The 215,117-nt window shown below is 34.3% G+C and overlaps 24 protein-coding genes, 4 non-coding genes and 1 pseudogene across 34 annotated transcripts; 12 read left to right on the top strand and 17 right to left on the bottom strand.

The window, feature by feature from the left end:
- The first annotated feature begins 18,809 nt into the window (after window positions 1-18,809).
- On the top strand, window positions 18,810-21,526 carry LOC145595428 (wall-associated receptor kinase-like 20; annotated as a pseudogene). Its single transcript, XR_014102947.1, has 3 exons — window positions 18,810-19,598; window positions 19,709-19,768; window positions 20,456-21,526. The product of XR_014102947.1 is annotated as a wall-associated receptor kinase-like 20 (transcript).
- A 3,045-nt stretch (window positions 21,527-24,571) lies between these two features.
- On the top strand, window positions 24,572-28,353 carry LOC145595105 (mannose-1-phosphate guanylyltransferase 1). Its single transcript, XM_081651465.1, has 5 exons — window positions 24,572-24,725; window positions 26,398-26,556; window positions 26,845-26,907; window positions 26,996-27,235; window positions 27,342-28,353. Exons 2-5 carry the CDS (start codon window positions 26,446-26,448, stop codon window positions 28,011-28,013), a joined length of 1,086 nt encoding a protein of 361 aa, XP_081507591.1. The 5' UTR covers window positions 24,572-24,725; window positions 26,398-26,445; the 3' UTR covers window positions 28,014-28,353.
- A 1,614-nt stretch (window positions 28,354-29,967) lies between these two features.
- LOC145595036 (uncharacterized protein At2g39795, mitochondrial-like) lies at window positions 29,968-31,741 on the top strand. The gene is made up of 3 exons (XM_081651391.1): window positions 29,968-30,318; window positions 30,986-31,332; window positions 31,425-31,741. The coding sequence occupies exons 1-3, from the start codon at window positions 30,043-30,045 to the stop codon at window positions 31,582-31,584; spliced, it is 783 nt and encodes a 260-aa protein (XP_081507517.1). The 5' UTR covers window positions 29,968-30,042; the 3' UTR covers window positions 31,585-31,741.
- Window positions 31,742-32,353: 612 nt separating this feature from the next.
- LOC145595104 (delta-1-pyrroline-5-carboxylate synthase-like) lies at window positions 32,354-43,483 on the bottom strand. 2 transcript variants are annotated; one of them, XM_081651464.1, is made up of 21 exons: window positions 43,329-43,483; window positions 41,661-41,735; window positions 41,447-41,550; window positions 41,030-41,132; window positions 40,789-40,923; window positions 40,683-40,700; window positions 40,092-40,369; window positions 39,229-39,379; window positions 38,959-39,123; window positions 38,735-38,812; window positions 38,058-38,147; window positions 34,761-34,847; window positions 34,516-34,602; window positions 34,336-34,432; window positions 34,121-34,224; window positions 33,946-34,021; window positions 33,718-33,874; window positions 33,549-33,617; window positions 33,265-33,331; window positions 33,106-33,176; window positions 32,354-32,686 (listed from the first exon to the last, which is right to left on the bottom strand). In XM_081651464.1, the coding sequence occupies exons 1-21, from the start codon at window positions 43,377-43,379 to the stop codon at window positions 32,605-32,607; spliced, it is 2,145 nt and encodes a 714-aa protein (XP_081507590.1). In that variant the 5' UTR covers window positions 43,380-43,483; the 3' UTR covers window positions 32,354-32,604. The 2 variants fall into 2 exon arrangements, with proteins under 2 accessions (XP_081507590.1, XP_081507589.1); XM_081651463.1 differs by lacking the exon at window positions 40,683-40,700 and having other exon boundaries at window positions 40,762-40,923.
- A 6,055-nt stretch (window positions 43,484-49,538) lies between these two features.
- Window positions 49,539-57,009, bottom strand: LOC145594856 (uncharacterized). Its single transcript, XM_081651201.1, has 6 exons — window positions 56,796-57,009; window positions 56,297-56,336; window positions 56,129-56,212; window positions 53,570-53,735; window positions 51,158-51,416; window positions 49,539-50,119 (listed from the first exon to the last, which is right to left on the bottom strand). The coding sequence occupies exons 1-6, from the start codon at window positions 56,847-56,849 to the stop codon at window positions 49,928-49,930; spliced, it is 795 nt and encodes a 264-aa protein (XP_081507327.1). The 5' UTR covers window positions 56,850-57,009; the 3' UTR covers window positions 49,539-49,927.
- Window positions 57,010-59,255: 2,246 nt separating this feature from the next.
- On the bottom strand, window positions 59,256-59,329 carry TRNAV-CAC (transfer RNA valine (anticodon CAC)). Its single transcript has one exon. It is a non-coding gene; the product is annotated as a tRNA-Val (tRNA).
- Window positions 59,330-60,208: 879 nt separating this feature from the next.
- On the top strand, window positions 60,209-61,322 carry LOC145595781 (putative glycosyltransferase At5g20260). The gene has a single exon (XM_081652203.1). The coding sequence runs from the start codon at window positions 60,337-60,339 to the stop codon at window positions 61,264-61,266; it is 930 nt and encodes a 309-aa protein (XP_081508329.1). The 5' UTR covers window positions 60,209-60,336; the 3' UTR covers window positions 61,267-61,322.
- Window positions 61,323-62,935: 1,613 nt separating this feature from the next.
- LOC145595097 (folylpolyglutamate synthase-like) lies at window positions 62,936-72,616 on the top strand. Its single transcript, XM_081651456.1, has 16 exons — window positions 62,936-62,993; window positions 63,212-63,354; window positions 63,527-63,592; window positions 64,002-64,111; window positions 66,378-66,438; window positions 67,572-67,655; window positions 67,776-67,832; window positions 67,919-67,979; window positions 69,013-69,059; window positions 69,424-69,501; window positions 69,978-70,142; window positions 70,233-70,529; window positions 70,936-71,014; window positions 71,457-71,606; window positions 71,808-71,968; window positions 72,052-72,616. Exons 1-16 carry the CDS (start codon window positions 62,984-62,986, stop codon window positions 72,109-72,111), a joined length of 1,629 nt encoding a protein of 542 aa, XP_081507582.1. The 5' UTR covers window positions 62,936-62,983; the 3' UTR covers window positions 72,112-72,616.
- Window positions 72,617-73,625: 1,009 nt separating this feature from the next.
- On the bottom strand, window positions 73,626-78,123 carry LOC145595099 (serine/threonine-protein phosphatase PP1). Its single transcript, XM_081651459.1, has 4 exons — window positions 77,754-78,123; window positions 75,997-76,556; window positions 75,658-75,888; window positions 73,626-73,990 (listed from the first exon to the last, which is right to left on the bottom strand). Exons 1-3 carry the CDS (start codon window positions 77,965-77,967, stop codon window positions 75,700-75,702), a joined length of 963 nt encoding a protein of 320 aa, XP_081507585.1. The 5' UTR covers window positions 77,968-78,123; the 3' UTR covers window positions 73,626-73,990; window positions 75,658-75,699.
- A 6,928-nt stretch (window positions 78,124-85,051) lies between these two features.
- Window positions 85,052-91,353, top strand: LOC145595098 (protein DA1-related 2-like). Of its 2 annotated transcripts, none has more exons than XM_081651457.1 (12): window positions 85,052-85,514; window positions 85,755-85,942; window positions 88,070-88,157; window positions 88,304-88,448; window positions 88,905-89,025; window positions 89,224-89,307; window positions 89,485-89,604; window positions 89,754-89,966; window positions 90,048-90,110; window positions 90,197-90,312; window positions 90,449-90,507; window positions 90,668-91,353. In XM_081651457.1, exons 1-12 carry the CDS (start codon window positions 85,466-85,468, stop codon window positions 90,991-90,993), a joined length of 1,572 nt encoding a protein of 523 aa, XP_081507583.1. In that variant the 5' UTR covers window positions 85,052-85,465; the 3' UTR covers window positions 90,994-91,353. The 2 variants fall into 2 exon arrangements, with proteins under 2 accessions (XP_081507583.1, XP_081507584.1); XM_081651458.1 differs by having other exon boundaries at window positions 85,053-85,514; window positions 85,758-85,942.
- A 668-nt stretch (window positions 91,354-92,021) lies between these two features.
- Window positions 92,022-97,147, bottom strand: LOC145595096 (uncharacterized). 3 transcript variants are annotated; one of them, XR_014102912.1, is made up of 8 exons: window positions 96,539-97,144; window positions 95,311-95,487; window positions 95,058-95,207; window positions 93,855-93,956; window positions 93,694-93,764; window positions 93,528-93,595; window positions 92,821-93,130; window positions 92,357-92,494 (listed from the first exon to the last, which is right to left on the bottom strand). XR_014102912.1 is itself a non-coding variant. In XM_081651454.1 (7 exons), exons 1-7 carry the CDS (start codon window positions 96,731-96,733, stop codon window positions 92,253-92,255), a joined length of 1,005 nt encoding a protein of 334 aa, XP_081507580.1. In that variant the 5' UTR covers window positions 96,734-97,147; the 3' UTR covers window positions 92,022-92,252. The 3 variants fall into 3 exon arrangements, 1 of the variants encoding a protein (XP_081507580.1); XM_081651454.1 differs by lacking the exon at window positions 92,821-93,130 and having other exon boundaries at window positions 92,022-92,494; window positions 96,539-97,147; XR_014102913.1 differs by having other exon boundaries at window positions 92,821-93,595; window positions 96,539-97,142.
- A 1,728-nt stretch (window positions 97,148-98,875) lies between these two features.
- Window positions 98,876-104,015, bottom strand: LOC145594804 (BEL1-like homeodomain protein 9). The gene is made up of 4 exons (XM_081651136.1): window positions 103,475-104,015; window positions 100,000-100,346; window positions 99,815-99,875; window positions 98,876-99,641 (listed from the first exon to the last, which is right to left on the bottom strand). The coding sequence occupies exons 1-4, from the start codon at window positions 103,955-103,957 to the stop codon at window positions 99,201-99,203; spliced, it is 1,332 nt and encodes a 443-aa protein (XP_081507262.1). The 5' UTR covers window positions 103,958-104,015; the 3' UTR covers window positions 98,876-99,200.
- TRNAK-CUU (transfer RNA lysine (anticodon CUU)) lies at window positions 100,770-100,842 on the top strand. The gene has a single exon. It is a non-coding gene; the product is annotated as a tRNA-Lys (tRNA).
- On the top strand, window positions 100,961-101,033 carry TRNAK-CUU (transfer RNA lysine (anticodon CUU)). The gene has a single exon. It is a non-coding gene; the product is annotated as a tRNA-Lys (tRNA).
- A 2,147-nt stretch (window positions 104,016-106,162) lies between the features above and the next one.
- Window positions 106,163-106,235, top strand: TRNAK-CUU (transfer RNA lysine (anticodon CUU)). Its single transcript has one exon. It is a non-coding gene; the product is annotated as a tRNA-Lys (tRNA).
- Window positions 106,236-106,468: 233 nt separating this feature from the next.
- LOC145596148 (uncharacterized) lies at window positions 106,469-129,135 on the bottom strand. The gene is made up of 9 exons (XM_081652572.1): window positions 128,952-129,135; window positions 128,459-128,676; window positions 127,630-128,183; window positions 126,656-127,413; window positions 112,410-112,424; window positions 111,047-111,130; window positions 110,725-110,942; window positions 107,482-108,032; window positions 106,469-107,324 (listed from the first exon to the last, which is right to left on the bottom strand). Exons 1-9 carry the CDS (start codon window positions 129,133-129,135, stop codon window positions 106,469-106,471), a joined length of 3,438 nt encoding a protein of 1,145 aa, XP_081508698.1.
- LOC145594620 (allene oxide cyclase, chloroplastic-like) lies at window positions 116,222-118,596 on the bottom strand. Its single transcript, XM_081650947.1, has 3 exons — window positions 117,505-118,596; window positions 117,289-117,416; window positions 116,222-116,860 (listed from the first exon to the last, which is right to left on the bottom strand). Exons 1-3 carry the CDS (start codon window positions 117,716-117,718, stop codon window positions 116,456-116,458), a joined length of 747 nt encoding a protein of 248 aa, XP_081507073.1. The 5' UTR covers window positions 117,719-118,596; the 3' UTR covers window positions 116,222-116,455.
- Window positions 123,948-125,981, bottom strand: LOC145595581 (UDP-glycosyltransferase 76F1-like). The gene is made up of 2 exons (XM_081651993.1): window positions 125,480-125,981; window positions 123,948-124,804 (listed from the first exon to the last, which is right to left on the bottom strand). The coding sequence occupies exons 1-2, from the start codon at window positions 125,979-125,981 to the stop codon at window positions 123,948-123,950; spliced, it is 1,359 nt and encodes a 452-aa protein (XP_081508119.1).
- Window positions 129,136-130,775: 1,640 nt separating the features above from the next.
- LOC145594553 (uncharacterized) lies at window positions 130,776-140,315 on the bottom strand. The gene is made up of 8 exons (XM_081650869.1): window positions 139,868-140,315; window positions 139,420-139,637; window positions 137,272-137,822; window positions 136,408-137,163; window positions 133,207-133,313; window positions 132,793-133,010; window positions 131,980-132,530; window positions 130,776-131,631 (listed from the first exon to the last, which is right to left on the bottom strand). The coding sequence occupies exons 1-8, from the start codon at window positions 140,052-140,054 to the stop codon at window positions 130,776-130,778; spliced, it is 3,444 nt and encodes a 1,147-aa protein (XP_081506995.1). The 5' UTR covers window positions 140,055-140,315.
- A 3,327-nt stretch (window positions 140,316-143,642) lies between these two features.
- Window positions 143,643-146,947, bottom strand: LOC145596147 (uncharacterized). Its single transcript, XM_081652571.1, has 2 exons — window positions 144,164-146,947; window positions 143,643-143,939 (listed from the first exon to the last, which is right to left on the bottom strand). The coding sequence occupies exons 1-2, from the start codon at window positions 146,945-146,947 to the stop codon at window positions 143,643-143,645; spliced, it is 3,081 nt and encodes a 1,026-aa protein (XP_081508697.1).
- A 155-nt stretch (window positions 146,948-147,102) lies between these two features.
- Window positions 147,103-147,720, bottom strand: LOC145596146 (uncharacterized). The gene has a single exon (XM_081652570.1). It carries the CDS (start codon window positions 147,718-147,720, stop codon window positions 147,103-147,105), a length of 618 nt encoding a protein of 205 aa, XP_081508696.1.
- Window positions 147,721-150,268: 2,548 nt separating this feature from the next.
- On the bottom strand, window positions 150,269-151,317 carry LOC145594498 (ras-related protein Rab2BV-like). The gene is made up of 2 exons (XM_081650807.1): window positions 151,153-151,317; window positions 150,269-150,745 (listed from the first exon to the last, which is right to left on the bottom strand). Exons 1-2 carry the CDS (start codon window positions 151,315-151,317, stop codon window positions 150,269-150,271), a joined length of 642 nt encoding a protein of 213 aa, XP_081506933.1.
- A 668-nt stretch (window positions 151,318-151,985) lies between these two features.
- Window positions 151,986-157,724, bottom strand: LOC145594892 (protein N-terminal asparagine amidohydrolase-like). Of its 2 annotated transcripts, XM_081651237.1 has the most exons (11): window positions 157,417-157,724; window positions 156,899-157,038; window positions 156,124-156,306; window positions 155,616-155,680; window positions 155,428-155,527; window positions 155,313-155,351; window positions 155,038-155,220; window positions 154,016-154,194; window positions 153,683-153,802; window positions 153,319-153,428; window positions 151,986-152,345 (listed from the first exon to the last, which is right to left on the bottom strand). In XM_081651237.1, exons 2-11 carry the CDS (start codon window positions 156,944-156,946, stop codon window positions 152,326-152,328), a joined length of 1,047 nt encoding a protein of 348 aa, XP_081507363.1. In that variant the 5' UTR covers window positions 156,947-157,038; window positions 157,417-157,724; the 3' UTR covers window positions 151,986-152,325. The 2 variants fall into 2 exon arrangements, with proteins under 2 accessions (XP_081507363.1, XP_081507362.1); XM_081651236.1 differs by lacking the exon at window positions 151,986-152,345 and having other exon boundaries at window positions 153,293-153,428.
- A 1,902-nt stretch (window positions 157,725-159,626) lies between these two features.
- LOC145595765 (uncharacterized) lies at window positions 159,627-165,027 on the top strand. Its single transcript, XM_081652187.1, has 5 exons — window positions 159,627-159,919; window positions 160,052-160,118; window positions 162,966-163,014; window positions 164,310-164,354; window positions 164,707-165,027. The coding sequence occupies exons 1-5, from the start codon at window positions 159,719-159,721 to the stop codon at window positions 164,771-164,773; spliced, it is 429 nt and encodes a 142-aa protein (XP_081508313.1). The 5' UTR covers window positions 159,627-159,718; the 3' UTR covers window positions 164,774-165,027.
- A 13,352-nt stretch (window positions 165,028-178,379) lies between these two features.
- Window positions 178,380-182,247, top strand: LOC145595090 (uncharacterized). The gene is made up of 6 exons (XM_081651449.1): window positions 178,380-179,007; window positions 180,579-180,633; window positions 180,853-181,004; window positions 181,119-181,179; window positions 181,398-181,454; window positions 181,887-182,247. The coding sequence occupies exons 1-5, from the start codon at window positions 178,834-178,836 to the stop codon at window positions 181,412-181,414; spliced, it is 459 nt and encodes a 152-aa protein (XP_081507575.1). The 5' UTR covers window positions 178,380-178,833; the 3' UTR covers window positions 181,415-181,454; window positions 181,887-182,247.
- A 490-nt stretch (window positions 182,248-182,737) lies between these two features.
- LOC145595091 (uncharacterized) lies at window positions 182,738-183,687 on the bottom strand. The gene is made up of 2 exons (XM_081651450.1): window positions 183,009-183,687; window positions 182,738-182,874 (listed from the first exon to the last, which is right to left on the bottom strand). The coding sequence occupies exons 1-2, from the start codon at window positions 183,334-183,336 to the stop codon at window positions 182,858-182,860; spliced, it is 345 nt and encodes a 114-aa protein (XP_081507576.1). The 5' UTR covers window positions 183,337-183,687; the 3' UTR covers window positions 182,738-182,857.
- Window positions 183,688-184,061: 374 nt separating this feature from the next.
- Window positions 184,062-184,972, bottom strand: LOC145595412 (uncharacterized). The gene has a single exon (XM_081651822.1). It carries the CDS (start codon window positions 184,849-184,851, stop codon window positions 184,324-184,326), a length of 528 nt encoding a protein of 175 aa, XP_081507948.1. The 5' UTR covers window positions 184,852-184,972; the 3' UTR covers window positions 184,062-184,323.
- Window positions 184,973-186,085: 1,113 nt separating this feature from the next.
- LOC145595089 (rop guanine nucleotide exchange factor 7-like) lies at window positions 186,086-189,265 on the bottom strand. The gene is made up of 7 exons (XM_081651448.1): window positions 188,565-189,265; window positions 188,350-188,466; window positions 188,101-188,255; window positions 187,732-187,806; window positions 187,345-187,635; window positions 186,885-187,244; window positions 186,086-186,797 (listed from the first exon to the last, which is right to left on the bottom strand). The coding sequence occupies exons 1-7, from the start codon at window positions 188,851-188,853 to the stop codon at window positions 186,273-186,275; spliced, it is 1,812 nt and encodes a 603-aa protein (XP_081507574.1). The 5' UTR covers window positions 188,854-189,265; the 3' UTR covers window positions 186,086-186,272.
- Window positions 189,266-192,732: 3,467 nt separating this feature from the next.
- LOC145594565 (guanylyl cyclase 1-like) lies at window positions 192,733-202,029 on the top strand. The gene is made up of 10 exons (XM_081650882.1): window positions 192,733-192,923; window positions 193,881-194,134; window positions 194,292-194,416; window positions 196,832-196,943; window positions 198,962-199,036; window positions 199,141-199,229; window positions 199,743-199,810; window positions 201,113-201,185; window positions 201,538-201,613; window positions 201,721-202,029. The coding sequence occupies exons 2-10, from the start codon at window positions 193,979-193,981 to the stop codon at window positions 201,790-201,792; spliced, it is 846 nt and encodes a 281-aa protein (XP_081507008.1). The 5' UTR covers window positions 192,733-192,923; window positions 193,881-193,978; the 3' UTR covers window positions 201,793-202,029.
- Window positions 202,030-215,117: the final 13,088 nt, after the last annotated feature.

The following is a 215,117-nucleotide window of genomic DNA, read 5'->3' as shown; positions in this document are numbered from 1 at the left end:
AGAGAAAGACAGACGTTGTCCTTATTGATGATTTAAGGCAGGTATTGAAATTACCTTAATTGACAGCTCGACTCTTTATTCCCTAATATTTTATTTTTATTATAATTGTAAATTGAAGTGTCAGAGTTATCGTGTACGGAGTAATTTATAAAATTGATTCAACCATGATGAAACCAATTAATTATACGGAGTATGAGTGTAGTAACCATGATCAAGAAGATTGATTTTTGTTGATGGCTTTGGATTTTGGGATATAAGTTCATCGGATTTCAAGGGAAATATATATATATATATATATATATATATATATATATATATATATATAGCCTCGTGAGAATTTAAAGCCAATACAAGAGGCGTGTATGAAAACGAGTAAAATGACCGTTTAAGAGCATATTGGATGGATCCACCCAACTACTTGGACTCCCAGATGGTATTAGGCAACATAGTAAACATCTCGCCAATTTTTATTTCTGGGTGAAAAATTAACAAAATTGAAGGCTATAATCCACGCTTTTTGAGGAAATTTTGAGGTTTCGGGGCCCAATGGCGAAAAGTTTTGAGAACCTATGGGATACATCTCAAGGTCATATAATGCCGTTTGAAATCATATATGATCATCGCATATTGTCATAAATGTTGGTGGTAGGCTTGAGTTTACGAAATCACTGCAAGTTGCGAACGGGTAAAATGACCATTTAAGGGCATATTGGATGGTTCCATCGACCCAACTGGACTCCCAGAGGGTGTTAGGGACATCGGCAATTTTTATTTCCGAGAGAAAAAAGGTCAAAAATTTACAAAATTAAAGGCTATAATCCACGCTTTTTGAAGAAATTTTGAGGTTTCAGGGCCCGGTGGCGAAAAGTCTTAAGAACCTAGGGATACATCTCAGGGTCATATAATGCCGTTTGAAACCATATATGATCATCGTATATTGTCATAAACATCTGTGGTAGGCATGAGTTTACGAAATAAGTATGAGTTGCGAACGGGTAAAATGACCGTTTAAGGGCATATTGGATGGTTCCATCGACCCAATTGGACTCCCGGAGGGTATTAGGGACCATAGTAAAAATCTCGACATTTTTTATTTCCGGGCAAAAAAGGTCAAAAATTAACAAAATTGAAGGCTATAATACACGCTTTTTGAGGAAATTTTGAGGTTTCGGGCCCAGTGGCGAAAAGTCTTGAGAACCTAAGGGATACATCTCGGGGTCATCTAAGGCCGTTTGAAACCATATATGATCGTCGTATACTGTCATAAATGTCTGTGGTAGGCTTGAGTTTACGAAATCACTACAAGTTGCGACCGGATAAAATGACCGTTTAAGAGCATATTGAATGGTTCCATTGACCCAATTGGATTCTCAGAGGGTATTAGGGACCATAGTAAACATCTCGACAATTTTTATTTGCGGGCGAAAAAGGTCAGATTTTTACAAAATTAAAGGCTATAATCCACGCTTTTTGAGGTAATTTTGAGGTTTCGGGGCTTTGTAGCGAAAATTCTTGAGAACCTAGGGGATACATCTCGAGGTCATACAATGTCATTTGAAACCATATATGATCATCGTATATTGTCATAAATGTCAGTGGCACTTGAGTTCACGAAACCACTGCAAGTTGCGAACGGGTAAAATGACTGTTTAAGGGCATATTGGATGGTTCCATCGACCCAATTGGACTCTCGGAGGGTATTAGGGACCACAATACACATCTCGCCAATTTTTATTTCCGGGCGAAAAAAGGTCAAAAATTTACAAAATTGAAGACTATAATCCACGCTTTTTGAGGAAATTTTAAGGTTTCGGGGCCTGGTGGCGAAAAGTCTTGAGATCCTAAGGGATACATCTCGAGGTCATATAATGCCGTTTGAAACTATATATGATCATTGTATATTATATTGTCACAAACATCCGTGGTAGGTTTGAGTTTACGAAATTACTACGAGCTGCAAACGGGTAAAATGACCATTAAAGGTTAAATTGGATAGTTCCATCGACCCAATTGGACTCCCAAAAGGTATTAGGGACCGTAGTAAACATCTCGGAAATTTTTATTTCCGGGCAAAAAAAGGTCAAAAATTCACAAAACTGAAGGCTATAATCCACGCTTTTTGAGGAAATTTTGAGGTTTCGGGTCCCGGTGGCGAAAAGTCTTCAGAACCTAGGGGATACATCTCAGGGTCATACAATGCCACATTTGAAACCATATATGATCATCATATATTGTCATAAACATCCGTGGTAGGCTTGAGTTTACGAAATCACTACGAGTTGCGAACGGGTAAATGACCGTTTAAGTGAAGGAATTGTGTCTTCGATAAGTGCAATTACTAGATATATCAAGGATCACTATTATGGAGATAATAAGTTCATTCTATTGGGGCGTCATCCTCTGTTGCTAGACTATGAGAGATGATCTTTGGCTAGTCAAATGGTCCAAAGCCCTTTAGAATGGATCCTATATTGGTCACACACAAGGGTATTGGGTTAAGCAAGTAAGAGGCCCATTAATGGGCCTCATGAGCAATTAACTAATCATGAATTGGATTGGGCTAGCATAGTTGGATTGGAATTAGGTTTTGGGCTTTTGACATGGGCTCTTATTTAGAGATGAGATCTATAAATAAGATCCATGCCTAGGGTTTGTAAGAAGCAGTCATAATTCACACACTGTGAATTTTGACATCAATGCAACCAATCCCAAAACCCTAATCCTCTCTCCAACTCACGGCCCTCATCCTCCCCTCACGTCCGTACGGCCGGCCACCCCTTGGTGGCGCGTGTGGTGGTTATCGTGGTGGTTCTTGGTTAGTATGTCTCTCCTCTCCGTTGAAGGTTGATTGAAGCGTTCAGTCACGACTAACTAGCATTAGTGGAGGTCTTAATCTGTGCCCGTGGACCAAGTAGAGGAATCACGCTTGGGGTTCTTTATCTTCCTTTGTTCTTGCTCGATCGCACGTGGAATCACGCTTCAAAGGTACAATTATTTGTTCTTTATGTGTTATGCATTAGATCCTTGGATTAGGTACTGTATGAATATGATTCATGTTATTTCCGCTGCGTAGTACCTATAAAACCCTACAGTGGTATCAGTTAGCCTATTGCATTTGCGCATATTGCCAATAATTCTTTGATAATCCACAATTTTAATTCAATTAGGAGGGAGAATATTTAATTATGGTTCGATTATTATATTTAATGTGATTAAACTTTTGGAATAGATTAAATGCGATTTAATTATGCTCAAATAGCCATGAAAAGGACCGAACTAAGCCCTAATATGTTCGAAAATTTCGAGCCCTAGAACCCTAATTTCGAATATTTTCGAAAATCCTAGCCCTAAAATATGATTTTTGTGCTTGATTTTGATTTAATTCGATTTGTTTTATGTTTCATAATTTTAATTGGGTTGATTTATGCATAAAAATGTTTTATGTATGATCATAGATTTAATTTTAAATGTTAGAATTAAATTGGAATTAATTTTATGATGAACCCTAATTTTTAAAATTGAATGTGATTTAATTTTAATCTTATGGACTAATTTAATTTAATTATGATAAATGTTGTTTTAATTAAATTAAAAACACAAAAAAAAAAATTTATTTAAGGTCGGCAACCGCGGCTGGGTGGCGCAGCCACGGCGGCTGCCGACCAGGTGGTGGTCCAAGAGGGAGGGTTAGGGAGGGCGGCGGTCCATGGTGGCTGTGGGCAGCAGCGTGCAACCGTTGCACGGCTGCTGCCGCGGCTGCCACCGCTAGTGCTGCTGCTGCCTTGCGCGGCAGTGGCTAGCCTTGGCTGGCCACGCACGGTGGCCTGCAGCCCAGCAGAAGCAGCTGCCACGCTGCTGCCCTTGCGGCAGTGGCTGCTGTCATGGCAGCCAGCCACCGTGGCTAGCTTCGGCTAGCCAACCACGGTGGCCGGCGTTGGTGGCTCACGGTTTTCAAAAAAAAAAAAATTATTTCAAGATAATTATGAATTATTTTGAGATAAAATCGGTTTTATTTTGGATAAGTTAAAATATTTTGAAAATATGATCTTTTATTTTAAAAGATAAAATTGGTTTTATTTGGATAAAATCTTTTATTTTAGGATAAAATCAAATATTCAAAAGTTGTTATATTTGATATTATCCATATTTAAGTTGTTAAATTGGTAATTATCCTAAATTAAAGTGGTTAATTTTGGATAAGATTTTTTAGGATATTCTGAGCATATTCCAAAAGGATAATAATTGATTTAAATAATGTGATTATCCCATAATTATTTTTGGATATAATTGATTTAAAATATTGTGATTGGCTAGTAATTAGGATAGAATTTCCTAACTTTGTTAGGATAATCTTTGAGGATAAATATGATTTATCTTTTAAAGATTAAAATCAGATTTGATTCTATCTCATGACTAATTTAGAATATATGATATTTTATTGATGATCATGAATAATATATGATATTATCTAATTACATTAATTAAAATATGAGATATTTAGATGCCATGTTTCCTTAATTGTGAACATTCGATGTTGTAGTTTAGGAAAGCATGATGAGTGATTTATTATGTGGCAATTTTATAATATATGATGTTGTTTATTGCTATATAATGACTAGTATGGCCCAGTAGATTGCTAAATACGATCTGCGCATCGTGATGTATTTTTGTAATCTTAGTACGGTCTACGTACCGATAAAGTATTTTGTAATTTTATTTTATTTTATTTAAGTAGTAGATAGAATAGAGTAGAATTACAGGTTGCAGTTAATCCAAGAAGCCCATGAAGTGAAGGCCCAAAGGAGCAAGGTGGATGCGATCCATGATGATTCAAGTGGGAGCATTTACTTTATTAGTTTTCTTAGGATTAGGGGCCATGCTATGTCTTATTTATGCATTCAGTATTTTATGCATGTTAGATTTTATTGATGTTTTGTGATGATGCGCTAGAGTTCACTATTTAATCACAACATAATAAATCTAGATCCCAGTAATATTGATGCAGCTTTTCCAATTAAAAACCCGACGAAAACCTTGATCGTTTATGATGGGTCGGCCCTCAGCAGAGCATCATAATATATCTTGGGGAAGTGGGGGTAGGACCGCATATCTACACTTTTAATTGGTTATATTCAACAAGGTTACCTAAAGCGTTTAGAACCTTGAAGCTAAGAGTAATAATTAAACATGCGATGGTTAATTATTCAACCAAGAATTACAAGAGTTGTAATCAGTAAAGAGTTTACTCACCTTGAAATTGTAATGGTTGATTGCAGAGCCTCACTCTGGTTAATTATTGCACAAATAAAGGATCTTGGAATCACTTAATTCAAGTTGGGATCACTTAAATTGAATAGAGTGTTTTAAAGTTACCAATTTAATTCGCTTATGGTACTTTAAATTTTAATAAACATAATTGAATTTTGCGTTTACTTGTAAGTAACATATCGTTCTAATTTTATTTTTATATATAATCTCCTCGATTGAAAATAAAGTTGAGAAACGTTCTCAAAAAAGTTTAAAAGATAATCCATAAACCTATATTCTAATTTTGCTAAGATTGTTCTAAAAGGCAAGTTTTAGAAATCCATGTTACATGTCTAAGGTTGGTTTTATTCAAAATGTTTGAGTAAAATGCCAGCACATCTTCATTTTGAAAAGTATTTCAAGGGATATAATGAGATGAGAGGTACAAACCCTCCAAAAGACAAGTATAAAAGTCCAATAAAATCTCTTATCTTCAATATGATTGAATATAAGAAAGTGATTGGAAATCTCAATGATCAAAAGTTGATCAAATGACAGTATTCTTCATCTACTTTATATAGAGTTTAATGCTTGATTAAACTCAAATATAAATAATGATAGAATAGACTTAGCAGAATCATGAAAAGTGCTTAAAGTAGTTTAGCAAGGTATCATTTTGAACCTAAGAGAAATGTTCTAGGTAGGAAAGGTTTAGGAATATATGAGGATTGCATTAAGAAGTTATAGGCCAAGAAATGCAAACAAGTTGCTACTTCTCAAACCTAGAACTACTTACATGCTAAAAGTTGTTATGAACAACAAATGTTTCAAATTAAATGGACCAATTCCAATTGATTAGAAACTACCTCATATAGTTGGAAGGTAAAAGAATGGAAATGTTCCAATTTAAGAATTATATTATAGAAATTGATTTAGCATATTGCTACTTCTTGGACATATGATGTCTTGTTTAGATCATTCATTGCACAATTTGGTTGAACTAAAGGAAGAAATTAGCTAAAGGAGGAATAAATCTACAAGTTTAGAAGCAAATGTTGCTACTTCACAAGTAGAATCTACAAGTTTGGAAGCAAAAGTTGCAACTTTACAAGTAGAACTAGTATTTCACCACTAATAATTGGCTAGAATTAAATAAATGTTATTCATTCTTGCCATTATCAAAACACCATTCAATGTTAGTAATGACTAAGCATCGAAGATTCAAAAACGTGGAATAAATGTTATTCTATGCTTCTTTGAGTCATAATGTGTTTTGAATTGCTAAATAGGTTTAAAATTCTATATGATATACATAATTAAACAATTTCTATATATATAAATTGTCTCTAAAATGTCAATTAATTCGAATAAAAATGAAAATTGCATGCGGAAGATCCAAAGGGATGGACTTTCAATATCATTGAATTATGAATCCATTGATATATGTAATTATCATTCTAATTTGAAACTTTGACAAAGTCACCATTTAGAAAAATGATGATGCGAACTCAAGGTCGAATACATATCGATGTAAGAAAACAAAGGTTCAAAGGCTAGAGACAAACAATGAAACTTCATTTGTGATACGATCACTATTTATGCTTAGTTGAAGCATGGAAGTGAAAATTTTGAAAAGTTCAAAATGTTCAGTATGAAGTTCAGTATCAACTTGACAAGATAATGATTACACTACAATATGATTGTAATTGTGAAAATTTAAGTCGAGACATGTGCTTGGCAACACATTCAAAGTATTGAGATATGATCGTAATAATGAGAATTTAAGCCAAGACCTTGATAAACATCCAAGAGTTGTGAAAACGTTTTACAACAAATTCCAAAAGCAAACCTTGTGAAGTGTTTATGGAAGAAGCTATCAATCTATATGAGATATATTTTGATAATGGATGTAAATTACCTATCTTCCAACCATTGTTCAAGGGATATACTTTTAAGATAAGCTACAAAACTAAACAAAAATTACATAAGTCAAATCAGAATGTAGCAAAGGCTTCATATGTGATATGGATAAGAAAAGTTCTTATATAGTCTTTCTACAAAGTAAGGAATAAAAGTTGTATTAAAACGTTTAATGCACACTCGATTCCTATATACAGCAAGGGGTACTACTACACAAACCATACTTAGCACAACATGTTTGTTGCTCAAGTAGGTGCCCTTATGGAAATTGTTCCAAAAGGTCAAGTGGGAGTAGTGTAAATCTCAAAAGAGTTCGAGAAAAGCAACAAACAAACATGGTTCAAAACCTTGGTTGGTTCACCCTATGCTAAATATGCCTCCTCAAAAGGCAAGTGGGAGTATAAGAATCTCGAAAGGTTCGAGAGCCTTGAAAGAGTTCAAGAAAAGTGATTTCGAAAATCTCGAAGAAATTTGAGAAGTTATCGAATAAAAGCAACAATATGAGCATGATTCACCTCATGTTACAAATGACAACGCGTGGTCTCATTATGTGTAATGGGATTAATAACCATGTGTCGAAGGTAGTACATTCCAAGTGCACATCCTCTATTGTCGTTTCTCATTGAAAACTAAACAAAGTTGTTGTATGAGTTTCAATTGTTGCATCAAACCCACAATGATGACTAGCATATGTAAAACTTAGTCAAAGAAATATGATTTCATATTGACTAAGAGTTCTAAAATATTTATTTTGGAACATGATGATTATGCAAGTAATAAAGATGATTTGACAAGTTATGACTCCAAGTGGTTTTAAAACCATGAAATCTAAAATAGATTCTAAGTCTGTAAGCAAGTGTATGACACTTGAATAATTTGCCTAAATTGGGTGAAACCCATTGTAAGCAAAGCAGACAAGAAAGAAAAATGTTTTCTAACTAAAGCAAAGACTTGTTAAAGGATTCAACTAATTCATAGTATGACTATGATTACGATGAAGCCTTTACATGTTGCAAAGATCTATTAAAGATATTTAGTGATTTCTACCTTATAAGATTTGGTAGATGGATTTCAAAACACTTTCTTGAAATTGTTCATGAAATAAGATTTGTATATGATACAATCAAAAGTTTGGAGATCCAATAATCCTAGGGATGCATAAAAGATCCATAATGGATTGAAGTTAGCATCAGGGAGTTAATGTTCTTAATTTTGTGAGTTAATCAAATCGTTTGATGTTCTCGTAAAATGAAGAAAAGATCTTGTATGTACAAGGTGTTTAGTGGGAGCTATGAAGTCTTCTTGGTCTAGTACAGAATGCAATTATTGAAGGATCAAGTAATGGCTAATGCTTTTTATATGAAAACCTTGAAGAAGAAGATGAGCACATTTGGGATTCAAGATCTATAGAGATAAGTCTCGAACGATGTTTGTTTTTGGTTAAGAAGCTTATATTGATAAGATTCTTATAAGGTTCAACATTATATTGAAAAGAGTTTCAATCTCATGTGACATGGCACATTGCTTAATGATTCAATACCTTGAGAAAGGTTGATGAAATTAAGACTTTGAGTGATGATCCTTATGCAATTCGCAAAGGATGCATCATGCACATGCCATGGACTATATACTCGTCTATTTGATTCGCGTGTTTTAAAGAACAAGTGATGATAGATTTCAATCGAAATCCAATGTAACATTGGAATACAAATTAGAAATTCCTAAGTTCATTCCTTGCGAAAGGGGGAAGGAAAATTCTTAGTGTATGGAGATGAAAATGATTATAAGATTTAGAAATTGCAAGTTCGTGTCTATGAGAATGTCTCATGAACTCTACTTACTGAACCCCTTCCATGACCAAGGTATGAGAGTCATATTAAGGTTTTTTGGATTGAAGCAAGTTATGTAATTTTAGTTGTGTATGTTTTGAGAAAGCATATTACAAAAGTAAATACATTAGCTTGCAGAATTATGTTTATCAATTGAAACAAAGTTTCAATCTTATTTAATCGTGGTTTCAAGATTAAATAAAATGTCCAAAATAATTATGAATTGATGGGCTCACTAGGTTGATGACCTTTTGAATAAAACCCCACAGGTGAACTAAATTCATATATTATTTAAGTTTCTAGTTCGGAATCATTAAACTGGACATAAATGATTTCCAATAATGGACTAGCATGTTAAGATTGATTGGATAGCGCAGTTTCATGGGCTATAGGAGCGTAGTGATGCTCGGTCAATCACATGGATATGCATGAATGATGCATGATCGAACTATAGACCTACTTTGAAGTTCAAGTATAGAGCTTCCGGATATATTAGTGGATTCCTTTGACATGAGTGGAACACTGATTCCATTCAATGATTGATTTAACTGTGGTACATTCAAACGTCTAGCCGTAACTGAGATTATAAAGGATGTTTCCCGGTTACTTCATGAGTTGAGTGGGAGCTTTGGTTGCCATAAGATTGGATTGAGTCTACCTATTTAATTAGGAATGTGTCTTGGCCCCTTGAAGAGGGAGAATTCAGAAAATGCATGGCCGTGCTCAAATGGATTACATAGTAATCATTTGTTTTGTAATTCTAACTCAGATTTCAAGAAAGATTTGTAGATTAATATGATCACGACATAAAATGCAATCATATTATCAAATCGACACACATTGACTTAAGGAATTTGAATATTGCGCACTTGTCTCAGACAAGTGGGAGATTGAAGGAATTGTGTCTTCGATAAGTGCAATTACTAGATATATCAAGGATCACTATTATGGAGATAATAAGTTCATTCTATTGGGGCGTCATCCTCTGTTGCTAGACTATGAGAGATGATCTTTGGGCTAGTCAAATGGTCCAAAGCCCTTTAGAATGGATCCTATATTGGTCACACACAAGGGTATTGGGTTAAGCAAGTAAGAGGCCCATTAATGGGCCTCATGAGCAATTAACTAATCATGAATTGGATTGGGTTAGCATAGTTGGATTGGAATTAGGTTTTGGGCTTTTGACATGGGCTCTTATTTAGAGATGAGATCTATAAATAAGATCCATGCCTAGGGTTTGTAAGAAGCAGTCATAATTCACACACTGTGAATTTTGACATCAATGCAACCAATCCCAAAACCCTAATCCTCTCTCCAACTCACGGCCCTCATCCTCCCCTCACGTCCGTACGGCCGGCCACCCCTTGGTGGCGCGTGTGGTGGTTATCGTGGTGGTTCTTGGTTAGTATGTCTCTCCTCTCCGTTGAAGGTTGATTGAAGCGTTCAGTCACGACTAACTAGCATTAGTGGAGGTCTTAATCTGTGCCCGTGGACCAAGTAGAGGAATCACGTTTGGGGTTCTTTATCTCCCTTTGTTCTTGCTCGATCGCACGTGGAATCACGCTTCAAAGGTACAATTATTTGTTCTTTATGTGTTATGCATTAGATCCTTGGATTAGGTACTGTATGAATATGATTCATGTTATTTCCGCTGCGTAGTACCTATAAAACCCTACATTAAGGGCATTTTGGATGGTTCCATCGACCCAATTGGACTCTCGGAGGCTATTAGGGACCATAGTAAACATCTCGGCAATTTTTATTTCTGGGCGAAAAAAGGTCCGAAATTTACAAAATTGAAGGCTAGCTATAATCCACGCCTTTTGAGGTAATTTTGAGGTTTCGGGTCCCGGTGGCGAAAAGTCTTGAGAACCTAAGGGATACATTGTAACACCCCCAAATTACTCTCTAAAATTAATAGTAATAATCTAACTTAGGGAGTAACATGGGAGTATTACCGCCACGTGATTACGTAAGGCTTAACAGAGTTTTTGCAGCGGAAATAGTACTTAACGTTCATTAATGATAATAATAGTAGTAATAATAGTTTGATACACTTTCAAAGTTACTACACCATTAATACTATGTTAACTAAGTTAAACTAGGTGATCACCGCCCATGGTTCCCAATGCAGCACATAGTTCACGTTGTCCGATCGCCATCACCTATCTACTCATCAAAATGATAAGTAGGGCCAAGCCAAAACAAAACAAATACGCATTAGCCAAAATGCTAAGTACATACAAATGCTAGACATGTAAAATCAATTTATTTAATTAAACATGCTTTCGAATAGATTCAACTTTAATAAATCATACTTTATCCAAACCATTGATGAATAGAAATTCATATATAAAAACTTGTCAAAAGAACCAATTTCCGAAACAACCAACTTTCCAAAGATAATTCCGAATAGGATGGATCAATCCTCATTTTTGTAAATCATTTTACCACCTAAGTGTGCACACCCCCCAAGCTAGTAACTCCTTTACATAGTGCTATCAAGGGGAAAGACTAGGTCATACAAAGCCCATAGTCTTCAACTTGCTCCGCGTAGTGGGAGTTAAAATCCAAAGATCCAAGGAATAAATCCTGATAAATAAACTTTCCAATATCCCATACTCGGGATGATAAAACTTCCTTTTAAAACATCTTGAATATCAATACAAGTCAACAATATAAAACATTTAAACATTTGAGATTAAACAATTAAAACATGCTTCACCAAAACATATTTCACAATCATTTAAACATGGTTCGAAATCACTTAACATGTAAATCACGTTGTATATAAAGCCACTTTATAAAAGATCTAGCCACGTGTACGTACCTTGATCCTTGCAAGCACGAAGTTCCTAATTACGAACTCGAAATTCCTCCTATAACAAACCAATAATCCTAATCAAATACTTTTCATCCCATAGATACGATGACTTAAAATACCGACTTTGACTAGTTGTGCATGACCAATTTATTAACACTTGTATTTTATAAAATAATCTTTAACTATCCGTAATAATAATAATAATAATAATAATAATAATAATAATAATAATAATAATAATAATAATAATAATAATAATAATAATAATAATAATAATAATAATAATAATAATAATAATAAGGTAGTAGTACTACTTTCGTAAGTAGTAGTGAGTAGTAGTAGTCTAGTAGTATAAAGTAGGAGTACTAGCTTAGTCATGCTTATAATAATAATAATAATAATAATAATAATAATAATAATAAGGTAGTACGTAGGTAGTAGTAAGAGTAGCAAAATATCAACAACAACAACTACAATACTTACAGCAACAACAATGATAATAATAATAGTAGTAATAAGAAGAAGAAGAAGAAGTAGTAGTACTAGAGAAAGAAGTTATGGCTTACGGTGCATTACAAGGAAGGAGGGGGCTGCTCTTGTGGTGGTCGGTGGGTCGCCGACTGGTGGTGCACGGCTATGGGAGGGTGGTGTAGAGGGGAGAAGCTAGTTGGAAGAGGAAGTATGAAGAGGATTTTAGAGAAGAAGATAGAGTGAAGTAGTGCTTTGGTTCATGGCTATTTTCATGGCTATTTATAGCAATAGCTTGGTGCTATTTCATCCTTCACCATTAATGAAGGAGGCAAGTGGGTGGTAATTCCCTCCTTGCCGACATCAATCTCTTTTTTTTTTTTTTTTTTTTTTTTTTTTTTTTTTTTTTTTAATTTTATTATTATTATATATATATATATATTGAAGTAGATATTTTTGTGTAGTACTAGTGTACTATACATATAAATTGAGCTCGTATATAAATAGCGAATTTTGTACTTGTCGTCTGAATCGGGTACAATTTATTAACGGTTGAAAATCTGATTTCGATACGACAAGTTTCAAATTGACTTGTATAATTAAAATCATCATCAAATATGGGTATAAAATTATCATATTATCATTTTGTATAAAATATATCGTAAAATCTATATTTAATAATTATTAAACGACTTAAAAATACGGGGTATTACATACATCTCGGGTCATATAATGTCGTTTGAAACCTTATATGATCATTGTATATTGTCATAAATGTCTGTGGTAAGCTTGAGTTTACGAAATCACTGCAAATTGCGACCGGATAAAATGACCGTTTAAGGGCATATTGGATGGTTCCATCGACCCAATTGGACTCTCATAGGGTATTAGAGACCATAATAAACATCTCGATAATTTTTATGTCCGGGCGAAAAAAAGGTCAAAAATTTACAAAATTGAATGCTAATCCACGCTTTTTGAAGAAATTTTGAGGTTTCAGGGCCCGGTGGCGAAAAGTCTTTAGAACCTAGGAGATACATCTCGGGGTCATATAATGCCGTTTGAAACCATATATGATCATCGTATATTGTCATAAACATTCGTGGTAGGCTTGAGTTTATGAAATCACTACAAGTTGCGAACATGTAAAATGACCGTTAAAGGGCATATTAGATGGTTTCATCGACCCAATTGGACTCCCAGAGGGTATTAGGGACCATAATAAACATATCGACAATTTTTATTTCCGAGCGAAAAAATGTGAAAAATTTACAAAATTGAAGGCTATAATCCACGCTTTTTGAGGAAATTTTGAGGTTTCGGGGCCCGGTGGCGAAAAGTCTTGAGAACCTAGGGGATACATCTCGGGGTCATATAATGCCGTTTGAAACCATATATGATCATTATATGTTGTTATAAACGTCCGTAGTAGGCTTGTGTTAACAAAATCGGTGCAAGTTGCGAACGGGTAATTTGACTGTTTAAGGGCATATTGGATAGTTCCATCAACCCAATTGGACTCTCGGAAGGTATTAGGGACCATAGAAAACATCTTGACAATTTTTATTTCCGGGCGAAAAAAGGTCAAAAATTTATAAAATTGAAGGCTATAATCCACGTTTTTTGAGGAAATTTTGAGGTTTCGGGTCCCGGTGGCGAAAAGTCTTCAGAACCTAGGGGATATATCTCAGGGTCATACAATGCCATTTGAAACCATATATGATCATCGTATATTGTCATAAACATCCGTGGTAGGCTTGAGTTTACGAAATCACTACGAGTTGCGAACAGGTAAATGACCGTTTAAGGGCATTTTGGATGGTTCCATTGATTCAATTGGACTCTCGGAGGGTATTAGGGACTATAGTAAAGATCTCGACAATTTTTATTTCCGGGCGAAAAAAGGTCAGAAATTTACAAAATTGAAGGCTATAATCCACGCTTTTTGAGGTAATTTTGAGGTTTCGGGTCCCGGTGGAGAAAAGTCTTGAGAACCTTTGGGATACATCTCGAGGTCATATAATGCCATTTGAAACCATATATGATCATTGTATATTGTCATAAATGTCTGTGGTACTTGAGTTTACGAAATCACTGCAAGTTGCGACCGGGTAAAATGACCGTTTAAGGGCATATTGGATGGTTCCATCGACCCAATTGGACTCTCATAGGGTATTAGGGACCATAATAAACATCTCGACAATTTTTATTTACGGGCGAAAAAAGGTAAAAAAATTTACAAAATTGAAGGCTATAATCCACACTTTTTGAAGAAATTTTGAGGTTTCGGGGCCCGGTGGCGAAAAGTCTTTAGAACCTAGGGGATACATCTCGAGGTCATATAATGCCGTTTGAAACCATATATGATCATCGTATATTGTCATAATTATTCGTGGTAGGCTTGAGTTTACGAAATCGCTACAAGTTGCGAACAGGTAAAATGACCGTTAAAGGGCATATTAGATGGTTTCACTGACCCAATTGAACTCCCGGAGGGTATTAGGGACCATAATAAAAATCTCGACAATTTTTATTTCCGGGCGAAAAAAGGTCAAAAATTTACAAAATTGAAGGCTATAATCCACGCTTTTTGAGGAAATTTTGAGGTTTTTAGGCCCGGTGGCGAAAAGTCTTGAAAACCTAGGGGATACATCTGGGGGTTATATAATGCCGTTTTAAACCATATATGATCATTATATGTTGTTATAAACGTCCGTAGTAGGCTTGAGTTAACAAAATCGGTGCAAGTTGCGAACGGGTAAATTGACTGTTTAAGGGCATATTGGATGGTTTCGCCCATCCAAATAGACTCCCGAGGTGTATTAGGGTCCATGGTAAGCATCTCGACAATTTTTATTTCCAAGTCAAAATAAGTGAGAAATTGTCCAAAATTGAAGCTATACATAATACACGATTTCGGGTAACTTTTTTTCAAATAATTAACTAAGGCTCTGTTCTTTAGAGCTGCTTTGCTCTATTCTGCTCTGTTGAGCCCTGCTCTGCTCAAATCAAATCTGCTCTACTCAAAAGAATATTACTCGGCTCTGCTCTGCTCTATTTTTAAATAATAATTAATAATAATAATAACAATAATAATTTATATTCAATAATAATAATTAATATTGTATTGATGATAATAATTTATTATTTTGAATAATTAATATTAAAAATAACTTTAATAATAATTAATATTAATAATAACTAATATTTATTAATCATAATAATAATTACTCCCTCCGTCCCTAAATTACATTCCTCCTTTCTATTTTTAGTATTCCAAAATTACATTCCTCCTTTCTATTTTTGGTAAGTTTTTTTTTAATAAATCAACTCTCTTTTTCTGTTTTATATTTAATGCTTTCTCACTCATGCTTACCTAATCTCACTCATAATCCTTTGTGCCAAATTACAATGAATATGATTGGTTAAAAATTTTCAATTAGGAGCATGTGATTTGTCCTTTTTTTTGCAAAGGATTGATGACATGTCATGAATAATAACTAATCTATCTTTGTACTTCACATTGTATTATCTAATTATTGTTATTTGTCTTATTCTTCTCTTCTTAATTCCCGTGTAAATTTCCAAAGAGGAATGTAATTTAGGGACGGAGGGAGTATTAATAATAATTATCAATAATAATATTTAAAAATTCAAACTATTAAGAATTAATATTTAGTAATATTATTAATTAATTTCTAATAATTATAAAAATTCTTTCAAATAAATAAATAATTTTAATAATAATAATAATAACAATTTCTTTTATAAAGATTTGATATTAGAATCACAATTTGTAGAAACATTTTATGTGGAACTTATTGTTAGTTCATTGAGTTGAATTATTTTTCAAATCTTTCCATAGATTTTAAGAATTAAAATAAAAAGAGGTTGTTTTCAAGTAGTACTTTGTATATTATTATTACTTAGGGTTTAAAATATATGATTAAGAGTTTAAGACAATGTAGCTAGCATTTGATTAGTTTGTAGTTCGCTTGGCTGTTATGTTGTCAATATACATTAATTACTCAAATTCATTCACATACAAAGTATAGTACATAATTTATGCCGGTTTATTGGCTTAGTACATAGCTTAATATAGGTCTTATGAGTCTGAGTGCATATTTTTTGCTTTCTTATCGTGCTCTAATGATATTTTTCCATGTCCTTAGTACCCTTTTAATTTCCTACCTTGCTAATTTTGGATACAATAATAATTATGTAAACGAGATTCGATTTGTGTGGTTAGGTTATTTTACTTATTTACACGCTACTCGACTAAAACATTACCATCCAAGGTAGTCAACAATTACTTTTGCTATATTTAATTTACATTGGAAACAATTAAATTATTCATTATTAAGTCTTGGGAATAAAGAAAGATACAAGTAGTCTATGGTCAATTTTCATTGTTCAACATTGCTCCATTTCAAAAATGGTTGATGATGCAATAAGCCAATAATGCAATATGACGCTACTAAAGGTAGTAGAATGAAAATATAATAACTTATGCATCAAGTCACATATTATGGATTGATTAAAGTCAATTTAAATTGCATGATATAACTGCTTCGTTGATAATACTATCAATTCTCTCACATATACGAAGTATTTTTCATGTGAATTGAGTACGTGTATCCTCCATTCGTCACTTGAATATGAAAATGATGAAATGGGACAAAAGTGGTTAAAACTTAACTTTCAAAAGTCAGAATTCAGAGATATATCATTCTATAAATTATCACCCATACTTAGGGCCTGTTCTCTTACGTTGAAATTCAGTTCAGTTCAGTTCAGTTCAGTTCAGTTCAGCTCAATTCAGTTCAGTTCAGTTCAGTTCAGCTCCTAATTTCCTTCTCTTATAAAATATTCAGTTCAGTTCAGTTCAGTTCAGTTCAGTTCAGTTCAGCTGAGTTCAGTCAATGAGAGCAGGCCCTTAATTAATCAACTTTCAACAATATTAGTCAATTCTCTTTGGATGAAATTAAAAATTAGATTAAGATATAATAATAGTCAACTTGAAGTAAGGTTTTTTATACTGAGTAATACTCTCTTAATTAGTTGGTACGGTGATAAATTTGTGGAAGACAGAATAGAACTTGGAATTTATATTGGAAAGTGGGATGCAAGTTTTACTACTCGTACAAACTTAAACAGTTCATAAGCCTTCATGGTTGAACAAGCGTGTGTTTGTTTATTTGACAAATGAGTATTTGACTTTTGAGGTTATTGAAGTACATTATTAGTCAATAACCAAATATGTGTCGTGCTCATCCAATAAATTAAACACAAACCACGGTACAAAACCTTGCTTCATTTATGATAACAACATTTTTTTTTTTTTTTTTTTGATTAGAGATAATAACAACATGAGTACACTGTACACTAACAATGGCTCGTTTATTAGGTACAGTAGTAGAAAAATATTGTGTAATGTAATCACAATGAATTTGCTTATAACTATACAAAAAAATTTCTCATCATGAATATAACACTTATAAATTATTGTTGTATACTGAAATCTTTAATTATAGTGAAGCTCTATGATAGTGATCAACTACATTTTTTTTTAGTCAAATACATTTGAATTCTGGGGAATGAAACCTAACCACCCATAACTGATTCCCGAATCCTGATTAGTTCAAAGGATGAAGCGGGTGAAACATCATAAAAAAAAAAAAAATACATTTGATACTCCGTATAAGTTGTCAAATGAGTCATTGAAAATATATTGTATGTAAAATCAATTCCATTACAACACTATCTTGATTATTTACACAAAAACACAATAGTCATTGATGTAAATATTTCGTCACAAACTTTCATTTTCACATCCAATGCTTTACCAATTAATTATGCTGAGATATACATACCCCTAATTTAGAAAATGTATTGAGTATATGAAAATTTTAAATGCTCTTTTTTACGCAAATTTGCAAAATCAGATCCCACTAACTTTTGTAGATCATATATAGAACTATAAACTCAATTAGCAGGGTAAAAGGAGATACACTCCGATACTCCACCACTAAATATGCACCTAAAATAAATATTTGCATACACTGTCACCGACCAATTGTACATATTTATTAAGTAACCCGAAACGTCCCTAAATGCATTCCTAAAAGTAACAAAAAATCCACATTAGAAAAAATAATAAACATCTTGTTTTATTATCTCATTCCAATTTAGCTTACTTCCATTCTTTATTCATCTCAATTTGATGATATAAAACCATTTTTATAATCCGCATGCGCCCACCAATAATTTGGATTTAGACAAAATAAATCTTAAACTATCCTATATTAAATCTCAAGCATCAAAATATTTTGAACCAATGACAATAACTCTAGAAGACTAGAACCTTAAATATGACAAAAATCTGACTGGTCACCAACTTTCAAAAGTCAAACTTCATAGAAAAAAATACTCTAATTCTATAATCTGTACTCGTATAAATCTACATGCAACCCATTTCATTTTATTAGTGCCACCAACTCACAACATTTCCATCCCCTAAATTTCTCTCCCCTTCAAAATGCTCCACCTCCTCCTCACGGTGGCGCTCCTCCTCTCCACCGCAACAACCACCACATCATCCCGCGAATGCCCCCCGTGTGGCACAACCCGTGTTCCATACCCACTTAGCACGGCCCCCTCGTGCGGTGAGCAAGACTACAAAATCCAATGCAATAAAAACTCAACACTATTATTCCCAACCTCCAACAACACTTACTCAATCACATCAATCAATCCAACCAATCAACGCCTCATTATTGCGCCCTCACCTTTCCTCCCCAACACCTGCATCACATCAGATATTTCCACCCAAGGTGTCCAACTCAACCAAACGGCACCGTTTAACGTCACGGGTGACAACACCATCATGTTCCTTAACTGCTCCCAATCTCTCTTGGGGTCCCCACTTAACTGCTCCTCTAACAGTCTTTGTCACGTGTATGTTAACTCCACACGTGAGGCTTCCGCGTGTGAGAGTTCGCCTATTTGTTGTACTTTTCGTGCTGGGGGTGGAACGACGTCGTACTCTATTCGGGTCAGGGAAGCGGGTTGTCGGGCTTACAGGAGTTTCGTGGACTTGAACCCGAATAAGCCCGTGAGCCAGTGGGGTGAGCCCGGGTTGATGATCCAGTGGATGCTACCACAGGAACCAGTTTGTAGGACTCAGGCAGATTGTGCCGTTGATGGTGGGAATTCCACGTGTAGGGCTGATATTAACTCAGTGGGGACCAGTAGGTGTTATTGTAATTCTGGGCTTCATTGGGATGGTGTTAATGGAATTTGCAGTCAAAGTAAGTTAATTAATTTTTTTGGTAATTAATAATAATGTAAAAGTAGTAATCCTAGGATTAGTTGTTGATTATGTTAATTGTGATATTAATGATGGGTTTGAAAATTGCAGATTATGTTTGTGAGAAACAAGGAGGGTGTGATGATTCAAATAAGGCTGCCTTAATTGCAGGTACAACTTCTTTGACTACTTGACTGTTGTTCAATTGTTATGTGCAATGCAAATTGGAAACGCAAGTACTCTGTATAAAACTTATCTTGCTTGCATGAACTTAAATTATTTGAACTTACATTACGAGTAATATTCCGTATGTGGTTATTGTCCTTTACGTGGCTAGCTATCTATATGTTTAAAAATAACATTACTAATCTAATAATGTTCTTGCACTTAGTGAGTAAAAGAAGTTGAATTTTTAGAATTTGAGGATTTTAGTGTAACTTTTTACTGTTACATATTGTACTATGTAATATGACAACTACTATTCATCAATGTTTCTGAATAATACTACGAGTAACTGTTACATAAAGCAATTTACATGTGTTACAATTACATACCAACACATATATTGTAACAACCTTACAACTTACTAATCATGAAATTAGGAAAAACACATAACAAAATTTAAAGATTTAATTACTACTGTACTAATTAGGTAGCCTCCAACATGAATATAAGCAAGAACGCGCACTAAAGTAATTTGGAAATTAACCATTGATCTAAGCTAAATTGAGGATAAATACACCTTAAACCTTCATAAACAAATTCTAATGGCCAATTGCCTCAAAAAAAAGTAAATTCTAATGGCCATTTCTGCTGGAATATATGTTTGACATAAAAGTTTTTTATTTTATTTGGTAGGCTTAATATCAGGAATAGGAGGTGCATTCATTCTTGCAACCATAGTTGCAATGTATTACAAACGTCAGCGCAGGATAAAAGAAGCACAAGATCGCCTGAAGAAGGAACGAGAAGAGGTTCTGAACTCGGGAGGAGGAAGAACTGCCAAGATCTTTAGTGGTAGGGAGATCAAGAAAGCCACCAACCACTTCTCTAGAGACCGCCTTTTAGGCTCTGGAGGTTATGGCGACGTTTACAAAGGTACTCTTTATGATGGCACACTTACTGCTGTCAAGTGTGCAAAGGTTGGGAATGCGAAAGGAACTGATCAAATCCTGAATGAAGTCCGAATCCTCTGCCAAGTTAATCACAAGAGTCTTGTTCGATTACTTGGTTGTTGTGTTGAGCTTGAGCAACCTATTATGGTTTACGAGTATATTTCTAATGGTACACTATGATCACTTGCACGGGCATAAACCTGGAGGGTATAGTCGTCTTACATGGTCTCATCGATTGAGAGTTGCTTATCATACTGCTGAGGCCCTTGCATACCTCCACTTCTCAGCAAATCCTAATATTTATCATAGAGATGTTAAGTCGTCCAACATTTTGCTAGACGAGAAATTGAATGCTAAGGTCTCGGATTTTGGGTTATCAAGGTTGGCTGAGACGGATATGAGTCACATCTCGACCTGTGCACAAGGGACTCTTGGATATCTTGATCCTGAGTACTATAGGAACTATCAGTTGACGGATAAGAGTGATGTTTACAGTTTTGGAGTCGTATTGTTAGAGCTTTTGACATCACAGAAGGCGATAGACTTTAATCGAGAGGCTGATGATGTAAACTTGGCTATGTATGTTAAGAGGTTGGTAGATGAGGAACGGATGCTGGATGCTGTAGATCCTCTGTTGAAAGAGGGAGCTAGCACCACGGAGATAGACACTATGAAGGCGTTAGGATTTCTTGCCATTGGGTGCTTGGAGGAGCGCAGGCAAAACCGGCCTTCCATGAAAGAAATAGCAGAAGAAATTGAGTATATAATCAGCATTGCTACTGCTAAGAAATTGTAGACTAGCTGCAAAACTTTCCTGGAGGATTATTTATGTTTAGTTTCAGATATTGATTTAAATTAAAATTTCGCGTGTTTGTTACTTTGCTTAGAGTTATGTTAGTTGTTATATGATGTATTGGCTTCTTGGAATGGAATGCATTTATGCACAGCTTCCTTACTGATTCTGAAATCTGATACTCAGAAGGCTTCAACTTCAGTTGTTTACAATATACTTTGATCAACTCATGTGTGCTATAGAACACACTTAAAATTGACAAATCTAAAACCTCTGCTCATACTAGCTGTCTGTTCAATAACAGCATAGGCATGACTAACTGCACCCTAAAGACGGAAGAGCTCGAGCAAGTCAGATTCCTGAAATCCTGAATATCCACAGGAAAGGTTGTTCACTTGTTCTGATCAAATGATCTAGCTGGTCTCTCTGCCCAAGCTCTCGTGTTCGGGGCACAAGCTCCATAGCTAGCAAAAGAATGTACTAAGATAGTTAATTGCAGCAAACCTGGAACATTGGTTGAGAAACTAGTGGCTAGATGAGTAAACAAATTTAGTTTTAATTAGCTCAAACTAGTCTTACCAATTTACCATCTATCAGTATGGTATTATATATTATTTTATAATTGGTTCACACAGATAACTTGGGCCTTTTCCTGGGCTTTACCATCATTGTTGAAACTTTGCCTTATCAATATATTCATCCATAAAGTATCACACCTTGGGCTCATGGCGTGGTTATGGCGAGACTAATTGCCCGTGAGTGTTGATCACGTTGTTTGCTCATAAAATACACAAAATACTCCTCTGTAAGCAATTATTAGTCACGTTCACGTATTCTATTTTACTTTTTTTTTTTTTTTTTTTTTTTTGTGAAAAACTCCTTATTAATTGTATGAGTTCTATATTTATGTAGTCAAACGTCAGCTAAAAAAATCTTTTATCATATTGAGAATAATAATTATACATCACTATTATAATCATCTAATAGGATACATCACTATTATACATCCATATGCTCAATGCAAGTTAAAAAAGAGATCAAGTATTTAAATGCTTGAATGCATCTCTAATGATTGTATACATTATAATACATTTATATGTTGATGGTGCACGAATTATGATACGTGTAATGAGTAATGAAACATGAAAGGTCCACCAAATGCACATTGATTTCATGTGAGGCAAGAAAACCGCCCACGGTATGCATTAAGACTTAAGAGTGTTCTAGCTAGCTTAATTGTTGAATTTGCGTATGTACGTAGAATATACCAAGTGACAATAACTTGGAATGTTGTCAAAGGAGTTTTGGTAAAGATCAACCATTCTTGCTAGGTTCCAAATTAAAGGTGATACTTTAGTATGGAGTAATAGTTTGTTTTATATAGACGGTTACAGTAAATCATCAAATGACAATGATTTTTTTTTTTTTTTTTTTTGAGAGCAAATGACAATGATTTTACACACGGAGAGTAATTTTTTTAAGAAAAATTTACAATCATATTCGTACTTGTAAAAATAACAAATTTCTCTTTTTATATATAAAAAATCAAGCTTACCCGCTATTACTTTCAAATTTATAACAAAGATTTTAATTTTGTAAATTTGGAATAGGCTTTACTATTATTAAAGTTATTGCCTTCATTGAAAATAATTGCACTTGCACCTATATTTTGTTGTTATAACACAATTTAATCTTTCTACCATATGAAATTGTTCTGTAATATGAAGGAGGGACTAGGAATTTAGGTTTGGTCCAAATTCACAAATTAATTTATGATGTATGGTTGGTGGTCAAACACTAAAAGGTTAGTAATTGGGAGGATTGAGATTTGGCACCCTTCCTTCACATCAAGGAAATTCCATTTGAGCTATCTCAAGAAAGAGAGATAAGTATATCTACACTCGTAAAATGGGCAATTTGTTAATCTAGTCAAAGTACATACTCTATAATACTTGACTTTCAATTGATTGTATGGTGATTGAAATTATGTACTATATGTAGTATTCGAGTACTTGATTTTTGTGGTTGTAAATACTAAATAAATAAATGAGTAATTTTCCTAAATGATAATTTGTTAAATGCAAAATAATACGTTATATATACATAAATCTTATCCTCTTGATAAAATTTTGATGAATATATTGGTATTTTGTGTCTCCAAATGAAACGTTTACAAAGCAAAAACATCAACAAACACAAGTTCAACATCTAAATGTTTACACCACCTAACTCAACTCCCTCATTTAGAAAAAGAAAAAGGAAAAGGGAAAAGAAAAAAAAAAGAGTGGTAGGAAATGGCAAGTGCGCGAAAACCCGATAGAAAGCCTAGCGTGGTGGGCTATCTCCCTCAAACTTATACGGAGTTAAAGGGATAAAGTATTTGGGAGATTTCTTTAATACTCCATACTTATTTATTTGGAAAAATCTTGAAAGGGAAAACATAATAAAGTACGAGTATAATTTAAACTCCCTACATTCTCTTTTGATTATAATGTTACGAAGATAATAGAAAGTTACGGAGTTTATTTTAAATTAATTAAGATGAATTTAACAAGATTATATCTGATTAGATTTGCAAAAAATGATAACTACGGAGTAAGTTACATTTTGATCACTTATTTTGGATCACTTAACAAAGAATATATAATGTGTTGAACCATTTTTTTTTTTTTTTTTTAAGGTAAGTAAAAAGACTCTAACCAAACATCAATACTCACGATTTTCTTGATCCAATATTTGTGAACCAAGCTACGGTAAGAGTATATGTAAACAAAATTGCATGTATTATACATTATATGTGTTTTTTATTTTTTTTTTCTTTTTGAAGAAGAATTTATATGTATCATAAAGTACAAATTATATACAGAGTACAAGTATTGACTATGTTTGTTTATTAAATTAATTTATTTTATTTTATTTATTTTGTTGGGTGACCAACTAGTCAAATGGGAAGAGTAGATTTTAATCCATACAACTATACAAGTCATAATAGAATTATACATACACCAAAGAAAAAACTTGTAAGCGAGTTAAAGGTAAAATTAAGCAGATTCGCATATTAATATTCAACTACTGGTATATATAAATACAGTTCCTTCAAATTACATTTATTCATTATCTCCCCATTATTTCATCACCATTCAACAACTCATCGACCGACACCTTCTTCCTCCAGGAGAGAGAAAGAGGGATATCAGATTCACCCAATTGCTTCTCTCAGGTCTTCTAATCTCATCTTTTTTATATATTTATTGTTTGTTTACCCTTTTAAATAATTAAGCAATTTTATATTGTTGTTCTTAATCATGTTGCTGGATCTCTGGGTTTCTTCTTAATTTTGCTAAATTTTTGTGGGTTTTAGACCCTTGAAACGAAATGGGCAATGCTGGGATTTGTGATTTAGTTTGTGGGGTTTTGTCTGTAATCAATTTTTTATGATTTCTGTAAGTTTGGTGTGTTTGATCTTGTGGGTTGTTACAGGAACTGTTTTTTTTTAGCTTGAATTGGCTAATATCGGTAGATTAACTATAGACGGAATTCGATCTCAGGTCTTGGGTATCAGTCCTCATGTCTTTGGTGTTATTGGGAGTGGCTGAGTGGGTCTATAACCTCAATTTGGCATTGATTTTGATCCTAAGAGATATAAATTGGTTAGGGGAATTGGTCAAAGCAAGTCAAAATCTTTAGATTGCTTTTTTTTTTTTCTTTTTTTTTATCTCATCCAAATTCCGAAGATTTGCTCTTTTTTTTTCAGTATTAAATTTATATGGATTGCTGTTGTTAATTTGATTAGTCTACATTGTACTTTTGTTTGAAAATGTGCTTTAGGAATATATAATTGCAGACTTGTGTTATTATGTCTTGGATTTTTTGTTGCATTTTATACAATTAGAAAACAGATTAGAACAAATCATGTTTACGCGATTTATTTTATAAGGTATGCATGCTGCCTCAGCTATCTGGTTAATGTTTAGGAAACTGTGCTTGAGTAAGCTTTAAACATATTTGCAGTTTGTGTTTAGTCTGAGTGAGCAAATAGAGATTGCCGGACTCGTTGGATGGGAAGAATCAAACAAAGGCAGATTTAGGCAGAAGAGTATGTTGTTATATACTTTTATATCTGAGGAGATATGTTACGAGTACTTTTTTGGGGTGAACTAGGGGGTAGAAGTGGTGGAATTTTCTATTGGAGGAAGGGAGAATGCTGAGTGGATAATTGGATTAAATAGGTCAGCTCAAGTGAGAATGGATATTAGAAATTAAGGACCATGAAGGAAGGCTTATGATTAAAAGAGCTAGGAATTGTATTAGTCTATAAGGATTCTGACATTTTACCATGACGTATGACTAGTGTAGGCTGCCTGTAGAGTGTGTTTGGGATACGATGGAACTGGCATTGATAGGAAAGTATGAAATCCAATCTGGCCAACTTTTAGGATGCACATATAAAACTTTGCCACCATAATAAGTTGATAACCATATCTTACTAATACTCTTGTGCCACTTACAACTATCAGTTTCAGTCAGGAAAGAAAGTATCAAATTTAAGCTGCCTGTTTCCCTACTCCTTCTTCAGAAAGGCCTGTACTATCTGTCACTTCACCTCCAGTCAGGAAAGGAGATATCAAAATTTGTGGAAAACTTGTTGTGAAGTTTTGACTTAATTCTGTAGGATTTTAGAATGCAATACTTAATTCATAGGGAGTCTCATAGTTCTTTTAATGTGCTCAAATATATTCTTCTGGTTTTGTACATTGGCACATAGATTTATTTTTGATACTTGATGCTTATATTGCTTAATGTATGGAGCTCATCCCTGACGTTGTCTTTGTTCATAAAAGTGTTAAATTTTATGCCCTGCTTCATTGTTTCTTATGTTTATATATGATTAGGTTTTGATTTCAAATCATACAAGAAGGAAAGCAATTTAGTGATTCAAGATGAAGGCTTTGATTCTTGTTGGAGGTTTTGGAACTAGGCTGAGGCCATTGACACTCAGTGTCCCTAAGCCTCTTGTCGATTTCGCTAACAAGCCAATGATCATGCATCAGGTTTGTAATCTGCTCTATAATGAATTTTTGTTGTCGGGATTTGATGTGTCTCTACGATTTTTAATGATTGCCTGCATTATGCCATTTGTGACCCCTTGAAGAATATGTTGATTCTTATGTCATGTCACAATTTAGACTTCAGAATTGTAATGCCAAACTGCCCAAATATCATGAATATGGAACATGGTGTTATTTGATCTATGTGCAAGTAAGAATTGTAAAAGCATTATTGCTGTGAAAGACTAGTTTTTTTTCTTACTCATATATACTTTCTGCAATTATGTTCAGATTGAAGCTCTGAAGGCTGTTGGAGTTACCGAAGTGGTTTTGGCTATCAATTACCAACCTGAGGTGAATTTCCTGTGCTGTAAACTTAGTTGCACACATGCTGCTATAGTTCAAGTATTAACACAAACATTTTATTCTGTGCCTTTGACAGGTGATGTTAAACTTCTTGAAAGACTTTGAGGCTAAGCTTGGTATCACAATTACCTGCTCCCAAGAGACTGAACCTCTGGGTACTGCTGGTCCTTTGGCTTTGGCTAGGGACAAACTGGTTGATGAATCGGGTGAGCCATTTTTTGTTCTTAACAGCGATGTTATAAGTGAATACCCGTTAAAAGCAATGATTGAGTTTCACAAAAGTCATGGAGGAGAGGCTTCGATTATGGTAACAAAGGTACTTAAATTAGACTGCCTCTCTCTTCATTTTCCGATAAGGGCGATAACCATTATTGTGTGATCTTTTTGTCAAATTTTTAATGTTCTTGTTTGTAATCTGACAGGTTGATGAACCATCAAAGTATGGGGTTGTAGTAATGGAGGAATCCACTGGGAAGGTAGAGAAGTTTGTTGAAAAACCCAAAATCTTTGTGGGTAACAAGATTAATGCTGGAATTTACCTATTGAACCCATCCGTCCTTGACAAGATTGAACTAAGACCCACTTCAATTGAAAAAGAGGTCTTCCCTAAAATTGCATCTGAGAATAAGCTCTTTGCTATGGTTCTACCTGGTTTTTGGATGGACATTGGACAACCAAGAGATTATATTACTGGCTTGAGGCTCTACCTTGACTCGCTGAGAAAGAATTCATCACCGAAACTTGCCAGTGGCTCTCATATCGTTGGCAATGTCTTGGTTGATGAGAGCGCGAAAATTGGAGAGGGGTGTCTCATTGGGCCAGATGTAGCAATTGGACCTGGATGTGTGATAGAATCGGGTGTGAGACTTTCTCGCTGCACAATTATGCGAGGGGTTCGGGTCAAGAAACATGCTTGCATCTCCAGCAGCATCATCGGATGGCACTCAACAGTTGGGCAGTGGGCTCGAGTAGAGAATATGACAGTTCTTGGAGAAGATGTTCATGTCTGTGATGAGATTTACAGTAATGGCGGAGTTGTTTTGCCCCACAAGGAGATCAAAACTAGCATTTTGAAGCCGGAGATAGTAATGTGATTCAGATAGCTCTCGACAAGGTAGATTATTCTCAGGAAGCTGTAATTTAATTCTATTCATATGTTCTCTGTTGCATAATTGCATTTTGTTAAGAGTGAGTTTTGGCAAATTTTCCAATGAGCATCCGTATGTGAAGTGTTGTATGTTTGTTGTTAATCATTTATCTCACTAGCCCTGTGCCCTTGCTCCCAAGCTGTGTACATAGGAAAATAATTGTATTTCTTTGGATTTTTCTGTGGTTCATCTCATTGATTTTTTTGTTGTAATCTTTCAATAATACATTCTTGATTTCAAGCCTTTAGAACATTTTCAATATTAGGATCTTTCCTATTTTGTTGTATCGATTTTGAGTACAGGCTTAAATTTAATTAAATTTATCTTCCTAGTCTTGCTCACTTCAAACAATTTTTGTTTGCTTCCTAAAAAAAAAAAAGTTTTAATCAGTAAAAAAAAAAGGAGAATGTCAAAATCTCGACGCTATGATCATGAAACCTTTATAAGCAGGAGTTTCATTGAGTAGGATATGATTTGGTACTACCAAAAGCATGGGGCAATACATTTGGTAGTAATGCACAAATCTTTTGAGGATAGGCTGCTAAAAGTGGAAAATAAAAATCGTGATTAGAACTCTAATTAAAGGCCATTCTTCATTTTTCATGTGTGACCAAATTTGTGCTGTGAAACTGTCCTACCATGTGAAATGGCAATCACCTTATATTATCATATTATTATTGTGATTGGTTGATCCCTAAGTTAAGGTTTGTTTTTTTTTTTTTTTAATGCATCTCAACGTAAAGTCGTGAACATGTCAGACCAAAAAACAATAAGTACTCCGTAAAATTTTAATTACGGGAATAAACCATTGATTGATTTTAGTTTTTTTTTTTTTTTTTTTTTTTTTTTTTTTTTTTTTTTTGAAAGACGATTGATTTTAGATTTTAATAATACGTAGTTAGTCAAATTTAGATACGAATACTATAATTTACTTCCAACGACAAATCTAAGAAATCTTACTTGAGATCTATTTGGTCAACAGTTATGTAGATCATTGTTGACATATGGACTTTTTGAGTTTTGATTTTTTGACACACTTTTGGAGCAGTTGTATAGTTGTATGTACTACATTAGTTATGTTTGGAAGATTTGGCCAATTGGTTCCTTCCAAAAGCCACTTAAACAATTTGTAGAATACTCGTTGATGCAAACAACGAGATTATTTACTAATGGCTAGCAAACAACGAGATTTGGCCAATGTTGTGTTCTTTTATAAATTAGTGATGTTCTTTACAATGTAAGGTATGTTCTTTCTGCTTTGATCAGGTGTACCATGCTCATGGTACACCCGGGTGCACAAACCAACGATTGGGAAAAAATGATAAACTCAGTCTCATAATAAGTTTGAAGGTGCAATTTCTCGAATATTTTCTTAGGTGAACACAATTGTAGACGCTTCTTTTTAAATTTTCATTTTTTTTTTTCGAATAAATAAGGTATTTCAAAACAAAAATTGTGATTTTCTTCTCTGATTTGTCCCACGAGCCCAGATTCGAAAAATTCATAATTATTTTTTTTATTTTCGCATACATATAAATGATTATGTGAAGGAGAGAGAGTGGTATGACTATCCACCACATCACCACCAACACACACCCCTCCACCACCACTATTATATTCGTACTCCACCTGAAACCCCACCACCAGCACCACAAACGGAAACTCCACCACCAGGAACTCCAAAATCCCGACCATGACCTAAAACTCCACCAACGAAATCCCGAAACCCCGACCACTACTAGAAACTTGAGCAAATCCACCACCACCGGAAACTCAACCAGCGAAACCAATGCATTTATTTTTTTAATAGAATGAGCATTAAAAATTATGAAATGACAATTTCACCCTCTATCCACCGAGTAGCTCACTCGCAGCTTCTTAAACCCTAAACCTCCCATTCCTATTTCCTTTCATCCCCATCATTTCCCTAAACCCCTTAAACCCTAAATCCTCTCTCTTTCTCCAAAGTTCAACAATGGCGTTCTCTGCAATTCTTCGAAGATCTGCAAACAAGGCGGCTCCTCTTGCTTCTCGTCTCATCGGAGCTCAGAGGAACTTCCAATCTTCCGCCGTCGTCTCCGCCGTCAAGTGCGCTTCTCTCTCTCCTCAGTTCCTTCGCTCTGCTGCTTGCTACCCCACCCGCCATTTCTCTTCAAGCGTCGCCACCAATTCTTCGTCGTCTAATAGCAAGCTTCTTGATGTCCTTCAAAGTGAAATCAGTGTTGTTGAGGAGTCTGAGGAACACGATAAGGTCCTTTCATTTTCTCTTATTACTTCTCTCTCTATGATTTGATTTAGTAAAATTCCTGAAATTTTGCGTTTGTGATTTTCGATTTTTCTCGGATACTTTCGATTTTTGTGAATTGGGTTTATTCTTGATTGTTCTGGGTACTTAGGAAATTAGCTAAATTAACTTGGGTTTTCCTTAGTTCATCTTTTGATTGCCAATTAATTGGGTTGATTTGTCCAGATTTACATTATTCGAACTTGTTATGCTATTTAATGTTACTGGATTTTAATTTTGTGTGAATTTCTGCCATATATATGCCGTGAGATTATATTGATGCTGACCAAGTGACAACAGAACACTTGCACTTCCTACAGTATGTGCATCATACGATTATTAACTATATGATTTCGCATTGAAATGTTAAATTGTATGATTGTAAACTGTAAGTTGAAGCAGGAGGAAGTTTATTCAGAATACATTGAACTTTGGACAATGTATTATATTGCTTTTACAATACATTACTGTGTATATAGATTTATATTGGAAAATGTTCAACATCCTCGACCACGAGAAGTCAAATATAGCTTATATATAGGGGTGAAGCCGTGAAGGTAGCATGTGTTGTAATTCTTGTGCAGTATCCTCGATTTGATCCTGATGCTGTATTTTACAATTCGTACATTTGCAGACTGTAGAGGTTCCCAAAGGCTTCCCTTTTGAAATTGAGGACAATGTTGGAGAGCAGACTGTGACCCTAACAAGACAATATGATGGTGAGACCATTTCAGTTGAAGTATCCATGCCCAGCCTTGTAACTGGTGAGGAAGATGAGGACGAGGACCAAGATGATGAGGATGAAAAAGATGAAACAAGCACACAGTCCAGTGTTCCCCTTCTTGTAACTGTCACTAAGAAGGATGGTTCGTCTTTGGAATTTGATTGCATTGCGTATCCAGATGAAATTTCAATCAACAGTCTCTCGCTTAAAAATCCTGAGACTGAAGATCAACTTGCATATGAGGGTCCTGATTTCCTGTAAGTTGTTATTCATGCTCTACAACCTGAGTTCTAATATTTTGAGCATTATATATGATTCTAACTTGTGCATTTACTCAACTTTTCCTTAGTGATTTGGATGAAAATCTGCAAAAGGCCTTCCACAAATATTTGGAGATCAGGGGTATCAAGCCAAGCACCACAAACTTTTTGCATGAGTACATGATCGAGAAGGATAACAAGGAGTATCTTAGGTGGCTCAAGGACGTGAAGAAATTTGTTGAGGCATAGGCTTGGTTACTGGGCTTCTATGGCAGGAAATTGACCTGAAAACTGTTCCATAAACAAGATTTTGATGCTATTTACAAAATTGTTCTTGCTGCTCATAGTTTTAATACGCATAATGTCAGAAACAAACAAGCTTATTGAACCTATATTTTTGAGACAATTTGCTCCATTTCATTAGTTTAAGCCAAACTTATAGGATGTTGTATGGCCTTACTTCCTCAGTCCTTAGTTGCTTTTTTTGTTCTACTGGTGGAATTAGTTTCCAGTATTCACGGCTTCAGGAAGTTTGTGGTGTGTATATCCAACAAATCAACAATAAGTGATTCATAAATTTGGTTCCTCTACTGGTTTTACTACCATATATTTTCTGAGTCCTAAAACTCACTTTCATATGCGTATGGTTATGGGGAAATAAACTTTCATATTGGCAGGATCTATTTCTAAGAGCATTAAAAACCATGTTTGTGAGTTGAAGTATATGTGAATGTGTCATACTCTATTTTATCAGCTGAACTTTTGATACATTCTTCACAAACTCTCATTGTATCGGTAGTTCTCTTAATAGACTGGAATCTGCTTGCCATCAAGCGACAGATTATCCTGCTTGGTGTATGAACAAATATTACCCTTTCCTTTTGAGACAGCAGTTGCATCAATGTGATATTGCAAGTTTGCAACATCAATATACCATATTGCCTTTATAGTGCCAATGCATAAAATAATAAACTTCGTAGGTAAATAATAATTGGATGTATCAAACGATAAATTTGCGTGTAAATAACTGAAAACCTTCTTCAACTAAATAATGTTTATTTTGATAAGGACACAAATAAATAGCCTCTACAATAGTCTCAACTACATGGAGATGGGTCAGAAGTAGAAACTACGAAATACATAGACTACCCAAAAGGCAGCGGGAGAGAGGACAAGAAAAATGCAGATCCTTTTCCCCCACACAAACTGCACTACTATGGGGGGTCTCTACGGAACAATAATAAGGTGTTAAATAAAATTTTAAAGAGTTTATGACACAATTGGAAGATCCTTGTGGGTATATACCACGCCTTTGTCACCGTCAACGATTTGCCCACTTCCTTTGAGAATCCTGCATAAGGGACAATGAACTCCAGTCAGTAGTGATAACATTTCAATTTACATAACAGCAGGAAGTGCAAAAATGGAGGTCTGTTCGTTAAGTATAGAACATAGGAATATAGAATCAGCAGTATTAATGCCATTTTCATGTGTACATTACTGTTCAACTTCGACAGACACAATGCCATTGGATAATAATGTACATCAGTAGGACAATTAAGTTTTGATATCCTAGACCAATCACCACCATTTCTCATAGCATAACATTAATAACATGAACACCAATAGCAAAGCAAATTAGATGCTATAACCTAATCGATGATGTGAATAAGACATGCAATACCATCAAAGCCATGTTAATCTTAAGAATTACTTCTGAATCTTAAATAGTATTGTACTAAGCTATTGGGAATTGTGGCATGAACATACCATCTTGTGGTCAATAGCCCCTCCACTCCAACTGGACCTCGAGCATGAATCCTACTTGTACTAATCCCAACCTGTTGGAGATTAAAATATTGTGATATGAGATACTATTGAAGTGCAATAATATTTTTTACTAATTCAAAGAGTGTTTTGAGAATGTACCTCGGCACCTAGTCCAAAACGAGCCCCATCACAGAATCTCGTACTTGCATTGTGAAATACAGCGGCACTGAAAGTTCACAAGAAAAGCAATGATGAAAAATAAATTATAACAACCAATCGTTCAAGCATGTCCTTATGTGTTCTTACGGGAGAAGTATCAAAATGCTCCAATTTTGTTAGATATAAATCTAGGGCTGCTATGATAATTAAGATGAAATGCTAGAAATTAAGCAATAAGTAATTGGCATATAATTCTCAGCTTTGAACAAACATGATGTCCTTACCTATCTACTTTCTGCAAAAAAGCTTCCGCAACTTTCTGATCTTCTGCTACAATGCAATCGGTATGTGCACTGAAAACCCACAATGCAAAAGAGATTAGAGTTCAGATTCAGAATCACCTGCCATACTTAGAAGATTGAAATGAGATTAAAAACATGGTTGAGAAACTACCTTCCATGTTGATTAATATGTTCAATGGCACAATGGACATTATCCACTAGTTCCACTGTACAAGCAGGAGTGTTGTACTCCTTATGGAATGTTTGAGTAGCCGGAATATTCAGCTCCTGCAAGGCACTGATTCTTGGTCCACCAAACAAATCAACACCTGCAACACCAGTGTGTAAGTTCTGACTCATGTAAAAAGTCAAAGTAATTAGAATGACTGACGATGCATACCTTCGGATCTAAGATCACGAACAAGCTCGTTCAAGCCTCCAATCTGTAGCAGATCCTTGTGTACAAGCAGCGTTTCCTAGAAGGTGATAACAAAGCATGCCAAAAAGAATCATTAAGTGAAAGCTGAGATTCATCGCAACAAGATGCAGAGAAACTCATAGTATGGGAAATTTACCATTGCATTGCATGCAGCTGGGTAGTCCATCTTTGCATCCAAAACAACCCGCTTTGCCATATCCATATTAGCAGATTTGTCAACATAGACATGACAAATTCCATCTAAGAATATGACCATGAAGATTGATCAGTAATAACATCTGGCATCCTTCTAAGTAATAGGTCCTAGTAAATACCAAGGTTTACATGATTCTAAGTTAAGAATTAACTTACCAGCATGCCCAAGCACAGGAATTTTCGTTGACTCTTTAATCTGAGAAACAAGTTTATTGCTGCCTCTAGGAATGACAAGATCAATGACGTCATCAAGCTGCAGCAGCAGTAAATGTTTTTCAGTACTTATCATCACAGCTACCCCAACATAATTTTGGAAGCATATATATGGTTATTTACCTTGAGCAAATCAGGAATCTCCTCTCTTGTGGTGACTAGACCAATTAGTTTCTCACCAACATTGCCTGGTAGAGCACCAGTAATAACCTGAAATCGAAAAAAAAAGTTCTGTCATATCTGAGATATTTGCCAGTTGTGCATACATTTTGTTTCCTTAACACTTTTAACAACTGAAAAAACAATTTTAGCTTGAAAGCAAAAATAAAGAGACATCAAAAGAGGAGAAAGGAGGGAGGGGTATAAACCTTGTGTAAGATAGCATTTGATCTCTTTGCCTCCTTTCCACCCTTCAAAAGAAGCCCATTTCCACTCCGCACGGCTAATGAAGCTATCTGCAATATAGGGTTGAAAAAGAGAAGGGATGGTTAGTGAATAACAAGGAACTATCATGCCACGTAAAACCAGATCACCATCTAAGCTATTATATTACAGTCTAATAAATAAAAGATCCAACAGATTTCCATGTTTAATCTTGTGTGTTTTTAAGAGAAACAATCTACAATATCGTGTATAAAAAAATGTAGCAGAGTTTTTAAATTGTAAAAAAAAGGGCAGCTAGAGATAATTAAGAGTTGCATGTTTCTGAACATGTCATTACATCAGATTCAATTAGTAACAACCAAAATTAAGTATGCGAATTTTGCTGTGGTGACAATGTCTTGGGAGTTGAGAGTTTCCATTAACAATCAAAGATTGTAGGCATTATATTAGTATTAGAAAGGGAAAATTCATATTCTAAAATATAGCCAAGTTCATCTAATGATCATAATTCAAAGCCCAAAAGCACCAAATCAAAATCCACTTTATCTAAACAAGATGGTCAGAAAATTTTGGTACATAATCTACCTTCAAATAATGTTATCCACCATTGCTTGGCTAAGAACACACAAACTCAAAGGCAGCAACACTTACTGCTTATTGGTCACATATTCTGACAATAACAGAATATATACCCTTAGGACAACACCCTTTTTCTGCCATCAACTATACTAATTTATCCTCCTTAGTAATGCACTGCACTCCAAGCCTTATGGATATTGCCATGAGATTCTAGGTCCACAATAAAGTTCAAGTCTACAATTACAGCTTCATCGAGAATAATTAAAATCAGCTATTGACATTAACAGAAACAGCAAGGCATGTTCATGATACAACAAGAACATTAACTCTCCTTTCAATTGGCGACACAATTCTAAAGTAGCTTACTAGCTTCTGGACATTGGAATGTGGTTGGACCAGTAGAAACTTGTCAACTCCCCTTTCAGGATATCATCTTTAAAAGCCACTGAAATACATAAATGAACTTTCTACTCAAAAGTCTCGAAAATGATAATTTAATTCATATTGATATTCTTTATAAACATGAAGTACAGCTCAACAGTAATGTCAACAATCAGCCACTACATTGCACCAACTCCGTGAAGTGGATACCCTATTTATCCACTCAAATTATCAACGAGAACGAGGAATTCTACTCATTTAACTCTCAATTGATAGCAGAGAATACAACTTTCCCGCGTGCCCTGAAAATCAAACCATTATCCTCGTGGTAGTGCCACCAATTTTCTACTCTTGAATATAACAGTTAATATTTCCCTCTTCTAACTTGGACATTTCCCTTCTCATGCCGTGAAAATCATACAGCAGGACACTTCTATGTTCCAGAAATTTGTCACATTACCTATGTTAATCAATTAAATTCATCTCAGCCATCTATCACAATTTGGACACTGCAGCAAGTGCTGACACTTCAACTTGCATAATACGCAGATTTTTGAGCTTTCTCAAACAAGACAAACATCCAATTGGCTACAGCAGTCATATACCATTAATCTAGAGATTTTCACATCAGGTAGGTCTGTCATTTATACGGCAAATTGGATGGTTCCACCCACCCAAATGGACTCCCGAAGGGGATTAGGGTCCATGGTAATCATCTCAGCAAATTTTTTTTCCGAGCCAAAAAAAGTCGAAAATTGTCAAAATTGAAGGCTATTATCCACGTTTTTTGAGCAATTTTGGAGGTTTCGGAACCCGGTGTCGGAAAGTCTTGAGATGCTAGGGCATACATCTCGGGGTCATATAATGATGTTTGGAACCATATATGGCCATTATATGTTGTCATAAATGTCCGTGGTATAGGCTTGATTAATGAAATCGGTGCAAGTTGGAAACGGGTAAATTGACTGTTTAAAGGCATATTGGATGGTTTTACCCACCCAAATGGGCTCCCGGGGTGTATTAGGGTCCATGGTAAGCATTTCGGCAATTTTTATTTCCGGGTCAAAAAAAGTGAAAATTTGTCCAAAAATGAAGGCTATAATACACGATTTTGGGTCAATATTTGTCATTTTGTATAAAATAAACTGAATGCATGGGGTGACTCCTGGGGGTCATATAAGGTGGTTTGAAACCATAAGACACCGATAAAGATGTTTATAAAGTACCAAGAATGAGTTTTGACTCTATTTTGAAATTCATGAAATATAGTGATGTCATATAAGTGTAATAATGTGATGTGACTTGACTATAATGATGTCATATAAGTATATTGAAGTGATGTGACTTGACTATAATGATGTCATTTGAATATAGTGATGTCATATTATGTAATTATATATATAATGATATGATGTCATAATATGATGTTACTTGACCATAAAAGTAAACTAATGTTATATAAGTGATGTGGTGTGATGTCTATAGGTAAAATGATTTCATATAAACATGATAGTGATGTGATTTGACAATAGTAATGGAAAAGAACACATGATATGATGTGATGATTGATTTGACAATATGGATAATCATGTTACTATTTACATGTGTGTCGATCGCTATGTTATAATGTGTTATGTTTATTGATATATTTGAACAAATTATTCATGTTTGTAATGTAAGTATCATATATATAACACATCACAATCTAAGTAAATGTGTTTTGTGGCACAACTGCACAAGACCTTGCTAGCATATGTCAAGAGTCGTGGCTATCATTCCCCAAATTGAGAAAACACCTTATCTAGTTAGGGAAAAGTCAAATAACCTTTTGTTAATTCAAGAGGATCTTGAAAGTACTAAACAAATGATGAGACTAATACATGGGTCAAAAGTTCTCTAATAGGAAACTTAAAGACACAAGGAGATGTGATCATTTTAGCAATGGATTGTGATGTCTAATGAAGCTATGCAATCACTATACATAATTTTGCGGTACGACTTTAAAATATGCTACATAATGATTTATCACACATAAGAAAGTTGGAAATTCTCTATGCACTGGCTCATAAATGGCCTTTGTTATTTCATTCCATGCAACAAACTGGACTCTTCACGCACCAACTGCTATTGTTATCGCTTTCTCATTATAGTATGCCAAGCCCCAAGCTAAACAAGAATTAGAAACCAAAAGACTATTTTTATAATGACTGACAGGAAAGGGGGGGAAGAGGGGGGGAAACAACAGTGTCAGTGCAAAGCTAATATAAGCATTGTAATTTGCAAGGCATTATACTAAGAACACCAATCAAAATGATACAAACCTGAACTAAAGCATCAGGACGAGACTCGAAAACAATCAGGAGAACACCCAATGGACATGATGTCTTCTCCAAGACAAGCCCGTCTGCAATCTGAAAAAAAGTCATGAGAAAGCAAATACATCAGTATATTTTGCTGTAATAAAATTGATTTTTTATCCTAAAGAGTACAAACTTCAGGTTACTATAGATGTATCTTTAATACTAACAATCTAACACTACAAAAACAAGCACTTCCTGTGTAAATACAGCCTGTGCACATAAAACAACATTCGATGCTCAATGTAGATGAATAAAGACGCACAACATTTCGAGCATATATGCAAAATTGAAAATTGATCCAATCATCATTTTGAGCATTTCGTCATACCTTCATTAATTTGATGCAAGTATTGTCAAAAAAAAAAAATTACAAGTAGATATAACATGAGGAAGCACTAGGCTAAGGGGTTAAGCAGGAGAAGCAGTCATATATATATGGCTTTGATATGTAAAACAACATTATAAGATCAAAACAAAAACTCTGAAATTACTTTGTTTTGAAGTGGACGAATATTTCCCTAGAAAAATACACACTAGACAACCAAATACTTGATATCAGATTGTCCACAAATATGTTCTCTGTCCTATGAGCATTATACAAAATATAGAAAAAAGGTATGTATCAAAACCTCGCATACCTCAGTTTTCTTTAAAATTCGACCAATAGGCTCCTCCATATCAGCAAGGACACGAATTGATTTGGCAAGACTAGAAATCTGCATATGCAAAAAGCACATGATGAAAAAACTACCAGAAGAGAATTGTGTGCAGAAACTCAGATGAATTGAGGACAGACAGTGATATAAAAGACATGACAAGCCCAAACAGGCCAATCAGATCAATATATAAAGCAGTATCTTGCCTTGCCAGGCTTCAAAGCTAACCGATCCACCAACGATCTATCATACCCAGCTTGTTGAGCAGCAGCAATGTCAGCATCATTTTCAGTCTTGATCAGTTCTTCATTGTCTTCCAGGGCTTCAGCTATGTCAAGAAGAATCATTTTCCGTTCATGTGTAGACAGTGCCTGTAATTGAAATATTAATTTCACTTGAAAATAAATTACTTCCCAAAGTTGGGACAAATCCTAACCTATGTCCTGAAATTAACAGCAGTTGATGAGACAAAATACCTGAAGCCTCCTTGAACACTCTCTAGCAGAAACTGCCATCTCGCGTGCACCAGTATCCTTAGCTGGAGCCCATAAATGAGCATCCTTGTGAAATAGAGTGCCAACACATTGGCCTTTGATTACTTTGAGAATGTTGTCTGTTGCCTTGCCACTTTCAAAGAAATTACAGAAAACAATCAGGTCAAGGGAACTTAATAAGAAATCAAGAATATATTTCATTTTTGGTGTGGAATCCTTAATGACATACAAACTATGTTCTTATGAGATAATATATAACAGCCACTCTGTAATTAATCAATATTTTACACATGTAAATTCATCCCTTCCCATTATCTGACTACATGGGAAAACAATTTCTTACAGACGTCACCATTATAAAACATTATTATTTTTCATCTCCAACAATGACCATAGTATTATAAAACATAAAACTGTACAGAAGTGGACTAATTCAAATGTCACAGTGACTGCATTTTTTTCTTTTTTTTTTTTTTATTATTAAAAAAAAAAATATCATATAGCAGGTTTAGGCAGTGTATTTCTGAGTAGGTCTTCAATGTCCTTAGCCATCATAAACAGAACTACAAAAGCTGGGTGAGGAGCACTTATCTTGCACTATTGCAAGTAAATGCACTTCACCACATAAAGGTTATATGTACGGAACATGAGCACAATTCAGATTCCAAAGTACTGTACCATGAATTAACAATCAGAACATCAATTATACCATGAATATAAGAAACAAGCTTTTCTCTAAAGAAAGCACCTAAACTAGTAAATGAGTCAACAATGACACATTAATAATAAAAGCCAGAGATCAGGGGGCCATCAGACATTCAAAGTAAAATCACATAGAGCCATACCTAGCAATAATTACGGGAATTCCAGCAATGGCAGCATGAACAGCAGCTTTTACTTTGGCTGTCATACCCCCTCTGCCCAATCTAGACTTATCTCCAAAAGTGATTTCATTCTGATGCTTCTCTTTAATATAAGTGTGGATAAGCTTCGATTGTGGATCACTTGGTGGACCACTATAAAGACCATCCACATCACTCAACAGAATGAGGAGATCTGCCTTTAGTTCCAAAGCAAGCAAAGCTGCTAAACTATCATTGTCCCAGAATATACCAGATGAATCCTGCTCAAATTGCTTACAATTAGAATAATGAAAGGCTGCAGAACAAACCATTAGTTTAATTTAAATAAACAAATAAATATTCCTTCTAGTAATTTCTGGATACTGCTCAAACTACACTACATACTCAAATTAAAGAAATTTAAAGTGTAGGAAAATATTGACTATCAGGTCTGCGGTATGTCTTAGGAGTTTCAGCAATGACCCAGAGATATGGCAAAACAATTTTCTCAAAGTAAATCCCAATTAGCTTTAAAGTGAGTATTCAAAATGATATTACTTGTTTTGAGCTATCCTGGTCACGCGATACTTTTACCTTGTTTATTATACAACCCTGGTTAAAAGAAGAGAAAAAAAAACCATCAATGAAAATTAAGTAATTAAACAGTACATACCTCATAAGGAGCTTTCCTGGTACTTACTGCATCATTTTCATTCAATACGGGTATAACTTTTGAATCCAATAACTGATTTACAGTTTCTGAAAGTTGTGATCTAAAATTTGGATCCCTAAAGTCATTATCCGTAACAAGTAGTTGGGCAGAAGTCAGATCCAACTGCAAAAGACATTCTCTTTGCAATCAGCATATGATAACAAATGCCAACTAAAGAAGGCAGCTAATTCCACAAACATGGCAGATATATAGTTACACAAATTTTGACCTGGCTAAATAATGCGTCATAGAGAGCCATGAGACCATTCTGCCCAACAGCAGCACATGCTTTCCCGTCAAGTTCAGCTTGCGGTTTTTGGAGATCAGCAAAACTGCAATATTGACAAATACCTTCAGATTACCAAGTGATAATCAACTTCCGTGGATTAATATTAACAAAAAGAAAGAAAAACAAAAGTTTTATTAAACATACTTTCAGTTTCTACAATGCAATGCTAACATCAAGCATAGGAAATAATGCAGGAGTATTCACACCCACAAAGACTAGCTTGACCAAAAACTCTACTAAACATTTATTATTATTTTTTTAACATAACAATACAAACACTTAATGTAAAACTGTAAAACATTTTGATACACAACTTCTAGGCAATGACAAACTTTACAGAGAAAGAAATTCACAAACCTGCTGTTTACCAACTTCCTGAACCGAAGTCTCTGACGACCAGCACTGACGGCACCTGAACTCACCAAAATGACTTCATATCCATCAAGGTTTAACTCCTTGATCTGCATCATAAAAATGTTTTGATTAAGCTCCACGCCTCCACCAGATAAAGAAAGGTAAAAGAACTTATGGATACAGGGTAAAATTTGAAAAGGGATAGCAGTTCCTTCACCTGCTCACAAAGTGCACCTAGTCTTCCAAGTGCCATTCTCCCATCATCACTTCTAGTAACAACAGCAGTTCCAACCTGTTGGTATCAACAGACAAGACCAAAAAACTTAGAGCCTGTTGAAATATTTTATTCAAAAGGAAGGAGGGTAGAAGCTTGGAACATATCACTTCACAAACAAAATTTTAAGTAGAATTTAAGCAAGAATTTCTCTTCCCCTACTTTTGTGGATTAAATTCAAATCCTTATATAATAAATATAGCAGAAAGAGATCATCAATACTAAAAAAATCCAATAACCATCATCTACTGATCCTCTGAAGCGTGCAATAAATCGAGTTACAGAATATTTCATGATTCATTAGTAGTTAAACTAATTTCAAATTCTAGCTCCATGATTATCATATTGCTTTCTTACAATAGTTCAGGTAAGTTGCCACTTCTCATCCTTCAATTTCCCCATCGTTTATTGAACAACTCTATTAACTAGTAATAGTCAAATAGTATAGGCCACAATTCATGTCAATTAAGTTACATAATTTCACTTTCTTTATGATCCATCCGTAGTATCATACTAAGAGGTGACTTGTCCTCAACGAGTGTATGATATACAGAGAATTATTAAATACGATTATGGTATTCAATGATTGGTTTTAAAATGATATGAAACGAGGTGTGGCCTATTAAAATGGAACGGGAGGATTAACTCCGATAATTTTATTTTCCTTGCCCTTTGTCTTCTTCTTTAACCATTGCCTAACCATGAAAAAAATCAGGAAAATGTGGGGCCCAACAGTGACACCCTACACAAGGATTCTGAGACTCGTAAACGAGTGATCACAGAAAGTTGCTACCTTTATTTCCATCACATATCACTTAAATAAATGCTCTTTTCAAAGTTATAATTTTTGTTTTTTAAAATTAATTGTTTTTTACCAAAAAATTAAAAAAAAAAAAATCATTGCCAAAAAACAGGGAAAAATATATATATATATATATATATTTTTTTTTAAAAAAAAAAGCTAGTTCATCAACCACACATCACATCGTATCACACAATTACTCCTTTGACAGGTCAAATCACTGAAATTAAGAATATCCGTAACATAATCTCATTTATGTGCATGCAGCATTTTTTTAGTGTCTAACTCAATTTCGATATTTTTCATATTATCTCAGTTGCTAAATCTTTGTATACTCGGATTTATGTAACGAGAAAATCAACTCAGGTACGACTCAAAAATGCTGAAAACTGCATTTAAAGATTAATTATTTTATATTAATTAAAAAAAATTAACATTTTTCGAAATATACATAATTGATGAACCAAAAAACAGCTTTCTGCAAGACTGCAACCAATAAAAATGCCAATAAATCATGAACAATCAAAATATAAAAGTGTATAGAGAGGATCTTAACTCAGGTATTTATACTCCGTATTTCGAAAAATAAAATTGATAAAATTAGCCATATTAAGTCAATGACAATGCCGAATTGGCGATAAACCCTTTTTCAATCAAAATATAGAAATTGAAAAATTCGTTAAAAATCACAGTGAATCAGCACACTATGAAAACATCGAGAAATTCAACAATCAGAAAAGAATGAAAACCATCGTTAAAAACAAGAATTAACATGAAATTGAATAGCAAACAAATGCAAAGAAATAGACCTTAACGACGACACGCTTGACATCTCTGACGAAGACTCTGGAAGCATCCATTAGCAGAGGTAGAATATGAAATCGGAGTCCCGAATCGGTGAATCGGCGACTGGGTAAAACAAACCAGCTGATATGGTGGAGAGAGATAGGGGCAGAGAGAAGATGTGTGTGATAGAAATGGTTATGTTGTAGCCCACTTTATATAAACCTCTCGTATAAATCTCCAAAAACCTCAGCTTTTTTTTTTTATTATTTTTTTAAGGGCTTTTATTTTTGTATTTTTATTTTTTGTTACTTTTTTTTTAAATTGTATTTTTTATTATACTTACGATAGTGTAAAACAAATAAACAGGATGTACAATAAATTGAATACGGGAGTATACCAACTTTAACTTATACTAATACCGTATATAAGATAAAATGTTACAAGTAGTATTATATAAAATCATGTTGGATTTTCGTCAAAAAAAGAAAAAAAAAAAAAATTATGTAGGATTAACGATAGTGTATACTTCCCTAACATCAAATTTTTGTTACCTTTACTAATTGACAAATGACAACCAAAGATGTTGAACGTTAAAGTTATAAATCGGATATTCTTACTCCAGTACCACTTAAAGTGGTGTGTTTATTTAGGAATGTGAGATTTATAATATAAAAGTCATTTAATGAAAAATACTCAAAATTAATCAAAATGATAACTACGAAGTATGATATTTTTAACCATTATACGGAGTATATCATATCATATTATTTATTCATTAAATTCTTTTTACACTTGATTATACATGATAAAATTATAAAGTAAGTTTTAAGGATTTATTTATTTATTTATTTTCTCTCTAGGTGGTAAACTATTATTGGTGATATCATAATTTGTTGAAATGGTACTTGTGGATGTATGTGACGTGGGCTAATCATAGAGGAGGGTGTAGGGTAAGACTGGTGAGGGTGGTCGTATGTGAGTAAAATTAAGGGAGAAAATGACAAAGTCTAATGGTAGGATCCGTGTGATACGGGTATATCTTACCCGGGCACATGGAATTTTCAAGTATGGGTCCCCTTTTTTCTGGATTATGTTACAGTACAGTTTTAGGTATTTTTTGGATTGGTTTTTAGTTTGGTTAATCGTCATATTCTCGTAACTAGGAACACCTCTTTTTCCTGAGAGTTATAACCTGCTCTAACTTGTTACTTGTGCACTTATGTTGAATACCTGAACGATCCTACATGTAAGTGAAAGTGTTGTAAAAGTGTCAAGGAGTGTATCTAATATTACAGAAATAAGAAAGTTAGGTGCGGCCCAAACTCATATTTAACAACTTAGATGAGGATTAAGCAAGTGAACATATCAATATAGCTTGATTGGTTGATTAAAGGAATTTATTTAATGCAAATCATCTTACCCTATGTAAGCAATATCTATCATTTTGCGAAAGTATATAACTTGATTGAATTAACAACTACTCACTTGCTATATAAGTAAATTCACCAATGCATTGTGTAATTTGATGTCGACCATATAAGTTTGGAATTATAGAGGCATATAGGAAATAATGTAATCCATAACATTTGTCTTATATAAAATTTGACAATTTAAGGGACCAATTTATGTCATCTTATTTCTTCTTAAAAGTCAACTTTACTCCAAAAAATAATCAACTTTACATGATTGTATGTATAAGTTATATAAATGTGAGTCTACTAGTCTAGTAAAGCTCACTTGAAACCTCCAAGGCTCCTACATATAATTGATAGGTCTAATTACTCCAACACACAACCACTATATATATATATATATATATATATATATATATATATATATATATATATATATATATATATATATATATATATATATATATACTCAAAATCAAATAAAAACAAGGACATAGCTACATTAATATAATGGCTTTACTTGACAAATTAATTTTGGTAGAATCATAATTGGTGCACCACATATCGACTATATTATGTCTAGAATTATAATCCCTTTCTTCTTAAATATTGGTCTTTTGTCCTTTGAACTCTGTTTTAAAAGATTTTTTAAACAGCCCGTCTTGTGTGTGGCTGACCACACCGTGTGACCACATATAAAAATACAAAGTAATCCCTGAAATAACGACCAAATAACCCTACAATACCATCGAGTAACCCCTATTACACTGACGAAGTAACCCCTTTAACATTGATAAGTAACCCCTATTACACTCACAACGTAACCCCTATAATGGCTAGCCACACATAAGACTTTGTGTTTTTTAAATCGATTTTAATTGCATATAGTATCTCCACCACAATTCCTTGTGACCTCTTTGTATCACTTTATATACGGACAAATTAATCTATATACTTATTCAATTCAACTCTCAATAATTAAAGAACAAGATAAAATAATCTTTGATAGACAAATGAAGTAGAACCAAAAAGTTACTCCAATAAAGGTGCTTTAATAGTTTAATCTACTTTCACAGGTGTAGTCCAAGTATTTAATTTTACGCCCCCGTGACAAGGAGAAAAAAAAAACAGATAATAATCCATAAAAAGAATACGCAGTTTGGATTTGATTATTGTTAGGGTCGGGTCCTAGCATATTATAAGAATCCAAGTGTATATTTCTTCAATAAAAATCTAAACCGTGCAAGTGTCCTTGTGAATTTGACAACTAACCATGACCATGCAAGTGTTCTCTATTACTTGGCTCACAGATTGTGTACAACATGGTGGGGGATGCGCCTACAGGACAACATAGAATTATAAGCCATGGTTAGGCTTTTCGCGTCATGACATGATCTTCGTTTTCTTTTAATTGCAACATATGGAGTAGTTTTTTGGCACGCATATTAAGAAAAGATTAGATGGTCTAAAATGATAAATGAACAAATTTATCAAAAAAATAATAATATGCAAATAGTATTTAACTCTTTTTTTAATTCCAGATGTTTAAAATCATCTCGTTAAAATATAGACATTGGAATTGTATTGCATGTAAAAGAAAACAGAGGAAATATATTATTAATGTGTACAACTATGATGGGCTGACTAACTGGCTACTGTAGTACTGTGTATTAACAACAAGTAGGTTGTCAATTTCCAAAATAATCTTTTAGATTTTTTTCTATGTTCTTGGCTCTTAGCTATACGCCCATACTCGTGGTTCTCTAATGATATGATCCATGGACCATACATACATATGATTAAATTGAATCATGGTGTCGTTTTTAAACATTTGATATTGTCCCTGTCAAAAAAAAAAAAAAAAAAAAAAAAAAAAGATATCGTGGATTATGGTGGAACCAGAATTCTTAAAAACGTGATGTCGATTGTATATATAATTACTGAATTTCCGTTACTCCATACAAATACAACTATAAGAAACTTCATGAAATTTGGTTAAAAGAAAGGCTCTTAAGTTTTTAGCTAATATGTCATGCTCACAAAAATGACAAAAAAAAATTCAAAACAAATAATATTGTCAAAAACCAAAGTGTAATATACATAAACAAAAGGAAGAAACATTAATTAGAGCAAATTTTTTTTTTTTTTCTTTTTTACAAGGAGAAGGTACACTTTCGCTAATGATCTCCTTATCTCAGAGAATAAAATCATAAACTCTTTATATTGACTACCTATCATTAGATGAAACATATAGAAACATTGATCATTCTAATAAGATTATTTGATTTAGTAGATGGACGTACAATCAATAACGATTAATTCACCAAACAATGAGAGATCGACAATGAATAACAACAACAACCAATACAAATATCTTCCGTAATTTATTTTACATGCAATCAACTAGTCAAGTAAGCCAATAAGCCTACTTAATCAAAAACTATGGCAAAACGAAATCTCATTTTACATGTGAAGTAATAACTTAGTAAGCAACTAAGCAAGGCCTTTTCAATTATGCAGTCAAAACAATGAGCTAGTTGTATCAAAAGAGACAAATTAAATCAAGTTAGGTCCAGATACAACATTTATTGGATTAGCTTATTGAAGGACACATGTCATTAACGTTATGTGTACATACAAAGTTTATATGTTGACCATGCATATACCAAGTACTACCTAATATTTTGAAGGGTCTTTACCGTTTAGATCTCTAAAAGGTCAGCTTATCAAGTCATCATTACAAAAATCAAATTAATCATTAGTGATTATCAACTAAACATGTATAGCCTAGGTAAGGTAAAAGTAGCACATATAAGAAGTCACATCATACCCTCGGGCCTCGGTACTCCCTTAGCTTCATAATTCCATTAAGATCACTTGTCTGTTTTAGATGAATTTTATGTTTTTTTTAGAGTTGGTGTAAGGAAAAACCACGTAAAGTTTTATCAAGTGAGATGATCTTTCTAATTTGCAATGATTGATTTCGATTCTTTGTACATTATGAATTTCTTTCTAATATAGGATAAGCTTAGGGCATGTTCTCTTCAGCTTATTTTCAGTTCAGTTTAGTTTAATTTTTAATTTTCTTCCCTCATAAAATATTCAATTCAGTTCAGTTCAGTTCAGTTCTGTTCAACTCAGCTCAATTCAGTCAATTAGAACAAGTCCTTAATAGAACGAAGGTGGAAAGGAAGGATTCAGAATAGACTTAGAAGTAATAGACTTCTAGATTGATTAGCAAAGTACATGAACCAAGTAATCACAAATGTTGGATTATGGATCTGTGGTGTTAAGGCAAGTGAAACATAACACGACTCTAGTCCATTTTTTAAGTATGTAAATAAGCTTAATCACGATGTTAACTGTTAAGCAATTGTTTGTCATTGATTTGTGTAGTGGTTGATTAGCAATTAGAATCTTGCAACAAAAAGTAGTCGTATCTGAATAAATCTTCTTGGGTTTCGCGTCTCAAGTACTACTTTCTCTCCTGAAGTCAGACTTTAATTATTGATGAATATTGCTTGAAATTATAGTTATTAGGAGTATAATTTATTCTAATCTGACTGCTAATGGACAAGAGCTAACTAAATCAATTAATTTTTCAAAACTAGATTAATAGCAATAGTACTAATCATTGTCCGTTATACCGGCGATTTACTATTTATTTTCTTTCATGATTGGCAGGTTATGATTATGATGATATTTTTAGTTGTAGATTTAGCTGGTTTAGGCTAGGTTGCTTGCATAACGGGTACGAATACGATACGAACATGTGTTTTTTCTTGTATTGACATTCTATCAAGAAAAAAAAGAATCAAAGTAGATGTCATTGTTCACTCGTTCATTTGTACAAGTATATTGATTTTATTAGTTGATACAAGTATATAACTTTGATATTGATGAGTAGTTAACCACTTTTTTACGTCTAAATGTTCAATTATTAGCAATCAACAATTCGTAGAATAAAGTATAGTAAATGTATAATACTCCGTAGGTTTTTTTTTTTTTTTTTTTTTTTTTTGGAATCATCAAGTTTATGGACATATGGCGGTATGGTCATGTAATATTGATAAATTTTATGGATTTCATTCAAATGTTTACACATACCCAGTAATGTTTCTTAGTTGTGATTTGTTTGTTGGTGACATGTCAACTACAAATATGCTACTAGTTCAATTTATGTTAAGAATGAGATCAATGAAACAGAGTTGACGAGACACTAGGTAACTTCAATTAGTGATTTTAAGAAATGGTGTTCTAACGAAAGAAAGGTATTTTAACTTTTATGCACTTATGTAACTCCATCCTCCTATAATTTGAGTATGATTTTGGGCGATTTTGGCTTCTGAACTCCAATTTTTATACTGTATGTTGGTGCAACCTTTTGGACTTTTTGTCTAATCCTGATATTTAATAAGGAAAAATAACAATGAAAAAGAAGACCAAGCAATTTGCTAATTTCGCACTTATTTAATTTGCTCAACGTGTTAAAATCATTTCAAGTACAACATATGTATACTCCCTCCATTCCTTAAAATTTGCCACAATCTATTATAACTAGGTAGTGAAAAAATGAAGGCACCATTTTAAATAAACTGAAAACAAGACAATCTGTTATATACGTTCTAAAAAGGAAAATAAGACAATTTTTAAAGAACAAAGGAAATTAAAATTAATTATTTCGTTGATTAAAAATTCTTTTTAAAGAGGCTGCTAGTTTCTTCATAATGCTAGACAACCATCTTAATCCAGTGACAAAATTCCAAAAAGGAGGAAACAAGACTAAAAGATAGCAGCAAAACAGATTGTGTGCAAAGCATCTAGTCATTTGTAAATGCAATATACTGACGTCATTCAGTTGCTCAATGAAGTGAAATCTATTTACATAAAATTTGTAGAAACCACGAGAAAATAGTAAAATAAAACACTCCAAATGAAGAAAATTGCAGCAAGAAGAAACAATTCCTAATCTGCTACCACTTACATACACTAATGTAAGTTACCGATCCTATATTGACGCCTTTTGGAACATAAACAATTATCAACAGCACCGATGACAACAACATCAACACAAGCAATAGCAAAATTGTTTTTTTTGAAATGATCAACACCTGTCATGACGTGGTCAGAATTGATTTTTTCACAAGCAAGTTCCCTCTCCAAAAAGTCAGTCTTGGAAAGATGAGTCGTCGGATTACCAAGACGAAGTTCTATGTGAAAAACCAGACCTTGATGAAGAGTCCCAAAGCAAATTGCAAAATGAATGCAGCCACCAAAACCACCATGAGATCATTCCCCTCAACATAAGTCCTGAGGTTTGAGGCAACAAAGCAAGCTGAAACACCACTGGCTAGAAGTATGATCACCCATCTCAGGAACTCCAGAGGAATTACCAACAAGAACTGCAAATTTCAACACATTTAAATATCAGGAAGTATATCCTCAAATACGTAGAAATAGAGTGAGTCAAACTAAACAATATGACTCACAGTAGGATCTGAAAATGTTACCTATTCTATGATAGTATAGGACATCACTGTTAGTGCTAGATATTCATAAATGAAGATACGTGACATGCATCAAACTTCCATGTCTTCGTTACAAAAAACAATGTTTTATATGGCCTGCATTGGGAAGGAAGGACAACTAAAAGGTCATATTTTCCTAGGTTTTGATTAGATTATAGGGAATCAATATGCTTACTAATCAAGTCACCACTTAGTATACAACAGCCTTGAGCCAATTGGGTATAAAGTGTCCAAAAGCTGTATCCTAGCTTCTTGCCAAATGAAGACACTATCAATAGTACAATAAAATTCTAGAAGTTCAAATACAATGAAAATGAAGGCAGCGAATCCAAAAGGCAGCAGGCACTTGGCACTGTAAAATGACTAGCTCTCCACTAATGTAGATTGATTGTGACTTCTAGGATAGCACTCCCCATGTCCCACAATGAAGGTCTAATAAACTTTTCTCAAATGTTCAGGAGTATTAATAAGTGATGATTAACCAATAATGTCCAGGCGTAGTGGAAATAGAAAATGATGACTAGGTGAATTTGCATTAAATGACTAAAGAAAGCCACCAAAGGGACAAAATAAACTAGAAAGGACAATTGTTGTTGGGAGTCTTGGGACAACAGGAATATAGGCTAACAGGCACAGCACTGCAAACAAAAGGACAACGATGACTTCACAAAGGGATAAGTTGTCTAAGCAGACTAGAATTCTATATAAACAAAAAAATTCGAATTGCAGAAGAAGAGTGCCATTCTGCACCTCCATGTTTTGCTCGTTGAAAGGAGAACAGCAAAAAAAAAAAAAAAAGAAAAAAAAATCTAAACAATAAAAATCACGCAAAATGTGCAGAGAACTCATGCAAACCTCGGACAAAAACATTTATATAGCAATTGTATAAACATGATGATCATGGAAACTTACACAGCTTAGAACAAAGATGAAGAGTGAATAACCCCACATGCACCAGAAGCGTACAACACTGGCAGGCGAACCCAGATACTGAAGCAAGAAATAAAATCCCAAGGGCACTACAATTGCATAGCCATACACTGTACTGGCAGCCAAACTCATAAAGCTGACATCAAAACTCCAGGATGAACTCCCTATTAAGTAGGTGGCTAAATTTCCAAGAGAAGCAATTACAAAAACCAAAGTTGTGGAAATCCAAATAAGCCCGTAGCTGTAAATAAAGCAAAACATAAGCATTAGCAACCTCAATGTCAGAAAACACAGGATGGAATTTACAGATTTCTCCCACCGAGATGGTAAGTCAAAATAGAGGTTGAAACAGATTAGGCATGAACATCTCAGCCAAACGAGAGCCACAATAAAGTATGGTACATTCTTTTTGTGTTGTGCAATCATCAACTATAAAATTCCAGTTAAATAAAAGACAACCACCAAGAAATATGCACAACCAAGATCAGAATTATCAGCAATATACAAAAAGCTATATTAGGACTTAGAAACACGGATGAGTGAAACTAGCTGTTCTGTCACCTGCTTTCAACCTTCAGCCCAGGAAGGAAAGGGAGCTAACCCACCTGGGTTTTACATCGAGGGACCCATGCAAATCCCTAAGTTTACATGTCATAAACTTTGGATTTAGGTATTTTAAGGTTGATGGTCATTTTGGTTAGTGGTCCAAACATCATACAGGTGTTGCCATATATTTTCTCTAGACATCTTTTGTGACTGGAAGACACATACTTGAAGAATAAACATTGTTTGTGAATTTGTCATCTTCTATCAAAAGTGGGGCTGCAATTTCACTAGATAAATCAAGGAGGCCATCAGGAACTAAGGGCCAAATCTCTGTGACTGCATGACTTTGACTTCTACCTTTATTTTTATTTTTTTAAAAAAAGGTTGGGGCTTACTAGTTAATAGGACCTTTCACAGTTCATAAATAAATCCCGATTAAATCTCTAGTGCAAAGTTGTTTATATCTGGTGCAATACTCATATTTTGTGAAAGGGTGCTCTACCTCATTAAGTCTGGTTTATCAACTATACTTCAAAGAATGGAGGAGACATGTGTTGAGCTTTTAGAATCAGATCTCGTGGCTTGTTAGGAAATTAAGTTTGCCTCATAACTGAGGTTATATAATTTGGCTTAATTGATTAGAATATGCTGTTAATAATGGGCACACACACACACACACACACACACACACACACACACACATACTTCGTATAAATTTTGAGTATGTTTGAAGATTTCCATGTCCTGCATTTTGGAACCATCATTTCCTCCTCCATGATTGAAAGGGATGGAGGAGGAAGATTTTTGTCGATGACTACACGGAATAATCACTTTTGGTTCATGTAGCCGACCCCACTTATGGGATTAAGGCTTTGATTGATTGATTGACTGATTTCCCACCTTATGCATGTGACCATCCTTATCTGTAAACTACAACAGAGACTACATTGATATGAAATCTTCCTCTCATATAAGCTCCAAAAGAGACCCTATCAATCTCTAAAACTAATGTTTCCCTTTTGCAGTGAATATAATGTCTTCCACCTTCATCAACCATGTCTATCAAATTCAATACTTGTCCAGATGAAAATTATCAAAACATATCCTGTCAGATGTCAACAAGAATTAGCCTTGAATAGAAAGACTTTTACCCAAAATCCCATTTTCTATAGCTAACACTAGAGCTGGCCTGCAAGTAGATCCTCGATCAACCTGACCCTAGCCATAGATAACCCAATAGTCAACAACCTGATCACCAGTCAGATTAACTCTAGTCTAAATCACTCATTTCACGTAAACATACGTAACGCTAGCTGAACTGCACCTACAGCCTACAAAAATACAAAGCAGAAAAGGTCTTTCAAATTCACCATCCTAGGGTTAAGCATATTAGATTCTTGATACAGATATTATCAAGTTGCCCATCTTCTTACTTAGACTCCATCAAAAAGTCAATTGGTTTACTAATACATGGACCTTCTAATGTACAAGCAATCAACAAATGTACCTAACTTCATCCATTATGGTAATTGGCTACTCATTTGCAAGCACCATCTAATTCATCAATGGTCCACGGTATTAAATTCATGCACCATACAGAAAGGTTACTTAAACCATGCCTATATGATCCAAAGAGCAACGAATCTTCCAGATGAACCCGGTCTTCTAAAAAATTATGAGTATATTTTTGTGGCAATATAATGCCCAAATTTTTATGTTTTTAAACAAGATAAGGATGGCAAGTAAAAAATAGGCAGATCAAATATGGGAAAAAACACACAAGAATCAACGCAGCTCAGTCTGTATGCAAGGGGTAAAGATCAGAATCAAATTCAAGGTGATACTCACAGATCAGGATTTGCATCAATCTTGCTGAAGAAATCACCAGTTCGAGGATCTAACGAACTCAGCAATCTATTGATTACAATGTCTGTGTCTACATTGAAGTATTGTGTGTATGAGTAGACATTAAACATTCCCTGCCAGTTGTTTGTCGGTGGTGGCCCACCTCCTTCTGCAAAACATGCAAGAGAGGTCAATGCATGTCAGGAGAATAAAATTGCAACTTTTTCGACATTCAAATGTACCAAAGCTGGATAAGACTTTGCAGCTAGATAGCTATTTATACAGCTCACTAAATTAGACTTTGTATTTAGGTGGCTGTTGAGAACATCAACAAACTTTTAAGATACAATCAGCCAGTTGGTAAGTGGTAATCAATGGTGGTAATGGGAATTAATTTTTATTTAATTATGTACAAAAAATCTCAAGTAGTTCCCATGGTAATCCTAGTTCACCCCCAAATTATATATTTTACATCATAACTTGGGTGATATAGAGTGATAATGGGTTTTTATGAAGAAAGTTTGGAATGTGGTTGCAGTGTTGCACTACAAGGACTTAAGGATGATACTTTTCTTGCAAAATCACACTTAAAAACTCATTCCCATTACCACTATTTATAAACAACTACCTAACATACCATAAGGGTGCATTTTGTTAACCTGAATTTCCCTTATCTGAAGTTATCCTAACTAATATTGACTAATTGGAACTATTCTGAACTTATTGTATTCAAGGATTGAGCTTGCGTAACCCCTTACCAGACCTGAACTTAATTCTTTTGAACTTATCAGCCCCGAATTTAACTTATTTGGACTTAATTTTCCTATTTTTAAAAGTGAAATTAAGGTGAGGAGAACAAAGTTTATGTGCATCTGGCACCAGCAGAACGATGATCTCATTACAGGTTAGACAAGCTACCATGAGATTTTACCATGAAGCCGACAAATACTAGTTACGTTGAAAATTCAAAAAAATCCCCAAGCTAGTCAGTATTTTTTTCAATTATGTTCATATGTGAGCACCTACGGGAGTAAAATGTCAAGCTTTATGTTATTAAAAAACTTCCACAACTTCGAATCAATCAAATTGCAATCCATAGTCATCATTAATGAGAATGTCCAAGGAAGAAATTAAATCTTGCAAAGTGGTATACTTACATGAGGGCCACACATTGTATCAAATTTTATTCCACCTTACAAGCAAGTGAAGCATAATTTAGTTACGACAACTACCGAATCTGTAATATTAAAGGGTCATTCCTCAATTTCAAAACAGGTATTATAACAAGTCAACTTTCCTTTTTCTCTTTAGGAGCCATCGTCACTTATTATTCCTAGATGAAAGTTCTCAAAGGTTATCCCTTCCCTAATTGAATATAACTTCCCATGATAAACATACTCTGAATCCTTGAAATTGACACATATCAGTAGCTCCAAAATATATATATATACATATGTATATATATATACATATGTATGTATATATATATATATGTATGTATATATATATATATATATATATATATATATATATATATATATATATGTATATATATGTATATATATCCTTCTCATTTCCTTGCGGAGAACTCTAAACAAATGCCTCCAATGAATGCACAAAAAATTAAGGTTTTAGGAATGGTGATTTCCAAATGCATTAAAGAGGTTTTCTATGTCGCAGACCAATTGAATACAGCAAGAGTCTGGTATCAACACCCTTGGTAACACCAATGATGAGGTCGAACCAATTTGCTGGTTGGCATAATCCTACTTCCTCAATTCCAATATAGATTTCCCATGCTGACCTTTTTGGTCCCAAAACTGAGTCCTTTTAACACAATTCTTAAAGCTCTTATAGTCTATCTTTCCTACAACTTCACAAATCTCTAATTTGTACCTCCCCCTTTTCTTTTTACTTGCATGAGGGCACACAATTAAAAGAGGAAGTTTGAGATAATAAATGGATATGTTACTTAAGAAAAAACTACCAGCAATAAGAGAAAAGGTTTAGAATATAATGGTTTAAATTATTAAAATTAATTTGTCCTTTATCTTATCTAATCCTTCCTCCAATTGCGTGGCCGTGAGGTGAGTTGCAAATCAAAAGAAACGGAGGAAGTATGTAGGAATGCTTTGATTAGAAAATAATTAGCAATGCCCTTCAGCAAATTTATGGTTCTAAGTTTGAAAAGTGATGCCTTCATCCATTATGAAGCACAATCTCTAAAAAGGGAGCAGGTACGTGATTCTTGTACCATCTAGCAAAACTAAGCAAAGGTATACAATTAACACAGAAGTTCATATAAGGCAAGTCTTAAAAATGGTACTGCCTTATCTCAAAATTCACAGTGTCACAAAAAGATTGATTAATCTAACATATACTTAACATAGATAGCAGTATTGCTAAACACTCAAAACTCATAATATTCTTTTAATAACACGAACTAAAGAATGTGATCACAATCATTAACCACATTCTATCACTCCCAACACACATTTCTAAAGCACTAAATGTCAAACACAATATCTAACGAAAGTAAAGAGATGATTGAATATGGCATACCACTAGAACTTGGTACATTCTGATAACCTGGTCCTTTGTCTCCACCTTGATGAGGAGGAAAGAATTGCAAATTCGCTTGGGGCGCTACACGAGTTAAGTCAAATTAGCAAATTGTTCCTCAAAATAACTGAAGTCAAAAACTCAACAAGATCAGTTAGATTGCCATACCCGAATTCGCATTACCCTTACCTTCTTCAGCTACAACAGCCTGCCATGAAATATTAATCCAGTTAATCACATAGTAAAGACCTAATTAATGAAACATTTAACAATTATAAGACCATATTTAATACTGTATAAAGCCACATCTAAAACTCCAAAACAATCTCAGTACATAAATTTCATCAATTGCGCTCTGAGCTAGTCAATATCTCAAATAATCATCAAAAACACCCAAATTTTCAACAAATTAAAGTATAAGCTTGCAAAAAATTTGTAATTGTTCGATAATACTCAATCAAATGAGGAAAAATCAACAAAATTGATCAATCACCCAACGCATGTTGAAAAGGGCATGAAAAATCAGTCTTCTGTTCGATTTACATGGAAAATTTCAAAGAAATGAGCCACATTATACAAAAAAATTCAAAAATGAATTGAATCGAACAACAAAATTAACATGAATTAGGGCAAAAAAAGATAAAATTGAGTGAAGAAATTAACGTACTGGAACTGAGCCGAGTAATTGACTTGTTGGAAGATTATTGTACTGTTCATCCATGATCAAACTTCAGATTCAGAGAGAATTTTGTGAAGAAGACAACAAAAAAATGGTGAAATTTTTTTTGATCGAGATTCGAGCTTTGGGACAATTATGGCTGATAAAGTCCCTTTTCTTGCGTTTCTTGTTGTTAATGTCGAACAAGGGAATGTACAAATTGACAAATTAGATTTTTTTTTTTAAAGCAGGTTTTTTACATCTAACAACAACCAAAAAATCTAGAGATCAAAAGTAGTTTTATTAGTTTTCCATTATCATTAATCATGCATGTGGACATGTGGTTGTGTAAAAATCCCTCACTACTTAAATACTTCTATTGTACCGTTTAATTTTTCATGGTATCAAAAGATTTGTCTTAAAACGTACCTATATTTAAAAAAAAAACTTAAAATTTTGACATTTCAAATGTAAGTATTAAAACAATTCTAATAAGATTCCGCATGAGCAACATAAGTATGTTATTTCCTTTATGTTAATGGAATCCGAAATTGTGATGAAAGTAGTATATAAAGTTTGACCCAATTTTTTTTATTTATTTTATACCACCCCGGATGCATATCAAAATCGAGCATTATTCCTAACAATTATTCCAAACAATTAACAAAATTTTAAGTTGGTCTTTAATTTACTCGATTGATTTGCACACATTGAACTCGAGCTTGAGGAAGAGTATAAAATATATTCCTGGGCCTCAACCATCAGTTTAAGCTTTTGGTTGAGTTGGTCCTCTAACATGGTATCAAAAGCCAGCGTGACACAAAGGTCACGGGTTCGAATCTCATCCACCCCTCCTTTAAAGTGGAATTAATTCGCACCAGGTATGGGTGGGTCTGTGTTGCATCCACATTTCAAGCACAAAGGGCCTTTCATGTGAGGGGAGTGATAGAGTATAAAATATATTCTTGGGCCTCAACCATCAGTTTAAGCTACCGTTTCACGTGAGTCCAGTTTATATTGCACACAACCATCCCCACCTACTGCCATTGCCATTGTCATTACCTAGCCGCTCCGGCGACCACCCTCCCCCCCCCCCCCCCCCCCCTCCCATCCCCCGCGCAACAGTAGGCAAGACCTCATAAGACCCCCCAAATCTTCTAGAAACACCCAAAGCCTTAGAAACCACAGCATAAACCACAAACACCAAGACGACAACAACACCCACATGAATCAAAAACGCAAAATCAAGAATCGCAATCCCACAAAGCTTAGATTCCTCGAGCTCACATTTAGTCGACCCTTCAACAGTTCAACTCCACTAACAACATCAAGAAGACGATGACACCCATCCGGAATAATCGCCTCCACATAGAGCGACAACCCAGTTTGCAGAGCCCACAAAGTTTGGAGGAGATTAAGTTAAAGATTGATGATGTTTCAGCAAAATTCTGGTAATCATAGTTAATTAATTTATATGCTACCTCATGCTTTCAAAAAACAAAGAATTTTGTCAGGAGATTAGAGACGAACAGGGGAAGGCGGCAAGAGCGAGGGAGAGTACGGACTACGGAGGTTGAGTTCTCCAGTTTCAGTATTATGATGAATATTGTCTAATATCTGATACTTATTAAACTAATATCTGACTATTATAATTTAATTTCTGATACTTTTAATTTAAATTCAGATAATTACAATTTAATTTCTGACAATTACAATCCAATATCTGATTATTCTAATATAATATCTGACATTAAAACCTTATATCTAATACTTATAATCTAAAATATGACCATTATAGTCTAATTTCTGACACTTTAAATCTAATATCTGATATTTATAACTTAATATGTGATCATTATTATCTAATTTTTGACAATAAAAAATTTTATTTTTTTTCTGTTTGTATGACCGGACTCACGTGAGTTCGTTCCACACAATACTTTACCTTGAGGTTTACCTAGTTCATTTGATCACATCAAATCACTTGTGTATCAATCAATTACATAGTAAAGTAAAAATGTTATTTTTCTTAACCAACAAATTAAAATTGAAAGTCATCATTTTCTTGTTTGATATATAGAAATAAGCAATAATACTCAAATTACATTTTAACTAGTGGTAAATCTATTAAGTTTAGATAAATAAACCTTTCATTTTTTTTTCCAAATTTGCAACCTAATATTTACGTGAGTAACAGAGTAACTGACATATAAATAATGTGTTTGGAAAGCATAGGCTCTGTATTTTTGTTTTTACTACGGATTACTCCATATTATTCCTTTTAAGTTATAATATATTGATTGTTTGCCTTGTAATTACATTAATCAACCTTTACCCCAAAAAAGAATAAAATGTCAACCTAACATATGAAATTATCAACGCAACATTCATAGATCATTACAGGCTTACAGCCACTTTATCATTTTATATTCAATGAAATGCTGCATTTAAAAAAAAAAATTTAAAAATTGTCTGAGCCCGGGTTCGAACCGGGGACCTCTAGTGTGTGAGACTAGCGTGATAACCGACTACACCACCCAGACTGATTTGTTATAAATTGCTAAATTTGTTATCAGTAGAAGAAAACCTGGGTTTATACTTTATTAAAATGCCAGACAGCCAGAATTTTGTTTTGTAATCTAAAATGGGAACACATGGCAGACTGTTACAGGTTTTACATAAATTAATTTAAAAACAATGGGGAAAATTAGTGATGACCACAATTAAAAAACACTTTGTAAAATAATGAAGACGATGAGGTTGCTCCTGTCGATAAGTCGATTTGTCAAGTCAACTAGTCAAGTACATGCAATTGCAAAATTGTCCAATATTTAGTTGATGATATTCAAGTTTTTTTATACGTCGGTATTATTCTTCTACCAACTACAGAAGACCTAAGCTAGATACCAACAGCTTGATGACAAGTTAATTAAAACTACGAGTATGAATTATGAATACTGGTATTGAATAATCAATATGATGACCTTGTCGATTTATTTGTGTCAACTAATTTATTTACACTTCTTCATTTAAACCAAATCTCGTCTATATTATTATTTTATTCGGTACATATTTATGCAGGTTTTCTCTCCACAACTTATCCACCAAAAACATGGGTCATATGAGACATGTGCATGGCAGCAAATCATCGTCGTTCCCGTTGAAGCATTACAGTACGGAGATACGAAAGAACAATGTTACAATTCCACAGTTAAATTAGACAGAAGAATGAAGACCTACTAGAGGCGCGTGATACACATTACACAATCATATAACAAAAAGTCAATTTGTACTATACCATAATATGAATAATTATCAATTACGTGCTAAAATCAACATTATATCACACTCCTATTTATATATACTTCATGACTTGATATTCCTCCTACCACCTTATTCATTTTTTCTCAACTTAAAAAAAATGGACATTTTTAGTCCTACACTATTACTCTCCTTTCTCTTCCTCATCCTCTTCCTTCAACCACCAACCACGGCGGCCAACTCCGCCGTGTACAACTCCAAAACCACATTTTTTTCCGACTACGAAAAAATGATCACTAACCTTAAAATCTTCACTTACCCAACACCTAACCACCAGCAATACGACTCAACTCCTTTCTCTCTTCTTCACAACTCTCTTTTAACCTCTAACTTCCTTACTCACAACCCTAACCAAGCTACTCTCTTCTTCCTACCTTTCCCTCCTTTATCCACGCGCTCCCTCGACCGCCATATCCAGCTCATCCGAACCTCATTCCCTTACTGGAACCGCTCCCTTGGGGCTGACCACTTTTACTTTTCTTGCCAAGGGGTAGGTCCTAGCTGTAGTCGAAACGTTGTCGAGTTAAAAAAGAATGCTATTCAGATCGCGTGTTTTCCTGTACCCGCGCGTGAGTTTATCCCTCATAAAGATATCACCCTCCCTCCGTTTTCCCTTCTCCCACGCGCACTACAAAGTGAGGGTGTTCCCACGCGCTTGTTAGGGTATTGGAGGTTCACTGAGGTGCAATCAAATGTAGAGTTGATCAATGGGTTGAGAAATGATGCCGAGTTTCTGATCGAATCTGAGCCGTCAGATGAAGGGATATTTATGGAAAGGGTTAAAAATAGTAAGTTTTGTTTGTTTGTTTATGATGTTGAAGGGTTGGATCCATTGAGTGTGGCATTAGCACAAGGGTGTGTTCCAGTGGTAATTACTGACCGTTCAATACAAGACTTGCCGTTAATAGATGTTATTAAATGGTCCGAAATTGCATTGTTTGTGGGTTCAAATATAGGGTCGGATGAGTTAAAAAAGGCGTTGATCCGCACGTGCGAGGATGGCACGTATGAGAAGATGAGGCAATTGGGTGTAGCGGTGACACAACATTTTGCATGGAATGAGTCGTCACCAGAGCCATACGATGCGTTTCATATGGTGATGTATCAATTGTGGGTTAGAAGACATAGCATTAGATATTCTAAGTGGGAAATAATGTGAGTATTAAACGACAACCGCATGATGTGATCATGAATCATGATTATTGAATAGATTATTTTACCAAACCCTTAATTTATTGTTATTAATTATAATTAATTAATTAGTTTGGTGGAGTAATGTTTGATTTGTTGTTGGTTGTGGAAGAATAATGGAGTGGAGAAATAGGCATGTGTTGATGTGTAGATTGGCTATAAATGTTACGTTTGCATTTGATTTTTCATTTGAATGATCTAAACTATACTTCTTTAAAAGCAATTGGTAAGCTAATCACGTCTCACCATATCAGTTTAAACTAAAACGTTTAGTTGCACTACCCACCATGTATACATTTAAGTTCTACATAAGATCTATTTGTTACCAACTATATGTGTATTTTCAAGAATTTCCCTCACATTTTATAATTATAAATTAAAATGATCGAGAGAGAACAATATTTAAAAACATGACCTTTGTTTGCACATTGTATATGTTTGTGATGTTGTTAGTTGCTAATGTATGTACCTTGTAAAGACTTATTTTTAAACTCTTTATGACCAAAAAAAAAAAAATCGGTATATGTGAATTTTAAGACCGGAGTACGATAAAGTTATCATATGAAGTGCAGTTGAAGGTCACCTAGCAAAAATTACTATATTTCACTTTTACTACCACACTAGTCCATATTGTCCATCACTAATCCAATTTTAAAAAATATATTAATTATTTTTTAGATTAACCTAAATTGATCACATATGTGTTTTTGCCCTGAGTTAATGCCATAACACGAGGAAAAGTCAGCTAGAGAGTAAAAGAGGTGATCTGCATAAAAGCCAAGTAAGGTTCAATTCTAGGTAGAACCACATAGTAACAAGGATTGCATGAAACTTAGCTTACATAATAGTCATGTATGATATGGCAAAAAATTTCCACACAAAAGGGAAATTTCCAGCAATATGCCGCTTTACTCCAACTTCCTCATTAAGCATTGTACCAACTCTTCATATTATCATGGTCTTTGCCACAGCACAAACCACACACCAACGAAACGACTGTTGATCACAATTAACTTCTGTATAATGAAAAATCAAAAGAGTGACCCAGTTTACTACCTGGTTGCCTCATTGCTTTGTCCCAACCTATATCAACTCCCTCCATTCTTAAATCATGTCTTCTAAATTTAACATTTTAACTCATCTTCTGTGAAATCTTTTGGGGCTTGGGCCTTCTTGGAGGAAGGAATGTCAATCAAATTACCATTGAATCTAGAGGCAATTTATAACACTTGTACTTCGTACTTCATATGTTAGACAACAAACACTTATGATCATACTTAACTCGTACTTGTGTCCAAACATCGAAAAGGCGAATATGCCAAGAAAATGCCATGATATGCTTCAAATGGCAAACTGTCAACAAATTGCCCTAAAAACGAATTACAACCTCCAATTGCTCCACTTCTTTTTACGATATAGTTGGAGTTAGATTCATGAACCATTATTGTCAGAAAAATTAGCACGACATCTCTGAATTGCGCCCACCTCCAATACTAGAATATTGGACATCAATTCAAGGCCACTTTAAACTTTTGTCGTTTATAAATCAAAAGCAAATCTGCAGTTAAAGAACGAAACTTTTTGTAGGCTTGCGGCAACAGCCACTCTTATTGCTCACTCCTTTATCTAATTTCATTTATCTCCTCACCAACCTTCATTCACTCAAATCCTAAGCTTCATTCATCATGTCAGCAGGTAACAATTTATAAATTGATGTAATTTTCATATAATACAAATTAATTTCTATAATGGGTAATAATATTTCTGCAGAACTATGCATTATGATGAATAATTACATTAATTTTCATCTGGGTTTCTGTAAAAATGCAATCTTTGATTCAATTTGTTCAACTTCAATGATACTTCCCCTGCTTTTTAATTATGTTTTTCTGGGATTTTCCAACTAATTGTAGAGGGTGGTGATGGATTGGCGAATCCTAAGCCGTCGCCATATGAGGAGGCAATGAGTGCGCTGTCATCTTTGATTACTACTCGAACTCGTGCGGAGAAGAGCAATAGTGGTGATCGCTTTGAGTTGCTGTTTGATTATATTAAGGTTACACTTTTGTTATTATGTTAATTTTCATGTCATTTTATCTAAAATTAGTTGATCATATGATTATATACTTTTATTATTATGCTTGATTTACATTTTTTTGTCTCAAAATTGATTTATTTTGGGATTATTAGGGTAATAATGTATATTAGGTTTGTGTGGGATTTCGCAGATATTGGAGTTGGAAGAACCAATTTCTAAGTTGAAGGTTATTCATGTGGCTGGCACCAAAGGAAAGGTATTTGTCTTCAATCCTTTATGTTAATTAGACAATGAATTTGTTAAATGAATATCTACGTGTCGTACACTCATACAGAAACATATCTCCGTGTCATATGGGAACGTTGCAATTAATTTGAAATTGAGGGAGTATTTCTGAAGTGATTTCGCATTTGTGGTTTGTTGGTATAACTGAATTGTATAACAAAGTTAATTTGAAACCAGGGAGTATTTCTGAAGAAATTTCGCATTTGTGGTTTGTTGGGATTACTGAATTGAATAACAAAGTGTCTTTAAGCGGGCTTGTGCATTGTAGTCTCTCACAAGTCAGCTGTAGGATTACTGATCTTTCTTGTCATTAAGAGAGAAACTATGAACTTGTGTTACAGACATTAAATGATGATTCTTTTGTCTGTCTATGTGCTTAGGGTTCGACTTGTGCTTTTACTGAGTCCATATTACGCAATTGTGGCTTCCATACCGGGCTTTTTACGTCCCCACACTTAATGGACGTCCGCGAAAGATTTCTATTAGATGGGTAAGTTATAACTTAAAGGTTCTTTTCATTCACATTAACTGTTCTAAAATTGTCTGAAGTTGAGTCATGCTGTACATGTTTATGTTACCTTGTAAATTGACAAGCATAATACCAGCCATTGCCTCTTTTTTATAAAATAAGATTTTATTGTTCATTCCAAAACCCTTTATGTTTCGAGCTCTTTTATTTATTTCATGGCTAATTATATTTTTGTTTGTATGCCATGTTGAGTGAGTGCTATTCTTATTCAATCACTGATCAGCCAAACATGCCTTATATTGTAGCTTTGTCAATTATCATCGTGAGTGTGGATTATAGTGTGAAGTCGCGGGATGGGGGGTGGGGGGTTGGAAATGAACTTATATGAGAATAAGCTGGTACAAAAGGTTCTTTAGGGAATCAAGGGCCTGAAAAGTGAGATTTTAATGACAGTGAGAGCTGTTTTGGGAAAATAAAACTGTCGGAAAAATAAAATAAAATTAGAGGAGCTTATTCTTCAAAGAGAAGGCTTTCTATGATAATAAATATGCTACCGATGTGATTGACAGTTGGAAGGAGATAAAAAATCATTCTAAGTTGCTTAAAAGGGTTTTTTTTCCCCCCTTTTAATTGTAGGGACTTAGAGACTAATGAGAGTGCAAGATGTTTTTGGAAATATGGTTCATGGGTTGCGCACTTGGGAATGGTTAAGGAGAATTTTGTGAGGAAGTGGTTTTAACTTTGATATGCAGCAGGACAAATCTCCTTTTCTTGACGGGATTTATTGTGATTTTTTATGGATACTTGATAGAGCGGTTGAGTTGATCTTATGTTTCATTTACAATGCTTTAGTTGTTAATGTCACAATATAAATAGGTAAAAAGATGAGATCATTGATAGTCTTATTATAGTGTTCATAAGAACGTAAGTGGGGTTCTCAGCCTTTGAAGTAGCCTGGGTTATTTATATCTCAGCTGTACTTTTTAATGGTGAATTGACTGCTTTTTGATACAATCTTAGTGACTAAAGTGGTTGAAGAGATTCAAATATTGAAGTTGATTAGGATTTTCATTAATGGTGTTGTTTGATATGCCATTGACAAGTTAGTTGGGAGAAAAGTTTTTGGAGGTGATAAAGTTGGTGTACTGGGGATTCTTCATTGGTATATCATGTTCATGTGAATTGGGGGGAGAGGAGGGGGGTGGGGGGACACTGGGGTTTTGGGTCTGGTTATCGATGTAAGTTTGAGGTAAGAGAAGCCATCCTACGGTGATTTTGAAGATTGATGTAATTTAAGTTTAGTTATGGAGGCCAGATTGTTTTAAGGTAAGTAGATTAGGATTCTTGGATCTAGTTTCCTTTCCAAGGCTTCACCTCAAGATAATCATGGATGCTTTCATCTTTATCTGAATTATGATTATTTTTTGGCTAAGTACTTAGCTGCAAAATTAAGCCAATTCAGATGGTAAGTTGTTTAATGGAAGTTAGTCTCTTCCTTATTTAGGTGTACCTTTTAATATTGGGGAGGTGAGGGAATCCTAGTGTCTTCTAATTTAAGGTCTTTTTGGAAATTGAAAACATGTAGTGCCTAATTTGAAAGATAAGTAACGAACTGACAATTGAAAGTGTAATAGGTTTTAACTTGGAAGAGAAAGATCTGCTTTGCCTACCATGTCCTATTTCCCATTTTTTGTGGACGAGTTGGTAAATTTTCCTGCCTTTTTTTTTTTCCTTACACCAATCCGATGTCCTTGTCCTCGTCTAACTTCCCTTGGACGCCTATAGCCTCCATCTTTGGAGTCTAAGCCTTGTGTATCTGAACTTGAATTAATTATTCATTTGATGGAGAATGTGTTGGTTTGGGTAGGATTAGCAAAAAATAAATTAATATTGGCTCTATGCTCTTTCAGCCTACATTTGCCAAAATAGAATATCATTTTGTCTGCTATCACAGTCAGAATTATGTATAGTGTTGCTACTGGGAACTGATTGTTTATATGGCTTCCTGTAGGCATATGTTACTAAGAAAGTAGCCTTTAGGGAAGGGCCTCTATAATAAGATGAACTGTGAAATGTGTGATTCTTTGTTGATTTGGACAACTCCCTTCTTCTACTGATGTTTTCCTCTTTATATACATGTGAAAGAAACAGATTCTATTAGCTTAGTAAATGGAGGTTTTTCTTCTTCTTCTTCTTCTTTTGGTGTGTGTGTGCGTGTGTTATTTCACTTGTTATTTAAACAGTATTCATTCACATTTCACTCATGAGGCATTGATCTCTTTTGTAGTGCTGAAATATGTCAAGAAAAGTTTTTGGCGTACTTCTGGTGGTGTTATGACAGGCTAAAGGTATCTTTTAAATTTTCTATGGACTGAGTTTGTCATGCCCCTACTTAGTATTAAGATGATACATGGCTCATTTGATGCAATTCCCTTTACAATGATTAGATGAGTTTATATAACCTCTTTAGGTTGTAGCTCAACTTTTCCTTAGCTTCTCATGTTCACCAATTTGCCCTTGTGTTATGTAAAGCTTTTGTTCTGTGTTTGTCTTGAATGTTTCTCATCTCGAGCAACCTAGAGCATCAGACAAGCTTCAGGACATATACATGTTTTGATTTTCAATTTTCACATAAAATTTTCGATGTAATATTAACATTTGATATTGCTGTGAAGGTTAGGGTGATCAAACTCAAACTCATGTTATTGTTGATGTTCAAGTAAAAGTATTTTTCTCTGAGAAATCATCACCGTCATGATATTAGAAGCTGATATCTATCTTTTGGACAAAATGTAAATAACCAAAAATATGCTTCCATTTGCAAATTGTGCTACAGCAATCAGATGGTTTCAGTGAGATAATATGTAGAACCACCATGCCCATAGGTTAACTAATCATGTGTCTTTTGTGCAACTTATCTGAGGTCATCCTGTTTCTAACTCGTTGCCTTTTATATACTTGGACTCTTCTGTTATTAGATAATTGGCCGAGTGCAATTTTCTCTATTTCTTTTTCTTTTTATTTTGGGGGGTGGGGAGCTGAGGCAGGAAAGGGTGAAGTTAACAGATTTCTTAGTCCTCGCAATAATTAACATCGCATATGTTGCACTGCTTCATACACAAAGTGCTTTGTTGTTTGCAAACTTGCAACGGGTGACATCTTGAAATCTTGAATTCTTGACTATCCTGCAATGCTTTTATAAATCTGATATCTTCATTCTTCTGTGTCCACTCCCCTCAAAGTCGAAGATTCACTACTCGTTGACTACTGGATTTTAATGGAGTACATTATAGTGCCTCATTGAATTCTGCATTCGTATAAATTTATTTTGAAATATCATATAGATATTTCATATAGGACCATAAGGCTATTTACATTGACTCTCCTTGCCTTTCTGAGGGTGGGAGTGTCTTTGGATGCATTGGGGTCATGATGTGTTTTCTCTTCACATTGAAGCAGTTTATGTGGTTGTTCTGTGCAGGAAAAAGCTACCGATGACATACCAATGCCTACATATTTCCGCTTCTTAGCTCTTCTTGCCTTCAAGATATTTTCTGCAGAGCAGGTAGATTATGAAACATTATCTAATGTTTATCTCTCTCTTTCTTTTGCTAGTAATATTATCTTAATTTGATAGATAGGATAATATTGCCTAAAGCCTTAAATAACAAGCTAAAATTTGCAGGTTGATGTAGCTATCATGGAGGTTGGGCTGGGTGGAAAGTTTGATGCGACAAATGTGGTGCGATTTATGCTACATACATCGCATTTAGTGTGTTTATATGGCTGCTACCACCAATGTTGCTCATACATGCTATCATTTTTCAGGTACAGGCACCAATTGTTTGTGGTATATCCTCTCTTGGATTTGATCACATGGAAATACTAGGTCAGTGATTTTGTTCAAGTTTGTAAACAATTGATTCTGCAGATGATACTTATTTAAAATTTCTCCAAACTGCTCATGCTGAAGGGTAAAACTTGAATAGCTGTTGATAGAATTTTTACTCTTAAGGAATCTGATTTATTCTCATTATGTCTGCTTGGGCTTGATTCTTGCTGGCTAATCACTTAAGGCATCTGCACAAATGCTTTTGAATGTTCCCCTGTTGACTATACATGTCAGATGCGCTATGTTTGAATCTATTGAAGTGACATGGACAGATGTGTTCTTTTTCAAATTTGATTCCTCTCACTTTTAACAAGATGAATTCCCCCAAACATGAATTCCCCCATCTCTTAAAACAATAAACTAAAGTTATTTGTTCTAAGAATTCCTCATCTGTATTATTCTCACTATCTAATGATTAAAGTATAAAAGTATTTATTCTTTATAAATTTGCGAACTACTGTTGGTCATATATTTCTGTTCAAAAATAAAAGAAGTTTTATTGCTGCTGGTCACCCACACCTACGCCACGTAATCTGTTACTATTGGAATTTGAGTCTTTCTGGTTCAACTTGGATAAATGATAGATCTTTAGGTAAATTATGGCAAAAAGGGAATTTTTTAATCCTATTTAAAAACCCTTCAACGAATTCTACTAAGCTGAGTATGGAGATTTTTATGGTAGAATAAGTAAATTACTCAATTGGTCTTTCAAAATAAATTGATAGAAAGATGCATGACATATGTACAAGGTACAACCATACCCTGTTGGGACTTTTGCTGAAGCAGGGCTGAGAATGGTAGTATAGGAATATAAGTTTATGTGGATCTTTAGTTCTGCAAGTGATTTGGTCTTGATATTCCAACACCTTGCTCTTGGTGGGATCAATATGTACCTATGGCTATTTTAACGAACTTGCATGATTCAACTGTGTAATTGATCATCATCCTTCCTACCATTGTTCTTTGGTTTTCCTATTTGTTCTCCTTTTCCCTTTTCTTACAAAGTCTTTTCTGTTTGACATTGCTGTAGGAAACACTCTTGGACTAATTGCTGGAGAAAAAGCTGGCATTTTCAAGGTGTCCATATGTTTCTTCTCTTTATGAAATTAGTTATGTTTATTTTACTTTTTAGGTGACTTGAGCTGGGAGGAAAATTTCTATGGCTCTGTTCTCCCCCACTTATATTTACTTATTTCATGTCTAATAAGTTCTATTATTAAGTTTTATGCTAGATAAAATAAGTTAAGGACATTTAAGTTCAGGATTAATGAGTTTTAAGGAGAATTTCTAAGGCTCTATTCTCCCCACCTTATTTTTTTTTTACTTTAGGTCTAATAAGTTTAGATAAAATATGTTCATAAGAAAATGTTAAAATTAGTGAAACTCAGGTGATCTCTCTCTCTCTCTCTCTTCTCTCAACAACTTTGAGGTTTTGTTGCAGCAAGGTATTCCTGCTTTTACTGTGCCGCAGCCTGAGGAAGCAATGTCTGTACTTGAAGAAAATGCCTCAAAATTGAATGTGAGTTGAATTGTAGTTATTGTCGAATGAAATTTTATTCTTGTGTTTATTTCCTGTCTATTTTCTTACTATCCTAAAAGGCTTGTCATATTGTTAGATAGCGCAGATTGAGCTTAGAACACCTGTGAGAAATCGATACTATGTACCTAGGGGAAAGAAATTTGCAAATTCTATCTGTTTTGTTCTTTTTTATGTTTATGAGTCATTATTTACTGTTATGAAATTAGGTGAAGTCCACTAGTTCTAAGAATTTCTTGCATTTCAACAGAACAGGCAACCTTTATTCTCTGGGTGATTTTTACAGGCGTCTTAGGGATATATCTGTGGTTGCATGTTCCTAGGATCTACATCTTTTTGTAATTTGGCTACGAGTACAATATACCTATAAATATATTAAACCACTTGCAATCTTAGGTATGAAATATTTTAAGTTGTTCTGCAAATGTGGGTGATTGATCAGCAAAATCTTATTGCAGGTAAATCTTCAAGTAGCATCTCCATTAGATCCTAACTTGCTAAATGGCTTGCAACTTGGTCTACATGGTGAGCACCAATTTTTAAATGCTGGGCTTGCTGTGTCCTTGTGCTCTACTTGGCTTCAAAGGACTGGACATGTTGAAGTCCCCTACCTTCTAAACACTGTATGTATGCTTTAATCATGAAATTTGTTAAGTGGTTCAATTTAATTTGTATTCATTAATCAAATCATCTATCTATTTTGGTGTGGTCAGAGCTCCTTACCTGAGCAATTCATTAAAGGGTTGACAACTGCTAGTCTACAAGGAAGAGCCCAAATTGTCCCTGATCAATATATCAGCACCGAAGGTCATGGAGATTTGGTATTCTATATGGATGGAGCCCATAGTCCAGAAAGCATGGATGTTTGTGGAAAATGGTTTTCGAATGTCATCAAAGAAGATGAGAAACTAGTGAGCTATGTAGAGCATCCAATATCTGACAATTCAAGCATATCTTTTGAAATGGCACATAGTTTTCACAATTCTGCTTCAAGGGAAAGCTCAACTCAGGTAATGGTATAAAGTATACAAATCTTCAGTTGTGCAGTTTGTTTGAAAATGACTTGTGGAAGTTGGACATACACATGTTTTGCTAAGACATAACGTAGTTTAGGTAGCCGATTCTATGATGCTGATATTTTATTATTTTCTGCCTTTAGTTTTCTGTTGCATGGAATCATTTCGTGCTTTATGATTAATCAAGTTACATTGCTTTGCTTCTTCTAATGGTGTAATAAATAGGGAGTAATAAAAGTCAAACTAGAACTGATTTCCTTATTTATCTTAAAAAAAGGGAAGAATATTTAATTAATATGAATTGAGACAAGAATTTTCAGAACATTGTTGATACTTTTTGGTGTATATTATACCTGCCAATGAAATCATGGAAACTAATTTGCTATTTTCGAACTTGCAGATATTGCTCTTTAATTGTATGTCTGTACGGGATCCTCAGTTGCTTTTACCACGTTTAGTGAAAGCCTGCGCAAGTCATGGTAGGTTGAGCGAGTCAGTTATCAATTTAATTGCTTATTTACCCTAGCTTATGTAGAAATTGCACAATCTATGTCTTAACATGCTGAGAGTTCATTTTCCTGCTAGACTGCCTGCTTATTTACCTGCCTGCATTATTATTTAAGCTTTCTACCTTGCTCTAAGTTGATGGAAGAAACCCCTTTGTATATGTTATTATCTTGTATAGTAATTATTGGGATTTCTTTGATAATTTGCTGAGAATAAAGATATTGTGATAGTTAGCTTTTTTAATAGGGAAATATTGCAATTGTTAGCTGATTGCTTTGAAATAATAAAAGCATCACTATATTCAGTAATTTAGCCTCTTAATAGATTGTTATAAATTGTCTCCTAAGATTATATTTGGTGAGAGAATTATTTTTCTCCTGGTTAATTCACTAAAGCTTATTTTGATATGATCAGGAGTGCAATTTAAACAGGCGTTCTTCGTTCCAAATATATCAGTATACAACAAGGTCACTACTAATGTGCCACAAACAACTACACGAGCTGATTTATCATGGCAGCTAACGCTCCAGAGAGTATGGGAAAGTCTTGTTAATGCGGATAAAGGTGGGATTACCCTTCACATCCACCATCAATTGTCTTATTTTGGCCCTTGTGCTTTATTTTTGTAGACTTGAAACATAATTTGCAAGATATTGTGAGCACAAATAATGAAAAATGAAATAAGCATTTTTGATTTGGTTGTATTGGACCTATTTGAGTTTTATGAGTTCTTGTATGTGAATCAATGAATCTTTTCAACTGTAGGTGGGTCTGCAAAGGATTCAGACCTCAGTCCTGATGAAGCACAGGATGAAAAGGAGAAGGGTATAATCAGTGGTACAAGCAGCAAAGTCTTTCCAACACTTCCCTTGGCCATCAAATGGCTGAGAGACAACGCCCGACAAAATCAGTCTGTTCGTGTTCAGGTAGATCAAGTTTTTCTTTTCTGATAGCATCTTACATTACCTGCTCGAGCATAACTTTTAACTATTATGAGTTAATATTTCAGGTCCTAGTAACGGGCTCCCTGCATTTGATTGGGGATGTTTTGAGATTAATAAGGAAATGAAACACAGATGAGTTTTCTTAGTCCCTAGCATTGGTATTGATTGGAGTCAGAGGTTTTTTTTTTATGGACTCAATAACCGGCTTGAGAAAGACATCTGAGATACTGCAAAAGCTCACATTTTTAAGAGCAGCCTACTTAACAGTTTCTGGCCAATCTTTAAAATTTGGCACCCTTGACGAGCAAAGATAGACGTAGCAAGAGAAGACTTTTGATGCCCACAAATTTGCTTGCCTCAGGGTAATTCTTAGTGGATCCAGGCTAACAATTTCTGGAGCTTTTATATCAGTTAGTATCATTATTTTCTGAATCACCAGAGGAAAAGGAAAGAAAAGGCTGATAATTTCTCAGTTATCTTTCGCTTTTTATGTGTTTGTTTATGTTGTTCTCTTTCTGGTGTTGTAATTTTAGTGCTTCATTGATTACGAATCTGTATAAACATGAACATACACACCCAATCTCATCATATTTTATTCGAATCAGTTATCTACTATGCAATTTTGACAAACTTCCTAGTTTTTCAGCAACATTTTTCATTGAACATATGTTTTCATAAATATGATTAATCTTTGGTTCAGAAATAGGCTATACCAAGGCAAATCAGAGGTCTGAGTATTATCTTTGGTACAGAGGGTGTTTGGTAGTTTATTATTATAATTGGACCACCAAGCATAGCTAACTTGGTCTAGTGATGAGGTTGTGGGAACAAACCCCCATTAGAGGCAGTTTGGGAGTTTGAGGTTGGGATTTCCTTACCCTTCCGCCTTTCTCCTCACTCTCAAAGTGCCTAGCCTGCTAACCCAAGTCAAGAAGACTTGTGAGAGCTTCTGATCCGATAGGGCCCTTCTTCTTACCAACCAAAAAAAAAAAAAAAAAAAAAAAAAAAAAAAAAAAAAAAATTGGACCTAAGTTTGGTTAGGTCTACTCGTACCTTGTAATTCTTAATACTTGTAAAAATTAGACTTTTACATCTGCTAAATGCACTACTTTGACAATATCTTTATAGTGTGTTAGAATGAATAATAAAAAATAAAAAAAATAAATAAAAAATTGATTTTTTGAATGTATACTTGATAGTTGAAACTAATTTAACAATTACATAATTATAATTATTTTCCTGGTATCGTAAGTATAGATTATTTCATCAAAGGCTATTCAGCAGTCAGCACCATGTATCATGGGAAAGTAGATGAGGAGGAGCTGAGGAGTTACAAGTATATTTGATATTAAGATACCCTTGACAATTCGAGGGTCAAGTCATTCCCAGTACAGGAATTACAAACCGGAGTCACAGAAGTGTGGAATACCATTCAAATAGGTTTGGTGGTTTTACCAACTTTACTCCAGCACTGATGCTATCTTTGGTCTCTAGATCGACAAGATCATCTGCGGCCATGAGTGCACGGGAAGCTTTCATTGTTCTTTGTAGACCTTACATTAGTGCCCAAAATCACAGCTGATATTTATTTACATCAGTCTCAAACAACCAAAACTGATAAATTTTAATATTGCACACATAAGAGTAATTCAACTAAACTCATTGCACGAGGTGAAATTGCGAATTCACAGGGGCTTTGAATTATCAAGCCAACTCACATTACACAAGTTCTCTAATGGGTCTATCTTTAATGAAACAATGACCCACAAATGAAGCTAAGAGCTGCCACTACACATATACAAGAAACTGAGTTATGGTATTGGCACCATCAGGCATTGGAGTGAAGAAGAGCCTACGTGAGGATTTCATTATTTTGATGACTTCATCCCTCTAACCCAAAACCTTAGTCACATATCACCAAAGTTGCAGGAGACATAGCAACTTCCCTGTACTCGATAACCAGCAAGTCTATTACTTGTGTCTTCATGTAAGTTCTTCCATCAACTATAATGCAGAGGAAGGCAATTAGTATTTAGTAACTAGTAAGTATTGGCAACAAAAAAATACTAGCTGAGTAGCTATGGGCATGCAGTTCAAAAATTATACAAATAATAACACCTACCATCGATCATATAGAATGAAAAAAAGACAAGGACGGAGCAAAACTAATTAATAATTTTCTCACATATGACATCAATGCTGCATAAGTCATTCTCTCCTCTAGCTTCATAAAACAAGCAGAGGAAAATCCTTTCATACAATCATACACGACTTATTCATGAAGATAATAGGTTGAATTGGCTAAATGTTAGAAACATAGTGTTCATACCTCAAACATAAAATCTCAGCTCCTACAGATTACAGAAAGAGAAGAATATCAAACATAGAAATATAGAATACTATTACACAGAAACAATCATGTCCTAGCCTTCTAGTCTATTAAGCAGTTATATTCTTCAAAGTTAAAGACTACCACAGAAATTACTTCTGCTTGGTACCTTTTCCAAATTAATAATAATTACTACTCAACTATCACAACAAAAAATGCGTTGCTGTTATAAAGAGCTCAGTTTAACTATAAGTCTGAATTCTCAACCATAAGAATTCAGGAACCTAATCAAAAACTTTAAATTTAGCTTGCTCAAGGTCCTTTGTTAGAATGTATATGAAAATATAATGGTGTTATTTGCAATCCAGACAGAATGAAAAAAACACCACCAATGGCTGTCTAAAGAATCTCTCAATAATGCATCATAGTGAAGTATAAAAATCACGTATTCCTCGTAATCAATCAACCATTTTCCATGGAAAAAGTAGCCAGTGACCACAGTAGAGTAGATCCTTTCAGCTTTTAGTCAACGGCTACAGGTGTATTACACACTACAGTGCAGACTATTTTTAAACACAAGGAATGCCAAAAAAAAGTGATGATGACATTAAATGCATATTTATAAGAAACTCCAGCTACATGCATGTGTTAGTTAGAAAATAAAGGAGTTGCAATTTGAATTTGCAAGAGCACAGAGACGAGGAAAATGGATAAACTTCAAATTTTAATAGAAGAAGGAAGTTAAGGAGCACATACAGAATTAAAACAGTAGAGATGACAGTGGCCTTAGACTTCTATATTTCTGATAAATCTTCTAAGGTCCAAACTTTTTTCCAGCAAAGTTTAACAATGACAAGCTGGTGCAGCTTACCTCCATGAGAAGATAATAGCAACTCCCAGATGTCAATAGCTTGTTTGATTCTAATATGGTCCATGTTTTGTAACTCCCAGATGTCAATAACTTGTTTAACTCACTATTGACATTTAGGAACAAAGGGAGTAAAAATTGGAAAACCATACATAATTGGTTAAAAGATTTAGAATTCTCATTATAACTTTCAAGTTTAAACATACATTGGCGATAAGTATCTGAGGAAACCACAGAAAAACAATAAGTGAAAGCATGGTGATAAGGTCTGCTGCGCGAGGACTTCAAGACCATCACACATTAAGTACCAGACTACCAGCACCCATATTTAAAAATGAACAGTAGCACGGTATTAGAGAAAAAAGGAAACACCACTCAAATAAAACCCAGGTATGATCATCAATTATACAGTTTCAGTATAAGCAGTATGGAAATGAGACTTAAGACCACCCAGTTCAGGGTAGAGAGACATACCCTATCAGACCAAAGGTACCATAAGTCATAATTATGCAGGAATCACATTTTTGTCGACATCAAAAATTTATTCTTCTTCTCTGCTGGCTTGAGAATTTGAAAAGAGCACATCAGATTCTCATCAACACTCATCATCGCCCCAGCATTATCAAATTCACCACAGTAATTTGGGGCTGAGAATATAGTAACCAGCTGCCTATCCGCAAAGAATTCATAACCATCTTCTACCACCTATAACCAGCAAAACCTTTGAGCAAAACAGCATTTTGACTCTCAGGAAAAAAAAAAAAAAAAAAAAAAAAAAAAAAAAAAACTATCCAAAAAGAAAAGGCAAAAAACCTGATGTGCGCGGCAAACTAAATCCAAATCATGCTTTGTCAAGAATTCTGACACCTTATCAGCACCGAAAGTGTAGGAAACCCCTCTATCATTCATTGCCCATCCCTTAGCATCATGACCAGGATCTGCCCAGAGCAAATCACAAAGCAGACCAGTATCAGGTACAGCAGTAGGGCGAGGTAAGCTTCTGATTTGGTCCATATTTTGCAGGTCTGGAGAAAGTCCACCGTGCATGCACAATATTTTATCATCTATTAACGCAGCAACTGGGAGACAATTGAAGCAATCTGTGAATGTCTTCCAGAGTCTCACATTAAAACGTCTCTTGCATTCATCATAAAATCCGTATATCCGATTAATGGAAGCACACTCGTGATTTCCTCTAAGAAGGAAAAAGTTCTCAGGATACTTGATCTTGTAGGCAAGCAGAAGACAAATCGTCTCAAGACTTTGCCTGCCACGATCAACATAGTCTCCTAGAAATAGATAATTTGCTTGAGGAGGCAAACCACCATACTCAAAAAGCCTTAACAAATCACTGTACTGCCCATGAATATCACCTAATATGAAATATCAAAAGTTAAGCTTGTAAAAAACTACAAGTACTTTTCAAAGTTAAAGCAGATAAATTTCAAAATAAACCAGACAAGAAGTACTTTACCAAACATTCTCCAAAAATTCAGGGCCCAAAGATAAACAAAGGTACACTGGACAATGGCACATATACAGAAGCATAGCAAAGAAATACAAAGCAATCATATATACTACGGAGTATAACTTATACAATGCTAAACACTGCAATATGCTACTTTGTGACATGAACTGCCCAAATAAACTTTTTAATCTCTCATCAAAATCCAACAATTTCAAATGACCATCCTCCGTCTAGATTTGATCCGACCAATTTGATTGTTTTCTTAGTTAATAAATTCATATTAAATCAATTGTCCTTTTGTCTAATCCACAATGCCACAACACGGTGGAATCCGGCCCAATATTAAAGTCCTTAACTATCGTGAAAGTCTAACAGTATGCAGCCCTTATGATCCATCTGCACATTATCATGTCTAGAAAACTTAAACAATCTAATCCATAAATACATTATACAAAGCTGCAACTTGACACACGAAAAAACCTTTCTTGCATTTTCAATAAAAAAAAGGTAATGCATTCCATATGATCCTTAGGCAAAAACAAAATTCCAATAAAAATCACTTTTTCCTCCACCACTGGACATCTTCACTGCCTTACCCTTAAAACTTTGAAGGAAAAGTGACCCTAACTCTTTTGCAAAATTACAGCAAATATTGTATTCGTACCGTTCCCAGACTTCCTGCAAGCTCCTTACAATTAGCTGGTAAGAACTTATATTAGCAAAGCTCCATCAAATTCAAAGCTCCTTTTCTAGATCTAACCATCTTTACACACAAATTCCTCCACCTAATTTTGTGAGTAAACCTTAACATTATCAAACTAATGCCACAAACCCAAATATCCAATGCACTCTTTCTCCCATCACGAAACCCTAATTAAATCAACGAAATCAACATTTCAGACACACATAACAAAACACCACTTCATCATTTCAGCATACACAAGTAAAACAACCCAGAAAACCTCTTTAAAATTATTAAATACAACAAAAAAAAACGTCAAATGCAGATTAAACAAACCATCAAAACCTAAAACTAAACCCTAAAATCACGCCAAATTAACAGGAACATCAATTGCAAAGATTCAAAAAGGGGGGAAAATACCGCAAATCTTGATGGGAGCTTGAAGTTCGAGAAGATTAGGTTGATTAATGAAGATTTCACGAGCAGCAACACAAAGCTGACGGATCTCAGTCTCCGACAATTGAACCTGTTTTCCAGGACGAGCAAGACGAACCTCCAAAAGGCGTCTGATAATGTCGTCTAATACAGTAGGGTCCATACCTCCTTGACCTTGATTACCTACTTGCGTCGCCATTTTTATCAAAGAAGAGAGGAATTTAAGCTTTTTCGATTGAAATCAATGGTGAAAACTGAAACCCTAGAAATTTGAAAGGGGGAAAAGGGTTGAAGAAATAGAGAAAGAGCGCACTTGCACTTTCTCCCTCGCGCTGAGAGAGAAAGACGAAAGAGGGAAAAGTACTTTGATTGATTAATAATAATAAAAATTAAATTAAAATTATATTATTGATTTATTGTTGTTGTTATTTATCTAAAATTCTTAATTCTCATTTTTGTGTTTTTTGTGGGATGATGAGTGGGTCCTTTTGGCCTTTTATCATTTATTGGTGTATTTTCAAATCTTAAATGTGGGAAGGTACTTTTGATTTTGATGGATAATGTAATTTTTGCAAATTCTAATGATTTTGTATGATACGTGTCGATATAAAATAATTAAAATTATGGCATGAGTAATTTAGCTGATTAAAATCATCTATAGAGAATTATATAATTAATTTATATGAATTATTTCTTCCGAATCATTTTCTTCTTAAGTTAGCTTGATTTGTATTATTATCTTTGAGTGTTGATGCTGAATATGTTGCAATCACCGAGGTGTTAAAGAGCTAAGGATTGTAAGGCTTAAAGGCTTGTTTTTTTTTTTAAAAAAAAAAAAAAAACTTCTATCATAATAAGTTTCTGTTGTATTTTGTGATTGTCATAATCTTATTCCCATGATTATGAGTGATCTTTGTCATAATATGACACATTAGTATATATGAAGCACCATTTTATTTTATTAAAGAGGCTAATGGAGCATGAGAACAAAGTTATAATTCATAAGATCAAATAGCTAAGAATTTTGCGAGCACTTGTTTACTATGAACATTCCTCTAGGTTGCTTAAACTTTATTGAATCTTTACAGCTTGAGAGATACGACAATGATAACTTTATTTCCCCAAAGATTTGTGGTGAGTTGGGGATTCTTGAGGGTGGTGCCCTAAATTAATGATTCATTGATTTAGAAAGCTAGAACTTAGTTTACAACTGTTTTTGTTGATCCTAAACTGTCATGGTTAGTACTATTTCATACATGAGTGGTTTGAGTGACTCATTTTCTTGTTTGTCATATTTTCAAAATTGTTAGGCCCTGTTTGATTCACCTTAATTTTGCTGAACTGAAATTATTTTTACTGAACTGAACTTATTTTTACTGAAGTGAAATTAATTTTACTGAACTGAAATTATTTTTACTGAACTTAAATTATTTTTACTGAACTGAAATTATTTTTACTGATTTTCTATTATAATTCTTCTTTAAGAAAACTGAATTTTACTGAACTGAACTTATTTTTACTGAACTGAAATTATTTTTACTGAACTGAAATTAATTTTACTAAACTGAACTTATTTTTACTGAACTGAACTTATTTTTACTTAATATTATTTTTTTAAGGTGAAGAGAACAGGGCCTTATACATTTCTAATTGGATTCATCTCTTAGAATCATATGCCATAATTTATGAATGATATATTTCTTGCTCACTAAGCCAGTCGAGTTGACATACACAAGGTTTCAATGCGACATAGTACTTTCTTCTTATCTAAAAAAATCCCACAAAAAACAGTAAGAAGTATGTATTTATTCAATTACGTACTTATTGATCAATTAATTTTGACGTTATACCAAGCATTTAAACCTGGTAGTACTATCTTTTGGTACCCAAAGTTAGGCTCCTTGTAAATAAAGTTCAACATAGTAATTAGCATATATAAGCTCAACAAAAGCATCAAGTTAAATTAGAGAGAAAAAAATAAAGTGAAATTCAACCAAAGTAATTTATTCAAGTGAGAAAAACTTTATACTCTAATGTTTTTTATTTATTTATTTATTTTAATGATGAAAAAGGATAAAAAAAAAAAAATAAAAAAAAAGCTTTAATCTAACTTTCTTTTTATTGTTTTTTGTTTTAGTCGAAAGTCCATTAGCCATATATAATACGCGTTTTTATCCTGTGAGATTGAGAGGGATGTTGTCATTTAATTAAAGTGTGGTGAATATTAATATAGTTGTACCACATGCATCAAATTAAAGTTTCAAAGCCGGCCTCATGCCAGCTTTTAGACTTTAGAGATTGATTGATGATTATGATCCATGCATCATATTCTCAAGAGTCAAGGAATTAAGGCCATGAAAATAATTTGCACAGTCTTGAAGCTTATCTATCATAAGACAAAGATGTGATAAACTAAATGAGCAATAATAAGTAAATAAAGTACTTCTTGTTTGCAAATATATGTGTTTTATTTTGACATGAGCCAACGCATTACTAAGATTTAAAACATACTAAGATTCAAGACATAGTTATGATAGGTGCAAAGTCTGATCGAAAGTCACTAGTCAAAGTATAAATTTAATGATTCGATCTGATCGACCATCATATATATCTCCTGGGTCTCTTGGGATGCATGAAAAACATCTTAACGTCTAGCCTTATCATATCAAGCAAGTCTAGAAATTTTCTTCGGATATTTAACCGTTATTCTTTAGACAAGATGTTCATAGAGTCGATGGGGATTGTAAAGCTGAACCAACACCTATTTATTTATAAGTTATAACCTTTTTATTTATAATATCTTTCAAATGAGCAAATAAAATAAGCCAAAATAAGCTTAAATAAATATACCATATTACCATGTATATAACTCCGTACAACCGTTGTACAATAAAATTAATTACTCCGTATATTATCTGAAGTTTTAGTCCATGACGAATCTATTAAAATGAAAAAAAAAATTTAAAAATGAAATATCTTCCTAATTTAACTCCTAAGCAATGCATGTCAACACAAGTATCACCCTTTCCCCACAAGAAAATAATGCATTGACAACTGACAAGTTCCTATAAATTGATGTTACAATCACATGATATATATAAGTAGTTCTCATGAAAATGTAATTATATGATGATATTATCCCAGATTCCCAGCACATTGCATGGTTATCAAAATGCCTACAAAAACGGTGTGATCGCATGTGCATTTAGAGCTGTCAATTCGGGTATTCAAGTCGGGATTGGGTCGGGTTAAATTAGGTCTCGGGTTAAATCAAGATTAGGTTATGTCGGGTCAATCTAGCTTCAGATCAGGTTCAGGTTCAGGTCGGGTCAATTTCAGTTCAAGTTATTACAGGTCGTTCACCTTCTCGGATATAGGTCGGTTCAATTCGAGTTAAAATCAGATCGAGTTTAATTTCAGGTTCGGGTTGTGTTGAGTCGGGTTTGGATGGGTTAACAAGATGGTACATTCAGGTTCGGGTTAGTGTTGATTCGGGTTCTGGTTCAAGTTCAATTCTAATAAATATCGATGTGGCCAAGTTGAACTATATAATTACGCCTTCCATAATTTGATCAAGCATCATCAAGATTTTATTAAACCTATATACAACTATACAAGTAATAGAGAACAAAAGTTATATAAGCTGAACAAAAGATTTTATTAAATCGGATTGAAGGTTTACAGAATTATACCAGTATATAAGCTGAATAAAAGGTATATAAAATTTTATTAAACCTTCCATGACTCGGGTTCATGTTTTAAATAGGTCGGGTACTAGTTCAGGTTAAGATTGTTTTTAGGTCGGATTCAATCAATTGACGGTTACTATCAGGTCGGGGGCAGGTTCGGGTTCAGGTCATAACGTATTGGATCAAATGGGGTTTCGGTTAAGATCAGGTCAGGTTCAGGTCAAATAACAGGTCACTAGTTTCACCCCATTGTTCGAGTGCAGGTTGAGTTCAGATCTTTGTCCGTTAAGTCAGGTTCTCGGGTCGGGTCAGTTTTTGACAGCTCTATGTGCATTCTACTTGTCTTTGGTCCATCCATAATAGCTTACATATATGGGAAATTATTAATCTCAAAGATAAACCATAAACTTCGTATACATATAGTACTTTCTTTGTAAAAAAAATAAAATAAAATAAAATATGTACGTAGTATACTTTATTTGTGTTTGGCAAAACCCATCTTATAGCTTAATAGCTATAAAACAACACCATGTTATAGCCTACAAAATAGTCAATCATAAGCTTAATCTTAATTGAACTTCATACAACTCTTAAAATCACATAAAGTTATTAATACGGAGCAATCACAAGCTAATAATCATGATTTGGCCTTTAAATAATAGAAAAAAAAAAAGGAGGCAATAAAGATAATAATAATAATAAGAAGAAAAACCCACCTTGTTGCAAGAAAACATTATATAGAGTTTACAATATTTATTAAAAATAAATAAATAAATGAAGGCAGTTTCTTTAATATTATCTTTGGAAGAAAATAAAGGTAGTGTATTACATAGAAAATATTGTTGTATAGAATGTCCATCCACTAATTTTTTACCCTTATGCATTTATAGTTCTTTTAGGTAGTTAAATACTACCTCCGTTACATATTAGTTGCAACTTTGGAATATTTTATCTCTCACAAATAATCCACAAAGTTGCAACTAATATGTAACGGAGGTAGTAAGTAAAATAATTGAGCATATATTACATAATGTTTGCACACACAAATATACGCGGATATGCCATATATGAAACAACTCCTTGTCCTTGTATTGTGTAGAAGTAGGTCCTACAAAAACGCAGAACATTTTCAAGAGTGTCCGGCATACTATCTAGATATTTGTTTGATGGCTTATGGTGGTGAATTTGTAAAGCAAGTGCGTGTCTACAAATCGGTTATTGATCCTTAAACACACAAGATACAACATAGCCTACAATAGTACATAGGAGAATTAATTTTGTACAACGTTAGTTGACCTAATAAAAAGATCCTAAATCAACGGTTACAACACATGATGAAAGAACAAAAGATCTAAAATAGATAGTTGTAACATCAAAGAGACAACGACAAAGGTACAAAGCTCACCATTCATGTAAATATAGAATTTATGCAACTTGAAATTTAAATCTTAATTTCAGATATCCAACGAATATAATCCCAAGAAGCATCACAATATACCTGAATTGTGTTAATAAAGTTAGACATTTTTATAAAGTTGATAAAATAAAGTTAAAGCTTGTACACTAGCTGTAACGATTGATCTAATTAATACGTACATATTACGTATACAATATATATGTGATAAAAGAAAAAGGAAAAAAAGATGCAAAACTGTAAAAATTAAAAGTCCTGCCAAAAGTACTGCAAATTTAAAGAAGAAGAAGAAGGTGATATATAAAAATAATCAGAAGGCAAAATTCTGTTTTTTTTTTTTTTTTTTTTTTTTTTTGACAAAGAGAACTGCAAAATTCTGTTTGATTGTTATAAATTACGTTTTAGGAAACTTTCTTACCCGAAAGAATAATTGATCTTATAGTAGTGATTAAAGCATAGATTTACTACTGTAAATCTGTAATAAAATATTGGTACAATTTGATTTTATTGGTTAGTCAGAGGCTCAAATCAAAGGGAAATTTAATGTTTGTATAAACAATTTGTAATGATCAGTTGGATGATGCATAAAGTCACATAATGTACATGTTATGCCTTTATCTTTTGATCTCCCTTTTTATCGTGTCTTTGATTGTAGAATTTTTTAATGCTGGTATGAATGTACGATTATGAATGTTGGTTATTAAATTAGAAAGATTGGTTTTATCTTGTGCTTTGCATTGCCAATAGGGCGATGAATATCAAAGGTAATATGTATCCCAATTTCAGTTTTTACAGGTTAAAGAAGCGTAAAGGATCAAGCTTGGAGCATTTTATGACTAATGCCTATGATCGAATTTGTCAATCTCCTATTTGTACACAAAAAAAAAAGGACTAAGTATATTAAGCTAATTATTGATTTGAGAGGGTCTTTGGAGGATATTGTCACTTCATCATTAATGTTAGATTAAAATATATGGTGAATAAATTGTTACTCCGTATGATATAAGAGTAGCACTTTGTTTTGGTAGAAGGAAAAGAAGGGAAGAGAAGGGGAGGGGGACAAACTCTCTTGTTTGGGACTTTGAGCAAAGGATTGAGGGAAGGAAAGGAAAGGAAAGGAGGGGGGGGGGGGGGGGGATCCATTTTTCCTCTATCTTTAATAAGCATAATCCCTCCAAAATTGGAGAGAAAATGGAGCTCCCCTCCCCCTCCCTTTTTTTTCCCTTTCTCTTCCTCCTTTTCCCCTTCCTTTCCTTCTTTCTTTGCTATCCAAACAAAGCGTAGAGCCGATGTGAAATATTCAAGACAAGATCATCATTTCATATACAAGTATCAGATAAGGGCCTGTTTTCTTCTGCTTAATTTTAGTTTAGTTCAATTCAGCTCCAATCAGTCCAGTTTAGTTCCTAATTTTCTTTTCTCATAAACAATTCAGTAAATCAAAATAGGCCCAGTTGTCATTCCTTAAAAATGTACTTTTCGTTCAATTTCATTCATTCCTTGATCAAATCCCATAGTCATAAGTTTGGCGTTTTCTTTACTAGGATTAATCTAAAATTAACTTTAGACTTGATTAACTTTGATTTTTTATGTAATTATATTAGATTGGACTCGATCAACCAAGTTTATGTCAAACTTTTTATTTTAAGGTGAACAAAATATTGTGTCAAAAAAAAGGTGAACAAAAACACCCTCAATCTATTTAATTATACTCATGTCCGGTCTCTACTAAAAAGTTAAAAATCCGCCCTTCTAAGATCATGTTCTTTAGACTTGGGTTCTTTGTTTTTTTTTTTTTTTTTTGAAATAAGACTTGGATTTATTTTTAGTTCAGTTTATTTAACCCATCATAGTTCATTTTTCCAATTTACTTCATTCATTCAATATAATAGTTCAATTTACTACTTTCATTTTATTTCATTTCAACTCAAAAGAACAAGGCATAAGCGTATCGTCATATCTATATCAACACTCGCCCAATGCCGCCCATCCGGACCCAACCCCATCGCTAAAGGACGGTTCAAAATAAAAAGGCACAATCATGACACTTTAGCCGTCCCCAGCCGAGTCAAAACACTAATATTTTTTACCCGCCTTAAAATTCAAATCAAATGATAGAAACACCAAGATATTCATATTCCTCCATTAAAACACACACACAAAAAAAATGATTCCACATTTCCAAATAATTCCTAAACCCAGTTCCACAGAAATCGAATTTCCGCTCAAATTCTTTCAGCCGTTTAAACTAACTTTTGCAACGATCATCCTCATCAATAGATTCCCTTCCATTTGATCAATCCTTTTCTTTCTCTCTCTTCTCTTCTTCATTCCTTTTTCCAAGCCAAGAATCTCTTCTCTGTATTTCTCCATTTTTTTATTTTTCTGGGTTTTGCCTTTTTTTTACGATGCCCACTTTCTTCAATCTGTACTACTTCCCCTTTATTTTCCAACCCTTTACTTCTTCTTCTTTCCTTTTCTCTCTCTCTCTCTTCAATTTTGGGGTCCTTTTCATTCCATAAAACCTCCCTTTCTCGCTTTTCGACTACCCCCTTCAAACTTCGGCGGTTTTTTAGCTTAACAATTCCAATTTCATGGCTGATTCCACTGATATTCAACACTTTTCTCAGCCTTGTATTTATGGTAAGCTTCTTTACTTTTTTACCGCCTTTTTTTTAATTTTTATTTGGGTATGCAGCTCATGTGTTCGATAAAATGCCTCACTGAACTCTCAAGCTTCGTGCTTGATCATGTTCTGTTAATGTTAATTATATGGGACTTAGTAATATTATTATTATTTAGAAAAAAAATATTATGTTTTGATTGAAATTTAGATGATGAGTATAGTTATGGATTTCTGAAGTGGTTTGTAATTATGATAAGCAGGGCTTCCGGCTCATCCGAATACAGAGAAGAAATCGCGGTTTATGAAATGGTTGAGTAAGATTTTTAAAGGGAATGGCGGTGGTGGAGGTGGTGGGGGGTCTAGTCGCGGCTCATCATCTGGTGGTCGACATCCACAGTTTCTCGAGGATGAAAATATGGTTTGGCGGGCACCTTCTAGATCATTGGTAATACATGTAACCTAGCTTTATACATGATCTTTTAACTATTACAAGTACTCGTAATTCTAACTAGCAAATTATGTTGAGTAACAAATAAGTTCTTTCTAACATGTCATGTAGAATAATTGAAGCTGGTTATTGCCAACATCATATCTTCCAAAGTTCAATAATCTTGTTAGGTAGGCACTAAATGGTGCTATTGCACTTTAGTTTTTTGTCCCATTTTTCAATAATTGATGAAACGCGAAAATGTGCTCCATAAGTAAGTGGTAATGGCATATTTACTACAGTTGAAGAGTTGGACCCAAAAGCTGAATTTTTTAAACAGGGAAAAAACATGTAATTTCTGTAAAGTTTTCTTTTACATTGTATTTTGCAAGGATTTCATTATATAACATTTTTACTATACTATAAGATATTTAAGGGTGACCAAGAAAAAGATCATACAGGGATTCCTTTTCTTTTTTGTTCTCCTTTTCTGCTTTTCCTTTTTGGGTTGGGAGGAGGAGAATGGGTTGCTTAAAGTCCAGGCATCCCAAATTCTCTGCGAGCCTGCTACAAGCAATACATATCTCAGATCATGAATTTACTTATTTATAGCTGTAATCCTACTTTTTGTGAATGGGTAATGCTATATGTAGCCCTAAGGGCTATATATAAACATTAAATACACTCTTGGAAATTGTATAAAATTAGGAATTCATGATAAAAACACGCGTAAATCAGTGTAATTAGTGTTTATATTTTCATGATTTCCTAACTTTTTACGATTTTCTAGTGTAAAGTTATGAGAACCCTATATATATATATATATATATATATATATATATATATATATATATATATATATATATATATATATATATATATATATATATATATATTTATATATATATATATATATATATATATATATATATATATATATATATATATATATATATATATATATATATATATATATATATATATATTTATATATATATATATATTTTTTTTCTTTAAAAAAAGTTTTTTGAGTTTAGATGTGCTCCGTAGTTCCCTATTTCTAGTAATGCTCTATTAAAGATAAGTATCATATCCCTCCTTCCATATTAGTTTATAGATCATGATACTTGTATATAATCTTAATTTGCAAATTCAGCCAACAGTCTCAACACAAAATTACTATGAAAAGATGCATCACTTTATTGTGTAAGTGCCATTGTGGCACAGAACGGAGTTTCAAACACGTGAACTTGAAAGGAGATACTAACTTTCTTGTCACATAGCACACCTTTGTGGCTTTGTTGTTTTGGATTTATTAATTATGTACCAACTCTTTGCATTGGTGAACATCAACAAAACTAAGATTTCATAATCTGATGAAGAATGAACAAACATGTTGTTTAGATCAACAGATCATTTGCTCCTTACAATATTTTCCTTTTTGTGTTAGTCTTTTGCTACATCAAAGTATTGAACGGTTAGAAGACTAAAAGTCTACAACCTGATTGGTAAGTGGTAATAAATAGTGGTAATGAGAATGAATTTGTGTATTGCTATGTAAGAAAAATCAATGTCCCATCCCATGGTAATGCTAATTCACCCTCAAATTACCTCTTGTCCTTCACAAATTTTCATTACAATCCGTTACTACTCGGAAGAGTGGTATTGGGTGGTAATGGACATTTATGAAAAAAACACACACAAGTTTGGGGATGAGATTGCATTACTATGGACATTAGGATGTTACTCTGTTTGCCAAATTACAGTTAAATTTCTCTCCATTACCACTATTTATAGCTGACTACCAAACGGGCTGTGAAAGATAGAATTCACTTTCATGTAAATTACAGACTGATTCTTATATACAATTAATGGTGGATGCAGAACTTTTACCTTCACTTATATGCTGTTAGAAACAGGTCTATTCTTCTCATCCGCGTCGCTTGAACTTTCAAACATTAAACAAATTTGCAAATTTAGCTACCAGGAACAAGCATTGGCCCCAACATAGAACATATATACTTTTCAGTATAACCATTTTTCTTGTACAGTCTATTGGAATTGATTTCATCTGCTAATTTTTTTGTACAAGTTAGCTCATACTATATAATGTAAAAACCTAACCTGCATTTACAATGGCATCAGGATGATCGACCTAGAGCAAGTAAAGACCAGGATGAGTTAGACCGTGCGCTTGCTCTCTCTTTGTCAGATGACTTTAAAAGACCAGGTGGTAGGTATTGTTAAATAAGATTTGAGCCTCATGGCTGTGCTTTTCATTCTATAATATTTCTTTCTAACCCACATTTTCCAAGTTAACACTACTTCACCCTTTTCTCCTTGATCCTGTCACTGAATGAGCTGTATCCGCACTTTCAGGCTATAAACGGCGCACAGACAATGATGACGATACTGCAAGAGGTCTACAAGATAGTCTGCATAGACCTTCCTATACCCCTTATATGCCCACTTATCCTGATTATCCTCCTTATGATCCAGTCCCATTCTTTCCTAGAAGCTATAGGTACAGAATCACTCTCTTTCCATCCCATTTTTGAGTTGCAATGCCCGTTAGATTAATATTTGACTTCCTTGTGTTTCAAAAAAAAAAAAAAAATGACTTCCTTGGAATCATTTTCAATTTTTTGGGGTTTATCAGAAATCATTATGCCGAATTTCTTATCTAGTAACTATATTAAAAATCTGAATTGAAGGAGGAAAACTGGAACAATCACAATTATCTTTATGTTCCCTTTTATTCAGCACACAAGTCTTCTGATGTTTGCTGTGAATCATTGAATGTTATCAGTTGTTTATAAATAGAAATTTGAAAAATAAGTCTCTACTGGCTTTATGCCTTTATGACCTTAATATTAATAAAATCTTAGATTTAAAATTTCAATTCTGGTATTTCTACTTTATGAACATCTCCAATCTTGATATGCATATGCTGACTTATGGTTAATGTTCTGGATTGCAGATTATGCAGTGGGTGCAACGGTGAAATTGGGTATGGCAATTATCTTGGATGCATGGGGACATTTTTCCATCCAGAATGCTTTTGCTGTCGCTCTTGCCGTCAACCCATCACTGAGCATGAGGTAGTCCAATATGTCCTATCTTATAATAAATTGTATCTATGTTTACAATTTTGCATGCTACTATAGTCACATCCTACTTTCCTCAATCACGGTTGTAATTTGTTCCCTCTGTTATACCAATGTATAACCTCTGTTACAAAATATTATCAAATTTTTACTTATGTTGAAACAAGTCTTACTTTTTTCTGTTGATTCAAGTTTTCTTTGTCAGGAAAGGATCCATACCATAAAACCTGTTTCAAGGAGTTAACTCATCCGAAGTGTGAAGTTTGCCACCAATTTGTAAGGAAATGCCAACTTTTGTCCTCTGATCTGTGGCCCTTTCCAGTTCTATTCTTATTTGTTATATGAAGTAAATCCTAGTGATAGTAAATGTTGGAATTTTAAATAGGTTTTCCTATCAGAATGAGGTTTTATCACTGAGTAGACTATGAAGTATATCTTATCCTTCATTTTCAGATTCCAACAAATGCAGCTGGTTTAATTGAGTATCGATGCCACCCATTCTGGACACAGAAATATTGTCCCTCACATGAGCATGATCACACAGCTCGTTGCTGCAGTTGTGAACGTTTAGAGGTACATTACAGCAATAAATCTTGTTCATTTACCAAATTTCAGTAACAGATTAATGAAATACTGCAATGTGGATTGCAATCTCTCTCTTTCTGATATATGGGACTTCTGCTTTCCCTTGGCTTATGTTTCCTAATTTTTCCATTTTAAAGTCTTGGAATACAAGGTACATTGCCTTAGGAGATGGAAGGAGTTTATGCTTAGAGTGCATGGAATCTGCCATCATGGACACCGGAGATTGTCAACCTCTCTATCATGCTATCAGGGATTATTATGAAGGGATGAACATGAGAATTGATCAACAAATTCCCATGCTTTTGGTTGAAAGACAAGCCCTAAATGAAGCTATTGTAGGGGAGAAAAATGTAATTAGCAGTTTCTCTCTTTTTTTTTTTTAATATTTTTTTGTGAACAATCTCTAAACCCAGTGAATGATTGTATTCAAGGGCTTTCATCACATGCCAGAGACCAGAGGTTTATGTCTTTCTGAAGAGCAGACCGTGACCAGTGTATGTCCTTATGATCCTCATTCCTCTTTTATATATAGATTTATTATCTATCTATGTCACCATTTATCCTTTTCTAAATCAACCAGATACTTAGAAGGCCAAAAATTGGAGGACATAGACTGGTTGGAATGAGAACACAACCCCAGAAGCTAACCCGAAAATGTGAAGTTACAGCAATTCTTGTTCTCTATGGTTTGCCTAGGTAAGCTACACTAGCTTACAATATTGAACCTAGCTCACAGTGGAGGCTGCTGGCTACAATTCATTATAAGAATTTCAATTAGCTCTATTAACTTCATATGCTAATCGATGATAATTTTTGCTTTGTTTACATACAGGTTATTGACGGGTGCTATACTTGCTCATGAGTTGATGCATGGATGGTTACGTCTTAAAGGTATTGTTCATATTATAAAAATACACCAGCTATCCTCAAAGTTGGTAATGCTTTCCAAATGAGAAACATATTTGAGTAATTACTTTGTAATACTTTTTCTCATTTAGCAAAAACACAAATCATTCACTTACACCTAAATTTGATTTATAAATTTGTGCAGGCTACCGTAATCTTAGTCCTGAGGTTGAGGAGGGTATTTGTCAAGTGCTTTCGTATATGTGGCTTGAGTCAGAGGTGATGCCAGGTTTTCGAAACATGCCATCCACATCTACAGCTTCTACATCTACATCTTCATATTCATCTTCGAAAAAAGGCAGGACTTCTGAGGTTGAGAAGAAGTTGGGTGAGTTCTTCCTGCACCAGATTGCCCATGATGCTTCTCCAGCTTACGGTGGAGGATTTAGAGCAGCCAATGCAGCTGTCAATACATATGGTTTACGTCGTACCTTAAATCATATACATCTCACTGGAAGTTTTCCAATATAAAGAACCAAGCTCCCTCCTTTCACCCCTTTCTCTTCCTATTACATTCACTCTGACAGATACAGCATACAGGATAGTTCTTCTGTTCTTTGGTCTCAACTCTCGAGTATTCAACATCAGCTGATCATGGAAATCTTAAATTGAGTTTCCACCCTTGGTTTTTATGGGGTCATTTACACATCACATTATTAGATTCTACACGATTACATAATAAACTGTCCAAGTACTGCCCATATATTTGTTGAGAAATCACTTGTATTTTATTTACTGTTATTGTTATCAATTGAATTACCATGATAGATACGATTAAGAAATTCTGAACTAGAGTTATTCTTTTGGAAGGAAGTTTCTTCCAGCGTTTCATCCTTGCTTACTTAATGTCTTGTTCTTTCAGATACAAAACCAAAGCCAATTGTATAAAACAATAGCCCTATATTACTTTTTGCACACTCCATTACTCCAATTACATACTTATAAAAATAAATATCTTCGATTAAATTTATAAAAAGTAAGCTATTGACACAAATCAACCAAAATTCCAAATTTATTCTATTACTTCTAGGGTTAAACAGAAATTCTAGAATGTGAAAATATAGAATGTGCTGCATATTAACTTTGACGTGTATATCCTTGTAACATACAGAGTATCAATTAAAACTTAACTAAATACATATGGTAAAAAAATAAAGACATATTCGACCCAAACTACTATGATAAACGTATCAGTATGGAGTTTCATAAAATTTAAAATTTACTTAAATGAAGACATAAAAGCAATACAACTAAAATTAGCGATATCATGAGCTTGTTGTAACCCCTATAATCCTCTGTGTTCTTATATTTGAAGTTTTTGTACTGAAATATATAAGTCACAGAAGAGCAAAAGGATAGGAAAATAAAACCAGTAAACTACTGTTATGCTAGAAATAGGTCTGTGCTTGAAAAGCGAGAGGAAGGTAAGAGAATCTCACCAAGCAAGCTTTTTTGTATAAACTATTCTCTTACAAGGACTTCAAAATGAGGGAAATATCTGAGAAAGGAGATGAGCACATTCTCCACCCGATTTAACATCGATAAAAACATTTTCAATGATGTATACAAGTAAATTTTCTAAGGGTGACAGGAGCAAAATTTGCCACCATACTAGCGGTCTAGACAAAATAAAAAGAGGTTGGAAAGACATCAATGGAGCAGAGCATATGGAAGAACTTCTATGTCAATCTGAATACATCCTTACTGGAACATTTGTTTCCAACAGGAAGCTACTGATCTACAGCATTATCCGACAAAAACTTCTTCATTGTCTCGTACGTCATGAAAACAATGCCTACACTGGGGACAACCTTATAGAATTCAGGGAGAATCCCTCTGTACAGTCCTTTAAATCCTTCTGTCCGGATAATATGCTTAAATGTACCAAAAATACCGGTGTTGTATACACGTGCACGACCACCAGCTCCTTCCAATTGCATCCTTCGTCTTACCAAATCAATGGGAAATATTGCTGCAGTTACAGGAGAGTAACATCAGTGAAGTACAAAATATAGCTCATTAAGGTTTTCGGCACAAGATATGTAACAGAATCAAATTACCAACAAAGATGAAATGAATAGGTGGCAGTGATCACCATTACTTGCCACAATTATACAGTAGAAATTGCTAACTAATGCCCAACACATTGGAAGAGGACTAATCATATTCTCAACACACAAATCAAAGCTTCATGGAAATAAAAAGGATAAGCAAAGCAATAGCGTAATAGATGAACTCAAAAGACTTGGCCTTTTATGTACACATCCACCACAAAGGAAGCCTAAGTGAGAAGCATACCTCACAAGAGGAAGCCTCTCACATTTGGCATAGGAGAACAGGTTTCAAATCATCTGAGACTGGTGCTTCCCTAGAAAAGGGACCAACTGCAATGCTTGATAGACTTTTGAAGATGAAATTAATCCAAGCAAGACCCTTTTGAATCAAAAGAGTCAATAAAATTCAAGTATTAGGATTTAGGAATTTAAGATAAATTCTAATCTAATTCCCTGCAAAATCATTTGCAAAAATTTAACAACTTCCTGGTTCCTGGCTCTAGTGTCAGTCTTGTTAGACATTTAGTGCAGAGCCAGCACCTCAGCCTGTTTCTCTGCATCAAAAGCATAATAACTAGAAGTATTAACTTCTCCATAATACGCAGGAGTATCTAAACAACAAAGTTAAAAATATCTAACTAGTCATCCAGAAATTTCTCTTCCATGCTGGCCTTCTCTACAATAGATTCAGTACAGTTTTCAGCATTAAAAATAAAAAAGGGAGAGAATAATAGTTAATGTCAAACATTGGCAGCCATACACGTCATTGGAAAATAATTCAAGTACGGCCAAATATCATTCCAGATTGACGATCAAGACCAAGTGCGAGCACCTACACGTGTCAAAGTGACAGGTGCTCCGAATCATTCAGATAACACATAAGATGAGTAGATGGCTATAAACAAAAAACGAAAACTACTAGCTTCTTAACGTAAATTTAGATTCGCTCACCAGTGGATGATGCAACACCAGATATACTTCCACAAGCAAGACTCACAAGCACAGTGGAATCTTGCGGCCTGTGATCCAAAAATATGGAAATAAATCAGTTATACATGGATAGTTGAAAGACAGGTATATTGATATCATCATATAGTGAAGTTAATGCATTAAGCACCTCTGCAACTGCCAATGAGACCTCAAAGTCTCGTATACAGAGAAGCTGATCGCTATATTTGGCCCCACACTCTACAAAGAAACGTTAGAAAATCAATTGTTTAGAGGAACATTCTTCAATAGCATAGCTTAGATGTTGGTCAGATAAGAATGAAGGATTACCAAAAGTGTTGCCCCAATCCCTTTATAAAGACCAAAAACGCCTTCTTCTTTACTAATGGTACGTAGTGCATGCCATATACCTTTGTAATACGTCACATTTGTCTGCAAGAATGTCGAATAAAGTTATAAGACATAAGGTAGAGTTTCTAAGATGGAAAACTGATAAATACAAAAAAGAGAATCGTGAGTGATTAAACATTTGATCAAAATCGATTGACTACACTGGTTTCCAAGCCAACTGATCAATATAAGCAACAGCCATGCAGAGACAAAAGGCAAAACCACGACATTTTAATGCAACTTCTACTTTTAAGGCAACACTTCATCGAGAGTTCAAATAATCGCATAGTAATATGACAAAGCAGAGAAACAAACAGATCACTTTTTATTTCCCAGATTTTTCAGATCACGCGCTCTGATTTGTCTTGCTTACTTCCTTTTCAAACCAAGAGCTAGTAAAAGCTCATACAAAAAGATAACTCAAATACGGCACAAAACGGGTAGAAGTGGGTCATTTGGAATGATGAACCCAACACGAGATTAAGCGTGTTAAATATGGACTAAATATCTCAACCCGAAACCAGAACATTTAAAATGCTCTTTTAAATAGGTTGTATATGAAACTGTGCGAAAACTCACCACACCTAGCTCATCTATTAAAAAAGTCAAAAATTGAAAAGAAAAAAAAGGTAGCCTTTTTAAAAATCCTCCCTAAATTAAAGAATTTGGCTGGAAAAAAGGCAAAAATTATGTGTTCATATAAATAATTGACATTTTAATTCAAAAAACAATTTATTTTCTGTTCTTTGTTTTCTACTTATAAACTTCAAAATATTTTATATCTGACTTAATGTTTTGATCCTGAGGGGTAAAAGAACCTTTCTACTTTGAACATTGGAAGTATCTTGTATCTGTTGGAGTGTTGGTTGGCAAGAAGTTTAGCGTAATTGTTGGTCCCCAGAAAGCCAAAGGCTATAGGTGTTGGTGTATTACACTGTATTGAGTACTAATATCCATATCAACAAATAGATAAAGCATAAAAGCAGTCCAACAGTTCAGATGAGAAATGAAATGAAAAAAAAATAAATAAAAAAATAAAAAAAGCAAAAACAGATATGGATGATTGAGGAAATGAACAACAATATCTTCATACAACAAACAAGATAATGACCCAAATAATAGAGTTTGGCTGAGGAAACTTACTTGTGCAGCAAGCCGTGTCCTCACCAAATCTAGAGGATAAGTAGCAGCTGCAGATGTTACTCCAGCTAAAAAGCCACCTGTCAGCCGCACAAAGATATGTGCACCTATATTTTCACTACTACTTTCTAATCCAGGAAATGACTGCAGAAGCTGCAAGCAATATTAAAAGAAAATGTCAGATCTACAATCCAGCACCCTAACAAGTATATTAGTGTGGGAATGTGTAGTTAGCTTATGAAACACGGATACCAACATTCTTATATCGTTCGTATGAATAGAAACTGACGGAGGAATAAGGAAGGCGATGAGCTATTGTAACCAAGTTTCCTTTCCAGAAGGCTCTTAATCCTTCCTCGTGCATAATTCGTGAAGCCTCCTTCCAGATGCAAGCTTTCTTCAATGTTGCTACATCTGAGTGCATGCCTTGCACCTGAAAGCAGTACCATGTTAAAATAATTGAGAAATTGACAAGTTTCTGAGTTGCCAAATCAAAACAGCTAAACTATTAATCTTAGCTGAAACGAAGTACAATCTTAGAAGTCTAAACAAACACCTCAAAAAGGACTAAAGACAAACAATAAATAACTAAATACCTCTTGTGAACTCTAATTAGAGACAATTATAATAAGAACATCACCAAGTAATAAAAATCCATATTGACGACACATTAGGAAACGAAAATTCACAGATCACCACTACCAGCTGTCAAACCATACACAATAAGAAAAAAAGTAATCATCACTTTACTCTGATTAAAAATCTGAATTAAAATAATCCATTGAATCTTTAATCAATAATCACAAATCAAAATCACATTCCAGAAACAACTAGCTACATTGGGCAGCAACATAGTTCATTCGGTGTTCACTGGTCAGATAAGCATTAAGGCAATGTTCTCCTCCAATTTACTTAGACTTACTTCAACCAAAATAAGTATCTTATCCTCCGATAAAGCGAATTCCATACGTTCAAAACATACCCTCATAAATTCGATCAAAATAGGTTCCGATGTTAAAAATAACTTGGAGAGAAGACAACCTAAAGTCTAAACTCCCGCCAAACGTTCCGGCCAACGTTGTACTCAACTTCCAACTGACTAATTTAACATCAAAAAAATCCAACAATCTACATTAGGTTCAACTCTATCATTTATCAATTAACACAAAAAAACCCTTCAAGAAAGGAAAATTAATGAATTCAACATTTTCACATACCCAACAATAACAGGGCAAGACCATATCTTCCCTAATTGTACAGAAAATCAACAAAACCCACAAATTTCATCTGTAACCCTTCAAATTACATAAAAAAATAAAAATAATTTCAATCCTGAACCCTTCAAATAACATAAAATTACATCAACCCATTACCAAAATCAACAATTCCCACCTTTCTGAACCAAACCCAACAAAAGGGATACCCAAGAACATTGCAAAATCAAATTGTGACCTAAAATATGAAAAACTTTGAGATTCTCTTACCTGAAAAAGAATGGTGAGACGAGCAAGCGGTGCGGTGCAAGTTTTACTAACGGCGCCGGCAATTCCGCCGGCAAGAAGCTGAGAAACCGTCCCAATTTGGGCTTTCTGTTGTTGCTTCACCTGTACGTAATTACGCGCACATCCATCTCTTTGTCCTCCATCAACGACTACTCCTACCCTCGCTTCCGTCTGCATTACGAATCACTTTCTCTCTCCAAATTCAACAAAATTTGGGTTTTTTTATTAGATTATTCAAAACGAAAAGAAAACCCTAGTATTTATTCATAGAATCTAGAAAAATTAAAAGTTTTGAAGAGATTTTTTAATGGTGAATTTAATTTGGAATTGGAAAGTATAAACCCTAGAAATTGAAAAATGGCTGGTATAATATTTCTGCGTGGTTTGAACGAAGGGGTGAAAAACCAGGTGATTTGGGATTTTATTGAAGGAGTAAAACGACGTCGTATCTAACTCTAAACCGACTAAAACACACTTTTTTACTGCTCAAGTTACTAGTTAACTAAGGTTAATTGAGAGAATATCTTAAAAGAAGGGTTAAGCTTAGAAGTGGAATATTCTTCAATCACTATCCTATTTTTTCTAAATTTAAGATAAACTTTTTATTATGGTGAGGTTTAACATTAAATTGATACCATAATAATTCTATATAAGTCGGTGGTGAGGAGGAGTTGAGTACAAGGTGGGCAAGCTATATCCACACGCTCCCCATTCATACTTAAACTCCAATCACATAAGATATAACAAAACTCTGATTTCGTTAGAATTTCCACCTTACATTAATATCTTCAATTAATTTTTAAAAAATTATCAATGTGAAAATATATATCGAGATAATTAATCTAATAAATCGTAGGAAGTATTTTTTAATTCATTTATCATCTAGATCAACAAGTACTTTCTCATTTTTTTTTTCTAAGATGTAAATTAGTAATTTAGTTCTCTGTATACTTGTCTTTAGGGTAGATCAACCATTTAATATATTTGTCCCATTTTCTCTATAGTATTATTTTCTTATTTGTTTTTAATGACTTGCATAATTCTCAATTCTATATATGAATTTTCCTGAAATCTAACAAGAACAATATAAAACAGAGAGATAAAAGAGTACATTTTTTGATAGCTCTAGCAATGAAAAGAAGAGATCAAATTAATTGAAGAATCCATGAAGATTGATCATAGATAAGAATTAAGATATGAGATAATCGTGGATTACAAAGGAGGTGAGTAGGACCGCAAAAAAATTATGGTACACATAAATTCCTTGATTAAGACTGCTTGTGAAGGGTGGATGACCCAAACCCCATAAGTTCTTGGAGCCGACGATATCCTCTCATTCATTCCAATTATGAGATCAAGTTGTGATTTGTGAATCACCACACCAACTTAGAACGTTATCCAATCATCGATATCATGGTCAATTCTCGAATTTTATCCTGTACAACATAACATAAATTGTTTAATGAACTTAGGGCCTATTCTCATTAACTAAACTGAACTGAATATTTTATAAGAGAAGGAAATTAGGAGCTGAATTGAACTGATTTCAACGTAAGAGAACAAGGTCTTAATGTTGTGATTAAATTCATCGCATATTGGAAATTGACATCAAGGCCGGCTAAGGCCCTGTGCAAGCTGGTCCTCAGCACAGGGCCCCAATGGCCCAATATATTTCAAGGGCCCCAAATTGTAATACATTGTATAAGAATAACATTTGTAGCAAAATTTTGAATAGACATAGTTATTTTGTTACACTTGGTTGCGAGGTTCGAATCTTAAAGCAGTCAACCTCTTTAGCACAGGGCCCTCAATTTGTTCAAGCTTTTTTAACTGTTCAAGCTTTTTTAAAAACAAATTACCAAAGGTATTAAACACCAGAAACAAGATTCAACAGCAAGTTTACCGTGTAGGATGAGTGGATTACAATTTACAATCAAGAAATATTGTGTTGTGGGTACCATTTGTAGTTTTGTACAATTTGTGAATGCTTATCACGTTTTACAGCTAATTGACAAAAGACTGATTATATATTTGTCTACAATATTTATTACTCATTTAGTCAAATATTTAAGTTTACGATAGCTACTAGTAATTTTCAACCAAACTCATGTTTCACGATGTACTATACATCGTATAATGCTGTGATAGTGATACTGCCTAACAAGTTCGTATTAAGTCTCGGCCTGGGTTCGATGCTTGAGATCGAGCATAATCGTATGCTACCTATAAGAATGAAAACAATTCTGAACGCGAGTTATTTAAACTCAATCTTATTCGAGCTCTTCATGCCATTAGAGTTGGACCTCTTTATGCCAGACGGTATTTTCACAATATATCTCATACAAGAAGTAAAGCACAAGTTTCGAGCAAAGGAAGATGGACATGCAACTATGCAAGTCAATGGATTATATTCTACAATGCTAAACATGGAAGTCATCTACAAATTAAACACAAACTACACATGCTCAAACTTTTGAGCAATTTGAATTCTGAATCTAGTACAATTTCAGGCACTCTCAAGATTGAGCATGCAGTTACATCAGTTTTCCTTGGACAAATATGGGCAAATAATTCCGGAGTTCATAATATGAGATTTTAATTATGCACTTTCAAGAGCCAAGATCAATTCCTAGAACCATTAAGATTATCGTTTGGCAAGCCAAAATGGTACGATTTGCCCATGATTAGACCACGACAACCCTGTTGTATTATCTTGATTGCTGCCTATAGCAGAAGAATGGCTTATATGTGCTCCACTATGACTACCTCCAACATCGAGAACCTGGTTGTTTGGAAGACGGTTGCAAAGCATGCTGAACTGTTCCTTTCCCTGCTCTGCTCTCGGAAATGCTTCAATCTTACTGCGCTTACAATGACTATTATCCTGATCTCTATGTGAGTACGCAATCTGGAAATCCTTCTCAGATAGCTGAGAATGTACTGAAGTTTGCTGCTCAGTCACTAAACTGAAGAATTTCGGTGTATCTTCTGCCTTGGAGCATTGAGTTTTCCTCTCAAGCGCGTGCATTTCTTCCACCATCGGCTTCCACAGCCTCACTCTTGCATTGGTGAACCAATTCGATACCTGTACAATTGATATATGAAGACCTCTTCACAAATAAAACACTACTATAAATGTCGTAAACATGTAAAGAATGTTGTTTCTTTTATTTTCAAAGGGGACTTTGATGTTGAAGGGAAGTATTGTAACTTGTATATCCATAGCTTGAAGCAAGGCAATACTCGAAAAGTGCTAACCTGACTTCTTGATAGGCCGGTCTTCTGTGCCAACATGTGCTTGTCAGAATCGCTAGGATATCTGAAATAATGAATTCAGTGCATACTAGCATCAGTAAACAAGATCCATGAATATAATCAATGATAGAAACTTGGAGCTTCTTGTTTCATGAGGTAATTGGGGAACAAAAAACGTAATTTCTTACGGGTGTAGAAAGTGCTCAAATAGCCAATTTCTCAGAACAGTGACAGCTTTATCAGGAAATCCTCTTTGGGATCGCCAGACAGGATGTTGGAGAAAGTTCGGAGATGGACCTTTGTCTTCTGAGCAGGACCCTGGAGTACGATCACTCCTGGTGTCTACGCTGCTAAAAGCTTTACTAGTAACGCGAATTTGATCCAGAATGGCATTCTTTAGGCACTGGAAATGCCTAAGCATGGCTCTAACAGCAAAGCATAAAAATGGGGCAGCATTTCCAAGACCCGCAACAGATTCAAATGATGAAACAGCTGATTGCATTTGTTGGCAGTACAGTTTATATCTCTTGTAAACCTAAGTCAGAAAATAAGGATCAACATTAAAAAGAGAAACGATGACAAACAGGACTGAACCATGCTGCATGCATGCAGTAGTTTTGGTACACAAAACAAACATCAAATTGATGCAATGCAAGCAAACCATATTTTCATCCCAGATGTTTTTTTCTTGGGATAAATTGCACAAATACTAGACTATGGGACCATAGTCATAACTCTCACAACCCCGTTTAGCTCAGTTGGTAGGGCGCAAGCCTCTTAGCTTGTGCCGATTATTTTCCCCAATAACCTCCTTTGCGCTGAATTCATATTACATGCTGATGTTTTGTTCATGAACTGCAACTCTTGGTTTTATGTCACACATTTCACAAGTTCACATGACATATTTCCATTAGAATTTTCTCAATTCGTATCCATCAAAATTTCTCTTAGACAGAAAGCCCGTCTAGCTCAGTTGGTAGAGCGCAAGGCTCTTAACCTTGTGGTCGTGGGTTCGAGCCCCACGGTGGGCGACTATAATGTTATAAACATAATTCTAGACAACCTTTTTATAAATAGCTACTAATATATCTAATTCTTACTTTTCTTCAGTAAATTACAGAATTACATCAGGTTCAGTAAAAATAACAAGCCCGTCTAGCTCAGTTGGTAGAGCGCAAGGCTCTTAACCTTGTGGTCGTGGGTTCGAGCCCCACGGTGGGCGCTCTTTTTAACAAACGGATCCTTGAACAACTAATACCTATTTACAATTTTACATTGCAAATTCTTAGCTACTACTACATGGAAAAGGCAAGAAGCATGGGACAGATCATCACTTCATTATCACTAACGGTCAGCTCAACTTTCGTAATCCTATCAAATACTTGCACACTTAAACTTAGACCATTTACCCATTCAAACCAGCAATAAAAGGCTCCATAAGAGATACGGAGTAAGTAATTAACATACTCTAAAAAGGTAAGAAACGCTTAGAGAAAGGTGAAGGTAATTAACATCGTTCTTATTAAATAGTTGGAATTTTGAAGGTAAAAAAAAGGCTCAAATGACTCACCATCCTCTTTGATAAAATTCTTAGCAACTTGAAATCATACGAAGTAGTGTAATTTGAAGTAATATGGTCACAAGTGACTAGAGATGTAGAACATGGATAGACCTTAATACGTGTCATAAAGAATATGCTTTTTAAAAGCAAAAGAAACCGATAAGGATAGTTCATCCGCTAAAAAGACAACAAGTCACCCTTAAAATACAAGAGAGTCACTATCGCCTCATTATTGGCACATGGCTCCATACATTATTTTTTTTTTATTTTAACACACAAATGACCTATGCATTACATCTTTAACTGATGGTAGAAGAATTCATCAATAAGCTTCCTTTTTTGAAGTACTTACTTTTTCTTAATCAAAATCTAGGGAAGTAGAGTTATGGCACTTTACATTTTGCATATTTGGTTCCCCTAGTCTATCTTTAGGTTCAAAGCTCTAAAGTATGAATTGTGTCATGCAAATATGGAAAATCTTACCTGACTCACTAACCTTACTATAAATAGAAAAAATAAAGCTTATACTTTACATTCTCTTTAACTACAGAATAATTGATGCATAGTAGAAGGGGTAAATAATACAGTAATTAATCCCTTAACAATCAAATAGAGCTAAAAAGGAGAAGCTACATTTTTTTAATCATAAGTACAGTAAAAATAATAAATTGGTGGAAAAGGGGTAGAGAAAAGACATAAAAATAAACATTAAAAAAGATAGGAGGAAATGATTTGATTAATAAGTTTTGACAAGACTAGACATCTTTATGTCTCACTGCCAGTGCAGCAGAGAGAGATATGATTAATAATAATAAATTTAACCACAAGAAAACCCAAACTACTGCCCTTCCACAGTGACAGCAACTATCAGATCATCAACTCATCACTCTCATACATATCAACATCTACATATGAGTATATCACCAGATAACTCCAATTCCCATTATCATTTTACGGAAATTGATTTTGGCACACCTTTATGTGAGAAGAGCATAAAAAACTTTACTCTCACATAGGAGTGTGTCAAAATCAATCAATTAAGGGTGTACCAAAATCATTTTCCCCCTTATACCTGTAATCTCATTTTTTCTAACCTAGAAAAATTTACTCCAGTTCTCCAAACGCTTTTTTTTTTTCTTAAATTAAGGAGAAGGCGTGATACCTAGCCGAAGCCTCTCACAAGTCAACAATTTCCCTAACACTAGATTTCACATAATTATAATAATACCGTTAAACAATAAATATCTTTATAATGTATTACAGCGAATACCCCACCCATTATACTTTTGACGATTTTTACTACACAAATTAAACTATTAATATCTTTAATTTTCACATATACAAGTTGAAATGCTACATAAATAATGCATTGAAACAATCCAAATAATATCTAATGTGAATATTAAGTATCTTATAGACTCGGATAAAGTCATGGTCAACATAAAATAATTTGACCCAAAAAATGAAATGGGACATCCATCTTTTACAATAGCAAGAAAGTAATTATCCTTTTTTTGAAATAACTCAATAATGCATGCACATAAAAAATTAAGGAGTACATTATACCCAGCCCATAATAATTCGTCCAAATTTAGTTGTTTCAAATCTATGAATCTATCTCAAATATAATCACAACTTTTTAAGGTTTTTTCAGCGTCATACACGGAGTATATCACTAGTTCAACTTTCACTATCTTGGACTAAATATGCCTTGAAACTCAAAAATATCAGAAAAAATCCTATGTTTAAATTCTCACTTTCACTTTTCACCTAAAACAAACACATTCTCACTTTCACTCAATAACACAACATTTAGAAAAAATAACACATATATAAATCATGTTAATTATATTTGTACATAGTAATAAGGATCACATAAAATAATATTACTCGTTTCCCCTAATATATTTAATTATTTATATACACTAACAAGGACAATAAACAACTACCAACATAATTAAAACAATGCATGAATAATTAAAAACAGATTAAAGAAAAAAGCACACTAATAATGTAACTTGAATTTAAAATAGCTTATAATAAACGTAATTGTACGGAAGAGTACATGAGTATTAGCAGTGTAGATAGTAGTAGTAACAGACCTCATGAAGCATAGATACGAGGTTAAGATTACTACATCGGAGTGACAAATCATCATCAGTATCATTAAACAAGGTTCCAGAATCTTCTAGAATCTTATAAGGCCCTTGCTTCTCGAAGGAAACTCCACTCGCACGGGAGAATTCTTCGAGAAGTTCTTGGGCAGGCCGGAGGAACCTAGATCGGCCCAATATAGAAGCGTAGCCCGTAAATGGGCCCACTGGAGAAGGAAGGTACGCGCGCGCGTGGGCTGATGAGGAAGAAAGGGATAAATTAGTTGATGCGGCTGCCATTATCGGCGGATGATGATCAGCTGATGAAGAAGCGGAGGAAGTTGGGTGGAGGACTTGGAGAGGGGAGAGGAAAGGGTGGTGGTGTTGCGGGACGACGATATCGTTGATATCGTCGTTCCGAGGGTTGTGGGGGTGGTAGCGGAGTTTGTGACGACGGCTTTGTTGAGGGACGTGGTAAGGATCGTCGTCCATGGAGGAGGAGGAGGAGAGAGAAAAGGGAAAATGGAAAAGAGTGGAAGAAAATGGAAAGAGTTAATTTTTTGAGTGGTTATATGAAAAAGAAGGTAGGAGAGGGAGTTGATGATTTGATGGGGAGGTAGGCAGATGTATTTGAGTAAAGGGGAGGGGAACTGTTCTTTGCTATACAAATGGACACTCATACAATCATTTTATTAACCTATCACTCTACCGGGGTTTATTATCCATAAATGTAGAGCGTGGCTCACTTGATAAGACTTTTATTCCGTATCTTGTATCTTAGAGGTTTATTAAATGAGGGTATTTAATTGGGAGTAGGGATTCTCTTATCTTTCTTTCTGCTTCTAAATATTTGACCCCGCATATACAGAAATAAAAAAGTCTACAAAATTGAAGTTAGATTTGACCAGATCAAACAAATCAAATCAAACTATCTTCGTATGAAAAAATAGACTAAAACAATTCTGGCTAGATCAAGTTACAAAAGTTCAAATCAAACCGAATCATAACTTTTCTAAAAATTAAAAATCAAAACACCTCAAATAAAGAAAATGGAATATAACCCTAATCTCCCCCTAAAGACTTCAATGAACGTTCAAAAACCACTCCAAACATCACAATGGATTTATAATTGTTCAACACTAATTGATTATTTATACTATGACTTTGTAAATAAAAATTGTAAAATACTTCCAACAAATCTATGCATATGACTAAAAATAACATACACTAGTACTTGTATAGTTGTACTTCATATATTTTAATATTTGGTTTTGAAAAATTCAAATCATTTTTTTCTTACTCCGTAATATGGTAAGAAGAAGGTCCATATTAGAATTGAAATGTAAGGAAAAATCCTTTTATAAAAAATGTGTTTATTAAAATGCGACTTCTAATTTCATGTTTGAAAGTCAGAGAACTAGTGAACTACTCAATCCTCCCATGAAGAATTCAATTCATACGGAGTACTAATTAAGGTGTTTCTAACCTTGATATAAAACTATGTTCGTATTTATTTAACTAGTACAATAAGTAAAAGATGCACGTAATGATAAAAGGACAATAGAGAAAGATTATGTCATGATATATGTAGGTAGGTGTTATAAAGAGAAAACTAGGTAGGAGAGAGAGAAAGGCATTAAGTTGACTGACAGACAGATGAGTGATGGGACTAATCAGCAAAAAATAAGATGGCTGGGTTACGTTGTGGGTAACTCCACTGCATTACTTACATACCCAACTCACCCTTTTTTGACGTAACTTATTTCTTAACACTACTTGTATCCTCTCCCCCATGTGTTTGAGTAGTGACTAGTGACATCCAATTCAATTTTATTTTATTTTCTACTTTACTGTTTTACTCTTGTTTTTTCTACGTACTTTCTTCACCCCTGAATTTACGAGGGACTTTTATTATTCGAAACCCACCCCCAAAACAAAATAAGACAACATATGGGTTTTTTCACAAAAAATAAAATCAAAGGAGGATTTATATCGTCAACAATTAATTAAAAGCTTAGATTAATGATTAGAGTCTCATTATTATTGTTTTTATTTATAAGATGTACATCAGTATATTACCTCACTTAGATCTCCTCACTTGAGATCAAGGGTGTAGCCGTGTAGATGCAACATATATAGAGATTTATGTACAACGTTAGACCATCTATTTTAGAAAGGATACATGAATCAGATATAAATATACGATAAATGTATACATTTTTTTTTCATGCTAACTTCTGATGGTATGTCAACAAATTTTTCAACAATTTAATTGATAACTAAATGGTTAAAAAGCTACATATGTGATTGGTTCTATATATATGGTATAACATACGAAACTTGTAGTGTATATAACTCAATTTACTAATGGTAGGAGTCAAATAAATAACTCGTAGTTATGATGTTGAGTTAGTTAGCTTGTTATTTATAAAACATCATACAATTTTATATTAAGGTTAAAATCTAATATAAGGACTAGTGACACAAAAGGTCACCTTGTATCCTTGGTGAGATGTTCATTCTTCTTTTGTATTTTGTATTCTCAAATTTAACATTACCACCAAAATAAATCTCGTAAGTACTCCTACATATTTTCTTTGAGACATGTATACCCTACGTCTCCACTTATGTCACAAATAAAAAACCTACGTAGCATAAGCCCAAACTTAAAGTTAAACAATCAGGTTAACTTCAAAAGCCCGTCTAGCTCAGTTGGTAGAGCGCAAGGCTCTTAACCTTGTGGTCGTGGGTTCGAGCCCCACGGTGGGCGTAGTTGTTTTTACCTTTTTTGTCTTTTTATCAAAAGCTAGAAACAAAATACATAATAGTATAATACCATAATCGTGCATTAGTATGAGTACATTCTTCTTACACAAAACCGAAATACCACGACAAACAAAGAGTCTCCAAAAAGTATGAGCACAGCCTTATTACACAATACCGAAATACAATGATAAACAAAGAGTCTCCAAAATCTTCGTCAACACAATGTAAACCTTTTGGTCATACACTAGGTAGTTCAACTCTCTTCTCATCATCTTGTATATCACCAATTTTAACATTTTTGTACCTATAATTCTTAGCCAACATCACAAAAACACACAAGTTTAACACAAAAACAACCATGAATAGCCAGTAGAAATAATCAAGACGACTGTCGTTCACATCCTTGCCAATCCATTTCTTTCCACCATTCAACCCCGTTACATAATCCACTATAGTAATAACAAAACTCATAAGGAAGCTCCCAATGCCGGTAACACTAAGGTAAAACGCCATCCCTAAGCTTCTCATCGAATCAGGAACTTGTTCATAGTAATACTCTTGTAGTCCTACTAGGGAAAACCCGTCCCCTATACCACTCATCAAGATTTGAGGTACGAGCCAATACACATGAATTGTTTTCCCTTGTAAAAACGCGTTAAGCCTTACTCTTTCTACCAAGGCCGAGACTACCATCGTTATAATTAAGATGACCATGCCAATACCAATTCTTGTAAGGATGTTGATGCCTCTTTCATTGCCCGTGACTCTCCTTAAGTACGGGAGTAAGACCTTGTCGTAGAAGGCTAATGATGCGGTCATACCTATGGCCGATAGGATGGCCATAGAAGCTGCTGGAATTTCGAATTGGTTGAAGATTTTTCTATTCATTACACTGCCTTGCTTGATGAAGAATGTAGGGCCGAGGGCATTGCCTATGCCAAACACTAACGATGTTAGCCATATCGGAAACATGGCTATTATAAGTTTCAATTCCTCTACTTGTGTCACGGTTGCTAGCCTCCACGGACTTTGCTTCTTCTTTGCTACTCCATTACTTTCGTGTTTTTCGATTATTGCAGCCTTGTCAAGAAATCTGCAAAATGTATGTATACACTAGCATTTAGTCATAGCACTAAACTGCATAATGAACTTATATTAGTTTTGGTCACGTAAAGATTAAAATGGACTAACACAAAGCACAAACTTAATTTTGTATACTAGATTTCATGAACATTGCATTTATTACATACCTTAGTCTAGTAGTTTGGCCCAAAAGTCGTCGTTGGAGCTTATCTGAATTGTTAGCCTCATACAACAAAGAAGGATTAGAAGGGTACGGTAGCTTCCTCTTAGCAATGGCTGCAACCAAGACTTGTACCAACGGGGTTAAGGGGCTTCCAAGGGCGGTCCTATACCGATAAAATGGCCTACCAAGAACAAATACTAAGACAGTAACACCCATAGTTATGGTTAATGTTATAAATCCAATGCCCCAACTTACATTTTCTTGGATGTACACAATCAAAGTTACCCCAACAAAGAAGCCACTACAAACCGCGATGTTCCACCAATTGAAAAATGACATCTTCTGCTTCCTTTCTTTAGGATAGTTGTCATCAAATTGATCCCCTCCGAAACTCTCTAGGCATGGCTTGTAACCCCCTGTTGCTAGGGCCATGAGGTAGGCTCCTACGAAGAATACCGTCTCATGGACCTTGCTTGCACGTTGACATGAATTCGAGGTTGTACCACAAGGTTTTAGGCTTGGAATGTATTGTGTCATGGTGAATATACCTAGACTCTGAATATACAAATAGAAGATATGTACATCTTTGTTAGATTTTAAAGAAAATGTACGTGTGAAGATTTCCCTTTGTATGACTAAAAGAAAGTGTCAAATCAAAACAAAAGGCGGGTAGTAATCTCAAAAACTTAAAGATTATCCTTATATGCCGGAAGTAACAACAATTAGAAGCCTTTTTCCATAACTATTTTTATACTAAAATGACATCACTCTTATAAGTCGACCAATTTTTTTGCTTGTTTAATTAAGACATAATTCTACGATTATGGGCCTGGTTGGTTTGAATGGCCCCAGTTTCGTGGATGAAAATAACTGAGTCAAGCCCACAATTATAATCTAGGCCTAGTTGCTAGCTCATTTTGCCATATCTATCAGACTATCATAGACTTGTATATTAACTTTTTCTACTGCTCTCTCCGTCTTTAAATTAGAAGCCTATTTCTCTTCATTATGTTAATAATAAGGACATGTTAATTTCAACTTTTTCAGATACTTATTTTAGATTTTCTGTTCAGATCAGATCAGAACTATTCAGATCTGGCGAGAAAAATTCAGATCAGACCAGGACACATACTTGTTTATTTTTTTTGAAACCATTATTATTATTATTATTGTTATTGTTATTGTTATTACTATTACTATTACTATTACTATTACTATTACTATTACTATTTGGAGGATTATCGAATGGAAACATTATAATGTGGAGTAAAATAAATTTACATATAATACTATACATTATTTGTATTATGGTACTTTAATTATTTTTAAAAAAATACCAAGGCAATCTATCTAATATATATATATATATATATATATATATATATATATATATATATATATATATATATATATATATATATATATATATATAAATATGAAAAATATTTTTCAAAAAAATACTAACAAACCGTGCATTGCACGAATTTCATCTAGTTAAATTTAATTAATGATAATTAAAGTGCAGCAAGCTAAAAGTTCAAGAGGCATAAATTGTCATAAGTCCTACTGCTGTAATGGCTACATTTCGAAGTTATCCAAAGCCAAAAGATAACTATGTTCTTGCATGTCATTTGTACACTGAAATTAGTGACCTTTGATTTCCTATTGTATTTTAAATAAAAAAAAATTGAATTGGAGTACAAGTTTTTTTTACATTGGTCATAAATATTATTATTATTATTATTATTATTATTATTATTATTATTATTATTATTATTATTATTATTATTATTATTATTAAAGAGTTATTATTAATTACAATAAAATTACATAATAGTATAAACTAAATATATATATTTCAATTCAGTAATAATTATAAAAATAAAAAAAAAAGTTGTTAAACAATGATAATAAAATTCTGATCAGATCATATCAGAAATATTCAGATCAGACCAGAAATATTCAAATCAGACCAGAAAGATTCAGATTTGATCAAATCAGAATCAGACGAAGAGAACATGTCCTAAATGCTACAAATAGGCTTCTAATAAAGGGACAGAGGAAGCATTTTTCTAAAATTATTATTATGTGGTCTTATGTAAAACGTGTTGGAAATTTTGTCATTCATTACTTAGCTAGATCAATGCCTTATAGACTTAATGGACAATTTGCCCGACAAGGCACACTTAACAAATGGCACTAACCTTTACCTCTAAAAATAATTCATACACTTCTAATATTATGATGAGAGTCAAAATTAACCAACTACTTTATTAACTTAGTCTATATTCTTTAATTAAGTGGATGGGACAACAATTAATGGAATATCTCTTTGATTAGCTATATAACTTTATCGATTATTAGAGGGTGTAAAGTAAATTTATGATGTTAGCGGTGTTGGTACAAAGTATAGAAAAAAAGAGGACAAGAAGGGGGAATAAAGATACGATATTGGTGAGTGAGATAAAAAAATTGATAGAGTATAAAACATATTCCTGGGCCTCAACTATCAGTTTAAGCTTTTAGTTGAGTTGGTCCGTTAACATGGTATCAAGAGCCAGCGTGACACAAAGGTCACGGGTTTGAATCTCATCCACCCCTCTTTTAAAGTGGAATTAATTCGCACCAGGGCCTTTCATGTTGGAAGTATATACTCACTTAATTTGAGGGAAAATTAAATATAGGAAAAGTCACTTCTTTTAATTATATTTGAGAAACTCGAGTTCTTATTATTTTGTAATTTGTTAAATAATCTTCCTTACCATTAATTTTTGCCATAAATTTTCACATTCGGGTATAATACTATAGCAAACAATCACTAAGGGCCTATGTTGAAATGAGAGTGAGGAACTCAAGTGGTTAGAGCCCGCTTCCCAGTTCCAAGAGTTCTTGGGTCGATTCTCATCATTCGTCCTTGTGGTTCTCTAACCCTCCTCCCCCCCCCCCCCCCTCCAAAAATAAGAAAAAAAAAACCCTAAGGGTCTGTGTTGTTCACCTTTATTTGAGACAAATAAGTTCTGATAATTCAGATTAGTCAAAAACAGGTAAATACAACACACCCTAAATATCTAAGATTCGAGAGTTGGAACTATGAAATCCCGTATTAATCAATATGAAGTATTAACCAAGTTAATTAGAAGTGATTACATACAACAAATGTGTCAAATCAAAATCAAACCAAAAAAAAAAAAAAAAAATTGAAACCAAGGAAAATGTATAATATGGAGATAGGAGGGGTTGGACTTGCCAGGACATAAAGGATGGCAGAGAAGAGAATCATGAAGTAACGACCAGTATATGCATCTGCTACAAATCCACCAAGAAGAGGCATCACTGTGCTAACTCCGGACCATATATTCACGCTGTTCGCCGCCGTTTTCAGGTCTTGGTGCATCACCTTCGTCATGTATATTATCATATTCGATGATATACCAAAGTAGGTCATTATCTCACTGAATTCGATTGCTGCATATAAAGTATGATTAAGTTAAACCACTTAAACTTGTTACATATATATTGGAGTACTTGAATTGCTAGTTTAAAAGTAGTAGGAGATCGAGTAACGTTACCTAAAATGAAGAAAGTAGCTTTCCATGATCCAGTGGAAGCTCGAAGAGGAATCCTTCCTTTGTAATCAAATGATGAATCAAGAACTTGTGATTTCGCGACGACATTATTGCTAATTTCATTGTCATTCGTTGTTGTCGAGTTTTTAGACTCATCTCTTTCTCTTTGTATTTCATGCATTTTTCTCTCTTTTTCTATAGCAATGGTTGAACTGGGTTTAGAATTAGATGATATATAATGGCACTCCCTAGCCTTATTATATAAAAGAGTGCGACATTATTATTACAAATGGAGATAAGATTCAAACTTGTAATAATCCACTTCCTCCGTTTCATATTAGTTATTGACACATTTTATTTAGGCATGTTTGCCAATGCATACTTTCGAAAGCAAATATCCTTGATTATGTTTTATCAAATATTAACTATTTGAAAATTAAAAAATAGATGTTGAGATGAATTTAACAAAATCATGTCTATACTTTTTCTCAATATATAAAATCACAAAATGAAGTCAAACCAAGCTTTGCAAATAATGCATAAAGTCAAACTGTGTCATCACATTTAGAGGAAGTATAATACAAAACCTCTTGTAATTTCAATCATATAATCCACTAGCAATTTCGACAACTATTTATAATTAATTATGCATGTCTTATTGACATTTCTCGTTATTGCAATGATATATTCTCCCGTTTAATTAATTAGTTAGAATCAACAATGAGTGAATTGAAGCTTGCTTAATTTATCAAGCTTTACATTAAATTAAAAAAAAAAATCCGGCAGTAAAAATTTAATTTGTACCATAATAACCAAATTGTAATCCTTCATAAAATTAAATTAAATTAAATCAAAGATTCAAGAATAATACATAAAACAAGTACTCCATACGGATAATTTATTCAATAAACGACTGGCATACATGACTTGACGTCAAAGTAAATACCCATACTAAACAAGCAACTAGCCCCTTCAATCCCTTGCATCTGATTAATACATAGATGATAGAATGACCAAGTCATTGATTGAACACATGATTTATACTTCAGTCAGTGAAATTAGGGATAGTAGCTTCAGGAAGATTAGCCTTTGCAGCAGCAGAGGGCTCAACACCAGGGTGAGGTTCAACAGTCTTACCTAGAAGAACCTTAGGCAAATCACCCTTAATTCCCTTGAGATAAAATGTGTATAATATAGTGAATGGGTACACAATTTGTTGCAATTTGACCTGTCCATAGGCTCCCTCGAAGATACCCGAACCGCCCGTGATGGATAAATAACATGTCTCATAGGTTAAGTATGGTCCTTGGATTGAAATGTGACCAAGATCTCCAAAGTACATGCTGTATACTGCTTCAAATCTTACTCCATTTTTTTCTGGCTTGTTTTGGATTACGATGCACATTCCTGCTGTTATTCCTAGCCTTGTTTCTAAGTCTCCTGTGTATAACTGTTGTCATCACAAATTGCTATGAGTAACCTTTTTTAACCGTCTTTTGTATACCCTATTAATGCTGATTTATTTATAAAAATGACATGCTGACTTAGATTTTATGTTGATTTATTTACAGAACTGCCACTCGAAATGTTTTTTTTTTTTTTTTTTGTTTAATATGAAGATGAATTGGGGATCCCTCGAAAATGTAGAAAGAAAAGTAAAAATTACCTTGTTGATGAAAGGAACCAAGTCACCAAGAGCAAAAACAGGCTTCTTGCTAAGTTTAAGAACAACAGGGCTTTCACGATCTCCATCATCAATCTGATAAGCACTGAATTCATGAACCTTTACATCTGATGATTCATCAACCTTAACCTCTGATAATTAATCACCCACAAAAATGATAAATTAGCAACATAATTATTCCAATATTAAAATTTTTAAAATTACAGTAACTTAAAATTGAAGCCTATGCATACTTTCTGCAACAGCAGTAGAGTTTCTGCAAGTAAAAGATCTGGCAGGCAGTTGATTTACAGAGTTATATTTCAGGGATTTGTTAGTGGTAGAAAACCCTGAAGATTTAAACCCAAATTTAGCAGGAGAAAATGCAAAAGATTTTGATTTTTGGCAAGTTTGAATTGAAGAACAAATGGTGTTTGATAAAAAGGAAGACGATGCAGCCATTTTAATCACTAAAGATTGAAACTTTGTAAAAGTTTGAATTAAAAAGAGAGAAAACAGAGGATTTGATGACATTGCGAAGAAAAAGGAGCAGAATTGTTTGGTATAAATAGAGGAAAGTAAAAAATGTAAAAATAAATGATCGGAAAATGATGCAATTAAGCACAGACCAAAAAAAAAAACACACAAAGTCAGAAAAAAATGTGATTGACTGTGGTCTTCGATTTAAAAAGGGAATTTATTTTAAGTTGTAACAAAAAAACATGGTTGAATTCTTCTGTATAAACTCAAGTTCTTTAATTAAATAGAGGAAATTACGTAAAACAATGTAAAAATGATCGGAAAATGATGCAAATTAAGCACAGACCAATATAAATCATGAACATAGAAAGTCAAAAAAAAAAAAATTGTGATAGACGGATAATTCTACCGTGTCATTCTTCAAAAAATGACACCATAACATGCTGACGTGGCATGTTATGGTTAGTCAATTTTTTGTTTAATTTTAAAAGGTTAATTTGTATTATAATATATGTATAATTGTAAATACGAAGTAATTGTATTTTTTTTACCAGATTACATGTATTATTATATTTAAAAATCTATTGTATACTGTAAAATTATTTTTGAAAATTAAATAATAATTAAAATTTAGAAAATCAAATACGTTCTTCATCGTTCTTGATTGTTCATGGCAATTTCTTCTTTATGATCTCGCTCCCGTGCGATTCTGGGCAATTAGGGTGCAGCAACTGACGGCATTACTGGCGCACATAGGTCCGGCGAAGGGCCCACGGTGGCGGCTCAAATTTTGGCTGCGTTTTCAAGCGTCTTTCCTGGTGGATTTCTTGATTCTTGGTGCAGTTTTAGGCGGTTTTCAGGCGACTTTACAGGGGGGTTTAGGCGGTTGTTTTCTGGCGATAATATAGGCTTTGCGGCGTTGCAATTCTTGGACTGTTTGGCGATGCTTTTAGGACTGGTTTTGGTCAATTTTAGGAAGGTACTTTTAGGCAAATATTTCGGCAGTCGTTCTTCTTCTTGGGTAGCAATTTCGTGACCATCATTCTGGTTGTTTGTTGGATATTTCGTGGTGCAAGGGGTAATTGAGAATACCATATCATTCATTTTGGGATGAACAATGATGAACAGTTTGATGATGAAAAGTTTTAATTTTTAATTATAAAATTATTTTCGAAATTTTATTGATATTAGACTAATATATTTTCATAATTTATAATTATGTATTTCTTAAAAAAAAAAAAAAAAAAAAACATGTATTAAAAAGTATACATAATATAAATTCAATTTTAATACATTATGGGCATTTAAAATAATTCAAAATCAAAATCAAAATACTAAATATTGATCAATCAAATTTCGCCATGTCAACATATTGTGGTGCCTTTTTTGAAGAATGACATTGTAGAATTTTCAGTGATAGACACTTTTATTTAAGTTTGTATCAAAAAAACATGGTTGAATGGTTGAATTCAATCTGTATAAATTTAAGTTCTTAAATAAAACATGCATGTAATCTTGAGATATATGCATGCACTCTAATATGGCTAATAATAACACATGCATACATGCACTTCTATTGAGAAATATGCACTCTAATAATACAGTAATACCGCTAATAATAACACATGCATTTGAAAAAAAATAACAACACATGCAGTTATGCACTCTAAATGAGAATATGCACTCTAATACAAATACGGCTAATAATTATAACACATGCAGTCATGCACTCGATTGGAGAATATGCACTCTAATACAAATACGGCTAATAATTATAACACATGCAGTCATGCACTCGATTGATTCTGAAGCTCGCAAATTGTATTGATTTGTATAGTGTTGTTTTTGGCGAAGAGAGACTTGCAACTGATTGAGAATTCACTTACAGTGTGTTTGGATAGAAGGAAATGGAAGGAAAAGAAGGGGAGGGGAATGGAGAGATGTGATATCTTTCATTTGGATAACAAATGAGGAAGGGAGGGAATTGGAGGGGAGGGAATTGGAGGGATTAAATTGTAGGAAAATGATCCCTCCAACAATGGAGAGATTTGGAAGGAAAACTCACCATTCTTCTCTCCCCTCCCTTTCCCTCCCCTCCTCTTCTCCTCCCTCCCCTTCTTTTCCTTCCTCTAATGTTATCCAAACACACCATTAGTAATCTCAATGCGAGGCCCCAAAGTCAAGCCCTCTTTAATATGTTTAATAACGAGTAATGATATACTGATATATCAGTGCATAATCTGTGCGTCTGGTCGCACCGTGTGACCGCTTATAAAAACACGAAGTAACCACTAAAAAACGAGTAACCCTTATTTTACCATAGCAACCCTTTAATATATTTAGTTACTGAATAACCCTTATATAACAAAATAACCCCTACAACACTGATGGGGTACCCCTATATTACTCGTATTAACTAACTCCTATAATCTTAATAGAGTAACCCTATAACACTGTACTAATGAGTAATTCAATTGTGGCCAGCCACATATAACACGAGTAGTTGCTTTTTCATTAAATGAAAATAATATGAGCATAACAGAGCATGATTGATGAGTGACTTATTTCTCTAGCATTATATTGACTTATTTCTCTTATATGTGTTTTTATACTTTATTTAGTTGTTTTTGGCTTGAAAAAAAAAAGATGAATCGAATAAATGATCCGATGTCTTTGCAAAGAAACAAGTGCTGAGTTTCTGCACACAGAGGAACTTAAAAACTGACGTATCTGCAAAGAAACTTGCTAGGCAAGTTTTCATCTAGGTTCATTGAATCCACGAATTTGGGTATAGATAAAAATTAATGTTAGTTTGTTCTTTAGTCAACTACGGTCTATAGCTAGTTTTCCTTGTGTTGAGAAAATATGATCCTAGTATAGTTACATAAATGCATAAATTTTTCGCACTTAGTTCTCTTTTGCACCAAAAAAAAAAAACTACACTACTACTCCGTATTAATAAAATGCATCTCAACCAAGCTTTAGGTTATAAAAACACAAACAATTGAAAATTTGTACTAGTAGTCAAATATTATCCTTTGTAAAATAAAATAAAAGCGGGAAGTTCAACAATAATACATAAAACAAGTACTCCGTACGAATAATTTAACGAAATTATTCAATAGAAACAAGTTGAACGAAGACTAAAAAAAAAACTCCGTACTACCACAAGTTCACAACCACCCAGACCCTCCCTTACATCTAAAGGAACTAAATGTAGATAGATGTCCAAGTCCTTGTTTCAACACTTAATATTTACTACTTAAAAATCAGTCAGTAAAATTAGGGATAACAGCTTCAGGAAGAGTAGCCTTAGCCGAGGCAGAGGGCTTAACACCAGGATGAGGTTCAACAGGCTCACATAGAAGCACCTTTGGCAAATCACCCTTGATACCCTCCAAATAAAATGTGTAGAATACCTTGTATGGGTACAAATAATGTATCATTTTCACCTTTCCATAGGCTCCCTCGAAGATACCTGAACCGCCAGTGATGGATAAATAAGATTCAGCATAGGTTAAGTATGGTCCTTGGATTGAAATGTGACCATAATCTCCAAAGTACATGCTGAATGCTGCTTCACATCTGTCTCCATTTATTTCTGGCTTTTTTTGGATTACGATGCGTATTCCTGCTGTTATCCCTAGCCTTGTTTCTAAGTCCCCTGTGTACAACTGTAGCCATCAAAAATTATTATTAGTTAAAAAAATTGTAGCCATACTCCGTATTAGATCATTTTTAGATTAGTCTTTTGTGATTCATGTGTAGAGAAAATTGTAGTCATACTTTGTAATAGATTATTTTTACATTATTAGTCTTTCACAGAAAATGCAGGGGAATCACCACATATTATAACAATTATCGATCAATTAATCAGTTTTTCTGAAATCATTAGAGTAGTTTTCCCCATAAAATTAAGAAATTGCCAAAATAAAATACACTTCCTTTCCATAATGTGCAGCATTGGTGACAATTGTCGACCAACATACAAATAAAGCTTACAAATGACATCATGCACAAAATTATTACATACATACGTAGTATTATATTTCTTTTTGAAATCAGATAAATCCAGAAGAAAAATAAAGGTAAAGACTAATACCTTGTTGGTGAAAGGAATCAAGTCACCTAGAGCTAGATCAGGCTTCTTGCTAAGTTTAAGAACAGCAGGGCTTTCACGATCTCGCTCATTAATCTCATAAACACTGAATTCATGAACCTTGACATCTGGTAATTACCCACAAAAATTATAAATTAGCAGCATAATTCCAAAATCAATACAAAAAAATTACAGTAGAACATTAAAGTTAATGCATACTTTCTGAAAGATCAGAAGAGTTTCTGCAAGTAAAAGATCTGACGGGGAGCTGATTTGCAGAGTTAAATTTGAGGGATTTGTTAGTGACAGAAAAGCCAGAAGGTTTTAATCCAAGTTCACCAAATTTCACAGGAGAAAATGCAAAAGATTTTGATTTTTGGCAAGTTTTAGTAGAAAAAATGGTGTTTGATAAAAGAGAAGATGATGCAGCCATTTTTATCAATAAAGGTTGAAATTTTGTAAAATGGTTGAATCATAGAGAGAAAACAGAGGAATTGACAAATTTGGTGAGAAAAAGGATTGGAATTTGGTTGGCATAAATAGAGGCCAGAGAAAAATGTAAAGATGATATGGGAAAGTTGCAAAATGTCACAGACCAATGGATGTAGCCACTTTTTTCAGTTAATACCAAGGTAGACTGACGGACTGTGGTCTTAAATAGTTGAATTTATTTCATAAAAACCTTAATTGCAACAAAAAAACATGGTTGTATTTAATTAGTACTCCGTATAACTAGAGTGATTATGATGTCAAAAAAAAAACAAACAAAAAAAAAAAAAAACTAGAGTGATTAAGTCAACTTGAAACTTGCTTCTTCCCAATATCTGTATATCACTGTCATGCTTGCAAAATCCTTAAATGGTTGCAAACAAGTCCAGTCTAATAACCACAATGTGCCAATGTCAACAAGCATGCTGGAGAAAGGAAAATTATCGACATATTTCCATCCGGTAATCCGACTATCTGAGGTCAAGTTAGCTCATAAAAGAGCATGTGTAGTATTTTTTAGCCAAGGCAAACCACTGCACGCCAGAAGTTATGAATTTTAAGTATTGAACCAAATCACCATGCAGAAATTACGTAATTTTACATCAAGTCTTAGATAACATCTGTTAAGAGTATAAGACACACCCTCAAGAAAACACACAGCAACAAAAACCATCCAAAATCACATACGATAACCCTTCTTAAAACAAGTTTAGCGATTAACTAGCAACAAAGTTAAAACAGAAAGAAATTCTTCCAAGAAATGCAAGATGTATTCTTTTAATGTGATATTTCAAGGTAATATGGAGCAAAACACAGTGGAGAGAGAGTGTCCATACTGGATTGAAGTCCTCTCTTATAATGCTTCTACTAGATGAAGCCTTCTTAACTTGAGCAATCAAACCAGGTAATCCTGTCCGTTAGCCGTTGGTAAGCCGCTCTTAAAGAGCCAATAAAATCTCTTGCTGGGGGAGCATCATCAAGTCTCCAATTTATCAAGATGGCATCTTTCCTTGAACTATTAAGAGCATTACTGTAAGAGTCACTTAAATAATAATTCGTCACATAATTGACAGGAAGTAGCAGATTAGTATACCTTTGAAACCTCAACATCCTTGCACCATATAATCTCCTTCAAAATGTTAAGAGGAGTGTTTGAGATGTCCTGCATCACAAATGGACCATCATAACCCGAAGGAGGCGCAATTGGTGGTCATCTTCTAATAGGCCCTGACTAAGTGACTAGCAGCCATTTCCTCTTGTAACATTCTAGCCTCCCACTCTTTGATTTTCAATCATGCTAAAAAAAAAAAATCAAGCTTTGAAAACCTTAAATTTCCTTACAGCTCTAGTTTTGACAAAGATTTGACATGATAGATATCTGTTACAAAATCGAGTATGCAATTAAAATGTAAACTCAAGATTGCCGCCTTATCAATCATGCAAATTCCAAAATACGTCCAGAAGTAACAATCCAAAACTCAGGCACTCAGCTATTCTAGTTTCCTCTATTTCATAATTTGATTAAAGCGCTAAATTCACATAATTTTCAATAATAACAACAACCCAATTCCAGGAATCATAATAAAATTAATCATTATACACCAATCTTTATTTATCCTATACCAAATCATAACAATATACAATTGTATAAAATGAAATTAGAAAAATGAAAGGAAAAAAAATTAAGAGGGAGAGAGAAAATAAAAATGTAGATACCTTTTGAGCTTGGACATGGAGGGCAGCATTGAGTTTGTGATCAGCCATTGAAATGCGAGGAATTGATCTCGTAATAAAGAAATTGGGCGTTAAATTGGGGGAATTTAGGGATTGAAACGAAAACCTAGAATTTGGTACTAATGATTGCCTCGATGATACTGAACCACAAAACCGTCGGAAATACAAATCACTCTGCTTTTATAAACAAGTGAAGATTACGCAGTAATAATTACAATAAATTAGGGATTTTAGAAATTTGGTGGGAAAAAAATATGTACTCGTAGTATTTTGTAATAAGGTCCTATTTAGGGTGTGTTTGATTCATCAAATTGTAATGGATTAGTATGGAATCCCATATTAGAGAGGTATGAATTCTAAAACTCATATTATTTCAAAGTTGTTCGATTTTATTATTGGAATGAATTTTATCCTTTTTTTTAATACAAGTAGAATGGATTGTAAATCTTAGGGGAAGGGGTGGATATGGGATTCTATGAGTATGGTGGGGAGTAAAAACCATTACTAAAAACCTTGACCAAACAAAAAATTAGACGGAATGAATTGTAACTCTATTCCAACCCATTTCCAATGATCCAACCAACGGCCCTTTAGGGTCAAGGATGTCAATGGGGGGTCAAGTAAGAAACTCGTCCCATCTCCGCCTTAAATCTCGATTGGGCGAGGATGAAAATAAAAAATCATACTCACCATGGATAATGGGATGAGAGTAGATTTTAGGTACTAACAGAGACATTATCTATCTATCTTATACTATATATTAAAGTAATCACCAGAGTTTTCCCTTATATATACGTGTCAAATTCACAATAAAATTTTCCCGCTAATTATTTTTATCTTTTTTTTTTCTAATAAAATAACGTGATAAAAAAATTAAGGAATGAAAACTTACAATGATTTATAATTTTTTTTTTTAAATAATATATCTAACAAGAGAATTTTAAGGGTAGACATTATTACATGAATTCAAATTTTTTAAAAAATGTAATATAAGTAAAGTTCATTTAAACTAACTTCATTTAAATTGACTTTATTATTTTCAAGTCTTATTATTATGAATCCGTGCATTGCACGAAGCAAAAACTAGTTAAAGGACTAAAGGAGGAGGTTTAAAAAGTAGGGTATGTTGGGAGGGGATTATAACCTAACCACACTCATAATTGATTTTCGAATCCGGATTAGTTCAAAGGGTGAACATGGTGGAACAACAAAAAATTAAAAAAAAAGGGTAGGATTTGTCAAAAAAACAAAAATATAGGTTAAGATTCAATTTTCTTAAGGGGACGTTTGGTTTACAAAGTGATATGAATTAGGAATTAGGAATTAGGAATTAGGAATGAAATTAGGGTGGTATGGGGTTGAAAGTTTGAAACTTGATTCTTAATACAATGTGTTGTTGTTCTGGAATGAAATTTTTTTATTTTTATTTGATATCTAAAGGTATGGTATGAGTCATACACTCATACCCACTCGGCCTCACCTTTTGGATTTTTAAACCCCATACCTTACGGGTTTAATGTTTGAATTTTAAAATTAGCCGTGGGCAGCTTGTTGATGTGTGGTGCTTTGAGCAATTAATAATATTTTTTTAAACTTTTTTAAAAAATTTGAATTTAAAATTAGATTATTTTAAACAAACATTAGGTATGAGTTTTACCCATTGTAGCCCCATATCTAAAACCGAACCAAACGTCCTTTGAATTTCTACGAAAACCCCCAACGGGCACTTAATTAAAGATTGAGGGCTTGTTCTGTTCAGCTTAACTTCAGTTCAATTCACCTCAGCTCAGTTCAATTCAGTTCTTAACTTCCTTCTTTCATAAACAATTCATTTTAACTCTATTCAGTTCAATTAGTTGTTTTCAGTAAATCAGATTAAATCCTTAGTGACAAAGGTCAAAGAGAGGAGGTTTAAAAAATGTTACCGAGTAGTCCTAAAGTCCTAAACTCCAAACTACCGACGTGCTGTAATTAATTAATTAAATTTCCTCTCGTTGAAAAAATGAGGGAGCCCCAACTACCTCCGTTACATACTATTTGCAACGATTTGACATAAAGTGGAGAGGGAAAATGTCTAATCGTTGCAAATAATATGTAACGGAGGTACTATTAAAATTCTTACCTGTCATTAACACATTCTCGTCGTCAGAAAACCAACCGACGTAATCCTCCGGCAATGATGGTGCTCTGAACGCCGCCGTTTCACATTGAAAGTCCTCCCTCGTCGGCGCGGTGGTGGTGCTCTTAATAGCCGGAGAATCAATTATTTAGGCTTCATGGATTGTTTAGGTTAGTTCCATTTCCACTCAATATTTGTCTTTATTCTTAATTTTGATTCTAATGGTTTGCTTAAAGTTCATTCTTTTAATGTTTATTATTATATTTGATTGATATTTGGGTTTGTCTCTTTCAAAGTTAAATTTCTTATGCTTATCTCTGATTTCTTTTTAATTACATAAAATTTGATTATGTAATTTACAAATTGTGATTAGTAATTGTTAATTGATTGATGTTGTCTAGCTATTTAGGTTGATATATATCACGATTAAAGTTGCGAAAGTTACAAAATTAATATTAGTTTATGCCCTTGGTGTGTCATACATAATCTTAAATCATGTTTTGTGGTGATTATTCAAGTTCACTCTACATTCATTCAACTTAGTAACAAATTGATAGAAAAAATGTAGGATGTTAGAATTGATAATTTAGAATTTTCTAAGCAAACATGTTCAAGTAAGGAGATAGTAATCCTGTTTGTGGAGAGTTAGCAGGGAGTGATAAACGTAAAGTTAGACATTTAGCACATCTCAACATCATCCTTGGAAGGCTTAGGCTTCTGGCAATAGAACCAGCACACGTTCGTGGGGTGTCCACAATGATGGTCTCCTGATAGGAGGCCACACCATTGCTCAAAATCTAGGACAAGCAATTTTTTAAAAGTTAAAAGGTTTAAGCGGGTTGTGTTAAGGGCAGCTAAGACTGCTTATATTACATGGGATCCTCAGGGAAGCTGTTCGGTGGAAGTGATAGGAGAAACATGGGATATATATGGGAAAGATTTGTAGTTTGTTTGGATGACGGTGGTTGAGAAGAGTTTTGGACGGAGAGTATTTGCTAGGTGGAACATTGGTGTATTATGGCCTTGATTGGTGGTACAATTAGGAATACCCTTGCCCTTATCTTAATTTGCTGCTTCTCTCCTTCAGAATATTGGTTGATATTTAAGAAATAAGTGAAAGGCTTCTCTAGTTCGTTCTTTGTAGTTAGTATTGTAAATAGGATCATGTCTATCTTTCTTACCAGGGCCAAATCAGGGTAACATGAAACCTTGACAGCCCTGTCATTTTTGTACTGTATTACATTATTAGGCATGTATTGTACTGCCTTGAAACTATGCCTATCCGAATTTATTGGAAAATAACTGTATGAAGGACTGAAGGATTCGTGCATGTCTGTGCCTCTGCGGTGAGCATCATGCATTGCTGAACTTCACACAACACTGGATTTTTGGGACAACTGCTCCATTGGTCTTTTGATCAGTTACCAAGAGCTTTCAACTTAACATGATCCCGTATTGGAGATTCCTGTAATAGACTAATCTTAGGAGGGGCAATTTGGGAAGTCTAGTATTATTAGGTTCATAGTCCATAGCTTTAGTATAAATAGATAGAGAAGGGAAAGGTAAAGGAGGCATGAATTGGGTTATTGGAAACAGAGAGTGGCAACCTCAAGTTGTTATAGGAGGGTTGTAGGCTAAACCTACTACCTTTTTAAGCTTTCATCCATTATCAATCAAATCATCAAGCTTTCATCTTTATTAATTCTTAGAATTCATACAATATTTACAATCAAAAAATCAGTCTATAACAATTCCAAAGGGTAAGCCAACTGAAAACCAGTCAACTCAAATTCTTTTTTAGAGATCAAGAGCTTAGCAGCGTGTCTAATGACCTTTTTGGGGAGAAGAGGGTGGCAGAAGATGCAAGTAGTGGTAATGGGTGAGTGACTTAGCTTCTATATTACCTTTGAAACCTTTCCAACATTAGAAGATTCAGTCGTTTTAAAAGAGATAGGAAAACTGATCTTTTTGATACCTTTCTATTTCTACCTTCATATTATATCATAACAAGAAAATATCTTTCATTCTTCAACTCCGTGTGAAGCACATTGTTTTTCTTAGAGATCAGATTTCTGAGTTTGAAAGATATTTTATTCATGCCTGAAGTTTACTTGACTGATGAAATTCCCCCCTCCCCCCTTTTTTTTTTCGGGTTCAAGAGCTAAAAAATCAAAATACAAGCAATGTTCGTCATTAGTTTCAAGTCCGGACTGACTCTAGGACCTGAACTAGCAAATTTTTTGGGGTAATTTTTATTTAAAATTTTCTTCTCAGACTATTTGGTTGATGACAATACTTAATGGTACGAAGACCAAGTGAATCAAAATGATAGTAAAAGTTTGGTAAGCTTCTCTAAAGATGTGTATGAAGAACCACCTTCCTTGACACAGAGAGTTGCCTTCTCCTTTAAAATTGTGATTCTGCTATCCATCTCTCCACCGTCTTCCAGCATTAGTTTACTTATTGACCTTACTATTTCTTCTCTTTTTACCCTCTTTTCCATCTTCAATCCTATCTTCCAACCGTCACTCACCAGCCTTGCATTCGTATACTGGTCAGTATTGATAGGCTGGCAACGCATTGGCACTCCTTCACAAATACTCTCCAAAGTTGAGTTCCATCCATTGTGAGTCCAAAAACCTCCTACAGCTGAGTGGGATAAAACCTCCAACTGAGGTGCCCACGTGACAATATGTCCTCTTTCACCCACCATTTCAAGGTAGCCTTCTGGCAAAGAGTCATAAGCGTTTGTGCCTTTGGTCATTCCAGGGCGGACCACCCACAGGAAAGGCACCATACTTTTGAGCAATCCCCAGGCTAGCTCAAGAAATTCAGCTTTGCTTATAGCTTCAACACTCCCAAAACTCACATACAGTACAGACTTGCGTGCTTGATGATTCAGCCAAGTGATGGAGGTTTGGTCTTGTGCCCAATAGTTGGTATCAGAAGTTGTTGAGTGTTTGTGTAAAGGGCCTATAGGAAAGATGGGGATGGGTAGGACTTGGTGAACTTGAGCTATTGAAGAATCTTCAAGTTCCTCAAAGCTATTACATATAACACCTTGGGAAGTCTTAAATTGATGGACTACAGTTTCCAGTAGCTCATGTAGCAATGGTAAAGGAAGGTCCCCGACTTTCAAAGGAGGAAGCTCTGGCAGTGGCTCGTCTAATTTATGATCTGAAATGTAGGATAGAAAAAGAGAGGGGTCAAGGATTTTACAGAACAATATAACAGGAAGTTTTAATAACGTCAAGTAAAATAACTTCAACACATACACTTTCTTAATGGGTCATAAAGCAGCTATGCTATTACTTCTGTTTATTATTTTTTATTTTATGTTTTTGATATGCATTGGAGTTAATTGCTTTTATGTGTTGGGAATTAGTGTTTGTATGAATTATATCCTGCATTTATGTAGACATTGCATTTGTATTCCAAATCTGAACATCATCTGCTTACTATGCTTTTGAACAATGAATCTAACCCTAAGAAATTAATGAAATCTGGAGATAGTAATGATTTTTGTATATGTACTGTATTGATTATGTGTATATAAATTGGGAAGCCATGTGTTTCTTTCAGGGACTTTGGTCTCTATCAGTATATAATACTGTGTACTGAACCCAGGTGGCGCATGCTGTACACATGCCTCACATATCTGTGTGATATGATGCATGATATGTGGTGAGGCACATAACATGCACACGACGCCTGAAAATCCAATGGGTGTACAGTAGAGATACAGGTTTTTGGAGAAGCTCTTTTAACTTTCTATCCCAGTAAAATACCACCAGTTTGCCCTTATGGCTAGACATTTGCTTGGGAAGGAAAAGATATAAAGGTGGAAGTTACCTTGGGTTGGGAGATAGCCTTTTTCTCGTAAAGAAGGCAGGGAAAGATAAACCAGTAAAGACAACACACCACCAGTCCTCAGCACCATCCTAGGAAGGTTAAAGCTAGCAGCGATAGACCCAGCAAATTTCCATAGAGGATCTGCTATCAAGGCAGCAATAGGCTCATTGTCCGCAGCAGCAGCAGCATCACACAAAATTTGAGACAAACAATCCCGGAATGGTTCCGAGCAATTGTTCATGGCAGATGTGAATGCTGAAGGATCAGATGGAGGGGACTTAGAATATAACTCAAGCAAGCTACTGTAAAAGGAGTGGAAGGTGAAGTGTGGGAAATGGGTAGGATTTATAGGATTATGAACAGTCTGGATAATGGTGATGGAGAAGCCTTTGGAGTATAGGAGTGTTGCTAGATGTAGCATTGGATTTATATGGCCATGAAATGGTGCCGGAAACAGTAGTAATCTACGACCTAGCTTGCTCTGCTTCATTGTCCCTTCCATAGTTCTTGTTTGATAACTCTAGATTTGAGCTCATGCATGTAAATGTGGTGGCTTTTCGTTTGAGTTATATGTGTGAATATTAGGGTGGAGTTATGTTGTTTTTTTGGCAATTTTGCAATGAGTGGATGACGAGCTACGCATGACAATTCCATTTACATTGTTTTATTTCATTTTTGGAATGAGTTGAAAACTTGAAATACCCTCTGTTGGAATATTTCCTTTTTCTTTTATTTTTAGAATGAGTTGGAAAATTGAAATACTCTCTATTGGAATACTTCCCTTTTTATTTTGTTTTTTTAGAATGAGTTAGAAACTTAAAACACTCTATTGGAATAACACCCTGTAAGAGTGTATGAATAATGCAAAATTCCAACCGTTGCGATTAAATAAAGTAGGTAGTATGTGTTATTGAATCAAAATCATAATTTACATCTATCGTTAACATTATAAAATATAATAATAAAAAAATTATCTTGCTTTTTATTTTTTAATTACCAAACATATACTTCGTATGTGACTGAGCATGTCAATGTCAACTTATATAAATTCAATTTAAACACCGCCCAATCCCAATTTCTTCTCGCCATCACAAGAATCAAAATCATCTACAATAACTTCTTTGATTCTTTGAACAGATTTGTATCTATAATTCTTAGCCAACAAAACAAAAACACACATATTCAATACAAAAATGACCATCAATAACCAGTAAAAATAATCAAGACGACTATGCTTCAAATCCTTCCCTATCCATTTACTTCCTCCATGCATAGTAGTCACACGATTCACAATAGTAATCAAAAAGCTTGTCATAAAGCTCCCAACACCGATAACACTAAGGTAAAGCGCCATTCCTAAACTCCTCATCGAGTCAGGAACTTGATCATAGAAGTATTCTTGCATTCCTACTAGGGAAAACCCGTCCCCTATACCGAGGATCAAGAACTGGGGCACTAGCCAACACACGTTCATGATTTTCCCTTCTAATGACGCCTTTAATCGTTCCCTCTCAACCAAGGCTGATGTCAACATAGCAACGATTAAGAAGGCCATACCAATGCCAATTCTTGTAAGGATGTTGATGCCTCTCTCGTTGCCTGTGGCTCTCCTTAAGTATGGGAGTAAGACTTTGTCATAGAAGGCGATTGTTGTAATCATTCCTATGGCTATTAGGGTGGCCATAGATGCTGCTGGGATTTCAAAGTGTTTGGAAATTTTCCTATCCATTGCACTTCCTTGTTTAATAAAGAATGTGGTGCCTTGTGCAACGCCTATGCCAAAAACCAAGGAAGTTAACCATATGGGAACCATGGTTATTACGAGTTTTAATTCCTCCACTCGTGTCACCGTTGCTAGTCTCCATGGACTTTGTTTCTTCAAGTCTACTTCATTACTTTCATGATTCTCCATTATAGCAGCTTTGTCAAAAAATCTGCATACATACAGCCGATACAGGCACTTATTAAACTTTAACAAAATATAATTTTTTTTTAAAAAAAAGCTTCCTAGCAAGAGAGTTTGCGCTTGGACTGTTTATAAATCCAAGTAAGGTTTCATCTCAAAATTAATTGACAACGGTGGAAAGCTTGGAGTCGAGTAATGTACTCCATGATCATTGAAAACTAATTAGAAGTTGTACAACATTTACCTGAGTCTGTTTGTATGAACTAAATGCTCGCCTTTGAGGTTCCCTGAATTAGGAGCCTCATCATACAACAAGGACGGATTTGATGGACAAACTAGATTTCTTTTAGCCACGGCAGCAACCAAGACTTGTAACAATGGGGTTAAGGGGCTACCAACCACGGCCTTATATCGATAAAAAGGCCTTCCAAGAACAAAAACCAAGACACTGGCTACCATAGTTATGGCTAGGATTAAAAACCCGAGTCCCCAACTCACATAGTCTTGCACATAAACAATCAAAGTCACCCCGGAGAAGAGGCCGCTACAAAGTGCAATGTTCCACAAGTTAAAAAACGACATCTTTTGCTTCCTCTCTTCCGTATGGTTGTCATCAAATTGGTCCGCCCCAAAGCTTTCTAAGCATGGCTTGTAACCTCCTGTTGCTAGGGCCACGAGGTAGGCTGCTACAAAGTAGACCACCTCGTGCACCTTGTTAACATGCTCACATGTAGTTAAGGTCGCACCACAAGGTTTAAGGCTCGGAACGTATTGAGACATGGTCCATACACCTAAACCCTGATTATAATTATAGGTAAGATAAATCACCAACCGAATTTAATATGTTCATGTACCATAATAAAATCCAATACTCTGTTTTATATTGGCATGATGTTCTAAAGTTACTCTGTTTTATGGAGTAACAGAGTAACTAGTTACAAGTGTAAAGTAAATGTCAAAAGTATTTCCCCAAAAGTTGCAGATAACCATTAACGGAGGTAGTATATGTTTTTCTTAGAATATACGGAGTAATGTATAGTGACTAGTGAGTAGAGATAATGAGAGTTCATTACCAGTGCATAGAGGATGGCAGAGAAAAGAATCATGAAATAGCGACCAGTATATGCATCTGCTACAAATCCACCTAGCAATGGCATAACTGTGGCAACTCCAGACCATATATTCACACTGTTGACTGCTGTTCCCAGGTCTTGGTGCATCACTTTTGTCATGTATGTTATCATATTTGGTGCTATTCCAAAGTAACTCAGCCTCTCACTGAACTCAATTGCTGCATACATCATCAATCGTTAGATCAACCACCATTAGGATATTGTGAAGACTTGATTACAAAAATCTTGTTACGTAACTTTTGTTACATCCAGGTGCACATAGAGCAAGGTGCATATAAAGGCGTTTTTTTGCCACTTCATGATTTTATAAGTTGACAAAACTGGTTACATGAGGAAAAATATAACACCCTCCTGGGTGGGTGTAAGATAGATGTGATCGGACTTTATATGTTATGAAGTACTGACTTGCAATAAAGCTAGTTAAAATGTTTACCTATGATGAAGAAGGCTGCTTTCCATGAGCCAGTCGAAGCTCGACGTGGAATCCTTCCTTTGTAATCATATGATGAATCAAGAACTTTTAGTGATTCGTCCGAATTTTCATTTGGAAAATCAAACTCACCTCTTTTTCTTTCATGTAGTGTTTCATCATCTATTTCAGCTCTTATTCCCACCATCTTTTAATGCAAAATTAAGGTAATAATGATGGTTTTGATAGTTAGACTAGACAATAACCCAATTTATCAGCTAGATATTAAGCCGACACTACTGTCTACTCACTTTTCTAATACATGTTTATTATATACTTCACATAGGATGTTGTACAGCAGTACTACCTTCATTTCTCAATAATCATAATTTTGTCACTATCTAATTATTAAGTATATAGTGTTAATTAATCTTATACACCATACTAATTTATTATACTTTTACACTCCATCTTTAAGATCCTAACTCCACAACTTGTTACATTTTAAAATCATTTGATTATAAGTAGAGTAGCCTACGACCCAAATTACTAATATTATACCTCCGTATGTTATGCTCCTCTCATTCTTCAATATGGGACCAACGGTCTTAAATTATACTACCTCTGTTACATATTATTTGCAACGATTATACACTTTCCCTCTCTACTTTATGTCAAATCGTAGCAAATAATATGTAACGGAGGTAGTATGTGAGTTATTTTCCTTACAAAGTTGAATATTACTTTGTATGAAACGTACTGAAACAAAAATTAAAGTTGGTAGAGGTGTACAAAAAATAATGATTGAGGAAGTATATAAATACGGAGTAGCTGATAGTCGTTGCGTATTGATTGAGAAGGAGGTTGGTAGCAGAGCAAGTGTGAGTAATATATTTGTAAAATGGGCTAATCTAGGTTGTTTGGTCAATATTCTTCACGTAAACAAAGGCTTAAAATAGTTAATATCATATTTTAATAACATCAATGGCTTAATTAACGTACATGGAGCATATATATGTACAATCATGTGGTATCGTTTACTTTTCAGGTTGATGAAAGAATCAGCAATTCAGCATTTAATCTGCCGAGTATTATTATAAGTTTGTTGCACATGAATTCCTGGAATTTATGCTTTGAACAACACCAACTTAATGATATTCTATCAATGAACAGGTGAAGTCAATTCAAGTCAATTATACAAGAATATACAATCCCACTTGCTGTCTCAATTATCAGGTTGGTTGATTTCTTTTTCCTCTGCTCATTAAAAGTATGTTCTGTATATATGAAACATTAAGATAACTACGAGTAAACTTTTTTTTTTTTTTTTTTGAGGAAAGATATCTACGAGTAATAATTAGACTTAAGTAAGACAATATGGACACCAATATAATTAATAGTGGTTAGATTGAGCTTGGGAAATCGGACAAAGTATGTTAAGTAATAGTGCGAAAGCAAAAGTGTGTGGCTTGAAAAAGAATGGAGGCAGAATTTGGTCATTTTAGTAATTGATGCACCATACATATTCAAGCTGCTTGTAATTCTAGCATGATTTTCTTTTGTGATACGATGTTATTATTGTGTGGTTGTGACTTATGAGCTTATGCCAAGATGAATAGATAGATGGTGTTGTTGATGGAAGCGAAGACGAAAGAAAGTGCATAATTATATTTGTAGATACACTTCAGTTTCTTCGGGAGGGGGGAAAAAAAAAATTCCATTCTCCATTTTGATAATAGTTTAGCAATGAAATCTTCTCCACAAAAAATGGAAGAAAGAAAACACTATCCTAGTACCATAATGTGCCACTTTTAGTACCAAGTTTATGATGAGCAATCATTTTCGATGTCAAACCGTACTCAGCTCCAACTTTTTCTCACCTTCTAAAACCACATTTTTTTGAATACTTTTGTACCAATAGTTCCTAGACAACAACGTAAATAAACACAAATTTAATACAATAATGATCATCAACAACCAGTAATAATAATCAAGACGACTATGGCTCAAGTCTTTGCCAATCCACTTTTCTCCATGAATCTTAGTCACATGATTCACGATTATAATCAAGAAACTATTAAGAAAGCTCCCAATACCAATAACACTAAGGTAAAATGCCATTCCTATGCTCCTCATTGACTTAGGAACTTGGTCATAGAAGTATTCTTGCATTCCTACTAGGGAAAGCCCGTCCCCCATTCCGAGGATAAAAAATTGTGGCGCTAGCCAAAATATGTTCATTATTTTTCCTTCTAGTGACGCCTTTTGCCTTTTCTTCTCAACCAAGGCCGATATCATTATTGATATGGTTAAGGCAACCATGCCAACGCTGATTCTTGTAAGGATTTTAATACCTCTCTCGTTGCCTGTGACTCTCCTGAAGTATGGAACAATGACCTTGTCGTAAAAGGCAGCTGTAATAATCGTCCCTAGGGCTATAAACGCGGTCATGGATGCTGCAGGGATTTCGAATTCTTTGTAAATTTTTCTATTCATTGCACTCCCTTGCTTGACAAAGAATGAAGGGCCTTGGGCAACACCTATGCCAAATACCAAGGATGTTAGCCATATGGGAATCATGGTTAGTATCAACTTTAGTTCCTCCACTCGTGTCACGGTTGCTAGCCTCCATGGACTTTGTTTCTTCACTGCTGCTCCATTATTATTTTCTTGATTTTCAATTATAGCTGCTTTGTCAAGAAATCTGCATTACATGTATACAAGCATATCAGATTAAATTAATGAATTGTAATATAATGATATAAAGGAATCAAGTAACTTCTCGATCTATCTTGTTTTCCTCTATATTCTATTGTAATTGCTAGCTATATTTCTCAATTGGGAAATTGTATATCCATTTTTTGGTAAGGTATTTTATCTGTCTTCTTGTCGCATGATTACATGTTATTTCTCTGTATTTCTCTGCTTTTCACATGATCTATATTTGTGTCAAAAAAAATTGTCACTCTAACACGTAGCAACTAGTATAGAATGGAGGATTATAAAAAGGCGGTATATATGGCCTAATGGCTCGTGGTTCAACAACATTTACCTGAGTCTATTAGTATGATCCAAACACCGGCCTTGGAGCTTCCCTGAATTAGGATCCTCGTATAACAAGGATGGATTCGAAGGACAAACTAGATTTCTCTTGGCTACAGCCGCGACCAGAACTTGCAACAACGGAATTAAGGGACTTCCAAGAGCATTCTTGTATCGATAGTAAGGCCTTCCAAGAAAAAACACTAAGACACTCAATCCCATTACTATGGCTAGGATTAAAAATCCAAGGGCCCAACTTACGTTGTCCTGCAAGTACACAATCACAGTCACTCCTATGAAGTAACCACCACAAATGGAGATGTTCCACCAGTTGAAAAATGATATCTTTTCTATCCTTTCTTCTGTATGATTGTTATCGAATTGGTCCGCCCCAAAGCTCTCCGTGCACGGCTTGTGACCCCCTGTCGCTAAGGCCACGAGGTAGACACCTAGATAGAAGACTAACTCGTGTACTTTGGTAACACGGTCACATGTTGTCGATGTTGTGCCACAAGGTTTAAGGCTTGGAATGTATTGAGACATGGTCAAAACACCTAAACCCTGAATAAAAATAGGATAGTGTTATCTCCAATAGTAACAAATATTTTATTGCTTTTTTGGTGTTTAGAGAGCCACAAAGACTGGTGATGAGACCGGGAGGAATGCTCCCGCTATCTCTTACTCTCACAAATATTTTCTTGTTAATGGCTGGTAACCAGGACTTGGGACGACATATTTAAATATACATCTAATCTAACCAAAATATTACAAGTAGAACAAAAAAAATTGAAAGGAAGTAAGAGTACTAAGCAAGAAGTCTTGCCAGAGCGTAGAGGATGGCGGCGAAAAGAATCATAAAGTAGCCACCAGTATATGCATCAGCAAGAAAGCCACCAAGCATAGGCGTCACAGTGACTACTCCACCCCATATATTCACATTATTGGCCGCTGTTTCGAGGTCTTGGTGCATCACATCAGTCAAATAAGTTATCATATTTGTTAATATTGTAAAGTGACTCATCCTCTCACTAAACTCAATTCCTGCATACAAACATTTTTTTTTCAATCAAATATCTGTGTACCCTGTCCGAAATCAATAGTCACATATAGGAAGTAGCTTAGTTCATCCGGTTTTTTATATGCACCTATTTTGTATATTTGCTCAAAATCTATAAACTTTGATCATATAAAATTTTCAACTATTAGTATTAGTGCTAATTGCAAAAAGAAGCATTACCTATCATGAAGTAGGATGCTTTCCAAGAACCGGTGGAAGATCGAATAGGAAGCTTCCCTTTGTAATCCAAAGTTGAGTCATGAACATGTAATTCCATGCCATTTTCACTGGTTTTTTCTTCTGGGATTCCAAAGTTGTCGCCTTTTTTTCTCTGTGTTTCATCATGTATATCTCCACTTCCCTCCATTTTTAGTTAAAAATTATGGAAATAATAGTTTTAATTGATACTAGCGCAGTATAAAATAACCTAATTGTTCAGTCAGGTTACTATATATGGCTTTTCTATCTAATTATATAGTGCATAGAAGGTATAATACTACTACGTATTTAAAATGTATCAGTCATTGTTCAATCAGGTTACTATATTAATGTTATGATAATTATGCTGAGAACATGTCTGCATTAGCCTCCGATTTCAGTTTTTTTATCTCGTGTTAAGCTGGTCATGACAAGGATGTTGGGCCGCACACACATCAAATTAGTATGATATTGTCCGCTCTGGGTTTGACTAACATAGATTTGTTTTTAGTTACCTTTCAAAATGTTTTTCGTCTTTCATAGCTTCATGTGTACTTGGTATAGATTTAGATGAACAACCCCAACAAAGGGTATTCTTGGTTTTCCTTTAATGTATTTAAACAAATATAGAAAGATACAAGTTTTTTTCGAAATATTTAATACCATATATAGCTGACAAAATTAATTGTTACATACTCCGTATTATTGATCGATTGAGATGGAGGTCGGTCTGATGCAATACATTATAGTTTAGACAAGGCTTATTACTAATTAATCTTCGTTGCGTCTAAACAAAGACTCAGGGCCGTCTATTAGGGGGAGCACAATGAGCGACGGCTCAGGGCCCCCCTATTAGTGGGCCCCGTCATTGTAATTTTTTATTTATTTTTTTTTTACAAAATAAAATGAATTTTTAAATACTAGAAATAAATGAGACATATTTGGTTTATTTATTATCACTAATTATACCCATAAGTCCATAACCATGCTAATACTTTTTACCAATATATAAAAAACGTATGTTGTCATGTAAAATATTTTTCGATTAACTTATATATATTCATTATATTTACATTTTATACTTCTTAATAATATTAATAGTTAATTTGTGCATTGACATATGCGTTAATGTTGCGATTATTATGAAATAGAAGGATTATATTATAGCCCTCTTCTCTCTCTCGTTTCAAATTTTGTGATGCCATCAAAATTTTAATTAATACGCGATGGTAAAAAGATAATAATTAAATAATTCAAATTAATAAGGAAAAATTGCTCCCATAAATCCCAACTTTGCCTCGTCCGCCCAAATTAATCCCTACTTTTGATTATTATCTATTGCACCCAACTTTAGGGGGTATTAATTTCTATTGCACCCAACAGGTCACCCAACCTGATGTAGCAGGTTACCTAGACACGTGTCAGCATATGATTCGCTTAAAAAAATTAAAATTAAAATTAAAATAAATAAATAAAGTTTAAAAAATTAAAATTAAATAAAAAAAAAACACCTTCTCTCTCCTCCCTTCTCCCCCTTCCCTCTCTGCTTCCTCCCCACATCCCTTCCCTCACGGCCACCCGCAATCAGCCGGCGGCAGCACTACCTCCCCTTCCCCACCTCCGTATCGCCGCCTCCCAGCCCACCTCCCCGCTTCCCCTTCCCCTTACGCACTTCACACACGTACTCCACCAACCTCCCTGCTTCCCTTTCCCTGCAACTCCACCAACTTCCCGTTGCAACCACGACCACCAGCAACAACCTTGCAAACCACCTCCCCTTTCCTCTTCGATCACCTTGCAAACCACTCAAAATCCCCCAAATCCTAACCCTTAACCCTAACATTCGAAATACTACAAAAACGGCAACGAAATCAGCCACCAACGGCCGAAATCGGCCGATAAAGGGTTGAAATCAACCATTCAGGCCCATTATCGACTGATTTTAGCCATTTGTGGCCAATTTTGGTGGTAGATTTTGGGGGAGGGGGTTATTTTATGGTGGGGAAACAGTCGTGCGGTGTGCGGTGGTGGTTGGCCATTTTCGGCCATTGTGGTGGTCGATTTGGTGAGGGGGCTGTGATGGGTTTTCGGTTGTGGTGGGTGAAGGGAGTGCGTGTGGTGGCTGGTGGCGAAGGGAGTGCGTGTGGTGGCTTGTTGCTGGGCTGCGTGAGGGGAAAGTGTGCGCTGGTGGTGGTGGTGCGGTGGTGGAGGTGGGGCAAGTGCTGTATTAGTTTTAGGAAATTAATTTTTTTTTGTTTTCATTTTTTTTATTTTTTTATTTTCTTTTTTTTTTCCAACCAATTACATATTGACACGTGTGCAAAAAAAATTAATTCACAAATGTTAACCTGATTAACCGGTTTCAGGTAAATTGGGTGCAATAGAAATTAATACCCCCTAAAGTTGGGTGCAATAGATAATAATCAAAAGTAGGGATTAATTTGGGCGGACGAGGCAAAGTTGGGATTTATGGGAGCAATTTTTCCAGTTAATAATCCAATAATCAGGGGTAAAATATTTTGTTGCTAAATTACGTACACTTTGTAGTTTAGGGTCAGGGGCCCCTATTTAAATTTTTGCTCAGGGCCCCAAAAATGTCTAAGACGGCACTGCAAAGACTTCAAGTATTCTTATAATAATATAAGTATAGTTTTCTCATATAATGAGCATCACGATCAGAAAATAAATATTCATTTGGTATCGTTTACTTATGAAGGTTGATATATGTAGGAATCAGCATATAATCTGCCAGTATTATTATGTACTAGTTTGATTATTACTTAATTAGGGTATTAGTTGGTTGTGCATGATTTTCTAGATGCTTACCTATGCTTTGATTGAGATGAAATAAGGGTTGTTTATCCCTTAACCAAACGTAATTTTACTAGAATAAAGCGAAAATAAGGTTAAGCAAGAAGCAATTACGTACTACATATGTATAGCAATATGGAGAGCATAAAATTCTATATCATACTTTGTATATACTTACTACATTACATAATTTTATGATTCTAATTTATCAGAGTACAAGAATTTCACTGTAAGCAATATAATATAGTTTACAAATCTTTTTAAACACTAGCCATCTCCTCTGTCTTCTCACCATTACAAGAATCACTTACAGCCGTACTTCTGTGAACATTTTTGTACTGATAATTCTTGGCCAAAAACACGAAAACACACATGTTCAAGACAACCATGATCATCAATAGCCAGTAAAAATAATCAAGACGACTGTGGTTCAAATCCTTGCCTATCCAACCCTTACCGCCTTTCATACCTGTCACATAGTCCACAATATTGATTAAAAACGTACTAAGAAAGCTCCCTACACCGATAACACTTAGGTAAAACGCCAACCCTAAGCTCCTCATCGAGTCAGGAACTTGGTCATAGAAATACTCTTGCATTCCTACTAGGGAAAACCCGTCCCCTATACCAATTAGCAAGAATTGTGGAGCTAGCCAAAATACGTTCATCATTTTCCCTTGCAATGCCAACTCTAGTCTTTTCCTTTCCACTAAGGCCGAAATCATCATTGATATGATTAAGATGACCATACCAATACCGATTCTTGTAAGGATGTTGATGCCTCTTTCATTGCCCGTTGCTCTCCTTAAGTAGGGAAGGAGGACCTTATCGTAGAAGGAAACTGAGGCAATCATCCCTAGGGCCGTTAGGGTGTACACAGAAGCCGGTGGGATTTCAAAGTGCTTGAAGACTCTCCTATCCATCGTGCTTCCTTGCTTGATGAAGAATGTTGACCCTTGTGCAATGCCTATGCCAAACACCAAACAATTTAGCCATATAGGAATCATGTTTATTATGAGCTTTAGTTCCTCTACTTGTGTCACGGTTGCTAGCCTCCACGGACTTTGGTTTTTCCTCGTTGCTCCATTGTATCCCCCATCTTCAATTATAGCAGCTTTGTCAAGAAATCTGCAATACAAACATATTATCAATCTTTTGGAATGTTTACAAAATTAATTAAATCAAATGAGTATGGTACACACAACTAGCGCGAATTCCCCTGAATCTTGTATTTACCTGAGCCTATTTGTGTGACTTAAATGTCGTCCTTGGAGTTTCTCTGTATTGTGAACCTCATACAACATGGAAGAATCCGAAGGACAATGAAGATTTCGCTTTGTTATAGCAGCGACAAAGACTTGTAACAACGGGGTTAAGGGGCTTCCACGGGCACTCCTGTAACGGTAAAATGGCCTCCCAAGAACAAATACTAAGACAGAAACTCCCATAGTTATTGTTTGTATAAAAAATCCAACACCCCAACCAAAATTGTCTTGCAAGTACACAATCAAAGTTACACCAAAGAATAGGCCACTACAGAGTGCAACATTCCACCAGTTGAAAAATGACATCTTTTGCTTTCTTTCTTCTGAATGATTGTCATCGAATTGGTCTGCCCCGAAACTCTCCAAGCACGGTTTATGACCACCCGTTGCTAGGGCCACGAGGTAGGCCGCTATGAAGAAGACTACCTCGTGAACCTTGCTAGCATGATCACATGAATTTGGGGTTGTAGTGCAGGGTTTAAGACTTGGAACGTATTGTGTCATGGTCAAAAGAGCCAAGCCCTGAACAAAAGAGGTAAGAAAGTTTTAATTGACAGCGAAAAACTTGTCGTGCACCTGAATGTATAATCTAATTTACGAAACTACTTGACCATTGTAATTTCTTTTCAACTATCTAATCGTATCTTGGTGGGCCAAAAAGCCCAATTATATTGGAATGATTTCAATGCTACTTTTGTATTTGATCAAAATGTAGGGCCCTAAGCCCATTAAGTGTCCTTTGAACGAAAAGGCTCTTTCACTCAAACCTTGTTTTAAAATGCTACCTCCGTTAACTTTTAGCTGCAACTTTGGGGTATTATATGTGAGATATAAAAAAATCCAAAGTTGTAACTAAAAGTTAACTGAGGTAGTACTTGATTTTTCAAAACTTATGTAGTATGGAGTATTAATTTAATATAGTTAACTAAATTCGTACTTTCTACTAATGAATTTTTTAGAGTAGTATCAAACTAATAAGGTTATGTTATATTTTTAAAAGTTAAACCTCATCAAAAAAGATTAATGATTGAATGAAACAAACCTCCTCTGTTCAATAATTTAAGTTACTTTTTGCTTAATATTTGTGCCAACTTCTTAAGGATGCGGATAGTATGAGACTATGAGATAAAAGTTTGTTTTTTTTTTTTCCCCTACAAAATTCTTCTAGAAAATGTTAGGCACTACAATTTGCTAGCCTAGGGAAATTCCAAAATAACCAATAGTGGTGTACCTGTAAAAAATTGACATTTTCAAGATAGGAGTTTTGTGACTTGCATATAGACATGTAATCAAATACTTCGTAGTTGCATGTCTCTTTCTTTAAGGTTGTTAAAAAGTATGACTTCATCACGACTTTACTTTCATTCTTGATTGACATGTTAAACGGAAAGGCTAATTTATTGTGTAAATTTATGAATTTACCTACCAAAAAAGCATAGAAATTCAACTACAACACTTATTTCTCAAAAAGTAATGTACTCATTTTTTGGTGAAAAAAGTTTGTACTCATTTATTGGTGAAAAAAGTATTAGACTTTGTATTACATATAATTGGGTGGGATATGTCTTGTCTTAATAATTTGGTTATGCATGACATATAGCCATATAGGGTTGTATATCATTAAATGAATTTTCTTAAAATCCATTCGTTTTGTTCTTCTGTTTTGATTGTCATTTTGTCAATGCATCCATATCTGTGATTACAATGTATTTAGTTGTGTAATAGTAAAATTTATAGACACTTGATGCTCTTATAGTATTTATTAAAATAAATAGGACAAGACTTCAGTTGATTATGTTGTACGAAGTATCATATATATTGAGAATAATAATTTAGTAGATTTCTTCAAAATATGAATAGTGTCAAGATTCTAAACTCGAACAAAAAAAAAATGAAGGAAATAAAAGTTTGAAATTATATGACAAAATCGTCCATTGATCAACATTATCGGTAAATAATCCTTAACTACTTTTTCCTTTCTAATATTCACATATGTTGTCAGACTACATTTAACATTTCCTTAAAATAAAAATCCAAATATAAAGCAAAAGCTATCAAAGAATTAATTTTTTTTATAAAAAAATAAAAAAGATTTAGGGAGGAGAGAGAAGAGACTTGCCAAAACATAGAGGATAGCAGAGAAGAGAATCATGAAGTAGCGGCCAGTATAAGCATCCGCAAGAAACCCACCAAGAAGAGGCATCACTGTTGTTACTCCTGACCATAAATTCACACTACTCGCCGCCGTTTTCAAGTCTTGGTGCATCACTTTTGTCATGTATGTTATCAAATTTGTTGCTATTCCAAAGTAGCTTAGCCTCTCACTAAACTCAATTGCTACATATATAAATATAACATCATTTTAACCAATATCAGAATTTTCTCAAGCAAATCTTACGTGAGTCAAACTTACAATAACTTAAGAAGCTAGTGAAACGTCATGTCTAGTTTAGTTTTAAATTTATTATAAGTTTGCCTCATATAAAATTTGATGATAATAAATTTAAAAAAAGCTTAGTACGAGTATAATGTATAATAACTAACAAGAAAGGTAATTATGAGGTTACCTATGATGAAGAAGGAGGCTTTCCATGAGCCAGTGGAAGCTCGACGAGGAATCCTTCCCTTGTAATCATATGACGAATCAAGAACTTGTGATTTCGCGACATCTTCATCTTCTTCTTCTACTTCGAATTTCCTTAATGGGATTTCAGGAGTACTAAAACCACCCATTTCTTTTTGTATTTTTTGCATTATTGTTATAAGATGAGCGCAAATAATATTGGAAGGACGTTATTAAATCTAAGAGGGTAAGAGTGAGTATGGCATGGTATTTATTGTATGAAAAAGTCGTAATCCTAAGGTCTAAAATTGTCACTTATAGTGGTGTTTAATTTTTTTTTGACTAAGTTAGAAAAGATAGTGCATGGTGCAACAATTAATTGATGAGTATAGTACAGTGTTTATGTATAGTAACCCCCACTCATCTTTGCGCATATTGGAAGTTGGGATGAGGCAAAGAGTTTAAAGAGACATGTAATATGCTCTCAAAAAGAGCGTAACAATTTATGCTATTCTCCAACAACTTTAGCAAAACAGCCAGCCATATATATACACCGATTTATTACTCGTTTCTTAAATAATAATTCGTATTTCACTCAACAAAATAACAAGACACCCTTAATAGATGAAATGTCGTTTGGGACAGGCTCAAGGGCACAACTTGACCACCGAGGGGGGTTTTGGGGCAGTACTCCCAAAACTTACGGTATATGTTATGTACGTAGGGTTATAATTTTCTGTTTTTGGGCCTATTTAGGTCTAATCCTTTTTATTTTAGAGGACTATGCAGTATTCCCAAAACTTACAGTGTATGTTATGTACGTGGGATTATAATTTTCTGTTTTTGGGCCTATTTAACTCTAATCCTTTTTATTTTAGAGGAATATATAAACTCCTTTAGGGTTAACCTATCTATCAACTATTCTGTAATATATATGTGATATCCTCAAGATATGTAAAACACTCCCCTCACCTGTCCAGTGTCCACTGATATAAATAACTCATCGTTTTAGTGAAAAAGTAAAATGTTTGTTGTTATATGTTGATTTCCTTATTTTTCTTGCATCTAATATAACAATACCCCTCATATATAAGTTGACTCTTCACACTCGCAATTTGTAGGTAAGCAAGTATTATATAACATGACTATATTCAATGGATCGGAGTATGCCATTGTCATAAACTCATAGTGAGAGCATTAGTTACCTTTAAAAATTGAAAAAAAAAAAAAAATTAAAAAAAAAAAATTGAATTGGTTCTATTAAGGTGGAGCCGTAGAGGTTGGGGCCTTGGGGTGGTGCGCAACAATTTGCAAATGTGAGGTCAAACTTGGTTGCTTGATAACATGATAAGTAAACGTCAACGAGGATTTGATATATTATATTTTGACCATTAACATGTTTTAGTGGAGATTTATACATGATTGCAACCACAATATTAAGTGTAGGTCTTGAAATTAGGGGTGAATAATATATAACATGTTTCATGACCCCTTATTGGCCCTAATCATATTACATAAATAAGTTGACTTTTAAGTGGCTAAGTACATTTACACATGTTTAATTTAATAAATAGATAATTATGCTATATATGAAGTACATGTTGTATGCACTTTAATTTCCTGATTTAGAATGTACTATATATACTTTATATCTTGTCATTTTAAGAGAGTTTTCAATAATAATTCAATTCCAAAATTGCAAGTGAAAATATACTTCTTATTAAACTAAAAATTAAAAAGAAGTATGAAGTACAAAGTATAACTTGTCCTCTTAATAAAAAAGTGTTGTTTTGAATGTTCACTTTTCTTAGATACATAAGGGTGTATGGTATATATATAATATATGTAGAAATAATTGCATCTAACATGCACTGTACTACTATTAAGAACCTATCAAATGTTGATACCAACTTTGTTAATATCTTAGAAAGTTGTATCATACTAAGACCTAATATCAAATCTCATTCATACAGATCACTCTTTAAGCCTTCCCCTTCCCAAAAATATAAATAAATATATGTATCGGTCAAATTCTCCTAAACGCTAAAATGTAATATAATCTGCTGCTTCCGTATAAACTTATCAAATCCTTTTGCATATCCTAACCTTAATCCTCTGATCTTCAAAATTATCCTTGATTTGATAAGGAAGGATTAGAATAATTTTCTAATGTCACATATAATCCAGTATGTATGTGTATATATATATATATATATATATATATATATATATATATATATATATGATTCCATGCATTATCGATCCAATCATTAGTCTTTTTTTTTTTTTTTTTTAAGTTACTTTGAATTTCAATATGAATTCTTTTTAATCCTACTGTCAAAAGGAAAAAAAATATATATTCCTTCATTTTGCTTTAATTTGCATGTGTAACACTTAACCCATATAAACCCTTTTGTACCGTTTGCTTTAGTTATCCAGAAATCAGCATATATTCTACTCATATTATATGGTTATAACAAATACATCATGCTTTTCTAGATGCTTATTCAGCTTTACTTTTAATAATTAAAAAGACATAACAATATGATATATTCTGCCTAAACCCGATTTAAATCCATTTTATGCGGTTGAAAATTAGATACGTTATGTCGTGTACTAAGCATTATACCAAATTGACAAATAATTGATTGCTAATTGGAGAATTAATGATTTTTTAGTAAAGATAGGCAGATAATTATTACTCCTACTTAATTGAGATAGATGTGATCATGAATTCTGAATCAAATGGAATGAGGGGTCTGGCAATTGAATAATATGGTAAAACCACTAGTGATACTAAATTATTTCTTATTTGTGGTACTAATTAATTAAGCTAAGCTAATATATTAACCTACCCTTTCTTGTCTATTATTCAATCAATCTATCTAGCTAGCTCTCTTGAATAGATTCGTGTTAATCCAGAGAAGCTATTATTCTCCAGGAATATGATCACAAAACTATATATGATAATGGGTCATGTCGATTGTCCGATAGTATTATTTCAAATAGTAATGTGAAAACTTTATATTCACGTAATTAGAAATTTGAGTAAATGTAATAAAGCATGAGCCACGACATACACAGTACTTAACATGAAAAAATCATTACTACTCCAGATTATCCCTAAAGAAGTTGCTAACATGTTAAGATTTCAGCATTTATCACCAAAATCTCAAGAAAATGATAAGTGAACTTTTGAAAATGATAAAAGTTTATTAGGTGAAAAGGTAGAAATATATAAGTTACTTATGGTTGGTGAAATTTTTTAACACGATGTGTATTATATAGAAACTAGGTCAAACTCGCTCTCAGAAAGAACGAACCGGTTTTACCCTAATTATTCCTCTCATCAACATCTAAGTTTATAAGTTGAAATGAAAAGTAAATTACCTTATATGATATTGAAAAGCATGCCAAGATAGCTTTATTCGATCAGTTAAATGGCATCTTTGGGAGTTCGTTCTTGCCCTTTCCTCCACTCACAGTCACATGTGGTCACACAATTGTGTTCATTTCTAAAAGAAGCCATTATACTATAAGGCCAATAATAACCAAAAAAAAAGGTAATTTTTAGTTAAAGTTTAAGTAGTGTATCTACGTGCTTATGATAAGAGTTTTGTTGCAATTAAGAAGTTGAATTGCGAATACAAAGAAACGCATAGTATATATCCTGAAATAGTATGCATTTTGAACATAATGAACAAAAAAAAAAAAAAAAAAAACACCACTCTCATTTGTGATTTTTTTTTTTTTTTGAAACACGCTAGAAGTACCATTAATTAAGAGTTGGACAAATTGTCCATGAGTACATACGGAGCAATGGAGGGAGGACAGTGGGATTCCCACACTTGCTCAAAGCCAAACGGTACTAATCTAGCTAAATGGTGGGCAACAAAATTCCCATCCCTACGAACATGAGACCAACTAACAAAATCAAAATCCTTGCAACAATACATAACATCATCAAGAATAGAGTCGAGATCCGAAAAGTAAGTCACAGCCTTCATGAGACGCTTAATCACAACTTGGCTATCCGATTCAACAATAAGCCTCTTCACACCATACCTACGGGCCAGCTTCAAACCAAGCAGAACTGCCTTACAATTAGCAATTTCAGGGGCCAGCCACCCCTTACTCTTCTCACGCTTGCAAAAATGACCTCACCCCTATCGTTTCGAGCCACGGCACCAAGCCCCACCCACCCTTCATCACAAAGAGATACATCACAATTTACCTTAATGAAGTCAACAGGGGGAGGGCTCCAAACCTTGGGGCTTTTTCACTTGCGCACACCACCCACCTCATAGATTTTTGTCATGTATTTGAGGCAGTCTTCAGAGAGTCTTTGAACTCTTTCCTTCACCACTAGATGCGGCACATCTTTGGCATTAAAATCCTTGTCATTCCTTCTACCCCATATATACCACAAGAGATTCACACCTCGCAAGCAAAGTTTAGCATCAAGCTTAGACCATCGCACAAGCATACTCTTAAAGTCCTCATTCGCATCAGCTGGAACAAGAGACTCACAATTTAGTTCTCTCCAAAGATCACTGACAGCATTGCACGAGAAAAAGGCATGACCTTTAGTCTCACACACATTTTTACACCAGGGGCACGAATAAGATTCAGTCATGTGTCTATAACGGAGCAGCTCACGCGTGGGGAGGGAGTTGGTACATGCACGCCAAAGGAAATGCTTCACTTTCGGGATTGTCTCAAGCTTCCATATTGCAGCCCACACCTCGTGAAACCCATCAAGATTGCAAGATTTCCCCAGTAAGTATGCAGTCTTCACTGAGTACACACCATCGCTTGAAAAAGCCCAAGTGTATTGATCTTTAGGAAATCTGATGCTAATTGGAATTTGCATAATACAGGCCACATCACGAGCATTGAAATTAGCAGTAAGTAATTCATAGTTCCAGTTACTACATTGTGTGTCAATCAAATCACTTACTAGCTTGAGACCTTCCACCCTTGAAGAAAGAATGAACTTCCCATTCTCGTCTGCTACCCACGGGTCCTCATATATATCAATTGATTTTCCATCCCCAACTCTCCAAATTAATCCTTCCTTAACAAGAGCTTTTGCACTCCAGATGCTACGCCACGCATAGCTGCCATTCAACCCCAAGGAGGCCTCAAGAAAATCCGAGTGAGGGTAGTACTTGCTCTTCATAATTCGGCTCAACAAAGACTCCGGATGAGAAATAAGACGCCAAGCTTGCTTTCCCAATAAAGAATCATTGAAAACAGCCATGTCCCTAAACCCGAGCCCACCCAAACATTTAGGTTGGCATAATTTATCCCAGCTTAGCCAATGAACTTTCCTTCGAAGGTCAGTGTGACCCCACCAAAATTTCGCCATCATAGATCTAATGTCCTCAATAACACTAATGGGAATTTTATAGACCCCCATTAGATAAGTGGGAATAGCTTGGATGACGGATTTAATCATAACCTCCTTCGCAGCACGAGACATAAACTTCTCCTTCCACCCGTTCAACTTTTTCCATACTCTATCCTTCAAAGCAGCAAAAATCATTCTTTTCGACCTCCCCAAAATAGTCGGAATACCCAAGTACTTCTCATGTTCATTCACTTTTCGCATCCCTAAAAACTGAGTCAACTCCTCTTGCTTCGATTCACACACACCTTTGCTAAAAGAGACCTCCGACTTGTCATAATTAATTTTCTGCCCGAAAGCTGCTTCATACACGTTGAGGATATCAACTATCTTTGAGCATTCCTCTCGGTTGGCACTAGCAAAAAGAAGGCTATCGTCGGCAAAGAAGAGATGAGAAACCTTCGGCCCATGTCTACTAGCCCCCGCTCCATGGACTAGTCTATGATCCGTAGCCTTTTTAATCAAAGCAGAGAAAGCATCCGCAATAATAATGAAAAGGTACAGAGAGAGAGGATCTCCCTGCCGGAGACCCCTAGAAGGAACAACATTGCCACAAACGACCCTATTAATGATGAAAGAGTAGGACACCGTGGTGACACAGCTCATAACAATTCGAACCCACGCCTCCGCAAACCCCATTTTGAGAAGGAGTTTTTCTAGAAAAAACCACTCCACCCTATCGTATGCCTTACTCATGTCAAGCTTCATAGCAATTGTTCCTTTGCGGCTAGTACTTCTCTTTTTCATAGTATGAAAAAGCTCCGCTATAGCAATCAGTGCATTATCCGTGATCAATCTTCCTGGCACAAATGCACTCTGATTTTCCGAAATAACCCTCGGTAAAATCTCCTTCAAACGCAAAACAATCACCTTCGAAGCTATCTTATACAAAACATTGCAGAGAGCAATTGGCCTAAATTCGGTCATCGAAGTAGGAGAGTTAACCTTCGGAATAAGTGCAATATTTGTATTATTCACCGAACTTGGAGGAACCACACCATCAAGAATTTGCTTCACTCGAGTAAAGACCGCATCACCCACAACCTGCCAGAAATTTTGATAAAAAATTGCATGAAGCCCATCTGGACCCGGAGCTTTACACGGATGCATAGCACACACAGCCGCATGCACTTCTTCTTTTGTACACGGTTTCAGCAGCAATTCATTATCCTCAGAGGATATAGAAGGGGAAACAGCAGCTGACACATTCTCACAATCGTCAAAAGAGGGTCCCGAAGAAGTAAAAAGATTAGAGTAAAAATTCTCCACAATCGTCTCAATGTCGTCTTCATCAGTGCACCACTCGCCATTAGAATCAAAGAGTCCTCTGATTTCATTGCATTTCCGCCTTTGAGAAGCTTTATGATGAAAGTATTTTGTGTTGCGGTCACCATCCTTAATTTCCGACACTCTTGATCTAAGATACCAATATGCTTCCTGTTTCTCAAAAAGATCATCAAGTTTCTTCTCTAAAGCCACACACAGCTCAATATTTGCAGATGACATACCCTCGTTTTGAACTTCTTTCAACTGATTTTCGGCCTCTGTGATTTTATTATCAAGCTCTGAAAATTTCTTACTACTCCATCTCTTGAGAGCCTCAAGAGTGGTGCCAAGCCTTGACTCGGCATCCATCCCAGAAGCACCCTCCCACGTCTCCTTCACCGTAGCCATACAAGTCTCATCCAGCAGCCAGGCAGTCTCAAATCTCAAGGTTTTTTCCCCTTTTTCCTCTTACTTTTTGCACGATAAAGTCTCATGAGGATCGGAGAGTGATCAGACTTGTATCGCACTATGTTCTCAACATCTGCATTCGGAAATAAAGAGTGTCAAGCCTTGTTGTTGCAATATCTGTCTAGCCTTTCTCTAACAATAGTCTGCTCTATGAGCCCACGTTCCCAAGTGAAACGCTGACCCCTGCTGCCAAGGTCGTGCAAGTTGCACTCTTGGAGTGCTTCTCTAAAATCCACAATAGCTCTTCTCTCACAATTAGCACCCCCCTCCTTTTCATCGTAACTTAAAATTTCATTAAAGTCACCTCCAATAAGCAAAGGTCCATCATAAGAGTCACAAATAGAGCGTAGAAGATGCCAAGTCTTGGATTTATTTTCCGTCTCCGGCCAACCATAAATTCCCACAAAACGCCATACCACATTATCACCAAAATCAACATAGCCACAAATATGATTATTCGAAAAAGAGACTAAAGAAAAAGCAATAATATCTTTATTCCAAAACAAACATAAACCCCCTGACAAACCATTACTACTAACACCAAAGGAGCTATCAAAGCCTAAACGATTTTTTAATTTTTCGGACTCACCTTTATTTATTTTAGTCTCCGAGATAAAGAGTAAATCCGGGACAAATTTAACGCACCACCTGCGCATAGCTCTCACTGCACGAGGGTTGCCCGCACCTCGGCAGTTCCAACACATAAGACTCATTGCTCTTCACGGGGTTGGAGAATGCCAACACCCGCTACTTGGAGATTAAAGTGCTCCCCACTTGAAAAGTCAGCATCTAAGAACTCGCCACCCTCCATCCCTTCAATCCCTTTTTCAACTCCACCCTTCACTACATTTACCACTCTTGCTTTCTTCCCCGGGCCCGCCAAAGAAGCATCATCTGTACCCCCCTCTCTTCCCACAAAACTCCTTTTTTCCCAACTTTAACTCCCCCAGAAGACTCGGAAGTGTCCATTGGATCCCCTTCCCTTTCACTCTGATTTTTGTCCCCGGCTTTCCTCTAAATTTTCCTACCCTCCTTTCCCTCACTACCTTTAGATTGCAGCCCTGTCTCTCTATTTCCTTCTTTGCTACCCTTGTTCACACCTCTTCTCCCATCTAGCCCCTCCACACTAGCAGGTGTAGCAGTTTGGTTCATAAGCTCCACAGGAACCGTTCGAAGAACAAGCGTGCTACTGCCTTCTTCAAGCACTTTGCACAAGGCTGCCTCCCTGACTTTCGGAACAGGGGATCCCAACTTAGAAGAAGAGAACTGGAGCTTTCTAGCAACACTCGGGGGACCCAACCTGATTGCTTGTGGATTATTGTACGACACTTTGTTCACATGCCTTCTACTTGATAAATTTTCCACCCATTTTCTCTCCTTCTCCCTGTCAATTAGCGAAGCTTTCGATCGTTGATGCGGGGAGGCAACTAAAAATGGACCATACTGAAACACTAGTGCACTCTCTCCTTCTTCCTGTTCCTGCTCAATACAATCTTTATCCAGATGACCCAACCTGCCGCAGAAAAAACAAAAATCACCCAATCTTTCATATTTGAAGCCTATCCACTTCCTCAATCCAGAGTTGCTAGCTACTTTAATCCCTCGCCGCAAGGGTTTTGATACGTCTAGCATAACTCTAACTCTCATAAACTCCTCCCATCCTACTGGGTCTGAATCATCAAACTCAAGAAACTCTCCAATAGCGTTCCCCACCTCAGTTGCAAAGGTAACATTGCGTCGGCCAAAAGGAACATCTAACAATCGAATCCAGAATGGCGACTTATCGAAGGCGATGTCCGAAGGTTGTTCATCACCATCGATAGGTTTTAGCATAAGCATCTGCTGATCAAAGGTCCATGGTCTTCCATCTAAGACCCTTAATTTGTCTTCTTCATTAAAGAATTGGAAAATAAAGAGATTGGTCTCCACAATTCGCACTGCAACATTGTCTCGCAAACGCCATAGACCCTTAAGAACCTGTTTCATCGCTTCTATATTGAACGGTTTATTAGTCAACATCTTCCCAACCAAAGCAAGGTCTAATCTAGTCCTCTGACTCTCATCAGTCAATGTCTCTCCACCTTCGCCAATGATTAGGTTTTCCTCCTCTGTAAGTTTGAGTTTGCCCCAATCTTTCATCAATTCCTCCTCCATAGTCAAGGAAACTCTCAATCAATCCAGTCTAAAAGAATTCGAATCAGAAAATAGGTGGGATTGCACTCAATTTTGAGGGAAAAAAGCAACTAACTCGCAAAACTCAAACCCTAGCAGAGCACTCTCCTAACCCTACTCGAGGGACTCCTTCTCTCACCAACTTGGCCATTTACTCTCATTTGTGATTTAATGCTTAAGTTAACGTTGGTTTTACACCTTCTAATTATAATTCTAAGGAATTTAATTTCTTTACCTGGAAAAAAAATTAAAAAAGAAAAACCCTCAGAATATTAATGGTGTAACAATTGAACGTTGTGTCCGAAATGGATAGGTGAAACAGATTTTTTTTTGTGAATATGCGAGTTAGCAAGTGATAGCAACGGCTAGATAGGTTTCTGCTAGGAATACTACTGTAAAGATTGATTCGAGGGGGCCTAGCCCATGCCCATCGTTTCTACTTGTGGTTATTATCCAAATACGCAGTATAAGTATTCACAAGCAGAGTATTTTTTATTCCCTACTTTATTAGAAAGTTTACTCGCTTTCTTCTTTACAGATCATCTCATTTATATTTTGTCACGCTAGCTCTTAATACCATGTTAGACGAGCATTTTAAATAAAAACTTAAGTAGTCGCTTGAACTTCTTGTTCGGTTTATATACTCTATCAGTAACTCTAATTTTGAATTTTTAAAAGTATAAAAGTTGACATTTTGAAAAAACAAGTTATAACAAATTTAATAATATTATACATAGTGAGTATAGCATACGAGTAATGTTTTTTCTTATATATGAATTTCAAAATATGTTCAACGATTTTATATTTGACCACATGGATAGAAAATGAAAAGATATAAAATGGTAGAGGGAGTAACACAATAAATTATTACGGTAATTGACAAACTAGCTTACAACAAATTCAAGATTTGTTATTCTTGTACAATTTATCACTGTGAAGCAACACTACTTATCTCATTGTGGTACTAACAAAGTTCCTTACAATTCCTTCCCTTACAACAAATTTCACTTAACACGCTCCTGAAAAATAAAATTACATCATAAGAGGGAAAAAAGTAACAGAAAAAAATAAGTGAAAAAAAAAAATGTATCAGTTGGAACAACATGGTTTCTTGTTAAAATTATTATTAACCCCAACATTAATGTTGGTGCCTTGAGGTAAAGAACCAGAAGCTTGTTGAGCAGCTAAAGATTTCTTGCTAATAACTTGGTAAATGTCTAAGAGAATTGTTTGAAAAGCCTTCTCAACATTGGTTGAGTCTAAGGCTGATGTTTCGAGGAAAACGAGCTCTTCCCTCTCGGCTAAGAACTGCCCTTCCTGCTCAGAAACACCCCTCAGATGCTTAAGATCGGACTTGTTGCCAACTAACATTATCACGATGTTTGAATCTGCGTGGTCACGTAGTTCATGAAGCCACCGGTTAACGTTGTCAAAGCTTTGCTTCTTGGTTAAGTCATACACTAACAAGGCTCCTACAGCTCCCCTGTAGTATGCACTTGTTATGGCTCTGTACCTTTCTTGCCCTGCTGTGTCCCATATTTGTGCTTTTACCACTTTGCCTTCTACCTGCACTTACACTAATAATTATACCCTCAATTTTACAACGGGTTGTTTTATTAATCGTGCCTAGATTTTTATGTATATAAAATTATACAGTACTTTTATACGACATTTACACACATAATTTCAAGGTTTTTCATATACCAAATATACAAGTACATTACATTCCTGTTATACTTGTATATGTATAAGAGCAAATAACAAGGCAAACTCAATTACGAATATATATACTTCGTATATGTATGCAATAATACTATACTTATATCATGCACCTGATAGCACCAAGAATGGTGCCCTTACGCACCTTGCTCTGTGCGAAAATAGTTTTGTAATAGGTGTATTTTTCATAAGTTGATGAACAGATGGATGATTTGATTACATGAAACATTGTGTAAAGTATTTTATAAACTCACCTGTAATGTTCTTGTAGCAAATTCAACTCCAATTGTTGACTTGGATTCCAAGCAAAACTCATTTCTGGTAAACCTTGACAGAATATTGGATTTACCAACACCTGAATCTCCAATCAAGACAATCTTGAATAGATAATCATATTCATGATCAACTTTATATGCCATTGATTATAAAAATAAGTAACTTCAAATAAAACAATATATCTATTTGATCAAATATACATGTTTAAGATAATTTTTCTTGGAGAAAAAGAAGAATAAAATGGAGGGTAAATAACACTTATACAACTCATAACGTTGTTTTGAACTTATCTAATTTAGGAACCTTAAAAAATTTGAGGGTTGAAGAAATGATTTGCACATAAATCACTCAATGAAAAAGAAAATTACAATAAAGTGAATAAATTGGCAAATAAATTAAGGGTTCATATGAGAGCACTGTTGGCAAAAGAAATTAGACAATCTATTTATATATCTTCAAATAATATATCTTCAAACCTAATATACTGAAAAATAATCGCAATGTAGAGTCCTTTATTTTTATATAATTATAACATTTTTCTTTTTACACTTGTGAATATATAACAAATTCAACTGTTTACATTATTACATATTATCAATGTTGATATTGTGTGAATATACATATAGGAAGTCATCAAGAATTTACAACTATGTTTTTTTTTTTTTTACAGCTTGTTCTTTCTTAAATATAAGTAGGAAGTATAAAGCACAAAAGAAGTAATAGTAGTACACTAGTACTATACTAGTATACTACTATATGTAAATAGTTTTAAAATATAATTTTCTCAAAAAAAAAAAAAAAAAAAAAAAGGTAAAAATTTAAGTGTTGCAAACTGAGATAAAGAAATGAAGCATCTCAACAGTACAATATTTTCCTAACAGTGTACCACTTATAAAAAGCTTTACCCAATTATACTTATAAATTCATACGATGGTACATTAGTTTTTCACATTTGCTTTAAAAGGTAAAATGGACCGACATCGTAGTGGAATTTTTGTAAAACTCCTCACACACTCACAGTATGCAGCACTTGATACAGAAAAAGGCAGGCAAACTCCAAGAGCCACAACGTTGTCAAATGAGTCAAATCAACAATGTTGGAATAAATTCGCTCAACTTGTCAAAGACAATCTATGTGAGCGCCGAATACATCAGTCAGCTGCCTTGTGAGCTGAAATATTGCATAAAAAATCACTTCAACATCACATCGAAGAAAATAGAAATATGCTTTAATTATTGAGGAAATTTAATACCAGAGACACGAGTTAACCAAAAAAATTTAGATTCGGACATGAGAAAATTATTTAGCAGATCCATACAGTAACATAATCTAGACAAAAATATCAAAAAATAATGCTGATGTGCAAATGCATATCTAGGTGACCAACAGAATGGGATAATTTTGAAATTTACCAATCAATTATAGATATCGTAAACCGTAAAGCAAGGGAAAAAGGCTCTGCAATTAAGACAGAGAGCATCCATGTAATGCTTGGCATTATCTCTTAGGACTTGTTCAAATAGAAGCAAACTTTACTAGGTATCAAAGTTACATTAACTAAGAGGCTAAGATGGCAGACATTTAAGACATTGCGTAACAAAATTATTTCACCATAATCACTACAAGAAACAAAAATCTATCATGCCCCCTCACACCAGTTGAGCTTAAAATGTGGATGCAACTCCTCATACCCAACGCGTTGAAAAGGGGGTTGATGAGATTTGAACCGGTGACCTTAATGTCACGCTACCTCTTGATTAACTCAGCCAAAAGCTTAAGTTGATGGTTGAAGCCTAGATCGGTTTATATATTATATCACACACAAATCTAATTTGGTCTGCTCAACAATTGGACTATTGGAGTATTGGACTGGAAAGTTATCAAACAGTACATTGGAGTATGCTATAAAGACAAACTAGAGCGTAGAATAACAACACTATATTTCATGATTACTAATCATATGCATCTAATTTCTTTATTTCTTCCAATTGCAAGCACAATGTGAGAAAAAAAACACACACACAAATCCAAACTCATATGGGCTGCCTTTTCAGCATAACAGCATAAACTTTCATCCTAGACAAGATAATATATAATTTAACTCAGGGGAGAAAAAACTAAAGTTGGTGAGGAAGAACACTACCTTGCTCAACCATTATCCATCCTCCACTAGCACTCCTTGTAAATACGCGCGGTTCTCCCATATGGAAAGTTTCCTTCCAATTTGGATGTTGAATCAAATAATCCCACTGCCTGAAGGCAACACAAAGGGAGTTGAAATAAATATTGGAAACTCAAACAAAAGAATTAAAAAAATAGCATTTGTCGCACACAATTATCATACCGCCAAAATTAACATCTTAGACAGAAGGTTCAGGCATGCTTAAAGCTTAACTGATCTAGATGACTATATAATACTAAGAAGATTAAGATGTAATTTGTAAATAACTTTACAAAACAGGTTGACCACGAAGTCTACGTCAAAAGGTGAAGAAGACAACTCTGACCTCCTTTGATTATGCACAAAGTCTGGGGCCTCAGCAAAAGGTGAAGTAGAACAAGTACGAAGAACTTCTGAATCAGGTAATTGCTGTAGGAAATAAGCCATATGTACAAGGCGTGAACTCCTGCAACAGTCGTAAATCACATGATCCACATCAGAAAACCGCAATGAGCCTTAAAAAGAAACTTGAATCATTTGGGAGCATTTAATATACTAATAGACAATAAACCAGCATATAAGAAGATATAATAACTTTAAGGCATATAAGGTAATCTTAATATTATAGAGAATCTTGGATAGCCACTGGCAAATAGAATAGCTACAAAAAAAAATTTACCAGGAGCATGGGGCAATAATGAACTGGTCAGTTTGAGTGTCATATGTCTCGAGTAACTTATTTCTCCATCGAGAGTCCATAAAAGAACCAGAGATGCGGATTCTCCTAACAATTTCATCTGGGCATCTTGTGGTCTGATCAAATGTGGCTGGGATGACATTTCCTGTTCTAGTTTCTACCTGAAATGAAACAGATTATAAGATCAAAACAAAGCGTCCTAAATGCATTTTATTTAAGCTATTCTGAGGTACATCCAACCTAATTAATCATATTGAAAGCAGGCAATATGATACCGATAGGAATCAATATTATATTGTGGGACACATAGCACAAAATCAAAATCATGAGTAGTGGCTCATTGCTCACCAATGGATGAACCAAATCTATGTGAAGGTTCATTGCACACCAGGATGCCGCCAATTATCGAAGTGCATTCCCAGTTGGTATTGTAGGACAAATAAAGATTGGATATGAAATCTCATCATGCTCGGAGCTTTAATTAGATTTTAATTGCCAGTAAAGCCTAATCAAGAGTTTTAGGTACCAATATTATGGTTTGCAAAGCTAAACATAAATTTGCAAATTCAAGCCTTACTAAAATAAAAATATTAGATTCTCAAAACACAAATTTTCAACATAATATTAACTTCTTAATACAGAGTACATAGATATTAGGTACATACTGCCTCCATTTCACAATACATGCATCGTTTTTACTTTCTACCCTATTCATTTATCAACATTGATTACTTTTTTACTTATATATAAAATTTTAATACTAATATGTAAAATTTTGTTGGATTAGTTTCAATGTGTATTTTCAAAATATATACAAAAATTTATAGTCAAAGTTGTGTTTAGACAAAGTGAAAAAGTCACAACGTTGCAACTAAAAAGAGCTAGCATATCTCTAAATTTTGCACTGGTGGTAATTTTAATTTGACTTGCAATTCGGAATATTGTGATACAATCATGAAATATATAGAGTATAAACCAAAACAACTTAAAGTCTCGTTGCTCACCAGCACACCGCTGAATATCGGAAGTGCATTCCCAGCAGTATCTTTTCTGGTATTGTGGCCAAGAACAAATAGAGTTTGGATATGAAACTTTACCACACTCTTTCCCAAGGCTTCAATAATTTTTGCACACAGGGGAAAAGAATGGTCCTTCTGCTCTGAACTGCCTCCAGTTTGTTCAGTATGCTGCATTAAAAAATTTACAAAAAAATAATCATTTTTGAGCTGGATAGAGAGAGAGAAGTAAAACAACAAAAGAGTTAAGAGGTTACTCAGACTTGATCTAGGTTATCTTCAAACCCACCAACAAGATGCACCTGCAAAATGTGCCTTAAAACTGTCAAAACTTGTGTAAGTTAGAATACACAAAGGTATACTAAACACTAAACTTACATCCAGCTCAGTATCATGTCCACAATCTCCTAATTTTGACAGCATTTGAGACAGGCCAAGGTCAACAATATTTGGAGAATCCAAGTGAGCAACTGAAGTCCTGAAGAGGGCCAAGTAAATAAGATAAATAGAATCTAGCTATCTAAGAGAGTTCCGTGTTAGCTGAACCTTAAACCAATGGAACTTACATTCCATTGTTCCGGTTCCTAATTACAATGCCCACACAAGTAGTCGCTTCGTCCGTGCCAATAAACTTTTGTTGAAGATAAAATAAAGCAACGAAACATAATAAATTTAAGTTAAGCAGAGTTAGCATACAATGGAAAATCATAGATATACTAGCGTTAAGAAAGCATAGTTGAGAGTTTTACATTATAATGATATAAATGGCCATCACCACCTTTACAGCTCTATTTCCATAAGTCTACACAGTTACAAACTAATATGACATTTCCTTCATATGCAACCCATTTAGAGTCTTAAGCCTCTTCACGAATTATATGATACCACTTTACTAATCCCAGTTATCTAGAATCCAATAAATTTATGTATTTTGATTATAAATGCAATTTACATGAAAATACCCATTCGTGGTCACATGAAGAAGAAAAGAAAAGAAAAAGAGCAAAAACTGAATTAATTTGATAAAGACATGTGTAAATATATGACTCAAAGTAAAGTATTATGTTGACCTACATCCACAAGCATAGGGTCCACTGTAGCATATTCTCTTTGAAACAAATAAACATGCTTGCTCTTTGTGAGTTCATCTGAAGAAGAATCAGAAGTCGAAAACTTCTTCTCAGGGATTGCTTTGAAAGAGAGTGAAGCAGAGACAAGAACAGGGTGCGTCATCAGAGCAACAAGATCACAATTTCCCTATCAAATATATTAAATTTCAGGAACACTATGAGAAAAGCCATATAAGCTAGCTAATAGAATGACTTGAACATTGTATATAGTTACATTTTTCTTTTAAATAGAGAGGATAATATTACTTAGGAAAAAGATAAAGTAAGCATAAGACTATAAGAAGATGGGACTCTATCCCCATAGAAGTATAAACCAGAAGAGCATGACAATGACCTCCGTGGAGGACGGTAACACATGGTTACCTATTTTACCGCAAACCAACATAGAAAAGGTAATAGTATGACATCAATAACTGCTCAATTAGCCCCCCCAATGGCGAGGAGATATAAAGAAGGAAAAATTGAAGCATTTTCTAAAATTAAGGCAGATCAATTTTACCAAAAAAAAGTTAGTTTCTGCAGTGGAAGTGATATTCTGTAGATAGTGATCTATTTTTCTAAAACCCTGGGTTCCCAGCCTTCCTCGTCCTACCATGCTTTCTTGTGTAAAACAGTTTTTCATTTTGTCACTCTAAGCATTAACATCTGAGCATGAAATGAATGATGTATTGTACATTTGCTAAACATGTATTATAGCAAAATTATTACAATTAAGGTACCTGATTGGTGGAATTGCGCTCGAGCGAAGCCCCGCCAACAAATATCATTATTGCTGAATAGCTTAGAGATTTCAAGGTGAACTGAAGGCTGAAAGTTTGGGGAAACGCTGGCTATTCAGCAAAGAGACCGCAAGAGGCACCTGCAAAATGAACAAATTCCATTTACAACAACCACCAAAGCCTTAATTTTCTATCTTTGATGAATTGCACAAGTATAAAACTCAACTTAATTTAACAAGAGCATCACCTGTAAACACATAAGCACTCCTTAAGCTATGTTGGGTTCATCTAATAAACCCTTATTTCAGAAAATATAAATTCATCTACGAGTACTAGACAATCTACAATCAAAATAAGTTCGATTAAGAAAAAAACCCTTAATCAGTCAAATTAAAGTATTCAGCAATTCTACTCTTTCATAAACAAAACAATTTAAAACAATAAAGTACCCCAAATTTGATCAATCAAGAGTAACCTAGTCTCTAATAAAGCGTAAAAGGGGAGAGAAAAAAGCTTACCAATAATGGCAATTGATAACGTAAATGAAAGCGTCGCACTGTTGATAGTACGATCGTCGACAGGGTTCCGGCGGTTGAAAAGACTAGGTCAACCGTCAGGGAGACAAAGCGACACCGGAAAAAAGGGAAGAAAGTGAAGAGAAGCTTACAATTCACAGAATTCCGGCGAGAAGACGGTGGTGGTGCGACGTCGTGGTCAATGGTTTAGGGAGTCACCGGGACAGCAATAGGCAGTTTGGCGTTTGGGTGTTCTTTTGATAGTTGACCCGATAAAACTAAGATAGTTGACATTTATAACAACAACGAATTTAAGCATTTGAATAGTGCAAAAATGTCAAATTGGGGAGTATATAATTTGGAAAAAGAGTACTAAAAGAATTAAAGAATAGAGTTGGTGAGATCATGAGTTTGATTTTTGAGAAAGAATTCTATAACCCTACTGTGCGTAGAAACTTACTACTTCCGTTTTTTATTAGTTGACACGTTTTGACTTAAGCACTATTCACACACCTTTCTTTGACCATGTTTTGTGATTTATATGCAAGGAAAAATATAGTCAAGTGGGATCTTGTTAGATTCGTCACAATGTATATTTTATTAATATCAACTTTTCATAATTTTTGCTTATCTATAATTAAAGATATTAATGATTTAATTTGTGCATTGGCAAACGTGACTAAAGAAACGTGTCAACTAAAAAGAAACAGAGGAAGTATTTGTTTAGGGTTTGTTCTGATTAATTGAATTGAGCTGAACTGAACTGAATATTATATGTGAGAAGGAAATTAAGAACTGAACTGAATATTTTTTGTGATAAGGAAATTAATAACCGAACTGAACTGAATATTTTTTGTGATAAGGAAATTAATAACCGAACTGAACTGAATATTTTATGTGAGAAGGAAATTAAGATCTAAACTGAATTGAACTGAAAATATTCTGAAGAGAACATGCCCTTAAACTTTAAATTTGTATTTTGAAAATTTTGTAATTTTGCATTGACCATTTTCTAATATATGGTGTACATACGAAGTAGTTTTCTACATTAAATGAAGTTTTAGGCAAGGTAAACCTTACCAAAAACAAAAAAAAAAAAAAAAAAAAAAAAAAAAAAAAAAAAAAAAAAAAAACTTAAACGCTCATTTGTAGAACATGCAGTAAGAAAATAAGATTATGAAGGTTCAACCGTTCAAGAGGTATTGATGTATATGGCTACTATATGCATTGAAGTTCAAGTGTATAATGACCCTAGAGCTAAGCATAGACTCAATTGGAACGTAGGTCTCTTTAATACGGAGTATAACACAAAGTTGACCTAACTTGGCACGAAATCATCCTAAGCCCAACATGCCACAAGAGACATGTTGATGGATCATAGCCATGCCGCATGAGCATCCTTTTCAACTGTGGAATGAGTCTAAATCTAGCACCAGTACAACGAGTTAGTTTGCATTTCAACACACTCACTTTAACCACAAATATGAAAAGATATGACGGCACAATGAACATTGTTTATGATATACTCCGTATTAGAATTACCTTAACACAACACAATTATTTCTTAACTTACTTTATACATGAGCTTTCCTTTTAATTAGTTGATACTTGATTGATATAGCTAGTTATATTAAAAAGTTAACTCTAATAGACTCAACACTCAAATTAGGTTTTTGATTTAATCAAACTTATAAAATCTAATCTAATATATATATTTAAAGGGGAGTTTTTTCCCGAGTTTTTAGAGAGCCATGTAGGATCTAATTTTCTCAGCGCGCCATGTAGGATTATAAATCTTAGTAGTAGCCAATTAAATAAGAGATTATTAATTTCTTTTAGAATTAAATAATTCAAACGCCACGTAAGCAAAATTGGCGAATGAAATTTTTAAGTTTTGATTAATTAAATATTAAATATTATCTTTTAATAGTATTAGGAATTTTACATAAATATATAATAAATTTTAGCTCATAAATACAAAAAAAAAAAATAAATAAAAATAAAAATAAATAAATAAATAAAAAATAAAAATAAATAAATAAATAAAAAGTCAAACAAACCGTGCATCGCACGGATTTCATCTAGTATTTTTATTAAACAAATCATATAGTCTACTCGACACACATTAGCTTGACACGTGAGCCTATACGATTAGGTTCATGCCCAATTTTACACTTGACCCTATTTCCGATTAGTTAAGACTCCAATCACTCGATGGTAGGCAAAGTGCAAAGTGCAAAGTGCAAAGTGCAAAGTATCAGAATTCAAAACCCCGACGTTGAAAAACAATATACGAGTACAAGTTATGGAAGATAATGAAGCCAAGGATGCTTCAATGAGTTCAATCGATAATTCATCAATGGAGGATAAAGAAGCCATAGAAGATTCAAAAACCTTCAACCAAGAAGACCTCTTCAAAGCTCTTGAAGTAGTTGAGAGAGATTCCCTCGCCATTGCTCAGAGCTACACTTCTCTCTTCGCTTCTCTCCGATTAGCACTCTCTGAGGTATACCCACCAATCAAAATCATCCCCTTTTTATTGGAAATTTGTTTAATTTCTCTGCTTTTTTGTTTAATTTTTCTGGGTTTTTGTTTGATTGACTTTATTTTTTCTGGGGTTTTTGGATTTGATGATTAGATTACCAACACTTCTGTTGATCATATCCAATGCTTTAGTGATGCTGCCGGCAAGCTTCAAGAGTCAGGTATGTTATCTACTTCATTTTTCTGGGACTTTTATTTTATGGATCAATTGTTCATTTTCTTTTTATTGCCAATTATGTGAAGCAATGTGATGTAATTGATTTTGTGTTTCTTACTTGTATTTGTTAGCAACGATTGTGCACGGTAGATATCACCTCAAACATATTTTAAAATAAAGTCAAAGGAGATTTGGGGCCAAAATACACACAGATATACAATTGTTATTGATGATTTGATATTATAGTTGATATATTAGTCCAACAATTGGAATATATTTGGTTAACTCTAGGGACCCATTTGGTATCCGATAATAATTAATAAATGGAGGTAATAGGAATAAATCTGCACTGTAAAATTGTAAGAACAGTGATATACAAAGACTCATGCTCTAATGGCCTAGTTTGTATCTGGTAATAATTGATATCCATTGCCATTTGAGAAGTGGTATTGGATTTGAATGCAATATTATGAAACATGAGTTTTGGATTGAAATGACATTCCCATGGACATCATATGTTACTTTTCTGTGTCGAATTGCACTATAAGTTCATTTCCATTACTGCCATATAATACTGGCTACCAAACGGGCCATAAGGGCAATGCCTCTCTTTCATCTAGTATTTCAAATTAATGGTTGAAACTCAATTTTACTGGAACAGTCAAGATTGTTAGGTCGTATATTGAACTGGATGGCTTAAGCATTTCTAGTAAGGGTGTAAACAACATTTATCTACCAAAGCAATAATACAACAAACTTTATGTCTTGGAGCTTAGCTTAGTTATGTAAAATTCTTATAGAGACAGATTTGCATGAAATTTTGAATGGTTTTTCACCCTACGAAATCCTGTGAGGCAGAATACTAACCTATAGAAAGCTAAGATGTTTAAAATATCTCTTTTACATCTCAACTCATAGATCTTGGAGAGATACGTTTTTGGTGTGTTTCTCGGATAATCTTTTGGTAAGAAAGCACATCAGGCGTTTAGTCTTGGGAATTGCACCACTCAATTTAGTACAATTCTTCCTTTGATTTATCTCTTTCTGTCATTACATGTCTCTTATCCTACACCTTCTACTACTTTGCCTTCTCTGATTTAAGAAAAATAGAAAATACAATGTTTATTGCTCTTTCATTGTCTAGTGCTTTCAGCTAGAATAAGTGATTCAATGCTAACGCTGATAGCTGTGATAGGTCTGTTAGAAAGACTTAGAACCTTGAAAGAATAAGGGATAATAGTTTTCAAAGGGTATATCTAAAGAGCTGGCATAGATTGTATCATAATCTTCTATCCAATTGTTTGGGATCTGCTCCAACTTAAGATTAATGTCTTTCTGCACAAAAATCTTCTGAAGAGGTAAACATAAAAATACCTCCTTATATGGCTATCCCCATTTAATCCAATGTATACAAGCTAAAAGGGTCTTTACATAATGATCTATAGCACGCCTCACCCTATGTTATGCCAAGCTTCCTTTATTCTATCTATAGCATACTCAGTGTCTCAGTTTTTCATTATTTACTCCTTGTTATACCAAACAGACAATATCTGTCTGTCATTGCTGATGTCTATATTTTTTAGATACTTACATAACTCGAATACCTGGGCTGTTTGCATCACGCCCTGTGCTTCTGGAATGGTTTAGATTGAGAGGATTGTGTTGGGTCTTGTTGTCGGTCTGCAAAGCAACTGCCAGAGGCTCACTTTCTTAAGCCTTTCTATTGTAAATTGCTTATTCAAAAACTATATTCCTTACCCATGCTAGACAAGATTTTTCCTTACAGTGGAACAACTAACTGAATTCACATAGGCTCCTCATTTTACAACAATTGTCATGTCCCTAAGTATCTCAAGGTCTTGCAGCATATCCTTATGAAGTCTTCTTCATTTTAGGCTATAGGTTGGCCTTCCTGCCCTCACTTTTAGAAAATTTGTTGCTTGAATGTTTACTAGCTTGGAGGAAGTCTCATATCTGCTAGTCCAACAGTAGGTAAACTATAGTATTCTGTCCTATACTCCAAATAATTTATGAATTTAATGCTCTTAGCATTACTCAAATTCCTTTCAAATGAGATAAGTAGATTGCTTTTGATGAAAGAAGATCCTGCTTTACATAAATAGACAAATTACATCTGTCCGAATGTCATTTTTTGTTCAGTTTGTTACCATCTCTTTGCACAGAACTACACTTTAACTCAGATTTGGGATGAGGATTTCTGTTAAGTGTTGTATAGAGGACTTTTTTTTTTCTTTTTTGTTTTTTCCTTCTCCTGACAGAGTTTCAGTAACACAAATTGAAAGATCATTTCCTCTCCTCTGTCTCGTCTATTTTCTCCACTCTTCCATCCTCTCTGTAGCGTCTAGAACCTGCAAGTTACAATTCATGTTTTATGATGCTGATTAAACCAGTTAAATTCTGCATCTAAACCTTTGCACATACAGGAATTTTAGGGTCGTAATAGCTACATACTACAGCTTGCAATTCTTAGAAGTTCCAAAAGGGCTCATGAGTTGATTGGGTGGCTTGGTGTTGTAGTTTATGATATTATGTGGTAAAATTGTAGAAAGGAGTATGGTTTGGGAGTTTGTTGTCATCTGTGAGATTGTAGCTTGTGGTAAAAACTGATGCATGAAGAACAGAAGAATACAAAGCTGATGATGTACATTTTGGTCTAGATGTGGTAACTTAGACCGTATGTTTATATCTCATTTATTTGGTTGCTTTCCTTGGTTATACTTCTGTTCTTCCAAAACACATGAAAGGAAATCACCAAAGAGGTTTTAACCTTTAGTTGTGACTGCATATAACCCAATCATAATTCATAACTGTCATTATCTGGACTTTGCAGCAATTGATGCAGCAACAAGAGGGAATCATTTTATACATTCATGTATCAGGTATGTATCTTATGTCAAGGCTAAAACTCCTGTTTGAAATCCATGTCTGTGCATTTACTGCAATTGCTGATTTCCTTTTTGCAGATATGAGTCTACTTGTTCTAGAATATTAGTCAATGTTAATTTCCTTTTTTGGGGGAGCTCCTGGGGTCCCAGTGTGCTATTATTCAGGGTTCGGGCATGTTCATGTTATGAGTTGAAAATGGGTCTAGGTGGTTGTGGGAAGGGTGGTTTGTGTTTATCAATTTTATGTATTTTATTCATAAACATTAATACTTATTTATGCAACTTATCTGATTAAAAAGAGGGAAATGGGTAAACAAAAAAAACAGGGGGGGGGGGGGGGGGGGGGGGGGTGGGTGGGTGGTGGGTGGGGAGGGACTTAAGGGGGTATGGGATATATAGGGGAAATTGAGATGATTTTTCATCGATAATGATTATTCTTGCCAACCATATGAACAATTGTGAACAACCAAACAATTATATTAGCAACCCATGGTTCTATCAAAAAAAAAAAAAAATATTAGCAACCCATGGTAGATTGCTAGCATCAACAATGGTAAGTAATGGGTGGGTTTGGTTTTGGTAATCTAATGAAGGATTCATGTCACTTTACAGGACCCCACAATATCAAGTTGGTGATTAGAATCGTCTCTTGAATCTCTTGCCTACTGCTACAACAAAAATATCGAAATAGCCATAAAATAGACCTTTTATGGTTGATGTGCCCTTTGACCTTGCTGTCCACACCTTTTCTTTTATGCTGCTCTTTTTGATTACTGATGTGCCGTTTGACCTTGCTGTACACACCCTCCTGCCCTTACCACTCCTGAAGATTCGTACTTGATTAAAATATTTGGCCTTGCAGCACACACTATTACAATCCCAATGCGTTGTTTGACTTGCTGCATTAGGTTATGAATAGAAAACTTGTACAATTTTATTCTAGATGTCACTTTTATTACGGTATGCTAGTGACAGCTAGTGTAAAACTTTGTCACATCACATCACATGAGTCACAATGATTGAGACTACTGCTAGGATAGGTGACCTTTTGGGAAGTTCTTGTGTTGGTTCATGTAGCCGACCTCACTTATGGGATTAAGGAGTTCAAGCAAGCACTTTTATGTTACTCTTTCATGACATAGTAACCTGTGATTTCAGTCTGATAGCTTTCCCATCTCATTTCTGATTAGATATTTGGCAAATTTTCAGTTGCTTAGTTCTGCTGTACTCTGGTCTACTGAGATTTATCACCGATTTGTGATGTTTTGTTTCTCATGTACGTCTTGCAGATTAAATGATGAGATGAAAGGCATTGATGATTTGGCAGCTCATTTGTATCCTTGCTGTTAGGGACATTCTCTAATATGATTTGTTTTGGCTCATTTCTTAAAAACTGTTACCAAGGTTGTGCATCTAACTCACATTATATTTTTTTTTTTCGCTATGAGGAGGAATGCCTTGTGTTCAGGGAGTATTCACATTCAAACGGGTTAGCTCCCAACTTTTTTGCCTTTTTTTTTTTAAAAAAAAAAAAACCCCAATTGAAGTATCTAATTCTCTGAAAACTACTTGTGGGATCTCCCCCCCCCCCCCCCCCCCCCCCTCTTTTTTTTTTCCTTCTTCTTGGCTTCTTTTTACTTCTTTATATGATATTATGGCCATTTGGCATCCTTAATCACACTACAGAAAAATCCTCAAGAGAAATGTAGATGCTTTGGACTCAGCAGCCAGCCGACTCCTCCGAATCACATGATCTGCCTTTTTCATCATTCTGAGGACTCATGCAGGTCACTAAAGCTGGACCATTTTGCTTGACTATTCTGAAACTGTCATATAAACATTGAATTAGGTGATTTGGTGTTGCTGTATAGAGATTGTCTGTTGTCACCCTGTCTTTTGAAGGCAAGCAGTTACAAATCTGATTAGAAGTACATCTAACCTATACTTAGCTGCCTGTAATTAGATTATTCTATCAATGATAACTTGAAAATGCTTTATGTTCCTCTATCTTATGTGAACTGGTCTATTTGGCATTCGATTGTGTTTTATTTTGGGTTGATATAATGGAGTATTTTTACAAGTACATGTTAACATAACTATAGGACAATGGTAGTACCGTAGTAGCATACAATCAAATGTTAGATGAAAGGGCAATTGAAAGTAACTTGTACTGTATAGGGGTAATACATGTGTACATGCAGCAACTCTTACTTAGCTCAAGGCAGGAGTTAAGCTTACAGTCTTAGTGTCTTGCACATAGCTTTCTACTCCGTATATAATTAGTTTCTGTGCTGAAATTTTGAACTATAGATATATTGCATGGTCAATAATCTCAATATTGGGTTTTACTTTGTGATTTGTGTGTTTTGCGATTTGCGATTTGGCCGCCGTCACTTGGTCAGCTTACCTCACCGGCAATCTCGAACCTTGTTCCTAGCCGGATCCTACAAAGTAGACAGATGAAAAACACAACTGCAACTGCAATACTGCTCACTTGCTCATAGTAGCATAGCAGTTGGGTGTTGGGACTAAGAAAGATTGGAGACAAAGGCTTGATCTATCAAAATGTTGACTACCAATGTAATGTTTACAAGAGTTTTAAATATTTAATAAAGTTAGGTCTTTATTTTTGGGCTCTTCTGACAAAAATGCGGGTCTTTTACCCTGCCCACTGATTCCCATCATTTGTATTCACACTATTTCATGTTTGTGTTTCCCATATAGTCAGTCATATACTACAAGCTTATACGAGATGCGCTACTATTGAAAAATGGTTTGTCATGCAAACTAATACTGTTAAAAAACGATTGCCATGCAGAATCCAATCCAAAAAGGATTTTTAGGTCAACCCAACAGTTCTATCAATTATGTTTTTTTGTTATTTGATCCAAAAATTCTAATATACATGTAAAACTAGTATATATGGAGTACTCCCTCCGTTTTTAAATACTTGCTCCACTTTCTTTTTGCAGCCATTTTAAAATACTTGTTACATTCTTTATTTGGAAAGCTTTAATTCATTTTTCTCAAGTAGTGAGACCCAATTTTATTACTTTTAGATTTTCTCCTCTCTAATTTTCCTTCCACTAACTCCACTACCTCTATATTTTATTACTTTCTCTAATTTGATCTAAAACTCCGCGCATGGAGAAATTTGGAGCAAGTATTTAAATACGGAAGGAGTGTCTGTTAAAGTTTATAGTAATTGTACTCTATTCGATCATTATAGTATACTAATTGGTGACCAAAAAGGAAAAAACACAACACTTAGTCGTGTATTTGTATTAATATCAACTTCGATGATCGATACTATACTACATATGTAAAAATCACTAGAACATGATGAAACGCCAAAGTGTTTATGATACTCTTGTTATCACGTTCAATTGTTTAAGACATTGTGTAGGTTGGCACTGCACGTAACATATATCCACCATACCATACACATCTCTTCACGTGCATGCATGCTACATATTGTGTGACTTTGTGAAAGCATCTCTTTAGTGTTCTTGAATAATGCACCATATACAATGGTTTTAAGCACACCATACCACCATAATTTACTCACAAACAACCACCAAAATTCGTATCGTAATCATCCATCGATCCATGATGTTGGTGGCAGGCGACAACGAACCTCATTAACTTATCTAAGCCTCCTTTTACATGAACTATCAACTTCACCTCAAAACGATGCTAATTAGATGGACATCCCTAACATACAATTTCCTTTCACTAGAAACCTATATCAATAAATGTGATCCATCACATCATCAAACTTTTATAACAAACCAAAATAACAAAAAAGAAAAAAGAAATGGCTCTACGTTAAAATTTCCCATTCCCATGCATTTGGAATCAAAGTTTAACGATTTACAAGAAGATGAGATGATGTGTGAATCCCATAAAATTCCGTTATTTGCGTGCCCGGCCATATCACATGAACATGTTTGTCATAAACCAAACAACAGTCAACAACTAACTTTTATTGTCTATCGTAGAATATCGTTGGTATGCAACCCTAGCTAGATGTTGCCTACTTCAGGGCTTTTATTGCCTATGACTTATTCCTAGGAACAATACTTAGATATTTGCATCACCCGATAGTCAATTTGTCCCACTAAAATTGTCTCATTTTACTCTTTTATGAGAATCTTTAAAACTATATTAGGAAAACTCAATAGGATAAGGGATACGAAAAATTTTCGATTGAATAATAATTACATATTTCTTTCTGTTAGAATCAAGATACTGTAATTATATTAAGAATAAAAAGTTTTACAAAAAGAATAAATGCATAAGAAAAAACACATTAATAAATTAAAAATACGAGGCAAAATGATTAGAAAGACGTTCTATAAATAGATTATATATCCCAAAATTAGAAAAATGAAAAATGTAAGAGTAACCATTATTTTAACGTGATTAAAAAAGCCTTAATCACTGTATGATCGAAATAGGATTATAGGAAGGTGTAGGTATTTAAGTATTTTTACTTTATCAACCGTTATAACCGTTTTAGGGACAAACAACACTTGGTCATTAGTTAAACTCAGTTTGACTAATTGACTTACACTGACCTAGGTAATGAAACATTGAACAATGCAAGTAGAGCACCCAATATAATGTTGTCTATTCCATTACTTTAATTTATTTACGCTTGAGATTCCAGATACCAGTTTTCCTCATCTTTCCACGTTCTATCTTGCTAGATCCATCGTTTTCCCTTTACATATAATCCTCTCCATTTGTTTATATATATCAGTGGTTCTGATTCAATTCTCAATCTAGTCCAACTGCAATTTATAGTAGAGAGTTGGTGATTCTACGCCAGGGGTTGATCATGTATGTTAGCGTTTAATTTCGTTTATTAACTGATGACATTAATCTGAGCCAACTTCATATCGTATAAATTTGGTTTCTCTTAGGGCCTGTTCTGATTTACTAAACTGAGCTGAACTGAACTGAACTGAACTGAATATTTTATGAGAGGAGGAAATTAGGAACTAAACTGAACTGAACTTAAGCTGAAGAGAACAAATTATCAAAGATTACGAGGTATATTAAATGGTATCTCCATCAATGATAATATATTCATAACCTCAATATTTTTTTTTTTTTTTTTTTAATTTTTTTTTTCACTTTCAAGATATAAGTAGATATGTTAATAATAAGAATCGGTTGCATCTTATCACTTTGAGTGACCAAATACTTATTCAATTTCATTCTTGTCATATAAGATTTTTAATTGCATCATTTAAATTAACTTTTAAAAAATATACTATATAAATTGCATAGCTATATATCATGTGCCTCAACATCAAGCCCATAATGGAAGTAAGACTTCAACTATAAACTAACTAGTTAGTTGCACTGTCAACTCCATAACGGTCATCGACCTTTCTCTTCAGTCTTCACAATAACTACTGTACAAATTTCAGTCATGCACATGTATTGCATTCATACAGCAAATGAAATACCAAGTATAGTAAAACAAAATTAAACCTAGTTTAGTCGTCGTTCATGAAACAACAGGCTATAAGCTTTTAACCTCATTTTTGTTTCCTAATTCGAGTATTAGGCACTAATAATGCAGTGATTACAATAGCTTAGATCTACATGTATATATGGTTTAGATAATTTGTATCTTAATTAGATTCATTTTTGTAAGCATAGGTTAAGCTAAGCCAGATTGTACGTAGCTTAGTGATGAATTGAATTAAGTTTAGTGCATGCGCTAATACAAAACTAATAAGACGTGTGTATTTGATGAATGGGTCTAGTAGACCAAAAAACATCACGAGCAACTCACCTCCAACATGTAAAGAGTGATGAAGATGGATATATCAACACTAGCTAATGTCTTACACCTTTTAATAAATATTTATACAGATAAACTGAGAGTATTTCATTGCAGAAATCCCTAATTTAACATCTAATCTAGACTCGAGATGTTAGTTTGAATATTTTGTTGGATATCAACTCATCATATTTCCTAAATTAATAATATAGTTTATGCATATTAGTGTTGAATTAAGGAAAGGATTAGAGTGAAGCATTACAATTTACACAAAATGATCAGAAGGAAGATATACGTACTAGAGTTGAAAAAAAAAGAGTAATTGTAAAATTGTAGACAGAGGATCTAGGAGGGACAAGGTAAGGAGCACATGGCTCTTGTCTTTTTGGTCTTTATTATTTTCAATTCTATGGAGTATAGAGAAACTATATCGTGTACATTGAATAAAGAATCTCATATGTTTGCACATTTTTGGTCAGTATAAATTGAATTTGTTTGATCTATTGGATTCTTAAAAACTAGCTCTTGATTCATCTCTAATGAAAAAAAAGTTTTATTCATTCCTATATAATAGACACCCTAAATTATTCTGATTCTTACACGTCGCCTTCAATGGCCAAACTATATATTGCAAGATGCTATCCCGTATTTGAAATCCTAGATTGGCGATTTTTATTTTTCATACTTAATATATATGTATAGTATAAAGAGATAATTATTACAAGTACACATATAATTGTTATGTTTTATATGTGAAAAAAGAAAAAACTTAAAACGGACTGAATTTTTGTTTAAGTACTACACAATGATTCCCATTTCACAACCGTCTATTTATAAATAATACAGTTGTGTGTTGCATATTATTGTCTCACAAATTCACTTATTTACTGTTTAGAGTTGCAACCTTCACAATTACAACAAGTGGATTGTAGACGACTGCCAAGCCGATGAGCAAGCTAATAAACCAACCAAACATAATAGAACAAGAAAAAACTATTTTAATAGAGCTATTAATAAGAATTAGCATTCCTTTACAACAGAAATAATTTCTTGAACGTAAGGTTGAGTTAATAGATAAAAATGAAAATGTACTCAAAGAAGCTAGCTAGCTAATTTATCTTTTTGACAAAATTGAATTGGTTTGTGGACTTAATTAATCATGATTTACGTGTACATACAATACTTGTTATTGCATAAACTGTGTAGGTGGTATGCGTGTCACACATGTCGGCATAATAATGTGTATATGTCAACCAAGTGTAATGTATATGTCAACACATGTCATGCACATTACATATGTAAAAACATTATAAAGATATACGTATTTAACACGCTTTTATTACTCTGCATATGTAATTAATTTATAAAGATACAATTACGATGGTTTAACTCTAATCACTCATTGTCATGAACAAAAAATTAAATCCACGATTCTTCGATTGACAAATCATTCTCAATGAAAAAGCAGATTGTTGGTGGCATCATCATATCATATCTTATCTTTCCCTTATCAAAAGGGAACTTTGGAACATTAATGTATCAATCGAGAAAATTCTTAAACAATGGTTCTAAGAGTACATGTATATACCTCAATTATATTTGTGATTAAAATCCATTCAACAATCTACACGTAAATCTGATTTGATTCGGCAGCCAATTTCCTCCTTTAACCTCTCTTAACTGTATTTGATCATATCAAAACTTCCAACTTTATCTTTTACACAGCTAAAGTCGGCACTGCCCAAATATAGGCAAGACAATTAAAAACAATTTATAGCCTTTTTCTTTTCTTCCCTATTTTAACTTTTTTGTCATTACAATTTAACTAAAAAAACCTTATCCAATAAATTATTTGCTCAATGTTTATCTATTATAGCTAACATCTTTAAATTCAAATAATAAAAATAAAGGAAAATTAAAGATTCCCAATATAATTATTTTAGCATATGAAAGTACTATTTGATTTGATATGATTTGATTTGATTTTGATAAATCTTGTTACTCAGCCGCAATTCCAAGCTTTGATCACCGGTTGATGAATGTATAGTAGAATCATATCTTTAAGACTCCTTTTTCTTTGGACAAATTATGGGAGTGAAAGAACAATGGAGAAAGAATGAAGAATGTATTTTTGAGTAAGGTTTGTCCAATTTAGGCAAAATATGAAGGAGGTCATAATGTAATAAGTGAACGATATATAGATTCAAAATGAGAGCTATAATGATAATGACTTCTCTCTAAAGGTGCACGACAAATCACTTCTAAATAATATGAGCATTTGGTACATTAAGTAATCTGTCAATAAAAAATAAACTACGAGTAGTATTTAGCCCGTGCAATGTACAGGTTAATCTTTTGCTAAAATGTTTATTATTACAGGTTGTTTAATTGTGCATTGAAATTGCTATTTAATTGGAATTAAGCCAAAATATGTCTATGAATTATAAAGTTATATAGTAACAAAAATAATGAAAGATTAGTAGTAAAAATATTGATACTTTTTCATATTTTCAATATTTTTCATATTCTTACTCAACTATGTCCTATTATAAAAGAATTTGATAGAACCAACCAAGAGATACAAGTGAATCGTTAATTGTATTTTGGAAGAAACTAACTTCATGTTTGTAAAGAGGATAATCACAAAATACAAGTGTCTTTTCAGTGAAAACATATAAGAAATGAAGGAAAAAATAATTATGAAAGGATAAAAAATATAAAAAAAATAAAATAAAAGTGTACCATTAAGTGTGGGACACGTGGCAGCATATATTATTTTCAAAAGTTCCTATTATTAAATATTAGTATAGATATAGATTTTACTAATTAGGGCATGTTCTCATTGACTGAAATGAGCTAAACTGAACTGAATATTTTATAAGAGAAGGAAATTAGTAACTAAACTGAACTGAACTTATTAGAGCTGAGCTGAACTGAACTGAACTGAAAATAATCGTATAAGAAAAGATCCTTAGTTAAAAATAGTTTTAAATTTTTAGTCAATATAATCTAATCTTAAAAAACAAAATATATTAGTTAAAAAACAAAACTTAATCAATAAATTTCATTTTGAATTATATCATATAATGAAGGAGACAATACCTAAACTCAATTACACTAATTGAAAACAGATTTGTTGATTAAAAGTACTTTTATTTAATACTTATTCTGTCCCTAGCACAATCGTTACATTTTATTTTAATGTTCACAATACTTATACCATCAGGATATATAATTATTTAGTAAAAATACTCCGTAATTAAGATTATATATTGAAGTATATGAATGAATAATTTAATGAAATTACCAATTAATTGGGACGAATAGCAAGTGCTTATGTAATCGTCGTTAGTCTTACTTGTTGTAAACGTAATCAAACGCAACTAATGTAGGAAAGAACATTGATCGATCGATAAATACAATTCATCAATCATTTTAAATAGATTTTGATTTTGTTCGTTCCTCTTCGTCTATGGCTTCTTCACTTATCTCTCAATCATATCATGAGTATGACATATTGGATTGAGGTTGGTGGTCCATCCACTAAGTACAATCATTAAACTGTTTACAATCATTAATTTTGATCAAGTAGATACTTATAGATAATCATTTGCCAACCATATTATATACAATTATGTATAAAGAGAGGATAATTACTCGGATAAAGTCTGTGTATATGAATCAGTCACCACTCAACATTGAACCCACTAATCACATACTCCGATCCCTACCTTTCATCGATCATAAAGAATAACAATGGTAGTGCCCTCGTTCTCGATATTAATTTTAAATAAGGTACATTTGTATTAGCTTATCATAGCACAATTATATTAAGTACATAGTATTTGCTAAAAAAAAATAATAATAAAATAAAAACATCTAAAAGATAAGAGAATTTAGAAAGTAGGTACCAAATGAACCTAGACAAGAAGTCTTTTTTTTTGTTTTTGTTTTTGTTTTTTTTTTTTTTTTTTGAAAGACAAGACTAGAAGTCTTATATGGTTGTGTAGTGTATAGAGTTTAAAATCAATTTCAGTTACTTTTAAAAACAAGAAACCCCTTTCCAAAAAAAAAAAAAAAAAAAAAAAAAAGAAACCATGGGTTCATATATATTGGTAATCAAACTTGGCCTTCATCTTTGTTAATCCTAGGTTAAATGTTTTAGTAATTGCAAATAATTTAAATGAAGTTTTGCGTATAGTGATCTTTTAAATCTTTTTTTTTTCTTTCCTGCATTTAATCACCTTTTTAAAAAAATGTAATAAAGCTACTAATTTTAAAAATTTGTTGCAACTTACCACTGTTTTAGCCAAACCCACCAACTGTTCTCCATTGTATGCAAAAAACAAGATTTTAAAGGTGGTTATATGCAAAATTTCCTAATTTAAATCGTATTCTTATTGTGTTTCGTACATATTTGAAGCTTTAGATTAAGGCTTATTACATGGTACAACATTTACTAAGGGCCTGTTCACTTCAACTTAATTTCAGTTCAGTTCAATTCAATTCAGTTCAATTCAATTCAGCTCCAATCAGTTTAGTTCAGTTCAGCTCAATTCAGTAAATATAAACAGGCCCTAAAACACTAACTAATTTTGACTTATAAACACGTCTCAAAGTGACAAGTCCCATTATTTAAAGTATTCGATCGAAATTCCTTAGGGAGATCAAGAAAAGGAGTGAGTTGAAATACAAAAGGTCCAATTTTATACTTTTTCCTTGGTACATACTCTTTGACTCTTGAGGGTATATATACTCTTAAATGAAAGAGTAGAATTTTAAATACCACAAAAGGTCAAATTTAAATTCTAAATATTAGGAGTCGCTTCAATTAAAACACATAATAAGGCAAGTGCAAATCCTAGATTGAGATTATCTTAATGTATGATGAAAAATTACCAACAAACTGATTTTCAACTTAATTAACCATGCATAACAAAGATATTATCATAATCTATATATGAAAATTCACCTCGCTTATATAGATTCACTTACAAAGTTATTACCGTAAGTTTATGAAACCTCAATTGTATAAAAAAAAATGTCACCATATACGTGTCTCATAGATTCGAATCCACACAATCCCAACCAAATATTAGCACAAAGTTAGAGCAAATAAGCAAAAGTCAAACCTCCATCCTTTTTATTTATTTGTGATGTTATTTAAAAATAGAGTACGAGTAAACTCTCATTCTCACACTAAGCTAGAATCTTGTATTCTCCACATAGAGCATCGTTAAAAGAACAAAAAGGGGAATTGTTGAAGAATGAAAAGATGAAGCATTTAATATCTTCATTCCATTGTATGTGAATGACAAACCCTATAGTAGCCGAGAAACATAGGAATATTAATATTTTTCAGTCAACCGTCTTTTATATTTATATGATTTATTTTTATATTTTTGGGGTTAATTAAGGACTTATAAGGTGGTATGCCAAACATATCCGAATAAGCTAAATTGACAAGTGGGGGTGGTGGGGCAACTACCCTTATCCACTAAATTTATGGGGTCTGTGTCTTCATTAATATGTACATTTCTGCCCTTCTTTGCTTTTTTTTTTTAAAAAAATTTTTGGTCTTGAACATGAATGAGTAAATGAGGAGGGACCATAACATATATAGTCAGGGATATGCATCTCATACCATGTTCATTCTTCTCCTAGACACATGGCTTAACTAATTGCTGTATGTACTTGGGTTCATTGTCCACTTGGCACTAGTCTATGCACCCACGTGTAATCCTGTTGTCGGTCATTAACCCCTAAATTTTAACATAATCATCATTATCTTTAAAGGTATGATTAAACTTATCTAAACTGAACTGATTAGACTTGACCAGACTTGATCGATCAACTATAATTTCACCTTATGTTTATAGCTCTTTAGACCTAATTAACTACGTAATAGTTGAACTAAGGTTTGTTTAAATACATAATAAGAACTTGAACTAACATCTTTCCTTATCAAAATTGACATTAAATTATTGACTTTAAATTATATAAAATTTATGTTCATAATGTTGTCCATCAATCATCTAAATTTTCATATGTTACTAACTTATTTATTCTACATAATCCATATCCCATATGTAGTAGGTAATTAATCGAATGTATAATAGATATGATGCTATTATAAACGTAAAGGGGACTTATGAGTTATGATGGTGAGTATATTTATGGTTTCCTTTAAAATTAATAGATTAATAAAACTTTAAAGGAGTTTCAATTCTTAGAGCTAATGTGTTTCTACTTTCTAGCTTAGACTTTGTACTACCTTTATCAAAATGTAATCAATTGATGATACACACGTAATTATTTAAAAGGTCGATCGTTGTTAAAGGCGAATGAGGTAAGAATTTGGTACCATCAAACAAAACAAAAGTTACGAACTTGGTGCAAATTGTGTGGGAATGAAAACGAAATCATCTATTTAAATATAATAAAATTAATCATATCATGAATCATGATGTATATAAATTAACATCGGAGTCACGCAATCCCCAAATTAATTGAAAAAAAAATATGATCTCATATTATAATACGATATCGTTAAAAAATGAAAGAGTTGCTCATTTTAGTCTTTTACGTAGTTTAAAAGTTAGCGCCATTAAATTATAGGAATATAGAATTAGGTTTATCTATTGCATTACTCTGTATTGATCTTATAAACAATAACAATAGTCATAAAATACAGACATGAAAATAATAATCAGGGAATATCATGGAAGTGTTACGGAGTATAACTCAATAATATACTTACGACAGGTGCAGTGTCGCCCTTAAAAACTGATATCAGGATGCTAAATAGAGCAGCACATTGGATTATTGGTTTATTATATATCGAAGAAATGGAATATGCCAATTCAACAAGAAAAATATCCTTCAATCTCCTCCCCTGAACTAGAGCATTAATGGTGGATGAAACTTTATAGTAGAGTTGCAATATTAATAATGTCTGCATATATTATACTAATATTAATATCAATTTAGGAAAGGTGTAATATGGTTTTGATTTGTTCTAATAAGAATTAATTCACATCAAGAATATTTAGTTCAAAGATGATTGATGAATGCTACCTAAGTTTAATATATATATATTTTTTTTTGAATAATAAGTTTAATTGTTTACAACTAAATTTATTTTGTATAAATATAAATCATGTAATAAATAAATCAGAACCTAATTAATTTTTTGTATACATTCAAAATGTAGATTATTCTATTAACACATAATAAGTCAATGTGATTAATTAATTTCTTGAGATCCTTCCATTTTAATAGAGATTATCCGTAGAATATATATAATCCTCTTAGGTTTTGGATATAATTTGTACATTTTTATGATACTCTTACTACTTTACATATCTTGTTTAAGATAATCTTTTACACACTTTTTAAATCATAGATATACATATTGTGGTACGGAGTACTCATATTTAGTTTTTTATGTAGCAATGAGGATATGAAAAGTTGAGATAGGATACATATATCTCAAATATACCACTTGATACTGCATGTCTCCATAATATCTTTCCTTTTACGCATTGTATTATAAGACTGAAATTCAAAGTTTTGTAATCTTTACTATATGAATTATAGCTAGAAAATATTTGATTATCTAATTGAGTACACCTTTATCATGTTTTAATTTGTTTTCATAATGGATATCCTCACCCATAATATCGTCTCTTCAAACTCTTCATGTAGAGTGAGTAAAAGAAAGAATCACATTTGATTTTATCTTTACAGGAAAAGAATCATAAGATATAGCACTTATTAAAAGAGAGTATATTAAGGGTCTGTTCACTTCAGCTTAATTTCAGTTCAGTTCAGCTCAGGTCCAATCAGTTCAGCTCAACTCAATAAATGTGAACATACCCTAATTATACATTTTATGATACAAATAGAGCTACAATAGATAGTAACATCGATGAGATTTGATCCTATCATATCTGACCACAAATACTATCTATATATCTTGATTATCTTTACATTGGAAGACATTATTTTTCATCATAGTAATCTAGAACAACATGTTTTCTATGCATTTAGTTTGGGTACACCGCAGTGGCGGAGCCAGGATTTATACTCTGGGGGGACAAATTTCAAATGTTTAATAAAATCGACAAAAAAATTTAAGAAAAAATGATGATCACATAAATTGCTTAATGCATATTTTTGTTATGGACAAGACAATTATTCTTATATGGCAAAAGAGGAAATTTTATTAGTTTCATTGCATATTATAAAAATTATCAACAAAAAAAAAAAAATTTGTTGGTGAACCCCAATTGTAAGTTATGTGATCCCGATAATTGAAAAATACGATTTATCAAATAATAAGCGTTTAAACAATATAAAAATAGATATAAAGGGATTTGAGTTACATTCGAAAAAACAATAAACACAACTTTATTTGACTAATGAAATTATTAAAGTGTGTTGTGTAAATTAAAATTAGAAATTTAGTTCCAAACACTATAAAGTAAAATATTTGTTTTTAGAGGTGGTATTTGATTAAATAGTTAATTGAGAATAGTTAGAGGTTTAAAAACTTATAATGCTTTAACTTTATAAATTATACATTATAAAATGAAATCCAAAACAAGTAGTAGTATATAAAAAAAAGGGGAAAAATCCAAAAAATAAGTTAAATGGCAGAGTGAAGGCTCGAACCCAGCCAGTAGGATAAAAGGAAAGCCTTATTTAAGGCCCAACAACCACTAGACCATCTTTTAAGTTTGCAATATATTTGTTTATGTAATGTATATACACGTATTTAATGTGTCTTTTTATGCTAATGAAAATCAATTTTTTTTTAATTTATTTTTTTGAAAATGGGGGGACAGCTGTCCCCCCATGTTCCTATAATGGCTCCGCCACTGGTACACCGTGTGTCGCTTGTAAAATATAGAGTAGCCCATATAATACTGGCAAATTAAACCCTATTATACTAATAGAGTAATCCCTTATAATATATACTTATTGAATAGCCTTTAAATACTCCCTTTGTTTTTAAATACTTGTTCCATTTCTCTTGGACACGCATGCCGATGTTAATCTTTGAACACTAATATCTTTAATTATCAATAAACATAAATTCTAACAATTGTAAATTAATAATCTATTCATTGAGATGATTTCAAAAAGTACCCACAAGACTATATTTTTTATTATGTATAAATCACAAACATTAGTTAAAGTATGACAAATGAATAGTGCAAAAATTAGAAATGGAGCAAGTATTTAAAAACCGAGAGAGTATCAAAGTAATCCCTACAACACGTACAGGGTAACCCCTATATTACTAACTAAGGGCCTGTTTCGATTTACTGAAAATAATTGAACTGAACTGAGTAGTGTTAAAATGAATTGTTTATGAGAGAAGGAAATTAGGAACTAAACACTGAACTGATTGAAGCTAAACTAAACTGAAATTAAGTTGAATTGAACAGATCCTAAGTAACCTCTATAAAACTAACCGAGTAAGTAGAATCATAGTAAATCAAAAAAATACTTGTCCAATCTAATAAACCATTCTAATAGGACACTTCTCCTTACCACATACAAGTACATAGGAACTTTGACACTCCATAGGAAACCAGTGAGAATAAAAAAAAAAATGAGAGGCACAAGGAAGATTAGATTAGATTAGATAGATTTGAGATGGGCAAAAAAGGAAAAAAAAAAACTAAAAATGAGTTGGGAGGCTGCTTATAAATACAAGGGGAGGCCGTTACAGTATTGTTACCCACATCGATCATCTGCAAAGTTTCACGTGCTTTTCCAATTTCATTATTTTCTCTTTCTTCTCCTCGTTCTTCCCCCTGTTTCCTCTGCTTACACCTCTATTCTTGTCGGTCCTAAGTAGTTTTTATAGTTGAGATTTCTTCATTCCCTTTCATAAATACTTCCTTACTTATATATAAATATATATATAAATATAAATATATACACTAGTTCAGAAAATCAATAACACTTTTTCAGTAAAACAAACCAAGAAAGAAAAACTAATGGCAAAGAATTCATCATCAAAATCAAAATCCAAATCCAAGCAAGTCGGCGGGTCTTCATCTTCTTCTTCCTCTGCTTCATCCACCATTGCTGACCTTTTTGGCCCTAATCCTTCTTCTGCTACTTCTTCTTCTTCCAGTTTGTTTAACTCTGTTTTTGGACCTCCTTCTATGGTACGACTACTTTCTTCTTGTTTAATTTTAAATAAAAAATATGTTTATAATCTAAAGTTTTGATGATATTGTTTGTTATAATAATATGTCTATGTATTAGCACATTGTTAAAGTTAGTGTTTTTATTAAGGCTTAGCGGATTAGCCCCAAATATCTTGTGCAACCGTTGTATATTTCTTGTCGTCCCCTCATCCGTGTAGCATTTTTCATGTTAGGGTTATGACTTATGAGAGAATTGCACCAAGTCGATGATTGATTAAGAATTTGAAATAAAAGGCATGCATGCAATGAATTAGAGCACCGAATTGGGATTGATTCATTCTTTGGGGTTCTTTAGAATTATTGATCAGTTTTTCAATGCAAAAGGTTTTACCTAAATATTGGTTTCTTCTATTTGCCCTTGCTTTTATCAATTTTTGATTTTTTGACTTTTTTGCATGTCTTTGTGATCTCACAAATTATAATTTGTTGCTACTTATTCTAGTTAATTTTGTCTTTTAATGCAAAATACACAAATATTTCAATGATGGTGATGCCTTTTTTTGGTTTTGTTTTTGAGATTTTGGGACCTTTGGCTAAGGTGAGAAGTGGGAAGAGACGTGGGCTAATAAGCCAGTGTTTAAAGAGTCCAAAATTATTTTTCTTCAAGTATTTTATTTAATTATTTTTTTTTTTTTACTTTTATTGGGTTGCATGAAAAAGTTGCCGACCTTTTTTGAAAGTTTATCTTCAAAGTCTTAGCTTTCATATGATATGGAGTTTTCTTTTTTTAAAGGTTCCAACCTTTTTTTCCTTTCTATTCTTAGTTGGTAAAGAATCATTTAGGTGAGATTGGCTCAATTCAGAGTCATCTATTAGATGAGATTGTCTCGTACTAATTTATTTTGTCGTCTTTTACTTACAAAATACGGGGAAAATGATCATTTTGATGAGTGTTATCTGTAACGTTATATATTGTGAGATCGTCTTATACACGAGTTTGTCACAACTTTGATCTCTAGCTGTTAGTGACATCAGGAACAAGTACAAAGGTGGGTTCCTACTTTAGATGCTTGTTCTCTAGACCCACATGAAATGATAATGACTTCATAATGATAATCTTTTTAATGGTTGATAATATACCTGAGATTAGTTGATGTCTAAAGAGATTGCTGAATCATTAGTCACTGCATAACATGTTTAATTAACGAGATTCAAGAAAAGCACTAATAGCTAGAAAGATACATAAATTAGTACAAAGTTTATCTTATAGATCATCAGTTAATTATTTTACTTAACAAGAATAATATATTCATATGCATATTCCTAATCCAACCTTTTCCATCTAACAAATTAATTGTTTTTATGTACAGGATTATTATCTACTAATTGACTGACCCATATGTGAATATGCTTTATACGCGCTAATCTATTTAAATCTATTAATTCTCTAGCTTAATTAAGTTATGTGATCTAATTTGATATTAGAAAGTAATCATCATCTTAGTGTTCTCTTTTGCCTTTTGTAATTTTAATTTTATAATATATTACATGTACAACATTTCTTACATTTAAAATCGATTTTAATCTAGGGAGGAGGAAGAGACTCTACTCACCATGTTGGGAATGCCAAGCATGGTTTTCCTGGTAACTTTTATACTTCATTCGTCCTAAAATAATCTTTATCATTGACAAGTTGCAATCTCTAGAGTCAAATTTTTAATTTGATGATCATATATTTCTCTAATTATAAACTTATCAATCAAAGATATATCTTTACTTGATTGACATATTATTGTGTTTATAATCGTACTTATTGGTTGATTTATTAGTGTTTTATGTAATTTGCACATCTTTTTTTTGTAGACAATGGAGCACCGGTAAGTAAAGCAGAGAGTAGCAAGTACTCTTATTATCAGCAGAAGAAAGTTGATCAGCCTTGCTACTATACCTCTTCAATCTACTATGGTGGCCAAGACGAAGTTTATTCTCCAACTACGCGTCCTGGTGAATCTCTTGTAAGTGTTTTACATACACATTTTTAGTTTATCTTAATTTTCTCTTATTCTAAAAATGCATGTTGGATAATAGTATAGTATACTGTATCTGAAATATTGAACTCGATTTTACAGACAAACGATCCAGGAGTAGAGGAAGATCCTAAAAGTGCTTTAAGAGGAAATTGGTGGCAAGGTTCGGATTGTGTATATTTACTTCTCATTGAATTCCTTATATGTAGTAGTAACATACTCCCTCCGTCTTTATGGTAGTTAACACGAGTATGAACATAATGAGATGGACAAAATTGGTTTATGTTACCTTAGTATGTATGGGAATTGGGAATGGAGTGAGTATTAATTTTCAACTTGGTAGCTCTGTTTATTGATTGAATGTCTTGTTTTAATTTTCAGGATCGGCCTATTATTAGCCCCTTCAACAAGAGTTAGCTGCCCCTCTTGGAAACTAAGGTACATTTGCTAGTTTTGAAGTAGTAAAAGACTTTTCTAAATGATAAAAGATATGGTCATAAGATTCACATTCTTTCAAAATTAGATGTTTATGGTAGTAGAATTGTAATTCTTTCTAGAAACAGACTTATGCAGAAAAGGAAAATAAAAACTCATATTTTTCATATTCATACAGTTGGGTTCGTTACGTAATCTGATGCATAAGCAAAGAAGCAAAGCATACAACAACTTGCATTGTCTAGAATCTGCATGGCATACATTATGCATATATGTTCTAAGTGAATATGAGAAGAATCTACACATTATTATCAATTTTTTCAACTTATTCTATATTCTGTTGCATTATTTATTCCTTGGGTTAATTTCAATTTGTCCCAAGCAATTTGACTTTCGCTAATGCTAAAAATGTTCGCTTTATGTTGTTTGTTGCAGGGATATGGGGGGGACTGCCTCTTGATAGCTATCTTCACAAGTTATGACTTCTAGCAGAAGAGAATATACCATATAAGTTGAGAAAAACAGCTTTTAATTTTACTAGTCTTAGATCAGCTAAGGCCTGAATCAAGTTGCTGGGGTTTGTTTTTGCTCCCGGTTTCTTTGGAGGGAGGGCTTAGCTTAGCTTATTAGTTTTTTTAATTTCCTAGGATCAGCTTTGTCTGACGTCGTATAGTATAGTTCAGTTTTAATGCTTATTGTATATGACTATGAACTCCTCCTCTGTACACAGATCGAGTTGTTAACTACCTCAATATACCCTAATGTCAATCTCGCTCAGTAAAGGTTTTTGCTTTAATGTTGAGTTCACTTAAATTTCTGGTGGCTTTCTCTAATCTTTGATTGCCTGGAAAGGGCAAAAGAAACATGCTGTTGGGTATCCACACGATTTAATGACTTATAAGGGACTTCTCGGTAATATGAGTCTAGATGAAGTTCTTACCTTCCACCACAGAAAAAGAACCAAAAAAAATCTTGTAGGATTCTCAAGTAATTTGGTTTCTTTCAGAAACTGATCAAAACTCGCTTTCTGGAATAGCAAGTTGCTTGTGTTTTGTTGTGCTATGTCATTATAAACCATTAATGATTAAAAAGCTCATGTCGCTGCATAATGAGAAAATTACTCTAGCTGAACTATACTTCATAACGTACCAGTATACCATGTGGGTTTGATGACATGAAAGATGGGAAAACTTGATATATACGAAGTACTATGTATTACTTTGTGAAAGACTGAAAGGCACAAAAGAACTGAACTGAAAACAAATCATTTATTCATATTGGTCAAGTTGTATTCATACATCTGCCATTAGTAAAGTAAATACAGATGCAAACTTTCAGGTCCATGTCCAATTCTTATTCACAGAAAGATCGATACATAATAAGATGAGTTCTTCAATTTGAACTCTTCAAGGCAGTGTGTAATCTGCAATGCAAAAGAGAAACATGTCAGTCAGACATCAGTATATGAACAGCCACAGAAGATGGTGACAATGGTGATAATATAATAAATAAAAATAAGTAAACAATCAAATAAGTTCTAGTAATGTTTAAACTCACCGCCACACTTGTAACCAACAGGACGATCAACAATGTTGCATCGCTTGGGGATTGTGACAGCAACCTCAGCTTTGACTCCTGCACTTTTGGCAGTGTGAGAGAGCATAACAGCACAGAGGCAACTTGGGTTTCGACCCAACTGTTTAATCCTAGCGCAGCAGCTGTCTGAAACCGGGGCATTCTCATCCTCAGATGCCTCGGCACAGGGAGCAAGTTTAAACGCCTCTCTCTCTGGGGATGCTCTCCCACACTCACCAGCAGCATTCACCCTATGAAACTCTGCAACGCAGACAAGAACAAGAAAAACAGACAGGATAATGTGCTTCATTTTCGAAGATATTGTTGCTTCAATTTTCACTGTGATTAAGTTTTGTATGTCCAATGATCAGTCACTTGAGCATTTATATAGGGGGAAGGAGGGGGTCGAGATTAGTAAGAATTGAGATATGATAATGTCCTCCATTATATAGTGGAGGAGGCATTATAAGAGCACTGAATAACTAATCTAGGATAGAAAAACATAGTGCAGCACTTTCGGCTCCAAAAAATTATTTCATAAGGTGATCTGGCTCATACTAACAGGGTAATTTTAGTATAGCAAATGCTAATGCTATCATACATGGTTTCACTACTGCATACACCACTTTCTAGAACTTCTTTCCCTTATTTATTTTCACACACCTAACCCTCCCACCCGGCCACCCCCAACGTAACGAAACACAATTAAACCAACAGTATCCTAGTCTATATAAATCTAAGACAATCTAGCTGAGAGACATTACAAGGACTTGAAATCTAGTTGCTTAGCATTTACTTGTAGTCTAGAAAAATTCTGTTTCCTATCTTATGTGAGTAGCTCATAAGCCAGTTGATAAAGTTCTAAGTTTAGGTTAGTGTCTTAGCTCGAAGTTGTATGTTTCAATTACCATTGAATATAGAAAACATTTGAGCTATGAAATTCAGCAGTGATAATTTTGAACTTTTGATAGAATGCTGCACAAAGTTCAAACAGCAATACTCCATCCATCCCACTGAAATTGATCCTAAAGAATATGTACAACAAGCTATGCTAAAGATCAAAGAACTGCTTAGCAATAGTAACCCTGATTTTCGGTTCGGGTTTTTCGGGTTTTCTAAATCATCATTCCCAATAAGGCAACAATCAATCAAAAACAGGAAACATTTCACAATCATTCAAGTATCAATTCAATTCATCAAAAAAACCCAATTGCCATTACCATCAAATCAACAACTTCCCATACAATTTTTTATACAAAGTTGTTCAAGAATCAAAGTACAAAGTAACAAAAGAAGGCTAACGAGTAAAAGCATAAAGAACAAAGGCAATATAAATAAGAAGAGCAGAAGGAACCAAAATAACAAGAGGAACAACAGCAGCATAAGTATGAGAACTCCCACAAGACAAACTACCAAGCTTAATCTGAGCAACATTAATCAAAGCCAACATGAGAAAAGCACACCCAGAAACAGATCCAACAGCAGAAACAAGCATCCCGACCCGAAGGCCCGAAGTATGAACAAAGGCCCGGTAAGAGTCGTAATGGGCCGAGATTCGGAAGGCCTGTTTAAGGCCCAAAGCGACGAGACTAGAGAAGAGGAAAGAGGCGAAGGAGTAGACGTGAAAAGCGACGATGTTTTCAGCGATTGAAGTGTTGTAAGAAGTGCAAGATGGGTCAGTGATAAGGGTGTTTGATGGGTCGTTTGGGTTCCATGAAAGCCCGATGAAGACGGCGAGGGTGAAGATTGAGTTAACGTGGATGATGCCGTCGAGTGCGGTGATGTGTATGGCGGTGCCTAAGGGTTTGTGGTGGTGCGTCGACATTTTTTTCTAAGTGGTAGATCTAGTGGGTGGACTGTAGTGTTGGTCAGATGCTAATGAAGTGTTCCTACCAAAAGGAAAAGGTGTAGCGCGATTGGTTGATGCAAGATGCAACGGGTCGGATTTTGGTTGGAACCTTATTTATGAAGCCGATTTTATTACATTATGTTATCGAGATGTATTTGAAACAAATCTATATAACGATAATACAATTGAGAGTATTAGACTAGTAGATCAATACATACTCCCTCTATTCCTAATTATTTTCCCCGATGTAAAATTTGAGTTAGATTTAAAAAATACTATTATAATCATATGAGATGGTTAGTCCCTCCATCTTCCCCAAGACACACTTGGGTTTGACTCCTCATCCCCCCTCCTATGATTGGAGGGACTATCCCCACTCCTCATGCTAAAAAAAAAAATTAGTACAATTGTACTAATGACTTTTAGTGTTCATTTTTCTTGTGCTTGGATCCATTGGTGTGTAACATAATGATAAACTATGAATATTGATATCGGCTATCCTCCTTGTAAAAGTACACAAAATATTGTGGGAGTTAATCGTTGGGACTTAAGAGTACCCAAACCGTTTCCCAATGCAAAGAATTATCAAGAAGTCTAGTAAAGAAAGGGTCAAAGTGAAGTAAACCGTCGTCAAAGGTGGTGATCTGGTTGTTTTGGTGGAGAAGAGTGAACTATCTACAGTGGAGGAGTGGTGGTAATGTGGTATTATGGGACTGGGGGAAAGTGAATGGTCCAAAAAGAAAGGGTGAATGGCTCAAATTAAAGTTGATCAAAATGAAAGAAGTGTGTGGGGTCTACTTCTTAATGAAATAATGAAGGCATTTGGTCTCGAGGTATGATACATTATTACATTGTCATTGATTCTTGTTATAGGTAGAAGCCCCAAGTTCGAATCTTAATTTTGTTTCCCAAATTGACATCCTTCCTCATTGAATTTCTCAACATCATCTACGTGCCTAGAACGCTGTAACATTGACTTCCTCGTATGTTCTCTGACAATATGTATCTTCTTACATATTGTTCCTGTCTAGGGGCCTTAATACCCGAACCACCAATCTTGAACATCCATGATTTATGTTTTATTATCTCCATTTCCGTCACTGATTAATTAATCAAGAGAGAACTACATCGCAGTTTTTTATAATCATAACATGCCACAAAGTATGAACCTTAAGGTTTTAGCATACTTTTGATCAATACAGAATTTGGCAATGATCAATGCCTGAAAGCATCTTTATATTCTCAATATGAAATCTACATAGATACACATATTTTGGACAAATAATTCAATAAACAAAGGAACTACAAACAACATGCTTAGTACAGTATCCTAAAACCAATCCAAAGAAACAAAAAATCCTTCATATGTCAGTAAAAGAGTAGCCTTTGTGGAGATTTCATCGAAACCTGCTAGGCTTCTGATGGGTTATTGATACTCTCTGAGGATCAATGTTCTCTGAATCATCGCGAGATGATGCAGGTGACCCTGAGCCAATGCTTGACTTTGTTGTAGCAGGAGGGCCTTCTATTTGGTTTGCACTGTTCTTAGCCTTCAACTCACCACCTAGGTAGTTAGTGAGTGCTCTCTTAACCCCATTACCGCGCTTGGAAGGCTTACTAGTAATTTCACGGTTGACAAATGGAGTTCTGTCTACTCCTCTTGCTGGACTAATTAACGGGCCAGGTGAAAAGCTTGGAGTGGTTAGTGATGACCCATAAGGTGTGCGCGAGGGAGGCACTGAATGTGGTAGTGAGACCTTCTTGTGAGCCATGACACTCACATTAGGTGCTGAAGACAACTTATCAGTAGTATGTTTGGTTAAGTCATCAACATATAGTAGATCATCTATGCGCGCCACAATGTTAAAGGCCAAGCTCTCAAGAACTCTGGAGTAGCTTTCTAGAATGGATTTTCCTATGTCCTGCAGCAAGAAATTTGAATTAAAATCCAACAGGAGAAAAATGAATGCAATATATTCACATAAAGTATCAAGGAATTTGAAATTAACCTTGTTGTACTGAATTTTACTGGTGTCTAGAGAAGTTTGAGTGAGGCCAGGGAACCGTTGCTTCAAGCTTAGCAGCAATCTTTCAGCTCTTTCGGCGAGGAGCTCTCTCTTATCTCCTCCATCAACCATAAGATCTCTGACCATTCCCCACGACGATTTTGTAGTGGTACGGTTGGGATTAGTAACAGGTTTGGGATGCTGTCTTCGCCGCCAGACATATATAGCGGCTTCCACACGATTTGCTATTTCAAGAGCAACATGCTCAGATGATAAATCAAGGCAATCAAGCAAGCACTCGGGAGAGAAGTGATCTGACGTGATGTACCGATATATCATGTCTCCTAGGCAAGCTCTTCCATTCTGATAAAATCAAATTATATAACAAAACATCAGATTTTTGCATAATAATAGTCATAATAACCTAGGTTGATAAATGATGAGACAGTATGAGATTATAGACCTTTGGAAGGGTTTCTAAGTAGGACTCAGGAACATCCATATCGGCTAAAACCATGCTGTTGATAGACATGGAAGCTTTGAGTATTTGGTGTGTGCATTCGCGCTTGTGATCAAGCTGCTTCCTAGAACTCTCCTGCAGGCCACCAGCCGGTACCCGAGGTACTGGTAGCCACCATTTCTCCTCTTGCCTGTGTAATGTTTTTCGGAAAGAGGATGAGCCATCACAATCTGAGGCTACGATTCCTTGATCGACATACCAAAACTCGGTCTTGCAGAAACTGTTAAGTATATCCTGATAACCGCGAAAACAAAAATTATTTTAGCTATAGGAAGTCACAGGGCCAAGCCACTGAGTTGCAATGAAATAAAGCAAAACTGAAAATCTTACAATGAGCATATTGTCCAGCTTCCGAAGAGCTGGAAGATTAATGAATATATCTGTCCGAGGTCTGCAAGTCATAACCTGAAAAGCATTGCAGCAAATATGTAACATGTAAGATGACTGTATTAAATTACAATGATAGAATGATATGTAACCTAAAGACATGAAATGAGACTTGGACACACCCAATTAGTCCAAAAGATCAGATACTTCAGAATTTTATAGAATTGTAACATTTTCTGATAAACAAGGAGTTTCATTGTGCATATTTTCCATCTTATGACATTGTTTCATCTACTAAAAACACTCCTATGCTCAATACATTAATTAACAGAAGATGCAGAATTAAAATGAAAAATTGAAGGAATAGAGTACCTCTAATTTTTTTCCATCAGGAAAAGTCTGCCAAGTTGGTATCAACTCAACAATGTGATCACCAACACAAAGCAGCCATTCCATCTCCCTTCGCCACATCGATTTCTTTTCAACCGGCAACGGCTCTAGCCTCCATAATTGCCCAAATATTGTAGCTAGAAACCCATAATTCAAAGTAAATCAAACATTTAAAACATACCATTAAAACACTGAATCTAAAAATAGAAGGTTAAGAATTACGATTAGTACCACATAAATTAGTAATGGCATTAGAAACAGCTAAAGCAGTGGAAACCCCTTTCCCACTTCCTGACATATCTTCTCCAAGTAATAGCTTTGCAAACCTCTCTTTCATCATCTCCATCTCTGAAACATTTCAACAAACAGTTAAAATACAACATTAATTACCAAAATTTAAACTTCAAAAAATCACACAATTAGCCAAATTAAAGCACAAAACTAACCAGAGAGGTTTAAATTATGCTTTTTAAGCTCAGAATCATCCGCTAACATGGGTTTTTGTGACCCAGAAACAGCTGATTTGGGAATTGCAGCTTTTTTAATCGGCCAACCCAAAAGAGGAGGTGAAGCAGAGGATTTCTTTCCTGAATTAGAAACAACTTCATTACTTTGTCTACTATCAGAGCTACTCTCCCTGCTTCTTCTACGCTCAGCACTTGACTCAGTGATTGACTCGACTGACTCAGTTAAGACGTCTAACCCATCATCTTTCCTAAACGAGGCTTCCATCATCAAAAAGCTTCAATCTTTGGAATTCCCAGATCAAAATTAAGGAAAATTTTCAAGCAAAATTTGAAACCCAGAAAATAAAGTTTGAATCTTGAACAAACATTTGAGTTTTTGAATGGGGGGAAGATTGAATAGTATGAGAAGCTTTTTTATTAAACTGGAAATTTTTTGTAAAAGGAAGAAATAGTGGGCCTAAAAATATGATCTTTATTAAGATTCTTTTATTTACTCTCTCTTTTGTATTTGTGAAATTTGATTTGAAGATGAAGGAGAGTTTGGGATGTAGTAACTGTCAAAACTTAAAAATGGTGGTTTGATGGTGAGATTTTCCAACGTCTCTTTACTCTTTCACTGTATTTTTCTCTCACTTCCCACCTTTATCTACAATTCAAATTAATAATAAAATATTAGGGAGTGGTTGAAATGGTCTTATACTCTTATGGCACTTTGTTGAACGGCTATGAACGGCTATATAGGAATTACGGAGTAAAAATGTATGACCTTGGCTTTTTGCTTACGTGATTTAGATTTACCAATATGCCCTTTTCAGTTTTTTTTTTTATTTTTTTATTTTTAACCAATATGCACTTTTTAGTTTATCTTGATTTTTTTTTTTTAAATTGCCATGATGCATGGCCTTTTCATAAATCACATTGAATTTTGGGATAAAGCTTCAATTTATCACCTTCATAAACAAACAAAATTAGAATTATATATTCATCCCCCGTAACCATTTATCGATCAAACAAGGAACAATTCTATACACATTACAAACTAATATTCTTACGAAGTTCATGGAATTTATGTTGCAATTAGTAACTTTGCCTGGCCTCTATGTTTGCAACTACATACTCCATGATCGACTTGGGTGAAATAGCATTTAATACGAGCCTGAAAAAATCATGGGCATGTAACAAAATCTTGGTTCGTCATTGATTCAGTCTGTTTGGTCAACTGAAACCAATTCATGGAAAAATGTCAACCTATCAAGTTATGAAGTATGAAGCTCCAAAGAGAGAGTAACCTGTGAATCCCTCATTAATGACAATTTAAGTCTACGGTCTTCTTTAAACGTAATCACAAGCACACTGCTCTACTTTGAAGGCAGCAAACAAGGGCATTTTCGGAAGTATAATTTAAATAAGATGAAAGGCACTACATGTTTTCAAGTTCAGACAAAAAGAAAAGTAAAAAAAAAAAAAAACACTCTTTATTGATAGTGATGAAGATTAACGGCTTTGATTCTAAATTAATGTTGAAATTCAAGCTATTGCTTGTCATTTACTTGACAAACATTGTCATTTACTTTTGGAGACAATATGCTAATGGTTGATGGGGTAAATTAATGTAATAAGCTCATTTGTTTTGTTTATCTCTTTTTTTTTTTTAACAAGTTTTGATTATTTCTTTTGTTGATTACTGTATGTTAATGTAAAAAATAAAAAAATAAAATAAAATATATTAGAAAAAATACAATATTAATGTAATGTAGTATGGGCTGTATACATTGTGCTCCATTTTTGTAAAATGATAACACGGTGATTTAATTGTTTCACATTCCTCATTTTCACTTACCCTACTCCACCTTTATGACTTCATTCACACTATAAATTAAGGGCATTTTTTAGTATCTTAATTTTTTTTTTTTTAGTATCTTAATTAATAAGCTTATCGAATATTGAAGTGTTACAACTATTTTAACTCCCTTTTAAGTAAAAAGTGTTGGTTGTAATTTCAAAGTGTTAGATTAGAAATCTATAGTAAAATCACGCGATCATCTAACGTGATGAAATTATTCTTCTCCGAAATAAAGTAGAAGCCTAAAGGATCATTGATTGTCCATGACATGAGTTAGCTAATTTGGTAGCCATTTTAGGTTTCTTGAACGGATAATACGGAGTAGCCGTTTTGCGTCCTACAACAAAGTCACAAACATTTGACATTTTGATTTTTTAAGAGGGAGTAAGTGAAAGTTCACTTTTTATTCAAGTTCACGAGCCAGAAGCCCAAAATTCAACCTTTTTACTACCTAATGAACCATTTTAAACTAAAGGTATCAACATACCCGATGATAATTTGGCACAAACTTTAAATCAAAAGCTAGTGCACTACTCGATGTAAGTGACAAATTGTTGCATGCCTCCAACATCGGGTATGAATAGAAAGTTGATAATATACCTTATTGTTCTTGTCCTTTATTTCAAATTCTCATCCAACATTAAGTATTATTGGTGTATAAATATGATGGACTTGACTTGCTACACTTAGAGATTGACTTGTGGATAAGAAGATTTAAATAATAGTTAGGTTTTAGATTTACAGCTTCAAATCCCAACTAAGTTCGACTATCATTTGGCTACATTGGATTAATCAAGGCAATAATAATTAATCATTGTTGCCTTCATATATACTTTTATTCAGCTATATTGGAGATTTGGAGTAAACTAATTTAAGTTGGTGATATAAACAACCATTCTCATTCAATTCTTCAATATCAATACGGAGTACAATATTATTCCTATATAGCTAGCAATTGAATCAAATTCATTTTCAAGACTTTACGGAATAAAATATGGCCTCAAGGGACAAACAACCCACACATTTACTTCAACTTTGAAAAAAAAAATTCCAAAATTGGTCCAAAATCATGGATTATAACCTCTTAATTTTTGGATTGAAAGAGTGAGTTTAGGGTTCATTTATATATAATAGACTTGTCTTCACCAAAGAAAAAAAAAAAAAAATCTAATAGACATGTCAACATTTGATAATGGACTTCTCCAATTTGAATAATTGATAATGGACTATTGACGATGAATTTTGAATAACCTGGAGTATACCAAGCCCATAACTTAAATAATAGTATGGATCACATGTATAAGTGGGGGGCCTTGAAGACAAACTGGAAGATAGTGAAATAAAGTTAAGTCGTCCTCTTTTAAAAGGTTAGTTGTCCAATACTATTTGGATGAAAGACAAGGTTGCCCAATTATTGTTGATTAATAAGAAGCTTATCCACTCATGGGGCGTTTGATAGGAGGGAATGAGGGATGGAATTAAGTGGGATAAGAAGGTGGATTAACAGATGTAATAAGAATAAAAATAGTGTATTCCATTGTTTGGTTTGAGTTGGGATTAGATTAGAATAACTAATAAAAATACAAAATTATCATTACTATCCTTTCTTCACTCTCTTCTTTTCTTTCATTAAGGGTAGAAGTGTCTTTTACCCATTAAATTTAATCCCCATCCCTTATATGGTTATACCACCCTCTTACTTATTAATTTGGAGGGATAACTTCCTTTTTAATCCCCGTCCTAACCCCCTCATATCCCCATCCTTCTAAACAAACAAAGTACATTTTAAATCCCCCTCACTCTATACCTCTAAACAAACACCCTCTCATTAAATTTTCCCATGAACAAATTCCAATATCTCTAGTAATTTTAGGCCAATTTTCCGTTCCGTAGTTTTTTGATCCGTATTAAAACATTACGCTATTATTTATACGAGTATTTGGTATGATAATTTTTTTTTTTTTTTTACTTTTTTTTTTTAAAGGAATACTATGAGTACTTATTAAATATATTTACGTAATTTCTTAATTTAGACACAATGGCTCGTCATGATTACAAAGATTATCTCAATTTAAACCCGTGATAGGCATAACAAGGGTAATTTAGGGTAGTTTAAGAAATTAAGTCCATCATTAATGATCTACCTACTTTAAATTTTTTAGCTAAATTACCTTTCAATTTACAACAAATTAGCGCGAAATAAGACAAAAACAAACATAGAAAATCTCGTGCAAAATTACCGACAATAATGCAAGAAATATCCTGTGTATAATTGCTTAGAATTTTAAGGAAAATGGCAATTATACATTATTAAACGGTTAAACCCCAGATTAAAAGAGAGAAGAATCAAGAAATTGGGAAGAATCATTATTAGTAGCAGGAAGAATGTTCAAACTTTTCCAGAATTAACAATTGAAGAATTATTTGAGAAGCGTTTTTCATTACTTCTGCTCTTCTTCAATTACTATAATTCAACCTAATTCCTCGAATTTCAGGTACAAAAAATTTATCATTTAAGTCTAATTCAGTCCCAATTTTTAGGTTTTTTAATTTGATCACTGTTGTTTTTTAATCTGAATTTATTACGGAGTATCAATCTATAGTTGATTTAATGAGCATTTTAGCTTTTAAATTCGATCTTATTAGGTCATTGATTGTTGTAATTGTTGCGTAATTTAGCTTATTTCTGTGAAATTCGAGCTATTCAAACACCTAGGGTTTTTGATTAATTAATTCATCGTTATTAACTTATTACTGCTGCAATCTGAAAGAATATTGAATTATTTTAAGATCTAGAAATTTTGTCTGTTCTTTTGCCTATTTGTTGTTCGGGATAATTTGGTAGAATTAATCTAGGTTGTGGTTAGGTCAGTAACTCACCATTAAAAGCTAATATTAGGTTATTTTGCACTTTTGTAACTGAATTTTGCTAGATAAGTATTCTTGTGATTCTGGAATATGTTATAATTTTGGATTACATGGACAATTGCTGCATTGTCTTTCGATACCTAATGGCTAAAGCTCCAGAATAACGCAGCGACGTCCAATAATTCAAGATCATAATTCAAATTGAGAGGTAGCAGACAGTTGATGGTATATAATGGTATGGTTTGATGATAAAAGGATAGGTGTGGGAGCATGGATGAGAGGCATGTTGTATTGGACTTTCGGAGTGCAAGGACAGGCAAGCATCACTTATAAGAAATGCTTTCTAAGTAATGATGTCTCCAAAATTTACTGAATTGATACAAGAAAAAAGCTCAGTTAATGCATTAAGTTCCTGTGGTCGAGACAAGTCAATCCAATAGCAACACAATTTTCTCAATTAGTCTTCAATTTTGTATTGTGCCTGTACGTTGATATTTGTATACTTTATGAAGCTGCTTGTTTTGGTCAGCTCTTGCTTTAAATCCTTTAATAGACATTGTTGTGATGTTGTTTTGTGATTGCAGACTTGCAGTTGGTGGACTGCAGGACAGGAGATGAATATTGTTGAGCCAAACCAGTGATTTGAACTTCTCAAGTGGTCATTTTTCCGGTTCATTTTCCAATGTGGCCTTTGTGTGAATTTGTAAATAAATTATTAAGCTTGGAAGAGGTTACGCAAAATAGTTCAGATTGTAGCTTATCTGGCTCCTGCTCCCTCTATTCATCAAGTGATGGAATTGGCCACAATGTGATATTGCCCCGTTTACGTTTCATTGAGGTGGAGCATCATATTCTTGTTGACTTTTCATTCCTAGTCAATTATTGTGCTTTATGTTATTATATCTGGTGCATCAGTTCATATTGCATGTAAAGTGAATCTATTCAATTTCTATGTTCAAATGTGCTCACGCTGTCTTTTGGTACAATATTTATAGGTTCCTCATGTCAATCAGTTATCCAATTGGGATTGTGGTCTTGCCTGTGTTCTGATGGTTTTGCAAACGATTGGGATCAACAACTGTAGCTTGCATACATTGGAGAAGCTCTGCGGCACAAGGAGGTGTGTTTGATGTACTTTTTTTAACTTTGTAGTTTATAATAACTTGTATCAATGTGGAAGCTTATGCATTACTTTTGTGTGATTCATGCTTGACAAACTTGTAGTATACAGTATGGTTTGCTTGATTACATACTGTTTCATTTGATCCTTGATGGTATTTGACAATAGAGTCCAGACCTCTAAGGTAGAAACAGTACATATAGTTGTCAAATAAATATGTCAACCCTTGTTTTCAGCCTAGTCAAATTACCTTGCAATATACACACACACACACACACATATATATATATTAGGGGGAGGCTCTCGTGAGAATTTTTCTTATGTGAGAACACTCTTTATGTTCTAAATTTTTACTCATATGTTCTAAATTTTAAATCTGATGTTCTAAACTTTTCCTTAAGTGTTCTAAATTAAATCAAATGTTCTAATTTGGTACTCACATGTTCTAAACCATAAATTAGTTAAGTTTGATATCATAAATTTTAAATAACTTGTTCCAAAATTTTAACTTATACGTTCTAAATTTTAAAACGTGTGTTCTAAGATTTTTAATTATATGTTCCAGATTTTAAAGCGTATGTTCTATTTTTTTACTCGTATGTTCTAAATTTTTTACTCACACTTTCTATATTCTATATCAGTTTGTTTTAAATTTTTATTCACATGTTCATAATCTTAAATCAGATGTTCTAAATTTTATTCATATGTTTAAAATTACATAAAGCAGATTTTATAAATTTTTAATCACTTGTTCAAATTCTAAAGAGTGTTTAGAACATTAACTTTAAAATTTAGAACATACGTGTAAAAATTTAGAACATAAAGAGTGTTTTTACATAAGACCCTCTCCAATGGTGAGACTTGAGGGAGTTTCTTTAGGAGAGAGAGTATTTTTTGCAAAGGATACCAAGAAGTTGGTATCCAAATTTAGCAACTCCAAAAGAAAGTTGCTAATTTTAGATACTCAGTTTTGAATCTCATTTGAAATTAATATTATAATATGTTTTGTAATTTATTTAAGTGTTTATTTTATAATATGTTTTGTAATTTATTTAAGTTTTTATTTTATTTTTTTTCTAAAAAAACTTATAATATGATTTGGTGGGCCATAAATTGAAATTGACATTAGTATACTTTAGAAAATCTTACCATTGGGAAATTATACTTCACATGAGTTGCTAAATTGAGAAGTAGGTTGGGTATCACCATTGGAGGTAAAAAAACAACTCATTTTGAAAGTTGGGAGCACTGAAATGGGGCTTAGTGATGTGGGGTCTGGTTAAGAATGAAGTGCCATCTACGGAGAACTAATACTTTTCAAGGTGTCTTGCGTTTTATGCAAGATGATGAAGGGGAACATACAGATTGGTGAGATATTTGGGAACTTTCATTTTCTTTTCATGAACTCTGAATCTCATAGCGGCAGTACTGTTGGGATTAGAGGGTAATAGGAGCATTTGCTAACTAACATGTATTTTGCAAGGGGAAAGACGTATACATAACAAATTGTGTTTTGCAGATAGAGTGATATTCTTCTCTTGGTCACTTGTTTGTTTAGATAAAGTAGCAGCAAGAATGAGGGAGTTCATATTTCATCTTCTTTAAAATTCTGAACAGATTGGAAGAGAAAAAATGGAAATTTTAGCCGAAAAACAAACTCTTTATGTACCAGTCACTTCTCTTTTTGCAGTGTTTCAGACTCCCTTCTAAACTCAGGGCTGTTTAGGTTGCAAAAAATCCATATATATCTGAGTCTCTTCAGACACCATCAATAACTAGAATCATCCTTGATGGCTGCTTAAGTTGGTGCTGTTAGAATTTATCACCTTCGTCACCTCCTCGCTCAACCCTCCCTGGCATATTTTCATCTTTCTCTCCCTCCACTTCCGTGTTTCTGCTATTTTAGTTTGTTATGCTGTCACCCTTATGCAGTTGACATTTTTTCTTTTTATTATGTATTTTTCTAGGCAATATCCTCACCTTGTATGCGCAGACTTACTTATGACCAGTTACCTTGGCTCAATCCATACATATATACCAGGGTTATACACATGATAGATAAGGTTTTTGTTAGCAATAATTTTATGCTGAATGAGTAGTAGAAGTTTCCTCTATGTAAAAAGAACATTCCCTATGTATTCTGACAACAGGAATTTATGATTGTCTCTGAATTGGTTTCTTTAATTTTTCATCCTATTACCTTAAGTTAATTTATTTCACAAATGTTTGACTGTGATGCTGGCATACGTAGGGAACATTGACTTTTGTTACAGCTGTTAAATTCTGAAAGAGTCAATTGAATCTATCTAGAAACTTAGCTCTTTTGCTTGCATGTTAACTTTTGACTGAAATTTTTTAGTATATTTCTTGCTATATATTGTGTTTTCGTTTTAATATATATCTTTGATTTGGCAGCATATGGACTGTTGATCTGGCATATTTGCTGCAAAAATTTTCTGTCATCTTTTCCTATTTCACTGTGACTATAGGAGCAAATCCAAACTTCTCTGTGGAGTCATTTTATAAGGTAGCTTCCCGTACTATATACCCCTTTTTATCTTTCCCCTACACTTTCAATTTTCCTACAAGCAATTGTTTTTTTTTTTTTTTTTTTTTTTTTTGGGAACTGGGTGGTATGGTATTCGACATTTTAATTAGAAGGAACAACTAAGCAGTTCATGAAGTATGTGTCTTCATTTTAAGACCACACATGCAAAGATTGGAAAAATTAATGCTGTTTTTGTTTTCTGTTTTTTTAGTTGGCGTAAGTTTATTTAACCATTACAGTTTTCCCTGAAGAATGTTGCTTTTCTTAGTCTTTGGATTGACATTTACACTGATATTCGGAAAGTCACAATAAAAAGGTGAGAGACTGAGAGGTATTTCTGTATATAATTGGAATACTTAACAGATCCTTGGGCTTATTAGCTGGGGGTGTTTTATAGGGTATATATTTGTAAATCTTGAAGAGAGTTGGGCAGATTACAGTTTTTAATGTTATTTAAAAGAAAAAAAAAATTATCAGCTATCATGCAAAATTCAGGCATATAGTGTGTGAAAAGGCTATTTAAACTCATGTTAGTTTATGGCCTTATTTGACAATGAGTTGGTTATTGGCTATTTCACTTGGCTCATTTGAACCCTTTGTATTGTGTAAAATCATTTGTTGATTTTTAGCCATTTATGTGTAAAATTATCCACATTTGGGGAAACAGTTGAAAGCCATTGCTTTTCATTTTGACTAAAATCAATATCTTTTAAGGCAACCAAATATCCAATTACCAACTTTTTTTTTTTTTTTTTTTTTTTTTTTTTAGAAGCCTTTTTGACCACATTAAAGCGAATTCCTATCATCATAGAAGGCCAATAATTAATTGGGTTTATCGAGCTCAGATGAATGTTTAACGTGAACAATTGTGTCCGATGAAATACATACTTGCTAATAAGAATATAAATACACATCACTAATGATGAATTTTGTATAGTTTTGTGTGTTTTACCTCATATGTAGCCCAAATATAGACAAAGCTTAAATGTAAGTATGCTTATGGAGTTATGAATAATCTTTTGAAGGAGCTAATGTGTTTAGTATACTAGTTGCCAGTGAAAAAAATTAATGATGCTCATACACTAACATAAACAAGCATTAACTGACATGGAGCTTGATACAATAACTTCTTAGATGTTAGCTAAAGAGATTATTGAGATGTAATGCCTGGGAAAGCTGTGTTGGTTGCATTGTCCGCCAGTGGCTACAGGGTTCTCAATTCTCATCGTTGTTCATGAATGGAAGAGCTTGTATGATTTTTAATTTTGTGCGGAGAGGATTAGTATTCACATACAAGAATTTCCCTTGCAAAAGCATAAGTTTCTTAGTGTAGACCTTTGGTTTTTTCTTTTGTGCACTTCTCTTAGACTAAACAACACATTGTTTACACAAATCTCAAGAAAATTTTCGTGCCTATACACAAATTGTTGAATTTTTACCTTAATATTGTCATGTCTTTTAATTGATTATTATAGCTACCAGAAGTTATCATCTACTCTTTAAGTCCCTATAAACAATTTAGAATTGGCCTCTGGTAATCTATGCTTCATAGTTTCTTATCCCCTTTCCTCTTTACCTGCTCAGAATAAGAAAAAAAGAGAGTAAAAGCTGGCTAATTTACTTTGATGCAAATTTTATGCCTTCTGTAGTTCAATGTAAGTTTGGGCATGTGTTACATCAACTGGTAGATGAACTGTTAAGCAATGTAGAGATTGGTAATCCTGGTATAATATAGATTTTGAAAGAGGCCATAGGAGGCCTGAGATGCCTTGGATGGAGGGTGTTAATAATAACATGACGAAAATGGGCTTGTTAGAGCATTTGGCGCAAAATAGAAGTGTGTGGAGGAAGAGACTGGAGATAAATTCATGCAACCAACTCATATAGTGTTTTAAGCGTTCTTATTACACCATTACCAATTACCATGATAAAAAGATTTTTGCTTCATTACACTTGATGCATAACAAATTTACAAGTGATGATTAATTTTTTTGTAGGATCACTTACCACATGATTTGGTCCGAGTAGATATGTTGTTTCAAAGAGCATTTAAGGATGGAATCAGTATAGAGGTATAAGAAAGTTATAAAACTTGAATTTTCTCCTTCAACTTTGGCATTACAATAAGTTGGATATCATGTTGATGATTTCTGATCAACATTACCTTCTCTTGCAGTGCAGATCATTTAGTCAAAAAGAAGTACCTCTCTTGATCTTGTCAGGAAGATACGTAGCAATTGCTTTGGTTGATCAGTGCAAACTATAGTTAGTACTTGGTTCTTGTGCTGCTTCATTTATTATACTAATATTAAATTGTCTCAAGGATGACAATGTATATCTCTTTCCATGGTGTTTAATATTTCCATTTCAGCTTTTCCCTGAACCATATATTTTTGAAACCTATTTTGCATCGTGAAATCTTCATGATGTGCTTATTACTCATCTAGGGATTATAACTCTGAGATTTTACCCTTTGCATCTTCCTCAAAGCATATAGTAAATTCAGTGTCATGGCCTTTATTGCTATCTTGCCCATCTTAGACACAACAGCAACTATCCCTCCAAATATGTGGAGTTGCAGTAGTTATTTGACCGATAAAATCAACTTAACATGATTTTTTGGTTGTAAATTAAACTTGGGTAGCCTTTGTCTGAACTTATACTCCTGGAATTTTATTATTTTTAGGTGGAAATAAGCCTTAGTTCTGAATCTTTCTTTATTTTTGTTAATTTCAAATCTGGCATTGACCTTTTTCTAAAAGATGTCATTTACTACAGTCGGTTATTGCTGGAGGACTACCATGTTGAATTGTCTGAATTATGTGGAAGCAATCTGGGCTATACAGGTGAGAACTGTTGTTTCCTTCTCTATCAATATTGTGACGGAAGCCAAAAATCCTGGTAATTTTAGTCATTTGAATCCAAGTAATGCTGCTTATTAGCTAACCAGATCTTATTTTTTCTGAACCTATTTTACCTGAAATTATCTGAACTTGTTTTTTTTTTTTTTTTTTTTTTTTTTCTGAAATAAGATAATAAGTAAAAATAAGGTGAAACAAACAAACCCTGGGGAGTGGTTTCAAAGAGAGGAAAAAAAAAAAAAAAAACAAAAAACAAAACTAGGGAGTTGTTTTTTCCAAAAAACAATTCCAACGCTGGAATTTAATACCTTCATACGCTAACTAACTTTATAAGTGTAGATTTAAGACTTATGGCTTGGGACCAATTGTGATTGTAGCAATTCAGGAAAGGATGGTGTCCAACCAAAGTATGTTAGGGTTTTAAAATATTTGTTTGGTTGGACATACTAAGAAATATTTCCTAGGGTGTTTCTTATTCATGTAGTTCAATTTCCTAGGAAATGCAAAATATTGTTTGGTTCATCATGGCATGAGAAACTCCACTTGCCTAGGGTAACAACTTCCTCCATTAATCCTATGTTTTTGTCAACCAAAAAACAATGCGATATCCACTTCTCAAGTTTTTTCAATGTCAACAAAACAAGTATGAAGACTCAAGACTATAATATCCATATAGAATAAGATATTGCTTGTTCATTTCGAACTGCTATGTGCTCAACTTTTGGAAGTACATTTTAAATTGTACCCAGTTTGCTTTTTGTTATTTGTGTTGAGTAAAAGAGTTCTTATCAGCTGTTATCAAGATCAACATGAGTGCTCATTGTATGAGAATACTGGACTAGAAAATGCCTATGCATCCGTATTAAGGGGATGAGCACTCTAGGTAGTAGCATAGTAATGGTGTTCATTGTAGCTTGTAGAAGAAGATAGTTAAGTAGGTTGGTAGAAAGTATAAATTGATCAAATTAGGGAGAAAAATAGTATGTGAAGAATAAGAGTTAATTAGAGAGAGAGAGAGACTGTTTCTTAGGAGAGCACCAACCTCTCTAATGTTGGCCTATAGGTTGTAATCAGTGATTTCTACCGTGACTAGTTTTCCCTTAATCTGACTACCAATTTCTTCATCAATTCTTTTTAACCTTCTTAATTCCCTAATGTATATACGAAGTACTGTTTTAAGTGAGAATAGCTAAGGGTTGCTCAAAATGTGCTGACAGATTTTAAAGAAGTACACTGGTTTACATGTTATTGTTAACGTGGTCATTACTAATCTGCTGCTTTCTGCAGGTCATTATGTTGTAATTTGTGGGTATGATGCTGACAAAGATGAGTTTGAAATCAGGGATCCTGCCAGCTCAAGGTTTTGCATCCTTACTGACTTTTATATTGAGTCTCATTTTACAGTCTAATATCATGAAAATTGAAGACCTGTAGACAGATTGAATTGTGAAAGTCAGGAATTTAGTGATTTTAGATGGTTTGGCGGTATGAATTAGATGCATTTTAGTTTGGTTACTCATAGATCATGCAACGCTCATCCGTTCACGTCATATATTGCTTTAAGGATCATGCTCATCCTTTAGCTCAAGTACATCCTTGGCTGTAATACTAGAAAATCTGTTAAGAGTGTTACACTATTCTTCTCATTAGCTTTCATTCTTTGCTAGGAGCATTCATTAAATGGCTGATTTTGTTTCTTTGGAACTGTGCAGGAAATATCAGAAAATCTCTTCAAAACACCTAGATGAAGCTCGCAAATCTTTTGGTACAGATGAGGATCTTCTACTGGTAAATTCTTGACTCCCTTGATCAGGACATCAAAATTGACGTGCTCTTAATGATAGTTTTCCGTATATGCTCAAACAGAATGGTGTTTAACAACTTGTTATGTACAGATTTCACTTGATCAGAGATATAACGAAGAGGCGTCTCCGCTAATCTCAGGTCATGTTAATGAAGATCCATGAAAACTATCAAACTTGTGCAGTAAACTGTGTATATGATCCTTTGCATGTACAATATTATCCTCTGTTATAAGTTTCACAACATGTACCCATCCCCAGGTTTGGAAATTAGCTTAGATGGTCATCTGTAAATCATCGCTTGTGCTGTTGTGCATTAGATTGAATAATTCTTTTGTAAATCTCTTCAAATACATTCATCATAATTTCGAAGTATCTTAATACAAGTATAAATTAAGTTAATGCTGTTTCCGTCACTGAAACTCTATGACCCTCGAGATTTGTGATATCAAAAGGGCAAAATAGAAAGCTGTCGGAGTTCGATCTTGGCTCCTATGCTTACCCGTTCACAACTTGCAGTGATTTCATAAACTCAAGCCTACCACGGACATTTATGGTTTCAAACGGCATTATATGATCCCGAGATGTATCCCTTAGGGTTTCAAAACTTTAAGCCACCGTGCCCGATTGCCCCGAAACCTCAAAAACCGTGGATTATAGCCTTCAATTTTGTAATTTTTTGACCCTTTTTTGCCCGGAAATAAAAATTGTCGAGATGTTTACCATGGTCCCTAATACCCTCCAAGAATCCAATTGGGTCAGTTGAACCATCCAATATGCCCTTAAACGGCCATTTTACGCATTCACAATTTGAAGTGATTTCGTAAACTCAAGCCAACCACGGACGTTTATGACAGCATATAAAGATCATATGTGGTTTCAAACGGAATAATATGACCCCGAGATGTATCCCTTGAGGTTTCAAGGCTTTTTGCCACCGTGGCCCGAAACCTCAAAATTTCCTCAAAATGCGTGGATTATACCCTTCAAATTTGTAATTTTTTGACATTCTTCGCCCGAAAATAAAAATTATCGAGATGTTTACAGTCCCTAATACCCTCCAAGAGTCCAATTGGGTCAGTGGAACCATCCAATATGCCCTTAAACAGTCATTTTACGCGTTCACAATTTGAAGAATTTCGTAAACTCAAACCTACCACGGATGTTTATGACAGCATATAATGATCATATATGGTTTCAAACGAAATTATATGACTTTGAGATGTATTCCTTAGGGTCTCAAGGGTTTTCGCCACCGGGCCCCAAAACCTCAAATTTTCTCAAAAAGTGTGGATTATAGCCTTCAATTTTGTAATTTTTTTTATCTTTTTTCGCTCGAAAAAAAAATTTGCCGAGATGTTTACCATGGTCCCTAATATCCTCCATGATTACAATTGGGTCGGTGGAACCATCCAATATGCCCTTAAACAGTCATTTTACCCGTTCACAACTTGAAGTGATTTTGTGAACTCAAGCCTACCACGAACGTTTATGACAACATATAATGATCATATATGATTTCAAACGGCATTATATGACCCCGAGATGCATCCCTCAGGGTTTCAAAGTTTTTCGCCGCCGTGCCCCTAAACTCGAAATTTCCTCAAAAACCGTGGATTATGCCTTCAATTTTGTAATTTTTTGACCTTTTTTCTCCCGAAATAAAAATTGCCGAGATGTTTACCATGGTCCCTAATACCCTCCAATAGTCCAATTTGGTTGGTGGAACCATCCAATATGCCCTTAAACGGTCATTTTACGCGTTCACAATTTGAAGTGATTTCGTAAACTCAAGCATACCACGGACGTCTATGACAACATATAATGATCATATATGGTTTCAAACGGCATTATATGACCTCGAGATATACCCCTTAGGGTTTCAAGGATTTTCGCCAACGTGCCCCGAAACCTCAAAATTTTTTCAAAAAGCATGGATTATAGCTTTCAATTTTATAACTTTTAACATTTTTTCACCCAGAAATAAAAATTGTCGAGATGTTTACCATGGTCCCTAATACCCTCCAAGAGTTCAATTGGGCCGGTGGAACCATCCAATATGCTCTTAAACGGTCATTTTATGCGTTCACAATTTGAAGCGATTTTGTAAACTAAAGCCTACTACGGATGTTTATGACAACATATAATGACCATATGTGGTTTCCAACGGAATTTTATGACCCTGAGATGTATTCCTTAGGGTCTCAAGGCTTTTCGCCACCGGGACCTGAAACCTCAAAATTTCCTCAAAAAGCGTGGATTATAGTCCTCAATTTTGTAATTTTTTGACCTTTTTTTGCCTAAAAATAAAAATTGCCGAGATGTTTACCATGGTCCCTAATACCCTCCAAGAGTCCAATTGGGTCAGTGGAACCATCTAATGTGCCCTTAAACGGTCATTTTACGCTTTTTAATTTGAAGTGATTTCGTAAACTCAAGCCTACTACGGACATTTATGACAACATATAATGATCATATATGGTTTCAAACAGCATTATATGACCCTGACATTTATCCCTTAGGGTTTCAAGGCTTTTCGTTACCGTGCCCCGAAACCTCGAAATTCATCAAAAACCGTGGATTATAACCTTCAATTTTGTAATTTTTTGACCTTTTTTCTCCCGGAAATAAAAATTGCCGAGATGTTTACCATGGTCCCTAATACCCTCCAAGAGTCCAATTGGGTCGGTGGGACCATCCAATATGCCCTTAATCGGTCATTTTACGGGTTCACAATTTGAAGTGATTTCGTAAACTCAAGCCTACAATGGATGTTTATGACAACATATAATGATCATATATGGTTTCAAACGGCATTATATGACCCCGAGATGTATCCCTTAGGGTTTCAAGACTTTTCGCCACCGTGCCCCGAAATCTCAAAATTTCCTCAAAAAGCGTGGATTATAGCCTTCAATTTTGTAATTTTTTGACCTTTTTTCGCCCAGAAATAAAAATTGTCGAGATGTTTACCATGGTCCCTAATACACTCCAAGAGTCCAATTGGGTCAGTGGAACCGTCCAATATGCCCTTAAACGGTCATTTTACACGTTCACAATTTGAAGTGATTTCGTAAACTCAAGCCTACAATGGACGTTTATGACAACATATAATGATCATATATGGTTTCAAACGGCATTATATGACTCCGAGATGTATCCCTTAGGGTCTCAAGGCTTTTCGCCACCGGGCCCCGAAACCTGTAAATTTTCTAAAAACGTGGATTATACCCTTCAATTTTGTAATTTTTTTGACCTTTTACGTCCGGGATTAAAATTTGCCAAGATATTTACCATGGTCCCTAATACCCTCCGGGAGTACAATTGGGTCGGTGGATCCATCCAATATGCACTTAAACGGTCATTTTACATGTTCACAACTTGAAATGATTTTGTAAACTCAAGTCTACCACGGACATTTATGACAATATATAATGATCATATGTTGTTTCTAACGGAATTATATGATCTTGAGTTGTATCCCTTAGGGTCTCAAGGCTTTTCGCCACCGGATCTCGAAATCTTAAAATTTTCTCAAAAAGCGTGGATTGTAGGGTGTATTCCTTTTCATCTCTTGCTTTATTTAATTTTTACGTAGAAGTATCAAATGCTTGAATATGATTATATGATTCACCTACATAGTAAAGAAAACTGTTAGACATGTACAACTTTTTTTTTTCCCAGATCCATGTGAAAAAGGGCTCAAAATGCGAAACATCCGTAGACTATGATAGTGTTCATGCTAAAAATTTTACTTTACTTTGTCTGAATATTGTCAATAATCGCAGAAAACGAAAATCATTTGTCAAAATTAATGTAGATGAGTTGTTTAGGACTGATAATAAAATCCTCTTAATATTCTAATTTAGGACATGTTAAGTGATTTTGATCAACTTATGTTAAAAAAAGACTTCATTTTAGACATCCCAAATTAGTTTGAAAAAATCAAGAATCATGCAATGACAAACTTTTGTACAATAGCTTTATTCATTCGGTTTTGTCCTATGTAAAACTAATACTCTAACAAGTACGACAAATTAGTGAATCACTTTCTAGCTGGTAAGAAAATTGCTCAAAAGAAATGTCACAAATAAGACAATAATGTTACAAAAGTAATTAGATAGACAAATGGAAGAATATAAGGGTGGCAGGTAAACTGTGTACAATAAAATGGAGATGGTTGCGATAGTGGATGACATATTAACCTTTGAATCCAGATTTTCTCGATCAATAAGAATTCAGAGATATCCCTTTCAAAAAACCAAAAAAAAAAAAAAAAATAGAATTTAGAGATATCTTAATTGTTTTGTGGTTAGTTGAATTCACAGCAACGAACCTGCTTGTAAGCTGGTATTGATAACTGATAAAGTTAAAGTTGTTTTCATCCTTCCCCCTACCCTGAAGCTTGAATTTGGATTTTTCAAGTTTAATACAAATCGTATTTAGGTTTCTCACTTTCTCGTAACAATTTTAAACTGAGTAATTAGTTCGTGCCATAAATTGTCAACCCTACTAAAACTACACTTCATATATGTTGGAGTTGGTAATGCAACCGGAGATATTTATTCTCATTTGGTTGTAGACTCGTTTTGCAACAATTGATACATGGTCGTGTGTCTAATAGTACACGATCGTGTGATGGCTCTTGCATATGAACCTGACTACACAACCGTGTGTTCTCTCCTACACGACCGTGTGATAGCTCTTACATATAAACCCAACTACACGGCCGTGTGTTCTTTCCTACACGACCGTGTGCTTTTGCGGACAAGATTTTACCACACGGTTGTGTACCCTCACCTACACGACCGTGTACGGCAGCATCAAAGAGGAAGTTTATATTTATTAGGTTTCTTTTGAAGACCTTATAAATATACTACTACTACTTTTCCTGATTGATTCATACGTTAATTTCATTATTGAAAATACCCTAAACACACAAACACAAACCTACCCTTTGAGATCTGAACAGTTCTTAAGCAATTCCACTCTTCGGGTTCGGGTGCACGAATTACGAAGGAGAGTTGCGTTAAACTTGGGGGGCGTGCGTCACTAGGAAACTTGTACCGGTGGTGGCGTCTTTCGCTTCTAAGGCAGTGGATTTTGTTCCGCGGCGCGACTGTGAGTTTGAGATCTTCAATCCAGAAAAGTTCTAATCTTTTGTTTGTTATTGATTTTAACAGTTATTTTACCAACAATTTAGAAGCGAAAATAGTATTTTTTACTGTTGATATCATGATTAGCAATTCTCAAACTCGTTTATACCTAGATCTGTCTAAGGTTGAGTCTCTTGATGGAATTAATTATAAGAGATGGTTACAAAGATTGTTGATTGCTTTTGAACAAGTAGAGGTTGATTATGTTCTATTTAAGGATGCCCCAAAACCTATTGAACAAACCATTGCTATGATTGAAATTCCTAGTACCCCTGTTGCTAGAAATAAAGAATCTGACCCTAGCCGCCAGAGCACCACTACTGTGATTGTTAATGAATCTGAAATCAAGAATTTTGATCGAGACAATAAGTTTGTTAGGGGTCATCTATTGAACCACATGAAAAACAATATTTTTGATTTGTATGTCAATATGAAATCTGCTAAGGAGATGTGGGATTCCTTAGAAAAGAAATATGGTGCTGATGACGCTGGGAAAAAGAAGTATGTGACTGGAAATTGGTTGAACTTCAAATTGGTTGATTCGAAGCCTATCATGGACCAAGTCCATGTGTATGAAAATTATGTTGCTGAAATTCTTGCTCAAGGTATGAAGATGTGTGAAATCCTACAGGCTAATGTTTTAATTGAGAAATTACCGGATTCCTGGTCTGATTATCGTAATCACCTCAAGCATAAAAAGAGGGATTTAACCCTAGAAGAATTGGTGAGCCACATGAAGATTGAGGAAGTGAACAGGCTTAAGGATGTCTCCTCTAAGCCAAAGAACGAGTTAGCGGTAAAAGCTAACCTTGTTGAATCTAATGCTGACTCTGACAGGAAATCAGGTGACAATCGAGCCAAGATGGGGAAGTTTGAGAAGAAGGGAAGTCTCCAAGCTAAGGGCAAGATTGAGAAGAAAAACACTATCAAGTGTTGGTCATGTTGTGAAGTGGGGCACTTTGCTTCACAGTGCAAGAACAAGAAGAAGAAAAATCCGAAGTCGAGTGGAAGGAACAAAAGTCAGGCTCATCTGGTTGAGAACAAAGATGAAGATGTCATCGCTGCAGTTGTCTCTAAAGTCAACTTGGTTGAGAACAACACTGAATGGATTGTGGACACTGGTGCATCTAAACACTTCTGTGCTAACAAGGAACTGTTTGTCAGTATGGAAGAGGCAAAGGAAGGTGAACAAGTCTACATGGGAAATTCAAGCAGCTCTGAGGTACTTGGGAAGGGCAAAGTGATTCTGAAGCTGACTTCAGGGAAGACATTGGCTCTTCACAATGTGATGTATGTTCCTTCTCTTCGTAGGAATTTGATTTCTGGTGCTTTGTTGAACAAAGTAGGAGTTAAGTTAGTTTTTGATGCTAATAAACTTGTGTTAACCCGTAATGGAGAGTATGTTGGAAAAGGTTACCTTAGTGGGGGCCTATTTGTCCTTGAGATTGTAACTGTTTCTTCCATGAATAAGATTTCTACTTCTGCTTATATTGTTGAGTCCTTTAAATTATGGCATAGTAGATTGGGTCATGTAGGTGCAACGAAATTGAAACAAATGAAAAATTTGAATTTGCTCCCAAACATGTCACTAGATGGACTTGAAAAATGTGAAGTGTGTGCGGAGTCTAAATGTGTGAAGAAACCATACAAAACTGTTACAAAGAGAGAGACTACACCACTTGAGCTAATTCACACAGATTTAGCAGACTTTAAGAACTTGGAAAGTAGGGGCGGGAAACGTTACTACATCACTTTTGTTGATGATTGTTCGAGGTATAGTAAAGTGTATCTCTTGAGAACAAAGGATGAAGCCGAGTCCAAGTTTCTTGTGTATAAGGCAGAAGTAGAAAATCAGTTAGACCGGAAAATAAAGAGAGTTCGCTCATACAGGGGTGGAGAGTATGGTTCCGATTTCCTCAAGGATCTATGTGAAAGTGAGGGAATTATTCATGAAGTATCTGCACCGTATACTCCACAGCAAAATGGTGTGGCAGAGAGGAAAAATAGGACTCTGAAGGAGATGATGAATGCAATGCTCTTAAGTTCCGGGTTGCCAGACAATTTATGGGGAGAAGAGATTCTATCTGCAAATTATGTACTGAACAGAGTGACTCACAAGAAGTTAGACAAGACGCCATATGAGATATGGAAGGGTTATGCTCCAAACCTAAATTACATGAAAGTGTGGGGGTGTCTAGCAAAGGTGGGTTACCCTTCGTTCAAGCGCTCAACGATAGGTTCTAGGACCTATGATACAATGTTCATTGGTTTTGCTGAGAATAGTGCCGCATATAGGTTTATGAGTTTGGAAGATCGCTCTATAAGTGAATCCTGTGATGCAGAGTTCTTTGAACAGGTATTTCCGTTGAAGAAAACTTTAGTTACTAACGACGTTCCTTCAGTCTCTTCATCCACAGAGCCAGAAGATGCTACGCCTAGGATTGATAGTGAGATTCAACCTAGGAGGAGTAAAAGGCAAAGAGTGGAGACAAGCTTTGGGCTGGATTTTCTAACAGCTTTCTTAGCAGAGTTCGGAAATCTCACTGAATTTGAGGATGATCTAGATGAGATCATGCTGTGTCTACAGGTTGTGGATGAAGACCCGAAATCGTTCGAAGAAGGTATGAGCTCGGTGGATGCAAATTTTTGGAAGGAAGCTGTGAACAGTGAGCTTGATTCAATCATGTCCAATGGGACTTGGGAGCTCGTGGACTTACCGAAAGGGAGTAGAGCTATTGGGTGCAAGTGTATTTTCAAGAGAAAAATGAGAACTGATGGCACCGTGGAAAGGTTTAAGGCTAGATTGGTGATAAGGGGCTTCGTCATACAATTTAGTTGTGCATCAGATGGATGTTAAGACAGCTTTTCTGAACGGCGATTTGGAGGAGGAGATCTACATGGAACAACCTCCGGGCTTTGTAGTTCCCGACATGGAGAATAAAGTTTGCAGACTAAAGAAATCCCTGTATGGTTTGAAACAAGCTCCGAAGCAATGGTATGAAAATTTTCATAATAATATTCTTAGTTTTGGTTTTGTCGTTAATGGTAGTGATGCATGTGTGTATTCAAAGATGTTTGGTGCTCAATGTGTCATTTTATGCCTGTATGTTGATGACATGCTCTTGTTTGGCACGAATATGTATGTCATAAATGAAACTAAGAAATTTCTAAACTCAAAGTTCGAGATGAAGGATTTAGGAGAGGTAGATGTGATTCTTGGTATTAAGGTTACTAAGACCAAGAAAGGTTATTTTCTGTCTCAGTCTCATTACGTGGAGAAAATTCTGAAGAACTTTAATTGTTTTGAATTGCCTCCATTGAAGACACCCTATGATCCTTGTGGAACTTTGGTGAAGAATGTGGGAGATAGTGTGTCTCAAACGAAATATGCTAAGGTGCTTGGTAGTTTGATGTTTTTAATGAACTGTACTCGTCCCGACATTGCTTTTGCAGTAAGTCGACTTAGTCGCTATACTCATTGTCCTAGTGAGCAACATTGGGTTGCGTTGAGGCGTGTGCTTAGATATCTTTGTGGAACCATGTCTTGGGGATTAAATTTTGTTGGTCATCCTTTGGTTCTTGAAGGATATTGTGATGCAAATTGGGTGACAGATAGCGACGTTCTACCAGTGGGTATGTCTTTTCCCTTAGCGGGGGTGCAGTTTCATGGAAGTCTGGAAAGCAGACTTTCATAGCTCGATCGACAATGGAAGCTGAATTCATCGCATTGGATCTTGCTACTCAAGAAGCAGATTGGTTGAGAAATCTGCTAATTGACATTCCCTTGTGGGGGAAGCCGACACCACCTGTGTCGATGCATTGTGATTCACAAGCTGCTATATGTGTTGCTAAGAACAGCGTCTACAATGGTAAGAAAAGGCACATAAGGGTCAGACACGAGTCTGTGAGGCAGTTTATTGTGAATGGGGTTGTTTCGAGACTATGTTCGAACGGAGAAGAACCTGGCAGATCCCTTTACTAAGGGATTAAGTCACAGACTGGTGGTGGAGTCATCAACTGGTATGGGTTTAGGACCTATGTTGTAATGGCTTGATTTGTAGCTATAAGCTATGTGACATGATACATTGGTTATAATAAATCTGAAACCTGTTTTGGTTTATTTGTTTCATTGTGGTGAGTCATGTGGATTTAATATTTAAAGTATCATGTGTTTGAGTCCATTACTCTTTAAGAGTGGTAAATATTACCAGTTAGATTCTGTTAGGATGAGCTTGACTCTTAATGTCATTTGTCCAGTTGTTTTCTGAGCAGGGTTTGATGGAGGTTCTTAAGTGTGTTATTAAGACCTTTAGCCCAGTGGCTCTTAAAATAGGATTGATAATGACACCGATAATTGAGGGTTGAACTTTTGTTCTTAATGTTCTAATTCCATTGCATGAAATTCTTTGGTTTGCAAGGTGCTTGAATGTGTTTCAAGCCTGCTGGGAAAGACCTTGAATTTGCTGGGAATGTGTGTGTATAGCACGTAGATTGAACACCTACGTGAGTACGAGGGGTGGCCTCCTTCAAGGGAAGACTGTGGTATTGTTTTCCTGAAGTACTCATGAGTGCCCAAGTGTTGGCTAAGACTGGCGGAGTTGCTCAAGTTTCAAAAGGTGAAGTATGTGATACATGTTCCTTCCTCGCTCCTGGGAGTTCAAACCTTTGGATACTCATCAGAAGAGTGTTGAATACATGTGTTACTAAGGCATTAGTTCAAACCTTACGGATACTAGTGTTTAAGTACCTAACCTTTCATTTACTGTTCAGATTTCATGATCTCATGTCCGTTTGCATTAGTGGGGGATTGTTGGAGTTGGTAATGCAACCGGAGATATTTGTTCTCATTTGGTTGTAGACTCGTTTTGCAACAATTGATACATGGTCGTGTGTCTAATAGTACACGATCGTGTGATGGCTCTTGCATATGAACCTGACTACACGACCGTGTGTTCTCTCCTACACGACCGTGTGATAGCTCTTACATATAAACCCAACTACACGGCCGTGTGTTCTTTCCTACACGACCGTGTGCTTTTGCGGACAAGATTTTACCACACGGTTGTGTACCCTCACCTACACGACCGTGTACGGCAGCATCAAAGAGGAAGTTTATATTTATTAGGTTTCTTTTGAAGACCTTATAAATATACTACTACTACTTTTCCTGATTGATTCATACGTTAATTTCATTATTGAAAATACCCTAAACACACAAACACAAACCTACCCTTTGAGATCTGAACAGTTCTTGAGCAATTCCACTCTTCGGGTTCGGGTGCACGAATTACGAAGGAGAGTTGCGTTAAACTTGGGGGGCGTGCGTCACTAGGAAACTTGTACCGGTGGTGGCGTATTTCGCTTCTAAGGCAGTGGATTTTGTTCCGCGGCGCGACTGTGAGTTTGAGATCTTCAATCTAGGAAAGTCTAATCTTTTGTTTGTTATTGATTTCAACAGTTATTTTACCAACAATATATACCTATGTTTTTTATTATGTGCAAACAAATAGGTATTATTTGTGAGACATAACATTTTTTTTATTGCACTTTCACACATGTATCTTGGGCTTACTTTTTTATCTTATAAAATTGAATTGTACAAATATATTTTACTTTATTACAAATATATACTATGTGTTAAAAGGCAGCAAAATTGGATTTCAACAATGAAATGTTGTTTTTAATTTTGATCAACAAAAATATTTAATAGCAGGATGTTAAGAAGTTGCTTAATACAAAAGAGTTAGGTAAGAAGAATACAAAGGGGGCGATTCACACGTACACTTCGCCATGTATTTATAAGTTATGTGTAATGTCTGCCATAATTAATAGACTATATTATTCAGCATAATGCAAATCATAAAAGTGGGGAAAAAAACAGGGAACCCATGATTTAATGATGTGGATGTACACAAGTAACACAACATCTTGTTAGTGAAAGGTATAGACATGCTTGCATGGCATCACACTGCCTCTAATAATATTTTAACCTACAATTTTTGCTTCATTTGCATATTTAATTTAATTTTAATTTTATTGGATCGCCCACATAAATTTTATATTTTGGCTATGTAGGTCCATATTCAATGTAAACACCTACACATACACATGCAAATCGAATATACATACTATACATGTACAATTGTACATAATCTTGTTGATTTTGGTAATATGAGTATATGACTATTAATATCAAGTTCTTTGAATTGGTAGAATATTTCTGATTATACTTTGTGCTTATTCTTGTCACTTGAGCCCTATTCGGAGCTATTAGCTGTTACTCGTAACTTCATTTTGCATTGTCTATGGATGTAGAATGAGAATATTTAGATCATGTTGGTTTGTGTTTGATTGACAAAGATGGGTTTAGTGGCTTATGTCTACGGAGATTTTCCTAAAAGTAACAATGTCCTTGGAATTAGATAGTACGAGTAATATTTACAGCAAGATAGGATCGAATAATAAGGTTATTTCAAATAATGAATGATTTGTAGATTAGAAGGAATAGTATGTCTAGATAATATATATACACCCACATACTCGTATATGTGAGTTGCAAAGCACTCAATCATCAATTGAACATTTGAACCAATGTTTCCATCAAGTCTACCACATTGTATATACAATTGAACAAAAAAATCACAAGAGGAAACATGTAATAACTTTGGAAAATCACACACAAATTAACTCCAATCATGGGATAACTCTTTTTATAAAAATATTTGAGTAAACATACAAAGTAGTGTTGTAGTGTTTATAATTTAAATACTTCGTACTTACTACAGTATTGCAAAAACTTCATTTCAAAAAATAGTGTTACTCCGTAGGTAAATTCTTATAGTTGATATTGAAAATTTGGAATTAAACTGGTAAATAATGAAATTTCTTACAGAAAAATTAATTCTTATGTGAGTTGAACAAAATTTGCAAGTACACAAAGGTAAAGAGATGCATGGTCTAACCTTGTACCTAAATTAGTGCTACATGCTTAGATAGGCTATAGGTGAAGCACTTAGGACGACTGTAGGTAATCATATACAAGTATGTGTCATAAACTCATAATTAACATAGATATGACATGGATAGTTGCCTTATCTTTTACACTAATGTCAGTAATGTGCTATCAAGATGTTCACGAAGTTATTGCAAGATTTTGTATGTATTAGGGTGATGAACTGATGATGGAAGATTTTGTTGCACAAACATAACAAAATTATACTCTGTGAAAGTAAGATTTCATTGTACTCAAACATGAACTATTGAGCTAAGGTTCTTTTTATTTGCACCTTATTCAAATTATAATGTCAATTCGAAACTTATTTGATTTGACTGAAACCGATTTGGATTGATTAGACATGATTATAAATTTACAATACAACTAACTTTTGAATCTCATCTAAATTAATTGTATTTGATTTGAACTTGTCTAAAATTATTAGACTTAAAACTTTTTTTTTTACTACCAGTAGTAGATGAAATGATACACTTGAAGGTTCCTATAAGCACACCACATCAAACTTTTTAAAGGGATCTTACAAATATTTCAAGAACCATGAAAGATACTTCTTAAAGAGTGAGGGATCTTACAAGTGGTTAGCTTTCCCCTCCCAATTTCAGAAGAACCTATGATCGATCATTACTTGTACTTGTGGTTTTCCAAACACCAAAACATAAAAAATGATGAATACTCCTTATATCTTCTACTACTTAATTTACCTATACATATTACATAGCACTACGCCACTACTGTTGTATGTCTTGATGATAAATTTGTCTGATCTATATTGCAACTAATCATTATTTGTATGCGTACATTTTCGGTCAATATAAAATCAAATGGAAAAAAAAAATACCAAAAGGAGAAATAAAATTATAATCCTAAGATCACATAGTATCTTCTTCAAAATGCATTAACTTTATGCTAAACCACATGATAAGGACAATCAAAATCAAATTAATATTATAACTATATAATTAATCATAATGAAGAAAGTAATCCCTTGAAAAACAAGAATCCGAATCCTTTTGCATAATTTCCTCGGACCCCATTTCACCATTTTGAAATTTAGAATCACTTGCTACCCAAGTTTGTCTTACAAAATCCCACTCACTCAAAAAAAAATTAGATTAAAGCAATTTCATGAATTGAAGATTCATTCAACCTCCACTTCCATGACCCAGCAAAAGATGATCACAAGTACACTACCACTAGTGAATTTGCAAATTACTCACTCTTATTTTAATGCATGTGATAATAGTGGGTCCAATAAACCATTTTTCAAAATTTTTGAAAAATAAAAAAGAGGGAACCAAAATTCAAAAGACAGAATTATG

Source organism: Chenopodium album, chromosome 19, assembly GCF_948465745.1.
Source record: "Chenopodium album chromosome 19, dcCheAlbu1.1, whole genome shotgun sequence".
NCBI lineage: Eukaryota > Viridiplantae > Streptophyta > Magnoliopsida > Caryophyllales > Amaranthaceae > Chenopodium > Chenopodium album.
This window is presented reverse-complemented; position numbering and strand designations above follow the sequence as displayed.

Coding starts and splice junctions, on each gene's coding strand:
- LOC145595105 (XM_081651465.1), top strand. CDS start 26,446: ATGAAGGCTTTGATTCTTGTTGGAGGTTTTGGAACTAGGCTGAGGCCA. Junction 26,908..26,995: donor CTATCAATTACCAACCTGAG/GTGAATTTCCTG, acceptor TGCCTTTGACAG/GTGATGTTAAACTTCTTGAA. Junction 27,236..27,341: donor CTTCGATTATGGTAACAAAG/GTACTTAAATTA, acceptor GTAATCTGACAG/GTTGATGAACCATCAAAGTA.
- LOC145595036 (XM_081651391.1), top strand. CDS start 30,043: ATGGCGTTCTCTGCAATTCTTCGAAGATCTGCAAACAAGGCGGCTCCT. Junction 30,319..30,985: donor AGTCTGAGGAACACGATAAG/GTCCTTTCATTT, acceptor GTACATTTGCAG/ACTGTAGAGGTTCCCAAAGG. Junction 31,333..31,424: donor TATGAGGGTCCTGATTTCCT/GTAAGTTGTTAT, acceptor ACTTTTCCTTAG/TGATTTGGATGAAAATCTGC.
- LOC145595104 (XM_081651463.1), bottom strand. CDS start 43,379: ATGGATGCTTCCAGAGTCTTCGTCAGAGATGTCAAGCGTGTCGTCGTT. Junction 34,603..34,760: donor CAAATGCTATCTTACACAAG/GTTTATACCCCT, acceptor TTTCGATTTCAG/GTTATTACTGGTGCTCTACC. Junction 34,022..34,120: donor CAGCTGCATGCAATGCAATG/GTAAATTTCCCA, acceptor ATCACCTTCTAG/GAAACGCTGCTTGTACACAA.
- LOC145594856 (XM_081651201.1), bottom strand. CDS start 56,849: ATGGATGAACAGTACAATAATCTTCCAACAAGTCAATTACTCGGCTCA. Junction 56,213..56,296: donor TAAGGGTAATGCGAATTCGG/GTATGGCAATCT, acceptor TAACTCGTGTAG/CGCCCCAAGCGAATTTGCAA. Junction 50,120..51,157: donor TCATCTTTGTTCTAAGCTGT/GTAAGTTTCCAT, acceptor TGAAATTTGCAG/TTCTTGTTGGTAATTCCTCT.
- LOC145595781 (XM_081652203.1), top strand. CDS start 60,337: ATGATCACTAACCTTAAAATCTTCACTTACCCAACACCTAACCACCAG.
- LOC145595097 (XM_081651456.1), top strand. Junction 63,593..64,001: donor TGGCTGGCACCAAAGGAAAG/GTATTTGTCTTC, acceptor CTATGTGCTTAG/GGTTCGACTTGTGCTTTTAC. Junction 71,015..71,456: donor GAAAGCCTGCGCAAGTCATG/GTAGGTTGAGCG, acceptor TGATATGATCAG/GAGTGCAATTTAAACAGGCG.
- LOC145595099 (XM_081651459.1), bottom strand. CDS start 77,967: ATGGCGACGCAAGTAGGTAATCAAGGTCAAGGAGGTATGGACCCTACT. Junction 76,557..77,753: donor AGCTCCCATCAAGATTTGCG/GTATTTTCCCCC, acceptor ATTTCATATTAG/GTGATATTCATGGGCAGTAC. Junction 75,889..75,996: donor TAGTTTGCCGCGCACATCAG/GTTTTTTGCCTT, acceptor TGCTGGTTATAG/GTGGTAGAAGATGGTTATGA.
- LOC145595098 (XM_081651457.1), top strand. CDS start 85,466: ATGGCTGATTCCACTGATATTCAACACTTTTCTCAGCCTTGTATTTAT. Junction 89,605..89,753: donor GCAGTTGTGAACGTTTAGAG/GTACATTACAGC, acceptor TCCATTTTAAAG/TCTTGGAATACAAGGTACAT. Junction 90,508..90,667: donor TGGATGGTTACGTCTTAAAG/GTATTGTTCATA, acceptor AAATTTGTGCAG/GCTACCGTAATCTTAGTCCT.
- LOC145595096 (XM_081651454.1), bottom strand. CDS start 96,733: ATGCAGACGGAAGCGAGGGTAGGAGTAGTCGTTGATGGAGGACAAAGA. Junction 95,208..95,310: donor CATACGAACGATATAAGAAT/GTTGGTATCCGT, acceptor TATTGCTTGCAG/CTTCTGCAGTCATTTCCTGG. Junction 93,765..93,854: donor GGATTGGGGCAACACTTTTG/GTAATCCTTCAT, acceptor GTTTCTTTGTAG/AGTGTGGGGCCAAATATAGC.
- LOC145594804 (XM_081651136.1), bottom strand. CDS start 103,957: ATGGACGACGATCCTTACCACGTCCCTCAACAAAGCCGTCGTCACAAA. Junction 100,347..103,474: donor TCGTATCTATGCTTCATGAG/GTCTGTTACTAC, acceptor TTTCTGACTTAG/GTTTACAAGAGATATAAACT. Junction 99,642..99,814: donor CCGGCCTATCAAGAAGTCAG/GTTAGCACTTTT, acceptor TCAATTGTACAG/GTATCGAATTGGTTCACCAA.
- LOC145594620 (XM_081650947.1), bottom strand. CDS start 117,718: ATGGCTGCATCATCTTCTCTTTTATCAAACACCATTTTTTCTACTAAA. Junction 117,417..117,504: donor CTCTTCTGATCTTTCAGAAA/GTATGCATTAAC, acceptor GTGGGTAATTAC/CAGATGTCAAGGTTCATGAA. Junction 116,861..117,288: donor TGATTCCTTTCACCAACAAG/GTATTAGTCTTT, acceptor TGATGGCTACAG/TTGTACACAGGGGACTTAGA.
- LOC145595581 (XM_081651993.1), bottom strand. CDS start 125,981: ATGGAAGGGACAATGAAGCAGAGCAAGCTAGGTCGTAGATTACTACTG. Junction 124,805..125,479: donor AGGCTATCTCCCAACCCAAG/GTAACTTCCACC, acceptor CCTACATTTCAG/ATCATAAATTAGACGAGCCA.
- LOC145596148 (XM_081652572.1), bottom strand. CDS start 129,135: ATGGTGGGAATAAGAGCTGAAATAGATGATGAAACACTACATGAAAGA. Junction 128,184..128,458: donor CTGCCATCCTCTATGCACTG/GTAATGAACTCT, acceptor AATTATAATCAG/GGTTTAGGTGTATGGACCAT. Junction 107,325..107,481: donor GGCCAAACTACTAGACTAAG/GTATGTAATAAA, acceptor TACATTTTGCAG/ATTTCTTGACAAGGCTGCAA.
- LOC145594553 (XM_081650869.1), bottom strand. CDS start 140,054: ATGCAAAAAATACAAAAAGAAATGGGTGGTTTTAGTACTCCTGAAATC. Junction 133,314..136,407: donor ATCATGGTTGTCTTGAACAT/GTGTGTTTTCGT, acceptor AGAAAAAACCAG/TGAAAATGGCATGGAATTAC. Junction 131,632..131,979: donor GATCATACTAATAGACTCAG/GTAAATGTTGTT, acceptor CATGTAATGCAG/ATTTCTTGACAAAGCAGCTA.
- LOC145596147 (XM_081652571.1), bottom strand. CDS start 146,947: ATGGCTACGGTGAAGGAGACGTGGGAGGGTGCTTCTGGGATGGATGCC. Junction 143,940..144,163: donor ACATGACAAAAATCTATGAG/GTGGGTGGTGTG, acceptor CTTGGTTTGAAG/CTGGCCCGTAGGTATGGTGT.
- LOC145596146 (XM_081652570.1), bottom strand. CDS start 147,720: ATGAGTCTTATGTGTTGGAACTGCCGAGGTGCGGGCAACCCTCGTGCA.
- LOC145594498 (XM_081650807.1), bottom strand. CDS start 151,317: ATGGCATATAAAGTTGATCATGAATATGATTATCTATTCAAGATTGTC. Junction 150,746..151,152: donor TTGCTACAAGAACATTACAG/GTGAGTTTATAA, acceptor GTGTAAGTGCAG/GTAGAAGGCAAAGTGGTAAA.
- LOC145594892 (XM_081651236.1), bottom strand. CDS start 156,946: ATGATATTTGTTGGCGGGGCTTCGCTCGAGCGCAATTCCACCAATCAG. Junction 156,307..156,898: donor AGCGCAATTCCACCAATCAG/GTACCTTAATTG, acceptor TATATTTGATAG/GGAAATTGTGATCTTGTTGC. Junction 155,528..155,615: donor AGGAACCGGAACAATGGAAT/GTAAGTTCCATT, acceptor GGCCCTCTTCAG/GACTTCAGTTGCTCACTTGG.
- LOC145595765 (XM_081652187.1), top strand. CDS start 159,719: ATGGAAGATAATGAAGCCAAGGATGCTTCAATGAGTTCAATCGATAAT. Junction 159,920..160,051: donor TCCGATTAGCACTCTCTGAG/GTATACCCACCA, acceptor TTTGATGATTAG/ATTACCAACACTTCTGTTGA. Junction 160,119..162,965: donor CGGCAAGCTTCAAGAGTCAG/GTATGTTATCTA, acceptor TGGACTTTGCAG/CAATTGATGCAGCAACAAGA.
- LOC145595090 (XM_081651449.1), top strand. CDS start 178,834: ATGGCAAAGAATTCATCATCAAAATCAAAATCCAAATCCAAGCAAGTC. Junction 179,008..180,578: donor TTTTTGGACCTCCTTCTATG/GTACGACTACTT, acceptor ATTTTAATCTAG/GGAGGAGGAAGAGACTCTAC. Junction 181,005..181,118: donor CGCGTCCTGGTGAATCTCTT/GTAAGTGTTTTA, acceptor TCGATTTTACAG/ACAAACGATCCAGGAGTAGA.
- LOC145595091 (XM_081651450.1), bottom strand. CDS start 183,336: ATGAAGCACATTATCCTGTCTGTTTTTCTTGTTCTTGTCTGCGTTGCA.
- LOC145595412 (XM_081651822.1), bottom strand. CDS start 184,851: ATGTCGACGCACCACCACAAACCCTTAGGCACCGCCATACACATCACC.
- LOC145595089 (XM_081651448.1), bottom strand. CDS start 188,853: ATGATGGAAGCCTCGTTTAGGAAAGATGATGGGTTAGACGTCTTAACT. Junction 188,467..188,564: donor GCATAATTTAAACCTCTCTG/GTTAGTTTTGTG, acceptor GAAATGTTTCAG/AGATGGAGATGATGAAAGAG. Junction 187,807..188,100: donor CTGATGGAAAAAAATTAGAG/GTACTCTATTCC, acceptor AATGCTTTTCAG/GTTATGACTTGCAGACCTCG.
- LOC145594565 (XM_081650882.1), top strand. CDS start 193,979: ATGTGGCCTTTGTGTGAATTTGTAAATAAATTATTAAGCTTGGAAGAG. Junction 199,811..201,112: donor AAGCAATCTGGGCTATACAG/GTGAGAACTGTT, acceptor TGCTTTCTGCAG/GTCATTATGTTGTAATTTGT. Junction 201,186..201,537: donor AGGGATCCTGCCAGCTCAAG/GTTTTGCATCCT, acceptor GGAACTGTGCAG/GAAATATCAGAAAATCTCTT.